General features: G+C 32.6%; 9 protein-coding genes, 1 long non-coding RNA gene and 1 pseudogene across 24 annotated transcripts; 5 read left to right on the top strand and 6 right to left on the bottom strand.

Annotated features, from left to right (window-relative positions):
• Positions 1 to 12,940: 12,940 nt before the first annotated feature.
• Positions 12,941 to 15,788, bottom strand: LOC148603541 (uncharacterized). The gene is made up of 4 exons (XM_088553183.1): positions 15,619 to 15,788; positions 14,895 to 15,001; positions 13,585 to 13,702; positions 12,941 to 13,113 (listed from the first exon to the last, which is right to left on the bottom strand). Exons 1-4 carry the CDS (start codon positions 15,761 to 15,763, stop codon positions 12,968 to 12,970), a joined length of 516 nt encoding a protein of 171 aa, XP_088409309.1. The 5' UTR covers positions 15,764 to 15,788; the 3' UTR covers positions 12,941 to 12,967.
• A 5,059-nt stretch (positions 15,789 to 20,847) lies between these two features.
• On the bottom strand, positions 20,848 to 30,391 carry LOC148603542 (uncharacterized). Of its 3 annotated transcripts, XR_015916821.1 has the most exons (4): positions 30,270 to 30,348; positions 28,210 to 28,317; positions 26,623 to 26,750; positions 20,848 to 21,201 (listed from the first exon to the last, which is right to left on the bottom strand). It is a non-coding gene; the product is annotated as an uncharacterized LOC148603542 (long non-coding RNA). The 3 variants fall into 3 exon arrangements; XR_015916822.1 differs by lacking the exon at positions 28,210 to 28,317 and having other exon boundaries at positions 30,270 to 30,391; XR_015916820.1 differs by lacking the exon at positions 30,270 to 30,348 and having other exon boundaries at positions 28,210 to 28,484.
• A 1,883-nt stretch (positions 30,392 to 32,274) lies between these two features.
• LOC148603543 (monocarboxylate transporter 14-like) lies at positions 32,275 to 68,410 on the top strand. 5 transcript variants are annotated; one of them, XM_088552605.1, is made up of 4 exons: positions 32,275 to 32,366; positions 58,424 to 58,619; positions 60,218 to 61,324; positions 65,360 to 68,410. In XM_088552605.1, exons 2-4 carry the CDS (start codon positions 58,439 to 58,441, stop codon positions 65,539 to 65,541), a joined length of 1,470 nt encoding a protein of 489 aa, XP_088408731.1. In that variant the 5' UTR covers positions 32,275 to 32,366; positions 58,424 to 58,438; the 3' UTR covers positions 65,542 to 68,410. The 5 variants fall into 5 exon arrangements, with proteins under 5 accessions (XP_088408731.1, XP_088408733.1, XP_088408735.1 ...); XM_088552607.1 differs by having other exon boundaries at positions 32,288 to 32,366; positions 58,427 to 58,619; XM_088552609.1 differs by lacking the exon at positions 32,275 to 32,366 and adding an exon at positions 49,447 to 49,629.
• LOC148603544 (uncharacterized) lies at positions 47,818 to 48,760 on the bottom strand (annotated as a pseudogene).
• Positions 68,411 to 73,277: 4,867 nt separating the features above from the next.
• LOC148603545 (monocarboxylate transporter 12-B-like) lies at positions 73,278 to 86,641 on the top strand. 2 transcript variants are annotated; one of them, XM_088552149.1, is made up of 5 exons: positions 73,278 to 73,359; positions 79,110 to 79,292; positions 80,212 to 80,355; positions 82,647 to 83,870; positions 86,067 to 86,641. In XM_088552149.1, exons 2-5 carry the CDS (start codon positions 79,112 to 79,114, stop codon positions 86,231 to 86,233), a joined length of 1,716 nt encoding a protein of 571 aa, XP_088408275.1. In that variant the 5' UTR covers positions 73,278 to 73,359; positions 79,110 to 79,111; the 3' UTR covers positions 86,234 to 86,641. The 2 variants fall into 2 exon arrangements, with proteins under 2 accessions (XP_088408275.1, XP_088408276.1); XM_088552150.1 differs by lacking the exon at positions 73,278 to 73,359 and adding an exon at positions 77,135 to 77,197.
• An 853-nt stretch (positions 86,642 to 87,494) lies between these two features.
• On the top strand, positions 87,495 to 96,238 carry LOC148603546 (uncharacterized). Its single transcript, XM_088552151.1, has 6 exons — positions 87,495 to 87,602; positions 88,435 to 88,619; positions 89,645 to 89,745; positions 90,877 to 91,102; positions 91,483 to 91,668; positions 93,959 to 96,238. Exons 2-6 carry the CDS (start codon positions 88,590 to 88,592, stop codon positions 94,085 to 94,087), a joined length of 672 nt encoding a protein of 223 aa, XP_088408277.1. The 5' UTR covers positions 87,495 to 87,602; positions 88,435 to 88,589; the 3' UTR covers positions 94,088 to 96,238.
• A 2,847-nt stretch (positions 96,239 to 99,085) lies between these two features.
• On the top strand, positions 99,086 to 150,554 carry LOC148603547 (formin-like protein). Of its 7 annotated transcripts, none has more exons than XM_088552512.1 (32): positions 99,086 to 99,212; positions 100,538 to 100,810; positions 102,247 to 102,446; positions 108,855 to 108,938; positions 117,566 to 117,652; positions 120,162 to 120,212; positions 123,772 to 123,851; positions 124,251 to 124,334; positions 126,282 to 126,474; positions 126,690 to 126,766; positions 127,333 to 127,426; positions 128,333 to 128,410; positions 128,990 to 129,250; positions 130,010 to 130,058; positions 130,658 to 130,710; positions 131,451 to 131,592; positions 132,744 to 132,911; positions 133,556 to 133,680; positions 134,229 to 134,373; positions 134,706 to 134,763; positions 135,198 to 135,267; positions 135,679 to 135,756; positions 136,166 to 136,252; positions 136,734 to 136,802; positions 138,714 to 138,794; positions 139,306 to 139,435; positions 140,378 to 140,553; positions 141,258 to 141,359; positions 142,299 to 142,400; positions 143,367 to 143,390; positions 146,888 to 146,993; positions 148,023 to 150,554. In XM_088552512.1, the coding sequence occupies exons 1-32, from the start codon at positions 99,143 to 99,145 to the stop codon at positions 148,124 to 148,126; spliced, it is 3,501 nt and encodes a 1,166-aa protein (XP_088408638.1). In that variant the 5' UTR covers positions 99,086 to 99,142; the 3' UTR covers positions 148,127 to 150,554. The 7 variants fall into 7 exon arrangements, with proteins under 7 accessions (XP_088408638.1, XP_088408639.1, XP_088408637.1 ...); XM_088552513.1 differs by lacking the exon at positions 143,367 to 143,390 and adding an exon at positions 144,098 to 144,112 and having other exon boundaries at positions 148,023 to 148,274; XM_088552511.1 differs by lacking the exon at positions 143,367 to 143,390 and adding an exon at positions 144,908 to 144,946 and having other exon boundaries at positions 148,023 to 148,274.
• Positions 150,555 to 155,125: 4,571 nt separating this feature from the next.
• LOC148603548 (4-trimethylaminobutyraldehyde dehydrogenase-like) lies at positions 155,126 to 169,863 on the bottom strand. Its single transcript, XM_088552521.1, has 10 exons — positions 169,783 to 169,863; positions 168,013 to 168,197; positions 167,154 to 167,299; positions 166,252 to 166,381; positions 164,630 to 164,874; positions 161,447 to 161,554; positions 160,256 to 160,375; positions 158,955 to 159,143; positions 157,160 to 157,386; positions 155,126 to 156,249 (listed from the first exon to the last, which is right to left on the bottom strand). The coding sequence occupies exons 2-10, from the start codon at positions 168,173 to 168,175 to the stop codon at positions 156,042 to 156,044; spliced, it is 1,536 nt and encodes a 511-aa protein (XP_088408647.1). The 5' UTR covers positions 168,176 to 168,197; positions 169,783 to 169,863; the 3' UTR covers positions 155,126 to 156,041.
• A 242-nt stretch (positions 169,864 to 170,105) lies between these two features.
• Positions 170,106 to 189,448, top strand: LOC148603549 (ATP-binding cassette sub-family F member 2-like). Of its 2 annotated transcripts, none has more exons than XM_088552520.1 (14): positions 170,106 to 170,188; positions 172,194 to 172,374; positions 174,806 to 175,012; positions 175,565 to 175,753; positions 176,637 to 176,904; positions 178,546 to 178,648; positions 179,508 to 179,603; positions 179,845 to 179,964; positions 180,377 to 180,466; positions 181,018 to 181,128; positions 183,902 to 183,964; positions 184,611 to 184,739; positions 186,128 to 186,331; positions 187,887 to 189,448. In XM_088552520.1, the coding sequence occupies exons 2-14, from the start codon at positions 172,224 to 172,226 to the stop codon at positions 188,013 to 188,015; spliced, it is 1,860 nt and encodes a 619-aa protein (XP_088408646.1). In that variant the 5' UTR covers positions 170,106 to 170,188; positions 172,194 to 172,223; the 3' UTR covers positions 188,016 to 189,448. The 2 variants fall into 2 exon arrangements, with proteins under 2 accessions (XP_088408646.1, XP_088408645.1); XM_088552519.1 differs by having other exon boundaries at positions 170,106 to 170,167.
• A 4,167-nt stretch (positions 189,449 to 193,615) lies between these two features.
• LOC148603550 (uncharacterized) lies at positions 193,616 to 197,549 on the bottom strand. Its single transcript, XM_088553401.1, has 3 exons — positions 197,223 to 197,549; positions 196,059 to 196,226; positions 193,616 to 195,136 (listed from the first exon to the last, which is right to left on the bottom strand). Exons 1-3 carry the CDS (start codon positions 197,314 to 197,316, stop codon positions 194,970 to 194,972), a joined length of 429 nt encoding a protein of 142 aa, XP_088409527.1. The 5' UTR covers positions 197,317 to 197,549; the 3' UTR covers positions 193,616 to 194,969.
• Positions 197,550 to 244,299: 46,750 nt separating this feature from the next.
• Positions 244,300 to 247,630, bottom strand: LOC148603551 (mucin-2-like). The gene is made up of 4 exons (XM_088551450.1): positions 247,615 to 247,630; positions 246,556 to 246,840; positions 245,155 to 245,223; positions 244,300 to 244,538 (listed from the first exon to the last, which is right to left on the bottom strand). Exons 1-4 carry the CDS (start codon positions 247,628 to 247,630, stop codon positions 244,420 to 244,422), a joined length of 489 nt encoding a protein of 162 aa, XP_088407576.1. The 3' UTR covers positions 244,300 to 244,419.
• Positions 247,631 to 282,344: the final 34,714 nt, after the last annotated feature.

Raw genomic sequence — 282,344 nt, forward strand, 5'->3', positions numbered from 1 at the left:
ACTCGGACTCCACTAAAAACTGGGAGCATGGACCAGGTGCACCGGTAGGGTAAGCGTCCTCTGCTTTTCTAGAAATATCCGCCGAGTTGCTCATAAAAAGTCAAGTCCGGGGTAGACAAACGAGGAAAGGCAAACTATGACCCGTTGAATAAATCAGTTTTCATGATGCTGATGGATACATCATAACAATCCACGAGTTCATGATGACGACCATAAAACTTCTGTAGTGATGACTTCAATCTTGTAGCAACATAACCCTGTTCCAGAAGCCTATTTGTTAGAGTTCTAGCGCGATACAAAAAGTTTGCGTAGTTACGGCAAGCTCTGGCATAACGTATGAGTTGTGATATGAACACTCCATACGCAGGAGCCGAAGGGATGTTGCCAGAGATGAAAGGAAAGTGGACAATATTGAATGAAAAGTCATGGCGTTTGTCGTAAAGTTTAGTCAATAGTTTTCCTTTACCATCGATTTCTAAGTGTAGGTCAAGATATGAGGCTGACTTCACAGTGTCTGTAGTATCCTTTATCTCTAGTTCTTTTGGGTAAATGCGATGTATCAAATCCTCGAAGTTAGGATTGTTTAAAGATAGTATGTCATCTATATGGCGGAAACTGAGATTGAAGGATCAAGCCAAACGATATTCCTTCTTTCTGATCAAATCAGCTATAAAGTCAGCCTCATAAGAGTGAAGAAATAGGCCAGCAAGTAAAGGAGCACAATTTGTTCCAATTGGAATGCCGACCGTTTGTTGAAAAACACGTCCAAAACACTGGACAAATATGTTGTCGATTAAAAATTCCAGCATTTTGTAAACATCTTCCTCTGTATATTTGGAAGATGATTTGGAATTATTTCTTACAAAGTATGAGGAATCTCTACCAAGAAATATGTATTTGTATCTAGGTGTACCATCTTTTTTTGGAAAAACAACGATGTATTATGTTTTTAGTCGGGATTTTAACTGAGTATGGGGAATAGAAGTATACAGTGTTGAAAAATCATAGGTTTTAATGCTATTATATTCAGATAATAGTCTTGAACTGATTGTCTCCAAAAGATCTTTCGAATTTTTCAGGATCCACATTGAATTAATACCACTACGGGAGTAACAAGTGTTGTGGAAGGACTGCAGACCCTCTTTGACAGTTGTGAGTATAGAAGTTAAAAGAGGTTTTGTGGTACATTTTGCAGATCCAGCTATGAAACGTTGTTTGTATGGATTCTTGTGAAGTTTAGGAATCCAGTACATAGACGGTAAATCACAATCATCGTCCTTGGTAAAGAGACCAAAAGAGGATAGCACAGATTTATGATTTTCTACAATCTCTTCTTTGGAGAGAGTGGTAGCAGTATAGGTCTTATCACTGCTATTATTTTCTACGTCTATCTCTGATAATAAACATTGGATATAAAACGTTTTGCCGACAAAAACAAAGTTGTTTTGGGCTTTGTCTGCTGGTACGACAACATATTTGTCATGTATAGTAGACAATGTTTTTGCTACATCGGGGTCTTTGAAAACTGATGTAGCCTTGGCACTCATTGACCTACTTAAAACTTTCATTCGTTTCAAAATTAAAGACCTCACGGCCTTTAACCACTCTGACAGAGAATCAATGTCTTCTTGTTCTCGTTTTATCCATTTTCTTGCATAGTCCTCGACGGCATCCATAAGAACTTTAAAGTTATAATTCCAATTTATGGAGCGTGGTTCACGGTGCTTGGGACCTTTAGAAAGGATATTACGTAGAGATTCGTTTTCGATAATGGTTAAATCTCCTGTAACGACGTGACCAGAAGGACCATATTTGAATGGAGAGCTTTTGCAAGAACAGTCAGGTGGTTTAGCCTTGAAGTCCTCAGTCTCGAGGTCCTGCAATAGCCTTTTATAATTGAAAATTTTGATGCAATGGGTGAAGTATAGGAATATGAAATAATTGGTATGGATTTGTCTTTGAAATATGAGGGAATTTTGTTGGTAACGTTTTTGTGATGGAGGATGTTAGCCAAATTAATTGCATCTATACCTTTGTTGACAAACGGTAGTGGAAGAAATGATCGTTTTTCTTCATCTTGACTTTTCACACAAACTGGTTCAAAGAGTCTGTGGAAACCAATATCCAAAATGATGGCAACAAGTCTGCATAATGATGAGGTGGGATCAGAAACAGGAGTGTCAAGACTTGTTTTGTAAAGGGAGTGTAGTAGAGTGAGAGGTATAGAATAAAGTTTGGTTCTAATGTGATAAAGTCCAAGAGGTGTTTGTATGAAAGGAAGGAGACCATCTATGGAGACATCATGTAACGTAGGTGACGTATAGTGGCGATGGCCATGACTCCTTTCCCGTCTTGGATTTTTGTCAAATAAATTCATCACATTCATGCTAACATTCAAACACGTGAACTTTCACAAAAATATAGCACACGATATGGGAGCTGCATCACAGCGCTCACCATGTTTTAAATCAACTTGAAAGTATTTAATTTGTCCAGATCTTTAGCAAGTCATACTGAGTCACATACATGCAGATTCTTGCAAAATGTTGTCTTGTATCTCATCAACTAATAACTATGAAAATTTAGAAAAAAAAACTTGAAATACTTTCTCAGTGACATACAATTTGAACTTTTTTCGAAAAATGAATCAAAGTCCCCTCATTAAAGATGAAGTGTGTGCTTCTAACGTTACCTTTCTACCAACAGGAAGTACTTGTTCACCATGTGCATTCTATAAGTAAACAAGTTAATAAATAAAAAAAAATCATCTCCATGCAAAGAGGCACGCGATGTATTCATCAACATCATTTTTTTCACTTGATAATGTACACCAAATTAGTGTTATAAATGACTGGGTACTTATATTTATCTATCAGTAATAAAAAGACTGATTTCTTTGTACTGTCGCCTGAAAACATTCATCTCTGTAATGCTGGTTTTCTTTCGTTTGCTGTCAAAGAATAACATAAAAAAGCAAAATAATAATGATAATAAAAATTTAAAAAAAAACAAACAATAAAATTAAAAAAAACCAATGAAATCTCGTTTATTGTACTATTTCAATTTTATTACCATAGAGAAAGAGATCTGGGTTCGTATGTAGCTTTCGATTTCGACAAAAATGTATACCAACAGTTTTATTTGTAGAAAACAAACTTGAACCCATTCTCTGAAGGTAATTTCTCAGTTCTTTTAAGGCAAAGTTGTTACTGTCCTTCAATATTATTCATATTTCCCCTGTAACAGATAAGAAACATACAAGGAATCGTCAACCTTGTCCTTTAAAAATTTCTTCAATTTTGATGCTGAAGAGAACGGCAACTAGTATACTTCCCTGAGGGACTACCATCTTCTGTTCCTTTTCTTTAGAAAATGTTGAACTTATTACTCTATACACTTAACATCAAAATTATATTAAATACACTATACAGTACAATCGTGCATACAAATACTGTTTATAAATGATAAATTTAAGACGTACTAAAGAGTAATCAAAATAATCTTGATTCTGGCGGGAATCGAAACAATCCAGAGACAAAAGCCAGACATGGAAACAACAGAGACAAAAACAACAAAGAACATAAAATAACCTAAATAAAACATACAAAGTAACAAAATTAAATAAGCAACGCGGACTCCACTGAAAACTGGGAGCGTTGACCAGGTGCACTGTTAGGATAAGAGTCCTCTGCTATCCTAGAAACATCTACCGAGTTGCTCATAAAAAAGTTACTAAAAATCAATGTCTTCATGTACAATTAAAAGTTTCAGACACAGAATATTAGATTAAAAAAAAACAAATATGTATGAAATCGTGACATAAAAATAAGAAGGGAAAACAATGATTTTGATAAAATGTGTTGAACTAATAGTTTAAAATATTAAAAATTTAGACCCAAAAAAGTCACAATGAAAAGAAAATTAAATAAATTAAAAGTCTGTAAATCGGCAGAGATAAAAAAAAATGTTCGCATACTATCCACAGAATAGTAGTGATAAAATTTGTAAATAGTTACTTGATAATACTGATGTGAAGAAACAACAATCAGAAAAAAAAGTTTCTGTTAAATGTATAGGAATGTATCATTCATCTGCAGTTTGAACAGGTGAGTTTTAATATATTTCATAATACGTTCAAACATTCATTTTGTTTACTGGATGGTTTACTTTTCCAAGCTTTAGATGATACAATTTCAAAACGTCATTCTTTCTCCGTTTTTGTCCATAATCAAGGTTGATGTAACACGTTATTGACCTGCGGTTCTAAAGTTCTAGATGGTTCATGCCATTTTATTAGTTCCTCAATATATAATGTAGCACGCGCACGGCCATAAAGTTTTTTTAACATATAGATCAGTATTTTTTACAACCATCTTTATCTTACAGGTAGCCAAAGAAACGAGGCGAGCACATGTGTTCGTGTCGGCGTGTTCTAGAAATAAAGCGAGCCACTGTTTCCTGCAAAAGTTGTAGTGTATTCAAATAACACTAGTACATTATGCTTAGAAGAACACTCCAATAGTCCAGCCGAGAAGTAACTAATGATGCCGCTAGTGACTTACGGGCATCCAATGGATGGTAGAATTTGTCATATATTCCGGAGTTGAAAGTAACATGATTTCGAATTTCGAACTCATGTTTCTCCACTGACATTGTCTTATCAAATTACATACAGAGGTTTTTGAAAAATGTGGCGCCTGGTACACCACAGCCATCAAATGTCAAAGAACAGTCAAAAAAATCTTTTGGATGTTGTTTTATGGAGAAAAATCATAAGTTCAGTTTTATCTTAATTTATCTTTAAATTTTATTGCATATATAAACCTTTGTCTGATAAGCAAGCTTCAAGGTTTGAGGTAACAGATTTTCAGTTGTCGAAAGGTTCGATATCTTGACACACTTGAGTGTCATCTGCATCTAAATGATGATCAGGCAAAAGAATTGATAAAAAGACAGGAAATCTTCCGTCAACCCAATATCAAATATATATTCTAAATGCCATATTTCCACTAAATGTCTTATGCTTTATCTCAGTCGAGAAAGACAGACACAACGTGCTTATTTCAGCAAATGTATTTTTTCTGATGATTGTTTCAAACCGTACTAAATGGTATCAAATGTTTCGGCCTTGGCGAAACCAACACTGACGTCAAACAAGCACTACATACCGTGAATTACATTTCTAAACGAGCGGTGGAAATATTGGTCTGCATTCTTCAAATTTGGAATGTTATTTAAACCAACAAACCAAGTTGTTTTAGCCAAACAATATATATATTTATTAAAATTATTAATGTGAAGGTTAATTCCCCCGTTCATCTTTATCTATATTCATTTTCCACGCATGCGTAATCATGTAAATCTATGTATTATGTTATATACTTTCTGTAAATATGCTATAGTTTTAGAAGAATGAAGTTTCCGTATTCGCGAAATATAATTTTTTACACGTTTTAATTACAAATAAATACATTTGACATTCGATACATTTTTTCTAGCGCCACTAATTTATCAGTATTTGGCCAATCGGAAAACAGAATTGCGATCAGGTGACTTGCGTTTCCAAGGAAGAGCGTCTTTAAGGTCAAAGGGTAAAAAGCGAAACTATACCGACTGCATCGAAAAAGAAAACAATAACAACACATAATTAAATAGTTAAATTTATTCATTTGCAAAATGATCCAACAAGGGAAAGAAAGTGATGGACAGGTCAACTTTCTCGAAACGAAGTTCAACGTCTGTTAATTTCGGTTCTTCTCTGTGGAAACTGCAGGTATTGTAATGCATTTTGTCTTTTATTTCTGTTGCATAAAGATTTTTCAAACAATTTCCGATTTATTTCGCATGTATCATTAACCTTTCCCATCTTTGAAAAATGTTCGTTGCAATTTCTGTCTTGATTAGACAATATAGCAGGAGATTGCAGAATACACGTAAAAATAAATAAAAATATGTCGACTGTATTGAAAATCAATGCCTTATCAGAACATATGTACATTTTCTATTACATACACCCTGTGTAAGATTTGTAGAAGACTTTGGTAGTCTAGATCTGTTAAAAACTGAGAAAAAGATCATACGTTTTTATAAATCTATTTCTGTATTCATAACTAGTGAATTTATCCATGAGGTATGAGGCTAGCACAGTCATATTTATAAGATTAAAATGTGTTATCTAGAATGCTTACACCAACTAACAGAGAACAGTTTGCTTTGACTGTCTATATAGCCATGGGATGGTAAAATAACTTCTTGCCATACACAACCAAAAGTGCCAGATCTGAGAATAATAATATAATTAATAATTATAAGATAAATAAAGGTCGTAAAATTATCATATGGTTCTTATATGTAGGTTTGATTAGCTAATATGATTTTCAAATGTTTAAAACCAAGAAATTACTAAGTGATGAAATGAAACATTTCAGCCTTGATTATGTTGAACTTCATATGATTCTCATTTTTTGCAATATAGGATCGTTTTGTGTTTTTTGTTCATTGTTTAATTTGTTTGGTACTATCTATGATGTTATTAAGATTAGATTATCGGAGTACCAACAGAATGCTATTTCTGTTATCAATATAAGTCGTCTTAACATTATGTTGACATCTACAAAGGAAAAATAGCAACATATATCTTCATATTATTTGCATCAATATAGAATATTCGTTTTTGTTCATATTAAAACAAATCATACGAAAACCTTACTCTTTTTATATAAAATGTCGTATGGAAAACATGTAAATAACAAATGATTTTTATTTTCTCGTGTTTAGGCTTAAACTTATGTTTTTCATGATGGTCCTAAACAAATGTTCTTCATATGTTTTTTGTTCATAAAGCATATTTTTCCATAATTCATCTTAACATTTAAAAAAAAATATATGAACATATGACAAACATATGTTGTTTTTCAAGTGTTTTCAAAACTTATAAAAGACATTTGTTGCAATTTTTCTTGTGTTTATACTCACTCGACAATACATGGTTTACATCAGATTTGAAATAAATGGCTCTATACATTGAACTTGAAGTGTGTGCTTCTAACGTTACCTTTCTACCAACATGCACTACTTGTTCGCCATCTGCTTTCAATAGGTAAAGAAGTTTATAAATTATATTTTACTACTATCATTACTTATACATTATACATATTATAGGTTATACATTTAACAAGGCTTGCCACAGACTTGAGCCTGGTTTCACCTGAATGCAAGTAGCCATGAAAGAGTTAACATCAGGAATGCAGTTGATAGATAACAGTTCTCTTAGCGTTTTATATTTACTAATTATAACATTATAAACACTTTCCCGTAAAATTGATAATATCAAACTTGGACCTAGTATGAATTACTTATGGTCCACTTTCAAAACTATATCTGGAAGAACGTTTTACTGATTTTCATGTGAGCATCCAATGCCAATATACATTGTAATAATATTCCGTGAAGAAACATAAACGCGGTGGTTCATAGAAAAATCATATATTAAGTTACATATTTGAATTGATCAACAACCAAATTTTCTTATGTATTAATACCATAACTAAACAAAAACTAGTATGGTTGTCATTATAAACCGATTTGTTCAGTATGTCATAGTTTTCATCTTTCGTCTTCCCCGGACGTGAACTTTAACGAACAAGTCAATGGGTGTTTAAAGATATCCAGATGACGCTACCCTACCAGTGCACTTTGTCATGCTCCCAGTTTTGATGGAGTCATGGTCATCGCCATTGTATATCACCTAAGATGCATGATGTCATCACAGATGGTCTTCTTCTTATTATACACAAACCTCTTGGATTTCATCACATTCGAAACAAACTCTATTCTTTACCGCTCACTCTACTACTCTCCCTATACAAAACAGGTCTTGATACTCCAATTTTTGAACCTACCTTATATCCATACAGACTTGTGGCTATCATTTTGGATATTGGTTTCAGAAGACTCTTTAAACCACTTTGTGTAAAAGGTCAAGATGACGAAAAACGATCATTGCTTCCACTACCATTTGTCAACAAAGGTATAGATGTAATTAATTTGGCTAACATCTTCCATCATAAAAATGTCACAAACAAAATTCCCCCGTAAAAACAAATCAATACTGATTATTTCATATTCCTATAATTCACCTATTGCATCCAAAATTTTCAATTATAAAAGGCTATAAAAGGTCATTTCTAAGGTCCCAAGTACCGAGAACCACGTTTCATGAATCAGAATTATAAATTTGAAGTTCTTATGGATGCCGTGGAGGTTTACACAAGAAAAAAGGATAAAACGAGAACAAGAAGACATTGATTCTCAGCCAGAGTGGGTAGAGGCTGTGAGGTCTTAAATTTTGAAACGTATGAAAGTTTTATTTAGGTCAATGAGCGTCAATGTTATATTAGTTTTCAAAGATCCGGGTGTAGAAAAAACATATGTTGTTGTACCAGCAGACAAAGCCCATTACAACATTATTTTTGTCTGCAAAACGTATAACATCCTATGTTTATTATCAGATGTAGACGTAGAAAACAATAGCAGTAATAAGACCTATACTGCTAAGACACTCTCCAAAGAAGAGATAACCATAAATCTGCGCTAACCTCTTTTGGTCTCTCAACCAAAGATGATAATTGTGATCTACCGTCTATGTGCTAGATTCCTGAACTCTACAAGAACCCATACAAACGGTGGGCTTCATAGCTGGATCTTCAAAGTGAACCACCAAACCTCCTTCAAAACATTTAACCTCTATACTCACAGCTGTCAAAGAAGGTCTCCAGCCTTACCACGACACTTTTTACTACCGTAGTGGTATTCATTCAATGTGGATCCTTAAAATTCGAAAGTTCTTCTGGAAACCCTCAATTCAAGATTTTATCAGAATACAATAGCATTAACACCTAAACTTTTCCCACTACGCAGTAACTATGCAGACTTTTTGTATTGCGCTATACGTCTTACAATTAGGTTTTTGGAGCAGGGTTTGTTGCTAAAAGAGACTGACACTTAATGCTTCTTTTAACTTATGAGACATATCAGTAGATTTTAATTTGGATAAAGATGACTTAAAAAATATCATTAGAAGGTGAAACTAAACCAGTATAAAATAATTCAGCAAATACTTTCAAATAAAAATAAATCCTTCAAGGATGTTTAACAAAAAAAAGGAACAAATATGAGTAAATGCAACAATTGCATCATCGTATAAACCCTAAAAATAGTAAATACTTTCAGATTTCATTAAAAATCTTTAATAAGTTTAAACACACATTCAAGTAAGCTCTGAAAGGCCCCGACAACGAAATTAATAAAATCCACAGTAATAGAACGATGACACTCCTTTAAAATAAACTAAAAAGTCAAATACCAACAAGAAGACATATTAATGACCAACATTGAAGCAATTTTATTTTCACTTCAAAGTTTAACTACAAGATTTTATCTACTGGTTTTCATATGTGCTGTGATAAAATGTAATTCTATGTCCAGATATTCTGAATTTATGCTGCAATGATGCCCTGATAAAGAGCAATTCAAAGTTATTCAAAAATAAGTATTTGCCCAACATTGTTGCTTATTAATCCCGTTAAAAAGCTTCTTAAATTTGTATTTTTAATACTTTATTTTATTCACAATCGCAGAAAAATGTTTTAATTTACATATTGATAATATATTATTACGATGATACGACTTTCTTCTACACTTCTATTTGTGATATAATCGGTTACATTCAGTAAATGAATTTACAAATCATGTCATCCATATTTTCAGACTTTTAAAAATTCATTTGAAAGGTAAAGAGTTTCTTTAAGAATAACACCATTTAGATAATTAGAAAATTCAAATAACTGATATGTATATCATTTAATTTGAGAATTTTATTGCGTTCGTATATGAGGAATGATTGGATCCACTCTACTATAGTTCTGTGTGAAAATAAGAAGTAAGAATAATATAGTTCAATGTACTTCTTGTAGATAAATTTGATAGGGTTTTCATTTTTTTAAGTAATAGTAAAATTTTCAAATAGTTGTACTGTTGGCTTATCTTTTTTGAACACAGAAACCTACACAAACTTAAAAAAAAAGATTGACTAGATATTCTAATGTAGAACCTGTTTTGTGGAAAAAAGTGAAGATTACTTTAATGCAAATAAGAGACTGTCCATGTAAAAATCAGTCAGATCCTATGTTGTGGTTTGTACAGGGTAAACTTCATCCCACTGATTGTTTTGTTCCAATGTAACGTTAATATCATATGGATGTCAAATAGAAAAAAAATTAAAGTGACAGTGGATGGCTCGGAAACGATTTAAAGTTCTCTAACAAAGCAACCATTTTTTTCACAAAATTAAAGTAATATCTCCTTTTTTCAATGAATTCCAACACTATCTATGTATTTTTTCTCTTTAACCGATGAAGTCAATTATAAACCAACATTCAACTTTGAGAGAGGATGCATTTGTGGTTTGAAATGGATGACATTTAAAAAAAAATTGTCATGTGCAACCAACTTCCTAGTTTTACATGGACACCCTCTTAAGAAATTTCATAACTTATGAACCAATAAATTATTTTGTGCGTATTGTATGACTTTAGATTCAGTAATATCTATTTTGAGGACGCTTACCCTACCGGTGCACTTGGTCCATACTCCCATTTTTTAGTGGAGTCCGACTTGCTCATTTGCTTTTGTTACTTTGTATGTATGATTTTAGTTACTTTATGTTCTTTGTTGTGTATGTCTGTTTTCCGTGTCTGGTCTTTGTCCCTGGATTACATTCTTTTGATTACCGCTATAACTTTGGTTCCCTTGATTACTCTTTGTAAGATTTAATGTGGACTTGACTTGTATTACTTTTGTATTGGATTAGTATTCGGCAGTTATGTTATTAATTAGATTAAGTTAAACTTTCTCGATAGTTTGACAAAACAAAAAATTCATGAACGTTAACCTGAATTGTATTTTGTGTGTTTCTATGCTTTATATTGAAGTATTGTGTTAGTGTATCTCGTATCACTAAAAATTGGGAAAACCGATAATTTTGATAGGCAATCAATACATTAAATATTGTATATATGTGTGCAGTGTTATAGTATTATTGCGTAAGGTTTTCCATATTGGCTGAGTTATTGGACGGGGAAAAGCCGTATTGGACGTCTATATCCCGTATTGGCGCACTTTTGCATTTTGTATTGTATTGGCATTTTTGATCATATTTAGGCCAATATTCGAACGTTAGTCAATAAAGCTCTATCCTGGTTATTGTTATCATTTTTTTAATCCTGATAATTTACATAGCTACTCAAGTGAACTTCAGTAGAAGATAAATCTATGTACATCATTTTAATATATATCACATTAATAATAAAAGGAAATACTTGTGTCCGAAGAAAAGGATCTAGGCTGTATGTGCCAGAAATTATCATTTAAGAAGCCTTTTGGTTAATTTTGAAATTCTCTATTATCATTTATAGAGTAAAATGGATTTTTCTAGTTTCAACAGATAAATAAAATACAAAATTTTCACTTATCTCTTCATACTCATAAACATTTAACGACTTTCACAAGTATTCAGTATACTTTGCAAATGTTTTTTTTTTGTTTTTGACTGGAAAGTTGTGAAGCATTTTTACTCACTTAAGTGCTTTGAAATCTGTTAACCAACAATGAAATTCTGGTTTGAGATTTTTTTTAAATTGCCAATTTGATGAGAAATTCTATAAAAAATCTATAAAAAAAAAGGATTTCCAGGCGGTGGATATACATTGGCGTGTTTATTTCTCAGAATCTGTTCTGTTGCCTAGGAAAGATAATTTTATCGTCAAAATTTAGCAAAAATGCCCACTAAAAAGTACGTAGTACATTTTGTACTTCATGATAATTCTTAGAACAAATACCATTTTGCAGCATGACAAATAAGGTAAACCGTCCATGGCAACATTTTAAAAATTTGAAATTGATTTGCATTATAACTTATTTTTTTATTATTATTTTGAAAGAAAATAAAGCATTTAAGCTTACCAAAATGTTTTGTATGAATTAAATGTACCGGAAATATTCAATTTTGTTCCTTTTTTTAGCATATATTAGCCATATTAATGAAACTTTAAAACCTATTTTCTCCGTCTGGTCACTGTCCCTGAATTACATTCATTTTATTTCCGTTAGAAGTGTGGTTCCTTGATTACTCTTTTACCTTCATAGTAGAGGAATATCATGGTTTTCTTTTAGTAGAATTTGATATATATGTTTAACTTACATGGGTGCAAAGTTTTTCAAATCTGAATATGAAAATATGATATGTTGGCCTTCCTTAATACATTGGTTTCCACGACAACTCAGTGCAAGTATATGGCAAACAGGCGGATGTGTGTTTCTTTTGTTATACAAAAATACCAATCATATATATTGCAAATTGCGATATGTTATACACGTGTTTCAACGCGTAATCTCTCATCAACAATATTAAACCAAATATATAGGAAAATCTAAAAGTACTCAAAACAAAAACTATCGAAATAAAACGCCAAAATCCATTATCGAGAGATTCTACCATATGCAATACAAGGAATGACGTCTCGATGTTTAAGGTATTTTGGAAATTGTAATACTGCAAATTTTAATAAATGTGATGAATAAAACCTGATATAATTCGGGGTCAGACAGTCTGACTACTGAGTTGGTTAACCCTTTGGTCCACCAGCATGGGCATCAACCCAGTTGATAAATATCTATCAACCTGTAAAGGTTGCAAAATATTTTCGTATAAACATGCTGGTTAGAAATTAAAATATCTATTTTCATGTCGAACATTATTTACCATTTATATTTAGTTCATTGCAACCAGGTTTTCCAAGAACATTTAGTTGTATATTAATGACTGTTATTCTAGGATTTTTTTTTTTAAAGTTCCAGAAAACAAACAAACGATACTAACACAATTATAGTTTTTTGCTAATTTATTCGTTTAAAAATGACCCAACATGGGATCAGTATCTTTTGGACAGGTCAATTTTCCCGACATGAGACGAAGTTGAACGTTGGATACTTCCGGTTCCCTACTGTAAAAACTGCAGGCATTGAAATTAATTTTGTCTTTCAAACCTCCATGAACTGAAATCGAAAACCATCTGTTATTTAAAGAAATAAACAACCCAATGCAGTTTTTCCGCCTTACTAATCGATACATACAGGCCATTCGAAATTTTCAGACAATACTAAAAAGAGAATGCAGTATGAAAACCGGGTAACGTCTCGTGAATCAATCAACCAATTTCCTGACATGGCAAGATTCCAACAGTAGAATCTGGCATGACTTTCTGGGTCGGACGATATGTTTGGAGTCAGAGTTGGCAGCAGATAAAAGCAAATATGTCACTTGCATTAGAATTTCATGCTTTTTAAATACAAAAATGAACTTTTTCTTTTTCATGCATCCGGAATAATAATTGTATAAAACATTAGCTGTTGAAAACAGAAATCTTTAGTAGTTAAAAAATCATGTAATTTAAGAGGCATGGTTTCAGCCTTTTTCGTAAGGTCAAAACCTTTGATATTATGTTGAGATGAAACCGGTATACTCACTGGACAAAACATGGGTCACACCAGGTTTGAAATCTATGTATCCACACAATGAACTTCCAATGGGGGCATCTAACGTTACCTTCCTACCCTCGGGCAGTACTTGCTCACCGGCAGCTTTCTATAGGTAAAATATTAACATTAACTTATAGTAATATGAAAAGAATGCTGTAAATCAACAATTTGATGTATTGTAATAGTATTTATTACAAAAGACATGTTGGGTACTATTGTTTTATTTATCGATGCATTCAACATACCTGCTCATTTCGGGTGCGTATTTTTCAGTTTCAATATGACAATAATGATTTTTTTTTCATAAAAAGTGGAATTTTCCAAATTTCATATTGTCTTCAATATCACCTATAATTGGCATTATTTTTTTTCAAATACCGTACTTCAAACAAGCTTTTGTATATTCAATGACAATTATATAGTGTCTTACCTTTCTAAAGAGCCCAAGTAATAAATATTTGAAAATTGCCAATTATAGGTGAATTGGAATGAAAAATGAATGTCCGAAACTTCCCCTTTTTATGAAAAAACTCAATATTGTCATATTGAAACTGAAAAATACGCGCCTGAAATAATAAGATATGTCGGATACGTCGACAATTAAAACAATAGTACCCAACTTGTCTATTGTACACCGTTTATATATCAATAATTAACATTTGGGTTCATGTTGATGTATTTTTTCATGTGTAGGGATGGCAATTTTTCACCGCACTTGACTTCAAAAGTTCAAATATTTATTACTTGGGCTCATTTCGAAGCTAAGATACTATATTAATGTACTGTATCACACAAAAGCTTGATTAAACTACGGTATTCTGATAAAAGGGAAATAACGGGTGATATAGAAGAAATTCTGAAATTCTGAAAAATCCCCTTTTACGATTTTATAGTTATTGTAACCCCAAAAAGAAAACTTAAACGCCTTAATTGATCAGATATATTAGGAACATCATTATCTTAATTATGAATGCCTAAAAATATGAGTTTTATGGTGTCATTATGCTGTGAGTAAGAATTCTGTTTAATACTGAGACGAGTTTTCTAGGGGTAGAGGTACATTTTTTCATTTTACCGCAAAAACCTATTAAATTCTTATTCTATTAATATTCTTAAATGGGGGGGTATAAGGGTACCTGAAAATCATATTTTGGTTGATGAGTTGGGGGAGGGGGTACACGGGGGTAATCTCAGCCCACGTACTATTGGGACTAAATTCCATGGCGTCTTGCCTTTAACTGGTGCCCGGTTTAATAATTCGGAATAAAACTATAGTTTGTAAAACATAATTGATTTACCGTAATGTATTTGCTGACTGTCACATCAAAGTGCATCCTACCGTCAATTTCATCATAGCCACTTCGTCCCGGGATGCGTTCCTTTTTGTCCAGTTTAAACACGATATCTGGAAGAAAATTTAAATGAATTTTTGTGTACGCGTCCACTGCAATTATAAAAATCTACAGATTTGGGAAATTAATTCATGGTCCATAGAAAAATCTCATATCACAGTTCATCTTTAAAATATTAAAATATATTCACCAAATGCTTTATTTTTAATTTGGGCTTTTGATACTTAAAATGACATACCATAATACAATTTGATTGCAATTTGCCTGAAATATCGAATTCACATTTTTTAACGCATAACACCGAAAGCGCGTAAAATTGATAGAACTTTTTTATATTTTTTTTCAATTATTTGCGTCAACCTGGTATTTTCATATGCTTTAGGTGTCAATAAACATGCATATTCATGAAAGACGGAAAATGTTTTGCAATCCATGAGAACACTATTCGTTTTTTCGTGATACGTTGTTGCAAGCTTCGAACAGTATCTGACGTTCGAAATTCACTAGATAAACACTGCAGACAGTCATTTCAGAAAATGCAAGAATCTTGCAAACTGTAGCGGTTAGATAGGAAAGGAAACTAACGTCTGCCATTGCGTCTTGCTGTTCTTGGATTTAAGATAAAAATCGTATGCGAAAGTGTCTATCTACTGCTTCCTGAATAACTTACATTCTCCGTCTTCATAGCAAAGTGTATTCGGAACATTCTCTCCGTCTACTTGTCTCCATCTCCAATCACATGTGCACTGAAGTGATTGCTGTACTATTAAAGCCAAAAGTACAAAAGCCAAAACCAAATGCATTGAGGATCTCATTGTAACTGTGTATAACTTGTTTTGAAAAGTTGATTTTATACAAATATGATCCCATAAATATGATTTACTTGTCTTTTCAACCTGTTGCTGTATCATGTACTGTACCCCCTACCTATATGACACTAGACAGCCAAAGGCACATCGTGTATTTATATCCATTCAATAGTGAATTTCGAACATGCCTACATTTTGCTTGGTTGTAAACAGATGTTCTTTGCTTTGTTGAAGTTGAAATAAGTTTTGAGAGCCCGGGGACTTTATTTTAAAATGGAAGACTGTTTATGTCATAGTGACATATGTTTATCTACTGCACAGAATTATGAAGTTTTTATCCTGAATCACATTAATTCATCACTGTAGAATTCATATAACGTCTCGTACTGACATTTTTATTTTAAGGCGCCATGCCTGAAAAGATCTGCAAAATTGTTAACTTGGTACATTACGGAAATGATTGAGAAACGTTTTTTGTTATCAGTTCTATTTTCAACTACTAGTATTTGGTTGCTAATAAGATATTTTAAATGATTTTGAGTTTTTTATTGTATTGCTGATCATTGTCTGTTATTGCACTGTATTAAAAATATATAAGTCGTGTAATGGAGAAGACGTTCAGTGTTTGTAGCTTAAAATTATCATGTTACTAGAGATTTTCACATCTCTTTAATTAAACAAAAAGGTGGCAAATTTAACATTTTTTACGACAACCCTTACCTGAAATCAAGGAATGTCCTACCAGAAACAGAAAATTGTCACCTATATTTTTTTATTTATTTTGATCGTTCTAAATTTGTCCACATATATACCACTGATGAAAAACAGAAAATCGTTATTATCGTACATTTGTAACCATAATCCCATTATGGATAAAAAAAGAACAGAATGGTGAAACGCAACATAGCGCATAACCTAAATCCAAAATAGTAAATAATTTTAGAGACCTCTTAAAAGTCTACAACAAATGGAGGGAGGAAAACTCAGTAAAATCGTTTAGAATCGAAACTTTACTCTGCCAACATTATGTCCTTAGCATGTAAAACGAGTATGTAAAATATCGTCAGAGCCCATTTACTTCGATAATTGAAAGCGGAAATTTTAAGATCATAATAGTAACTCCACGTTTTATTTCATTTCAAAATTTCTTGCATATAATTATATTCAATATATATGTAATTAAGTTACCGCAGCACTTGACTGTAGCATATTTTCAATAAAGAGCGGTAGCGCTTCATGTCCAAAATGTGCGACCGGCCAACGCTTTTACACGCCCATGAAACATCAAAAATGAAACACTCGATTCTTATGATTACATTTCATATGTTTCTCTTAATCTATTTCTATAAAAATTTAAACATACATAGAAATCGGCAATGTACAGTGATCAATAAAAGTAGTCCACTTAATTATTGGTGTGGCCTGTACAAATAGCTCGAGGATGTGTTTCATCGACTCAAGAAACAACACGTGTAAAGCTCATTACCCAATGAAATTAGCGTATTTTAATGATATACAAAGTAAATGTAATTATTTACAAATAAAACCTGAAGACACGACATTCAATACAGACTGAAAACTAAAGCACTTGCACCACAAAGTGACATCAAGTAACGGTAAGCGCTACATCAGAGTCATCCCTCTCATTAGTAAAATATAGTAAATGTAATGTTCGGTGGGATCTCAACCTAGAAAGACGTGAAATCTAACTTATATGTATTTTAATCGGGTATTGACCTTAATTACGACTTTAGTTCTAAATAATTTTGTCAGATTGTTTTGCGTACGATCTCTAAACATAAAAAATGTACTGGTGTTTTTTTTTTTTTTGTTGTTGTTTGTTTTGTTTTAAATTACTGATGTGGGTTTTTAAAGAAATCAGTAGAATAAGATTGTTCTAATAAAATATAGACCCCTTTGACTTGTGGCTGTTCCAAATCTTTTCCAGTTTACGACTTCTCTTGCAACACTATCAGAGGTAATCTGAACATTATTCAAAGTGAGAATCCGGAAAGTAATGGTTCAGAGAACCGCAACAAGTAAACTGGAACCATAATTTTAAAACCATAATGAGCGCAGTTGAAAATTATGGGAGAGCGCGGATAAACAGAAAGAAGGAACAGGAACCAGAACTTGACTCACGATCTGGTAAAACAACAGGTCTTTGGTACAAAGTCGCATTCACAACCTAAAACACTGTATGAATGACCGACCTGAATCAGTATCAAACCACGTCGAAGCTGCAAATGACTCCCCTCTCTTCATGAGAAATATGTTGTTGTCCCTGCGGACAACGCCTCTAACAACATCGTTTTTGTATGTAAAGGGCATTTCTACTAATGCTTATACTCGGCGTCACATAAATAACATACTGTTAAAATTTGAATAAAAATATTTTCTACAACTTTATTGACACCTGCCGTCGTTTAAATTGTCTTAAATGACTTGCTCATTCGTTTAGCCAAACGGCTTCTCCCTGTGTTGAAATATACGGAAAATGGTGAACCGTATTGGAAGCGGGAGGTTTCGCACGCTATTAAATCTCGTTTAACCCACCTTCCATTTTGAAGTGCCTGTACCAAGTGGTCATTGCAATGGTTTTCAATTTTACCCTTTATACCCTGATAAAGCCATTTATTTTAAGGACTTTCCTTATGACTATGAATTTTGACTATTTTATCAGTTCATTACCCTTCATACACGTATAAGCAGCTTCTCACATCTTAAAAATAATGAATATCAACAACATCGGTAAAAACTAAATGTATACTCCATTACAGAAGGTGTCGAATTACTTTGGATCCAAACCTAATAACCAAGATTTTTATCTCTTTATCAACTCTGGTCTGTTTCAGTAAAACAATCTTGTTAATGGTGTATTTATTTACATAACGATATTCATATTGTATTGTATTCTTGCATATCTTTAAAATGATTGTAGAAGTCGCTTTTTAAAACAAAATGGTCGTCTCAACAGAAATTTCGTCTGGGCAACATATGTATGATTTTAGTTACTTTATGTTCTTTGTTGTGTATGTCTGTTTTCCATGACATACACAACAAAGAACATAAAGTAACCAAAATCATACATACAAAGTAATAAAAGCAAATGAGCAACTCGGAAAATATAAGCTTATTCGTCACTTATGTAGCCCTTTCCACTCTACGCATCCACAAAGGAGCAATCCGAAAACAGCTGAAATTGAGATAACTTCACGAAATAGTTGAATCGGTTCCTGTAAAAATGAATGCAAAACTGAAATCAACCGAACAGTCAACTGTTCATTTGCGGAGCATGAATCTGATATTACTTCTCAATGACGCAATATGATACAGAAAACCAAGTATCCATCTTATCAAAGAAAGACATAGGTGGTTTTCGATCAATTTTCGATGTTGCCCAGACGAAATTTCTGTTGAGACGACCATTTTGTTTTAAAAACCAACTTCTACAATCATTTTAAAGATATGCACGAATATGTCTGTTTTCCATGCCCCCGTGCAGGTCCGGGTGTTAAAAGAATAGGCCTGCAGCAGCGCTAAGCTTGTCGTAAAAGGCGACTAAATAGTGCTCAGAACCCTAGCCGGGGGCTAGGGCGCTCTGCCCACAGAGCAACTGGGATGTGTGCCCCAGGTGGTGGAATGGGGTACCCCTGGCGTGTTACATGCTGGGATTGTCAGGCTATAATACGGAAAACCTGACCGCAAACCATAGTGGTGCACCGTATTGGGAAAGATGCCACGTTCCTCGCACGTTAAAAAACCCTACTGTGGTATTCTCCCGGAGTAGGAACCATAGGGCTCCGCCATAGGAGGCTAAATTGCCCGACCCTACCCACCTCCCCCTATTTCCAGTGGCAATCACAATTTTTTTACCCCATTATCCTTGTGTCCCATCCCTTTTTCGTTTTATCATCATTTCATGTTCATTTTATCATCCACTTCATGTTAATCGCCTGAATATAGCTGAAATATTGCTGCTCGGGCGTTAAACCCCAACAAACAAACAAACAAACAAAACTGTTTTCCATGTCTGGTCTTTGTCCTTGGATTACGTTCTTTTGATTACCGCTATAACCTTGGTTCCCTTGATTACTCTTTGACTAGTTTCAAGCTCTATCGCTTGAATATGTACAACGTACCAATTTCTAAACATGATAATTATGCTTATAAATGTGGTTGAACAGTAATGAGTACATGTATCTCCCGTTTCATAAAGCAATTATCGGTAATAAATTTGGTTATTGTTTATTGAATTCATTTAGAAGTAGTTTATTTTGATGAAAGATAAGAACACAAAAAAGGTCACAATTACATTATGAAAGGAAAAGACATCAAGTCTCAGAGAATTTGGCGGTTTTTGATGAGCTGGGAATCAGTAGATCCTAACTTGGTGTACTAATGACGAAGTCCATGTTTAGGATCAGGAAACCCATGTTTTTCATTCATTCAGTCATTCAGATGAAGGGAAAAAATAAATACCAAGTGTACAATGCCATCATTTGACAAAACATTTGTGAATGATTAATCAATTTAAATTCAGCGTTTATAGAGACCGGAGTTCAGCGTTTACTTAGTAAATACCAAAAGTCATACAGGTGGGAAAATGTGTACAGTGACATCATGTAATAAAGAATTTCTTAAAGTTTCATTAAATTCTATTTAGCAGTTTTAGAACAGATACGTATTAGAAGATAGTTCGCCCTTAGTCTGTTATGATAAAATAGTCCATGTCATTCAGATAGATAACATAGAAACTAGAAAGTGCAACAGCAATTCATATTTACACACAAAAAAAAACTTCTATTACCACTACTTTGACGCACAATACTAAACAACACATACCAGTTTGACACGCCTGAATGCTAACAATACACAACTTCTAATCAATAGAAGACTGGTAATGAGACATTATAATTTAAAATTTATAACCCAAACATGCAAAGCGGGTATTATGAACCATCTTTAGTTGTACATATTCTAAAACACTTCAATAGTTAACTACATGTTTATGATTTCGTAATTTTAATAACCAAACGCTCAGATATGAGATACAACACTGACAACAAGGTCATGTTGAAAAACAAATCCTCCATTACAAGAAATAGAAAAAGTTTCGGTGTGCAAGGTTTTTTATTGGAAAGCTTATACAAGTCAAATGAAGTCTTTAATACGAACATATGGTCACTAGTTCTTTTATTTTTACAAAAGCCAATCCGTTCTCTACAAATTAGATTTCTTTTCATGAAAAACGCCAAATACGTGGATATATTTGAACATGTTAAATAATTTGCCATTCAATATAACAATCCACCAGGGAAGGGTTAAATTTGGACAGATCAACCGTCCCGACATGAGACGATGTTGAATGTTTGTAACTTCCGCTTCCTTACTGTAGAAAGAACAACCACTATAATGTATTTTGTCTCTCACACCTCCAACAACTGAAAAAGCAAAAATCACATGTAAGTTTAATTCAAAAGTACCAATTCATATAAACAATATGATGTACAAGTGTGTCAAGAGTGACCTCTCGTCGAAGAACCAACTAGGTGCATGTCTTCCTGGTGCACAAAGTTTTCCTCTATTTTTGAAGTAGTCACTCAAACATGTATAAACAAAGTACCAGACTTAACATGGAGGGTTTCAAAACAGTACGGTTTTGTTTTACCTCTTTACAAAAATATGAACTCTGACATACAGTATAGAGTAAACATCACACCATGACATTCCAAACTTCTGAATAAGAAGATTTTATAAAATAATTCATAATATTATGCTTCTGAAAACGTGGGGTTAATGAGTATGAACTGGATGGGAAAGTAGAAAAAAAGGAAATTTACAGTTCAAGATTAATTTTCTACTTGGAGGACACGCCTCTTAAGGCAGAAAATCGAATTATACATCCTTAATAATGCCATCCGAATAAAATTTTAATTAAATTAATTATTTTTTTTTTAAATCATGAAAATATGTAATTTACTAAAGAAATCAATCAATGAGGAAATTCAAGACTGACCTCAAAAGTATCATGCAACGGAAGATGTATTTTCCCCTAATTTCCGCTGCAGACAAGACTTTCGACATATTTGGACAATATTCAAATCAAGCAACAATTGATAGTCGGGAAACTACGTGTGTAAAATTCCCTTGTCAATTGCGTAACCATGTTTTATCATTCACTGGACGACCAGGTACTAATAACCATATTGTGTCACTGTATCATTCACTTGACGACCAGGTACTAGTAACCAAATAGTACATATAAAATTCACTTGACGATCAGGTACTAGTAACCTAATTATACCATTCGCTTGACGACCAGGTACAAGTAACCACATTATGTCATTGTATCATTCACTTCACGACCAGGTACTAGTAACCAAATTGTACCATTCGCTTAACGACCAGGTTCTAGTAACCAAATTGTACCATTCGCTTGACGACCACGTACTAGTAACTAAATAGTAACATTCACTTGACGACCAGGTACTAGTAACCAAATAGTATCATTCAGTTGACGACAAGGTACTAGTAACCAAATTGAATCCATTCACTTGACGACCAGGTACTAGAATCCACATTGAAACCATTCACTTGACTACCAGCCACTAGTAACCACATTTTTTCATTCACTTGACCAGGTACTAGTAACCACATTGTGTCATTGTATCATTCACTTGACGACCAGATACCAGGTACTACAAACCACATTGTACCATTCGCTTGACAACCAGGTACTAGTAACATAATTCTACCATTCACTTGACGACCAGGTACTAGTAACCAATTAGTATCATTCACTTGACGACCAGGTTTAATAGAAACCACATTGTATCATTCATTTGACGACCAGGTACTAGTAACCAAATTGAAACCATTCACTTGGCGACCAGGTACTAAAAACCACAGTGTAACATTCAATTGGCGACTAGGTACAAGTAACCCCATTGTATCATTCACTTGACGACCAGATGCCAGGTACTAGTAACCTAATTGTATCATTCGCTTAACGACCAGGTACTAGTGACCAAATAGTACATGTACCATTCGTTTGACGACCTGGTACTGGTAACCAAATTGTACCATTCGCTTGACGACCAGGTACTAGTAACCAAATAGTATCATTCACTTGACAACCAGGTACTAGAAACCACATTGTATCATTCACTTGGCGACCAGGTACAAGTAACCCCATTGTATCATTCACTTGATGACCAGATACAAGGTACTAGAATCCACATTGTATCATTAGCTTAACGATCAGGTACTAGTAACCAAATTGTTCATGTATCATTCACTTGACGACCAGGTACTAGTAACCAAGTAGTATCATTCACTTGACAACCAGGTACTAGAAACCACATTGAAACTATTCACTTGACGACCACGTACTAGAAACCACATTGTATCATTCGCTTGACGACCAGGTACTAGTAACCAAACAGTACATGTATCATTCACTTGACGACCAGGACCTAGTAACCAAATTGTACCATCCGCTTGACGACCAGGAACTAGTAACCAAATTGTACCGTTTACTTGACAACCAGGAACTAGTAACCATATTGTATCGTTCGCTTGACGACCAGGTACTAGTAACCACATAGTGTCATTCACTTGACGACCAGGTTCTAGTAACCAAATTTAAACCATTCACTTGACGACCAGGTACTAGAAACCGCTGGACGACCAGGTACTAGTAACCAAATAATAATACTCACTTGACGACCAGGCACTAGTATTCAAATAGTATCATTTACTTGATGACCAGGTACTAGAACCAAATTGTATCGTTCGCTTGACGACCAGGAACTAGTAACCATATTGTATCGTTCGCTTGACGACCAGGAACTAGTAACCAAATTGTACCATCCACTTGACGACCAGGTACTAGAAACCAAATTGTATCGTTCGCTTGACGACCAGGAACTAGTAACCATATTGTATCGTTCGCTTGACGACCAGGTACTAGTAACCACATAGTGTCATTCACTTGACGACCAGGTTCTAGTAACCAAATTTAAACCATTCACTTGACGACCAGGTACTAGAAACCAAATTGTATCGTTCGCTTGACGACCAGGAACTAGTAACCATATTGTATCGTTCGCTTGACGACCAGGTACTAGTAACCACATAGTGTCATTCACTTGACGACCAGGTTCTAGTAACCAAATTTAAACCATTCACTTGACGACCAGGTACTAGAAACCGCTTAACGACCAGGTACTAGTAACCAAATAATAATACTCACTTGACGACCAGGTACTAGAACCAAATTGTATCATTCACTTGACGACCAGGAACTAGTAACCATATTGTATCATTCACTTGACCACCAGGTACTAGAAACCACATTGTATCATTCACTTGAAAACCAGGTATTGTAAACAAATTATACCATTCGCTTGACGACCAGGTATTAGAAACCACATTATATCCTTCACTTGACGACCAGGTAATAATAATCACTTAGTATATTTTTCTGGTATGGTAGGATTATAGTTGGAATATCTGACAGCACTGTCAAGATCAGACGAATCTGTTAAGAGATCGAGCTTGCAGAGTGGCAAGCTAAAATAATAGAGCCATTTATATTGAAATTTCATGCTGAATCTGACAGGTTGTACTTTTTTTCATATAATCACTTATGAATGCATCTGGAATATGAGCTGTCCTTGAACTTTGACTATCTATATGTCCACTGTTTTCTTCGTTTTGTTTGATATTATTGAAAGGCAAAAAAAAATTACATAGTTAACGTACAAAGTACAAAGTTTTAAGCTTATATGATTTAAACATATTTTTTTTATTTAATTCATTCATGATAAGCTGCTGATCTTTAATTTGAAAATAAGAGCTTTATAAATCTACATAATAGGTATGCAATAAACCAAAAGTATGCTTGTCTTAGTTCACAAGATTATACAATAAACGGTGAGCAAGCATTTTTTTAATTTATGAGTCAGAATTATTTTTTTGAGTAAGGAGATATGGAATGTTAACACCAACGAGATGCGAATGACTTGATGGTTTTGTCCATCATTGAAGACCGTGTGGTAGAAATTCTCGGCATTTGGTGGATGACTGTCTCACTGGTAATCATACCACATCTATTTTTTTTATTGATATTGTTGCCTTTATGGGACGGTATAAGAAATAACCTCTTTAAAGCATCGTTTTTGATTTTTGTTGTCTGATGCTATTTGCGACTGCCATTTTTTTAAAAATAAAGACCTAAGAGTACCCGCAGAAAGCTATTTCTGTGAAATTAAAAGTCATAATGAGGCACCCAAGATTTTTCATAAAACTGGTTATTTTTTTATCATGTATCCATAGTAGAGATTTTAAATTCAAGATATAAAAGAATCTCTATCATTTCCAAGGGTCTTCATAATGAACGGATTTGAAAAATGTATACCTTTTATAGGAAAAAAATGTTGGATTCATTTGTTTGGGTGTTTCAATATAGCTTTATTTCCACAAATTGACATAAAATTTTCTATAGAGCCCTATAGAGGGAAACTTTAGTTCGTGGCTAATTGTATATTATCCCAACAGTATAAAACAGTGACGGAATCAGGGGAGGATTCCCCAAAGATTCGAACTCTCTTTCACTTTGTTCGAAACTTTTTGAAACATTTGGGCAAAATTAGCAGTGACAGACTGTAGAAAGCTAAAAACCAAGTACAACGAATAAGACATTGCAAATGCCAATTAAATAATACTGTATGATGATTGGGTTTTTTTAACGACCTTGAATACCAATACAGGCCTCTTACAGTCGATGATAGTGGTTTAGTCGAACAAACTGGTGTTGGCGGCGGAGCCCAGCCTTCGGGATACCTGACCGAAGAACGCGGTCAGAGTATGTCCTACTAGCGGCTGGGCTGCTGTGTAGACGCTCTCGACTGGCCTACTCCAAGACGCCACGTGGGTCTGGGAGAGTTTCCCCACTCTTACTGTCTTGAAAGTACATCTACAGAAGAGTGTGATAATACTGTAATGCTCTCATATCTACATATATGATATAGCATGACAAAAAAGTATCACAAGGCCCTTTTACTGTTATCTATATCTGGAAAAGATAAGTACAGCATGTACAGCATGGACCAGGGAACCAGATTAAACAATTGGCAATGAATATTCATAGATATCGGAGCCGTGCTAATGTAAATGACCTACATAGTCTTGTAACGAGCTCCTGTGCCTGATTGGAAATTGGGTAATGTTCAATGCTAAACAACCATTTCATGTAAACTTCCCGTTCTCATACAAGATAATCTTTGTAATAATATGGTTAAACGAAATTCCGTTGTTTGTAAAAAAGAGCAAGTCACCTGGTACATTTTTAACATGCGGGCTAATAGTAGGATAGCAGAGGTTTAAAAAGTCTTCAAATAACAAAGTTTAATGCACCGAAATATAATACGGCTAAATTTGGTCTCATTTTTGTGGAAAATCATTCTACTTTCAAATTAGAATTGTCGTACAAACATATTGTGGCCACAACCTACCTATTTTCCTTTTAATCACTTCATGTAAGCATTAGAAATAATTAGAAATAATAGACCCTTTTGTGCTAAGTTGATGAGCATGCACAATATAAACTTCCGCGAGGTAGGTCTTGGGTAGAATATTCCTCGCCAAAATAGATATTGAGCATGCTCCACGCAGCCATGCTCATAAAGTATCCCACAGTTAGCACAAAAGGGTCTATTACAACGTACATTTTCAGATTTCTGGTTGAACTCCCGCAAGTGTCCACTGAACAACTTTTCAGTGCAAAGCTTGATCCCGATTACCATTGCTAAGTGCACCCACATGATTGGAATATGGTTGCTTGTTATCTGTTCACTTACCGTAATATATTTGCTAACTGTTACATTAAAGTACACAATTCCATCAGGTTCGCCAAGTTCACCATAATCATAATTGTATGCATATGGCGAAGGGATAAATTCCTTACTGTCCACTGTAAACTCGATATCTGAAAGAAATTAAGTTTGAATGATTTTAGTGCGTGTACGAAATACATATTGAGTTTGTGGTCCGTAGAAAAATCCTATTACACCATACATCTTTGAAATATCAATATGTAAATCTGGACTTTTTCACCAAATTTTTCATAACTTTTTATTTTTGCAACTCAATAAAAAATCTCTTTTTCAAAGTGCAATGTGTTTGAAATTTCGAGTTTAGTCTTTAACGCACAACACATTAAAAACATAAAAAGAATATGTCTATTATTGTTTTATTTCTAATTTTATATCGGCGATCTGGTGTTTAAAACCTTTTTAATAATAAATCGTGCAATACTTTTATATGAAAGACATAAAGTGTTTCACAGTCCTAAAGAACCCACAATGAGAAGAAATCAATTATCAAGTTCTATTATGTGTCAAAACATCAATGCTGTATTTCGAGGGTTTGTGAGAATACCATCGTCCAATCGGGTGTGTGTGTGTGTGGGGGGGGGGGGGTACTCTTTGACTGAGGGTGCCGCTGGGATTCTGTAACCCCAACTTATTCATATACAGTATTGTGCTTTTTTAAACAAGGAAGACCTTTTCATATGTTATGTCAGAAAAAATGTGACTTAATCCCATATAAGAATTGTTCACATAATTATGATAGTATTTGGGCATATAATTACAAAATTCATCATGCATTTATTCCACGAGTGTAATATCAAGATTTATGCTTTTTATCTTACAATTAACATATTAATTTTATCATTTCTTCCATCAATAGCTATGCCTGCACACCGTATGTCTGGACTGTCCAAGGTAATGGAAATGGTACACACCGTATGTCTGGACTGTCCAAGGTAATGGAAATGGTACATATTGTCAAGGGTAAAATTCTATATTAAAGACCACGAAGTTTTATGGTCGCCATCATGAACTCTTGAATTGGTACGATGTATCCTTCTGCGCCGTGAGAACTGATTTAATCACCGTGTTTTCCTTTCCTCTTTCCTCTATCACGGACGTGGCATGTTATGAGCGACTCGGTGGGTGTTTCCAGAAAAGTAGAGGACGCTTACCCAACCAGTGCACCTAGCCTAGTCCATGCTCCGAGTTTGTAGCGGAATTCGGGTTGCTTATTTACTTTTGTTTTTCTATGCGTGTTATTATGCTTAATTCATGTCTGTCTATTTCCTATCTGGTTGTTCTTTTGATTGTATTCTATTGACTGTTCAAATCCTGATTATCCTTTCACGAGGTTGCGAGTGCGATGTAAAATCTAAAAAAAATCTCAATATTCATGCAGTAATCCGATATTGTATAGCAAATGCTACAAACTCATTTAAAGTATGTTTTTGTAGTTGGTGATGTCATGATTTTGAAGCTTTATTGCACTCAATACAATATTAGAATGTGTTGTACAGTAATTTGCCTCGCTTTCTATGGGGTAAATATAATTATTGCTATACAATAGCTTACACTCTTCATTTCGGCAAAGTATATTCTGAACTTCTTCCCCGTCTCTCACGATCATTCGCAAAGCACAATAACACTGTAGTGATGGCTGTACCATGATAACTAGAAGTACTAGAACACAAATCGAATGCATCGAGAATCCCAATATTTCTGTTACTCATTTTAATGGAAAGTTGATTTCTCTACACTGTATAAAATGATTTATGGGCCTTATACACCAGTTGCATTATCATATAACTGCCCATATGAGACTGCAGAATGTACGTCATTAGATTAGATTTGATTTATTTTTTTTTTACACTCAGGAATGCTTAGATAAACTACACGAGTACTTATGAATACTTTAAAAAATATATAGACATGAGCAGTTATAGGTACAGAATGCATCAGGAGAGTGTAAAGTAATCAAACATACTTTTTATAGTGACTGTCTTACAAACATGACACTCTGCTGAACAATACTTATAATATAAAGTTGTTGATAAACTGGTCAGTATCGTGATATTTAGACTTCCCACAGGACAGTGGTATTGACTAAGACAGCTATAATGGCCGAACAGCAGTCGATACCACTCACTGTCTTGTCACTGCAATACATATGGCGTTTACCCCTTTAATTGTGAAACATATTTTTATTAATTTTGTTTGCATGAAATCTTCTTAATTTCTTACAAATTCTACGTCTAAAAATGTCATTGTTTCGCTTCGCTTGTCCTTTTGTTCCATGTACGTAAACCTTACGTGAACTCCTGGATCTGCCCCCGCATGCTGTTGAATCATTGCTTATTAAGTACTGCTCCAGGTAAGAATCATGCGAAATGTGACAAATGGTTGGAAAGCCTACATATTCTTATTTTTATATTTTGTTTAAAATGTTATAGTAAACAGAAATTAGCATGTGGTTTTCCATATAACCCCTGTTCATAAGAAATTAAAAATCAAAATAAAGCGAGATTACTCTTTAAATGACACTAAAATGTAGTAGAAACCATTAGGTTTTCAATGTGAATTATCTAATAAGAGCAGACAAATTGGAATGAATGATTATACATTTCATCATATACATGTAGACCTATAAAGCAACTAAATTACAATAAAATAAAAATATATTAAAGAATTTGCATGATTCTTACAACGACTGTTACTTAAGTTTTGGGCATCATATATTTTCAACGTAAGAATACTGGACAACGTATGACTGTTCTATATAACAGACGTTCCTTTGATAGCTTTATTAAACAATCAATATCTCGTTTAAGTTCAGTGTCATTCGGTTATTGTGCAATGAAATCTCATGTCAGGTCAATGTACATTCAGTTATTTATCTCCAAAGTACATCCCGGTCAGGTCCTGACTTCACTTTGGTAAATGATAAAAAAACAAATAAACAGAGAGGCTACACACATTTTGTTTTTTGAAGGTGACAAATAAATTTTACGAATAGAGAAGGTAATGGGGACATTATTCTCCCACCCACCAACACCACCCTTCCCCACCCAGTCAGTTGGTAACGGGAACAAAATATAATGCTTACTAATATTTGTCCATAATGGAACTGGTGCCCCCTTCCCCCGCTTGCCCCACTCTTTTACGTTGCCCAGTACACAGCCAATGTCATAACAGTTGTTTCATCTTTTAACAATACACATGTACGCGGACCGCTAAATACGCACGCAGAGGTCGAACTCTGAACAGATGCATGGACAAATATGGACGCAAAATTTAAGCTTGATATAAACTGCTTTAAATTTGATTGAATGCTTGACACAAGATATAACTTTACCAACAATTAACTGAAATACTTGCATGAAGACATTACAAAATATAACATGAACAGACAAACAGACGTAATTCTTCACATCCAAGTATTTTGTTTCAGTACCTGATTCAGTTGAATACGGTAAAAAAATCAAAAACTTAGATCAAAAGAAATAAATAATTCACAACGTTATGGCATTAGGTGAAAGTGTTTTAGAGTTAAAGGTGCCCCATGAACTGCGTCCCATAATTCAGAAATGTAAATTCCAATAGATCTAAAATGTTAAAAAGGGAGCACAACTTACACCACTAGAAGTAAGCTAATCACAAAAGTTTTAAGGGAATTGCTTCAAACATTTTCAGGTTATTGCACAAATACGGGAAATCTCTTCCTTTTTATGAATAAAGTCCCATAACTCAAACATGAAAAATCAGGTGGTTTTAAAACCGGATGTTTATTCTTAAGCATCCTTTTAATATTTTCAATTGTAGGTACATGTATGTTCTGTAACCGCATGTCTAGAGTGTTCCACAGGCGCGTGGTGAAAGGAAAAAAGAAAGTGCAAATGTTTCAATGCGAATTTGAGGATAAACATAGTTAGCTTCTTCTTCAAATTATATCTAGTTATATTACCTACAATTGGTGTCAAGCAATCAGATAAATATTTGGGTATTTACCATTGTGAATTCTACGAAATAGACACAACTTTTGTCTACGACACGATAAGCTTATGACTCCCACTCAGCTTCAAAATATAGTGATTCTATACTGCATATCTAGGAAGCCAGTTACAATTCTAGCAGCTTTATGTTGTATTTTTTTCTGCTTACTCTGCAGTACATCCATCCCTAAATTCACATGCATGCGTATTCAAGTAATGTTAAAATATATGTAAGACAGAATTTATCAAGATTTTATCAACTCAGATTTATTCTAAGTCCTCGCAGTTCACCTAGATGTCAGGTTGCATTCTGTATGACTGATATAGTCAATTTGTTTCGTCGACGACCACTTACAATTTGATGATAAAATAACGCCATGGTGTTGGTGGTTATCTACTACTTCAAATCGTTGATTGTTAAACCTTCTACCATCCGTTGGTTACAAAAATAATATTGGCTTAGTTTTAGAAGGGTTGAAATCTATCAACCAATTTTCAGACCACTTTAGCTCAACATCCACCATAAACGATTGAAACCACGTGGTTCCAATCTTCGCAGTTAGAAGTGAACAAAAACTTCGAAACATTCGGGTAACTAGGGACGATGTATTAGATGTCTTTAAAGTTTTAAAGCAGGGCAAAACTACAGGACATGATGGCATAAGTCATCATATGCTTAAGCTCACTGCGGGTAGCATCCCGGTCCCGTTGTAAACAATATTCAATCAGTCGTTGTCGGTGGGGTTATTTCCCGAATATGGGAAGCTGGCCTCAGTAATGCCTTGTTTTAGAAAGGGAGATAAGTCTCTGTCTTCGAATTATAGTCCTGTTGCCCTGCTAAGTTTCGCCGGTAAGCCGTAATTTGAGAGAGTAGTATACAAATACCTTACAATTTACTTGTTTCTAAATCACTGTTGTATAGGTTTCAGTCAGGTTTCATGGTCTGGTCACAGTATAGTACACCAACTCACTGAGATCTACAACAATAGCTGTGAATCACTTAACAAGAGAGATAATACATGCAATTGTGTTCTGTGACGTATCCAAAGCCTGCGATAATGTATGGCACAAAGGACTAATAGTAAAATAAAAATCGTACGGAATCGATGAAAATGTACTCATATGGCTTCAGGGCTATTTGAATCAAAGACGTCAACGCGTATTTGTTAAAAATTCTGAATCTTCGGAATGTTACAGTTCACCAAGGCTCGGTCTTGGGACCGTTTCTTTTCTTTATATATATATATATATATATATATATATATATAAATATATATATATATATATATATATATATATATATATATATATATATATATATATATATATGTGAATAACATTTCCGATGATTTGGTTAGCTTTGCAATATTATTTGCATGTGATTGATCATTGGGTTGTTCTTCTCAGATCTCAGTAAAGAAAAAAACGAACATTGGAACATTGGTATACCATATTTACGTTCAATCTTATAAGACGGGCATATAATAAATTAAAGTCTCTTACAAGTATAGAAGTAAGTATTGCTCGTTGTATTTCAACTTTTTTTTCTTATGACTTTAAATAGATATCGACAACAGTTCAGTCGTTCCGTTCGACTTTCTAGGTCGAAGTTCAGATGGTATGAGTTAACGTAGTAGTATTAGCAATTAATATCGACTTTTGTTTCATTCCCCTGCATGGAATGATCGCCTGAGAAAATATGATATTAAAGAAGAGAATACATCCACAGTAATACATTGCGTGAGTTTATTAATAAAATCGAAAAATGTAGATATGAAAAAGATAAAATGGCATAAGATTTCTTAGGTGCAAAGTTCAAAAAATTACTACACAAGTCGAATGAGCTTTTAATTTAAGGTTCATTATGACCTTTCAACAAATATGGGCCTTATTGCCTCAATTTAATCACATAATCCACTCTGACTACAGACAAACCTATGTATTGAGGACTATTTTAAGGCATAGCATGCTATAGATATGAAAAAGTTCCACCAATTTCATGTAAAATTATATCAAAAACTGCTCTGACTTCAGCTGTTTATTGTTCTGTTTGTTTATCAGTTCTATACTCCTCGTCACATACAGCACATTTTGAAGCTCTACTTTTTAAACCGTCGGGACTTACTGCTAGAGTTGTCTCTCTTTTATTTAATCAGAAGATAGTTCGCATATATGCATGACATGCTAGTACCAACGAGTCGCTTATTGGCTTAAATCGTGCGTAACAAATCCTTACGTGAAAATCCCATACTAATATTTGCCATGTTTGTTTGTATTGGATGATTTGTTTACAAAAGAAGTTCTTAAGTTCCCGTCGAACTCTGGTGACAATCGTCTGCTTGAACAATTTCTCGGTATTGTACATTGTTGCGTAAAATAATTTGGAACTTACGCCGAAATGCATTCTGGGTTCTTCGGTTTTTGGACAAACCATTTAAACATAAACAACATCTCCTAGCAACCCGATCACTGTAAACATGACTGACTTTTGACAACGTAAATATTGGGACAGAGAATTATAATCTCACCGGAATTTAACGATTCAGTATTTAGGGAGAAGCCGTTTGACTAAATGAATGAGCAAGTCATTAAAGACAATTTGAATGACGGTAAGTGTCAATAAAGTTGTAAAAAATATTTTTATTCAAATTTTAACAGTATCTTATTTATGCGACGCTGAGTATAATAAAGCATTGATTGAGATAAAAATTTTGAGGATGGGCCATTTCTATTGATTTTCAGAACTTCATTGGGCCATTTTTTAACATTCTTTATAAAAATTTCTAATTTTAATGGGACTTTTTCAGCAGGAATGTGATATAAAGCACAGTGCCCCTTTAATCCTAACCACTGATAAAGGAAGTTGAGATTGTTTTGAGATGTTCCCTACCCATTAGATTCTATTCACATTGACATGCTGGTCAATAGTCACCTATACACAGTAGGTGATAAATACTGTGTAAATTAGTGGACCATATCCAGTGAATTTCAGGTGTTAGTTTATTTTGGCAGGCTCTGCAAAATTGAAAAAAAAACAGCACAAGTAAGTGCGACCAGTTTTTTATATTGGTTTTTTTTATAAAATCGATGTCACTTTTTCATATCTAAGGCATGCTACTGTATGACTAAAAAAAAGTTCTCAATAAGTTTGTCAGTAGTTGGAGTGAATTTTGCCTTAAAATTGAGGCCATACATGTGTATGTTGAAAGGTTATGATTAACCTTAAAACTGACAAAAAATAATTTGTGAATCTAGGTAATGTAACACTGTAATGTCGATATTTTGGTATTAGATATTTAATTTGTTTATTCTGTGCAATAGAATATAGCAAAGCAGGTACCTGGTCTGATCATGAACAGGGTGTTCTGGTTGTTTCAGACAATTTTTGATGGATCTACAATGTACATACCCAATGGTAGACGAATTGGTGAAAATGTAGACCCCTCCCAGGGGAACTTTCCAATGACTCATAGATTAACATGGATATCAAATTTAGTGATAAAACTTATTTTTATTTTCTTGTTTTCTTTAAATAAATTAAATGACATCCCATTCAGATGTTCTTAAGATAACACCCCATTCTAGATTAATTCTAGACATTCTGTCAAATCAGAAAATTCAACTCAAAATGCAAACATACCTGATACCATAGATATTCAATTCTTTTGATTTGTCCGGCTCAGATATTCCACAAATAAGCACCTCTGAAATGTTTGAATGCTATACATGTATGTAAACATAATAAACTTTTTTTTTCAAAAAGCTGGTTATTCGCATGACTGTTTTTCCGAAGAAAATTATTTGTACAAGATTGTATAACTACAGGTCTTAAAAAAAAACTGTTATTAAACTAAACAATATACATCTGTAACTGAGTTTAACTAAAGAAACTTAGGCTTTATACTTATTAGTTAACCTATGGCGGAAAGTTAACCAAGGATTCACTTTTATATTTTTTTGGTATGTAAGAAAATAACCTCAATCTGGTGGTTCACACTAAATAACCTGCTTAGGTTATTTTCAAGTGCACACCATGGACATTGAAGTTATTTAAAATAGATAAAATTCTTACAATTTAATTTTAGTCTCAAAATTTATGGAGTAAATCAGCCAAAAAAAGATTGATGATAATATAATCTATGGTCTATGAGATGATGCATGGACAGTATTTTTTATCCAGTCAGAGTGCATATTACATCTGAAAATAAATTATCATATTATATTCTGAAACAAAAAATACAATTTAAAAAAAAAATGCTTTTTATACATGTACCTGGTGTTAAAAGATACCACAATTTTGACAGACTATAACATATATAAATATTTCAATTAATTTCATTATTTTTCCATGATCAATACATAAATGTTCTCAAGCTTATTCTCTGCAATATCATCACATCTTTTAAGGAAGTAGACCTAGGGTAAGGGACACAACTCTTAAAAATCACTGAAACGTTTGTATTCAGCATTTTACATCAATCTTAAGTAAGCATCTAATTAACTTGGATTCATTTTATTCTGCTTCAAACGAAAGCTTGAGAGGCTTTGGTGAAATTGAATATGATACAAACATATCTCTGATTTCATGAGTTATGTCCCTTACCCTAGGTCTACCTCCTTAAACTTTGTTTATCATTGTTTGTGTTTCAAACTTATAAAAAAACTGGCATCGTTTAAGTTTAAATGAATTACCCTTGATGACAAATTTCATTTTGAAAATAATGGGGTAAACAAGAATAAAGATGACACTATGTATGTAATTTCTGGTTTACATTGTACAATTTAAATATCACAAAATAGCTTTGATGCAAGGAGAAAGTCAAATGTATAAACAACATGCTAAGAATTATAGTAATAAATTTTGGTATAATTAGGTCAGGAAACGGTCAATACACAATTATCTCTTCTGAAGGACCAAGTATCTCATATTTGAGATCTATCTGACCCAAATTTACTTCTAATGATTTGCAAATAGGTAAACAATTTTAAAAAAGCTTTTTTTACATTGCTTGTTGAGTGAGTAGAGATAGCTGAGGCACAGGTAAGGTTCACACTTTATAGGTCCTGTTTTTGTTATATAATTTTCATAGGTCTCATTATCAAGTTGATTCTCAACACCTTATTTTTAGATAACCTTTTATCACTTAAAGATAGCAAATGACAACAAAATACTAATATGTAAATTTTGCCAGAAGTTTTTACTTGGGAGTCACTTGTCATTGACTGTAAAACTACAGAATTGTCAATACAGTGAAACATCTCTAAACCAAACCCTGAGTAATCTGAAAGCCTGTCGAAACTAAACCCTGAGTAATCTGAAAGCCTGTCGAAACTAAATCCAGAGTAATCTGAAAACTTATCTAAACTAAACCCTGAGTAATCTGAAAGCCTGGGGAAACTAAACCCTGAGTAATCTGAAAGCCTGTCTAAACCAAACCCTGAGTAATCTGAAAGCCTGTCAAAACCGGACCCTGAGTAATCTGAAAGCCTGTCTTAACCAGACCCTGAATAATCTGAAAGCCTGTCTAAACCAGACCCTGAATAATCTGAAACCTGTCTAAACCAGAAACCAAAGTCCATTTATATTTTTAACCTTGGTAAAGCAAACATCTGTGTCAACCAAACTTGAACTTTAAAGTTAAAAAGAATTTCAGATTAGGCAGTTATCACTATATTTGATATATGTAAGCACTGTTAAGGGGTGATTAAACTTAAACAATTCTGTCAAAAGACATTTGACCTTAACCATCTTCAGAGCAACTAGGGGCATTCATGATTGCAAAAACTTCCAACACCATACTTGATGGTATTAACATTGATAGGTAAAAAAGGTTTTCAAGAAATAAAGAGGGTGGTACATGTATTGTTTTGAGTATAATAAAGTGCCTTATTTAACTGAAATTTCTATTGTCATATGCATGGCCATGGTGCTGTAGTTGTTAAGCTCTGTATGTCATCAAAGCAGCTAAATGTACTTAGAAACCTGGTCAGTTTGGTTACTCTGTCTAATTTTGAAGTGTACATCTCTGGTGGTTGAATGAGGTAACTTCAACTTCAGAGGTTGTTGGGCTATCAGAGGAAACCTGAAGTGGAAAAACATTGGTGGAAAGCCCCACACTTCCTCCATGTTAAACTTATCATCAAGATTGATTGTAAATCAAAGATCGAATATTTTACTTTTTAAAGTATTGAGTCAGTGTCTAAAAGAAGTATCAATATACAAACTTCAATGTAAAAGTTCAAACATGTCTAATTTACCATCAGATAAAATATGTGTATGAGGACATCAATAGTTGTATTACCATAAGTTTTGATGACTTCAATGGCTTCAAATAAATTTGGGTGAGAGGTTTTTAATTGTTTGGGCCAATGGGGTGGTTTATTTGTGTCTTTAAATAATGTTTTTGTATATCTTGATGTGTGAACAGTATTACAGCCTATCAGGGGCATACAAAGAAGGGTAGGGATGGGGTCCTGTAATGAAATATCCCACATAAACAAAAGTTGGTGGTAATTTTAATGCATACATACATTTCGTGGGAAAATGCAGGAAGCATGTGTTATCTTAGGCCTGACTGTTTTTCGGATTTCTGGCTTTTAAAAACTGATGATGCTATTTAAATGATGTTTTTATAGAAACTCTGTTTCCTTAATCTTTAGATATAAACACAATTCACAAGTAATAATTTGAATGTTGATTGATAATGGTTTAACGTCCTTGGTAAGAGATATAAGAATGATTGACCAACCAAACAGACATCTGTTCTGTTCCGACATGTTGAGTGATCTAAACTGTGCTAGCTTGCACAAGCAGCACCCCATGTAATAAAGATTCAGTGAAAGTTTCATTCAAATCCATTCAGTGGTATAGACCCAATATTAAGTAGCAGTCTTTGTAAGAATCATGAAAATTCTGTAATTTGTCATACATCCCCCAAAAAAAGGCTAGATTTTTATTTTTGTTATTAATGCTTTGCAGGTCTTTTTGATTAAATGTATAATTATTCATTCCAATCTGTCTGCTCTTAGGAGATAATCCTCATTGAAAATCCAACAGTTTCTATTGTATTTTAGTGTCATTTACAGAGTTATCTCCCTTAATTTTAAATGCTACAGTGCATTCTATTTAATTTTAATCTCTTATGAACAATGGTTCTATGAGGAGCCACATGTTACTGTCTGTTTACATAATCATTATAAACAAAATATCAAAAATAAAAATATGTAGGCTTTCCAACCATGTATCACATTTTGCATGATTCTTAGCTGGAGTACTACTTAAAAAAAGACTAAGTCTATGTTGAAACTTGCTATGTGAAACCACCAAATTGATGTGGATAAAATTCTTAAAAAGGAGATATACATTGGGAACATAAAAAAATATTCTGTGAAAGTTTCATTCATTTCTATGAGTGGTGTTGGTTGCAAGTGCAAAGTAGGAGTATAATAAGGGGCTAAAAGGTGGGAAAAGTGGTGTTATCCTTAGAATTGATAGAAAAAGCTATTGATCAGATGTTTATACATCAGTTGTCAGTCTGTTCCTTCTGAAATTCTGTTTTGAATTTTTTTTATAGGGTGGACATATCTTTAACTGTTTTGGAGTTAAAGGGGTACAAAATTGGGCTAGGCAGAAAAAACTTTTTTTATTTTTGGTCTGATTTCAATTTTGTATTGATTCCTTATAAAAACTCCTGTCTGCATTTTACAATCAGATTTAAAATATCTCTTACTTTTTGATTTATTAGGATTCAAAGGGGCCAAACCTCCAAAATCAACTTATTTATTTTTGGTCTGATTTCGATTTTTTTATTGGATTCTTTATGAAAACCCCTGCCTATGTTTTACAATCAGATTTCAGATATCTCTTACTGTTTTTGATTTATAAGGAGTCAAAGGTGCCAAACCCCCAAAATCAACTTATTTATTTCTGGTCAGATTCAAAAATTTATTATACCCCAGAATCAAAGTTTGGGGTATATACATTTTACTGTGTCCGTCCATCTGCCCGAACTATTTTCTTAGCAGCTTGCAGCATTGTTATGAAACTTTGTGGGTTGTAATATAACTGCATGGAGATATGCATACTGTCAAGAATTTATGTTTGGACAAAAATTGTAGAATGGCTGTTGAACATGTGTTTTTCAGCAAAACATGGTCTCACGCGTGCATTGTCTGCAACTCTTCTCGAAGACTTGTAGGATTGCTAAGAAACTCAATGAAGTTTTAGATTACCAAAAGGAGATGTGCATATTGTCAGGAATTAGTCATATTCTGTTATTGTGTTGTCAACAAAAATAGTACTGATTATTGTTTGGGGTTGGGTGTTTTAGAAATGGCAGCAAATTGTTTGTCAAAAGTGGGAAGTCTATCACTATAAAAGTTGTGTCCAATATGAATCGTATGTCAACATTGGTCCCCAGATGTACAGGATTTAACAGGCTGCAAGGGCTATTTTTTCCTGTTAGGGGCATTGTCTAGTTTGTGAAGGTTTTTGCCCTACCCCTTTTGTAACTAATTGGCTCAAAGGAGGAAATGGATGTTATCATTAGAATAGATTGGAAAAGCTTATATGATGGTTGATCCGATTTTTATGATTCAGATGTCAATCTGTTCCTTTTGATATTCCGTTTAGAAAAAATAAACAGAGCAGACTTGTCTTTAATAGTTGTCATGTTGGAGTTATTGCCCTTTCCATCGTTTGTAAGTCGCTAATAGTGTTAGCGACTTCTTGCACTCGTAATTTCTGTATTTAATATTTGCATATGATTTGCATTAATGTATAGTTATTCCCTACTTGTGGAGCTGGGGATGCAGCCATATTTTATTCTGTTTTTGCAGAGTTACGTCCCGTAAGAGCAGGTATAATTTCGTAGTCTCTCTAGGTGTAAAACCACTATTAAAAGTCCCATTACTTTCTATATTGATTAAGCAATTTTCAAGGTCCCAATCTTTTTTAAAGTTTGTTAAAATGAACTTTAACAAGTTTTATCATAGAGGGGACCCTTTAAAGACTCTCATTAAATTTGCAGCATCCCTTTATTGGCTTATAAGAAAGAACGGTGAAGTGAAAGTAGACAGGTACTAAAATACTACTTTCCTTTTGGAAATTTGACAAATCAATGGGCTTAAGATCTAGACTCTGACAAATTATTCTTTACATCAGAGTTCAAAACTGTTGTGTTCAGTGTGTACCTGACATGATAAGCTTTCAGACGATACCAAGTTTGCATATACTGGCTAAATAACAAAAAATATACAATGCATCCTAAGAACTACTTTGTTTTTTACGGACTACTTTCTGGTATGTGCAGGCGACTGGTTCCCCTCAATAGTGGTATTATACCTCTAATCGATGTTCGGATTCGGAAAAAAGAGGTAACTCGAAAGGAAATGGAATCCCCAGCAGACAAACACAACAGTGTTTCTAAAATTTACAGGGTGTTTTATTTTGTTGGTAGGTTACATAAGGATGATTTTCATTTTTATCCCGGTAAAGAAAATTTATGGCAGGGTCAGTAGAACGAGAAATTCCCTTTTGACTTACGAGATTTTCTAAAGTATCGTCCATATCGGATGGAAAACCTTGCGTGTTCCGAATAGACACCTGCTCCAAAGGGAGATAAATGTTGACAAAATGTTGGTCCGCAAGTCGGGAATACGCCACATAATCCAGCAGATCTTCGGCGTGTTCACCGCCACAGCGTTACAGTTCTAGATTCATACGAGATAAAAATGTACCTTTTAATTATCATACACGTGTGTTCTACGTTTGTTTCTTGCTTGAATGAGAACGGGAAGTTTACATGAAATGATCAGTTAGCTTTGAACATTACCCAGTTTCCGATTCAGGCACTGAGGCTAGTTACAAGACTTTATACAGTGTATGGCTAAAAGTGAGTCTTCAAAATGTCTTACCATGTTCAATCAAACTGTATTACAAAACTTTGTAGGTATTTTCCTTTACAATACAAATTATTCTGAAGATGAATTCGATAGGAGATGTTTATTAGGGTATATACGGTCATATGTTGTGACGTCATCGATGACATTGACCTTCATAGACGTAAATTAATAGTCTGCTAAAATGGAGAAACGTAAAGTCGGAGCTCCGCGTTCAGTGGAGGTAGAAAATAGTAATTTTTTATGTCCACCGGAAAGATCAGTCCGTCGCAGATTCTTTCGTGTTGGCGCTAGTATCGTCTTGGCAGTTTATCTTTGTTTACATCGTGCGGCTCTGATAATTGTGTTGTTTTGTCATAAATTATGAGAATTTAGATCCAGATAAACCGTATTGTATATAAAAAAAACAACATATTTTTCGAGGTGACTGACATACCGTCAACATTTTTCTATGCTCACTTTCTTTAAAATTTACCTGGATAGTCAGGCGCTTCGTCGGCGAGAGTTAAGGAGAAAATATGGCGGGTAAATACCACTGTCCGAAATAACTGACACAATTGCATCCTCGGGATTGTTTTTACAAAGTACGACCATAAGTAAGACGGCATGATGTGTATGTAGTCTATCGTTTCCAGAAACACCCATCATAATTATATTTAATTCCAAACATGACCGAAATATAACTAACATTTTGACGACTTGGCACTATGGACGAGTTCATTTTTTTTTTTGTTTTTCTTTGATGTAAATCAGACAACTGAATGTTGAGATTCTGTTGGCTGACGTGTGAACTCTATTCTAACAAATATACAGGCTTCTTTAATACTGTAATAGGGCGTACCCCCTGTGTACTAGAATGGTCTAGAATTGCTTTTTTATATATCTGTATATATCTGTCTGAACAAATAGAAAGAAAACATGTAAAGTACTCTATATGAACCTTCAAACGAAACAACAGACGACAGACCTTATATCAACAGTTAACGACGACAGTGTGTACCATAATGTTGCAGCATTCTAGACTAGTTCGTTCCACTGATAACTGAGCTTTTTAAATGGCAAGAAGACTCAAGACTTAATTAGTTTTCATATTTTATATACCAGAACTTCAACATTTGTAAACATCAGTATAAATATTTCAAATTCAACAATGTAAAAAGTTTGTGTAAATGTTTCAAAAATAGAAGTAATTTATGAATAGCACTTTACAAAAAACAATAGGGCTTTTAAATAGACGGCACTGGCAAAGTAAATAAAGAGGACGGACTAAAAATTAACCCCAAAGAGAACGCACAGTGATGGACCTAAATTAGCTAAGTAAGCTGTATATTTTATTTTTTACTTCATTTTAAAGTTAGAATTTAGTTTGAATTTTAGCAAAGTTTAAATCAAACTATTTAAGTTTTCAAACCAACATTTTGATGTAGTTTCCCCTGATATGAATCAGGTTTCCAAAAGTTAGTAAGAAAATAGAAGGATTTATACAAATCCTCTGATCTATGAAACATACTTTGTAAAGCAAATTCCAAGACAATGTGTAAATTACACATTTAGACTATATGTTAATCTTATATCAAACTTGTTTTAGTAAAGAAGTAAAATTGGCTCTTCAAAGTTTTAGTCTAAAAAGACAATCATTTAAAATGAACAATACCTACAAGTAATTGTTAAATAGGACTATCAAATCCGCTAAACAGTATTGAAAAATATATCCGCCAAACAAGAGTAAAATTCACCTTACCTGGCCATGTGTATTAAGGGGAGATGATAATGAAATATTAGCCAAAACCGTCACACTCCTCCCCCCACAGAACAAATTATATATAAAGAAAATTTGTTCTAAATTGAAAAACAAATAATTTGATTAAAAATAACAATTATCATCATTTTAAATATCAACAAAAACAATTACCCCTCCCCCAATAATGTTTTTATTGTCCATGATTTACGATTCACCATTTCTTTATAAACTTCGAGGTTCCAATACTGAAATCGTTGGAATAGTTTGAAATAGTTTGGCACCACAAATGGAGCAACACATATAACATTGTCTGACATTTTCTGGAAAATATAACTTTTATTATAATATGTATTTATACTGATGCTATAATTACTTACTTATTTTTTTCTTTGGAGGTAGAACACTACCTGGATTTATATATTTATTGCTTTTAAGCACTTTCGATTTGGAAGAAGTCAACGCTTGTAACAATTTTTCATTACAATAATTGTGTGTAGCTTTTAAATGTCGTTTTAAGTCACAACGTCTAGAATAACTGCTTTTGCATTTTTCACAAAAGAAAACTTTTGTGTATGAAACATGGATCTTATTCCAGTGTTTAATGAATGAAGCATAACAATTGAATATTTTGGTGTCACAACCAGGAACATTGCATGCCATTCCTTCAGCTGGCCATATAATTCATAAATCATCGTCTAGTTTCAGTTGGTCTCGTTCATCGATATCAATTTCTACATTTCTAAATTTCGTCTGCCATTATAACTGAAAATTTATACAGAAAATGTTGGTATAAAATATAACTGATTTTGTTTCTAAGTATGCTTTTTTTTAAATACATGTATCTTGGTAGTTCTACGATGCACACTCGTCGCAAAGAACATTGTATAAACCGGTACTATATTCCCAAGTTTCATGTTAATTACAACGATGAAAAATAACGTATCTACTCGAAATCAAGCAATCACTTGACCAAATACCCCTACATTTCGGAAGTTCTGGTGTGTATATTTTTTTTTGTAGCAATATACTTTTGAAATTAGACTTGGAACCCTACTAACTTTCGGAACTCCAATTTAATTTATAAATGTCTAACTTCAATTTCAACAACCTATAGGTTACATCTTATTTTTTAAATCCCAGTATTCTATCTCTCTCCATCAAAAGTTTGTATATTTTTACAAATTTTATCTTAATCTGATACATGTATTAAAAATATTTCAAAAACAGTTTAATCAAATCTTCATTTCGGAAATAATTTTATATATATTCCTACTTGAAGGAACTGTTTATTTTATAAAAAAAATCAATCATATTCTATGACATATCTGTATATGAATGACATTTGAAACAACAGCTTTTTATTGTCTAACTGTTGTGATGTTTATTTATTTTTATAATAAATTTTCAAAATCAAATAAATTATTCACTTTATAAAACTTGTATTATTGTTTATTTACAAAAAGTATATTAGATGTTAGTACTTATATTTTCCTACACCCAATGACTTTTGCATTTTTTTTAGGTTTGATGTTTATTAGTATACAATAGCCACTTTTCATAGACGGATATTTGTGTAACAATCTACTTAAAAGTGAATCACTAATATAATCAATGGATGGGGAGGATAATGTTTTTATATTACCTGTATAATCAATTATCATATCAATTATCTTAAATCATTATTAAAACAAAACATATATACAATTATTTACAGAATTTGTGTAACCAATTATATGGTTAAATTTTAAACAGATTCATTGGTATATTATCATTCTGGAGAATATTTATTTGGTTTTTTAATGGCGCGACCACAGCGTGTTTTCTTAGGTGGTGTCACCGCTTTGGAACTGGTCACAGCAGGATTATTGACCTGGATTTCAGTTGAACTAGGCAACTCAAAAGAATTGGGCAAATCATTTAAGTCCGCATATTGATCAGTATCAAGCTGAAATGTTGTTATTTCCTTTCCTTCCTCAACATTTTCTTCATCAGAATTTAAAGCAAAATTTTCTTTTTTTTCTTCCAGGCATCAGGGACATTTCGTCCGGTATATGGTTTTAAATGATCAACATGTACAATCAAATATTTGTTGATTGGTGACAATCTAATTTGGTATAAAACATCGCTTAGTTTTCTTTTGACAAAATAAGGCCCAGTACATCCCAATGCTAATTTCAGGTTGGCTTTAGGGGGATACCACCTCCACACGAAACTGTTCTCGACAAAGGTACGAGGTTTCATACCTCGGTCATAATTTTTCTTCTGCCGAGGCGCAGCCTTGCGTAGATTTTCCTTTGCAAAATTATATGTTAAGGTGAGAGCATGTTTCACCCACTCAACGTATTGTACTGGACAAAGAGAATTTTTATTTTTAAATTAAAAACCTGAAATTATATCTACTAGACAAATTATATCCCTCCCAAATAACATTTTATAAGGGGAAAATCCGGTACTATCTTGAATAGTAGCTCTGTATGCCATTAGCAAATAAGGGAGATGATCATCCCAATCATTTCTATTCTGATTTACAAAAATGGACAACATTTGAATCAAAGTTCGGTTCATTCTCTCTACTAAGTCATCGGATTTGGGTCTATAGGGACAGGTTCTAGTTTTGTCAATGCCTAATATTTTACAAATTTTCCTAAATAGTTCAGATTCAAATTCTTGGCCCTGATCTGAATGGATCTGAAATGGAATGCCAAAACGACAAAAAACTTCAGTTACTAATTTATCAGCAACTATGAACGCGGTATGATTTTTAACAGAAAATGCTTCCGTCCACTTAGTGAAATAGTCTGAAAGCACAATGATATATTCATTTTCATTTTCTGTGATAGGACAAGGACCCAAAATGTCAACTGCAACTCTATCAAAAGGAACACCAACTTCTGACTGTTGTAATGGATAGCGACCTAGACCTGGACCTGCTTTAGCCTGAGCACACTCATTGCACGTTTGGCACCAACGACTGATATCACTAGTCAAACCTGGCTAATAAAATCTACGTTTAACTGAATCAATAGTTTTGTCACGACCTAAATGACCAGCTAAATGCGAATTATGAAGCTGTTTCAAAATAAAATCTCTGACCTCATAAGGAGCTACTAATAAAGTTTTTGTATCACCAATTTTATCAATGAACATGTAATATAAAACACCATTTTGTACAGACAGTAGTTCCCAATTACTCCATAAAACTCTAATTGAATTAGAACAACCCTCAATACAACTTTTTGGAGGTTTATTTAAGTATTCAGACTTCAAATCCAAAATTTTCCTTATGTCAGAATCTGAATTTTGCAAAGTCAAAATTTGTTCTTCAGACCAAACTTACAACCAATTTGAATCTATATATTGCTCATCTGTCTTATCCTGAGTAAGATTGTCTTGTATTGAATCGTGTTGGTCTCCTAAATCGGATTGTAAAACCCGTACTGGAGCTAAGGGTTGTGAATTTGTCTTAGCATGACAATCTTCACAATCCCTAGTATCAACAATGATTTCATTTGTACAGTCTGGACAATCTTCCCTTAAGCATTTCTTATGTGGACGTCTTGAAAAACTATCAGCATTACAATGCAAACTTCCACTGCGTTGTTCCAAAGTCATGTCATAAGTATCAAGTACAGAAATCCACCTTGCTATGATGCCTTCTGGATTTTTTAAATTTTTCAGCCAAGTCAATGATGCGTGATCAGTCCTAACCTTGAAATGTCTACCCCATAAATAGTGTCTGAACTGCTTAACAAAGGTGACAACTGCTAATAACTCCTTATAAGTGGTGCAGTATTTTCTTTGAGAATCAATGATAGTTTTACTGCTATAAGGAATTTCTCTAGACCGTTTTGGACCTGTGACAAAACTGCGCCTATACCGTTGGCACTAGCATCAGTATGTAATACAAATTCTCCCTCTTTCATAGGATAGGACAATATAAGGGCAGAAATCAACAATTCTTTTAATTTGTCAGAACTTTTCTGACAGTTCTCATTCCAGGCAAACTTTTTAGCATTTTTGGTTAGTTCTGTAAGTGGGGAAGCTACTTCTGAGAAATTGGAAATGAATTTTCTGTAATAACTGTCTAAACCGAGAAAACTTCTAACATGAGTGGTACAAGTTGGGGAAGGCCAATTTTTGACAGTATCTACTTTTGAAGGATCACAACTAATCCCTTCATTTGAAAATATGTGACCCAAGAAAAGTACTTCAGTTTGAAACATGGAACATTTGCTGGGTTTTAATTTCAAATTTGTGGATCTAAATCTTTGAAAAACTAATTTCAAATTTTCTAGAGTGTTTTCAAATGTGTCCCCGAAAATTATAACCTCATCCAAATAACATAGGCAGCGTTCCCATTGGTACCCTTTTAAAACCATTTCTATTAGACGTTCGAAAGTGGCTGGGACATTACAAAGTCCAAATGGTAGTACTTTGAATTGGTAAAGTCCTTTATGGGATGTGAAAGCAGTTTTTTCTTCACTTTCTGATGACATTTCACATTGCCAATAGTCTGATGTTAAATCAATAGTGCAAAACAATGTGTTTCCACCCAAAGCATCTATCGAATCATCAATTCGCGGTAAAGGATATGCATCCTTTCTTTTAACCGAATTCAGGGCACGAAAATCAATACAGAATCTAACAGAGTTATCTTTCTTAGTTACTAACAAAATAGGACTAGACCAGGCACTAGAGCTAGGCTCTATCACATCATTTTTCAACATCTTATCTATTTCATCTTCAATGATTTGTTTTTGAGATAGTAGAACCCTACGAGGTGGTACGCGAATAGGTTTTGAGTCGCCAGTATCAATAGAATGTTTCACGATGCCAATATGATCTAACTGTCCATCAGGACCGGTAAAAATGTCCAGATATTCTATAATTAATTTTTGATAATTTCAATTTTTGTTCTTCAGTCAATTTCGAAGCAGCTTTGTCAATGAGATAATTAAGATGTTCTGGTACAACAAAATCTTTAGACATATTAATGTTTTTATCATCATTTGATAAAGGTTTTATATCAATCACTGGTTCTAGTTTATCTAACAAAGAATCTTTCTTTAAATTGACAGTTTGATTTGTTAGATTAATTACGTTAACAAAAACAGTGTTATCTGATTTTTGACAAAGTGTCCTAGCTATCACTAAGCCTTGTTTATTTAAATCTCTTCTAGGTTCTAATACAGAAGTAGTATTTAACTTTTGTCCAAATCTATGCCCTTTTATAACCATTTCTGCCTGAGATGGAATGGCTATGTTTTCAGAAGCTTTTATGTGAGCAAAGGTTGTAAAACCAAGTTTATAAAGCCTTATCTTATAGCCTGCTATTAGCATGTGTGATTTAGAAACAACCAAAGAAACATCAAATTGGTCTAAGAAATCCGTGCCTAAAATTCCAGACATTTCAAATAAATCTGCTATTATAAAGTCATGTTCAAAAACTTTGTTTGATAAACTAAATTTTAACTTCATTTGGGCACTTTCAATGTTTTTATCAGTTTTATTTTCTTTCTCAGGTTTTTGTTTATTTTCTCGGCTGATAGCTCAGACTGTAAAAGGCAAATCGTCATCTTTCGATTTTCGAGAAATTGATTGCGATTTTGTGAAACCCTCGTATTCCACGGCGCATGCAATTGCAGCTTCAAGAGTCTGCGGATGTGTAAATTGGACATGCTTTTCCATTTCAGGATTGATTAACCCTAAAATAAATTGGTTAATTACCAACTGCTTCAAGACATTATTGTACTCATCATCCGGGTACGCGAGTCTTACAAGGCGACGGAGCGAATATCCGAAATCTTGTAGACTTTCATTTTGTTTTCGCATTCTTGTTCTAAACTGACATCTGTATGCGTTAACTTGTTCCTTTGGATTAATACGTTGAGCTAAGATGTTTTTAAGTGCTGAATAATCGTTCACTACGGATAATTTTAAATCACCGAGTAACTTTTGAGCGACTCCACGGAGACTCATGGCTAAATTGTTGGGCTTTCTCAGAATCGGACCAATTGTTCCATTTAGCAGTTTTTTGAAAGTGAACAATATAATCTTTCCAGTCAACCGATTTACCGTCATATTTTTCCGGTTCTTTTCCTCGTCTGACGATGGGCGTATTCACTCTAAATCTATCGGCACATAAATTTGGTGGAAAACTGCGGTATTCAGGCGTGCTACTCGAGTTAAATCCAATATCTCTACTTGAAATGGAATTATGATAATTTTGACCAAACCTAAAACTGTCATCGGATATGTCTTGTCTTGAGGAATAATTTTCAGAATAGCTTTGCAATGGATTGTTTATACTGTATTTCTGATTTGATCTAAAGCTATTCGTATGTTCTCGGTCACGATTTGCGCGGTTATTCTCATTAAGATCATACATATAACGCGATCTATTTCAGTCATAATCTCTACGAGAGTCTTACATATGAGATACTTCAGTACTATTTCGGATATACTCAGGACGATGTCTTTCAGACAGATCATTTGCTGATCATTCTCTGTAAACATCGGAAGAACCTGGAGTATAATTTGAAGTACTAGAGCCCTTGTGTATTCTATACTCAGGAGTTTCGGGAACGTATTTTACTCTTTCATTTTGGTCTCTATACCTATCTGGCGATCTTGAATACCGACTATAAGTGTCACTTTCAGATTGTAATTGAAAGCTAACATGTCTGCTTTCACGCGGTTGAAAACTAAATCTACTTACTTCTGGTAAATAATCGGCAAATCGTCATCATATGAACTATCAGAGCGAGCTTCAGCCATTTTATTTTTAATTTGTTTGATTTTCATAGTTATTGATTTATCTTATTGCCAAGTACTTAAGCTTCAGATAACAATTTACACTGGCCACCAAAAATGTAATAGGGCGGGTTCTGACAATATGCTTATCCGTACCCCCTGTGTACTAGAATGGTCTAGCATTGCTTTTATATATACATATCTGTATATATCTGTCTGAACAAATAGAAAGAAAACGTGTAAAGTACTCTATATGAACCTTCAAACGAAACAACACGACAGTGTGTACCATAATGTTGCAGCATTCTAGACTAGTTCGTTCCACTGATAACTGAGCTTTTTAAATGGCAATAAGACTCAAGACTTTATTAGTTTTCATATTTTATATACCAGAACTTCAACATTTGTAAACATCAGTATAAATATTTCAAATTCAACAGTGTAAAAGGTTTGTGTAAATGTTTCAAAAATAGAAGTAATTTATGCAGTAGCACTTTTCAAAAACAATAGGGCTTTTAAATAGACGGCACTGGCAAGGTAAATAAAGAGGACGGACTAAAAATTAACCCTAAAGACAACGCACATTGATGATGGACCTAAATTAGCTAAGTAAGCTTTATATTTTATTTTTTACTTCATTTTAAAGTCAGAATTCAGTTTGAATTTTAGCAAAGTTTAAATCAAACTATATAAATTTTCAAACCAACATTTTGATGGAGTTTCCCCTGATATGAATCAGGTTTCCAAAAGTTAGTAAGAAAATAGAAGGATTTATACAAATCCTATGATCTATGAAACATACTTCTTAAGCGAATTCCAAGACAATGTGTAAATTACACATTTAGACTACATGTAAATCTTATATCAAACTTGTTTTAGTAAAGAAGTAAAATTAGCTCTACAAAATTTTAGTCTAAGAAGACAATCATTTAAAATGAACAATACCTACAAGTAATTGTTAAATAGGACTATCAAATCCGCTAAACAGTATTGAAAACTATATCTGCCAAACAATCACTTTACCTGGCCATGTGTATTAAGGGGAGATAATAATGAAAAATTAACCAAAACCGTCACACTACCATAGAAATCCAGGACAAACATTCAGCTTGTATTTATTTTATTTTGCTAATATATTTCTGGTGTTATTGCCGTTCTATTAAAATGTTTTATGTACATGAATATACATTATCATACTATTTAAAATAAAATCTGACAGATGGGATTATTGTAATTATATTTTTTCAGAAAAAGTAGCTATGTGTTGGCTGTTTTTCTTCAATGGTGAGAACTCAAAATCACTCACTCAAACCAGCGGTGGACATACTATAAAAAAAGGGTCCAGTTACACTGTTCGTGAACTGGCATGAAAAAAAAATCTGGTTATTGAACTGTTCACCTATTAACAATATATATCATAGAGTAACCAAGTAACAGCGGTTATAGAAAAGGATAAGGAAATACAAGTATATTTTACATTTGTATACCATCACAATCTTCATATATTATCAGTTATTTTCATTAAACAACCAGTTTAAATAGAACATAAAATTAACAGAAGTAAGATATAAGAAAAAAACCTGTGAAAAATTTGTAGATTTTTTTATTTCAAGATATTTTGGACAACACATCACCACTTATAAATATGCATGTGTAATCATTTGTTAAAACAATGAAATTACAAATGTATTGAAGTCTCGTGTACAAAAATTCAATACTTGCCATGATGTATTTCCTCGTTTGTAACATGAATATTTAAGAACAAGATAAAACAAAAGTTAATTTAAGGAAATTATTAGCATCTCCAATTTTGAATTGAAAAGAAACAGTCGTAGTTCGCTCAGGTTCCACATGCTAAGATCTAATACAATATAATTCGTGGTTGTATTTTGGGCTTCAGAATAGAAATCTGTGTCAGTTTGTTTTTGTTAACCACACAAGTCCATATTTTAAGTTTGTGACATTGAGACACTTCTTATCATGTAAGAATGCTGAATGCTGTTTTTCAAATACAAATGTACATGTATGCACAAGTCAAGCTTAATTATTTGTGTTTTTTTTACATCTATGTGGTCTTCGTCAATCTGAGGTTACTGGTATTGGTGCTACATGCCAACATATCAAAATAATTGTTGAAGAGTAGCTATCCCTCTTGCAAAGAGAATTTATTTTCCTGCAAGGAATAAACATACTCTGTCTAAATATTTCACCAATTGGACAGTTATACATTACATTTTATATTATAGCAAGCCATTGTGAACAAAAATCAATATTTTGTAATATTAGAAAATGAATTTCTGATATTATAAAATCGTTTTTTTAATATTAGAAAAGATTTTTTAATTTTAGAAATTCAATTTGTAATATTAAAAATATCATTTTCTAATATTACAAATTCCTGATTTAGAAATATTATAAAATATCACACATTTTGCAAAAAATTGAATTTGTAATATTAGAAAATCTGTCACATTTTCTAATATTAAAAAAATCATCATTGAATACGACAAAACAATTTTCTAATATTAGAAAATCAATTTCTAATATTCAAAAATAGTTTTTTAATAGAAGAAATTCAATTGAATTTTTAATATTAAATAGTGTTTTGTGATATAAGAAATCCAATTTCATAGCTACAAATCGATAGTAACATCGTCTAGAGGACCCAAAAAATCAGCCTGCTTAATGTTCGTCAATCATATTGAAGGCGTGGAATATACCATTACTTCATCTTCATCAAAATGTCGATTTTTCCCCTCAACTTTCATATTTTCAACACTTTATTTACTAAGCTTCACATGATGTAATGGGTAGTATTTGGTATTTTTAGAAAGCTCTGCGTCATTCCTATCATGAAATCACATTATTGACCAATCAGAACGCAGGAGGTGCAATTGTGTCAGTTAAATATAGCCCAGGGGTATTCCTTACTTGAAAGAAAATAATCACGTCCCCCTTTTTGAAATGATCGTCCCGACAAATCGTTGCACCTTTAGGGTCAGTTTTTGCTCTAAAACATATCTTAAGTCTTTAAATAACATTTATTTTTGAATATTTTAGCGATTAACTCTGTGAAAAGTGTGTATTTTATGCTTTTTAGCAAGCATGTTCACTTCCGGTTTATTTACAACAAAACCCAAAACGAAAATTACATTATCTTCTCTTTCCCGCGTGACCAATAAGTGGAACTCTCCTGTCAGCGCGGCATTCCCACTGGTAAACATATGTCAACACCATTGAAACAAACGGTGATATATTTGTCAAATGATGGAGTTAGCCAGCGTCGTATTGCAGAGATACTTGGATTGAGTCAGTCAGGCCTCAGTAAATTTTTGGAAAGATTCCGACAACGGGGTGACAGTAAAAATAAACGTCGAAGTGGCAGGTTAAAGAAAACAGATGAACGAGGGGACCGAAAACTTTTGCGTTGTGTAAAATGTGGTCGACTTCAAGGTTTGAAGGAAATTACAAACAAGGTAAACAATGTGATACCCATTGCTATATCTTCGAGGGCTATTCGTAGGCGATTACGTTTTCATGGGTTCACAAGACAGAAAATTCGGAAGACATTAGTCAATTCGCACATAGAATCGAAAGAAGTGAGTACAATGGTGTCGATCGAAACTACGATGGACTTTGAAAAGAGAGTGGAAGAGGGTGATATTCAGTGATGAAACACAGGTGGTTATCGATCAGAACATGCGTTTATGTATGGAGACGCCTCGACGATATCTGGCGACGAGAATGTCTTGGCCTTAGTGGAGGCAGCAAATTCTCGGCGATGTTTTGGGGTTGCATAACTTATAAAGGAGTTGGAACTTGACTGAAGTTCAGGGAAATATTAACTCTAAAAAGTATATAGAAGTGTTAGACACTGAATTATGGCCTGTTATTGTCCGTCATTTTCCGACAGATGATTATTTGTTTCAAGAGGACAGTGCTCCAGTCCACACCTCAGAGAGACCTAGCGCTGGAAAACAGAGAAACAATATCAAATGTATTACAATGGCCCTCACAATCACCAGACATCAACGTTATAGAAAATGTGTGGCCTACGATAAAAAATTGCTTGTGAAAAGACGTACTTGAAATTGATTATAGAGCAAAATTAGTAGAAAAAGTTAAGGAAATCTGGTTTTCACTTCTATTCATTACATCAAGAGTCTGTATGCTTCAATTCCAAATCGACTGCTTCACGTGATCAGGTCACAGGGTCATGCAACCAAATATTGACAACAAAAGGTGGGGAAATTGTTTATTTATATGAAATATTGCATTAAATGTAATACTGTTTTCATTTGTGTTGTTCAACATCAGCCATTTTGATGACTCACTTTTGGCCAAACACTGTAGGTCACATGCGTTAGCACTCCCCGATATTTATGAATATTCATTGCCAGCTGCTTAATCTGGTTCATAAACTGGTTCCCTGTCAATATCATAAGCGACTCAAAGATCGCTACAACGTACCTTTTTAAAACATATACTCATGACTATGCGTGTTTTTTGCTTGTATTAGAACGGGAAGTTTACATTAAAAGATAAAATGATCGGTTAGCATTTAATTTATGTAATATTACCCAGTTTCCGGTTGAAACATCGGCGTTTGTTACAATTAATATAATAATATAAAGTTCATATATATTATCAGTACACCGATATCTATATATAGCCATTCGGATCATAACGGTTACGTAAGATTTTTTCAGAAGTCCCCCGATTTTAGAGCATACCGCATTTGTACCATTTCGGATGTTTAAAGTATGCCAAAATCAGTAACGGTGAATATTTGACGATTAGCGATTTTTGTTGCTATTTTTAATATTATTTCTTATAATATAAAATCTTCGCCTCTAACACTACCTGACCAATTAAAATTAAATTAAGACCTAAGGTATTAATGTTCTGTATGTTGTATTTGAATGTACAACATGAGACATATATTAGCTTGTACCATAAAACTTACTGAAACTAAACCAAGGCAGTACTTGTTTCATTTTTCGCTATATACTTACAACTGGCTGAGGCAGCTTCAAAAAGTGACAAGGTTTGATATGTCTAGACATTTCATAATTGGTGAAAAAGGATTATGTGTGAAATGAAACCGGCATTACATACATTCTTAGGTAAGAATCCATTTAAAATTCATATTTTGCCAATGATTAGAGGTAAAAACGGTTGGAAAAACGTTAAAAATGTTTGGAAACAAGGTACAGAAAAAATGGTGCTTATCGATTATTTAAGAAAACTATAGTCTTTTTTGTACACAGATCTGTATTTTAGAAAGAAAACAAAAATAACTACATTTATCTTCCCCATAACATCATCCAAATCAAGAAATATAAATCTTGCAAAGTACCAAATTCAAATACAATTTTAAATGTGCTTTTTTATCTTTTAAAGTGCAAAGAACCGAATGACAAACTAGGACTAGTTACTTTTATGAATTAAAACTAAAATTAAATTAAGTGTTTTTTACATGTATGAATCACTTCTATATCATACTTGTGAAGGCTACTTAATAAGAAAATGAAACCAAAGGATAAAATTAAGCAAAAACACTATCATACAAAAATAGTAAAAATAGAATAACGCACAGAAAATTACACGACGTAAATAAGCAATTTAGATAAAACTAACGTCCGGAAGTGTAGACCGGATATTGTTTGGTTTTTATACCATTTATACACTGGTTGTATTGAAATGCATGTACATGTAACTATGTCATGTTTTCCTTGTCAATTGTAAAACGAAGTCCCAACTGTCTAAAGCGTAAAATGAAAATACATTTTTAAACTATCGTCAAAGGGTAATGAGAATGTGTTTGACAATCTTCAATGGACTTTAAATTCTATTTTTAATCACATGATCTTGATTTTTTTCGAGCCTTGTAAAAGAATAATTTTTAGCATAGGTAGGAGGGAAGGCATGCCAAACGTTAAAGGATGAGTTAACTTGGTAGCAGGTTGTGCACTAATCTTCGTTGAAATTGGATGTAACAGGTTTCCTTTCTTCAGATCTCTTCCCACTTCAGTTTTCACTAAGTTATTTCCTATCATGCCCATGCCCGCTGACAACCCTTGCTTACAAGCTTTTCTCAGCCCCACTTTTCTAAATTCCCGTTGCACCATTCCTCACTTTTTTTTTCAATGTTATCTTTTGCCAAACTATCTGTATGATTCTTGCCATTGCTGTCCTTAATCGAGTTCATATAACATCATCATGACTGGGTCTGCTTACTGGTTGTTGAATTGTGCTTTTTACAATCCATTTTTACTCTGTACGTACTTCCATTCGACCTTTTTTAATTTTTTTTCTCTCTGTTAGAGTTTAACATGGAGGAACACCCTCATATCCTTAGGAACTTGTTTACTGACCTGTCAAGAGCTTCAACCTGTAGCTGTGGTGTTTGGAACTTAACAGAGAGCTGGTGAATACATCAGTCTAGAAAGTAGAATTTGTTGATAAATCCAGGTCTGAAAGGACCTGGACAATTTCCCCCAGGATTCTGACCATATGTAGGGACAATTTCAAAAAGTGCCCACTTGTCCGGGATTTTCATTTTAGTTTTTAGAAAAATCTCTTAATGGTCCCACAAATACAAATTTGTGAGAATGTGGATAGATGAAACGTACAAACAATTGCAACAAAAATCGTTGAAAATGTATTTTCGACTTTGTTAGTCTAAATAAAACACTTTGAGTCGAGAACTCTATAGAAGCACATCTGCATCCATCACAGTGTATGCTTTTTGGCGTAGTGTGATTTTGAAAAGTTTTTTTTTAAAGTTCATGTTGATACACCTATTTTTCAGGTGTTTCACATTCAACCAAACATATCATCGAATCGTGGCGTATTCAAATGCCTATTTATATCATGTACCTGTTATAGTCTGTTTGTTTTATAAATCATTTGGCTTAATGCATTTTTATTTTTAAATATTTATGTATAATTTTGTCTGTTTGAATGTTGGAACGGCTATTTGAGTATTTGAAGTAAATATTAAAAAAAAGGCAATGTGCGTCAGGCTACACAATAAAACTAAGCTACTTCAAGCTCTTAAACTACTAAGGCACACAAAAAGTAACAGAAATATATAAAATGGAAATTACATTAATTCAGAATTATTCAGAATTCAGAAAATATTTCCCAGAGTTCGTATGTAATATAGAAATGGATCTGCAGTAAAAAAGAGTTAAACTATTTTGAAAAATAAATTTATAAGATTTTTTTGAAGATTTATAAAACTCAAACGGACTATAGTACGTTTCAATGAACACAATACCGGGAAAGTTGGCCCAAGCCCTTTCCATGGTAATTTGTTTTGTAAATCTTCAGTCACTCATTAACTCTCTCTTCTGACTGCTTGATGTTGCTCAAGTCTTTTAATTTTGCATAGAAAATTGTTATCGCAATAAACAACAACTTTTCCTATTAGGCTTAATGCAATTTCCATTTTATATATTTCTGTTACTTTTTGTGTGCCTTAGCAGTGTAAGAGCTTTTTGAATATTCATGTCAATAACTAAGTCATGTGACATTTAATGGTATTATTTTCCCAAACAAGACTAGTTAGGTCTAGTATTAATGGACCCCATTTTGCATGTATAGAGAAAGTTTTATGGTCACCTGTCTTTTTTTAAGACCAGGCTTCTGGACTTTTGTGGTTTGAATTTCATTCTTGCCCATCTAAGCATACCATCAAACGCTTCAAGTTTTAGTGTACTGGTAAATTTTGTGTATGACGGTTATATCATCGATAAAGCCTCTGCTAGGTTGTAGTCTAATGCCTTAATATATATATATATTTTTTTTCATCTTTTTGTTTTTTGTTTTTTTTTACCTATTTTAATGATTCTCATTACAAATAAGATCACCTATATATTGCAGCATGTTACAATAACACTTTCTATGTGCTGCCGTGATTGGTATTTGCTTTACCGATAAGCTGTGAGATGGTATTTGTTCTAAGCATTTTGGAATACCTGGAATGGTACCTTCTGCACAGATGTAGCAATATTTTACTTGCCAATATACAGAACTATATCTCAACACTAGATATTGTTAGATGGTTCTATATTGTTGGATTGTTTTGTAGTATTCCTCTTTAGTGGTGTTTTCCAACTTACCAGTTTTCCTTTCCTCAATATCACCTTTACTAGCATCCATAATCTCGGTAATTTGTTTGGACATTTCCTGATAACTTTTTATGGTATTCAACTTGGGCAAGGAGCTGATCGTAACTTTCTTTACCACCTACGGTATATCTTTCCAGCTTGGTATACTGCAGTTTATTAGTATGGTTGGTTGTCCCACTCAAGTGATTCTCTGAGATCTTTTTTTTCTTAAGATCTGCATGACCGTCTTCTAGATGGTTCTCAGTTTCTTCTTTACTAGTAGTCATAGTTCCCGACTTCTCTCCATCTAGTGTTAATTTATCCATGATAAATCCTGAATTTTAGTAGCTATATGTTTTCGCATTGTTCTTTTGCTTTCAGCTTTCCGAAGGGAAGTTAATCTTAATCTTATAGTATCTCTTACCTGCTCAAGACTTCATGTTTTTATGCCTCATTTGACCTTTTTTAAACTTAATTATGAAAATAATGTTTGTTCCATAATGTTAAGAATATAAATAACTAATTTCAATACCTTCTGAGCAGCTCTCAAAAGGAGAAAGATAGAAAATTATGAAACCCAGTTAAAAGACCTTCTTATGTTAACATTTTAGTTCACATATAAATCTTGTTTCTTATGCAATGCAGAAAATGTCCGTTTTCTCATAGAAAAAAATACTTTTGATATAAGACAGTGACATTATCATTATTTCTGGTAGATAAATTGATACATTTTGATACTCTAATATAGTGATAAGGACGACTGTATTATTTTTTCTATTAGTTTAAAATAACCTTAATACCTGTGCTGCAGACATAAAATAAACCTGCGGTGAAATTGTTTTTTTTATCCTACAAAAATATTTATAGTTGAAATGTTTAAAAGAAAACTACTTCAGTAACCCACCCATGCTAGTATTCTATGCAAAAGCGATGAATAATTCAGGAAATTTATTTCTTACTAACCCGAATAATTCAGTCGTTATATTCCACTCACTATCGATCGCTACAGTAAGTCGTGAGTCGGAGAATCGATGACGGTGAGGGCTTGAATTATTCGAGTTAATTTCTTACTGGCTGAAAAGGTTTGTCAGTCTTGTTTGATTGTAAGGAATTCAATGTCAATTCTCTTCTTTGTACTTATTTACAGTTAAAACTTGTCAAGTGTAAACTAATTATGTACTTCTAGTTTATGCTGTCTATAAATTTATACTATTAAGTACGGCCAACCTGTCTGTCAGGTATCGATCAATATCACTAAAACTTGGTAATATTAATTTTATTTTCAGTAGAAGAGGCCATAAATGATACCAAAATGGTGGAAATTCATGATAATGTTTTCGGCGTTTACCATCCAGGTGATCACTTTTGGAATAGGGGGCGCTATCGGACTTTACAGTATAGAGTTCATAGAATATTTTAAGGTGTCTGCTGCGGAAGTGTCTATTGTTGGTGCTGTGAATCTAGGTGTTTTCTTGGGAGCAGGTGAGTGTTATTTTTTAAGGATTGTTTTTTTTTTTTTTTTTTTTTTTGTTATTTTTAACCAGGTAATACGAGCATCGCTTGGGTTTAAAAGTTGGAAGAAAAAACCCTCATAATTTCGTTTCTAATCGGTTAAATTCGAAATTGATATTTGTCCCTTTATTCAAAGCCTTATTTAGTTGGAATTGTTTGAATTGCGGATTTTGGACCGATCGACGTTAATGGCGTCACAGTACCAAGTTTATCGAAAATAACCTTTCTTGCCTAGATTATAATGAACAATCATTTAGATTAATAAGCAGGACCAGCAAGACCTCCCGATGCGCACGAGTTTAACCTATTTGCTGCTCGTGTCTGCGGCATTTTCATTTTGTATAGGACCTAGTTTTGCAGTGCCAATCGGATTAAAAGTATTTGCACGCGAACATTTGTTTGTTATATCTAGAGACTTGTGTGAGTGTAACAGGCGAGTTGAAGTTTTTATGTGTTGTTACATATATTTTAGAACTAATATAGATCTTAGCTGTATTTTTAGATCGATAAGATGACTAAACTTGTGTCCTATATTTGTCAGCTTATAAATATCTTTTATCCACACATAATCAACTATATATTGTGTGTGTTACTTAAAGCAGCTTATTGTGCTTAAAAGTGGCTTGAACAGTTTTGAGCTCAAGTAAATAATTTCTTGGACAACTTCACCATGACGTTCTATTCGTAGCGTTAAAGACAAATATGTTTTTGAAGTTAGTGTCCTAAATTAGGACATGTGATGCTTATTAACTTTGCATGCGAAAAATATAAGCGTTGGGATGTTTCTTTGTATGTAATTCATATTAAATGTAAAACAAAACAATATCCAGACAGTTTCTTTTTTCTTTTGTTGGGTGATTTATTTTAAAAGTAGACGATGAAAATATCCATATTGGCACACTTTTTAAGCACAGAATGGTGAATTTCCTTTTTTTAAATGAATTTTGATCTCATACAGGCCAGTCGTAAAACTTTCGTTCCAAATGAGATCTTGAAGATATATTATAACTTACTCTAAATTAACAAGTAATAGCAAAACCAGAATTCCAATCGATTGAAAATTTATAAGTAAAATAATGCGTAAACACCAAAGGGACTTTCTTCGAGTAGTCTGTACCTCAAATGTGTTAAAGAGTAATCAAGGGAAGCAAGGTTATAGCGGTAATCAAAACAATGTAAATGTTAAACCTTTATTATTTAAATTTGCCCATTCTTTTATACATTTTGAAATTTGCAGGTCGTATCACGGACTAATTTGACAAATATTTGATATGATTTTTTTTTTCATTTTGAAGTTTTGCCATATTTTCAACAGTATATGCTATAAGTTCATACTTTATTAAACTTTGCATGATGTTCGTGTGTGTATTCAAATTATATGTTGACAAGCATATGATGTTGACGCAGATTCGATATGGGTCTTTGCTAACAAAATTACAAAATGTAATGCTGATTCAATTAGACTAGTATATGATGGGTGAAAATGTTCCCAATTGTTTTCAGATATTTATACTCCGCAAACAAAGTTTTTTTAAGTACATGCTTTAACGTATTTCAACTGTTTTCAGGCCCAGTTGCAAGTTATCTAATGAGACGTATGAGCTACAGAAAAGTTGCTGTAATTGGTAGTTTGTTAAGCACGATTGGCTTATTAGTTATGCCATTTTTAAACAACATCATTCTCCTATATGCTGTTTATGGTGTGTTGGTTGGATTGGGGTTCGCCATGGCATATTTGCCGTCTAGTGTTTTGGCCGGTTTGTACTTTGAGAAGCATCGGAGTTTGGCCTCTGGTGTTGTTACTAGTGGTTCGGGGCTAGGTCAAACTGTATTCCAAATGCTGTGTCATGTCCTCATACAACATTATGGATGGAAAGGATCACTGTTCATACTGGCTGGTTTGATGCTGCAGTGTTTAGTATGTGCAACTTTATTATTCCCTTTGCCACCTAAAGCATCCAAAGAAGAAGCTGCTTTGATTCTTAATGAAAACTGCCATATAAAACAAGTCCTCAATGGGAGAAATGCTACTGATGTCAATAGTGAACAAAGCGAGATAGAATTAAAGAAAGATAGTAATGGCATTTGTCTTACAGAAATAAGTGAAACATATCAACCTAACGGCTGTTCCTCGGAAGCAGCCATAATGCTTCAAGAGAATAATCCTAAAATTGATTCAAATCATTCATCTACAACCTCGACACAGCAATGTAATATTTTGTCTGACTTCAATTTCCAAGTTTTCTTCTGGAACAACTTGCTATGGAACATGGGAATAGCTATTTCTTGGGTATTAGCTCCAGAATATATAGTAAAAATGGGTCTGACTAAAGCGAACGCTGCCACAATAATGACATTGGGTGGTTTTGGGTGTTTCATTGGTTGTATTATTGGCGGAGGTCTTGGTAACATACAACGTTTCAGTCGCTTATACATGTATATTATGTGGAATTTGGGAACAGGTGTTTCTATTATGCTAATGACAGTCAAAGTTTTTCAGACGGTAGCAGCATTGTCTTGTATAATGTTTGTTAATGGCATAGCATTTGGTGGAGTTTTAGGACTTCTTGTCATTTTTACAGTTGATCTCCTTGGTGAAAAGGTATTAGGGGATGCATTTGGTTACCTCATGTTGAGTAATGGGCTTGGAAGTATAATAGGACCGCCGTTGGGTGGTAAGTATATTAAATAGTTGATTTTAGATCTCCCACCATCATTTCTTAAGTGGGAATTTTGGTATCCACTTTGACCGTTCAACAAATCAATTTGAACATAGAAACCCCAGTCATTCCGAGCATCGCATGTTAGGCTAACGGTAAACGTTCAGTCAAACCGGAATATTTATCAGACAGTCCTACAGACAGGGGTCAGGGAAGTGAATTCAAAGTGAAAGTAGTCTTTACAATGATGTAAAATTAAAATATGCAATTGAAGGACCAAGAAAAAATAAAACACGAATTATTTACAGTAACTAGATCCGCTTAACTATTTTTAAAAAAGTGAACAACCGTTTACCTATCATGTCTCGCCTCCTTCAGCCATCGTCCCTTTTTAAGCTCACCTAGCCATAGGCCATGTGAGTTATTGCCATTACTTGGCGCCCGACGTCGTCGTCCGTCGTCGTTGTTAACAATTTTTCAAAACTCTTCACCTCTGAAACTACTGAACCAATAAGAATCAAACTAGGTATGAATGTTCCTTGGGGTATCGTGCATAGAACTGATATGGGGATTTTTGATCCACCGAAAAACATGGCCGCCGTTACTAAAAATAGAACATTGGTATCAGAGTAGTTTTTGGCATATATTTCGAAAAGCGTTAGGTTTAGCCAAATTCTGGGTAAAAATGAATAAAGTGTTCAGCATGATGAGATATATATGTGGTCAAATTTTCATCTTAATCTGTTAAGCCATGTTGGAGTTATTGCCCTATTTCAACGGGGTTTTTTTTGCCATTTTTAATGTTATTTCTTTCAAAAATCTTCTCCTCTGACACTACTTAACCAATTGGAACCAAACTTGGTATGAATGTTCCATGGTGTATCATGACAAGAACTGAGGTGGGGATATTTGATCCGTCGAAAAGCATGGCCGCCGTTACTAAAAATAGAACATTGGTATCAGAGTAGTTTTTGGCATATATCTCGAAAAGCGTTAGGTTTAGCCAAATTCTGGGTAAAAATGAATAAAGTGTTCAGCATGATGAGATATATATGTGGTCAAATTTTCATCTTAATCTGTTAAGCCATGTTGGAGTTATTGCCCTATTTCAACGGGTTTTTTTTGCCATTTTTAATGTTATTTCTTTCAAAAATCTTCTCCTCTGACACTACTTAACTAATTGGAACCAAACTTGGTATGAATGTTCCATGGTGTATCATGACAAGAACTGAGGTGGGGATATTTGATCCGTCGAAAAGCATGGCCGCCGTTACTAAAAATAGAACATAGGGGTCAGACAATAGTTTTCGCATATATCTCCAAAACGGTTAGATTAAGCCCAATTCCGGGTGTTAAAAGAATAGGCCTGCAGCAGCGCTAAGCTTGTCGTAAAAGGCGACTAAATAGTGCTCAGAACCCTAGCCTGGGGCTAGGGCGCTCTGCCCACAGATCAACTGGGATGTGTGCCCAGGTGGTGGAATGGGGTGCCCCTGGCGTGTTACATGCTGGGTTGTCAAGCTATAATACGGGAAACCTGACTGCAAACCATAGTGGTGCACCGTGTTGGGAAAGATGACACGTTCCTCGCACGTTAAAGAACCCTACTGTGGTATTCTCCCGGAGTAGGAACCATAGGGCTCAGCCACAGGAGGCTAAATTGCCCGACCCTACCCACCTCTCCCTATTTCCAGTGGCAATCAAATTTATCGACCCCATTATCCTTGTGTCCCATCCCTTTTTCATTTCATCATCATTTCATGTTCATCGTTTGAATATAGCTGAAATATTGCTGCTCGGACGTTAAACCCCACCAAACAAACAAACAAAGAAATTTTCATTTTAATCTGTTTAGCCACGTTGGTGTTATTGCCCTTTTTCGACGTTTTTTGACTGATTTATTCAACGGGTCATAGTTATCCTTTCCGTGTTTGTCTACCCCGGACTTGACTTTTTATGAGCAACTCGGCGGGTGTTTCTAGAAAAGCAGAGGACGCTTACCCTACCTGGTCCATGCTCCCAGTTTTTAGTGGAGTCCGAGTTGCTCATTTACTTTTGTTACTTTGTATGTATGATTTTAGTTACTTTATGTTCTTTGTTGTGTATGTCTGTTTTCCATCTGGTCTTTGTCCCTTGATTACATTATTTTGATTACCGCTATAACCTTGGTTCCCTTGATTACTCTTTGCTATTTTTAATGTTATTTCTTTCAAAAATCTCCTCTGACACTACTTGACCGCTTGGAACCAAACTTGGTTGGAATGTTCCTTGGGGTATGATGCACAGAATTGATTTGGGGATTTTTTATCCGTCGAAAAGCATGGCTGCCGTTACTAAAAATAGAACATAGGGGTCAGACAATAGTTTTTCGCATATATCTCCAAAACGGTTAGGTTTAACAAAATTATCTCTATAGCTGAAATGACCCTTATAAAGCCTTCAAAAGTCTTCAAGGATCAAAGTTATCAGGCCACTCCTTGTAAGCGTTATTGCGCTTGAAAAATGAAAAATGACGTTTTTTGTACAATTTTCTGCAAATATCTTGAAAACTATAATAGAAACTTTCTATCGCTGAAATGATCCTTATGATAGTCCTACCAAAGTCTTCTTGAGTCAAAATTGTTGGACAACTTGTTGAATTTATTGCCCTTGAAAGACGAAATTTAATCAGGTGAGCGATTCAGGCTCCTGGGAGCCTCTTGCTTAATTATGCCTTAACAAACGTAAGCAAATTATTGTTGCAGGCTGCCTGACTCATATTTATAACTAGTTTTATTTATATTTAATTCCGTTAATATCTGTTGTTTGTTTCTTCAACAAAAACTTATTATATTTATATGCATACTCTGGTCAAGTGTATATACATACTAACGCAAAAAAGATTCATATTAGACTAATGAAAACCATTTGAATAGAGGAACGCATATGGTGAAATGCGATAAATACACCAGCTAATGATCTGAATACATATTATCAAATACTTTCAGAGATCACCAAAAGGTCTTGATTGAAGTAAGATCTTTTGATAACGTTACACGCATTAAGGAGCTAGGATTTACGTTGTGTTGTTTCGTAAGTCAAGTGACACTTGATAACACCCGAAATATATCTGATGATAGCGAAGTGAGATCATCAAAGGTTGTATGAAGTGAAGCATTAATGCAGATTTAAAAATATGAAAATCAAAACAAATTGGAAATTTTTAATTTACGGAAGCCCGTTACATGTTACAATGGACATTCGAAATAAAGTGAAGTGTACCCGTTAGTACCATGTGAAGCTCTTTTTTTTATCTTGTTATAGCAACTTACTAACTTGTTATATCAACTTAGCTTTCTTGTTATATCAACTTAGCTAACTTATAGTAATATGATGATGTTGTGCTAAAAACTCTAATACTTCAGAATATCTAAATCAAAGGTCAAAATAAAAGCGGCATATCCTTTCTCGGCCCATTTTTAATGCAATTGTTTTGGGGTGTTGCCGTTTAAATCGTTTATATACATGTACTAAGTTGATATAACAAGTTCGTAAGTTGATATAACAAGTTAGCTAAGTTGATATAACAAGTTAGCTAAATTGATATAACAAGTTAGTAAGTTGTTATAACAAGATAAAAAAAAAAGAGCTTCACATGGTACTAATGGGCTTCCGTATTAATTAGCTTTGACCGATGAGTTATTTGATTTTACTTTCGGGACTCTTATTATTTCAGCTTCACTTCATTTCGTATGTACATTGTAACATGTAACTTTTACACATGATAATTTGCAATGTCCACACAGCGGCAGACATTCGTTTCCCATCTTCTAGAGTGATTCTTAAACGTCCGGAGCTTGGATAATTCGTACGTTTTTTTCTGAACGCTATCAAAATTTGATGGGAAAATAGATTTTTGAAAATTAGAAAAAATGGAATTGGTTACATTCTCCGGCGTTCTTTTTATGAAGAACCCACTTTCAAAATTTAGTTTTGACACAATAATTTTAGACTTTTAGTCAAAATTTAATTAATGATTTGCAGATAAACGAATAAGTGTCATTAACATTTCAGGTTTGTGGAAGGATACACTAGGCACGTATGATCCTACATTTTACTTTGCTGGTGTGTTAATACTTTTTGGAGGGGTTTTCATGTTCCTGATACCTATCAGAAGACAGTTCACTTCAGAACCAGGTCCAACTAGGACTATCGAACTGACTGTAGCAATGAACACTGAGAGTAATACAATCTAAAACAGTCCAACATGTCTCAATCGATCGCTAACAAATCCCCTGTTCCATTGCTACAAACCTCAGCCCTTTTTTGATGAATAGTTCTTTGTGGTCTGTAGTTAATTGATAAAGCTTTAGATGTCACAAATATATCCTATTAAAACATACAATTTTCTTTTTTATGGGTAAAATGCTCCTAAAACTGTAGGCTTTATATCTTCGATTAGGGTCGGAACCGCATAGAAATGATTTCGTTTTGTATTTCGAGCCTGTTTAAGGTGTACACTGTTTCGTAGATTATATTTACGATTTATCCATGTGGATACAAGGAGGTCTCTTGGCATAAATTTGAAAAATAAAAGGTCATGAACAAAACTGACTCTAAAAGTAATTTGAAATAACATTTAACTTGTGGTAAGGAAAACCAGTTTAATGCATTTATAAGGTAAGATCTACGAGAATTAAATAGTTGCCATGGCTATTTGTTCAATTAGTATTTATGACTGAAAAAAAAACTGTGAATATTTCGTAGTAAATCATTGCCATGTATTGGTTCAAAGTACAAAGCATTTTTGACGGAAGAATTATACTCTACTCACTGGTTTGAAACTGTGATAATCCATGTCCCAAATAATTGTATTACTTTGTGCTCTATTTTTTGTGTCCGTCTTTGTAGAACTGGCATTTTATGGTATACTGTGGTCCTCCCTTTTGTCCGTCGTTCACATTTTGCACACAACTCAAATTTGATTCCACCAATTTGAACGAAACTTTGATAAATTGTTTCTTACAATTGCGTTTTCAGGATTTTAAAACTACATCTTAGTATACTTCAACCAGTTGTAATGGAAATTTGATTATTTAAGAACGATTGCTTTGATTTTCATGACACTTTGATATATTGTTAATTTTTATTGATGTAAGCTTTTTTTATGAATGCCTGGCAGTTATGGGACTGAATTCATACAAAAATATGGCGATTACCGCTGTTCTGATCATTTAAGAACGACTCCTTTAATTTTCCTTACACTTTGATGTATTGTTCAATTTTTATTGATGTAAGCCCTTTTTTCTTTATGAATGTCTGGCAGTTATGTGGCTTAATGCATACAAAAATAGGGCGATTTCCTCTGTTCTGATCAGAATTAAAAAGTCTGGCCACTGTATTGCTTTCTTTATATTGTTTTAAGCTTCTTTTCGAATTTGACCTCTTTAATTCTTGTGTCGAACATTTTACTTCAATCCGAATCCAAGCTTAAATGTTGTGTCCATATTTGTCCAACTAATCATGGTGTGACCTCAACGGGGCGTAACAAACTGCAATGCGCATAGAATTTCATTTATATACACGTTGATGTTGAAAATCTTAACCTTAAGTGTAACAGGGTAGAACATTTGTGTCATTATTGTGTTTTTTAAAACTATTTATCGTTGTGTTTATGTTGTTCATTAATTATAACAGGTTACTAATTAGCATTATTTGTTGTGAAGACGATCAACATATGTGGGTAATACACTACTTAACTCTACACATTACATCAAGTATTTGGATATTTTTGGAAATTTTGGTATAAACATCGGAAAATATTCAACTTTGGCGATGTAAGGTAGTAAAATATGAGAGATTTATTAAAATTACAGTAGTTGACACTTGTGCTGAGAGGGTTGAAAATCGACTTTTGTTTGTATTAAATATTTAGTAATTTTCAAATATTGTGTTTTATTGGATATGTGAATAGTCTGTTTTAACTCCCTTTTGCAAGTGTGTTTAACATTTAATTGTGAGTCTTGCCAATTTGTCATCATATACATGTACTTATAACATTTATAACATTGTCATCAACTCAAATGGATATACGGAAATTCTATAACAAATCATGTTAAAAAATGTTTGAAATAAGGCTTAGGAACAGTTACTTTTTAACCGAAAATTGCTTTATTTTTAAGTCAGCTTATTATGGATAATACGGGTTCAGAACTCAAAAGAAATTTATTTTTTTTAAATGACTTTAATGAAATAATCTATAGAGATTTTCTCATTTTTAAATAATTTTACAACCAGAAATTTTCTTTTAAATGAGAATTTAACATTTAAATAGTAGTTTATTTTTCTCCATGACAACAGAATGATACTAGTAACAATAAATATGTTTTTGTACTTAAAGGATAAATTGTCACAATGATTGTTTTCTAATTTGTCTATGATTGTTTATAGTACATTCTTGTGTTTGTGCTTTTTATGTATGTATAGTTGATTTATCAGTCCAGATTGAAGTTTTCCAGTTGTTATACAAGAAACCAGGTTTTATTATGTCTACCATTTGAGTTCCACTTGGTTAATTCCCAATTCATTGTAGACAACAGCATATTATAAAAGTACCAAACTATATAAAATTAAAAATTGTGCGGCACATGATAGCTATTGAGCCCTGTAATTTATTTAGTTTTTTATTATCAGTTCTTTTCAGAAATGTTGAATTTTTCGATATAGATTCTATTCTATTTGAGTCGAATAAGGGAGATAACTCGTGTCTGATCAATAACTAGTGAATGTTCTGAGCATGAGGGGAAGCCTTTGAAAGAGTAATCAAGGGAACCAAGGTTATGGCGGTAATCAAAAGAATGTTGAAATACACACATAAATTATTGCAGATTTTGGCTAGTTTGGCTTCATACTATCCTCCTTGGACCAGTACCTTACAAAGAAACCTTAGAGCACTACTTGAGTTAATTTTTCAATTCTTTTAAAACCCACAAGAAAGCACAAATTGAATGGGTTTTTTTATTTGTTTGTTTTCTATTTTGTTTTTGTTTTGTTTTGCTTTCTTTCTTTTATCTTTTTGTTTTGTTTTTATTAATCTTTTTGTTGAAGAACAAGGTACAAAACTAATCAGTTTTTTCGTAATATTTTACTATATCATAAATTGTATTGCATCACATAACAACGAAGAAAAAAATGTTAAAGCCTAGTATATGAAAACCATATATCATGCCGAGATACAGACAGTTGGGTATCCTCAATTTTAATAGGAGTTTACAGCATTTACACTAAAATCAAATGAACACAAAGACTTACTTCACTTTTCATATACAACATTTAAGAATGGATATTCAGATAGACACATTAAAGAGTAATCAATGGAACCAAGGTTATAGCGGTAATCAAAAGAATGTTATTCAGGGACAAAGACCAGACATGGAAAAAACAGACATACACAACAAAGAACATAAAGTAACTAAAATCTTACATACAAAGTAACAAAAGTAAATCAGCAACTCGGACTCCACTAAAAACTGGGAGCATGGACCAGGTGCACTGGTAACTGAAGTCATCCTGTTATTCAGATAAAACCGTCATGAATTTTAAAGTATTCTGAAATTTAATTTTTTACACAGACTTATGTTAGAGTATGTGCAATGTTTCTCGTTTTCAATACAGTTATTTGAAATTCTACTACAAATTTTATAATGATCTAAGTCTTGGTGAATGTTTTTCTTTTCAAAAACGCACTATCATCACAGATAAATAAAATTAAGTACATTCTGCAACTTATTCAAAGAAGAATAAAGGTATTGATTTATAAGAGGAAATATATTTGAAAAACACACATTTATACAAAGACAACGACTAGACATTGAAATGAAAATAATAGAGAACATTAAGTAACATGTATATTGAAATATAAGTAAATGAGTAACCAAGGCATCACTAAAACTGGAACCATGGACCAGTTGTCCTTCTCACAAAAAATCGTAAAATTAGTTGTAAGTTATGATGTCATAGTAAATAAAAGTACTTACGACTAATTTTACTCTGACGATTTTTTGTGAAAAGGGCCACAGATGGTTTTTTTTCTAAAAACACCCACCGAGTTGCTCTACAATAACACTACCGGGGTAGACGAAAACTGTAACACGATGTAAATTGTGAGTATTTGGATATATGGGCAGTTTGTGATTGATTTGTCTTGTACTGGGTTGTCGTGTTAATAGTGGCAGAATTCTTTTAATACCTAATGCTTTTTAATGCAAAACACAAGATCGTTCAAATTAAAAAAGACATCGATCATATAAATAGTGCAACTAAATTCAAATTTACACATAAACCCATATTTTAGTAAACTGTTTTTTGTGCTTATTCCCACAATCAGCTGATATTGGCAAAAAAAGTGTTCTCTATATATATATGATCCGACTTATCTATCATTTAAAAAACGAAAGGCTTTAATTCCTAATTTTGTTAATTAATGTGCTAGAATTGTCTTTCTTTGAACTCAAAATGGTTTATCAATTATGCAGTCCGCAAATATGTACTCCGCTCTTAATAAAATAAATATAAAAGTGTCTTTGGGCAGAACGACAGAAAGCTACATACTGTCACTTGTTTGAGAATAGATTTACCAACTACGAAATCAAATGAATCTATAATGTTAGCTTGAAGGAAAGAGCTCAGAACCTTTCCCGTGTATGTAAAGTAATCTTGTTCGTCATATATTTACCTACAGTGGAAAATATCATAGCATACAGATTTAAATGCTCCATTATTTATTATCTGTTTTTGCGAAAATACATTCTGATCCAGTTGAACTTCAATGCTTTCTTTTGTATCTAAATATTCTTATTATTGGGGCTTTGATGTTGTCTATATATTGGTGTATTGGTGATTTTTAAAGTTTAAAGTTGTCCATATGAAAGTTTTTTGAGGAAAAAAAATTCTAGCATTGAAACTGTTTTCTCATTAGGTCTAAAATGTAAGCCTCAATCTGTAAAATAGTTATTTTTGACCTTTTCAATACAGTACTCCTAATAGGAATCTTTCCTTACTCATTTAAAACTTGTGTAGGGCTGATCTGGAGGATCATTTCATCTATCAATTTTTTTTTACTATCATTACTTATTTAAGGAATGACCCTTGTATTTTTGTTTTCTATTTTTGACCAAATCATCTTAATCTGGCTGCGCACTTTCAATTTTCAAGTATACACCACAGACATTAAGGTGGTTTCAAGTAGATGAAAAATAATTTCTTATAATTTTAGACCATAAAGAGATTGATGGTATCACAGTCCCATAACAAAATGATCACATATTTTATGCAACTATGAAGCATGTTACTTTTGAACTCATATATGCAAAGATATTGGATACAAATTACAAAAACGTTATTGTTCGCCCTTTGAAGGCAATAACGCTAACAAGGAGTCATCCGACAATATCGACCCAATTGAGATTTTGTAGGCCTCATCATCAGTACTACTTCATCCATTGAAATTTTGTCTATTATGGTCATGTTGTAAGCTAAAAAAGCAGGTAAAATATAATCTTTCGTCTTTCAAAGGCAATTAATCTAACAGTGAGTCATACTACAACTATAAACTATGACCTGCAATACTGGAGATATTCTAATGCAATATTATGAAATAGTTTATAAAATCATTCCAAATTAACCCATAGTAATTGAAATCGTTTGCTAAAATTCGCAATGATTTGGGAAACACTATAAAGAAAAGTACAAATTACGCGTTCAGGGAATATTTCTGGCCTTCCCACAGAATGGATCCACTTCGTTCTCTGAAAAAAAAATTACTTGTATAATTACATGTATATATATATATAACTTTACCAATCTTGTATTACTTTACGAGTAATAAACCAGAAACCTATTAAATGTTAAAGATGTGTCTAGCCAATTCTTAGGACCAAATTTAGACTCATCTCAAGAATCTGAGACAACATAACGAAGCTATCTTATGTCCAAAATTAAGATATAGCTGAAGTAAAATATTTATAATAGCATGCAAAAAAATTAGTTAAAAAATTGAAAGAAACAGTGAAGTTCATTTTTAGCGTAAGAAAAGGTAGATCATACTTATATCACTCAGCTTCGTTTCCGGTCATGTTGCAAATTCATATAGTTTTAAATGTATCCTAGAGATGGTGGATCCTCGGGCTAGAACAACGAGTCAACATTAAGCATATTTGGGGTTTTTTCAGCACACAAACAACAGTTTCTTATTGTCAATTACAAGGCCTTGTGTATTGAGTAGAGCTCACAGTTTACAATTGACTTGAATTAATCGTTTCATTGAAGTGCATAATACACTAACAAAGTAATAGTAATAATAAAAGAAAATTTTACATTATATATTATGTAATAAATACAGTAAAACATCATATATCAACATGAAATAAGTTGAAAGGTAATTTATGGAACGGAGTTTCTGCCTCATGTTGTATTATTCTTTATGGAACCCCCTCGGTGGTGATGAGGTAGCGTGCTCGCATTAAGTGCGGGAGGTCGTCGTAGCTATCCCCGAAAGGATCACACCGAAGATTAATGAATTAGTAACTACTGCTTCTCCGCCAGTCATGCGATTATTAGAAGACAGAGTGAGGACTGGTTAGATCGAGTCAGAATGATATGTCCGAGTGGAGTGCCTTCTCCGGACTGTTATTCTGTGAGTTCCGGCTCTTGTCGTCCTAGTACAAATCAGAGCTCGTTCGATATTTTCCATTGAACATTAAACCAGAATCAATCAATCATTCAATATTTATATGTTAATATCATTCATTTACAAATTATTACCTTTCTTTATATACTGATATTTTTCGTTGTATACTGATATTATTTTGTTATATGAAGATATGCAGTGGTTTTCCAGTTTTCTGGTGTTTGCCCAAATATTGCAATTTGTTATACGGACTTTCCTTTTAGTCTATTCCTTTTGACTACTGCCTAGATTTTATCAATTCGGTAATTTTGTTTTACCCTTCATTTTATCTCTTCATTAAACAAAAGACATTACAAATCATCTTCTAAAACTACCGAAGACGATGTCAACAGTTTTTTATCGACAAAATATGTGTCCAGTGTGAAGTGGACGTTTTATTCAACAGATAGTCGACATTCACATTGGAATTAATTGTACTCCGCTACTCGTCGATATATTCTTCCACTCTTATGAGGCTGGCTTTATAGCTGGCCTTACCCAAAAGAAGAAACATCCTTTGGCAAGATCATTAAATCTCTGATGACGTTTTGTCTAAAACATTCCAAGATACCAAGATTTCACACATCGAGATAAAGGATACTACATACACTATGAAGTCAGTCTCATATATTGACTTTCTTTGACTTCTGACATGACATATTAGCAATCTGACAGTGTTGCTTATATTAGAAAAGGACACTTACCCTAAATTTGGACCTAGTCCATGCTCCCAGTTATTTAGATAGTCCAGGATTCTCATTTACTTTTGTTTCTATTTACGTTTTATTTTGCTTACTTCATTCTAATTGTATTGTGTGTCTATTCTGATTTTAGTTGTTAAGTCGTTATGTTCTTTTTTATTATCGTTAAAATACTTATTTCCTTGAATTTCTTTGAAAAATGTCAAAAAATTGCACAAAATCTCCATCATCGTCACCTTTTTTGCTCTCTCCGAGGTGTATCATCTGGGAAAGAAGCGCTTTTCAAGTTGTACCACGTGTGTTGAGTGAAATAATCCAATGTAATGCAGATATGGCTTTCCATAGTAAATGCACATTAGCAATAAAATGTTATTACGCATGTTCCCCCATTAACACAAAAAAAAACAAATAGGATAACAAGTTAGACTAGGGCATTAAACTATCCAACCACTTCAAGTATGTATTATAGTTATTGTGAACTTTCTTAAAATAATTACATTTCCTCTTTGAGTGAAATATATTTAAACCAAAATAAAATATATGAATACATGACTTAACACGTCATGCATGTACAATGATCACCATGCACTAAGTATCAAAAGGTATTTAAATTCAGAAATAATCTGGAAAAATAGACGAAATTATAAGTAAGTGTTGTATATATTTTCTTAAACTATAATAAGCATTTACTTTGAGTGAATTACGTGTAAAGCTAAATAAAATATAAATATATTTCTTCATTTATCGTGTGCTACTGCTATAACGAAACAGCAGAGAATGAACTGCGATTTTTTTAAACGCACTTGTATGGTAAAGGGGACGCACATATTTGTTCGATATTTGTCTAACATTCGCTTTGGTGTCGTTATTTTTTGTTTAAGAACGTTGCAATTCTTTCCGAAAGTTCTGTGTAAGCAGAAATCTCTCGGCGGATGCTAACGACATTGCAGAAACGTAAGAAAACCTTGATTACTTTGCACGTATTGAAAGCTTTATCGCCGTTATGATCTTTAGGTATTTGAAGTCCTTTAACTGAGCGCTTTAATTTGTATACATGTGGCATTCTTTTGCATGTAAGCAAAAAATTGCGTTAAAAAATGTACGGGTTACTTTCTGTATTTTTATTTTGATATCCAAAACGCTTTCAGGTGATGGAAGGCTTTTTTTGTTCCCTGGTTTTACTGTTATTATTTTTTCGTCCCCTTAAAAAAACCTCGATACTACTAATAATATTTATTGATGCTAAGTATTTTTTTGAACAATCGACAGGAATTACAGAACTTATGTTAAAGATCATTTAATTGACAATGGTTATATAGAAGGCCATGTTGCATAAAAAAAAATCTTAAACAGAAAATTTCTTCATACCTAAACTTAAATTCCTTAAAAAACCTTAAAATGAAGGTTTGAGGGAAAAGTCAATGATTTGAGGTAAATCTCAGTCTCAGAAACGTTTTTTTTTATTATTAAACCCAGAACAGTTTCCTCACGGTCAGTTTAAGTGACAATAAATTAATTCAATTATTAACACATTACCTACATAATAATTAATGATTCTACATACAAAAAGAAATACGTGGCAAGGATGAATTCATTGCTACCACAAGTCCTTGATGACATCGTTTAATATATTTCCAAATGAGAAGTCTATTACTTCTATCAGTATTACAAAAAGCAAAAACCCTAAACACTGAGGCTTCCTTCCTTGTCTATACACGTGGTAGACGATTGATTTCGTAGCTTGATATTGCTTCCTATTTCGACGTTTTTGGTGTTGAATACTTTTGTATTCAATGTATTTTTGCGTTTAGATTTTCGATGTATAGTAACGCTGATGGTGTTAGGTTGTTCTTTGAAACGTGTACATAATATCGAAATAAAGTTGCAATACAAATTGAGTGTTATATGTTTATTCATAAGGAAGTAAAGTCATGATTTTATTATTATTATTATTATTATTTATTATTATTATTTTCTGTTATTTCTGCACCTTTCATAACATCGCACTACTTGTTCTTGAACATTTTATTTCCAAAGTAATATAATTTGATTAGATTCGTTAAGGAGTAATCAAGGGAACCAAGGTTATAGCAGTAATCAAAGAGTAATCAAGGGAACCAAGGTTATAGCGGTAATCAAGAAGTAATCAAGGGAACCAAGGTTATAGCGGTAATCAAAGAGTAATCAAGGGAACCGAGGTTATAGCGGTAATCAAAAGAATGTAATCCAGGGACAGACCAGACATGGGAAACAGAAATACACAACAAAGAACATAAAGTAACTAAAATCATACATACAAAGTAACAAAAGTAAATGAGCCACTTGACTTGGACTCTACTAAAAACTGGGAGCATGGACCAGATGCACCGTTACTCATTTGCTATGTTACGTTAGCTATATATATATATATAATAGTCGCTCCTTATAATTTAATTCAAGTATCAAAATTTCAGGGGTAAAAAATGTTGATGATGAACAGAAGTTGGTCTATAAGGTGATTGGCACATATTTCTATCTAATCAGAAAGCGTATTACTTCTGAAATAAATTTGTATTAATATCAAAACTCATATAATAAACGTTAAACATCGTAATTTTTTACCATTGTCGCTTTTCAGTAAAATGGAAACTTTAAATTAACCAAATAAATTTTAGAAAGCGAAAAAGGTGGGGTTTTTTCAATACAGAAACAGTTATGAAAAAACTTACATACAAATATGAACTAATTAAACTACTTGTATCACGTCGAGACGTATGCACTGTATAAATGAAATAAAGTCACAACTACAAGTAAACCTAGACAGGTGGAATTTGTTACTGTCGAATTAAACGTTTATTTTTAGCTCCTAAACCGTATTTTATAAACTCGTGGGTCATGAAAAGTATTACATTTGGAATCACCTTGAGAAGTATGCAACGACAAAACTATATTTTACATATTGTGAACGACAACGATATTTAGATAAATGCTAGTTAGCTTCACACTTTGCTGTTTTTTTTTTCTCCTTTCAATTGAAAATATTCAGACATTGTAGTTCTTTGCTGTTTTGTTTTAAAAATATTTATTGTGATTATTACGCTTTTATGTAATCGTATAAAAATATGTTTTACATAGCACTTCCCTTGTGCTAAATTAATCAAGGCAACTAAGTGAAAAAGTGCGAACCAGTAACGAAAGGAAAACAATGACACGTTAAACAAACCAGTTTTATCGGGCAGATCGATACCCGTAACGATCCACCAGTTTATGATGACGACCATCAAACTTCTGCGGTAATGACTTCAATCTTGAGGCACCATAACCCTGTTCCACGAGCCTAATTGTAACAAGTCTATCGCGATACAAAAAGCCTGCGTAGTTACGGCAAGCTCTGGCATAACTTGTGATATGAAAACTCCAAACGCAGGTGCTTAAGGGATGTTGCAACAAATAAAAGGAAAGTTGACATTGGAATGTCGAACCTTTGTTTAAAAACTCGTCCACCATAATAGACAAATATGTTGTCGATAAAAAAAATCCGGAATTTAAAAACATCTTAATCGGTATATTTGAAAGATGAATTATTTTTTATAAAGAATGAGAAATCTCAACCGAAAAGTACATATTTGTATCTTGATGTATAAGAGTCTAAAATCGAGGATTTTAATGCTATTGTATTCTGATAACAATCTTGAATTGGGGATTTTTAGAATATCTTTCGAATTTTTCAGGATCCAAATTGAATTAATACCACTACGGTAATAACAAGTGTCGTGATAAGACTCGAGACCCTCGTTGACAGCTGTGAGTATAGAAGCTAAAAGTTTTGAAAGTGGTTCGGTGGTACACTTTGCAGTCCTAGCTATGTAGCGTTGTTTATATGGATTCTTGTGGAATTTAGGAATCAAGTACATAGACGATAGGTCACAGTCATCATCTTTACTAGCGAGATTAAAAGAAAATAGCAAAGATTTAATGTTTTATGTATAATAAAATGACTAAGAATCATGCAAATTGTGATTCATGGGTGAAAAGCCTACATACTTTTATTTTTGATATTTTGTTTGAAATGCCATAGTAAACAGAAATTAATATTCGGTTTTTCATACACCCCGTGCTCTTAGGAGATAAAAATGATATAGAAGGCACACTAGATTTCAAAATTAAAGGAGATAACTCTGTAAATGACGCTCAAATACAATTTAAGCTATTAGATTTTCAGTGTTGATTATCTCCTAAGAACAGGCAGATTCGAATAAATAATTGCACATTTTATAATATAGACCCATAAATCAACTTAATATCAAAAATATAAATATGTAGCCTTTTTTTTATGTATATCACATTTTACAGTTTTTGCATGATTCTTACAAAGACTACTACTTAATAACTCAAAAGATTAACATCATAATATACGAGCCTCGACAAGTTAAATGTATCGTAGTGAATCATGCATGCACATTATTTCACAAATATAAGTTGTGTGTTTACAAACGTAGCTAGCAGGTAAACAACAGTTTAATATATTTACTTCGTTTTCACTTTCACATATATACACTATGTTGTAAGAAAACTTTCCTTTATGATATTAATTAACTCAAAATTAGGTTGGTTGGTTGGTTGTTGGGGTTTAACGCCCGAGCAGCAATATTTCAGCTATATTCAGGCGATGATAAGTAGAAAACTTCTCAACAATTCAGATAAGTACATAAATAAAAAAAAGTTTAAACTTGACAAGGAAGAAAGATACGTGGTTCAATTTGTCAGACATTATGCCAAAACCCCTAGAATTTAGCTGTTTTGTTTACTGAAGAATCAAAACTAGCAATCTTGGGAAATCGTCAGAAAAAAAGTTTTTATACCTCTAAAAACTATCTGGGTAACGTCTAGCAACCATCGGGACGCTGGATTCACATCGGAAAATAATCCCCGATACCTAAAATTTTGACTCTATTTCTCGTAAATAATGTGCTCACGGAACATATAAATGTTCTATAAGTCTATTTCAATAAAAATCAACAACAGTTTAATGTAAAAATAGCAAGAAAAACTCGTTACAACTTCGGTATACTAATACTCTAAGATTCTTTGCGACATTCCCAAAACAAGGTCATGTCAGGTCATAAAAGTACAAAATTTGCCTATGTTGGTGTGTGCTCATGCGTATAGAACTACACACCGGGAGTAATATGCTTTCTTCAGCAGCATACGAAAAAAATGATGTACGACAAAATGTCTCATTTCGAAGAATAAGAAGTGGTTGAACACCTATTTAATAATAAGACAGTTTAAGTGAGGATCACGGAGACGTGCCGAAACAAAAAGAACGACTGCCATGCTATAAATTCCCGAAAACCGGCGAACAATCGCTGGCCCCCATAACAGTAAAATTTTAGGTGAAAGGCAAATACATGTTAATCGAGCAACCTTTACACTACCTATCCCTGACGATCAACTATTGATAGTAACCGATGGTTTAGCGAAACAACATGAATTAAGCGCAATTCTGTACATAACACGAGACAACAAAATACACGTTTCTGGATTCTTCAGGGCAAAACTTCGTAAACGGCAATTTACTTGGCTACCGTGTGATATCGAGGATCTCAATTTCAAATGCTGTGAAACATTTCAGCCCGTGTATTAATCAGCCTATGACAAATACATGTGTTTTAACAGACAACAAACCTTGTGTTCAAGCTTATGAAAAATCATGTGGGAGCGAATTTTCTGCGAACCCCGAGTTTCAACACACAGCCACATCGACCTAAACTGGCGTTAACTGATCATATTTAAAATTAATGTTATAAAAATGTGCTTTTTTTATTTTCGCTAGAAACTTAGAATTTATTTGTTGGAGTTGCTTTTGTGGCTTTGTGTATTACACCTTCGAATAAGTAAAAGAATAATCAAGGGAACCAACGTTTGGCGATAATCAAAAGAATGTAATCCAGGGACAAAGAATTTTCAATGTCTGGTCTGCATTGTCCCTGGACTACATTCTTTTGATTTCCGCTAGAATCATGGTTCTTATAATTATTCTTTCTATGATACTGTATCACTTTCATATGTAAACATCAAATATTATATTTCTTAGAAGACTTATATTCACACAAACAGTATTTAGAACAAAATGACTAGTACCCATATTCGTCAGTGACAATCTGATGAGCATAGTTGGTAGTTAATGAATAGTTTACATATTTCAATACGATAAGGATAGATTATTTTGTCACACCAAGTATCGACTTGTGTGAGCACAAAAAATATGATGCATATTTTACCATGCATTTCATACGACTGAAAATATATAGAAACAAGTGATTTAACAGATATGACAACTACATTGATGCACATATAAAAACATGAAAAACACGTTGAAATTTTCCCATTGTACACCATTTATTGTAAATTTCAGAAATGGTCCCGAAGCGTTGGAACTTAGTTATAGCGTTTTCGTCTTTCATATTAATGACAATTACATTCGGAATAACAGGAAGTACTGGAATTTACAACATTAAATTCATGGAACATTTTGGTGTCGGCACTGTTGATGTTTCTCTGATAGGGTCCATCAACATGGCAATGTACATGGGGTCAGGTAAGTACCATTCTGAACATGGCAATGTGCATTGGGGCAGGTAAATACCATTCTGAACATTACAATGTACACAGGAGTAGGTAAGTATCATTCTGAACATGACAATGTACGCAGGAGTAGGTAAGTACATTCTGAACATGATAATGTACAATGGTGGGAGGGGGGGCAGATTATTACCATTCTGAACATGGTAAGATTCTCGGGGCAAGAAAGTACCATTTTGAACATAGTAATGTACATTGGGCAGATAAGTACAATTCTGAACATAATAATGTATACATCGTGGCAGAATAGCACAATTTTGAACATGGCAATGTGCATGGGGCAGGTAAGTACCATTCTGAACATGGTAATTAATGTTTGGACTGGTAAGTATCATTCAGAACTCGGTTATGTACAAGTGGTCAGGGTAGCTTCATTCTTGACATGGTAATGTACATTGATGAAGGAATGTATGGATATGTACATGGGGCAGGAAAGTACCATTCTGAATATGGATATGTACTTCGGGACAGGAAGGTACCTTTCTGAACATGGATATGTATATGGGGGTAGAAAGGTACCATTCTGAATATGATTATGTACATTAGACAGGTAAGTGCCAATCTTTCAAATAATTAAAAGCAATACACTGACCTTGAATATCAGGAGCAAAAGTCTTCTCGAAAAAGTTGACAGAAACGACTAGCAAAATAAAGTCATTGGAAACTACACAAACGAAAAAATTGTGAAGCAACCATTGCTAATTATTTCATATAATTTAGGTAGGCTTAATGGTAGATTTGAAAAAAGTATATTTTCCACCAGTATCTTACACTAATTCCAGATGATATAGTAGGGTAAATATTCTCTGCTTTTTTAGGAATATCAGGCGTGCCATTCCGTAGTTCTATATTAAGTGAACAGATTTATTCTATAGGTCCAGTAGTTAGCCTTCTTCTACAGAGGTTGAGCTTTAGGCAGGTATCCGTAATAGGTAGTCTACTAAGTACCGGAAGTCTGCTTTGTATCCCATTTCTGAAGGACATCGTATATTTATACATCGTTTATGGCTTTATGCAAGGTACGTAGTTAATCAATCTGTTATTTCTAGTAAAATATCGGAAAAAAAGGTGTTTATCAAAGAAGGAAAACGCGTGGACAAGAAACATGTTCGAGAACACATGAACCGACAATAAGAAAAACAAAGACAAGTATATAAAATACACACGAGCAGCACGAGCTCACAGGAGGCTAAACTGCCCGATCCCACCAACCTCTCCCTATTTCCAGTGGCAATCGAAACCCTTCGACCCTATCATCCTTGTGTCTTATCCCATTTTTCATTTCATCATCATTTCATGTTCATTTTATCATGCATTTCATTTTCATCGCCTAGATATAGATGAAATATTGCTGCACGGGCGTTAAACACCCGACATTAATCAATCAATCCCGATGGAGGTCGTGTTAGATAAAAATACGACAAATCTAGTCATTTAGGAAACAGACATGCCATAACTTATATGTGTTTATATCAGTTACATAATGAAATAATAATCAAATAAAATTTGTGTTAAAAATATACTCATCATATCTCTGGTCTTGTACACTAGGAGATTTTGGGATGAATCCCACTGGTCTACGTTCGAAATGATGAATATGTGAATGTGAACTCGCTGTCCTCTGGCTATCTTCACTCAGTTCATCTGCTTTATGTGAGAAAAGTGCGTTCTGATTCACATTGTTTGTTGCAATTTTGGTAGATGTCGGAATTACTGCAGAAACTGAAACGTGCATCTTCACTTTTCCTAGTTCATTTGCATGTATTACATTTGTAGTAAGTTGTTGAGTTTGATGTTATATAAAATAGACTAATTGAATGCAAAGTATTACAATCTACTTGGCATCATACCAATGACATCCATTCAAATTATATACTGAATATTGCATGCCAAAATCCGTACCAAATGTATCAACACGAGAGTCCTATATCAACACAAGGGCCACTGGCCAGAGAGGTGATATAGGTCGAGGGTTGATACGGCATAGGTAACAGATTTTGACATGTCCTGTTCTTTACATCATATATTTTATCTAATAAAAAAATTAAGTGAGTTCTTTGTAGGGGTACAATATAGGGTATGCAAAAAAATTTAAGGGGTGTAATATAGGGTATGCGATATAGGGTAAACGATATCGGGTTTAAACAATCTTTTACAATGCAAGTACGCAAAGGGTATATTTTAAATTTAGTTGTAACATGAATCTTCTTTTTTCCTTTGATCTTTTTATGGAATAACATAGAGACGACAAGCATGTAACAAAATGTATGCTCTAAATTGAAGCAACTAAATAATATTGCATGAAAGGTCACATGGGCCTATATAATGCAATGAGGAAACAGCCATGAAATAACCAAAACACTAAAACCAATATTGCATGGGTAAGCTCCGCCTCTTTGGGAAAAGATTACGCCTACAAAAAAGCACACATACAAATGTCAATTTTATTAGGTTTCAACTGGTTATGGAGTTTTGAGACTTGTTATATGCCTACATATTGTAGAAAATTGTAAATATGGAAAAATAAATAGATTTTTTTTACATTTGGGCCAAAAAAGGGGGTCCATGCCCCGAATAGTTGTGTTTAAAAGCCTTCAAAAAGACAATTAGCGTAAATCTGTCTAATTCAATTAAAAAATACACACCTGAGAGAGAACCAAATCATCGCTTTCTACATTTTTAATGTCAAGCCAATCTGGTAGAGAGAATGCGTCTGCCATACTGCCTACTGTGCGGGTTATTAGATTTTCCCGCCAAACGTTATTTTTTTCTGCACGGACTGTCATGGGCGTGTCATTCATGTTACAAATCATTTATAGCAACGCCTTCCTCGTTAGCCAAATAAACTTCTCACGCTGCGCGTTCGAAAGTCTATTTGTCTAACTCGGAATACTATGCTATAAATATAACATATATGATATAAGTTGATAGTAATCAATCAGATCGAAACTCACTCCTGAATTCACATCAAAACAGTGCTGTATTGTAAAATTATAGCTTTTTGACAACAGGGCAGTGCCGCCTGGTACAATAGTTGCAACTAGCGCCGTACCAATAATTATCGCTAGTACTGGATGCTGTACCTAAAGTTCTTGACAAAAACTTTCAAAATAGGGTATTTTACGGCTGCCCTAGGACATCCTGTCAATGCGTCATGTTGCTGCACCAATCCATATTCGGATGTTACGCCTGTGAGCAATCCACATTTAATGTAACGTTTTGATAAGATGTTGGGTGTACGTTAGTTTCTTATCTATTTCTTGCAAACGATGGCGTAAACTCTGTTATTTATTTTTTTTTTAATTTACAGGTTTTGGTATGGCTATGGCATTCATCCCCAGTAACATAGTTGTTGGTCTTTGTTTCGACGAACATAGAAGTCTTGCAACGGGTATAGTAATGGGAGGTGTTGGACTAGGAGGAGTTGTCTTTCCCTTGCTCATACACGCTCAAATACACTACTACGGATGGCAGGGGTCATTTTTCATTTTAGCAGGCGTTATGGTACAATGCGTCATTTTTTCTGCCTTATTGTTTCCTTTGAATAAAATAGAAGGCCAACAAAATTCAGAAATGACTGAGATGACAGGATTAGATTATTTACAGAAACTTTCAGAGGCTCCTCGAAGATCTACATTAATATCTGGAAGTGACGTAATTATATCAAAGTTGATCTGCAAGAAAATGATTTCAAATTACGAAAAAAACAGTGACATTTCAATTAAATGTGACACTGAAATGGAAGTCACTATCGGAGAAAAAAATATTAAAGTTTCTTCAATTAAGTGCAGTATTTCAAATGAAATCATTGGAAATATTTACATAAATAGGGATGAAAAAACAGATGATGACGTCACTGACAACGAAAACCAAACCTCCGATGTCTGTGACGAAACTGAAATAACCACCTTAGATGAACACACCGAAACTAAATGTACAACCATTGAACATGAGAAAGGAACGAACTTCGTATCAGTTACTAAAAGAACATCAAAAAAGTTGGATATCGAATTTAAAACGAAAACAAAGGATAAAAAGTCGTCAATGAAAGATGTAATCCGTAAACATTTTTCATTCTTATGCAATTTTTCCTTTATCGTTTTTAATGTCAATAATATCTTGTGGAATATGAGTGTGGCTATATGTTGGATTATTTCTCCTGAGTATGTGGTATATATCGGCCTAACTGATGCCGACGCTGCTTTAATTCTTACCTTTGGAGGTGTGGGTATAATCGCTGGTTGTGTAGTAGGAGGAGCTCTCGGAAACATTAGATGTTTAAGTAGATTGTATGTGTATATATTATGGCATTTTGTAATGGGAGTGTCTATCAGTGGCATGACAATGAAGATTTTTTTCAACGTTACGACAATGTCCTGTATAATGTTTGTAAATGGGGTTGCTTTTGGAGGAATATTGGCTTTACTTATCACATTGACGGTCGATATTCTTGGTCATAAATATTTAACGGAAGCTTACGGTTATCTCATGCTCAGTAATGGAGTTGGAGCCTTGATTGGACCACCATTAGGCGGTATGTATAAATTACCAACGAACCGAGAGGATTCCATGAGGTGATAATTATCCTTTTGTTGGAATTATTTATTTTAATTATATAAAAAGGTATGAAGTATGAGATCCCAACCCCCTTGACTTTTTACAAATTTCTGGGTTCTCCCCTGATAACATTAAATATATTTTAAACATGGCGAGGTTTTTGTATGGGTGAGGACCATAAGTAGGTACAAATGTACTCATCCACCTACAGCACGAGGTACTTTGGTTGAGTGCAAAGCTTTAGTCGGATGACAGAAATAACACATTCAAAACAAATACTATCTTTAAAAAAAAGGGTAGCCGACGCAGTAAAGTTTTTTTTTTCACTTATAAGTTTCTACATTTTATTCAGGAAATAACACATGGCACGCAATTTCAATTTTCAATACAGTTTTTTTTCGAACGCCGCTAAGTTGTCAGTATTTGGCCAATCGGGAAACAGAATTGCGATCAGGTGACTTGCGTTTCCATGGAAGAGCGTCTTTAAGGGTAAAGGGTAAAAAGCGAAACTATACCGACTGCGTAGGAAAAATTGTTAGGGTAAAACAAAAACGATGGTCAATGTAGAGAATGCCATGAACCTGATATTTATATAGATTATATTATAAGATAATGAGTATATTTATATAACTTTAGTTGTGATAAAGAAATATAGTGATTGCGACTTATAGTGCCCCATACATTAGAAGTAAAGTGTAGATATTGAGATGTCCATAGGAAAAGCCCCTAAGCAGCCTTGGACAGCATCAAAAATACATCGTCCATCCTTCAATACGGTATACGACTCTTTAGTGAAATATCCATAAGAAAATCACCCCGGACATATAAAAAAGTTTGCGTAATTGATACAAAAATGTGCACTTATGAAAATGACTAATAATCTTAAGGGATGTTTTGTAATGAAGGTTATCAATTGTCCATCTGATCGTCCATCATGCAATATATCATTCACTTCTCTTCAATCACTTCATGGACATTTGTTAATTTTTTAGAGAAGGGTAGTTCAACAATTCCATTCCAAATACGCGCTTCCTTTTAACGAAATGATTGGGTACCTATTTGTGTCCGAATATTGTCATCAGCAACTGAATGAATGAGAGTGTTATATTACTTTTTTGTTTCGATTTTCTATCTAAACAAAAACTATTACCACAAAAACATTTCAATTTTTTATTTATTGATTCACACATAGTTAGGTACCAGTCAACATAAAATTCAGACACTGCCAAATAGTAAAGTGATTCATGGTGAAGAAAAACCCACCAAACAAACGGCGCTGTTTATCTCTACATGTGCTACACTCGCATAACGATAATCATTTCTGCGTTCAGATCTACACTTTTTACAAAATCATACATTCATTTCCCACTAAAACCAAACAAATCAAACCAAATCAAGAACCGTAACTTTTACAAGCTGCCAATTTCATGTACAATCTAAACAATTTTATCTCACAAGTGCAACAACCAAATGAAAAAAAAAGACTAATGTGATCAATTACTGTTTCTGGACAAGAAATAAAAAAGAATTAGGTGTTTTTTTAAGATGCATGAATCACCTACTGTCTGATTTTCAGAAAAAAACTACTTCTTAAGTTCTCTTCGAGGACTCGATATACAGTGAAACCTGTATAAACCGAACTCTAAACAATTCCAAAATCTGTCTTAAGTAGACACTTAATAATCCCAAAATCTGTCTAAACTAGGCACTTAATTATCTCAAAACCTGTCTAAACTAGACTCTAAATAATTCTAAAACTTGTCTACACCAGACCCTTTTAATACCTTTTAATAGTCTTTTTATATGTATCAGTATGTATTTGTAACGTTGTAAACCGATATAATTAGTCTAAAAAGGTTTTGGTTCAGACAAGATTCACTGTTTTTGCAAGCCTGTGTTATTATAAGGTATGATGCAACATTCAATAACACAACTATCACTGCTATACATGTATACTTACATTCAATAACACAACTATCACTGCTATACATGTATACTTACATTTTATGATCGTTTTCATTACATAAAAAACTGCAATACGGACACTTTATGATTATGGTACATATTTTTTATTTTGATTTCTGCTTTCTAATATTACTTACTCCATAAGGTTTGTACAAAAACCTTACTTCTGCTCTGAACAAATAATACTGAACTCATATTTTTCATTTAGGGGCACTGAAAGACGCTTTTGGAGATTACAAACCAACATTTTATTTTTCATCTGGAGTACTTCTGCTGGGAGGTCTACTTGTGTTTCTCATCAAGGTAGAAAGATTTGTTCGGATCAATCGAAAAAACAGTATTCCAGAAACCTGTATAGAAATGAAACAGAAGTAACGGACTACAAACGCAAATTGAAAAAGGATTGCTTCGAGGATAAATAAGGGACAGTATCGTGCACATATACAAATACAACAATGCTTTGTTCAATACCTTGCATTTGTATTGTGCAAAGCTTAGCTGCAGGATAATTCTTAAGAGCGGAAATGATAAGTGATACTGAAAATTACGAATTAATATTGTAAATAATGGTAAAATATTAACTAAATAAGTCCGTTGTAAAGCAGTCTTAATGCTTACCTGGGAACAAGAATATTGATGATTTTTTTTTGTGAACTTGGTTTGTTGTAAATGCGTATTAACATGTGTTCAATTCTCGATATCTTATAGGGTGATTTAATGTTGTTCATTGTTATATTTGCATATTGAATAAGTTGCTGACAAGAGTCCATACATTGCATGTAATCTTAAGTGAATATGGTCTGTTTAAAGACTTCCCCTCCAACCCTTTGACCTTAAGGACCCTCTTCCATGGAAACGCAAGTCACCCGATCGCAGTTCTTTTCCCGATTGGCCAAATACTGATAACTTAGTGGCGTTCGGAAAATCTGTATCGAAAATTTTATTTTTTTCGTGAAATATTTTCTCTTTTTTCTGTTTAGTAATTATCGTACCGATATCATAACTTGCCAGTTTATTGTCAGTAATACAAAACAGGGAGAAATAAACTATTAAGAAGATAATACTTAATATTTTCTCATATTGGTGTATAGTACAACTGATTTTACTTTATTATTATATACATTTGTAGTTTTATTTTGGAATTCCTGTTGTACTCAGGATTGTTGACGACTGTTTTTGTTGGTTTGACTTTGCAGCAATAATCATTCTTCGTGTAAAAAAGCCCCCGTCTAGTCGTAAAATACTTTTCGCTTTAACATAATACACCTACTCCAGCAATGCTAGAGGTTGTCTGGCAAGCCATTTTCTGACGGTGCCATCCTAACCTCTGGCATCTGACATGTTGAAAGCCACCGCAAATGTTAATTAGCTAAACATGTGTTTCAAAATACTTTGTATCTTTTATTTACATAGAAGAAGTTTAACCTACTGGAAATCGAACGATAAAAATCCTAAATATTTGTTAAATACCTAGAAAACATTTGTAATGAAGACAGTTGTCAAAATGACCAGCAATTTTGAATTAGGTCACTAATTTTACGGAATACAGTATATTTTTGACAAAACGAACTTCAAGTTGGTAACGGCTATTCGTTGGTTAATTTGATATGTTCGTTTCGCAAATTTTAAAATCCGTAATTTTATCAACCGGAATTACACACTCAAAAAGGTAAAAAACCAAACATGAAGTTCATTTTAACTGCTTTTACAAAGGATTTCCAGGATTGCTGGATTTTCTCATCAGGTAGGCCATCATTTTTCTTTAGTTTAGTCACATTCTCCCGTGTAATGGTAAAGAAACTGTATAAAACGTTTTAAATGGAAAATAGTTTACTATAATTCTGCCGATTTCAAGGAACGGCGGAACGAGCGTTATGCAGTATGGCGCTCGGAAGTAAGAGGTTGGAGTATGGAGGAACGGAATTGTACAATTCTCGTTGTATAATCAAAAACTGTTCTGGATTTAAAATAAGTGGAAAGATGTGCATAGACTAACGAAGATTTGCAACAGGTAATTGGGTAAACTGTTGCTTCTATTTTATCTGAAAAAAAAACACAGTTACATATCTAAAATACACTGAAGTTTAGCTCTTATATAAATAAAACTATTGCTATTAGTACAAGAACAAAAGTCGCAAATTAAGTTTCAACAGTTTGGTAAATATTGAAACGTCTACGTAAAAATACTAATCACGATTTTCTTAGTTTGAAAAACACCAACCAAAGACAAGACAAGACAATTGACCAGTTTTCTGTTTTCTGAAAGATTGTGTCATTTTGATCCTAACATAACTGATTGGGTTACCTCATTGAGTTGCAGAGAAACTTGGCGTAGAAATGATGTCAATTTTTAAAAATGGTTTGGTTGATTTCTGTTAAAGGTTTGAACTTTCCTGATAAGACTAAACAAAATAGAATGAATAGGCATGCTTTTATGAATACAAAAAAAATGGATATACAACCATAGTTCTTATAGACAATTCCTAAGATTCCTATAATTACAATGTATGTGCATGGCAAAAGCATATGTATACATCTGCAGTAGTAATCAGAATAGTTGCATTCCATTTTGACAGGTTAATGATAAGATGTACCTGTTAAAGCTATTTAACTTAACACCAACTACCAAATGATTCGTGAAGATTGTTTTGTTACACTTAACTACGTAATAGATTAGCTGACTACCGTTATCTCTAATCACAGCTTCTGTGTTTGTAAACAAATTTTGAAAATGGAATTCTATGTACGCTTGGTTTTACTGGTGAGTTTTAATGTTTTTGTCACTTTCTTTTATGGTGTTTCTCTGATAATGTTTTTTTTCTACATTTATTTCCTGTAAGTTTGAAAGTGCTTGTATTTGCCTGTAGAAAATGACGTATTTTAGTTTGAAATCTATAACTCAGTTTTTAATTAATAAAAATCATAAAGATTAATTCAAACACGAGAACTTTAATTTGATTTGTAACAAGGCTTCGCATTGGCTGTGTCTATGTCTGGACAATTTTTGTTAAACACCTAACAAGGTAGTGCAAGTGACATCATAAATAATACCAAGAATGGTATATTGGTGAATGAAGCGAAAGCGTTCGTAAATCTATTATTTTGCTTAAAGTGGTCAAAATCTGAAAGGGACAACCTTTGGAAAAATCGGCAGTAACAACAATGTATTTTAAAAAATGCAAAAATAAAACACACAGAATGAAAGAACTACACTTAGGAGAATCAACTTTATCTGACTTTATGATGGAGATTGACTCGCCCTTTCAATGAGCAAGTTCATGATGATTATCATACGAAAGTGGTTGACATTCAGTAGATGTTCTATGTGTTATTTGTATAGGATGTCAACCTGACAGTTGATCAACACTTTGAATTCGTTTGTGCTAAAAATTGGGGATATAGTATTAACTAACTTCTTAATGTTCCCACTACATAGTGTGCATTTTCTTGACCAATCTGTGCGATGTATATTACATTCTTTGTATGCATCACATCAATTACTTACAAACACGAACAAGATAATTTTGGACACAAATGTAAACCCTACTTACATTTTTGTCTTCGGAAAGTTCTGGAAAATAAATGTTTCAAATATCACTTGCAATAAAATGTCAAAATTATCAAGTTTACATATTAAACCGTAGTATCGAGTAATCACGGCCACTTATGAATAATTTCCGTGGAGTGTATGGTGGTGTGGTATATGAAATGAATTACATTCTTATGGCTGTTAGAGGTGTTACAAGGAAAATGTTACTTTATTTCCATATCGCTATCTTATTCCAGAGTTGCTGTATTGGACAGGTTTTGGGCACATGTTACTTCCTGCAGCAGGCCCGTAACACATTTCTGTTATTTAATACAACCAGTATCTTATTCGCTCAAAGGTAAGCAAAGAACTCGCCACGAATCAGCTTTCGACACAACTGGCCATTGTCTTTTTACGTTCAAGTCTTCGTAATATTAGGCATTTTTTTTATCAGGAAACATTCTTCCAAACAAAGGCTTTGTAGCTTCTGTTTAATCGCTGAAGTGATAAAAAGATCTCTGTTTTGTAGATTGGTAGAAAAAAACATATAAATATTTACATTAAAATTCGATGAAAAAAAATCAAAAAGAGGAAAAATCGTGAAAAAAACATCAGGACTTAATTATTGTGGTCGTTTCCGTGTTGAAACTTTTCCCATATCTGGCTTCAACTAATAACGAAAATTAAGCCAATTATTGGAACAGTCAGCTGATGGTCAGCATCTCTCATATCGTGCAAATGATTGACTAACACTATGTTACGAACGATTTTTTGGGGATTTTAGTGGTTTATATCCACAAAGACAGTCGAATTATGTCCTTGAAGGTAGAACGGTACTATTTCTCATTATTTTAGGTTGGCCTTTTGTGTACCCTACTTACGTAAATACTTCCGGACACTGCGATTGGACAAATTGTGCTGATACCCAAAATGTTTTATTAATTCCAGACTCTAACATTATAATACTTTTAAAAAATAAAATTATATTTTTTTGAAAACCATTTATACAAATATTATGAATTTTTCAAATTTATGTGCCATTCGCAGAAAAAAAGGGGAACTTTGACCCAAACATTATCTGCTTAAAATACCAAAGAATCGAGATAGTTTTGCTATGACTTTGATCGCAATTTTAGTTACAGAAATGAAGATATTACTGGAAAAAAATTAGTTTATAGCTCCGTCATTGTTTTAAAGGTGTGAATTTTTCAAAAGTTTCACTATTGTCGCCTATGGGAATTAAATAGTACCGTTCTACCTGAAGCAACGCGATATCATAGCTTTATAATGCACGAAATGAAGGGTGTAATGGATATACGGAAAGTGCTATCTTTTTCAACTTTATTGTTATAGTGTTATAAAATAAATGTCTGGACCTATTGAGTTGTCCTGTAATTGTCGGAAGAAAGCCTTTATTAATTTCAAACATATCACGATGACTTTGTTGATTGTGTTTCACGTGTTTGTATTTTGTAGCTTTCATTTGCAGATCTGATTTCCAGTTGTCGTTTAAAACAGGAAATGAAAGTGGACTCCTGTTCTATACTGAAAGTAGATACGAAAATGAGGAAACCCACTTGGACTACGAAGGGGTCTATGTTTATCAAGGGAAACTACACTATTTTATATTTAACCCCAGCAAATACGGTACTGGTTCCTCGAGAGGAGGATATGTCAGTACTGACTTTGAGGTCGATGATGGAAATTGGCATACAGTAAGTTGCTGAGAAGCAAGCTGAAAATCATTTGAATGCAATAATATAGACACATATCAACAATATCATGTGCCCATTCACTAAAAACAACACAAAGAAAATACCCTAATTAGTCAATTCAAGAAATTAATAAAAATGATATTTAACAAAGTATCAGACAGAAAAAAGTTTTTGAGGAAAATTGATTGATCAGAACCATCCTTTCATAATGTGCCTGTATATACTAAGAAGTAAATTATGTACCAACCAATCAGAATGTGGGTATATATGTATATGATTTTTGTGTGTTGTTTTGTGAGTCTTCGAGTCTATCGAACATGTCAAACTTTAATATCAAACAGCAATCCTTACCGTCGTCATCTCCTTCACATTTCTTACAGCTCGAGTTCTTCAGGAATAAGGAAGCTGAAGTACAGGCAGCGCACTCTGGCGACAAGAACAAAAACGTAAACCAGACTGGACTTATTATTGATGGAAGGTCTTTTGTTGCGGATGGCACTATCACTACTCTGGATGTCAGGGGTCAAAACTTATTCATTGGTGGACACCCTCAGTTAAGTAGAATTGTAAGTATACAGTGTATGAGCATTTATTGAAAAATCAGAAAAAAAAAGTTTAACTTCATTTTAATTTAATTAGTTTTAAAAAAAGGTATTATGATTATGAGAAGGCACCCGCTCGGGGGTTTTCCCGTTAAAAATGTGTATAAATGTGCTGATTACAGTGGTCTTACTGGAACCTGTTAATGACCTGAAAATTGGAAAATCATGCATTGTTCGTGAAATTCACTAAGTCAACTACATGGAGATGATTTGGAAAATCACACCCTGTCAATGGTATTCAATGGTAAAATGTTACACTGCTATAGCGCTATAATATTGCTTTAGTTATCATTCTTGATTCGGTTGATTTAAGTGGGAGATGAACGTATAGTTTTATAAAAATTACAGATTTGTGTATAGAAAGAACTATACTTACTTAAAATATTGCGTATCCAGAGGCTCTAGAGAGGCCGAATCTCTCACCTTGTCAAAAATAAACTTTTTAGCTTTGTAAAGTTGGACTCTTGACCTGTACTATTGTCATAAGAATCATTTAATCAATAGGGAGTTGTTAGTTATCTACCCAGTTTTCATATTATAAAATAAATCTCTCAGTCATTTTTTCGACTCTCTAGGGCAAGAACTCCGACATTTGTCAACAGATTTTTATGAAAATTTCGGCAAGGTCGGTCTCACCATGCTGATCAATTTTACCCTGTCAGAATTTAGCTCAACCTATTTGTTTATTTGTTATTTCCAAAAGTCTTTAATTTAACCCACTATGTTCTATCTTTAATAAATTTGGCCATGTTTTTTGCCAGTTCAGAAATCCACAATCACAGATTGTTAAGGATATCGTAAGGTGCATTCATTTTAATTTTTGTTTCAATCCATCCAGTAGTTTAGGGGGAGGATATTTTCAATGTTGGAAATACAAAAATTAAGTGGAAAAACATTTTAGAAGCCATAACTTATTCATCCGTCAATGGGACTTTTTGAAAATGGGTCCATCCATGAACAATTTTAATCCCTACCAGATGTAATGTATTAAAATAAGCCAATAGTGTGAGAAATGGGCGGAGTTTGTTTTGTATGCTACACGTGCATTTATGTCTAAGTCTGTATTATGTATCTTTAGTTATAGATTAGATTTGATATCCAAAACAATGCGTTTAGTTCCCACACCATAAAATATCACCAATACGATATTACACCAGATTATACTTAAAGCCAACAGTTTTTGAGTTATGTGCCAAATTCTGCAATTTTACCCCATGGTCTATTTTCAGTAACGGCGGTCATGTTTTTCTCAAGATAAAAAATCTCCACGTATAGTTTGTTTACGATGTTCCACTGAACATTTAAGCTAAATTTTGTTGTTTCAGAGGAGAAGATTTTCAAAATTGGAAATGTAAAATTCCGTGGAAAAAATCCATTTCAGGACTCATAACTCATTTATTTGTAAACGAGACTGAAAATTTTGGCGTAGGTCCACTCTGTCATGCTGACACAATTACTTCATGCCATATTTTTAATAAACCCAATTCCTTTTGAGTTATGTACCAAATTCTGCAATTTGACCGCTATGATCAATTTTTAGTAACGGTGGCCACGTTGTTTGCATGATCAAAAATTCCCAAGGATTATTAAAAAACACCCTAAAGAATATGCATGCAAAGTTTGGTAACATTCTATCGAATAGTTTCAGAGGTGTAGATGTTTGAAAAGTTAACGGACGACGACGGACGACGGAAACAATAGCTTACACGGCCTTTCGGCTAGGGGAACTAAAAAGGATTTTGTTCCGTTGTTTTTTTCCTCTTTGCCATGAATCATCACTACTATTGGCAGTGTCTGAATTTCATATGGATTGATATTTAAGGAAAATAATAAGGTTGAACAGAGCTAAATATCAGATTCGTATCACAAGATACCATGTTAACGCTCTCTCTTTTTCTAGATATATAGGCCCACATCGAAATTTGCAATTTGGAAAGAAGTTTCCAATCCCGACACATGTGTACACGATTGAGAATGGACTTAAAATTAACACAAGTATCGATGATTGCAGGAGATTAATTAGGCTCCAGTTGTACATGTATATGAACAAAATAAGTTGCTTTTTGTGACAAATGTATATTCGATTTAGCAAAGTTTAGAAGTCAAAATATGGTTCGTCCATAAGAGATTTCAGACTCACGTAGTATATCGTCACAGCAAGCATCTTCAAAAAACTGTACAGAAATGAATTTTGAGTGGATCAGAAAGCGAGTTCTTCTTGGTTAATTGATATAACTCTTCATTTCCATTTTAGGACCGATCTGGAAAGATTGGTGCATTCGGTGGCTATGTCAAGGATTTCAAAGATATACTAACAGACAAAGAACTGTTTCCAGAACAACCCGGTCAACTGCATGAAAGCACAGACTGTGGTGCTCCGTAATCAGGGTACTGCTTTATGCAATATCGACTTTGCTACCATGTCTGTACAATGTACACGTAGCACATAAATAAATACTTTCATTTCTTAAGTTGTTCGGAGCATCCAGGTTATTTATTTATGAAATGTATCTTTTATGTCATCATACGACTATAGGTTCGTATTAATATTAGTCTCAGATATTTGATCTGTGCAGATATAACAGCTAAACGTACGCACTGTTAGCAGAACAAAATATATATAGTGGGTCATTTGTATATACTTACTAACTTTATATGCATATGTGTCATTTATTATGAAAATTTCATTTAGAATTTTATAATTGTGTATGTCTAGCGTCGCCTAGGTCTGAAAAAAAAAATGAATTTCTGCAAAATTACAGTTTGAGATACTAGCAGAAAACGGGGTAAACGTTGCAGCAGTGAAATGTCAAATGAATTTGTATTAGCTAACATTTTAATTTTATGCGAACTTTTTACATAAAATTATAATACAAGTACCAAACAGCAGTAGTATTCGTAAAGCGGCCGAAAGATAAGCGAATTTTGCCGGGGACTTCAATCATTTTAAAGCGTTACGAGCGAAGCTCGCTCTTAAGTGTATAGAAATTCGTCTATTTTATTCATATCAAGACCATTTGAGAAACTTTCGTCAAAGTAAAATGTTACATCTCCATCTATTGAAGCTTTGAAATGAAGTCAAAATACATGCCAATATGATTCAGACACCCGCATGTTATTTGATCGGAACTCTTCGGACATCATGAAAAAACTTACTTCCGGTTGTGGTAAACAAGGCATTCTTTGTCAACCCGGAACTGTTTGACAGATAAAATAACAAATATTTGGAACATTTTTTGCCGGTTCCCACAAATGAAATTATCCTAATCGAGATTTAGCAAAAATGGTAAATGGCATGAAATTCATTTTTTTAAAGGGAACCTACCCAAGAAGGATTGGCGTCTCGTAAATTATCGCAATATCTCGCGAGTGAGATTTCAGTATACTAGCAACAGCTAATTGCCGCCTATACAATCCAAATTAGGTCATATAAAACATTGATATCACAAAAGAAGGAGAAGCTACAGCTATGAACTTCCTTATATACACCGTCAGACCATTTTTATCAATTTAAAACAAATTTTATGGTGATCGTTTGGGTTTTGAAGAAAAAGTTAGAAATTAAATTTAGGAGGAAATGCCTTTTCTCGAGGGCGTGAGTCTACGTCTACAAAATTTCTTATATACAACATCGGACCATTTCGTATCAATTTGAAATAAATTTTATTATGATAGATCGGGATTTGTAGATCGAGTTTAAATTTTAAATGTGGAGGGTAAATAACCGCCCTCGAAGGCGTGCCTATGCAGTCAGGAGTCAAAACAAAAGCGTGTGTAAACGTTGATATCACAAATGTAGGGAAAGTTGCAATTGTAAAAATACTTGTATACACTCTCGTACTATTTTTGATCAATTCTTAACAAATTTTATGACGATTGATCGGGTTTGTACACCTTCGAAGGTGGGATCAGGTTGGAAATTTGATAAGAAATAAGGTCTCGAATATCAAGGTATTGATCAAAACAAAACATTGAAGAAGTCGGAGGCAATTTGAGGTGGGATATTTTAATTTTTTTTCAAACCGTGTGGGTCAGAATACCTACATTTATACTGAAGAAATGTTGAAGCGATGGAAATCGTCCGCCATTAACAGGCCACGCTCAGCATCAACGAAATGCATTATGGGTAATCTCGCTGTATATCCCCCCACGCAACATATTCATTGTCGTACTATGTAAAATTACGCGAGATTCCAATCCTTCCTATATATAAATCCTTGAACCTACTAAATACTTCGCTAGCACTTATGGCAAATGCCTTCCTCATATTATACCTGTCTTATAATTTACTTTGATTATGCTGTTCAAAGTTTCAGTAGATACAGATGTAGTGTTTTGCTCAAACGAAAGTTTCTCATGTGGTTAATATGAATAAAATTTTAGACGAATTTCTATACATTTAAGAAGCGAACAGTCCATTATGACTTGGTTTATGTAATTCTTTGTTAGAAATGTAAGGAATGGTGTTTATAAATGTACATTTTGTTATGTGCTGATCAATAATTTATCAGTATTAATAAAAATTGACTCCATATATTCAGTGTGTGACATGTTTTGTGCACATCAGAAGTTCGGTATGTTATATGTAGCCATCGGTATTACTTGCAGTCATTCTATGATATAACTTTTTTCATCAAAACTGAGGATTGAATATACCTCATGTGAAATATATACTGAATATTACGTGTCAAAATCAGTATCACATGCTGTAACAACCCGAGACTCCTATATCACCCATGGGCCACCGGCCAGCGGGGTGATATAGGTCGACAGTTGATACAGCATGTGATGCAGATTTTAACATGTCAAGTTCATCATATCATATATTTTAACCATACTTCAAGTACCGTTGGTTAAACAAACACTTCTAATGCATGTACAAAAAGGTATATTTTAATATATATAGTTGTTTGGAGTTTTATCGCTGTCGTCTCTTGCAAGAAGCCGGCATTATACAGTAAGATACGAAAACTTTATTTACATTCGGTACAAATAATAACAGACAACATAAGCTTTAGTGAGCTTTAACCGTTTAACATATATATTAAATACATAAGACATGCAAAGCATAGAGACGGCACATACAAATAGGCATGTACTGGTTAAAAGCAAAAGAACAGCAAAATACAAACACATACAAACATAAACTACACAAAACATAAAAACATAGATTGGCCATAAAACAAATAGCACAGTAACAGATAAAGCGATAGAAGCCATTTTTGCATGCAGAACAGTGACATTCGGAGCCATTCCAGGACCAAACTAAACTCTTGAAAAGAGGAATGATAAAGTAGTTGCAGCAAACGAAAACTGTTCTTACCATAAGTACTGGTACCGTATTGACCTGTGGGATATCTAGTATATTTTTGTACCAGAAAATACATGTATGATTATATGACTTCACTGTGACAAGATCACGATGGCATACAGGTGATAAATCATTCGGGATTTTAAAGGTTTCAACAGCCGTTGTTCATTGGCGTCTAATAAGCAGAGAAGGCATCCTGGCACGATCCAAAAGTTCTTCGTATAAGACATATCATCATACACAGAACAGAGTGCTGGAATTTTAACCGGTACAAAACTGCCATTACAAAGGACAAAAATTATGATTGCTAAGAATTGAAAATATGGAAATTTGTCCCAAACGTTTAAGAACATTTTAGTAAATTACTAATATGAATATAAAAATTAAGTTTATATTCAGTATCAATGTCCAATAGTTTCACAATATTTTCACAAGATAAATTTGCAGAATTAATATTGATACATGGTTGTTTTTTCAAAAGCCTGTTTACCATCTGCTAGGACCTGAAATTTGTCAGGATTAGCCTGCATTTTATTTATTCTAAATCACTCAATCAACTCCAAGGTGGAAATTAATACATCATAATCAGGTGAACAAAAGGATAAGATGTTATCATCTGCATAGTTATATAGTGTGCCATGTTTGATGAAGTAGAAATATCATTGATAAATACATTGAAAAGGAGAGGTCTCAGGATAGATCCTTGCGGCACGCCCTTATGGATGTCAGCCCAACTATTAGGAATACTATTTATTTTGATTAGCTGTTTTCGGTTAGTTAAGCAGGAGTAAAGTAGGGATACTGGAAGCTTGGAAACTCTATGTGCTGATAATTTATCATGCAAAATTTCATAGGGGGAGACAGTCGAATGTCTTAGACAGATCCATTAAAACTGCAACAACATAGATGTTTTTACCTAGTGATGATCGCCAATGCTCTAGCAGTTTCAGTAGTGTAGTTTGACACATATATAATGGTGAAAAATGGAATCAAGATACGCGTTCAATTGGGTTTCTAAATTTTTTTCATAATCTTTTGAAAAAATAAATAGATAGTACACTGACAGGCCTGTAATTAATTTTTTCCAAAGGGATATTTTTCTTGTACATGTATTAAGCTGTTACTTGTGCCTGTTCCAGTATGTCTGGAAAAAAATTCACTTTCTATGGAACAATTTATTAAATTTGTTGACTGAAGTACAATTTCAGTTTTACAATATCGTTCCGATGTATCCGAGTTCATTCCCGACTGGATTCGTGGTGTTTTTTATGTATGTACTTAAAAGTTCTTTAAGCGTGCATTTTGTTCTTCGTGTACTGTCTTTTTGAAGGTTCTTGCATTGTTTTGTCCACGGATTTTTCAGTGCTTGTACCTTCGGTATTGTTACTTCGTTATAGATTTTGAATTGTTCCACTAAAACTGCTCTGGGTACAAAGTACTACATATACAAATAAGGTGAGGGCGAGGGAAGAGACAGAATTTTTTTTTACAAAATATTTAAAGCAATAAGTCAATTGTAATGCACCCCTGAAAAAAAAAACAACAGTAAACAAATGACACGAACTGCACGCAGCGGCCAACTTCGTTTCCTCATTCACTAACCGCATCTCATCTGAGTGTGGAACATTAGACGCTGTACGGAGTTTGCAAAGATAACATATATGAAATATATGTAGATCATCGATGAAGGTTCTACAGTTGGAGTTCAGGAAAAGGAAGTAGGCGTATAGGGGAGTGTAGTGGGATAGAGGAGAGAGTCGTTGGTGGGAATCGGAAGTCATCCTCTACCCCTCCCCACGGCATTTCCATGTGGTAGATGACTGAACAATTGCTATTTTATTTGCATGCACTTTTCTGAAAATATATATGTACTATAACAACCCTTTATAGTGTATGGGTGATTTGATTTGAGACATTGTCTATGCATTCAAACAAGGCAGCTGGTCATGCACCAACATGATATTATCATAATTCACTTCTCCTCAATTCACGGTAATTGACGCCCAAATAATATTTTATTAAACTATTTGGGGACAACAATGTATATACACTTGTAAGTATTAAAGTTTACAATATCATACTCAATACTCCGCCTGACTTCCTTCCTATGTCCGTGTAAGTTATGCGATGAAATGGTCTTCTTTTACTTGTTTATCTAGAGTTTTCTGTTGTATGGATTCAATTCAGGAAACAGAAGGTAAGAAACAAGTCATAATAGTGAAAGCAGGAGCGGATCCAGAGAGGGGGATCTAGAAAAAGGGGGAGGGGATTCTTTATATTTTAATTTATAAGTGTCTATCAACATAAATGCATGAAATTAACATTTTTTCCAACAAAAGTGGGATGGGGTCTCGACTGGCATTAGACATTTTTACCCCCCCCCCCCCCCCAATACACAAAACCTTTTTTTTTCATTAAAAAGGGGGATTCGGGCGAGATTCGCATCTGTGAAAGTATGAAAATGTGTATAAAATAAACCACATTCAAATCATTCAACAATTCTACTGTAAAATACTTGCAACTCGTGCAGAACTACAAGTCTTTCTATTGAAGTAAATACAGAAGAATGACACATACAAAACCATCGTCGGTTGCGACCAGAATGCATTTTAAATACATTTCATAGTTGTAAGAAACCCCATACTTTTAGCAGAATTCTGACTGTTTGGATTCGGCCAGGCGCATATAAGCTGGGACATTGTTTCACTTGTTCATAGAAAGTATTTGTTTCTGAAACCATTGTGTTTTTACTCGCTGATTCAATACATTTGAGAAATGACTTAATATTTTGTTTGTTTGGTCTTTCATCTTTTAGATCAATAGTAACTCCTAAACAAGGTACTCCATTGGATTCTGTTCGAAAAGTAGTGCATGTGTTTCTCTTTAACCGCTTACCCCGTTGTGTTCAATGCATACAAGGTCAGGCAAAACATAGTATGCTAACTCCAATTCATTCTTAACTGATCAATATCAGATTTTTTTTTCAGTTTCTTGTAATAATGGAACATTTGCAGTGCTCTTATACGAAAAAAATATTTCTATTCAATAATGTATTACTCTTTCAGAGTTTCAGAAGTTTTTGAAATGATGTTACCATTGGGAATGTGAATAAGGAACTGTGTTAACCTATATTTTATTCAAATTTAAGTTAGAAGTCGTCAAAACTTTGATAAACACACTTCCTTGTTGCCTGAATCGATTCACATAAGAATTGAAATAGCTCGTACATGGTACATTTTCATTTTAAAATATGTTTTAATGACAATGTTATCAAACTATCAATGTAAAAAGAAATTAATGAACTTAATGTATAATGTAGTAAATTTGGTGAACTTAATGTATAATGTAGGAAATTCGCAATTAATAAGCCAACCACAATATTACCTATAGAAAATATTGCACTGTAATACTTTTAATATATATATATATAGTAAGAATTCATTTCTATCAAGATGCATTCTCGCTGGTATCATTAAATTGTTATACGAATACAAATATTTTTTTACTCCATAAAAAATTTAGATGCTAATGACTCCCTGTCAGATTTGCAACCACCGCTACGGAGTGATGGAGAGTCGGACGTGGGCGACACGACACGAATTGTGTCCGATGAACTGCGCAAACAACAGACAGCAGACGATACAATCGAGAGGGACCTACATCAGAGTTCTGATGATGACATTTTATCGACTGATACTTTCGAAAGGTCTTACTCGTCGGGCGATATATTAACAAGCGATGATGAACACTTGCCGCGTCGATTCAATAACCCAATAGATGCCAAGGAGGTCGCACGTAAGTACACCGTTGGAAGATGATGTGTTAAGTTGCAGGACAAAAGTCGGAAGTATTGTTTTTAAAAGAACATCTACTTTCTTTAATAAAACAATTAAGACTTTAAGCTAAAGAAATTTGATTGTTTTCCGCAGATCACTCATGCACGCTACAAAGTACAGACAGACAAAAAAAATCTAACATTATTCAGTTCATGCAAAGTACTAAACTTGGTACTTGGTTTACTTATTTTTGTCTCAATTTTGCAACAAAAGAGGGGTTGCGGTGTCGGAAATAGGTTCCACTACTGAAAGGGGTGATACTTACTTCCTAGCTATCAACATGTAAACTACAGGCACGATCATCCCTCATAAAATACCCTAATAATAACCTTTTTAACTCAAATAGAACTCACTAGAAAAAGTAACCCTGACGTTTTCTGGTAAAAAAAAACTGTACCCATACACAAATGCCAGCCACTAGCTGATACCAATGATTTTTGTCTTATAACTATGCTATTTATTTACTTAAGGAAAATATCAAAGATAGATATCCATAAAGCCCCCTCCCAAGAAAAAAAAAACATACACACACACACATATACAAAACAAAATAAAACAAAAAAACAACCCCAAAACAAGACAAAAATAAAATGGTAGAAAAACAACAACAAAATCACAAGACAACAGAGTTCTTTGAAATACTATCCTTTTATATCATTATAGAAAGATATAACTTGATATTTATCAATAGATTATTCTGTGAATTAACAAATACTATCAACAAAAACTATATTTATTACAATATTATCGTTAACGAAACCGGGACAATGAATAATTAAATAAATTAGTAAATAATTGATATATGTACGTCTCGAAATAATGTCAATAAAGTACAAATTCAAGGTTATGACAATATCTCGGTAAAAGGTCTTTATGAAGCTGATGTTTGCAATGTGCCGACATAAAATAAAATTTATTAGATTTTATCTATTCCAATTCCCTCTCCCCCCCCCCCGAATTAAGGATATAAAAAATGACCCTTAAAATAATCCCAGCATACGCATTAAGTTGCTTAAATATTCACCGTTATTTTATTAAGCTGGCGTTAACAGATATGGTTGTTTTTTTTTTTAATTTAATTTCCTGTTCCAGTTTTTAGCTTGTCCATTTTATTGAAAATTCCGTTTTGAAATGGTTCCCGGAAGCATGACGCAGAATTCGAGAGTTTCGAATCTCGCGAGACATCACGATGATCTAATATTGCTGCTCCCTTCCTGTGGAAGAATGAAGCTGTTGTTCATAAGTTTTTATGACAAATAATCAATTTTCTCAATGAATATGACAAAGCAATACAAAAATAGTAACATAGGGACTTGACCATTACATGCATGTCACTTCTTTTCACGTAGATCGTTGTATGTCGCTTTTACATCTTAACAATTATTGTTCAAGCAGAACTTTGTCAACACAGTCACAGCGAAGATGACCCTCCGGATGCCGGACGGGTTCGTGTAATATCTAGTTTACAAACTATGGGAAATTCAGATAGTACCCATGAATATAAAGGACACCACGATCTCAGGAACACAGCCATGCCTATTCGTCTACCCATGCCTGACTCCATGGAGTTGGAGCGAAGGTTCACCAAAGTTTTGGTAAGGTTTCTGTAATGTTTTGAGTTAAGTTAGACATCATTTATGTTTTGCAATGAATTAACAAACTAAGTCTAAAACTATTCAGGTAATGAAAAATGCAATCTTAAGTTAACCCTGAAAACTACTGTAATTTTATCAATAGAATACATACATGGTAACTTTACTCCTTTGTGTGCACTTATCAATGGAAGAAGTTACATGTATGTTTCCTCGACACTCCAGCCTCATATTTTTGAGTACTTTGTTATAAAACTACAACACATTCCATCATTCATGTACTTACACGGCAAAACAATTTTACATAATAATTTACCTTTTAAAGTGATGATATTAATAAAATTTGATAATTACATGTACAAATGTAGTTCATGTTGAAAAAAGCCACAACTTCAACGTATCGAATGTTAGAGAATAGATGGTATTGTGTCAGAAAATAGCTTGGAGTGAATTCTGTACATGTACAGTTGTACAATGTTTATACACACTAAACACAGATATTATGCTTTTTGGCAACATCACATGTTCATGAGGACTGTCTCTATTTTATTGTATGCCTATCTTTATTGGACTTTTCATACAACCACTAAAATATAATGGCATGTTATTGTCTATGACCATGTCAAAGTCTTCCGTCGACAACTTGTCTTTAGTGCAATTTTATGAATATAAGTAACTTTACATATGTATGTACAATTGTAGTTGAATTGGATATTATTTTAAAACAAGGTACTACACAGTAGCACTACAAAAGGAAAATTGGTATTTATTTTTAAGATTGTAGCCCTGACTAGTAAAGCATTCATTACATGCCAAAAATGACTTCGCCGTAATATTTAACTATATACATTTGTAACTCAAGTATAAGTGTATAGATGTCTATGACATCCTACTCCAATGTTCTATATAACAATTGATTTAGGAGGGTAGTGACCTGGAATAGCCAAAAACAAGCATGCTCTGTTTCCTTAATTTTAGCTTAAAAGTTCCAGTCCACACCACGTTTATTGTAAGGGGTCATGACTCAACTGCTTTTGATTTAAGGGACCAGAAGCAAACTTTTTGTTAAAAACTTTGGTACATGTATATACAAATGTAACCTACATGTAACTTTTAAGTACATTTATACACATGTACAAAACTGTACATTTATAAATTATGGACTTTTAATGAAGTCAGTATGTTATATATGGACCTGTCAGTATATTCAGATTTGTCTTTATATAATGTATTGACTGAGAAAAGTCTGTATTTATGTATAACATGTTAAAAGTGCATTTTGGAAATGACATTGCATTCGAAATTCAGACTGGGCTTGTCATTTTCACCATAAAACCCAATTTCATCCAAGACAAAGCAATTTGAAATTTTGGTGAGAAAATGGGTCGCCATGGTAAGGATGACTTTTGAATTGTCTGAAGACCCCAAAATTTAAACTTATTGTGTATTTCTCTTCCTACATGTAAATACTAAGATTCATTCATACTGGAGCACTTTAAAGTTTTGTCGGGAAAATTGGTCACTATGGCTACAGGCAACATTTGTTTTGGTTGTCTTTATTGCACAGTCTTGTTCAACATGTTAAACTCTACTACTGTATTAAATTCAAGTTCCTGGCCACCTACATGTACATGTAGGCTTCGTAGATATCCTAATGGTTTTATCCTTACCTATTTTAAGAAACATAGTCATATGGTCAATATAAAAATTGAAACATAAGGTCAATATACATATAAATAGAAGCATGGCTTTAGGTACGCTGAATATCCTTTGAATCATGTGGCCTTGATGACCAATGAAAATAGAAGATTGCCACTCCATGTATGTATATATGTACATGTAATATTTGTATGTATGGATCTCCATGAAATCACAATCACAATTTTAAATCATTTTGTCCTGTGATTGTACATGTACCTTGTTGTTACAGTACTTTGTTTTGCTTTGTTAAACTCAACCAACTTTTGATGAAATTTTTTTTAAAAATTCATAGGTATTCAGAATATCCCAGCATTCCAAATGTACTTATACATGTTGTAATCAAGCTATGAGCATAAAAGCTAGTTAAGTTTAAAACTGTGACATACTTCACATATATATACGAAAGTTTAAGTATGCTTAAGCATGTACATGTACACAATACTGTAAATCCATCTGAATCCTTTGACCTCTTATAGAGGTAGCTACCAATGGATACATTTGTATGCTCCCCAAACTGTTTTTTTTAGTTTTCACGTACATGTATATTTTGTACTTGAGCAACCTCAGTAACAAGATATAGCTTGCCTTCACTAACTTGAGGAAAATGTTACCTGTACATGTATGCAGAAAACTGCATTTCTTCTTATTCATTAATTCATATAATTATCTACTAGTAGTAGATTAAGTGTTTGAATAAGAAATTTATGATTCTGTACAAGTAATTTATCCATACTTGTTATCTTTTTTGTAGATACTGAAAATTATAAGTGGGATTTCCAATTTGGTAATTTTAGACTAAAATGAGGGTCCAGTCCAGGATTTTAGGCTGGGTCTGTAAATATAATTGAAGGCTAACTGAAGCCAAGAAAGACAAGTTTTCGTGGTAGAATTAATGAACATTCAAGATTTCATGCAGAAAGAAATATTTGTTCCCCAAATTTTAGGAGGTATTCTTCATGTCTGCTCCTTCCAATCCACACCTTAAAATGTTTTTTTTTTCTTTTTGGCAATATCAGTGTATATTGCTGTATAGTAATTTTTAAAAAAAATGACAATGCAAGCCTAGTTTCATTATTGCAGCTACAATCCATTGCATTTTTTCAATAATAAACAATTCAGGAATTGAATTTAAGAAATTTTTCTACTAGCTAAATTTAGCAAGTACTGAAAATTTACACTTGCTAAATCTAAGTTTTTTAGGTTGTTTCTGGACTTTTACTATAATACATATAGAATTCCACAGGCAAATTTAAGCTAGTGGAAATAATTTCTACTTGCAAAATTGAATTATAACTTGCATAAATTTAGCAAGTATTTATCCTTAAATTTGCTATCTGCAATTGTCACTAATTACTGTATTACAGTCTTTATAGATTTTAAGGAACATACACATGTGACTTGGTACATACATTTACCTAGTCTTCTTTTTTGATTTAGAACCCTATTGATTTTAAGATCAAAGGTTAAGGTCACAGGGTCATACCAAGGTTTGTTGAGAATTATTTTTTAAACATCTGGAGAATCTTTATTAATAGATGTACTTAGAATTTGAAATCGTCTGAATATAGTTGAAATATTGCTGCTCGGACGTTAAACCCCAACAAACATAGAATTTGAAAAAAAAAGTCCTGTTGAAATCTTTAAAGATACTGCTCTTTGAAATTCTCATAATTTAAATTTAACTTCATGTGTAGGCATCACAAATAATAAAGCAGAACTTTCACTTTTGTAAGTTCTTTTTAACAAAGATGTATAAGCCAATTTCAAACCCTTTGACAGTTTAATACTCCATTCACAAAAGATGACCTACAAATGTACAATGGAGTTCTTAGGTAACTGTCTAGAAATTGTTGTAATTAATGAATCTATATGACTCATTGAAAGACTATCAATGTAATTATTTACACTGCTGGGTAAAATGTGCATGCTAATTATAACTCTGTGAGAACAGTCCAGCTGAACTCCCATTCATAAATCTAGTCTGTTTACAATTGTTTCTAGAAAAGTATAATGCTGGTAGCCAAGCAAAAATCAAACATTTTATAAAATTTTTGATTCATAATTAGGAATAAAAATGTCAAAATCAGGCATTTTGATTTCATAAAGAAGAAATTACATGGATTAATTGGTTTTATTGTTCCATAAGTTGATTAAGATATGATATAAATGGTTCAGTTGAACAGGACTTCCTGTATAAGGCAGTTGCCTTGTCCAGTGGATGTGTAGTCTGGTCTTTAAACCCAATATTTGAAGATTAATGTGGGTAAAAAATAATTCAGGCAGGGGAAAATCATGACTTTTTTAAACACCAAAAAATTTGAGTTAACTTTGCACTAAATATATGTACTTTTGAGTAAAGAAGCACTCTCAGGCCTACATGTTCTTAGTAATACCCATTTATTTCAATGATCTGCTGTCAAAAAATTCCCTCACTGTCATATCTTTAAAAAAAAAGTGGTGGGCTTGAGAGCTGTAGTATTATCCTATTATTGTTAGTAAGACAGTTATTTTCATGTTTTTACTGGTCTACCTGTGAAGTTTTGCTATCTTACTAAACAACTAAAATTGACACTCAAAATATAGAAATACTAAAATATGCAGAAGAATGGCTACTACTACATATAAACACAATGCATTTAGGAATAATCTAGCGTAGGACCTATTACAGTTATGAGCCATCTGCTCACCATAGCCATAGAGTACCAGTGTGGGATTAGATGGGATCATGTTCAATTTATCCTATTCCAAATGAATATGTCCCATTAAAACCAAAAGATTTTTACAAAGAATTTTACTACCAATCACTGGATTACTTCATATAGTACATGACCACACAGCTTTCCCTACATGTAGACCAACAATGTTATACAGCTGTCCCGGGTAAAGTAAACAAACCATGTGATGCACATTATTTGGTTTCTAATGTATACAGTTGTTTCAGATCACAATATAAATACATCAATTATCTACTTAATGTTTGTAGCTCAGTTTCATTACCATGTACAAAGAACACCTACTATGGGTTTTTGACCTCTGCATAGCAGGATTTTCTTGAGTACATGTACATGTAAGTTCCTCTTTTGCTCTTTTACATGTACATGTAAGTTTTGAAAAACCGAATCATGTGAGAGATTAAGTTGTTTTGCAGAACTCTGCATGTTTGAAGGACTTCTTGTTTAAAAAGAGCTCTTTATAAAGCTCTTAATGGATGCTAGAGAAAAGCAAGAACAATATATTGACCATGAAATTTATCTAAACCATGTATCTTCCAAAGTCCCTTTATGCTAATTTCAATGCATTTTGAATCTGTGTAAAGGAAATAGTGTATCCATCTGCACCATGAAAACTGATTTGTTCAATGTGTTATAGTTTCCCTTTCCTCTTTCGTCTACCCCGGACTTGACTTATTATGAGCAATTCAGCGGGTGTTTCTAGAAAAGCAGGGTGCACCTGGTGCACCTGGTCTTTGCTTCCAGTTTTTAGTGGAGACAGTGTTGCTCATTTACTTTTGTTACTTTGTATGTATTATTTTCGTTACTTTATGTTCTTTGTTGTGTTTATCTGTTTTTCATGTCTGGTCTTTGTCCCTGGATTACGTTCTTTTGATTTCCGCTAGAATCATGGTTCCCTTGATTACTCTTTCAATTAAGAAGACCTATGATTAAGACAGATTCAGGAAATATTGCTGGTCATTTTAATAATATTATCTTATGAATGGCCCAGTGTTCTAGGATTTTTCAGAAATTGAGGTTTCCTCGGGAAAAATCCATATAAAATCAACTTTCCCACAGTCAATGACTGCTTTCCTAACAAAACAAATCCTTACAGCATATGAAGTTTTCAACTTGCCACGGGAAAGTGTAACTAAGTACCTTACTTTCGCTGACCCAAATTTCACTTGCCCTGGGTAACAGGAAATAGGAATCCTAGAACACTGTGGCCATACACGGATGGCCTGTAGTACATGTAGGTTGAAAAAATTTGTTATACGTGTAATAAAGTTACAAGACCTACACATCAGGTTCATAAAGGCTGTATATATAATTTTAATTTTGTAAAAATGATATACATGTACATGCACATTTAAGATTGCAATTCGTAGCAGATTTATGTGGTGTACCAATTTAAACCTTTGACCTATGTATACATTAAACCTTTGGTGAACCACTAATCCACAGCTATTGCTTTTGTTGGTGTTAAAATTACCAGTGTAAAACCACAATGTACATTGTTGAATTGTACCTTTGATAAAGACCTTAATGTACAAAACGAACAGGACTTCTTGTATGGGTGATAACTACTTGTTGCCTGAAGTATACTATCCTTGTGGAGTGTACATGATGTATGCATATGTAAATCTCTGTACCACAGCTGGATAGTGAACACAAATTTGATAGTAATGATATTAATTTAAAAGAGCATACATGTACTGAGGAGAAACTTGTACCAAGTCTATCTTGTCTAGAGTATAACTTTGAAACTTTGCTTTATTTAAGTTCTTTTTATTGTTTATGGACAAATATTAGAGCTAAAACTTTCTGTAAAAACAAGCTTTAAGTACTTACTTAATTATTAAAGACAGGAAAATTTTGTTGAAAAAATCCTTTTAAATATCCACAGCCTCTCCCTTAATAGAAAACTAAAAAAAATAATTCTGTCTATGGCCTTGAATTTTTAAGCATTTTTTTAAAGCAAGTTTTTACTTTTCAGGCGTCTATGGACTTGCCACCTGACAAGGCAAAACTTCTTAAAGGATATGATGATGAAAAGAAGTGGGATTTGATTTGTGATCAGGTAGGTAACATACATGTAGTTACATAGATGTAAGCTTGTATAGAAAAAAATGTGTTGTACATTGAACATGTACATCAGTTACATGTTCATCTAAAGAGCAAAGGGGAGGTAACTTAGCAATTATGATTGTCGAACTCTAGCCAGAAAGAATGCTTAAGAGTAAACTACTTCAAAAAAGTAAAAAGATTTGACTGACTGCACATTGTAAACATAGAAGTAAGACATACATGTATTTAGATTACATTTTAAAAAAATCATTGTTTTATTTACATGAAATTTCTTATTGAAATGACTATAAAGTCAGTGCTGGGGACTTAAACACTAAACAGGCCTCTTAAGGACTGAAATAAATTCTTTAAGAGAGACAGACCTTTAAAAGTCAGGAACATGTAGGTGAAAGGCCCTCTGGACATTAGACTTTTAAGCTCTATTTCATACTTGTATTTAGAAACCAAATAGTCAAACAAATAAATTTTATTTCTGTAGGTCAAAGTGAACTTATTTCCAATTTTTCAATTAAAATTCAATCAACATTTTATGACATAAGATCTAGGTATTACAATATTTTTCTTAACATCATAAAGAAATTCAGTGAGGGATAGATGAACGTTTAAGCGTTCCTTTTATCACAGGAAAAGCCTATTATATTATTTGCACTTGTCTTTACTTCAAGGTTTGACCTTAAAAGTGTTTGAAAAATGATCAGTAATAATATATCATAACACTTTAAAGAATCTTGGATGGATATGTGATCTGGATTCATGAAAGATTTTTTTAGAACAAGAAGGAAATACCTTAATGTGATTAAAACATCTATGTATATGTGTACATGTACTTTTTGGTGAAAAGAACTTCAGCATTTCTATAAATGTAATGTCAACATGATTGTGTATGAATCATTTTATATGTAAACAGATAGAATTTACTTTGAAATGGGAGAAATAGGAAAATGTTGCATTGTTACAGTCATAAAAGACTCAAGATTTCACTTTCAATTTTAAGTATTATGTGCAAAATAGATTGTATGTTTACAATATATGAGAACTTCCCTGTTGATAAAAGATCAGTCATCAGAAAGTGACATGTAAATAAATGAATGAGGGGTTCATTTCTCTTTATTAAATATCCCAATTCTCTATGTGGTGGAGATATTTGATTTTAGCCCTGTCTGTCTATCACACTTATGTAAATGCAAACCTTCAGAAACTACTGCACCACATTTCATGAAGTTAGGACATGATATGTAGTTGTGCATTTATAATCCACTGCATTTTGTGGGAATTATACATGTACCCCTTTGAACTTTGAAATGGGGTTGACATGCGTTTTTGTAGGCAAATGTCTTGGCTTCCAGAATTTTTTTCTAACAAGTAGTGCCCCTATCAAACAGATGTTTTGACGAAATCTGAAAGATTTGTGGGCCAGATGACCTAACAGATATTTACTAAACCAACATGCATAGAAACATCTAACTAACATTGGGAAAAATAAATATGTACATGTTCATGGGATACTAATAGATTACATTTGGTCCAATTATTACAGAATTTGTATGATGATGGCAAATCTGCTTGATACATCTGTCTGTCAGTCAATTATTATTTCATAAAGACCATGTACATATACATGCATACAGTTCTATGCGGATGGTATTATAGCCTACATGTAGCAATAACATGTATGTATTTCTTTCTTACAATTTATTTACCTTTAGAAGACCTATGTGTAAAAGTAGTCCATCATTTTAAAAATGATTTACTGAGGACTTCTGATAGCTGTAAAGTGTTGAGGAAAGTGTCATAATCTTGTGATAGAAATCTGCTTATCTGAAGTACTGTAGAGATTTAACTGGTATTTATAAATAAGTGATGATGCTTTCAGGCTAGACATTTAAACTTGTTGAAAAACTTTGACTTCAGTCTGTCCTTTTTATAAGCTGAGACAGTTTTTATCTTTGCTTTTCTTGTTTACAACTTCCGACCCCCAGGTGTGTGAAATATATCTGACCATTTTAACTTGTAATTCCATATGTGTAAGGAAAACTACTTAATTTAAAAGTGGCAATTAAATAAGATAGTGTCTATCATTGGCTGTTGTGGCCAGAATTTTTCGTTATAGGTGGCCTCACCCAAAATTTATAGGTTGTCAAGTGTTTCATAGTTGACTTTTTTTGTACAAAAGCAAAATCTACTGTACTGTTGCAAATATTGATGATGACTAATACTTTAAATACAGATATACTTTCAATTTGTATTGTTTGGGAGATGCTGAAATTTTGACAACTTGTTTTAATTTCAAGGGTATCATATTTAGGGTGGTCATGTCCTTGACATTCATATTTAATGATTTGAAGAACTGTTTATATTATAGAAAAAGAATGAAGTATGGACAAATTTTCATATTCTCTGTAAAGGCTATCAATAATTATTGTTTTACTGTAATGTAAAGTACTTTTCGTTGAAAACCAACTTTAGTGGTTTGTGATTATGTCAAACTACTTTTTTCCTTGAAAACTAAGGTTGTTGGATTAAGATATTTTTCTTCATGCATATCTACATGTAATGCCTGATCTTTATATAAAGTTTCATCTAATGAAGATGAAAGATTAAGGCATATATGTAGTTGTGTAAATAGGTACTGGTACATACATGTAGATGGTCAGACGGTAAGACATGCTGATATCTATATTTATTGTCTCAATTTTTTTACAGGGGTTTAAAACTAAAAACCACAAATTAACAAACCAAGAAATGATATCTATGAAAAAGGGCATGTTTAATTTACATTAAGATTTACTAGTATGTAGGCTAGAAACCGCTAATTCCACTTCCCACGGTCTTCGATGCTAATTTCACAATATTCAATGGCTTCTCTGGATTTTACCTTAACTTTAACCTGCAGAGGACTATATATCAGCATGATTCTACGTATGTCAGCTCAGAATCCTCAGAATGGCATGTGGGGTTAGCAGACTTGCAGTGTAATACTGGTCACCGGAAGTGAAGTGTCTATAAATAGCATGGGAAATCCCAGTGTTTTCACAAGATAGGGGTATATTTAGAAATCATTATGGAGATTAGGCTTCACATCACAAGAAGCAAAATGCACCTATAAAATGTACGGAAATGGTTTTCCTTTCAGAAACTGTTTAAATTTTTTAAATGAGATGAGAACTTTTTTCACAGCACTTTGAGGAACAGGGGTAATTTCTGCGTAGGACTATTTTTGCGTACGTTCCAAATGCTCATTGGTTGAATTGGTGGTCTGTAACCTGTAATCATAATGTAATTTCAAATGTGACATCATGACTTATTTTGTTACCTTATTCTATGCAGGAAGAACATGTTTAAAGTAATTATGCTGCCTATCCTTTTGTCTTTTTGTCCCAATCTTCTAAAAGTGCTGAATGGAATTTGATGAAATTTGCACACATTCTCAAGATAATCCCATTGTGCTCCACATATGTTGCCTTTCCATCTGAATGACTGTTGGGGTTCCTGGGGAGGGAAAGGGGAATTATCACCTATGTAGATGATTTTTATTTTACCAAAGTATGCTTAGTCTAGCACTAGCTCATATCTAATTAGAAAAAAGAAAGAATTATTTACATTTAATTTAGTGTGTACATAGTGCATGTATTTGAATTTCAGTGTTAGTAATTCATTAGTTTGATAATGATTATCTACCAATTCTCAGCAAAAATGACAAGACAAGACTTTATCTGAATTCTCAGTAAAAATTAAGAAAGACTTTTCTTACCAATTAACTTAGTATTTAAAATTCTTAACCTATATATAATCCTGGTGATTACCATTGTCATGTTGCCCCTAAAGATAATGACATGATAAGAAAAACTCTGACATTGATGGCCAATTATCATTTTAATTTTAAAATGTTGTTGTGGTATTATCAGTGACCTTACATGATCCCAGTAGTAAAGTTATTGTTTTATGAATGAAATGCCTGTTATCTGGGATTTAAAAGTATATATTCAAAGTATAATGGAAATACTTTGCATGCTGTGAGTAATTTTATAGAGTTCTAGTTTGAAATCCTTAATATTCTGCTGAATAAGCAACATTTCATCCAGTAGAGGACTCTGTAATATAAAAATCTGGACCTGACCATGTTTTACATCTTTCTAATGGGCAGAGGTTATAATATAAGAAATGAACACTTGCGCCTCTGTTTTAGGCTACCGTACATACTTGGACAATGTAGAACTATCTATAAAAGGACTAATGAACCCCCTTCCTATATCTTTTAGTAAACTTTAACCTTGATTATATTGCACATCTCCATATAATAAGTATCATGAAAATCAAGCTATTGAGGAGTTGGGAAAGTTCAACAGATAGAAAGACTAAAACCTACTATTACCCCAAAGTATGTTTGCAAGGGGTATTAATACTATAGCATACTTTTTGATTGGAGATGGGTCTCCTTTACTATTCTGGAAGTGAATGATTCTAATTAAACATTAATTAATTTAAAGATGAATTCAATTGAAATTGTACTTTCCAGTGTCTATAAATAAAATATTTCAGAAGGTCATGTATGTAAAAAGGTGTAAAATCTCTATAGATAATGGATCATCTTTCTATTTTTAAAGTAATTGCATACTTTCCCACAGTTTGTTGTATGAACTTTGAACGGGACAGATATGTTGGAATGTGGAAGAAGGGTATAAAAAAATTATCAATAATTGTAGAATTTAAGACATTGGAACCTGTCTAAATCATAAATCCTGTATATTCTGACACTTCTTGCTTAAATTTACAGTGTTTATTTCTATATTTTCCATTTTACCTGTTTATTGTAACTACCTGATCTAACATTAAAGGTATGTTGGATTACACAGGTGCTACAGTAAATTTATCTAATTGGTGAGTACCTCTATAATGTTGTTATAACGTAAGTGCTAATCCTTTTGCCTGTACTTTTGTTTGTAATTAGAATATTCTATTTTTCTGTAATGTCAATTGAGCAGTAGTGTAACAGATCTCCATATGTTGTTAATAAAGAGTGGTGCTACCCCCTCCCCCCATTTTTAAGTTACATTGTTGACCATTCAAAACTAATACATGTATGCTAAGCATACAAATTTATTGTTTGTCATGGGCCCATGGTCATATTACACTATTTTTTTGTGTACCATGAATCAAAATCACTATAATATAAACCAATATTAAAAATGAAAATTTCACTGCTTGATATTTGATGCAATCTTTCATGATTTGCCAGCCATGTCCTCATGTGTGATTAAGGGTGAAATATTTATTTCCTCTCCTTTGCTTCCTCTGTGTATGTTATAAAACAGGAGTAGAATGTAAATATTTGGCAAACTTTATATTAAATGGTTATTTATTTATGCTGCATTATATACCAATATATAATCTGTATTTAGAGTATCTTTGAAATACAATATGTGTTTTATGCAAAGTTGACTCCTTCTCTGATTGGCCTTGTCTGAAGAAAGAAAAAGTTGTTTTTTATGAGGCAGATTTACATTGATAGTGCATTATTTTTGGGTGTATCTTTGTCTCATTTGCATATTTACATGTACCATGCGTTATTGCAATTTCAAAAGAGTTGTTATCTGGTTTGTGTAGATATTAGATCAGCTGTCTTGTACATTAATGTACCAGTGTAAATTGTTTCTCTTAAAGCTGCATTAGCTGACATTTTTATAATTTTTTGTTTCTGTTGAAATATACCATAACTTTGAATTATTTTAAATTTTACTTTTCCTGTATAACTTCATTTGATATCCACAAATAAAATGCATTAAATACATGAAGTAGGTGTCTATATATTTATTGTCTTGCAAGACAAAAAATTGACCTAGATAAATCTGTATGCATGTGACCTTAATCTGCACATGTGCTGTATGGGTCGCTTCTTTAATAAGAAATCTGATTGCAAAATTAAAGTGGTTATTCAAAGGCAATGAAGACCAATGGACTCAAGCCGTAAAAGAAAAAAAGTTAGAATATAACACATAGATCTTTTTGAAATTTACTTATTGTGACATAATGTGGCTCAAATATGATCATTATTTATTTGAAAACTAATCAGGAAGTACATGGGTAGATGAAATGAAATGAAAACAAGGCATGTGCTTACCTGTGTATCCCTTATTTTTTTTGGATACAAAGGTTAAAGTATTTTTAACCCAGGTGAATGTCCTGTCGGCAATCTTCGGAAGTAATGGCGAAAAATTGTTGGATCAGAGCTATTGATCTTCTCTGATTTAAAAAACGTTGTTTTCACAATATTCTGTAGGTATTAACAATATTTATTGCTTCAGTTGCATTACTACTAACTTATTTTACTGAATCAGCAAAGTTCAGTAAAATCAAATCTGAACAAATTTGGCAGCTAATGCAGCTTTAACTATATGGTTTTGAAATTTACAGCAAGTAAATTAGTTAGCTTCAAGGAATAGATACCTGATGAACTGCTGTAGGTAGTTAACTAGACAATGGACAAAAAGATTTAAACTTAATATCAGTCATTGATCAAATACCTATGGTTAGTATGGAATAATGAAAAGTTTAAATTACCTTGTCAATTGTCCAGTTAACTACCTAAGTGATGGTGATTCAATCAAGGGTAGAATAAGTCCCATAAAATTAACTATTTTATTTGCTGTAACTGGGTGGGGAAGTATTGAAAAATCTTTTCAAAATGGTACATTTTCTTACTTGTAAAATTTAGATGAGTATTTAGAAAGCTAAGAGCCATTGGCTGTTTATGTTTTGACCTTTTGATATCTACATATTTGTTTTGTATGAAGTTAAAAAGAATTGGCCTTATATAAATTGTGCACAGAGCTAATGCTTATACGAATAAGCCCAATTGTCAATGTTCTTCCACACTTGTCTTATTAAATAGAACTATGTGTTAAAAAATTCCAACAGATTTGGAAAATACATCCTTTATGACAGACAACTGTAGATACAAAAGTGGTTCACTGCATCATACCATTCCTTTACATAAGCACAGGAAATATAAAGCACTTACTTCAAAAGTATTTTAACAGTAAAATGTGTCATAGGATTTATTTCTATTATTATAGAGCAAAATCAATGACAACAAAGTTTTCGCCATTACCAAAAGGACATAAAAAGTCAATATTATAACAGATTGTATCAATGATTCATCAAAAAATATTAAGGATAAAAATGTATTTTTGTTTACATAATATGACATTTGACATCCCCAATGATCCTGCTTTATCAAAGTGTGATGATTTGCAGATTAGTAAATCATGTTAACAAATTGTATGTAGTGAGATTATAGGTAATCTCTTGAACATGAAGGTGGGGGAGGGTATTATATACATGTACATGATGATAGCCTTACTAGCCATTTGTTTGTGTACATGTAGGCCTGATGAGAATTTATAATGCTATCATTCATTGGTCAAATTGTTATGTTTCATATAAAAAAAATGACAATTTGTCCCCAATATAATTTGTTAGTCCTGCACTTGGGCATTTCAAAGTCCTCACACAGAGAAGAAGCTCCCTTCCACTAATTGCTAAGTGACATGTTGGACAAGTTATTGTCAGCATCTGTACAAAACTTTAGAGACTAGTGGTATAATGTTTAGTACCAACTACCATATGTACATCTTGTACAATTTCTAATGTACTTGTACACCAGCTATGATTTTAATATTTAATCTACAAATATTACAGAAGTTATCAAATTTAAATCTTTAACTATATATATAATCTACATGTACATGTTCTAATGTAGGCAAGAGTTAGTCTTTCATATTGTATTAGAAAAAATATCAAATCGCTCTTCAACTTGATCAGTGTCATTTCCTTACTGATTTCTGTGCTACATTATAAGGCTGAAATTATGAAGTCTGTCTGTCATTATTTAAGTCTTTGGACCTTGTAACATTTGGGCCTATACTAATTACTATGGCACTCAGGTTTGAATTATAAAGTCTCCATATCAATCATTAATAATTCCTGGCCAATATCTGAACATGGTCATTATTAGAAGTTGTGATATCAATCTGTTGCCGCAACTGGACGTTTATACATATATTAATGTGACCTTAGGGTGTTAATAGAATAAACTGATCAGTCATTAGATGTATACAGCCATTTCTATGTGTAATGGATCATTACTGTTAGGTGGGATCCCCTGAAGAAATAGTTTTTAGAAATTATTGAAACATTTTATTGACAATGTCAAAACAATTGGTTTGCTTGTGTGTTGTGTTTATTTACTTGTATATGTAGTTTGGTTATATAAAACAAAAAAAAAGTTATCTAAAATCTGTTGTAGTTTTTGGCACCAGAAGTCAGAGTTCAAGAATTAGAACCATTTGATTAATGTGATTTTTGCCTTTTAATTTCAAAGTTCTTTGACCATCAAATCGTATTACACTTACATGCATTTAGACTAAGAGTAACAGTCAGATTAAAAAGTTTTAGTTATTTGTAGTAACAGAATTTGAATAGTAGTAGCATACTGCTGTGTCAACCAGTTGAACCACAGAAATTGTATCCTAGAAAAAATGCTTTAAAAGAAAATCATTTTTTTTTTTTTTACTCAAAAATTCAAATTATATTTGAATCACTATCACTTTATCATTTTAGGAAAGAGTCCATGCTAAGGACCCTCCACATGTATATCTGGACCATTTACGGACCTATCTGGACCCAAAGTCTAACAGAAACACTCGGGTAAGTTGTTGTTGTTCCCTGTAGCATGATTTACCACACAGAGTCAAGTTTTAGTTAGACTTAACACTGTCGATACCCTTACTACCACATTGTTAAAGGATGTTTGGCTACCATGTCAGGCAACCTTATTGTGTGAGGGGAAGGAGTTACATTCATTGTGGTGGGGATTACTTTCACTGATTTGGAGAGAGGTTATGTAAATATAAGTCAAATCATTGAATTGATAAATGTTCTAGCTAAATTAATGAATGCTTGGTTAACCTATAGGTCATGCACTTTATCATAGGATAGAACAGACATCCTTGTTGTGTTCAGGGAAGAGGACATGCTGTTTGTAATATTTGTTAGGTGTTTGGCACCATCACTCTTATTATGATTGGTAGGGGAGGGTATTAAAGTAAAATGAGAAGAGGGTAGTGTGTAAGGTAAAACAGAGAAGATTTTAGTTGACATGAAAGTAGGTTTAAGATTAAATGGAGAGGGAGAATTTTTTTAGTGAAGTAGGGAAGAACACAGTACAAAGCAGAGAATAGATCTAATGTAAATTGAGAATAAAAGAATACTCCTATTTTCATTTTTGGTGGAAAATTACTGTCAGAAAACAATGCACACAAGGAACTTCATTATTATTGCCATTTTAGCTTTCACTTTCGCTTTGTTCACTTGTTGTGATGACCTAGATCTACAACATATTTTATAGCCGTCTAGAAAATCACTTGATGCTGCTAATGGTACTTTGTCAATGGGCTTCATGGTTGACACTTTGCATTTATTGCTTTGTTTTAATTCCTGCTGCATCTCTTCAAACCCCAGCAATACCACTCACCAAAATTGATAGGATTTTACAAGTCTAATTTCATGTAATTTTAGTCCTCGAAAACCTAGTGAAATTGATGTTATTTGAATTGGATTTCATTAATCTAATTGAGACTAGGTTTTTTGTGTACTTATTTCCATTAACAATATGATAAATAGTCCTTTGAGGACTTATTATGTTTCCTGAAGAATAAGTACATGTACAAATACATATATAAATTGCTAAAGGGCAGAATTAGACATTAATTATTGAAAAGGGGGAATTGGATCCTAAACAAATAAATCTATTTCACATTTTTTACAAAAAACATGTAAAATGCAAGTAAATTATTAATTGATGTAGAAGCCAAAACTACATGCAACATATGTTTTTAAAGATATAAATATGCCTTTATTTTCGTATATATGACACATTGGATTTTGATAGTAAATGTTTTCATGCATAATTAATAGTTATGTAAGAATGGCTTCCGAAACTTTATTTTTAATGAGATTTGTCGAAGCCATTAAGTTTCACACTACATGCAGTCTATATGATTTCCTTTCATAACACATTAAATTACATTCAAAGACATTAATGTGACCTTGCACTCGTAACTCTTCAAGATTTCCTTTTTATGAAATGTATGCATATCATTGAATAGAAATTTTTATACGTTGTACATGTATGAAAAAATTCAAATCTTAATGATGTGTGAACAAGGAAATCATTTTGTTGGGTGTTAGCCCAAGTAGTTCCTGAACCGAAGGGTTCCTACTGATATTTACCATAGTGATTACTAGAAGGTACTGACATGTATTTATGAAAACAAAGCAACATTTATGCTGTCTTAATGGTGTTCAAGAAGCAGAAAATTTGATCTCGCTAGACACATTGTCATACAGTTTGGACACTACCTAGGTTGATCACTGGAAAAGATATGCTTATAACATTCTGTCTTAAATATTAAGATCTGCAAACATCCAGCAAATAATAAACTGGGCCCTAATAAAAATGATAGGACCTACTTTATCATACTCATTGATATGAAATGTAATAATCAAGCATCCATACTTACTTTCAATAATGAAAGATCCAGGACTTTCCTAAGTTTCAAATCAATGGTCTACTTGAGGGAAATCAAAAGTCCTCAATAAAGTGCCAATGAATAGCGATGAAAGTTCCTGCCCTGGTTAAAGAAAATTTCAAAAGTGCTGCATCAGAAAATTAAAGACCCAACTTGATAATTTACCGGAAAGAACTGAGATTTGAACAGCGCTTGAAATTTTCTTGTCAGTCCAATGTCAAAATAATATACCTAAAAATCTATATATCAAGATAGTAAGGACCACAATATTCTAGCAAATATGGTGGTAGTTTTAGCAAATTACATTATGAATCAAGTATATTGAGATTTTTTTACAAGGACATATTTATTCTGCTGGTACATGTAATAATGCTAACTGTGATGTTTTAATCAATCAAAATACGAAAACTGGTGATATTTTTATAACAGTCAAAATTTGAAAACTGGTGATATTTTAGCCAATCAAAATGTACAAACTGTAGATATTTTAATCAATATAAAAGATGATTTTTTTTAACCAATATGAAATATGGTGATATTTAAACCGATATAAAAGTATTGTTTCAACCATTATAAAAACTGGTGATTTTTTAACCAATATAAAAGATGGTGATATTTTGTTACAGGGAGCCTGTGTTGGAATGGTTGCCTTCCCCATTCAGTGTGGTATTGATATTGTACGAGTAATTTACTTCCTTGTCGTAGCTTTTAAATGTGTCTTCAGTTGCAGCATCAGTTATTTTGTAGAAGAATGAACATGTAGACAATGCATGTTGATGTCAAAATGTCGTCTTAACAGCTGTAGATAATGTGTGACGTATTGACCATGTTATAATGTAAAAAATGCCAATGAAACACTCTGAAAAATGGAAGCTCAGTGATTTCTCAAGTCAAGACTGAGAAATTGATGCTTGACAAAGAAACATAAAAGGACATTGTCACATGAAATATCACATTCTCTAAGAAACATAATTGTATATTTTTGCTTAAGGAAATGCATTATGTCAGGATCTTATGACTGACAAACAGTTGACAGAAATGTTTTCTTGTACAATTTCAACTTTCTTTTGAGCGAGATAGAGTTATGAATTACAGTGCATGTGATGATAATGTTCAGGGAATAGAATTTGTCTTTCCATGATTAAATGATGATCACCTGATGCATTTCCTAAATGTGTTAACTAGACATTTGATGTGGAGATTTTTTAAAACTCTCTATCATTCCATAGGTGCGTTTGTATTTAAATCTACCTTTGATAAGATGATAAAAATCTCCTCAGTGTTTGTCAAATTCCCTGAACACCATCATTGCATGTGCTATAATTCAAATTCTATGTAATGTCTTTTAAAGATGTAAAAAGACGCTTTGTCTTGATTAAATGCTCCAAGTGCATGGAAGTAAGTGTTTATTTTGCTAGATAAGTTGAATGCTATGTGCATATGCATATTGCCAATTAAAAGCTACATGTACATTAATTTTGCTTCTTAATTGCATGCAATCTCAGGACTATTTTAAAATGATGAAAATTCTAACAGCATTTCACCTACAGGTTAAAACCACAATTCATATTTCTACCTTCTGTTGAAGTATAGCATAGTCCTTAGTTTAGAGTAAGTAAACAAAGTTGGAAATTTAGGCCAAAAAAAAAAAGACACAACAGTGACATGTGTCAATACTAATAACCCAATGTTTACAAATGTATACATTTGTTTGATGGTAAATCACCCTTTAAAGAACATTAATGATTATGTTATGGAGACCATGTAATGTACATGTTAGCCTGACATGAACTTCTGTCCACCTATTATTCAGTATTGTCATTATATGGACTATTTACATGGCATGTTCAATTCCATACTTATGATAAAAAAAATAAGAACCCCTGTCCTTTCACCCATAAGTTAGTTCACTTGGAGAGTCATTTTGTCCCTGTGCCATTTTGACCTAGATTAGTTAGCCAAGAAGTATCATAATCGACCTGATGTGTATATCAATATGATTAAGATGTGTCATCTGTGACTCTTTTCAGAAGAAAATGACTCAATGCCCATGATATACTTTTCTATTTACAGGGAGGTATAAGCTTTGTTGCCAGTACCTTGTGATAGCATTCTCTCACAAAAAAAAACTTCTTGGTTTTATGTTACTGTTGTTTGGTTTAAAACATTTTTTTTTAAAGCTGTGAAATTTGTCTGCCCATACTACTCGTCAGAATTGGAGATGATGATAGTACAAACATGTAGCATGTACATGTAATACATTAGAAATTTGTTATAAAGATGGTAATATGAATGGTTGCTTTAGATTTTTAATATGTGAAGCTGTGTTGCTTTCAGTGAAATTGCTTTTTATATATCAAATTACTGTGAAACATATACTTATTCTCTCTTGATTTTATCAGCTTGTGGATTTTTCCTCGTATCTTACTTCAACTAAAATTTGAACCTATCAAAACTCAAGGATTTGATAGTCTCAAATTTAGATTTTTTTTATGAACTTGAGGTCAGGAACTTCATTAGAGCATCAAAGGTTTCAACAGAAACTTTTTATTTGGTCAGGACTTCGAATTCATGGTTTGACTTAACCATCAAAAGCCTTGAAAAATTGGTACCCAATGAACAGATTGTATATCTTTAACATTTAAGTTAATTATAGTGGCTTTCTAATTAGTGAATGAATCTTTCACTGTTTTTCCTGGCTTCAAGGGTGTTAAAGGAAGTATGTTTTATTATAACCATTAGGGGGATGTTGATGAAAATCTGTCTTTTTGTTTCACTGTCCAAATGTTGCACATCAGATGAAGGATTTTCTTCCTTGAAGATGGTACTGATCATCATATGAACAAAAAGATTTGAACTTATGAAATATCTGCAATAATATGGTTTGACCTAAAGGCAGTCAGGCAGGACCCATAGCAGCATTGATACTTCTTCTTATCAACATTATGCCATTGCATATGATTGTTTTTTATGGTATCTGCAATAGGATTTCACTCTCTTATTTGTGCGAAAGAAACCTAGCAATCATCATTCATTTTACTGACAACATTGTCATAACAAATCTATTTAAAATTAGACCTATCAATTGTTCCATTCAGTCACTGCAAGTAGGATCTAACAACACTCCATCCTACTTTCTGTTCTGATGACCTCTCTGATCGGCCAATCAGATTTCATCTTTCATGATTCTTAATGCATTAATTAAAGAGATAGACCTAAGGTTTCTGAAAAGGACATCTGAACAGAAAGTAGAATGGATTGTTGTTAGATCCTACATCCTATATGTAGTGATGGTAGATCTAATTTTAATTAACCTGTAATAAACTTTCTTCAGTTGCTTATTTTGGCATAGTTTGGTGGTATCTCTGAAAGTACCAAAATGAATTCTGCAAAATATTTAATTTTCACTGTATTACTTCATGCACCACTTAGCATCTGCCAAAACTAGAAATGCAAAATTTATGATATGCATTTTTGCCTCAAAATTTCCAAATTTTACAGCTGCCAAATTAACCATTTAGTATCACATTAATAAAAATGATGAAATGCTATGTACTAAATATTCATACTATGCTTATTTCCATGTATTAACCCTTATTAAGCAACATGCTTTTAGCTGGTAACATCAAATTATTTGTAAAGATTGTTTTTCTTCTTGTGTTTGGGATGGGGGACTTTTTGTGATGTTCAATTTTTAAGATTTCCTTACATGTTTTAAAAAGTTCATAGCATATAGATTTGTGAATATTATTAGAATGTGTTAGTTTTGATTGAAATTAAGAATTTTTTTTTGAATTTGAATTAGTCGGTTGACAGATTTTAATCCATTTTGGAATTCATAAACCATGAATTTGATGATTCAAAGTGCTACATTGTGAAAAACTTTTTTTATTGAATATCTGTTCATGTTCTGCAAATCATTGATATTTTGTTAATTTTTCAAGTTATGAATATCTTTTTACAGTGAAAAGTAACTGTACAGGGATGAATTTGTAGTAGGCCAACCCAAAAAAATTATACAATATTGAATTGGTACCTTCAAAAGGGGTACTATTGCTGTAAATAGCATTGGTCCTAAGTACAGACAATAGCCATGTTTCATGTGCTGATGATACTTGTTTCTTTCAGTATTTCTTTTTGAAATACCTGGAATATTGAAACGTACAATGATAGCTTGAAATTATTATTATGTAAGACTATTTGTTTTAATTTGAAGTGTATTTCTGTCTTTTACAGAAACGTAAACTATTGGCAGACTCATCGTCCACCCAAGTGCTACGAGATCTTGAAATCTCACTTAGGACAAATCACATAGAGTAAGTTTGTTAGGTTGTCCCATTGTGTACCTTCTAATGGCTCTTATTTCAGATTTTAATCAAAATTAGTTTTCTCATGGAAACATGGATTTAGTCATTTATGTATATGGGGACACAGTGGTATTGATCTCTTATCCATTACTTCCCTTACACCACTGATGGACCGAAAGGAATTGAATGATAGCTTCACAGAATCTTTATTACACATTCTGATTGTGCCTCACCTATTTTAGACTTTGTTCCAAATAAATGTTGAGGTTAACAGTGCATTTTGTTAAATTGGGAATGGGGATATCGATTTAGTGAGCATTGTTGATAAAAATGTATATTTTATCTGCTCAAATAGGTTGAGAGTTCATTCATGAGGAGAACTTACAAATATTGACTTTATCTTTTCAGATGGGTACGAGAGTTCTTAAGTGAGGACAACCATGGTCTAGATGTCTTAGTGGATTATTTATCATTTACCCAGGTTGTAATGAGGTAATTGAAGTAAGAATACAATCGAACAAGAATCAACCGCAAGCATCCCCCCCAAGAAAATAACAAACCAGAATGAAAATAAAAGAACATCAAAAAACAGTAACATAAACTGCAAAGGTACAATGCATAAGATTACTACTTCAGCTAAACAGAAAAAATTCTTTATTTTCTGTTTGTCTTGGTAAGACTGTAAAACCTAAGGAGTCCATAATCCTGACTGTAAAACCTAAGGAGTCCATAATCCTGACTGTAAGAGGTCATACAATATTACCTACATTGTAAAAAATAAATCATGAGATTACTGGTATGATGAAGTTAAAATGCTCCATGCAAACACTCATAAATCATAAAAATAGTGAAACTAAGTGAGTTACTATGTATACACAGAGCAGGTGTGCTGAAAGGTGTGTATGAAAGACATCTGTTTATTGAATAAACCACACATACTTCATGCCAATTTAGTATAATTTATGTTCTGGACTTGCCAGTAGGCATATTACTTGACTAAAAAGTGCTAACTTGAAATGGTTGAAAAGTAGTGATTTATAATACACAAGAAAAATAAGAACAGGTAGAAATTAGGGATTTCACAGCAGTTTTATGGATGAAGAATTATACACTAAGTCTTCACACATAAATTTATGTAATTTAGTCCCTGTCAACATGTCTTTAATGCAATATTTTGTTGTGAGAAACCATTTTTTTCCCCAACTTGCCATTCTGGCTAATGGAATATTGATCTTGCTAGCCAAATATAAATTCAACTAGCCACCTTTTTTGGTTTTTTTTTCTGTATTATCAAATGTTTTCTCTTGGATTTGACTATCTTCTACCTTTCTTTTTCTTTCTTCAACTACATGTATCTTTTCATTTGTTTTTAAATTTATCAAAAACTTTTCCATTTTCGAATATTCCCTCCCATTTAAGTTTTTCATGTACTTTACAATAACAAAATAAGTACTCCATTTGTGAACTCATATTTAAAAATAAAATTATATTTCAACAGATTCATCATTATGAAACAAGAAAATCATTTGCTTCTTGTTCATTTTTATTTTGACAATAAACAACTAATTTGCAAGGTAACAAATCTTAAATTACCAAGATAATTTCATTTGAATACTGATATGAGATCAGGACCGTCGGCTAGGTTTTGGCACATCCCGTTTACCGGAAATTAAAATGGCAGATCATAAACAATGCTTTATAAGTCAATAAAATTGTGCATATCATGCCAAAATTCACTTGACATATTCAACCTAAACTTCTTAAATGTAGGGAACATATTTTTATGTATGATGTTAAGGGATGTTTTACTAAATAACCTGTTAGCTGGTTAACTTACCTTGGAACTTGCCAATTAAATGACGGTTGCCAAATTGATGAGTGTAAGCAAATGAGAACTCGCCAAAATACACATCTACTTGTATTTGGCGAGCTGGCGAGCGGTGGTTTCCCACACTGTATTTTCAGTTGCATATTCAAATTAAACCAATTACAGACCCTTCACAAACTTTCCAATTTTAGTTAAATTGTAACCCCAAAAATTAAGTACTTCCATCTCTTTGGTGACTATTTTCTTTGTGCCCTTTTAATCTGTTTCCTGGTGCTGCTAATGAAATTTTAAAATGCAAACTGGTAACCCTACATATGCCGTCCAAAATTGTAAATAAAATTACTGTTGCACAAAATTTGTAATTAAAGTAAAACTGTAACCCCTTTAATTTAAATGCTTCTTTCTGCTTGGTGAATATTTTTCTGAGGTCCTTTTCATCTGTTTGCTGGTGCCGCTAATGAAATATGAAAATGCATACCGGTACTTTTATTTGTTAATTTTGTTGATTATTGTAAAGAGAAACAATGCCTTTGTTATATGTGCTATCTAGTGAACAGATTTTATCATATACAAAACCATGATAACAACAGTATGATTTTATATCTTTACAGAAGGGAACAATTATTAAATAAAGAGAAGAGTGCCAGTATGGATGGACTGTCTCGGAGTCCCACAAGGAGACTGAAGCGATCCAATACTATAGGTTCCCCTCGGAGTATAAAAAATTCCAAACTTAACATGGGCGAGGCCCGGGATGATGTTCATGTCTGTATCATGTGTTTACGTGCCATAATGAACCATCAGGTGGGTTTGATAATGGATTTTCATTATTTTAATGCATGCAAGTTGATTGTCTAATGTTTCCAACTGAATATCAATTTAAAACAACAGTTTGTTGTTCACATACAGTTATCCTTTGCAGTTGTTTGTGTTTAAAACCCAGACCTTACTATACTTGTTATATAAGAAAAAAATCGCAGAATTTTCTTATTATGACTATGCTGTTTGTTGTGTTTCAGTATGGTTTCAACCTTGTCATAGCCCATAAACATGCCATTAACTGTATAGCACTTAGTCTCAATCATCGGAGTTTACGGTAAGTAGAAATCTATATTTAGCATCAATATTGAATTTCTGGAAAAAGAGGAAAGATATGATGATTTGAGAAAAAGTAGGACTTTGCGATAAGTACATATACTTCCTAAAAAAAATAATATTAATGAATATTGTTCAATATATAAATTATCAAGCTGTCGATTTGAAATTTTTTTTTTCATCCCTGCAAACACAAAAATTTTACCTTTGTCTGTCGATCTGATCCATAACATTTTTCTCTACAACCACTTGTCCCAATCACATAGATATGCCATATCTTGGAATTTGATGTTTAATATTGACTTGCATCACCAACAGTGAAAGCAGGTGTAGTAGCTGCTTGATTCTGTCCATTGTTGACCATCTGTCATGCTTATAACTGTTACCTGTATTGTTTCATCTCTTACTCAAAAAGTATATTTCCAATATTATTAAAACTTCGTACAGTGGTGCTTACGTGCATATTAAAGATGTGATGCACCTCCTAAAAATTGATAAGTTTTTCTTAGATTTTAAGGATGTTGAACTAAACCCTTTTACTACTGGTGATACTCATTTAACTTTCAGAACAAAAGCTTTAGTGTTAGAATTATTAGCTGCAGTCTGTCTAGTCAGTGGAGGACATGAAATAATACTCTCAGCATTTGATAACTTCAAACAGGTAGGTTTAAAGTGGTGCTTACTTCACTTATTTGAGTGTTTTTACTTTTCCTCAGTATGATGTAGAGGAGAGGGGCATTTTTTTTTTTAAGTACCTTTAAAAAATACTTCTCTTTTGTTCTTTATATTCCCCTACAATTGTCTGCCATCTATGCTTCTTGTAAGCTTAATTCACCCTTAACTATTCAATGGATTTTAATGAAGCTTTCTATGAAGATTTGAAGATGGTACCAAAGGGATATAATCCAACTTCAAGGTTCAACTCAATGAGGTCAAAGTTTAAGCCAAATTATGAACTAATTGTATTTCCTGTCATATTGCCATATAGGATTATGTACGAGGTACTGAAGTTATGTGACATATACATTTATTAGATAAGATACTGCAGTAAAATAAATGAAGCTGACATTTTAATTGGAAGACATTGATTTTTTGGGCAATATGTTAGGGGTTTATGTAATTCATAGTGATGAAATGATTATAATTTGTTATTTTATGAGAAAATTGTATTACATAATTAATTGAAGGGGATAATATGGGGGAATAACCTGGTGAGTATTAATTAATTTTCATGAAATTTATACTTTTCACTTATAATCATTAACCGAAAGTTCAGTTTAGTTGAAAAATAGAAATAGTGTAATTTTATAAATCAAATTCAAAATACCATATTTTTGTTTCCGTTTGTGAACCTCAAGTTTAGTTTTATACAAGTTCGACATTTTGTAATGGAAAATGAATTGTTATTGTATTCATCTCAAAATGAATCAATCAGTTCTGAATTCTGGGTATTAGTTGTTAGATTGTAGTATCATGCAGAAATGGTAATTCAAAGTGATAACCACCATTCATTGAGTGATTTGAATTTGGTGAAAAATCTTACCATAGTATACTTTGTTACTTGCAGGTGTGTGGTGAAGCTCACCGGTTTGAAACTCTCATGGATTATTTTAAAAATTATGATGAATTCCACATAGATTTTATGGTAAGTATAATATATAATTATTAAGAAGAACTATATATGTCAGAACATTTCTCATACTACTTTTAATCCATGCATATTTCAGTTTCATTTTAAGATTTAGTATATTCTTGTCTTATAGGATCTCCCATCATTGAAAAATTGGTTTTAATTTGATGCAAGGAATGGGAAGAAAACTTTTTAAAGTAGAGTAAAATGAAATTCACAAAATTGCAGACATGATTTTTTTCTGCTTTTAAGCAGAATTACTGCAATTTCAAATCCTGATTTTACCGTTACAATTCTTTTTTACTGTATATTTACTTCCGATTTTGCCAATTTCAGTTTTGTTTAGGTCTCATAAAATCATGTCTGAAATCGAAAGATTGAGATAAGTGACATTTTTCACAAAATACTGGTTTTATTGTTATTTTTGTAGTAAGTTTTGATCCAATGAAACATCTTTTCCCCTAAGAAACTCCAAAACTATTGTTATGTTAATTGAAAGTGTATAATAGTAAAAATGAAATGGTTTATGGTGGTAAGAAATGACATTGTATACAGTATAATACAAATATGTTTTAATGAAAAATTATATTACAGGTTGCATGTATGCAGTTTATAAACATTGTTGTTCATTCAGTGGAGAATATGAATTTCCGTGTTCATTTACAATATGAGTTCACGACCATTGGTCTCGATGACTACTTAGGGAAACTTCGGCACACTGAGAGTGATAGACTTTCTGTTCAAGTTCATGCATACTTAGACAATACGATAGATGTTGCACAGCTGTTAGAAGATTCTGAAATGAAAACGGAAGCTTTAGAAAGAGCAGAAGACTTAGAAGATGAACTGTCTAGGGTCTGTATATTGATGTTATTACTTCTTTTTTTACATTTGTGTCATGAGAATTCTACTGCTTGAATGGCAATGCCAATTTGTACAAAAATGTTGCACCCAAATATCAATACAAAACAAATTCTTTAATTTGTTTGGAATATCATTGCAGCTGAAGATCACTTAAGCTGTGTAATATTTTAAAGTCTGAGATGGTTTTCTTCTGTTCTAAATGATTACATTATTTCTTCTTTGTATTTTACTATGCCATTTCTTTTATTACTATATGCTTACTACTGATTTTGCCAATTTCCACTTTTTATAGGCAAGTTAATTCAGTATCAAAGATCAGACTGTATTTTGTCTGGTTCTAAGTGAAATTGCTCTTAGACAAATCTTTGGACGATTTCACAAACACTTCAAAGTGTATTATGTATCACAAATAATAACATCACAATGCAATTTTCTCTTCTGTTGTCAAAACTTAGGTTCAATTTTTCACCTTCATCTTCTTGTGAAATTGGTCATGTTTTTTTATTTCCATTATGACTCTTTATTTGTTGTATTTGTCAATATCTGCATTGCTTGTGTGCCTAAGATTTGCATATTATTAAAAAGTATATCTTGAGTCTATTTGAAATTGAAACTAGAACAAATTGAAAACACTAAAATAGCTTAAACTGATGCAATGTGCTCAGTGATAGGTCAATAAAGACTTTACATTCTTAGAGCAAGCCTATACCTCTGTAAGCCCAAAAATTAACTTAACTCAATATTTTACAGGAAAGAGATAGATTCCAAGAATTTGAAGATGAAGCTATGGCAAAAACAGGTAAGGATAAGAATATTAATATGTATGTTTTAACTTGATGAAAGTTAATTTGAGCATAGACTAGATTGTTCGATTAATGTTTAAAGCATGATGTTTCAAGATATACAAATTTTTGTACAATTCCAATTTGTATTAGTGTGAATATGTAAATGAAAAGATGAAGTACTTTAGCTGAAGATGAACTGCATGAAATAGGCATACAAATTTTCACTTAAAAAGAAGCAGTTATTTTATCGATAAGATATGGACATAACATTGTATGACAGGTGTAAAATTTGGCGATCTAGAAGTGAAAAGGCATACAATAATTTTTAGCATTTCTAATTTTGGCAGCTGATAAGTGGCACACTAAATACTGAAGCCCAGAGTACATGTTTTGCTGAATTAATGTTTTGGGTTTTTAGACAGACTGCTAAAATGCACCAAAATTAGCACCCCATGAAATGACCTGCTGTACATCAGGTGAAAACATAAGAGACCAAGAAGTACTTGACAACCAACAAATCATTTTTGATTGGCTTAAATGTTTCCTTTTATTTTTCTGCCTGATGTTTCTCTTGTTATATGTATAAATGACTGTCCCATGTCATATTTTTCAGTTGAACTTGAAAAACAATTATCAGAAACTACAAATGAGATAGAAGATTTAAAGGTAAGCCATTGGTGTTCTCTCATCAAGAATGTCACATTATTCTTCCTATTTGCATGTTAATCTATAATAAATAGGACTTTCAAATATCCAGAGCAAGTATTTAACACCATGGAACACTCTGATTGATCAGTTCAAGTATTCCTATTGATTTGCACAGATGATAAAAAAATGTGTATTGTTATCATACCTTGCTTTAAAGAGAGATGATATATAGTAATCAGGGACTGGTATTCAATTGATAAAAAAAATTATCCTTAGGATAACTTGTATAGCTTGTACTAGACTTATCCATTGGATAATCTTTGATCATGCGATAGATTTTTTTATAACTGGGCCCAGGATATCCTTTTGTCTCACTTTGATTTTTAAAAGAGCATTGTGTATAATGGCAGCTTTGCTTTAGACCTTGTTCTACTATTAATGTAAGGATTTGAAAGAAGACTTCTTATTATGGTCTTTTTAAATAACAAACACAAAGAATTGTAACAAGGGGCAGCATACATGTATAGAAACTGATAGAATACAAAAAATAAATAAATAGATGAGCAGCCTTGACAGCACAGCAGAAGAGGGTCATGGATCAGGTGCATTGGTAGTATAAGCATCCTCTGTCAAGAAACTGCTGCCAAGCTGGAAAATGAAAGTTTAGTAAAATAAAATTATTGAGAATGGAATGAATACTATCTCCACATCAGTCTGTAAATTCATGTTTCTCTCTTCCAATTCTCATGATTTTGTAGGATCTGTTATCGCGGCATGAAAATGAGGTGAAAGAGCTGAGGCAGATTGTCTGTGAAAAAGATGAGGAATCGAAAAAACGACAGAGTATGTTAGAACAGAAACTGAAAGAAATGGAACAACTTAAAGTAACTGCTACTACAAGTACGGATTGTATTATAAGTTGATATAGTGTTCCATGTATATAGTGGACATGTATATTCAGAATTATTTTAGTGACTGATTAAACCATTTAAGTTATATAATAAAGAAAACAATGATTAGGTCCAGAAATCCACTCAATCAATTCAGTTTTATTTCATTGCTTCTTTGCAATTGAGTATTGTGAACATTTAAAAAAAAATGTTTTCTTTATTCAATTAAAACTTTTTTTCCTAATGTTTGAACACCTATAGAATGTCTACCATATAAACGACTTGTTGATTTTGAATTCCACCAAATTACATGAATGAAATTAACTTGTGTAAAGTTTTATATTATACATTGTACCTCACCTGTAAGTGGGGTTGTACTGTAAACAGCTTCTTCTTGTCATTCGCCATTACAGTCTCCACAACAGATCTGGCCGTCTTCTTTAGGTCTTCCACAGGTCCATACAGTTTCTCTGTAATGGGGGTTGGTTTATCCCATATCTTCGCTCTCTGTGCCTGGTGTAACTTGCACATCTGCAGAAAGTGTTCTGTATTCTGCTCTGCTTCTCCACAGGGACACATAGGTGATGGTATGACCTTTAAAACTGTACAGATGTTGGTTGAGTCTGTTGTGTCCTGTCCTGAGCCTGAAGATTGTAGTTTGCCCAAATCTTTTTAGTTGATGGTAGCTATCTTGCTTCTGAGGGGTATTGTGTAGAGACTTGATGATGGTCTTCATCTCTGCATAGCAGACTGGATTTTCATCTTGTTGTTGTTGAGCACCTTCCTTTGCTAGCTTATCTGCTTTTTCATTTCCATTGATTCCACAATGTGAAGGTATCCACTGTATGGCAGTTCTTGATGGAATAAATAGCTCTTTTAAGTTATGGTAGTTTGTTGTTAGTCAGTGCTTATATTATAGAGGAAAACACCTTGTTTCTGGATTGAATTTTTGCTACCGGGAATTTCTTAGGAAATCCTGGAGTACTAGTATATTAATTAAGGAAATGCTATTTTATGTAAGTTGTATAATTGACCTTTAGTTTTAGCGGTAAGTTTTGGAACATTAATTTATTAATATTGTTCATGTGTACATTTGTCAAGATCAAAACAAAAGAAAATGCTTTTGATGTTAATTTAGTAATGTTCTACAATTAATTTCAGGTGGAAGTTCAGGAGGAGTGACATCAGGCCCCGTACCAGACCTACCACCCCCTCCACCAGCAGTGGTAGCTCCTCCTCCCCCACCGCCACCTCCTCCCCCTGGTCCAGGGATGATGGCACCACCCCCACCTCCCCCACCACCAGGGGCACCTCTACCTAACAAAGATGGTAAGTTTAGTCCATCAATGTTAATTAGATGATAGATACCAACTTACACAAGTTCCTATTGAAGATTTGGGATTTCTTTCATCTCTGTTTAGAAATTTCTCCTTTTACAAAAATGAAGAGCAATGGAATTAGCGGAAAGACTGTGTATCTCATTAGTACAAGAAATTATAATCCAGATTATTTACCAATTTCTATTTGAATTATTTAATGACAAGATAAGGATAGTTAATCAAAGATTCATCAAATCACAAGTACTCTTTTCCCAACTGATATTTGTAATGAGAATAGATATGGTGAATATGTCAGAGACAACAACCCCATTGGGATGAAAATGTCAGCCCAAGGCCACCCATTGGTCTTCAATGAACAACGAGGAAATCACTGCAGCTGGCCCCAAAATACATGTATAATGCATTTGTTCATAATTTATTTTGTAAGGGCAACAAATTGTGAAAATAAATCATTGCACACCCTTACTTCCTTAACATGAAAATTAATTTCTGCCAACTATACATAATACATAACTTTGATAACACAAAATAAAAATAGCCCAAATTAGAAGATCACCATGAAGGTTCAAGGCTTCATGAGGCAGGTTTTGAATAACCATGAATTTCTTCATTTTTTCATCTACATTTTTTCAGCCATGACTATTAAAAAGAAGGTACAGACCAAATTCAGGCTGCCAGTTCTGAACTGGACTCCATTGAAGCCACAACAAGTCAAAGGAACGATATTCTCAGATCTGGATGATGAAAAACTCTATCATGTAAGAATCAGTGAAAGAATTGCCGGGGCCTAATTGGCAAAAACTTCTCACTTCTTCCATTTGTCTTTGACATGGAGAAGTGTTTTTAATAAATTATATAGACAGAATTGTCAATATTGTTATTTTTCAAACATAATTTACTAAAACTTCTTATTATCAATATATCTAGATTAGGCCCTGTATTGCCAGTTTATATTCTGCAAACTGACTTTCTACAATCAAAATATTACTGATTCGTAACATTAACAATTAGTTTTACTAAAAAAATTCATAACAACCTCCAACATTTTTGGCAATAATTAAAATCTTTTAAAGAAGTCAGTTCAGAGTTAATAAGTGAATCAGCCTTTGCCATGATTCCATAAATAAATTAACCATATTTTTTTTTCTATAAATTCAAATACTAAGAGCTTGATGTTCCAGACATCATATCAGCAAGAAGATTTATAAGAATGTTGCTCTTTATAAACTTGCTGACATTGACCAATCAGACATCGGAAAATCGAATCCTAATAATATGAATGCTTTATTATACATGTACTTGACAGGTGATAAATTTCAATGAATTTGAGGAGATCTTCAGACTTGGAGGTGGGCCAGGTCTAATTGATGATGGTACACCGAAGATGTTAAAGAAATCTCGTAAACCTGAGAGTATCAGTCTCATTGAACCCAATAGGTTAAGGAATTGTGGTATGTACAATGTATTTAAATAGTGATTTAGGTAGGCTTTGCCAGTGTTTCAAATTGCAAATTTTTAATTGATCTTGCGATGAAAATGTCCAGTTAGCAGTTTTTTACACCTAGGTTTTGAACATGGATGTGGAAATGAAACAGGCATTGTCACAATCCATATCCTTGTGTATAATAAATTAAAAGTTGACAGTAACCTATCAGAATATTCAAACAAAGCTCTGGTTGAAGCCAATTGAAGGCTATATTAACATTGCCAGATGTGATTTACAGTAATAGAGCTATGAACAATTGGCTGGGTGTTAACAATTGGCTATGGTTTCTTTTCTTAGCAATTACCAGAAGAAAGATTGAACTTACCAATGAAGAAATTGTAAGAGCAATTAACTTGTAAGTATTTAATTTGAAACCACATGACTGCATGTATATTTTAGTTTTTAAGCATTTCTATGTCATCATTTAATGACAGTGTCACAGCCGGCTGCAAGCCTCTCATCTGAAGCTGGTCAAAATTTTCTTAGTCATCATAACCAAAATAACTACCTTGTCAATCTGAAAAAAAATCATTTCCATTTAAACATGAAATTAAGATGTAGAAGCTGGTTTTTCAAGAGTTTTTGCGTAATGTGTATCAATTTAATTTAAGATACATTTCTTTTTGCTTATTTTATAAGACCAAAAAAAACACATTCTTGGCCCTTAACTCATTCCTGATCATCAGTCTCAAAACAAATCCCTGCTTCCAAGATACATGTAGTTGCATTTTTTGTATTTTTTGTCAAAGTAGTAAACAACCATTCATAACCTTGACATTTATATTTCAGCATTGACCTGAAAACTTTATCACTCGACATGGTAGAGATTTTGATGACTGTCTTGCCAAATGATCAGGAGGTTAGTATTTCTTGGCTTGACGTTTAAAATTTAGGACAAAAACAAAGTAAAATGTGTTGTTGAAGTAATAAAAATAGTAAAACTATTAAAAAAGGTGAAAGGGAGTTCTGGGGTATTGACAATATGTATTTATTTACTTCAAAACAGTACCTATGCACACAGTAGTCATAAAGTCAGAGTTTCGTATTTAATATCATGAATGATCAATTTTATTGGTACTGAAGAAATCTAGGGAACCAAAATTTGAGCGGTAATCAAAAGGCAACAAAGAACATGAATTAATATCTCAAAAGTCAATGAGCAATCTGGATTCCATTAAAAACTGGAAGCATGGAGCATGGGAAAATTGTCAAAAATCCAACAATATACATAATCCTAACCATTTGATGTTATACGAACTTGATATTTTAGGTAAAAGCTTTCAAACAGTACGAGAAGGATAGGAAACCCCTGGATATGTTGACTGATGAAGATAGATTCTTATTCATGGTATGTATTTGGACTATTTGGGTTAGCATCCATCTGTGATTTAAACCCAAACTGGTTGTGATGTATATTTCTAGGACCTGACATACTGATTTAGTAACTAAGCATTCAAAATTCTGTGTTTATACAAGCTTTTAATTTTATTTTTCTTCTGTATAAAAAAAAATATGGAAAGCCATAGATTTAATTTTGCACAGTTTGCATACTGTGCATGAAACTTAACTATGTTTGTCTTTTAAGTATTATTTCCTAACTCAAATTCTTTGATGAACTCTTGTGAAAAAAAAAAATGCATATATTAATTATTTGAAAAGGAATGAGGAAAAATTTTGTTATTGACCTAAATGCATTACTTGATATTTTTGTTGTTGAAAAAGCCATTAGTTGTGATACATTTATAATTCTGTTTCAGCTTGTGAAAGTAGAGAGACTGTCTCCAAAGTTACATATAATGAGTTTTATTGGAAACTTTTATGATACCATTCATAACTTAGTACCTGTAAGTGTATTGAATTTGTACCCTGGACAGCACAGGAAGTTAACTTTGGTGGACTATGAACATTGTTATAATCTACTTAAGTTATACACAGTTTAATATTTATGTTATAACTTATTAGAGATTTGTTGAAATGCTTGTAATCAAGTGTTTGTCATTTAATGGGATAGAATCAAAATGCATGTGCTTGATTTAAATTGTCAAAAAATAAGGATAACAACAAAATTACTGTCACTAATCCAATCCATAATCAAGTCCAAATGAAATCTGACCAAAAAATATTACATTACCTGAAAATGGTAGAAAATTCAGAGGATTAGATAAAAAAAAATGAAAAACAAAAAAACAAATACAAAAACCAAACAAAAAACCAGCTGAATCATGTGAATGACACAAAAAATGACGTCATAAAAATGATGATGTACAGGAGACCATAAAAATGATCAAGATTGGTTTTAGTTTTCTATTTTTTGACATTTTGCAGCAAGTGAATGCTATCATAGCAGCTTCTATGTCTATCAGAAGTTCACAGAAAGTTAAAAAGATGTTAGAGGTATGTTAATGGTCATTGAAGTGATAACAGTTGATACAACCCCATTGTAAACTTAGCCATTGAGTAGGAATTCAGGGGACGCAGCCAAAGTAGATAATATGAGTTAGGCAGCAGCCTTCAACCGAGCATTGCACTTGTACATTTTTCTTACGTCGGTGAAATCATTGAAAAAAAGGGCAGTAGCCGAAAGGGGCAAGATAGGATAAGTATTTAAAAAAATTAAAGTTCGGCATTCCAGATCTAGATATTGTAAATAGTTCTTTTTTTATTTTTTCTTTGTTTTTGAATTGCATACTTTAATTTAAATAGATAAATTTAAAGGCTGCTTTTTCCTTGACCCATTTCTGCGGGCCTGTCTGATACCTATTCTGGCTTGACTTAATGTCTATCATTAGCTCTGCATATGATGCTCAGTATTAACTGGAAAAACTAATAAAAATAGAATTGGGACATTTAGTTAGATTTAAGGAGACATAGCCCTATAAGCTAATCTAGTTCTGATTCTAATGTTGTATTTTGTAATGTTTTTTAATGGATGTATGGTATTTGAATTAACAAATTTGTATTAAATTTTTTTAAAAGTTACAAGCAAGAAAAGGGAATTTTGGAATATGAATCACATACACACATAAATTTTGCTTGATTTTAATATAAAAATATGAAATCAAAAGTTATAGTTTTTGAGATAGATAAAATATTGATCTAGAATGTTAATTTTTTTCAAATTATTAGGTTTCTACATGTATCCAGGATTGTAACATTTTTGCATTTATACTGATTGCTTTACTGGGCTGATATTTCATCATAAGGAGACACCATATTTCTGTAAGCATTGTCACAATTTGATTGACAATGTTATTTCATACTAAATGTGACATCACTGATCATTGATAAAAAGGAACAATGCCAAATTACAACGCTTTGTCAGATGGTATAACTTGTGTACCATTGATCTGGGTTAAACGGAGGAAAGTCTGATTTAACCATATAGCAGCTATGAATATTTACTCATCATTTCTCTCTTGACCTTCAAAACTGGGTTTATTGTATATTTTCCCCAGATTTTCTAAAGGTTTATCTCAAATTTTAGTTGTTAATGCTGAATCACAGATGAGGTAATTAAATTTCATTCCTAGGAAATTAACTTAATGTGAGCCCTTCCCCCAAAAAATTGATTCAAAATTGAATTCAAAAGGCAGGAAAAATTTGTCAGGAAATTAAAATAGGTAGGCTAAATGAAAGCTGGTAAGGTAATTTATCTGTATACACTGTAGGTCAGAAAAAAAAGAAAATCAGAACATTAAATTTATTACGCTGAATGAAAAAAGACTAGGAAGTTTTAACTTTATTGTTGTTGAAAAAAAAATATGAGGAAATTGAAATATATTGATGAATGATAAAAGATGAGGAAATCTCACATTATTGTTGAAAGATTGTTGGAGCAGTTTAATTTCATATTAGAAAGAAACATTTTGTTATGGTAAAGTAGTAGATTTAAGTTGTGAAGAGAAAGTTTAAGTGAGCCATAAATGGCTAAGAGGTTTATTTAAAGGATGACTGATTTATATTTTCCGTCTATTTAGAATAACCTCTATCTTGTTGTACATACTAAATAACCTGTGATGAACTTTTTTGCAGGTTATTCACTGTGCACCACGATCAATCAAGATATTTCAAATACATGGACAAAATGCAGATGATTTGAATTTAGAATAAAAAAAATTTAACTATCAGATTATCAAAAAAAGTTTGATTGACATCACAATCACATCATACAAAATTTTGTTTATGAGATAATAAATGAAGTTTTTTATCCAATCAGAAGTTATTTTTAAAATTATTTATAACTTATGCTTTCTTTATAGCAGTTCTATACATATTTTAATCAGATACATTTTTGCCTGATTGTAGATTGTTCTTGCCTTTGGGAACTATATGAATAGTGCCAAAAGAGGTCCTGTATATGGCTTTAAACTTCAAAGTTTAGACATGGTAAGTATCTTAGATAAATTCTTTTTAATTTTTTTGCCATATTTGTCAATGTTTTTAGTTGAAACTTGCACATTTTTTGTCATTGATTGAAAAAGGTCCAGAGTTTCCTAGTTAATGGGAAAATTAGGTAATACACAAGGTAAAAATAAAGCCAGTTATTTAAAGATCAATCATATAGATAGAATATTTCACTAGTGGAAAAAAATACACATACTTGTTATTTTCAGCTAAACAATAGTGGAAAGTTGTCTCATACTTTTAATGCTGTTGGACTAAATCTTCCAATTTTTTTTGTTTAAAAGAGTTTTGTTAGAAATGCAGGTATCTTTAATGCACAAATGTAATTTTGTTTTCAAATTCAATATTTTATTCCAAGTTTTACCATGACATTTCTTTTTTTATTTTTTTATTGTCTTTTTACATTCATTATTATTTCCAACTTATGACTTTTTGTTGGCACTATAATTTTTTTTGAACATTGTCATTTTATGAAAACTGTTTGTATTTGTAGTTGATGGACACCAAATCAAAAGACAAGAATGTATCATTAATGCACTACTTGGTGAAAACAGTACAGGAGAAATTCCCAGATCTGCTCAACTTTGAATCGGAACTTAGATTTATAGAGAAAGCTGCTATAGGTATGTATTGTCATGTCTGAGCATTACAAAACTTGAAATGATTTAATCTAAGAATGTTTTTAACCTCCATGGTAACACATATAAGTCTTGGAATTTCATTCCCTCACAAAAAGTTCTTTTTATATGACTACACAAAATATTTGCAGATGTATAATGTTTCACCCTGTTGGCAGTGACGTCATTGTCGTTGGTGTCCACTAGCTTTAGTTTATTTACGAGAATTTGAGTAAAACATATGATTTGCTAGGGACATACTAAGGAGCCCTATAGTTTTTGGATGTTTTTGCCCACCCTCCTTTGAAAGTAAGGGGCTTAAAGTTGGAAAATAGATGTTATTAGAATTGATATAAAAAGTTAATTGTTAATTCAATTCAGATGATTCTGATGTCATTGTGTTTCTTTTAAAAATCTATTTTAAGAGTTATAGTTTTGGAGTTATAAGGGTACAAAATTGGGTATTTTTTAGTTTGATTTTGAATTATTATTTTTTAGATTCCCCTTAAAGATCCTTGCCTGCATTTTTCAATCATATTTCAGATATCTGTTTTTTACTTATATGGTTTTTGACAAGTGCTCTTAAAGCAAATTTTTTCACCTTTAATTGAATTTCAAAAAGTATATAAAAAAGAACTAAATATTGTGTAGGCAATTACTCCAAGTGAACTGAGTTCAATTTGCTGCAGTTGTAACATGCTGTGCTCTGTGAAGCTCTTTATTCTATGTTTTGTGAGGGCTGTTTTTCTTTGCTTTTTTTTGGTTTTTTATGTTCTTTTTTGTTTTGTAAGAAGTTGAGGACTGTTTTACTATTTTGTTATTCAGTTTACATAATGGTTGTTGGTAAAAGAAACTTTAAAATCCTATTAAATCTAGTAGAATTGTTGGATTTTACTTACAATGGGCAATGTGATTTCTGTTTTATGATTTGTACACTACTTATTACAGTGTCCATGGAGAACATTATAACTGATATCCATGATCTTGATAAGGGTATGGAAATGACAAAGAAGGAACATGATGCTAGGAAAAATTCCAGAGACTTGCCTGTGATACTTAAAGACTTCTTGAGTAATTCTGAGGAAAAACTTAAAAAACTTCAAAGTGATCTGAAAACAGCTCAGGTATGTTTCCAGATATTGTGAAGTGACATAACTCTCTATGGTAAAGTTTTTAATTTGCTAACCATAAACTCAATTCAGTTGATCATGATATGGTTATAACCAAACTACACTGGTCATTCTATGTCATAACCAAACTACACTGTTCACTACATTGTCATAACCAACCTAGACTGTTCACAATGTTGTCATAACCAACCTACACTGTTCAAAATGTTGTCATAACCAACCTACACTGTTCACAATGTCATAACCAACCTACACTGATTACTCGGGTCATAACCAAGCTACACTGATTACTCTGGTCAGAACCAAACTACATTGATTACTCTGGTCATAACCATGCTACAGTGATTACTCTGGTCATAACCAAACTACACTGATTACTCTATGGTCATAACCAAACTACACTATTCACTACATATTCATAACCAAACTACACTGATCACTACATTGTCTTAACCAAACTACACTGATCACTATATGGTCATAACCAAACTACAAGAATCACTACATTATATTTGGTAATAACCCAACTACACTTATTATTTGATTTTCATAAACCTATTCATTACCGAATTACATTGATTATCATACAGTCATAACCAAGATACTCTGATCATGATATTGTCATATACATACCTATAAGGTGATCAGAATATTGTCATGGCCAAACTAGACATATTTTGATTATTGCATTTTGACAGGATGCTTATGCCCGTGTTGTTGAATATTTTGGAGAGAATCCGAGGACAGTAGCACCAAATACATTCTTCTCACAGTTTGTCAGATTTGTCGGATCATTTAAGGTAAGGCACATGAAAAAATGATTGCTATGAGGTTCCTCTCCCCTTTTTATTGTGGCCTTAAAGCAAAGCAGCTTGGACATGATATTACTGTTGACAGTTTGTCAGCTTGAATTTGGACTGTTCATTGGAATGATTTAATTGGGTGTGGCACTTCAGCATGATGGGTTGTACCATGTAAAATAACTATTCTAAAAAGTATTTAAACATTACAACCTTCTTATTTTATTCCTCTGTGCATTTGTAAAATTGAAAAAAAAAATATCCTAACCACTAGTATTTATTACCCAAGTTGGTGTGAAATTTCAGAATATACTTAATGAGTGAAAATTGAATATTGCAATATCAACTCAAGTAATTTAATTCAAACTTCATAACAAATGAGCCTCAGCAAGTTTGCTGATATTTTGATATAGCTGAAATATTGCTGCTTGGATGTTAAACCCCAACAATCAATCAATCAACTAATATTTTGAGTGGCTCGTTTTTATAGATGTGGAAATTGAATAATGCAAATTGATATTTCCAAGGCTTGTTTGTTATGATGTTGAAATAAAATACCAAAAGTTGATATTTTAAATTATTCAGATTTCACAAGTTATAAAATCTTTTTCTCTGTGATTCCCGTTAAATATTTGGCTGCTTGACATTCAGCATCTGTCATGGCGGAATTAAGTCATGGTCCATTTATATTCTCACCAGTTTTGCAGGAGAACAACGTAAGAACAACGTCAGATTTTATTAACTATGCATCACAATCATGCAATAGCCAATCAAAAGGCAAATTTTCATATCACTAGTTCATATCACATCACCCCATGATATGATATTGCAAAATATCTAACTGTCAAAGAAGTAGATGAAACAACAAAATTATAGTGAAATGTAAGTATTTTAAAAGTTACCTACAGGTTATTTGATATTGAAATCTTGCATTTTCAGGCAGCAGTGATAGAATTGGACAAACGAAAGAAGATGGAATATGCTGCCTTGGAACCACCAACACAGAATAAAGATAAACGGAAGGATAAGAAACAAGTACAAGTAAGCTGGTTATATTATAAAGGTCAAAGTTCAAAATTTATTGTCCTCTATTGTAAAGGTCACTGTACATCCCTTCTTTCTGCACAAGTAACATTTTCTGATCTGACAGATAAATCAAAATTGAAACTAGTATAAAATGTAATCTGAGCTTTAACAGGATTGAGGTTCTACTCTAAAGGGCTTGTAAGTCTCATCATTTGACCCTTTGAATTAATGAGAATTGGTCCCAAACTCCCATTCAAAAGCATTGGAACTGGTCATTTCTGATTAATCAAAACCTTTCCTGCATAAATATGATGTTTGCTATTTCTGTATTATTATAGAAAATTCTGATAATTGTGCAACATTGATATACCTAGTGGTAGCAAATGCCATACACATCATTTTTTCCGTTTTGAATTCTTTGAACTCTATAAATTCTGAATCAAACACATATTAAGAATGAGACTAACAAGCCCTATTGTTATTTGTTTACCTTTTAGTAATAGATATTGGTATACAAAGCACTGTCCTCAGATCCAAGTACAGAAATTTCATCCACTCATAAGCATTGTAAATGTATCAGTTGATTAATAATCCCCAAATCTTCATAACAAAAAAAAAATTCTGTTTTTATGTATGAATGCCACACTTTTTATAAAAGTATTTGTCATATTTGTTGAAATTCAATCAACCCCCAAATATTTGCTAAACAATTACTGGTAGTTAACGTGCTATCTTTGGTTCTTTATTATTATATTATGATTGGGCTATTCCATAAAAATTGCTACCTTTACTTTCTGAACAGGTAGAAAAGGTTTTGTTGAGTGACTAATTATCATTCCCATAAATAAATTTCTATAAAGCAAAAGTCCTGAAAGTTAGGTGGTCATTTTAGTGGAGTAGCCCACTTAGATCTGCTAATATTCTACAAATACTATGAGCCCTATTGGTGTAACATATGATAAAACAAGATATTTTTTACAGAACTACAAACAATTGGACCCACCGGTATATCTGTGTGATAGATAATTGTCTTGATTACTAACTTTTACCAAAATGATTGCTCTATTGTACATGTACATATTGTATGCCATTTTCAAGGCCATGGAAAAAAAAAATTGTAGGGAATAATAAATCACATTTACAGCCCATGTAATAAAAGTGTTCAGGAAATGGAGTTGGTCTTCCCTTGATTAAATAATGATCCTTAGGAACTGCCTTAGATAGTAAATTGGATAGTGAGCTTTAAACTTTCTATCATTACATGGATATTTAACACTGAGTTATAGAAAGTTTATCTATCTCCTGAACAACATCATTATATGCATTGTAATGTCATATGAGGGTTTTGATGCTGATATGGATGTCAAAATTTGTTGCCCTTAACTATTTTTTTGTATTCCATGGACAAAATGGTTTTACTAAAGCTTGAAATACATGAGCACCCCATTAAAGATGTGACTTGTACATGAATATTAGCATATCAGGATCATGCTGACCTAGATTTTTTCCTACTTCTTCATTTTAATGATTAGAAAATGTTCATACCTTGAATATGGCATAGACTTTGACAGACTTTGAATCACATTATACAACAGAATGAGTAAAACTGAAACACTATAGCGGTAAATTGTTATGTCACATGCTGGTATTGTTGTGACCATTAACTGCTGCCATATTGGTTAATAATAACTGGCTGTTTATATTTGCTTTAGCTGTTAAAACGACCAGTAAGTTTGTCATCAATATTTTACATCGTGGGAAAATTTTAGCTATTTCTTCCCCTATTTCTGATAAATGCTTTTTTGTAGTGTGATAGATGGGATTTGCTCATGTTAATTTTGATTAAGTGCTTTTTCATCCTTTTTACCTCTATGGTAAATTTTTTGATACTCATAATACATAATTCCCTATTTAAAAAATCTGTTTGGGTGCTATTTTACTTTGGGATTAAACGAACTTTTCTATATATGTCAACTTAACTTGGGATCTGATGTTTTATGGGTTTTATTATTTTGTCCTGTAATTTTTGCTTTGCATGTTCGATTAGTTACAATATGAAAGCAGAACTTCATGATTTTGATTATTGTAATGATGAGTACCATGCATAGTCAGGCTTTAGAAAGTTTGACTATATGTAAAGTATTTTTAATATGGATATAGGTATAAATAATATACAATTTAGGTATTTTATAGTACTGCATAATCAATGCTGCATGCTGAAACACTTGGAAAAATTCCAGCCTCCAACATGTCCAATGAGTGATTTTATATTAATTTTTCCCATTACTTTTCTAAGCTTGATCATCAAATTTCTTTAATCTTCTGTGAATTGAAATGAGTGTTTTATTCAGCAGCTTGGATCACAGTTTCTGTTGTTATTTAGATGATTTCTTTTTCCCTATGATTTGCCCACTTTCGGCAAGTGGAAATTACAGAATCTACTTTCTATGAAGTGTAGTCCTCCATTTTATAATGAGTTACGTTCTCCATGAACTGAGTTAGTCCTATTGTGTTTATTTAAGCATGAAGATGAGAACGGACTAATTAGTGTACCCATAAAGGTATCACCACTGTTGTGTTTTATTGCTGCTAGACTTTGCTCTTTACTGTTGTGTTCCAAACAATTGCTAATAACAATTGATAAATGTTTTTTTTTTTTTTTTTTTTTTTTTTTTTTAATTTTATTACAACTGTTCTATTTTTGCAGTTTTAGCTGCTTGGACCATTTATTTACAAATGAAATTCTATCACTTTTTGTTGTAACATAACAAAATTTTTCATTGTTTCAAAGTTGTCATAAAATTTCACTATCTTGATCAAAATAATTGTTTTTCTGGTTTAAAACCTTAAAACATTAATTTAAAAAGTGTTGCAGTACTAGTATAAAGACAATAACGGTACACTGATTTGACAAATTATTTGATACATAAAATCGGGTAGAAAGTGTTAGAATGATTGGTCAAGTCTAATTAAAATTAGACCTTGCATTTTTTTATTTTTGATGTACGCAAGCGAAACAAATAAAAATCGGAGGGGCTAATTTTAATTAGACTGAATGGTTGGTGCAGTCTCACATTTTCTAGCTTTTCTAATGCTTATTAATCATCAGTTTTATTTCAAGTCAGTAGACTGTTATTGTCTATGTACTTTTTTATTTACATTTTGATACATTATGGTTAGTTTTGTCCTTGATGTAATTGACATACATATAATTGTAATCCACCCTCAGTTAATGTTTTGAGTAATATTGTAATGAACTTTTAATACATACTTATGTATGATGATTGGGCTTTTCTTTTGAAAGAAAAAGTCTTCAGTAATCACTTACGGTCAAATTCAGATGAAAATTTGAAGTTAAAAATGCACCATAAGCCATGATGTCACTTAAGGAAATATTTTGTAACTGCTACCGGTACTATTTTAAGCTTTATAAAAAAAAACAGCAAGAGTATTATTTTTTTGTAAAACTAGGTTAGTTAAGAAAAAATTTCATGCTTATTTTTTTTTTTTTTTAAATAACCCCAATATTTCTTATAACTCCACATCTCTATGTTTACAGTCAGACTAAAGCCACAGTAGATAGTAGGGGCTGGCTTTAGTCACACTTATACCAGGAATATCTGTTAGCCATAGATCTATGCTCTCCTTCCTATCAACTCTTTGTAAAGACCATTTTATTTTGGTAGCAGATTTGGCATTACTGTTCCTACTGCATTGACAACCAGGAGCTTTTGTGTCATTGTTTTCTTTTTTTTTTTTTTACATCATTCAAAATTTTAGCTGTCTTTTCATACATGTCTTTATTTATCATTTTCCCATTATTTGCTTGCTTATATGTACATATTTCCCAGTATTTTTTTGTTGTTTTTTTTCTCATTCTTTGATTATAGATAATCTCTCATTAAACCAAGGAAAAAAATTGAAACAAGAAAAATTAACCTTAAACTTTAAAGAGGATAGAAATGTTTCTGGTTCATTGAAGTTTTCAATGATAATATAAGTGAGATTTATGAAAAATAGTTTGACAAAGAGTTCATGAAATAATGGTCAATTTTGTTTTCAAAGCTCTGGTTCTCAGGTCTATTTAACAAAGTGAAAATAAAAAACGTAAAGCAGAATAAATGCTCCTTCCATCTACTTCTTCATTATGGAAATATGTTGCATATTTGCCTCTAGATACAGTGTAAACTGTCTGATAGTATATAAAATCTTGATATCAATACACATTTCATATATTTTATGTCCCCATGAAACTTGTATAAAAAGAATATTTTTTGGACTAGTGAATATATTGTATTTTGACATGTTATGATAACTCAGATTAGAGAAACAGCTTCTCACGTTATCACTTGTGGATTACAAGATTTCCAACCAAGATCAAAAGGTTTTTTAAAATGACTGGTTTAAATAGGTTTCTGGATTATTTAGTATGAGAATAAGACCAAAATAGTTGAGTGTCATGATTTTCTGATTTAAAACCAAATTTCTGACATTTCTTGTAGGATGCTGTTGTCAGTGAGCTGAAAAACAGAACCAGGCACATAAAGGAGAAGAAACTGTTGAATAAAGATGAAGTTTATCATGGTGCTCTCGAAGATATTTTACTTGGTAAAATTTTTGTTTGTTTTGCATCATCCATTAGGCATCTGAGTGCATTAAGTTTTAACTCTATCCATGTGCGAGTACAAATATACCAAAGTAAATTTTAAGTAGAATTTTAGAACATTTCTACTTTCTTTTTGACATTTCATTATCAAAACTCAACTTCCTACTAACCTATTAAATCACTTGTGTGGAAAATCAAATGGGAATGCTAGAACCCTGATAAGTCCAAAATCAAATGTGAATGGTAGAACCCTGGTAAGTCCAAAATCAAATGGGAATGCTAGAACCCTGGTAAGTCCAAAATCAAATGGGAATGGTAGAACCCTGATAAGTCCAAAATCAAATGGGAATGCTAGAACCCTGATAAGTCCAAAATCAAATGGGAATGCTAGAACCCTGATAAGTCCAAAATCAAATGGGAATGCTAGAATTCTGGTAAGTCCAAAATCAAATGGGAATGCTAGAACCCTGGTAAGTCCAAAATCAAATGGGAACGGTGGAACCCTGGTAAGTCCAAAATCAAATGGGAACTGTAGAACCCTGGTAAGTCCAATTAGTTTATATATCCTAAAAAAAAAAACTTCATTGGAATGACTTTAAATGTTGTATGTAGCTTCAGCATGTAGGGTACATTGTATGTGGTACAGTGGCAGTGGTCACTTACCCGAAGTTCCTGTCCACTGCAGAAGTAGCTTATACTCATTGATGTTATAGGTGTGATCATCAATATCCAGTTGACCTACATATTCATATACAAGTCAAGCACACCCTTGGAAGTATATCAAGGGAATATACAAATTTCTCAGTCAAATAAGCTTTTAAACCAAGATAATTTGCCAATAGAAAGATTTATCAGTAACTTTTTAATTATATCAAATTTAAGACACCCGAGGTGAAGTTTTAAAAGAGATTACATAGCAGACGAGTGGAAAACTTTGTGTATGAATGGGCAAAACAAACTTGACATTAACAATTAAATGGCGTAAAAATCATACTTACATTAAGTTGATTGTTAATTTCCAATCTTTACAGATCTGAAGAATGAACCCTACAGAAGAGCTGATGGCGTTAGAAGGAGCCAACGAAGACGTAACGAAGGACTAATGACAACTTCTATGGGCAATGATATTTTCTAATGGGGAAAACCAAAGATAATTGGGAAGTAATTTCTTGACAACTTTAATGGAAAGTTATACTTTATAATGGTATAAAGGGTACTTGAACTTATATAACACAAATGATTGAGAAGTGTCAATTATTTTCATATTGTAGATGCAGTTTTGTACCAATGAAATTTCCAGCTTGAGTTCTATGTTTGTAAACTCATGGTACCAATTAAGGCTTCATGTCTCACATTCTGTGTAGCCTAGTGACTGCTTTTTTGTAATTACACAAGCTGGAATGAAGCATAATATGAAGAAAACATGCATTGACACCAGAAAAGATCTCTTCTATGGTAAAGAAGAACTCCAAAAGTAGTGCTCTTTATAACTCATGCAAATGCATGTAAGCAAAATATCTACATGTACTTTCCATAACCAGTGGTGCAAACAATGTAAATACGCAAAGCAATAGATTTGTAAAGTATAGCATATTATACCTGACTTGCCTATGACAGCAAAAATGTGTGGTCACATAATTGGGCACGACATGGTTGTTTTTTGGTGCAAATATAAAGATTAAAGAATTGCTACTATTTTAGAGTTGAATATAACATCCTGTGTTGGAGGATGTAAGGCTATTGGAAATTTAATGGAAAGGTTGTTAGGAGGATTGGCAGGAGTGGTGGAATCTTATGTAATTCAAAAATTTGAAATGTCTTTATACCTTTAAGTAGATATTTTTTGCAGGTGCTAAATGTTGTGATTTGAAAACAAGTATTAATTTTTAGCAACCATAAAAGAGTAATTCTTATTTTTTTTTTCAAGTTATATTCTAAAACCTCATGAAATTTCTGTAACATAAATACTATAGTGAAGTCACTTTAATTGTATAATAATCTTAAATAGTTAAACCAATATTTTTCTAATTTGTTTTGAAATTAATGTACAAATCAACAAGATAATGGCTAAGATTATGTTTGTATACTTGAAAGAAATGGCACCCATTTTTGCCAACTTGTCGTTCATTTTCAATTTTTGATACTTTTCGTTGAATTTTCATTGTCAAAAATTGGAATTTAGTGGTTACATATTCAAGTGATGAAAGTGTGAAGGGGCACGGTATCTTAGTATTTTGTCCTATTAAGTCTTTCAATTGAATCTCAGATATTTTATTAGGGTTTAATTTTTTAATTTAAAAAAGTAGTGTACAGTGTACATTTTAATATCCAGTTAAATATTTTGACTGCTGTCAGTGGTTGTATTGAAATGTGTCAATATTATTTGACCAAATTATGTACAATAAGTCTGGTTTTGTTGTATTTCTCAAATCCCTGAATGTTTTGACATCGTCAGATGGCAGTTATCTTTTAGGGAGGCTTTTGAGACTACTTCAGGAACACATGCCGAAGGCTTTAAGGGAAATTTTTTATTTGAGACTACTTCAGAAACCCAGACCTAAGGATTTAACGAAATTCTCAATTTGAGACTTCTTTAGAAACCCAGAGCGAAGGCTTTAATGAAATTCTCAATTTGGGATTACTGCAGAAACCCAGGCTGGGTATTCTTTTGTACAGTACCAGGGAAAGACAATAAAATCAAAACATCGGTCTATTCCATATATGATCATGCCTTTTATGTGTGTTTTATTTTGTCATGCTCGCCTTAGAAATGTGTGACCAATTATGCATCTGTAGGCAAAACCATTTAATTGTTAATTTGCATAATTTTATGTTGTGTATTCATTTACATTTATTTTATTCAAATAATTCTATCATGGTGTACATTCAAATTTTTACGATGTAAATACTGTTAATATTTCCCCCGTGTGTGCACATGTGATTGGGTGAATGTGTATTTATGTAAAATCATTGTGTTATATCGTTCTACATTTTAAATGTGCAATTCCATATTTCACTGATTATTTTGTTTTTTTGAAAAAAATATAATTACTGTATTGCTGTAAACAAGACAGCTTGTTGTATGTTGAAATTGTATTGTGGAAACAAGTTTTTTGTTTAAAGGTCATTATCTAGAATCATTGAATCACAGGTAAAGAAGCCAATTTTTACTTCATTTTCTTTTAGATTTGAAATATCACTACTGAATACAGTAGTATTCAAAAGCTCTTCAGAAAAGTTACTTTTTTTTTTTTAGATAACTCATTGTTGTATTAAATCTCACAGTTGATTTTAAAAAAAGTTGGTTTTATGTTCAAATGTTGTGTGGAAGAAGAAATACACATGTAGTCTAGAACACATGTATTTTAAAAATACAAATATTTTATTGTCATGGTAAAAATATTTCAATATATCAACTTGGTGCTGAGCCTTTATGTTCATTGTCATTCTATTTGCCTATTCTGAAGTTTCATTTTTGTATTTTTATATGTAACCATGGTAACATAAAATAACAGAAAAAAGAAAAAAAATATTTCAAGTTTCTAAAACTGTATCATTTAAAGTCCATTATTAGGTTTTATTCTGTACAAGTACAAAAAATAATCAATTACCATAGGTTTTAAGTCTCCTGCTTTCAAAAGGAGCGTCTCAATATTTCATAAAATTTTTTAAAGAATTTACATGCCCTTGTCAAAGCAGAAAATTCTCTCTTCTTTTTTTGAATCTTCAGTTTGAAATCAAAATAATTTACTTCAATTCTTGTCAAAACAAACTGACCTCAAGTCTTTGATGACGAAAGGCCATTTATTTACTATCATTGTATTTTACTGAACTATGCATGTCATTTTTTAGGGTAGGGAATGTCACATGAAATTGTCACAGTGAAATTTAAATTAAGTTCAAATAAAGTCTGTTACTAAACATAAAACATGTAAAAACAAAACTTTGGCAAATCATGCCTACAAGGAAAAGTACAGGAAAACAACATAATGTAAGCATGATACATGATTAAAGTTAATGTTTGACTTCTGGAAGCATGATGTTAGGATAAGTGGGGGAACTAAATAGTACTTGGTTGACAATTTTATCTACACATATTTTTAATTGTGAATTCTTTTATGAAAGTTTTGAATAGGCAAATGAAGTGAACATACCCGTATATATATATAGTTTTGTAGGACCTGATTATATTTCATGTATATTTATGTTTTTTGTTGTTTTTTTTTTTTTTTTTTTTAATTTATGGAAATTAATTTTATGTATACTGTTGTAATGTTCCCTCAAAACTTGCAGTTTTTTTATTTGCTTGAAAATATCATTCAGATCCTTTGTGGATATAGGACTCCAGACAGACCATTTTACAATGCAGCTTTAATAGAAAAAAATAGTGCTTTTTATGTAGTTTAGGTTTAAAATTGGTATGTCATTTTACCTGTATTTTACAACTACGCATGATTGTTTCATTTGGTAGTATGACTTCTCAATTTTGAGACCTCATCGGTTATTTTTTAAAAAAGGGGTAGTTTAAGAACTCTGGTTATCTTTAGAACACTAATTATTTTTCTAGTTCATCTAAACTTTTTTTTCTAGTAAATTGTAGTGAATTTTATTCTTTTATTTCTGAATTACGAAAGTGTTTAACAGCAGATTACTCGATAATGAAAGTTCACCAAAATGATTTTGTTTTTATCACACACTAAGTTATATTATCTGAACCATTTCAGTCCTTTGTTTTTATTTTACATCATGTTAAGACAAATTTAGCAAAAAGGTGATAAAATACTTCAGTATTGTACTTTTTGATGATTTGGAGAAAATCTAGATTTATCATCTTGATTCATATATACTTGTAATCAGACAACAGTCATAATTTCAGATTGAAGTAAAAAAAATTCACAGAGAAAGGAAAGACTACTAACTCATTAATTCATTTTTAAGTTTGATATTGAATACAAGTTTTTTATTTTTTTTTTTTTTTACAATTTTAACTGAAATGTTATGTGCCAAATATGTTACACTGCTTTTTATCTTTTTTATTTGGTGATTTTGTTTTTACCATAGAACAGAAGCAATGACATTTTTTTGCTTTTTAGAAGTGCACTTCCTCATGATTTTGTGAGTTTTTATTTTCCAAAATTGGATTATTTTTTTTTAGAGAAATGCACCTGCTTAAAAATATACCATACAATATCTTAGATACATACTTTTAACTGAGCATTGTGCTTTTGAGCTTATAGGGATGAATTCAGTAAAAAGTTTGTTACTTTCCATGTTTGTCTACTGTTCGGTGAAAAAAACTTTATTTATTAATGCTTTGAATTAGTGTAAGCTGGTGTGGATCCAAGGAAAGGTGTGCCAGGTGTGTGCCATTCCCCCCAGAAAATTTAAAGAACTTTTTTTTAGTATGAAATCTTGATTTTTCATTAATACTATTCCATGACTTGCTGATTTGATATCATAAAAATATGCCTTCAGGTAGGAGTGGTTTTAACTAATTCTTCACTTTAGATAGTAAAATTTGGATTGTAATATTGAGAAATAATGTAATCAACACTTGGCTGAAGGAGAATCTGTTTCTCCCATGAAAACTGAAGAGAATTTGAATTCTTTTGAAATATGGTCATGGACCATTTATTTAATTTATTTATTTTTTTTTTTTTTTAGAAAACTAGATATTTGAATTTTCTTAGGAAGTTTACTTTAAAAAAATGTAATTATTTTTGTCACAAAATGAGTATTTCCAAATTCAAATTACATTATGTAGTATGTAAGCACAATTCATTATTTATAGAAAAAATGGCAAAGCTAGGTAGTGTCACAGATATTTACTGAATTAATTCCTATATAAGATAAATTTTCAAAATCTTGAAATCTATTTTTTTACCGTTTTGGGAGCTTGGACGCTCACAGTGTTTCAAACTTTGAACTTTAACCTTAACCTATTATACCATATTCTCTATACTTCATCAGTATATCAATTTTATATCAAATAATATCCAATTCTCTATTGATCATTGCCATTCAGTTGTTTTACACCATTCTCCATTGTTCATCAGGTCCATGCCTTTGTACAATTAAAAGATAAAAGTATACATTGATTGTCTTGGATTAATTTGCCTGAAGACTTCAAGTATAAATATTTGTAAGAATCAGGCAAAATTGTAAAAAATCAGAAACATGCATGTCAAAACTCCACTGATCAGACATCCGATCTCTGCATCACTGGATTTGCTCCGTAATTTTTCAATAGAATGTTAGGAAAATGAGGGTTTTGACAGAGTTATCTGCCCTTGAAATATGCATTTTTAGTACATTTCAATGAAATTATAACTCAATGTACCAACATATCGAAAATCTTGTCTGTTTTCCTTGATTCTGATGGTGCAAGTAGTCAAATTAAACTTTAAAAATTGTGGGTTTTTCCTTACTATGTTTCACCCACTGCCTGATTCTTACAAAGACTACTACATAATTATACTAACCTTGAATGGACAGATGGAATGTGAGATGGCCATATGCATTCACCTGGTCCACCAAAATAAAACATGTCAACAAATGAAAACAAAATGCTTCAGAGTGAAGCTCCATATGACTGTAGTTTGAATCCAAACTGTCAGGGTGGTATAGAGATACCATTTTAGCCAAACAAAAACAAAAGAAATTAAATGAATTGCTTCTCAGAGTGGGGCTCAATATGACTGGAAAGGTTGAACCCTAAATAGTTGGTTCAAGTACGGACACACCATTCAAACTTGATTTAGCTCTAAGTTAAGATTGTGATGAAACGTTTGATACAGGATAAGAATTTGAAAAGTATCCAAGATTCAAGTCACTAACTCATAATTAATTCCAGCTTTGATTTGTTGGTATGGTAAATTGTGGTAAAATTTACAGAGATCAAGATCAATTTTGAAAGAAACTTTGTCTTTGTGGTATGGGTTGGCAGTTGTCAGTTATATTTTTTGCCCCTGATGAAGGCTGTAAGTCCGAAAATTTTGGCCCATATTCTTGAATGTTTAAGTTTTATTTACTTTTAATTTGAGCCAATTCACAATAATTATTATTTTCAAAATTTACAGAGCTGCTTACCTGTACATTGACAGAGCTATTACCTGTACTTTTACAGATTTGTTTACATGTACAGATTGTCAGTAGTTTATACCTTTGTGAATCTCGGTGAATGTTAAGATCACACTGAGTTAGGATGTTACATTTTAAACATACTGTTACAGAATACAGATTGCCAACAAGTAGCATGAACAGATTTTAATTTGTAATATCTATATACACTTATACTCGAGAAGATATGGAACAAGAAGAAATATTTCTATGATATAGCACAAATTATTTTTATTTGAAACTATCATACTTTATTCAATCTGAACCTCTATGTTAATTCTGAAATTGAGATTTTTCAACTTGAGTAATATGGTACAGAGTTTGGCATTAACTGATATAAATATCTGTTTCTATCGTGAGTCAGACTACATCTGTTCCACTACAAATTATGTGGACATGGCAACGCATGACAAAAACAATACAAATCTTAATTACAATGGAACCTGTATAAACCAAAACCTGTCTAAAGTGAAAACTTTAGAAGTCCCTTTATATATGTACTTTGAACCTGGGTAAATAGAACACCTGTCTAAACTAAACTAATTCTACAGTCCAAAAGGATTTAGTTTAAGTACCAGTCCACATAAAATTCAGACACTGCTGATGGTAAAGTGATTCATGGTCAAGAAAAACCCAACAAATGATGCATTTTTAGTCTACATACGCTATACTTTCACATAACAACAACCTTTCCTGCATTCAAATCTGCACTTTTTAGAAAATCATTCATTTATCTCCTACTAAAATCAACCAAATCAAGCCAAATCAAGAACGATAACTCTTGCAAAGTGCAAATTTCACGTACAATCTATATAATTTTCATCTCATAAGCACAACAACCAAATGAAAAATTAAGACTGGTTATGTGATCCCTGACTGTTTCTGAACAAGAAATAAAACTGAATTCAGTGGGTTTTTGACATGCATGAATCGCGTTCTTTCTGATTTTTAAAAAGACTGCTACTTAAATAGGTTTCATTATAGTATAAAAGCTAAAAGGAAACAAAACACAAAGTTGTGTGCTTTCTGTTTATTTAAAAGCAATTAATACAAAAACCAAAATCCCATTACTAAATAAGACATTAAGAATTACAAAAATATTGTTTGATGCTTCTATTAATGTTAACAATGAAAGCAGATTTATATTTGATGCAATAAAATGTAAATTCAATACAATAACAAGATAGTTATATAATGTGACTTCCTCTTAAAGCAGTACGTTAGTTAGATTTTGTATTTTCTTCCAACACAAAACAGACCAAAAACAATTTTAATTACATTTGTAAACAGTGTAAATTGGATTTCATTAAAGACTATTACATCATATTACATGTATTAGCATCATTGATTAGTGCAAGAATTCATTTGCCTTGTGGAAGTACTACTTATTGCAACTCCAAGGACCTAATTACAATATTGAAATACATTTTTGACTGCCCAAAATAAAACTTGAAGTTACAAGCATTCTACTACTAGATATACCCCACTTGGGAAGCAACCAATATGGTTTACAATTTATATGAAGCCACATACCAAATTTGAAATCAATCCATCTACTTACTGGGAGCCAAGATAAATGTGACCAAATTTGGATGGACAGATAAGGTGATTCAAATAATAAACGATCTGTTAAATTTTGTGATTCTGATGAAAGATGAGCATGGGGTAATTGGTTAAAAAAAATGGTAAAAAAATGCAATCATGCAAACAAAATGAGTTACTGCAAACTGTTGGACACTACATTTGTTCATTTCTGTGTTCTGTCTCGCTATATTATATATATACAACCTCATTCACAAATATAAATCCAAATTCTAGTCCACTTTGGTCACCTTGGATAAAATAAAGTCCATCAATTACACCTCATTATGAAAGACAATAATAATTATGGCACAATTACTTTTTCTTCAGTTCACAGTTCACAACTGTACTCAGAATGGAGCCTCAATATCATTCATTTCAACATAAACAGATTTCACTTGGGTAAACTCCTCCAGAGCATCAGGGCCATTCTCCCGACCCAGTCCAGACTTTTTATATCCTCCAAATGGAACTCCAACAGGGTAAACATTATAATTGTTGACATATAAAGATCCTGCTTCTATGTCTGATGCCACTCTGTGAGCTCGCTTCAAATCACTGAAAAAAAAGGAATAACTAATTAAGGAAATCACAAAAAAATTACTCCTTGTGCCACCAAGGATCAAACCCTAGACTCATTGGTGAAAGTCCAGTGACAAACAGGTTCACCTAAAAAAGTAATCCTTTCAGTATCCATGTCAATTAAATTGTAATTGGTTATTCAAAACTACAACTTACTAAGACACAGGTTGGCCTTCCTCTCACACCACCAATCAACTAATTTTCGTGGATACTTCTTGAAAGGTATATCATAGATTTATTCCTAATAATTCATCATTATGATTGACAAGAAGGTATGTGACAAGAACCATAAAATGTAATGTATTCACTACAGTTTTTGCTTATTTCAATACTCAAGGCTCTTACAAAAGTATACAAGTAGTATCCGTATATGCTGTCCATCATTTGATACCGTAACTCAAAAACTTCATAATGTTTTCCTTCATGGAAAGCTTGCATTTTGTTCATAGTTTCCCTTTTTTTACTACAAATTTATGGGACCTGGAACATGAAATAAAGGGGACAGGCCTTAAGCATGTGCTTTAGAACAGTTGTTTACTTGTCTATAGCTTCTTTACAGTTAACATTTATTGCTGATTTATAAGTAATCATAAACTGAGGTTTCCTCCTCCTATAATAACCAGGTCACATGATTAAGAAGATTTAATAGAGGTTGCCAAATTCTAAATCATTCTGTATGATTTTAAACCACATTGAAAGGAGAACGCGTCAAGTTAAAATATTTTTGTTTTCATGAATTAATCTTTCATGATGAATGCTAAAAACTCATTAATTTTTTTAGTATGTTGAAGTTAAAACAAAATGCCTCCATCTCTGATCTGTGTTGATCAAAAATGGCTTGAGAACCAAGAAAGTTAATTAATAGAATATCATAACCTATGTGTACCTTGTAAAGACACCAGCTGCCAGTCCAAACTCCGTATCATTGGCTCTTTCAATCACTTCTTCCTCAGAGTCAAACCCGAGAACAGACATTACACTACCAAACACCTCATCCTTGACAACAGTCATGTGATCTTCACAGTTGATAAGAATACATGGAGACATGTAGTAACCTCCCGCAAGGCTTGGTTCTGGTGTAACTCTCTCTCCACCACATAAAACACTAGCTCCCTACAAATATATACATCATATTATTACATGTATCTTTGCAATCCACAAATGCAAGATTTTCACCAATTACCTTCTTATCTTTTATTTAGTATAAATGTAGCAAATCATAAACCAAGTGTAATTGCCATAATTTCATTTATACATCAATACAAGAATGGTCATAAGAAAATTGAAGAATTATCCATTATAAATTAAGACAAAAATTATGCAATAAAGCACAAAATGCATTTCTTTGTCGAAAAAAACCTTAAAAAAACAATAATTAAAGATTAAAGGCACCATTGAAAATCATTTCAAGTAAAATTTGTTTTTTCTGAACAAATTACAGGATTTCATCCTATCTTATTTATTATTTGTTACAGTGTGACTTGGTTAATATGATTTAAGACCTTGCCTATGAGAGACAAAATTCACTATATACAAATTAAAGAACCTTAGTGAGCATGCTCACATACCCCACGTGTCCCCATGTTGGATACTCAAGTAAATTTGTTTGTAAGAGAAATACATGTAGAAGGACCCCGATAAAAAAAAGGAATAAGAGTGTTTTTTAGGCTTTAGACCTTTTCCTTCTAAGCATTTGCAGATATTGACATGATTTTTAGTACAGAAATTCAACATGATGAATTACAGGACAAGTGTGTAGTTGGTTCTACTCCGATGATTTTTACCAAAATTACGGGCCTTGAACTTAGCTAAATTCACAGAAATAACCATTTTTCAGATATTGACATGATTTTTGGTATATAAATTCACCATGATAAGTTACAGGTCAAGTGTATGTTTTGTTCAGCTACAATGATATTTACTTTGGATTAACTAAAACTCCAAGAAATCACAGTCTGGAGTTTGAAACTACTATTCTGAGTAACAGAATTTAGTTAGAAAAAAAGTCCAGAAAACTGTTATTTCTGTGAATTTTGCTAAGTTCAAGGCCCGTAATTTCAGCTCAATTAATCAGAGTGGAACAAAACGTAAACTTGACCTGCAACTTATCATGGTGAACTTATATACCAAAAATCATGTCAATATCTGCAAGTGTTTAGAAAAAAAGTCCGGAAAACTTATTTTTGTGAATTTTGATAAGTTCATGGCCCGTAATTTCCTTAAAATCATTTGAGCGAAATGAAAATTAAACTTGACCTGTAACTTATCATGGTAAACTTATACACCAAAAATCATGTCAATATCTGCAAGCATTTAGAAAAAAAGTCCGGAAACTGATGACGGACTGACGGACGGGTCAAAAACTTTATATCCTTCGCAATTTCGCTGCGTGGGGTATAATAACAATTGACTTCGTTCATAATACACTGCTATATTGTTATATCACTGATGTCTTGAAAACTTCCTATAGGTCCTGCAGTGTGTCTGCATTAAAGTTCATACAAGCATTTCCTAAATTTCTATTAAAAAATACCTCACTTCTAACAAAACAATTTTAAGCCCTTGTGTTCCAGAGCATCTACACATGCATGAGATCCCTGGTGCTCTGTCCTTATTATGAATTCTACATACAATATTTTACTTTAAGAAAAGCAATTGTACAGTGTTTCCCTAGTCAGTACCTCTTCTTTGGCCATTTTGATGTAACTTAACACTTTCAGAGCCTGTTCTTCACTGATGGTAGCACCAACAGTTGTATCTTCATTGTTTGGGTTCCCAATCTTCATTTTCTTGGTCCTTTCCACCAGCTTATCAAGGAATGGTTTCATTATTTTGTTCTGAACAAAAACTCTTGTTCCATTGGAGCATACCTAAAAAGATTAATACAGTGGTGAAACTTGTTAAATCCTTAATAAACAGGAAATCAGATCTTTTCTTAAGAACTGTCAAATTTGTCATTGCAATACCTGTATTCAGTAAGAACCTTGTCATTGCAATACCTGTATTCAGTAAGAACCTGTCTTAAAAGACTATGACTTGCGTATATTCATGTAGTGAGTTTTTTGTATAATATACCTGTATATAAAGACTACCTGTCTTATGTGACCATAATGTTGCTTTCCCTGTCTATTTTAACGATTGATTAATTGATTATTGTTTAATGTCCTTTGATATTTTATGCATTTCAGGACGGGAATGATTGACGAATCAATAGACCAAATCTTGTACTAGTCCACGACACTGAGCCAGATTTTTATTGTTCTAGCTCACAGGTGCAACAGCTTGCAGGTAGGCATGTCACCCCATTATTCTGACTCGGAGCCAATCAGTCCTCTCTCTTTCTCTCAAATACTGCATGGTTGGCGGAGAAGCAATGACTAACAATCTTTAAAGTCTCTTGTGTGACTCGGCTAAGAATTTAAACCCTATGATCTTCTGCACTTAAGAAGAGCAGGCTACCCTGAACCTATCTGACTAAGGCAGACAATTTTCATGCATTTTGAACTTTCTAAAAATAAATACCTGCATAAACCAACAAGACTATCAGTTTAAAAGGACTTTGGTCCACATGTTTTACTGTCAGAATGGGACACATACAAATGTTTTCAATATTCATGGCAACACGTTCCCCAAAATATGTTCTTGAATGGCATATTGGATATTTTCAGCAATGCTAGATGTCTTAATGACATGTTACCTTTAAATATTTCATATTTACAAAAATCAAATTCGCTCGTACATTCTAGTCCAAATTTCTAAAATGGTGTCACTTACATGAGAGTAATTTATATTTTGGTCTCTCCTTCATTTTATTCATAAATTTATCAAGATTATAATTGATAAGCTATTTGAGAAGCTATTTACTTTCCTATAAATGCCATATGGCCATAGTTTTGATAACCCTTGACATTTCTTTAAAATTATTCTGATTGGCTGTCCTTAACAGCATTTTTTTCCCCATTGAAATTATCATATGCCATACCTGTCCTTGAGTAAAGAAGTTTGCCATCATGGCACCAGACACTGCATTGTCAAGGTTACTGTCACTAAAAATAATACAGGGGGATTTCCCACCAAGTTCCAGACTGACATGTTTTATACCCTACAATGTCAAAACAAATTAAAATTTGAATGATCAGCTCTGAAAAAGAAAAGGCATTAGAGGCCACTTTATGAAGCTTTAGTATTTTTTTACAGCTTAGATGTACATTATTGGATTCCATGGGGGTTGTCAAATTGTAATGGATCAGGACACTTATTTTACTCCCCTTCAAAAGAGCAAGCTATGTAGTGATCATGCTGCACACCTGTTTGTCCATCCCCAGTTCTAATCTGAAACTCCTCTCAAAACATTGAATGGAATATGATAAACAATTTGAACAATCTTTATCACATGATGTTATTCTACACCTCCTATATTGTTTTTCCATCTAAATGGCTTTTAGGTCCTATGGGGAGTGGGACTATCAAGAAGTCTTCTGTGCTCACAGTTTTTCTAGTTTTTAACTTTTTTGAGGGCCGAACTATTCATTTCTAAGTTGAATGATTGATTGTTGGGGTTTAATGCCCGTGAGCAATATTTCAGCTATATTCAGGCGATGAACATGAAATGATGATGATGATGAAATGAAAAAAAGGGATGGGACACAAGGACAATAGGGTCAACAAATTTTGATTGCCACAAAAGAAAAGTGAGGGATGGGCAGGGTCGGGCAATTAAGCCTCCTGTGGCGGAGCACAAAGGTTCCTACTCCTATCCTACCACAGCAGTGTTCAACACGATGCACCACTATGGTTTGCAGTCAGGTTTTCCACATTATAGCCTGATAACCCCAGCATGTAACACCCCTAGGATACCCAATTCCACCACCTGGGGCACACATCCCAATTGCTCTGTGGGCAGAGCGCCTAGCCCCTGGCTAGGTTTCTGAGCACTATTTAGTCGCCTTTTACGACAAGCTTAGCGCTGCTGCAGGCCTATTCTTTTGACACTCGCACCTGCACGGGGCTTTAAGTTGATAGATGAGTTCTAGAAACTAGCAGACCAAGATATATCACATCAATTTTTCAATTCTAATTCTGAAGTTTAAGATTATCTGTAGTGCACTTATTTTTTTTTTCATTTTCAATTATGAATTGGTCAAGTTTTTGCATTTTCAGAATTTAAATTTACCTTTGCACATGCTTCCATGACCTTGCTACCGGATGGAACACTTCCTGTGAAGGTCATTTTGTTGACATCTGGATGGTTGCTAAGCAACTGTCCTGTATGGCCTTCACCCTTCAATGAGAAATCATAACTTATTGTTCAGTTTTTTTTTAAACAAATGTGAGAAGAAACTGTCCTAAGAACAAGAAAGATTTTAATTGCCTGAAATCAACAAACGAATAATAAATAAGCGTTAGCAGTATATCAAAATTCAGTCCAGAACAGGGCCAGGGCTAGGTCAGTACCTTCCAGTAATGACAGACAAAACAAAAAACATCACTTATATCATAGAAAGCCTGAAAAGGGTGAGATGTGAGGTAAGTGATACACTTTCTATTATAATGAAACACTGCTTCTACTGACAATTGCTGTTTTTTTCAATGATATTATAGCAGTAGGCAATAAAATTTTTGCAGGGTGCAGCTTGATATGTCAGCAAAGGTAAAACCCTGAATAGTTGGGGCAAGTATGGACACAGCATTCGAACAATACTGCTTTGAATTTGAAACAGGGTAAGAGTTTGACTAGAATCATAGTGGCCCTTTTGGACCCTTAATCATACGATTACAGTCACAACCTCCTAAAACAAATCCCACTCTTCCTTTGAGGCAACAGCACTTTGTGGTAAAATTTCAGAGGGATCCATTTTTTTAACTCAAGTAATCATCCAGAAATCAATAAAATGCTTTTTTTTCTGGCCCCTTCATTGTCCCTAGTTCTTACTCAGCACAATCACAACCCAAAAAAGACCAATCCAAGTCTTCCTTAGAGGAATGTCACCTCATACTACAACTGAAAAGAGACCCATTAACTTTTATTCATAGTTATTGTAAGGTCAACAAAAATATGATTGCTTCTAACCCTTTTTTTTTGTCCTTAATAAGTCATAATGCCCAAAATTGACCCAAGCCTTCCTTTGGTGGTATGGCATCTTGTGGAACAATTAAAAAAAAATTCATTGACTGATGGTTAGGTGATTGTTTGGACACATTTTTCTCATCCCTTTTTGGCCCCTTATTTCTAAATGGTTCAAGCCTTCGACCCCAAATTCAACCAAAGTCTGATCATTATGGTAAAGAATATTGTTGAGCAATATCATAGACATCCATAAGCTTTTACTGGAGTTATTATATGGTTAAATTCTATGAAATGCTCATTTCTCATCCCTTTTTTGTCCCTACTTCTATTCCCACTACTCAGTTAAAAACATTATACATCATTGTTTTTCCAAAAAAAGATGGTACACCTAGATACAAATATATAGTTCTTGGTAGGGATTCCTCATATTTTGTAAGAAATAATTCCAAATCATCTTCAAAATATACAGAGGAAGATGTTTACAAAATGCTGGAATTTTTATTCGACAACATATTTGTCCAGTGTGGTGGACGTGTTTTTCAACAAACGGTCGGCATTCCAATGAAAACAAATTGTGCTCCTTTACTTGCTGACCTATTCCTTCACTCTTATGAGGCTGACTATAGCTGATCTGATCCAAAAGAAAGAATATCGTTTGGCTAGATCCTTTAATCTCAGTATCCACTATATAGATCACGTATTATCTTTAAACAATCCTAATTTGGGGGATTTGATACATTGCATGTACCCCGAAGAATTTGAGATAAAGGATACTACAGACACTGTGAAGTCAGCCTCATATCAGGCCTACACTTAGAAAGCGATGGTAAAGGAAAACTATTGACCAAACTTTATGACACACATGATGATTTTTCATTCAGAATTGTCAACTTTCCTTCCATCTGTGGCAACATCCCTTCAGCACCTGCGTATTGAATATTCATATCACAACTCATATGTTATGCCAGAGCTTACAGAAACTACACAGACTTTTTGTATTGCTATAGAAATCTAACAAATAGGCTTCTGGAACAGGGTTATGTTGCTACAAGATTGAAGTCATCACTACAGAAGTCTTATAGTCTTGATTACATTCTTTTGATTACTGCTATAACCTTGGTTCCCTTGATTACTCTTTCAAGAACTGTAGGGGTCATAGCCCCAATATTCAATACCAACCTTTCTTTTGTAGTTTGGAAATTTGTAATTGTATATTTGTACTGAATTGTACAGCTTCTAATCATGTATCAATAAATTGTTTACAAAGAAAAAATTAATTAACTGCATAAAAATCACATTCAATTTACCCAAATTTGGCACGGTGGGCTGAAAGGGCAATGAAATGTGCCTACTAAAGCCATCCACTTTGTATTTTGATATGCTGATGTTTTTCCAATAAAAATAGACATGATAATGATTAATTCAAAAAACCAACATGACTTAGTCGATTGGACAAAATTGGACAGTACTTGATCTGTGTTACACATTTATAGTACTAGTGAAGATGCTACTTGAAATTGTTTTACTACATATTTTAGACAGATTGATTCTCAATTTACCTATAAATTTCTTTCAATCAAGCACTAAAACATTTGGCAATTGGCATATTATTATCTTTTATTTACTATTTAACAAATGTCAGGCCAATCAGGGAAAAAAATGATCTTTTATGGTGGAGAAGTATCAAGATTGTTTAGAACTTTCATTCATGCCATCCATTTGACAAATTTATCTTTTTATGTAATTATTAATCTTTTCATTAAATTGTAGACATTCATTTCAAACAAATGAAGCTATCTCAAAGAAGCATTTTTTTAAAATTCTGACAAAGAATTTTAAAGATTTTAACTTCATTAAAAATTGCATAATCATAAACTGTATTATCTCCCCTTTTAAAAAAAATATTCAAAATTTTATGCTTATGTCAGTTATTTGTTTAATAGATTTCATACAATTGATAAAACAAATTATTTATGGTCATAAGATTTTCTTGTAGACAAAATGAAATATACAATATACAACATTTGAAAAACTTTCAAAAATAATACACCTACTTAAAAGTTTATACCATTCCGGGTTAATTTGGAGCAATACACAGGTCCAATTAACTTTATGACAAACGCGATGATTATTTCTTGCTCAGATGCATGATGGTCCATGCATTAAAAACTTGCTAAATCATAACCCATACAACTCAACCCAAACAGCATGCAGTGTATAAAGCTTTAATACAATAAAATAATTCTGATGTTAAAATAGTGTATTTCAGTAATTTAAATTCCTACAAACCTGCACAACATTATAACACCCATCAGGGAGACCAGCTTCTCTGTAAATTTCTCCTAACATCACAGCTGTCAGAGGGGTCAAAGGTGAAGGTTTAAAAACAATTGTATTCCCACATGCTAAAGCCGGACTAGACTTCCATGCAGCCATTTGGAATGGATAGTTCCATGCACCAATGCCACCAACTATACCTAAAGGTTCTCGGATTGTGTAGTTGAAATTACCATTAGATAATTGAAGATATTCACCTGGAAAATTTAAACCCAACTTTGTGTACAGAAACCAGACTATTTTATAATCCTGTTCTACCAACCCTTAAATCAATATATACTTGCATATACAGTCAAACTGGTCTTAACAACCACCTACATTCAGCAATAACCTGTCTTAAAAGATTATGACGAAATATCCTTTTGTAGTGTATTCAATGTAAAATTTATCTGTATATAATGACTTTCAGTTATATTGACCATGGTATAGCTCAGCAGACAGGCTTCAGTTGCTTGCAGTTATATTGACCATGGTATAGCTCAGCAGACAGGCTTCAGTTGCTTGCAGTTATATTGACCATGGTATAGCTCAGCAGACAGGCTTCAGTTGCTTGCAGTTATATTGACCATGGTATAGCTCAGCAGACAGGCTTCAGTTGCTTTCAGTTATATTGACCATGGTATAGCTCAGCAGACAGGCTTCAGTTGCTTTCAGTTATATTGACCATGGTATAGCTCAGCAGACAGGCTTCAGTTGCTTTCTGTTATACTGACCATGGTATAGCTCAGCAGACAGGCTTCAGTTGCTTTCAGTTATATTGACCATGGTATAGCTCAGTAGACAGGCTTCAGTTGCTTGCAGTTAAATTGACCATGGTATAGCTCAGCAGACAGGCTTCAGTTGCTTTCTGTTATATTGACCATGGTATAGCTCAGCAGACAGGCTTCAGTTGCTTGCAGTTATATTGACCATGGTATAGCTCAGCAGACAGGCTTCAGTTGCTTTCTGTTATATTGACCATGGTATAGCTCAGCAGACAGGCTTCAGTTGCTTTCAGTTATATTGACCATGGTATAGCTCAGCAGACAGGCTTCAGTTGCTTTCTGTTATACTGACCATGGTATAGCTCAGCAGACAGGCTTCAGTTGCTTTCAGTTATATTGACCATGGTATAGCTCAGTAGACAGGCTTCAGTTGCTTGCAGTTAAATTGACCATGGTATAGCTCAGCAGACAGGCTTCAGTTGCTTTCAGTTATATTGACCATGGTATAGCTCAGCAGACAGGCTTCAGTTGCTTTCAGTTATACTGACCATGGTATAGCTCAGCAGACAGGCTTCAGTTGCTTTCAGTTATACTGACCATGGTATAGCTCAGCAGACAGGCTTCAGTTGCTTTCAGTTATATTGACCATGGTATAGCTCAGCAGACAGGCTTCAGTTGCTTTCTGTTTTCTTGACAAATTAATCTTTTGGGGTTTGTGAAGATTGTTTAAACTGAGGTTGTTTCAACTTAAAATAATAGGCAATTTGGCATTGTGTCACTAACTTTTTGTATTTTGTATAGCTCATGATACTGGTAAATGTTTTCATTGCATGAATTGTTAAATATATCAAAAGTTAACCTTTGACCTACCAGAGATACCAGCAGCCATGCCTCCGTAATAGTCGATAGTATCCGCACATCCAGCTATATCCATTCTGGATTCGTAGATAGGTTTCCCTGTATCAAGTGTCTCTATTCTGGCTAAAATCTCTGATCGAGTCTGAATTCAGGGATCAACATAAAAGTGTAATGTCAGTTTATAAGGTAGAAAGACCAAATTATCACCAACACGGACTCACAGTAAGACATAAAGCAAGTTATAGTTACTCAGTTACTTTGTACCAAATTTCAAAAGTGCACCTATCTCAAAATTAGGTATTTGAGAACAAAAACTTAAGCGTAATCTGCAAATTTTGAAAAAATTCTAAATGATTTTGAAAATCCAGTAACATGAAACAACCAGATTTCAGAAGTTTAATCTAAGTCAAAAATATTTTTACTAGTAAATTCTCAATTTATCAAGGAGATTCAACATTTAAATATACAATTATTTACATCTAAAATTGTTTAGATGTGTTTTACATTTTGCTATGAAAAAATATTTGTGGCAAATAACCACAAACCTAATACATGTAAACAAGATAATATAAGGAAAAACTGATTGGAGGGCTAGTTCAAATTTAACAGAATTTTGCTTGTTTGATAGAAACAAAATGTTAATGTAATCTATATTTCTGACAAACAACTTTACAAAATATTTGTACAGAACATAAAAATTAACTTCAATTCTTCAAAGGAAAACAAATATATATCAAAGACACTATTTTTGTGAGGTTAACAGAAAATTAAACATTGCAAAACTAGAATACAAACAAATGAGGAATATTTCTCATAAATAAAATCTCTGATGACAAAATAATGCGGAAAAAAACAGAATTTTAATTTGGAATAGAAAGAAATAACTGCAAATAACTGCTTTATGGTTATCCTACCCTTATGATATTAGCAGCTTTCTTAAGAATGTTCCCTCTTTCAAACCCAGACATCTTCCTCCAAGCTTTAAATTCTCTCCTTGCTGATCTCACAGCTAGATCAACATCTTGTTCATTTGAACTTGATACATCACGCAATGTTGAACCTAAAACAACAACAAACAGTTGCTCAAGCTACTCTTATACCTACTATTATTGTTCCAAATCTCTGAAATTTTGATTGACAAACTTAAGTGAATGTCCAAACATTATAACAAAAAATAATTGAAATCCTTCACAGTTCAGAGTGAAGTGGATTTTTGACATTGAGTAAACAGTGAAAAACCTTTTGAATCAAAGTTTTTTTATTGTTAGTTAAAAGAATGAAGATAGACATGAAAGCAGATAGAAAAAGAAAGTATTAGAAATAATTGAACACAAAATCATACAGTTCTAATGAAAAAATAAATACAGAAGCTCAAATGTCACGTTATTAAATTACTTACAACAAGCATACATACTCCCTTATTTGCACACTACAAAGTTATCTCCCATTTGACAATGTTTCAATCGTAGTCTTTTGTAGTTTTGTACAAGTAGGGGAAATTCCAACTTTTTCTTAGGAAATCTGTCATTCTGGAGACAGCATCCACAAAGAAAACTTTAGAATTAACACTATGGGTAAACAATTTTTGCTAAAAATCCTTTTAATCGCCTTTAAAAATTACCTGTTAAATAGAAAACTCTGCAAACTAGGAAACACATTCAGTATGCTCCAAGTGGGGAATACTGTATAATGTTCTATGAAATTTTAAAATGAAACTTATCTACTCAATATACATTTTTCATTTTTTTAAAACAGAAAAGTTAAAATAAAAACCTGTTGCAGGATTTTTCAGGGCATATGTTGTTGTACTGCTAGGGTCAGTTCTCTGTCCATCAACAAAATTCAGAGGCTGCTGCACAAAGGGAGATTGCCCATTCACAGTACACATACACCTGTGCTGACATCTCAAGACTGAACGCCATACATACACATTCATTCTGGCAAGTAATTTAGAAAACCTGTAATGATATAATATAACAAGAATAAATATTGTGAGTATATCCCACCAGGATGAAAAACCACAACTCAAGGCCACCCATGGGTCATCAATGAATGACGAGAAAACCCTCACACCACAGGGCAGGCTGCAGCTGGCCCCAAAAACAACATAATACAACAAAGTAGTTGCCCCTTTATACTCAGCAACATAATGGTAAACTGCACAAAACATACAAAGGCCAGACTTGGGACAGGTAAAAAAAACTGTGACTGTGTTAAAGCAGTTTGAGATGATCACTTCCCTCCCCAATTACAATGTATTTTAAAAATGATGTGGTGGTGTTCAAGTAATTAGTAATAAGATTATCAATGAGGACTTTAACTGTACTTGAAATTATAAATTACAGTATGAATGACTAAGTTATATAGCAGGGCTTTCAATATCAGCAAACAGGTTTCGTAGAGAAAATGGACCATCCACACCTTCAAACAAAGTGGGAATGAGACCCATTGTGATTATTAACTGTCCATTTCCACTTTTTGAACTGTCTACATGTTGATTGTAGCCGGCTCTTAATGAAACCTCTGATATAGTCCAAAAGTGTTCTTTCTGTTCTGCCAAGTTCACCAACATTTGCCAACATGTGATATGCAACCAACATCTCCTGGTACATATATCCATTGATTGTTGGACTTTTTATATGCAGTTCACTAAAGAGAGTTGTTGAGGCACCATATCCAGGAAAGGCATGACTGTGAATCTGGTCATACCTTCATAGAAATAGTCTTTAAAGGAAAAATCTTGGTTTATTCAATATGTTTTTTTTTAAAGATAAAGGTAACAGCTGGAAATGAACACAACATATATGATAAACTTTGTCTCCATCCACCCAGAATTCAGCAGCTGTAATGCAGGTGTCACAATTCTTAAGATATACCTTTGTTACATCTGTTTAAACAAGAACATATACATTCTTCTTCTTAGATCTCTTCATTGTGTTTTACCTCCATCTCTTGATCTGGACTTCAGAAGCTCATTCATTGAAAAGTTTTGGATATTCTAGACAAGGTTACAGGAAATAAAGAAAATCTAATCCACTTCTGACATGAACTCCGCCTCTGAACACTTAAAACTTGCGAATTTATAGAAGCTCCCATATTCAATAAGATATTTATCTCAAGCAGACCAGATGTTCTGGTCTTCCGATACTTTTCAGGGACATGATTATCATAAACTTGATGGCCAATTATTGATCATTGCTTCCCAAGAAACGGGCCAGCTAGTCACCTGTAATTTGTAAAGACAAGAGGTTGAGACTGACATTTGGCATCCACCCTAACAGTGTGCATCCTGTCCAGAAATTTAGCATGGAACCATCAATGTAAATACTAAACTGAATTTCCCAGTTTTATCTCTATAGAGTATAGCATTCATTGATTCAAGAATCAAGTGTTTCACATCATTTATACTGTTCTTTTTCTCCACCCCCATGCAACTGACTGGCTAAGAACAGGTGCTACAACAACTGGCAGTGTTTTATAATGCAGATGCAATATTCTGTGGGCATGCAATACGCAATAATGAGAAATATATAACTTTTTTACCTCGAAAACGCTATAGATGTGTGCTACATGGATCACCAACACATGATACATATCACAAGGGAGATAATAACGTGCAGACGAAATGATTTTAGGGGTAATCTCAAAACAGTGAAACGTTGTACTATTGAAATAGTCTTTCTGAATCTTTTACAATTTATTTAATAATTATTTTAAGTTTGAATCAACATCTTCATTTTCAAGAAAATTAAATATTAATTCATTTTATTTTTCGTTTAATTAAACAAATTATATTTTGATTCTCGAGTGTGGTAATTACTTTAGGTTTGCAAAACTGTTGTCATTTCCGTTACATGTGTTTGCGCGCTTCCGTCCATTCATTTGACGCACGAATCAGTAATTCAACAAAAAGGCTTGGTTACAAAAGGTAAAACCAGAATCGTACAGTGTAAATATGTTATTAAGATGTATTAACAATCAGTGTTCCCGTCACCTAGAACACTTTCACTTCATTTCGTCGACTAATTTACGTATTTTCTCTTCAGTGAATTGCCTCGAAAAAACCGGCAGCTGATTTCCCTCTCGTGATCACCATTCTGAGACAATGGTACAGTTGGACGTTTCCCATTATGAATTCAATGAAAACATATTTATGTTGCAATATTTATTGAAAATTTCAAAGAATACTTCTAGCAGAATATTTGTATTTATAAAGTTAAGAAAAGGGGGGAGCAGTAGACAAAGCCACTGAAATATGTGTAGAACAAAATCTGGTATGATCAGTTTAAAAACACATAGATAGTGAAGCCAAGTTTACATGTGGCATAATGTTCCAGTAGTACTCTAAATAATGGTCCTTTTGTAAATGGTCATGGGGGTCACATATGATGTCTGCAAAGACAATATTGCAGCACATTTTGTCAGCCCTCAAAGTACCTTTTGAAACTAGGTGGTCTTTTGGCCACCAACCTTGAAATTTTAGTGACCAACACAAATTTTAGGTCACCAGCCAAACAAAAGTAGGTCGCCAGAAAAAATGTTATCACTAGTTCAAGTAATACCATATATTTTCATTTTGTCCAGGTCATTCATTTTTTTAAATTTTAGTGTGTTTTTGATTTTATTTCTTCATGTTTTCTGGTGTCCTTGTTCGTTAAAAAACTTGTCAAAAGTATTTGTTTTACTTTGTCTGCCATTACGGGGAATTAGAAACAATCGACGACAGGATACCTAAAATACCCATTTTGAAACACATTTTCTTCGATACTTGATAGGAAAATTTATATCTCATTAAATTGAATATTTCAATACATTCATATTGTACTCATAGACATTTCTTGAAAAAATTTAAGAAATTTACCTCATTTTAAAGAAGATATCGGCAAAAATCATTTTCAGCTCGGGGAAGTTGAGCTTGGCCTCGGGATACCCGAAATACCAACTCCCTTCATTTCATAAGTTAAATGTTTAGGAAATATAGGAAATATTCAAGTATGCTCGACCCAAATTTCTAGTTATAAAGGGAAATAGTGTACTTATGAAATTACAAATGTGTGTCAATCATCACTGAAGGATAACTTGGATCAGCTGATTTCCCTTTGATGATTATGAACCTGTAATAAAACTTTCCTTTACCTGTTCAGACAGTTACTAACACCTTATATCTGTTGTATTGCTTTTCTTTAATAAAAGAGAGTTAAGCACCAACTTCAGGAGATCCAGTTAGTTTGAATTTGAGGTTTTCTGTACCATTCTTACAAATCTGATTTTTTTTTTCATTTAAAACCATGAAAACAAGACAAGTGATTAACATAGTAAATTGTAAAAGTCAGTAAGTTGGTAGCACTTTATTTGCCAAGGCAATAAAAAGAAACATTTTTTTTACAAAAAAAAATGATAGGTTGGTTTGGTGAGTTATAACTTAAAGGTTGGTAGCCAGATGTGACCCTAAACTACTTAATCTAGAATCAAATTCTTTTCTTTAGCATTCTCCCACTCATGTTGTTTTTAATAAGTAAAGTACAGTTGACATACAGTGTAATACATGTACATCTTTACAGTACTTCAATAATGGAAACATCACCTTCTTACATGTACATGTTCAATGTAAAAAATAATTTGTCCAGTTATTTCTGTGTTACACCCAGTCATTCAGTTCTGAAAGCTGTCATTCAGGATGTTTAAATTGAACATGAAAGGCATTTACACCTGTTGCAGTATGTCTGGGATGTAGGAACTTGTTAGAAAATCTATTAAACATCATATTACATGTTGTTTTTTTTTTAACAGCAGTAGGATAATCAATGTCTAATGGCTGAATAGCTTTATACATTGATTGAAAATGTTATGCTTGATTATTATTATAAGCTAAATCATTACTAGCTTCAGTTGTATGAACATATTGTGAATTTGAAATCTATACTTCAACTTGAAGATTCTGTGTTTTCTTTCAGTTTTGATTGTATATCTATCTAAAGAACAAAATGCCTTCAGATGCAAAGAAAAGAAAAGATCAGAAAAAGAAAGATGCAGCAAAAAATAGAAATAAGAAAGGCCCAAAGGAAAATGGAGAAGCCGAAGAAGTGAATGGTGTTAATGGGGAAGTTACTGCCAATGGTATCAATGGACATGCAGGTATTATATTTATAGATAAGATAATCCATTTCTTGAACAACTTAAATGTATGGATATTTAAACGGTACTAATCTCCTTATGCCTTTAATATATGTATCATTTTAGAGAGGTGGTATGAACATTTTCCTTAAAATGATCAAATCAACATGGTCCAAATAATTAGAAAGAGTAATCAAGGGAACCAAGGTTATAGTGGTAATCAAAACAATGTAATCCAGGGACAAAGACCAGACATGGAAAACAGACATTCATAACAAAGAACATAAAGTAACTAAAATCATACATACAAAGTAACAAAAGTAAAACTCGGACTCCACTAAAAACTGGGAGCATGGACCAGGTGCACCGGTAGGGTAAGCGTCCTCTGCTTTTCTAGAAACACCCGCCGAGTTGCTCATAAAAAGTCAAGTCCGGGGTAGACAAACGAGGAAAGGAAAACTATGACCCGTTGAATACATCAGTTTTCATGGTGCTGATGGATACACCATAACGATCCACGAGTTCACGATGACAACCATAAAACTTCTGTAGTGATGACTTCAATCTTGTAGCAACATAACTCTGTTCCAGAAGCCTATTTCTTAGAGTTCTAGCACGATACAAAAAGTCTGCGTATGTTCGGCAAGCTCTGGCATAACGTATGATAGTGAAGGCTGCAATTTGGTTAGAACATATTATCCCAGACCTTGGTGCATTGAGGATTATTAAACTGGAGGTTCATTGACACATTGTGTCATGATTCCAGAATAATTCCTGTAGATATTGTGGGATTTGTGAGTTAGCTTGTCTAGTAGTACTTTTATTTTATCTAGATATTAAAAAAGAAGTCTGAAGGACAATATACATGTAACTTACACTTCCTTACTATTGGGCTATGTAGAAAATAAGGGATATGGTGAAGTGCAACAAATGCACCAGCATATAACCTAATTCAGTGATTTAGCTAGCGCTCGCCATTTTCGCCATTGACAAATGATTTTCGAAAGTGGTGAATTTTTCTCGTGCATGATTCGTCACTTGATATTTCGCTCCCCCAAAAAAAAATATCGGTAAAAAAGCCTCTGATGTTCCCATGACCACATAATTGACAACTTTATTACCTCTCCAAAGCCAATTAGGGTTTTACAATAAACAATCATGACCAATGTTTTGATTGCATCACCTTTGATCACACCTTGCTTGATCACCTGGTTGAGCCTAATTATCCCGACAAACAAATTAATTAACGGTAATAATTTGTTTGTTGAGCGCTGTGACACGTTCTCAAAGTACTCAAAGTGTCATCGTATGTATTTAAAATGGAAAGATGTTTGGATTTTTCAATCACAGTTCGAATCGCAACTATGTCCGCCATTACGAACTATTTTAGTTCGTCATCACATGACAACATACCTCAAGGTCAAAAGTCTAAAAATAAGTCAACTACTACAAATAGTCGCAGTGATCGACTATTAAAGTCAAAATTTAAACCAGAGTGGTCAAAGATATTTCCATGCATATACTACATAGATGGGGTGATGTACTGCCGTGACTGCCAAGATGCTGGACTTACCAATACATTTTCTATCGGAAGCAACGCATTCCTAAAAGATAATATACAGAAGCATATCAACACTGCTGATCATAAACGGGCAGTTCAGTTCTGATATGGGTTCTTTTGATTTTAAGATAGCTTTCACTTTGTGGTGCATGGCTAAGGACAGGAGGTTTATGCATTACTGATCAAGTAAACAGTGCTTTACATTCTTAGACACATGCCAACAATAGTAGCTGATGTATATAATTTTTAGATTTTTACACAATGATATGTATGACACAGTAACAAAGTATTTTTTTGCATTTTTTATTCATGAATAGTTGCTAATGTAGAAACTGTATGTTGTTATATATTTTTTATGAATATAAATTATCTGTTATTTATATACCAGTGCTGACATAGAAATGAACATGTTATTATTTATAATATAGTTGTTATAAGTATATGTATGAACATGCATGCTGATAAATTTGTGATGCGAAAAGAAAAAACAGTATTGAGATTTAGTCTTACGCAAAAGTGACTAATGGGTTGAAAATCCTGGCTAAATCCCTGCCTAATTTTAAAATAATTAATACTTTCAGAGGTCAAGAAATGTGTAAACACTCTTTTAAGTCAGCTCTGAAAGGCCCCCAACAACAAAAATAAGAAAATCAATGGTAATAGAACAAGGACACTTCTTCAAAATAAAAATAAAAAGCTAAATAACAAAACAGACACATCAAGGACCAACATGAGACTGAACAGGCACATAAGGCACACATTGCCAGCTTTGAAGATTTAACATATATCTTAATAAGAGACAGGTCTTTCTAATACATATCCTATATACCAATATTTACAGGTATGCACACATAAATAGTATAAAGTTCTATATTTTTGTTTTTTATTCAGTCAAAGAACTAGAAGATGAAATGGAAGCCATGACATTACTTGCCAAACACAGAGCTTGTACTGGGGTGCTAGCTTCTCACCCAGAAAGTCGTGATGTCCACATTCACAATCTATCTATTACATTTCATGGTGTAGTACTCCTTGAGGACACAAAGTTAGAACTTAATGTTGGTAGACGGTATGGACTGATTGGTCTCAATGGCTGTGGTAAGAATTGTCACATGTATTCTTAATTGAAGGTTTTTAATTGACTAGTTTTTTCAACCTTTTTAACTGATTTTTACCAAACTCAAATCAGCTGTTTTCCAAGTTCTTAAAACTAATTTTTATAGTTCATCATAGTGTTAGAAATTTATTAAAGTTAAAGGCAATAAGGTTTTTGGGATGTACAAATAGGTAATATATAAAAGCACTGGGTTGTTCTGAACCAGATTTGTTCAAAAGCATTGCTGACCTTTGGTTGTGTGTTTGACATTTGTTTATCAGTTATGGTTGATGTATTAATCTACTACTACATTTACAAACTGCTCACCAGTGTTTATATTGATCACATAAAATAACTGAGATATGGAAAATGGAAACACTTTATGCAGATGTCAGATAAACAAATAAATAGAAGTGGGCTTTCACAGTATTGAAAAAAAGACTAAGTATTTCATAACATATAAAATAATTTGTCTGCAGTCAATGAACATGTAGCAAACATAATAACATTCTCTTAACAAACTATGTTCTCAATATTCTTAATTCTTACTGTAGGAAAGTCTTCACTATTGTCTGCAATTGAAAACAGAGAGATCCCTATACCAGAACATGTAGACATTTATCACTTACGCAGAGAAATGCCTCCCAGTGAGAAGACAGCATTACAGGCTGTGTGTGATGTAGATAAGGAGAGAATAAAACTTGAACATGAAAGTGAAGTTCTCGCCACCAAAGATGATCAAGGTATGAAATACAAAAAATTATCTTCAAATGTCAGCCAGCCAGTCCACTTGTCACAAAAATTATTTCCAGTAGTGCTGGACTTTCAGACTTTTTTACTTGCGTACATGTATTTGTCAAAATAATGTACAATTGTTCTTCTGGACTAATTAAAGATTTAATGAGTTTGATATGAATTGTAAAGCTGTTTTAATATTGAAGTAGTAGAATAAAAAAACACGTTTTATGGAGCTGATGAAGATTTCTGTAAAGTGGTCTCAGAAAATGAAGGTTTCTGGGTCCTTATTATTTCTTCCCCAATAATTTCTTATTTCAAGCTATTACCAAAGTTTAATGTAATTTTGGTATACATGTGTGTGTACTTTAATTCACTATGAAATAAAATATTTTTTTTTACCATGGTACACGAAAAGTGGTGAATTATTATGTGATACCAGGAGTTACCCTCCATAAATTTGCACAGTTGTTAAGTATCATAAAATACAAGTTATGATTTATTATCAGCAAAAGGCAGAATGTAGTTTTTGTGTTAGGCCACTTTGAGCATATTGTGATTTTTTTTTTTTTTTTCACTAGGGTATCACCCAGTGTTCCATTAGTGCCCTACTTTTAGGTGTTACATTAATGCAAAAGTCAGTGCATGTATACATCATGATATGAAATGTAAAAAAAATGCTTTTCCATTATAAGAATTGTTGATTCAAGACAATAGGTATTGAGTCAAACACATTTTTGGGTGCATTTTGGAAGAGAAAAAAATTTCTATCCTTATACAAATATTTATTACTCAAAAACTGAAGCTAATTTCAGTAAAGATTCACAAATATCAATTTTTTTTATTTCTGAATATGTGTTGGTGTAAAATTTTCTTCCCTTTTCTTAATAGAATCTCACGACAGATTATTGGACGTATATGAACGCTTAGAAGAGATGGATTCAGACAAAGCTGCTATGAGAGCTTCTTTTATTCTCCATGGTCTAGGATTTACAAATGAGATGCAGGAAAAAAAAGTTAAAAACTTTTCTGGAGGATGGAGAATGAGAATAAGTTTAGCCAGAGCGCTGTTTATCAAACCGTCCTTATTACTGTTAGATGAACCGACCAATCATTTAGATCTGAATGCTTGTGTATGGTTGGAAAATGAACTTAAAAAGTAAGAACTTGTGTTTGAAAAAATAATTGAATGAGTTCATTTGTTGATGAAGGATTTTAAGTTGTTGAATACTCTGACAAGCAGCAATGTGATTTTTCTTATGATTTGCAGATTTCTGCTTTAACTAGTCTGGATTTTGCTTCCAGTTTTGTCAATTTTTGCTTCCCTGTTCCTCATACCTTATCCCTGTGCAACTCTCCTACAGATAAATTGTATGGTATGCTTTGAAAGATGTATTGATTTAGCTGAACAAAGTTACCAAATAATCATCCAAATGAAATACATAAAACAAAATTTGAGGTCTCGACAATAACTTCAGTAGTTCAAAATTAGCATATGTAGAGTTGAGAAGTATGATGACATAAAAGGCCGAGTTAGACTCTCCAGAAATAGATTGAGTTTATACATGATGTTCAAAACTCCTGAAGCAAAATATGAACTGATTTGTTAATTCTTAACAACATGCATTTACACCCATATTTTGAGGGACATAGTATACTGCTGTTTGTTCATCCATAAGTCATTTGATCACTAAAATATGTTTTGATGGATTTATGCAGAGTTTGACCAAAAATACTTAAGTATTTGTCAATTTAAGATCTATTATTTACTGGGAGATTAAGAATTTACGAAAATTAGAGTTGAGAAATATGATGACATAAAAGGCCGAGTTAGAGTGTTTAGACTCTCCAGAAATGGATTGAGTTTAAACATGATGTTCAAAACTCCTGAAGCGAAATATGAACTGATTTCTCAAGTCTCACAACATTTAAGAGACCAGGCTCTTTAAACTTTCTGATTACTAGAATGAAATTAAAAATCAATTATTATACCCTCACCAAGTAAATGGAATCACATTGTCTGTCTAGATTTTGTTATATTAAATTGATGGATTAATTTCAAATTTGGTATTTGGTGTTTTATAGATGGGCATACACTGTAAGCAGTTTCACTTTATGTCCATTATTAACTTGTTTGAGTTGGGGTATAATTACAAGGATTTCTGCTATTTCAAATCCAGATTTTGCCATTACAATGCATTTTTTAATGTATATTTATTTCCAGTTTTGCCTATTTCCGCTTTTTTTTGTTGACCTCGTAAAATCTTCTCTGTAATTAGCAGGACACTTCGGGCATCTTTGTGTTTTGTTCGAAGGATCTTCCTTGATTGTATGTTTTTGTTGTTCTTGTATTGCTAAGATTAAGACAGTGGATCCTCAGCCTAATAACAAACAAGACACCCATCTTAGTTCATCATACTTGTACATGTACATTTGAAAATTGTTGAATGTTCTGAGTTTAATAACAATATTTTTAAATTCTGTTTCTTAATAAAATCAATCCGAGAAGTGATATGAATAAAAATGAATACCTTGACGAGTTCTGTGACACTTTAAAATCAATATTCAAGGAAATATTTTTTTGAACAATGTCATTATGAAGATAAAGATACAAAACAATTAGAATTAGGTAGTGTGTTTTTTTCACTCATGGTTACATAAAAACTGGACTGATCTGTAGATACTAGAGGCTGGTGACAGGGAATCTATGAATTGGTGCCTTGTTTTAACCATTTCTTATACAAGTCAGTTTCATTTACGTAATGTAATATATTAATAAGATTAAAATTTTTATTTTCAGTTACTCAAGAATACTAGTAATGATCTCCCATTCTCAAGATTTCCTGAATGGAGTTTGCACAAATATTATACACATGCAGAACATTAAGCTTAAATATTATGGTGTAAGTAACAGGAAACTTGTAGAAATTTTATTCCTTTCCAAAAAAGGCACATTGATTTAAAGTACATGCAATGCCTCAAATTATGACTTGACTTAGTTTTTCTTTTTTTTAATGAAAACTGAATTAAAAAAAAAAATAATTGTACTACTTTTCAATTGGCTCATGAAGGTTGCTATAACAAGTGTAATTGAAGTATCATTTCAAATATGTGGCTTTAACAAGTACAATTCAGAACTAATATCAGTTTTAAAAAAGGCATTTGTTTAAAAGCTGGAAAACCTCTGGGCTAGGAAAAAGTTTTATGGATGAAATGATGATAATTATAGGATAATTTATTGGAAAGAGTGAATAACCAAAATATGATCACGAGTGCTGAAGAACACCTAGATTTAAAGAGTGAAGGGAATTTGTTCCACGACCAGTTCAATCTTAATGTGTTCTTGACACAAGTAATTATATTTTGTTTATTCATGATAACCAATTGATTATTTTATTTATTATATAGTTTTTCTTCCTTATTTAATGCTATTTTCAACATAAAATTCAAATTTAGTGAAAGGGTGGATTTATATACATGTTTTGATGTTTTGTGACGTTGTGGTGGGAGAAAGCCAGAGTGTTAAATAACCGAATTTATTTCACAGGGTGAATTATGAAAAATATTTATACAGGGAACATACATGTAGGTAAATCACTGCTTTCTATATAATAAATGTTAGTAATATGTATCTTAGCCTTTGTGTATGATTAAACATAGAGAATATACATCAACACCTCTAATATACTTACACTATGAGCCTCCCCCCATTTTTTTTCATTTACTGCTTATGTATTTCACACGTAAATTTGTTATCTACAGGGTAACTATGACACATTCATGCAGACTAGAATGGAGTTAGAAGAGAATCAGATGAAAAAGTACAAATGGGAGCAAGATCAAATTGCTCATATGAAGGTGAGATTGAAGACTTGCATTTGAAATCATCAAGAAAGTATAATCTGCTAAGTTTGAAAACGGGCATAAAAATTATAATTGAATGGTTAACTGAAATGTCTGTAATATCTGCCATAGCAAGTTAAACCATGATCACTCAATCAATGAAAAGAACAAAAAATTAAACCCCTAAAATGCAGAGAAGTTTACTATGTTGATAAAGATTTCAGATCATAACCTCAGTTTTTGTTTTGTTTTATAGAATTATATTGCAAGATTTGGTCACGGAAGTGCTAAGTTAGCCAGACAAGCTCAAAGTAAAGAAAAAACACTCAAGAAAATGGTTGATGCTGGGCTGACTGAAAAAGTCTCACAAGATAAAGTAAGTGATGAATTTTCAATTTCCAATAACATAAATGGTGTTAGTGACAATTTAAAAATGTGAAAATGTAACATTTAACATGTTACTGATTCATAATCATTTAAATGTAGTTGGAGTAAAATAGCTTGTATCAATTTAATTGTTTCTTTCAATTTCTTGGCATCCCTGAAACATTTACCTCGTTTTCACTAATCCCCATGTCATTTGACAGATTAGAATGAAACTTTACAATTAATGAATTCAACATTTGAATCGAAGACACATTTTAATTTTGTATGAATTTAAGTTGTGAGGTATTGTCACATTAAAAAAAGGGGGAGACTTGTCTATAAATATCTGGTAGCAATGGATACTGTCCAACCAAATTGTGAAATAGTTCTACTTGTATTAACTTCCTGATTTGTTTATACAGGTTCTATGTTTTTCATTCCCACCGTGTGGGAAGATTCCCCCTCCTGTTATTATGGTACAACATGTCAGTTTCCGATATGAGGAAAATAAGGTAGTTATTATATTCATAAATTCAATTTAAAGTATTGATAACTTTGCAGTTCACATTTATAATAGGAATTGTGTTATTTTTTTCAGAATTGTGAGTCTTTCTTTTTTAGTTCTCTAAATTGTATTTATATGATATAGTTATAAGTTGAAATATAATTTGTCTTTTGACCAGGTAAGACAGGTATTTTACTCAATGTGGATTAACCAGCAGATTTGATGTTTTCCTTAGAAATCTAAGAAATGTTCAGGCTTAACTTAAACATGGTCGACACTCGACACTACCAGTAGCCTGTGCCTCTGTAAATTTTGATAAGTAGTTCTTTGGGCTACCTAAATTAATTCTTAAAATTTTTATTAGTTCTAAAAACAGGACCGCACAATGATTTTGAGGACTACCGAATTTATCTATTAGAAAGTAATTGTGGGCTACCTAGCATGAAAAGTTAGTGTCAAACAATGTTAAACACTTAGAAACAGAATGTTGGACCAAACCAATCACTATTTTGTCTGTAACACAAGACTTCAAGTGACTGTAGTATTATTATTATTCAGCCTTGGATTTATAGAGATCTAGATTTTGGTTTTGATCTGGATACTAGGATTGCCTTGGTAGGACCTAATGGTGCTGGCAAATCTACGTTATTGAAACTTATAGTTGGTGAGGTTAGTATATCAAATAAACTCGGTAATTACTCATTACTGTGGCTTGAAATTTTAACACATTCTCCCTGTAGGTATGTTAAGTGGTTGGATTCATTTTTGGAAAAATGTGGCAACAACTTCCTGTTTACTTGGGACTTTATTTTCCTTATATTGTGATTGAAAGCGGGGGTATCACTAGTGAGCCATTGCTCACAGATTTCTTGTTTAATAGACTTGGTAAATTCCTTTGATTTCTACACAATTATAAAGCTTGTATTTCCAACTAGTTCTAACACTGTAAATGGTGAAAGTTTGTGGCAGTTCCATTTTCATGGTAAGATATATTAAAATTCCTGAATATTTTCTTTGAAGAACTGTTTGATATAATTTGAGGAACAATTAAAAATTTTAAACTGTGAAAGTTGATTGATTGTGTCAACAGTGAAAAAGATGGAGCAAAATTTTCCCGTTTTACAGTACTAGAAATCAAGACAACTGCACCTGTATCATATTGTCTGTGGCAGATGATTTTACTGTGGTTACCTTGTAGTATGCTAAAAATCACACCCAACAAAATTAATTTAGTAGCTGATGAACACCTATGGCGAGGTGAGCTATTGCCATCACTGAAAACTTGCCATGAAAACTTATTTATTCAACGGGTCATAGTTTTCCTTTCCTTGTTTGTCTACCCCGGACTTGACTTTTTATGAGCAACTCTAGAAAAGCAGAGGACACTTACCCTACCGGTGCACCTGGTCCATGCTCCCAGTTTTTAGTGGAGTCCGAGTTGCTCATTTGCTTTTGTTACTTTGTATGTATGATTTTAGTTACTGTATGTTCTTTGTTGTGTATGTCTGTTTTCTATGTCTGGTCTTTGTCCCTGGATTACATTGTTTTGATTCCCGCTATAACCTTGGTTCCCTTGATTACTCTTAGCGTCCATCGTCGTCGTCAACAATTATAAAAAACTCTTCTTCTCTGAAACTACTTGATTGATTAGAACCAAACTTGGTATGATTGTTCCTTGGGGTATCCTGCATAGAACTGGTATGGGGATTTTTGATTAGTCGAAAAACATGGCCGCTGTTACTAAAAATAGAACATAGGAGTCAGACAGTAGTTTTTCAACGATATCTCCAAAACTGTTAGGTTTAACTAAATTCTGACAGGGTTAAAGTGTTCAGCATGATAAGATCTATCTCTGGTCAATTTTGGTTTTAATCTTGGTAAGCCATGTAGGAGTTATTGCCCCTTTTCAACGATTTTTGCTTTTTTTAGTGTTATTTCTTTCAAAAGTCTTCTCCTCCGACACTACTTGACCTATTGAAACCAAACTTGATATGAATGTTCCTTGGGGTATCCTGTATAGAACTGATGTGGGGATTTTTAATTTGTCAAAGAACATGGCCACCGTTACTAAAAATAGGACATAGGGGTCAGACAGTAGTTTTTCACATATATCTCCAAAACCGTTAGGTTTAACTAAATTCTGACATAGGCTAAAAGTGTTCAGCGTGATAAGATCTGTCTATGGTCAAATTTTGGTTTTGAACTGTTGAGTCATGTTGGGATATTGCCTTTTTTCAACGATTTTTGCTATTTTAAATGTTGTTTCTTTCAAAAATCTTCTCCTCTGACATTATTTGATCAATTTGAAACGAACTTGGTATGAATGTTCTTTGGTGTATCCTGCATAGAACTGATCTTGGGATTTTTGATCAGAAAATAGAACATACAGTGTAGGGGGCAGACAGTAGTTTTTCACATATATCTCCCAAACCGTTAGGTTTAGCCAAATTCTTCCAATAGCTGAAATGATCCTTATTATTAGTACTACAAAAGTTTTCGGTGATAAAAGTTGTCAGATGAGGTCTCAGTATCCACTTATAAAGTTTCCATTACTTTACATGTTAAACAAGTAATTTTAAATGTTTCACTGTGAATTCCCAAGACAAATGACACATGAAAAATAAGGCTTTCAAAATCATTATTCTAATGGTATGATGACCTTAGAAATTCTTCACAAAATTTACTTGAATAAAAAATACTGAAAATCAACATTTTTACCTTTTCTGCTGACAGCATGAAGACAAATTACTCGCACATATAAACAATATTCATACACTTTTGTAGTAAATTACAAAAATGATTTTGAAGTATACATTCTCAGCTTTATTTTAACAACTTTTGATCAGAATACACACAAATAATGCATATTTCTAGATTTAGTGTGTTTTTGGTACTGCATAAGGTGGGGGTTGGCCATTTAACCCGGAAGTGGTTAAAGAGACCTGACTCCTTGTAAGAGTTATTGCCCTTGAAGTGGAAAAAATGACATTTTTTAGTCAATATCTTGAAAACTGATAGATTAAAAGAAACTTTCAATTTATGAAATGATCTTTATGATAAGCCCTATCAAAGACTTCTTGAGACAAAATTGTTGGAAAACTTGTTAAATTTATTGCCTTTGAAAGGCAAAATTCAACCAGGTGGGCAATTCAGGCTCCTGGGAGCCTCTTGTTTAAGTTCTAAATTAATAGTTAGAAAAGTAATCATTTTATCAATTATAATGTTTTCTCCATATTTCTTCCTCAATTTCATGCCTTTTAACTATTATTGTGAACCATTTGTAAGATTACTCTAATATGATTTGAATAATTATTGGTTTAACGTTTGCCCTTCTTGGAAAGAAAGCTCTTGTTTTTTACTTTTTTGTTCCAAAGTTATGTTAATAAGTGCTATAGCAAAGTTGGCGAAAATGAATCTAATTATATTTTTTTTTAAATCACAGTTAATACCAACGGAAGGTTTAATCAGAAGAAATACACATTTAAAAATTGGAAGATATCACCAGGTAGGTAATTAATATTATGGAACTATTAGGAATGATAGAAATTACATAGTTTCTTTGTCTGCAACAGATTTATATTTCATTGTCAAGTGTTTCCCACAGGAAAATACATGTAGCCATGTCAGTAGATACATGTATGTGTTAAAAAGTATGTTATGTGACGATAGAGAAGTAAATGCAGTAAAATTCTATAAAAAAAAAAACAAAAAAACTTGGTGATCTTATGATAATTTTTTTTTAATGAGTTTCAATGGTAGTTCCAATGCAGGATTTAAAGAGATTTACATGTCTGTGTTAGCCTTAGTAGAAAATTTACATTAGTCACACTGTTATAGAAACAAGGAAAATGACAAATATTGTGGCTAATGTCCAATGGATTTGAATAGGCCATCTTCAAAATTTAATGAGTCACATTCAAGCTATAGCAATTGGCTAATTGATTAAAGAGTGGGTATGGGTTTATTAATGCCTGAATAAATAACTAGTTTCATATTTTCTTATGCTGCCAAATTTAGAAAACTGTGTTAAATAATCCTTTCAGATTTAGAAGTAATGCAGTCTGAATGAGAAATTGCATTGATTTGTATCTTTCATTTATATGAAATCGCTGTGCAGTAAATTTCCATGTTTCTGTTTTTTCTATTTGTAGCATTTAGCTGAAGCATTAGATCTTGATCTGTCAGCCTTACAGTATATGATGAAGTGTTTCCCAGAAGTTAAAGAGAGAGAAGACATGAGAAGGATTATAGGACGCTTTGGTCTTACTGGACAACAGCAGGTAAATCGTTAGAACGTTTATAGGATGCTTTGGTCTTACTGGACAACGGCAGGTAAGACATGAGAAGGATTATAGGACGCTTTGGTCTTACTGGACAACAGCAGGTAAACCGTTAGAACGTCTATAGGACGCTTTGGTCTTACTGGACAATAGCAGGTAAACCGTTAGAACGTCTATAAGACGCTTAGGTCTTTCTGGACAACAGCAGGTAAACTGTCAGAACGTCTATAGGACGCTTTGGTCTTACTGGACAACAGCAGGTAAACCGTTAGAACGTCTATAGGACGCTTTGGTCTTACTGGACAACAGCAGGTAAACCGTTAGAACGTCTATAAGACGCTTAGGTCTTTCTGGACAACAGCAGGTAAACTGTCAGAACGTCTATAGGACGCTTTGGTCTTACTGGACAACAGCAGGTAAACCGTCAGAACGTCTATAGGACGCTTTGGTCTTACTGGACAACAGCAGGTAAACCGTCAGAACGTCTATAGGACGCTTTGGTCTTACTGGACAACAGCAGGTAAACTGTCAGAACGTTTATAGGACGCTTTGGTCTTACTGGACAACAGCAGGTAAACCGTTAGAACGTCTATAGGATGCTTTGGTCTCACTGGACAACAGCAGGTAAACCGTTAGAACGTTTATAGGATGCTTTGGTCTCACTGGACAACAGCAGGTAAGACAACAGAATGTTTATAGGACACTTTGGTCTCACTGGACAGCAGCAGGTAAGCCATGAGAATGTTTATAGGATGCTTTGGTCTCACTGGACAACAGTAGGTAAGCTGTTAAAAGGATTATAGTATGCTTTGGTCTCACTGGACAACATCATGTAAGCCGTTAAAAGGATTATAGGATGCTTTGGTCTCACTGGACATCATCAGGTATTACATCAGGTTTTAGTGCAAGTGTTTGATAAATCTTACTGCATGTTATTCTCAAACATTCATGTAAAAAAAGGCGGGACTGACAGTATATTCCTGTTTTCAAGAAATTTCCCATAATTATCAGAAAATGTGTTCGTCAATAATTTCATGCTTTTCTTAGGTTTTACACTACAGAATGATTTTATATATTATATGTGTATATACATGTACATGTGACTATGATTAATTTTTCAGCTCATAATGTTAATCCTGCAAACTCCCTTTGTTTTACAGTCCAGAAGTGTTGTTTTTGTGAGCTAGCACAAAAAAGAACTAGCTCAGCATGTTGGAATAGTACAAAGGATTGTCTGTATGATCAGTCAGTCGTTCTTATCCAGAAATGCATGAAATTTCTGCCATAGGACATCGAACCATAATCAGTCAGTCCATCAGATGTGTTATTAGTAGCAAAACAGCATTCACAACCTCATGTTTAAACAGACTAATTTTCTATTATTTCAGATTTGCCCTATCAGAAACTTGTCTGATGGACAGAGATGTCGTGTAACATTTGCATGGTTAGCCTGGCAGAATCCCCATATTTTGTTACTTGACGAACCTACCAATCATTTAGATATAGAGACTATAGATGCTCTAGCTGATGCTATCAATGATTTTGAAGGAGGATTGATATTAGTTAGCCACGACTTCAGATTGATATCACAGGTACTTTAATTACATAAGTTGAAAGAAAAAGCATACTATATTGCAGTTAATTTTTGTGGGGTGCTAATTTTGGCAGTTTTTTTGTTTTTGTTTTTTGTTTTTTGTTTTGTTTTTTTTTTTTGGCTTAGTTACTTAGTGCAACACTTATCATCTTCCAAAAATGTTCACTTTCTTTACATATGTTACTATGGAAAGTGAGAGCAACAGTTATGATATTATATAACGAGAATGGATGTGGTGAGTATAAGATACAACAGACCCACAGTAGACATGATAAATTTCAACAAATGCACCAGCATGTAACTAAATAGATCACCAAATGGTCTTCAATAAGTGTAAACACACCTATAAATAAGCTCTGATAGGCCCTGACAACAGAAGTAATGAAATCCACAATAACAGAACGATGACACTTAGTTCTTCTAAGAATTTCCATGAAATCACCTTTTTAGCTCACCTGGCCGTAGGCCAAGTGAGCTTATGCCATCACTTGGTGTCCATCGTCGTCATGGACAAATTTTAAAAAATCTTCTCCTCTGAAACTACTGGACTGACAGGTTTTAAACTTGGCATGATTGTTCCTTAGGGTGTTATGCACAAAATGACGGTTTGGATTTTTGATCCATGAAAAAACATGGCTGCTGTTACTAAAAATAGAACATAGAGGTCAGATGGCAGTTTTTTGCCAATAACTCAAAAACCGTTGCCATTAGCAAATTTCTGGCTGGGTAATATTGTTCAGCATCATGAGATGGACCTATGCCAAAATTTTCAAAACAATTGGTCAACTGATGTAGGAGTTAACGGCCCCTGAAACAGTTTTTCTTTGCATTCTTTGCATGTGCAACATTGAAAATCTTCTCAAAATCCATTGCACAGAATTAGATGAAAGTTGGCATTTATGTTTGTAAGGGTATCACACACAAAATGATCGTTGGGATTGTTGATTCATGAAAAAGAATATGCGGCCGTTACTGAAAATAGAACGTAGGGGTCAGATGGCAGTTTTTTGCAAGTAATTCAAAAACCGTTGCCTTTAGCAAATTTCTGTCAGGGTTATATTGTTCAGCATCACGAGATGGACCTATGTCAAAATTTTCAAAACGATTGGTCAACTTATGTAGGAGTTACGACCCCTGAAACAGTTTTTTTTTTCTTTGAAAACTTTGAAAATCTCAAAATCCATTGCACAGAATTCAATGAATTCTGGTTCAGGTCATGAAAATGCTATGAATAATTTTAGTTGATTTTAACTTAGCCTGTCTCATTCCTCAAGTTTTTCAAGTAAGCAAATGGTTAACCAGGTGAGTGATTCAGGCTCTCTTGAGCCTCTAGTTCATTTTTTATTTCATTTTGTATTTCATTCAGAAGTCTGTTCGAAAAGTAATGTAATTGATATTTTTGTCTTTGTAATCTATTACAAAAACTTCTCCCTGTCAAAGATAAAGGGGAGAAGTAAGCACAAACAAGGAGTTTTTTTCTCATTTCTCCCTGTAGAGTAGGCCCTGTGAACCTGTACACTCAACATTTCTATCTATGTAATTTCTGTTTAAAGGTTGTGGATGAAATCTGGATTTGTGAGAAAGAGACCGTAACAAAATGGGAAGGTGACATTTTCTCCTACAAAGAGAACCTCACCAAAAAAGTGAAGAAAGAAAATGCTAAGATGATGAAATCTATATGATGGATTGTTCTAGGATTTTGTAATTAAATGTGATATTTATTGACAATTTATTCTCCAATTTTTATGCAGGTGTAAAAACTTGTCAATTTTACTCTGTAAGTGTGAGTCGGGTGTAATCAAACACAGAGATGAGTGATCTCAGGGAAAATGAGCAGTATGCCAGAGGTCAAAGGTCAGGATGAGTTGAATGTTGCAGTTGTGATAAAGCATTTCAGATGAAATTGTATCGAGGCCTTTTAAGTTGTTCTCCCACTATATCTGTCAAGTATTTGGCAATATAAGCCTAATAAGTGAAAAAAAGGTTAACTCTGTGAGGCATCTGTGCATATTGATTAATGCATTGGTAATGTGTATTTTATTCTTTCAGTCATGCTTTAATGCGTGTTAAATATTTATCATTTAGAAGTAATTTTTTGACTGAATTTTTTCTGTTTTTATGTATTGTCGATAGAAGATTTGACTTGCTTACATGTAGTTACATATAAAGTCTTGAAAAATAAGAAAAAAAGAAAAAAAAACACAAAAAATGTTTCTTGTTTTATCTTATAAAAAGTATTGGATTTTTTTTTTATTAAAAACATGAATTGGTACTAGGATGAACCAATAAAAACTATTAAAAACAGATGGTAGTAAGAATGCTTTCCACTGATTGTACAGTGAAATCTATCTGAACTGAACCAAAATCTATGAATCTTTCTAATCCAAATACTCCTTTTTTTACCAGTTTGAATGTATTTTGAACCTCTAATATGTGGACACCTGTCTGAACCAAATAAATTATAAAGTTATAAAGGGGTTGAGTTGAACAGGTTTCACTATTTATATTTATTTTATCAGAACAATCTGTATTCAAATGAACAAAGGAAATGCCAGATTACCTTCAACTGTTTTTGTACTGTTTTTGCCTACAAAATTTTGGGCATGTAGTTATTTTTGTGTTCATCCACTTTACCTTCTGTGTGCTGCTTTTATGGGTGTTTACCTTTGAGGCCCATTTGTGTAAATAGTGTCTAAAACCAAATGAAAAAATTGTATTAATGCTTATCTTAAAAACTCATTGGCAGAAATAAAAGAACTCTAACAAGATTTTTTCAAAAGTTTCTAAAATTGTTAAATAAAGCTTTAGAAAAAAAAAACAACAATAGTCGACCATACAATAGGTTTTACATGTGTTGTAATGAATTATTTTGTGAGTTAAATGAGCTGATATAAATGATAAATACCTCAAGATCTATGATATTTTGATTTTACTAGTAATGTACTGGATATGATTTGATTAATTTTGATAGATTCTTAGGGTATTTTATAACTGCTTATATTAACTGATCTGTGGTATTTACAAACTAATGTTTTTAACAACTATGTACATCAAAAGACTATTTATTTAATTTTATTCCTCATTGGAAAGCTGCAATAAATACACTGGAAATTTTTTTAATGGTTCTGTTTTAAAATGTAGTTTTATAGATGGTGTTATTCTGGTTGATCCTGAATAAGTTAATACTTTCTGATGTATTTTTTGTGATTGTCTGTAGACACTAATTACTTGAGTATAAGTACACAGATCTTTATGAAATTATACCACATTGTACCACAAAAGGTAGCTTTGGATTGATTTTGGGGGTTGTGACTTGAACCATTTAGGAATTAGGGCCAGAAAGAAGCATTTTCATGATTTCTGGGCAATTACTTGATTACTAGTGAATGAATCTCTTTGAAATTGTATCACAAGGTGCCATACTCTAAAAGGTTTGGGTATGATTTTTGGGGGTAGAGAAACAAGCATTTTATGATGTCTATGACAATAACTTGATTATTTGTGAGTGGATCTCTTTGAATTTGCACCACAAGGTGTAATACCATAAATGAAAGCTTGGGATTTATATTTAGGGTTGTGACTGAAGCTATTTATGAATAAGGGGCTCAGAAACAAGCGTTTTCATGATGTCCGGACAATAACATTACTAAAGTGAATGTACCTGTTTGAAATTATATTATAAGGTGCCATACCACCAAAGAAAGACTGGGAAAAATTTTGGGAGAATTACTAAAGGGGGCAAGACACAAGCATTTTTATGATGTCTGGACAGTAACTTTTTGAAATTGTAGTACAAGGTGCCATACCACAAAAGGATCGCTTGGATTGGTTTTTGGTGTTGTTACTTGAACTAATTTAAAAATAAGGGACCAGAAACAAACACTTTCATGGTGTCTACACTAACTTGAGTGATAGTGAATGGAATTGTACTAAGGGTGCCTTAACCCAAAAGGAAGGCCGGTATTGATTTTGGGGGTTTTGCTAATTGAGAAAGAGGCCACTGCTATTCTAATCAAATTCTTTTCCTGTTCCTAAATTTTAATTGCAAACAAAACTCGGAGCTGTATCAAGTTGGAATGATGTATAGTGCCTCCAACTGTTTAGGGTTCAATTTCTGTCGTCTAATAAAATATATTGCCATGCAAAACATTTTATTAGTATTTTATTCTAAGGCAATCATACCCCCATTCTTAAGTCAGTAGTGTCTTTGCTAGTCGTCCGTGTGACTCCAATTTTCAACCACTATTATTTGTTCAACTGAGTATGACGTTTTCATTTGTAAAACAGGCTTTGCATGTGTTCTGGTATGGACAGTTTACCCTGTTTTGTGGGCGCGTTTTCTCCTAAATCACTGTAAATTAATAATTAGTAATTAAGTAATTATTATGAGTTATTAAATACAGTAGTGCGCCTACGTGTAATATCTTATGCACATGAATTAAGATGACAATACAAGGCTTGTAACAAAGTTGATTGTAAATGAACTGCAAACAATTAAAAAGATGTCAGTTGGCCAGATCAACCAATAATCAGTGTTTAAAAACAAGTGGATTCTTTATAGCATTATGTAATTTGCTACTTTATGGTTAGGTTATTACAATAATATGACGTAAACTTTCCTGTCCTTCTAGATAAAATGCTCCTATGAACTTAGTTTATCTCAGAAACTGATTATTACATTAGAATTGAGATGTAGATAGTACAGAAAAACAAAATTCTCTCTACAAGCAATGCAAAGATTTTGCAAGTTCTAAAACCATGGTTAAATGTTGACAAGAGTACGCTGCTCTAAATTCGACATCTACCGTGCAACATAAATCTACTCAAAGCAAGATGTCCATCCTATTCGATATTAGAGGAGAGTCAAATAATAATAAAATCATGCAGACCATGAAGTTCAACAGTGTAGTGAAAACATTTTCAGGATAACAGCAATAATTACGTAAATTAAAACGAAATTGTCATAGTTGTCTAAATAAGGACCACGGAGTTTATATTTAGAGAGAGCAAATTGATATTTCGGTAGGAACAGTCATATTTTTATCAGTATGGGTCGTCAAGTTCGTTACTTCAATCGATATTTCGTTTTTTTTTTAACTCCATATATTCATTTTTCCCTTAAGAACTCTAATACATCTACAATAGAATGTTTTATTACAGATAAAATATCGAATTCAGCTTGCTGCTGTCATTCATACAATTTTTGGTAAGCTATTTTTTATATTTCTGTGCTCGAAGTCGGAGCGGTATAAAGTGATAAAACAAGTGCAGTTAGACAGTAAAGGGCAATGGTAACAGCAAAATTACCGAACACTTATCTGATTCATAATCAAGACAAGTCCAAAATAAATTTGGCAACATAGACATTACACCACCGGAGCAGCTGGTACCGCAATGGTCCTGATTTGGCACAGGAATTTAAACGAAATGGTGGGTTAAATCTAGATAATACAGCGCTAAACCTGCTTCCATTGCGGCGTGAATATACCAGTGGCGATTACAAAACATTTGCATGCTATTGTCATAATCAGTAAATCACCGGTCAGATCAGCACAAAGAGCAATTTACAAAAATCAATCATTAGTCATTGTTTTAGAAGTCTTTTCAACCAAGGACTTGTATCTCAAAAAATTGGTAAGAGACCTTTTAAGGCGCATTTCCTAATACCCCCGATTCAGGAGTCTGATACACAGATATTTATGGCGTTCAAGGAAATCAGAGTAGTTCGTACTTGCTCTATCGTAGCGAATAAGTTGTGAAATATAAACACCATATGCAGATGAAGGGAAATTGTTGAACAGGTAAGGAATATTTGTGATATTAAAATCAAATTAGTCTCTTTTATCATAAATCATAGTGCTAAGATGACTACTTTTGTCAAATTCGAGATGCAGGTCAACAAAACATGCAGAACAAGCTGTTTCTTTAGCTTACGAGATTCTGAAGAAATTCAGTCTCGTATGAAAACAAAAACAAATCGTCTAGGAGAGGAGCACAGTTAGTGCCTATTGAAAAGCCAACATGTTGAAAAATAGCTCCTCCAAATGTGACAAATTTGTTATCAGTGAGGAATTCAAGCATATCGCAAACCTGCTTTTCTGTGTAGCATAGAGGTATGATGTGTTTACCCGGATTGTTTGTTACAAATGCTTGTAGTAGTAGCACGTCGAAGCCTTAATATAACGAGAATATATATGGTGTACATGTCATTGAGACCAAAATCCTACCGGGATAAAAATGTCAGCCCAAGGCCACCCATTGGTCTTTGATGAACAAGAAACCCTCATACCACATGGCATGTTGCATCTGGCCCCAAAACATCATTATACACAGGTACAGCGAAATATTTGCCTATGTCAAATAACATAATGCTACTGTGGAAAAATATTACACAAATATACACACCTAAAGTCAGTTCAGAAAGGTCTGAGTCCCCTGTTACAACGGCAATAAGGACACTGAATATGAATTATACAACTGTACAAACCAAGGACCACTATCATTTAACTGACATGCCATTTCCAGGCCAGTTTATCCTACAAAAAGTTATGTCCACATCGTATGTAAAATCAATACCAATTCTTCCCAGGCAGGGTTTAGAATCACGTTACATTATAAGTCATATAATACGGACACAATTCATGTCACGCTAAAATCTGTTTCTAAAATATTGTGTTTTAATTTCTGTGTAAAGGCCCAATGAGCGAATAAATGTTAATACCGAACAATGCTATCCTAAATGATTTGACAAAAATATCCCTAACGAATGTGCCTATTCAACGGTTGTTTAGTTCACTTATTGAGTGAATATCGAGCTTTCCGTGCTTTGTGTAGAATATTACCGTAAAACAGGGTGAGAGGTACCCGCACGTATTAATTCTTTACAAGTATATCTATATTTAATGCGTGATTTCCTTGTATCGGTTAAAAAATTTGTGAATGTTTTTACGATCTTGACTGTGATATTGAAAACTTTGATGTTGTAATTTCTCTGTTATATAAAGGTTTCTTCCGTTAACATCCAAAATTTGTTACAAATACGAGCAAACCAAACCATGTGTGATATGTAAACACCATATGATGATGACAAAGGGACGTCACCATCTAAAAACGGATAGTTGACAATAGGGAATAAAAATTCACCCCTTTTATCGTAAATATTAGTATTAAGTTTACCATTATCGATATGAAGACTAAGATCAAGAAACGAACATTCTTTAATATCAATATTTGCTTTATCCAAAGACAGTTTTACAGGATATATTTCTTTAGTATAAATATTGATGTCTTCGTTGTTTAGAGCCAAGATATCGTCCAACATGTATATAGTTGCTGTTTCTATTGTCAAAACAGCGGGAGACTTTTGGTTGTTTTGGAGTTTGAATGAATAATGCGTCAAATTTTGTGATTTTTTCCTTCACTGCTGCAACTGTATCTTCCATCAGCTAGCAGGTTAAAACATAGCTATGTTTGGTATGTACGATACAATGTTTTGTATCGTACATACCAAAATAAAAGTCAGGTTAAATCTTAAAATTGGCAAAATGTGCAATTTTAGTTTAAAACATTAATTAAGGCGTGATAAAAAACAAAAACAAAACAAAACAACTCGCAGTCATTTTTTTTTATTCAGTTTTACAACCTTCGTTAATTTTTTTTCATGACGTCATTAACATAAATATCAACTATAAAATAAATGTTTTCGATCAATCTACTAAATTAAGTTTCTGCCTACCAATCTGTATGCATGTTTATAAAGTTGCATTTCTTCAATTTTAAGCACAGTATCTTTTTAAACTTTTTGTCTAAAAAATATATCTTCATCTCTAATCGTCATAAAGGCTGGCCTTGAGAGTTCTCCACTGAATGTGTTCTCGTTTCTGTTATGTAAATGATAATGATTTAGGTCAAATTTACAGTAACATTGCCATTGAAATGTATTGTTCAGGAAAAAGATAACTACATTTGTACTTAGGATCCATGAGTTTAAATCAAACCATTCTGCCAGAATTACTTGATTAAAATTCATGGATCCTTAGTTGTTTGTAAAATACCTTACCTTTACACACAGTTTGTAAAATGACAGCCTTCATACAGAGTAAACAAGAAAACGCACACACAATCACACGTGACAAAATGAATTTGATTGAAATCATTATGGCTACTGGTAGCTTTCCATACACTTACATTTTTGTATGGCTATTGAATCTCAACAGTCTCAATTTTCTATCTTTATTTTGCAGAGTTGTCACATCTAAACAAATCTTTTTAATAAATCTATTTTTTTTAACTCTATACATGTAGAGAAAACATGTTTCATTTTAACTCGATAAATCAATTATTAATTTTTAGTATCATTTTATTAAGGCAAGTAAAGTTGTCAAAGAAGAACTTTTTATAATCAAATTCTTTTTTTTTCTTGTTTGTTTGTTTGTTTGTTTGTTTGTTTTTATTGGAGGGGGTATCTAATTGACAACTCAACAAAAAAGAGAAGTAAATTATAGTTTTGAAAATAAGCGGCTAATTAAAATCTTGTACAAAGCATAAAAGCAAATTGAGCAAATTATGTCATTCTTTGACACTCCAACATGGTTCCTGGATTAAACCTAGTATTCTGCCTAAAACTTGCTGAAAACTTAACCAGAAGGTTGTATTCCATCCACGCAGCACCCCATTGCCTTTGGCTGCCCTTCCACAGCATCATCAACAATGTCATTAATGTTTATTTTGAGATCACTGTTATCATTATCCGTCTTTCGTGTGTCGACTGGCTTATTTTGTATTTCATAAGGCAAATTTTCATCTGAAACGCAAAAGGTATATCCAAAGTTTATATTAAAGTTAAAACGGTTTGGGAAGAAGTAAGTTGATTCCTCTTCTTTCAAACCTGACACAACAACATGTTTGAATTGCAATTTTATATATCTGAACAAAAATCATTGCTTCATACCTCACTTCAAAATTAAAGTAATACAATCATTGATTCTACGTCCACAATCATTAGTTTCTCGACATATAAGACACAATTATTTGAGTAGTGATCATTTGTTTGTATTTTTAGATCAATTTTTTATATTACTTATTTTTATTCAAGTTCAGTTTGTTGTTTCTCATGTGTAATAAATACAAAAATGCCATATATTTTGCATATTTAGATATGCTGTACACATATTTCAAGGAACAACCTCTCATCAGAAACATTTAAATAAAAAGTACAGGAAGATCTAAACTTTCAAATTATTTTGATCGCTAATTATCAATATGAACTGATCAAATTGGTTTTTATGTATCGTTCGTTGTTTTGATTTTTTTTTGTTTTTTTTTTATAATTTTCGGTTGCGTCATAAAATTGGAAAGTAAACTCGCAACTTTAGGGACGGTGATTAAAATTGGACTCCTTTCGCCTTTAACTTGTAGCATACTCTAATAATTATTAAATCTGTAAGTCCTAGCTTTAAAATTGATAATATTCAGCCACTACATAATTTAACGGCAAAATATTATAAAAATATTGCTAGGAAGAAAACAAGACCAGTATTACATTTTACCTCAAACAGAATAGGTAAGTACACATTATGATAGATCTAGATGTATTTATTTTTACTTTTAGCTTACCTTGTCAATCACCTTTAAATAAGGCAGATTTAAAACTGTGGCATAGGATCAATTCAGGTAGAAATAAATGAGCTATTTATATCAATCTAAACGATATAATTTGTTTTTACCTTTGACACAGTACATATCTCTGCGTTTGACATTATCCCATGGCACTGTGATAAGTGTTATGTGATGTCCGTTAAGGAGACAGGTCTTAAGATCATAGTTCCGAGATAAAGTCCGGAGACATCCAGTTCCTGATAGATGCTTCCCGTATGTCCAACCTGAGCCACAGTCTGTGAAAGAGTAATCAAGGGAACCAAGGTTATAGCGGTAATCAAAGAATAGTGAACACAATGAGGTAGATTTAAAACAAAAACAATTTTTGAAAATTGAAAAGTGTTTTGTCACCCTAACCTAGTTTAAATGATAACATTGATGAGTGCATGCTGAGAACTTCTAAAACTCGTTCATCAAAACAATGATGCAAGGACAAGGTAATAGAAAACTGACTCAATGTGAAACCAAAAATTACATGAGAGAGTTTGTACGTAAATATACAACAGATTAACAGAATAGTTAGTGAATAAATAAAAAAACAATACCAAATCATATATATATTGCAAATTTCGATATGCTGTACACGTGTTTCAGGGTGTAACCTCAAATCAACAGCATTAAAATCAAATATAAAGGAAGATCTAAAACTAAATCACTACCGTGTGGAATACAAGGAATGAAGCCTCATTATTTTAGGTCTTTTGAAATTGCACCTTTGGCTAAATATTTGGTTAATTTGGGGTCAGACAAGTCTGCCTTTTGGGTCGGTGAATGCCCTCGAGGACTTTTGGTCCACCAGGAGTGATATCAACAACAAACATTTGACTTTTTAAAGTGCTGATAATAATTCGGTAGACCCTATATTAAAGGCGATACATCAACATTTTTTTGGCGAATCGTTTCATTGCTAAATTCACTTTACAAAAGCAATTGCCTTTTACTTCTGAGTTGGGAAAGAGATATATTAATTGGAGCCTTCTTCAAAATGCTTTGCCATACGTCGTTCATAGCCAATAGTCATTAACTCTACATTATGATGTATCAACACTATATTGATTGAAAATTCCAATGTATCGCCTTTATTATAGCGTCTACCGAATTATTATCAGCACTTTAAAACACTATATTGATTGTATCAAAGTTGGTTTTAAGCAATAAAAGTTTTCGTTATACATATATAACATTAGCAGATTATTTCTTATATAGACTTGTACAGAACTAGATATGCTTACTTATTACTGGTGCAGCTATTGAACATGAAACTGTAATAATCCAAACGAGAATCTCCACCAATCCTATATTTATACTGATATTAATTGAGCACATGTTTATAAAACAAAAACGTCGACTACAAAATACGCTTTATGCTGTCCATATAAGTTTGGTTCAGTCTGCTCTGTTTGGGGAACTGTTTGTAAATTGACGATTAGCTTTCATCCCAGACTTTTTGTTGTCAGAAGAATAAAAACGTGACACGTCACTGTAATCGACGTGTCTGCACTGTTTCTTATTTTCTTTCACTCAAACCGCTTATAGAATTTCCTTTGTTTTGGTAGTTCAAGTGATTTATCAGACCATTATCTGTCCTGATGGAGCTTAATGCCAAAAATAGATAGCCTTAAGCTTAACCGTTATTGGTGGATGATTGTATTTTTAGAAATACCCTAATCAGATATCTATAGAACGATTGTAAATGATACTAAGAAAATTGAGTTCAGATTTATTATTCATCTTCTATTTTTCATGAAGTGTCCTTAACACTATAAGTAATGGCACTCCAGGTTAACCACATGACCCACTGTGGTGTATAGAAACAGAAAACATAAACAAGATTTTGTGAACCACGTCACAGTTAAGTTGACGTCAGTTTATTACGTTTATTACTACTTATCCTGGTTCCCGGGACTACGTTCCAGGTATTAGCTACTAGCAATACACTCTCTTAGATATGCATATGTGTAAGATACTGAATATTGCGATCGGGAACCAGTCTTATTACTACTACACTTATTAATAAAGAAGTTTAAGGTCAAGGTCACAATATATATCATTATTAGTAATAAATCAACAAAGCTTGTCGAGACCATCATGAATAAGGATTAGGACATCTTCCTATGTCATCTTCGTGAAAACTATTTATGAAATGAGTTAAAATTTAAAAAGAAAAACAAAACCACAAAACAATATTATACACAGTAATAGGCTTAAAAGTTACAGTAGAACGTTCAACAACAAAATAAATATTTGTTAATGCATAAAAATGTGCACGCGTTTCGACGAAGCGATTTATCATATTCATTGTGTAATGAAATATTTCATCAGAATTGCAACAAAACCGACTGACACTTCATGCAAAAACAAAGAAAGAAAAAATAATTTTGGCATGCGCAAAATAAGGTAACCATATCACAAGCTTAACAGGTCAAAAATACTTGTTTTTTTTTTTTTTTAACTTTTGTTCATATTCAAATACCTGTTACTTTTACTTTGTAACTCTTTCCTAAAAAGGGGCACATAAACATATAAACTAAACTTCTGCAATAGGGATAATATGGAGATATTATATGAATTTCTGCGTGATTAATATTGAACAAGTCAAAAATTTATGAATTCAGACAAACTTCCAATTTTTACCTTGTTTTTCCAATATGCCATAAAATTGAATGGCAATGTGTATTGATAGCACGACCACATGCATCTTTTCAAATGAATATTTTAGGTAAAGAACTCGGTGTTATAAAATGTATCAGATTCAGATTTGTTTAAGGACAATACAAAGGAGATGTAGACAACAAACAGAAACCAGTGATGAGGGATTAAATAAGTCTGAGGTGACACAATCCTGATCTCTTTTTCTGTACGAAGTTTTACACGATTAAAAAGAGTCTTTGATATTTGGATAAATTCTCAAAGACTTTAATGAAATGTATTTAGTAGGCATGAAAATATAAAAAAAACCTATTTGTTTAAACAATAATTTAATATTTTGTCATTTTGATTTCATTAACATCGTAACCCCTTCCGGTTTGCTTTGAACTACTTTCAAACAAGTTTCTAAATTATGTTGATGTTCGCGCCGGTTAGATTAAGTTCCAGTTGTACACGACACTTAACATTTGGAAACTGATTTGAATTCTTAAGGCTCTTCTGTTCATGTGATATAATTTTCCTATAATGTTTTCCGTTACTTTTCCTTGTTTCCTTGAGTACAGTTGCATTGTCATCCATTAAAACTCTATTCATTATGCCATAATCAGGTCTCAAATAGATCGATACTACATGATATTGACGATATTGATTTAAGGTTTATTTTTCATCATATTCTATTTTCATTTAGAAACTTTAGCATTATATATGACACTAAGTTGGAAGCAAGTGCATGGAATAAATCTTCTGAAGTATTGTTAGTTCAGGTTAACCAAATGACCTTTTGTTGCGTCTAGAAAAAAGTTAAGCAGATTTTGCGATTTACGTCATAACTTAAGTTACACAGCACTTCTCTGCTTTTTCCATGTTCATACGGTACGGAGAAAACTGAAGGTCAAGATGATTTGTTATATCAGCAATAGTGATTATGGAATAAATCGGTAGGAGGCATGGGGGCATGTTACCATTTCCAAAACGTCAATTAAATATTTTTTTTTATTAAAAGATGATATACGGATCACGACTTTTACAATATAATGACAACAGATCAAGTTTGTAATTTATAGTGCAATTTTCATCACAAAGAAAAATCATTCTATAATGTTTCAAAATCCTATGAACTCGGACTAATTTCTTAATTATTTAGATTTTTCTTTACATTTTAATACAAACAATTCTGATCATCTGTTGTGATTCAGCGATCTGTCGCAAGAACGACGTGTTTCAACATTAAAATGCACAAAACTATCACGCATCAAGTTTGCCATAAAGGTCCATGCACATCATATATTTTTGGTTTAATATGAAATGATGACAATATAACTAGTATAACTAAACACTTAAAAAGTAGTAATGAAATGTAATCTGTGAACTCCGTGAATCGAAAATAGATACAAAAATCCCAATTTTATTACAAAATTAATAAAATCATTTGAACATAATTTCATTTGCAGAACAATTCTAAGTTTGATAGTCATTACCAACCATTTAAAAATTATGGGATATTGTTTAGGCTTAGGATGCCCAATTATCTCTATTCAAAGGACAAACATGATTACAGCAATATAACACAGTCAGCGAAGCTACAAATAAAGAAAAAAGGAAACAAATCCAAAAACAACAATAAAAGAAAAAAACAAACCAAGAACGGAGATAAAACTAATATGCAGTAAAAAGTAGAAAACATGCATTTGAAACATAGAAAACTAACAACCATGAATCCACTACATAATTGGACCAGATGTACATATAAGAGGGTACGCACCCTTGTTTTTTCTAGCCATAGAACCACGTTACTATTTTAAATACAGAAGTTTACACATTACGAAAAATGTAACATTACATTTGTCCACAACAGTGGCTTCATGATTTATGACAATGATGTATACGAACGAGCCCAACTATTTTAAGCTATGTTTGAGTTCCAACTGTACTGTAAAAGTAATCAATTTTCGTGTACTATTTTTGCATTTCTTCCTCTATGTGGGAGTGCATTGTCTTCTTTGAAAATATTTGCATACTGCCTTGCACTTAAAGATCATAAATATTGTCGAAATAGAGCATTTTTTCAATCTTTTTTCATTTCTTTTATCTACACAAACACAAGCCAAGATCTCCAAACTTAATTTACGCTCGGAGAATCGTTTGAATCATGAACTTTGGAAAATTTCAAAACAGTTCTTGAAGAGATTGAACTTTATATTCATTGAATTATTATTTGCAGCAGCGCAGGTCGGTTTTCAGCGGAAATCTATTCCTACCAATACACAAAAATATAATATCAATATTGATAATAAATCGACGTGTTTTCAAATTTTCAAAAAGTTATTTTCTCCGCATCGGCATGGTATTTTAAAGTTTATTCTCAACCCCATCATACCATTAATATCTTGAACAAATGCATCTTTATGGGTTTAGGTCTCAGTATCGTATTAATTTTCCCATAGACTTCTATAGTGAAGTGCATATTTTTAGGATTTTTAAAAAAATATGTAAATTGATTCAATAAAACTTTCACTTATGTAACATTTCTAAGGACATGTGAAAAAATAATTTCCCGCAAAGAAAATAGGGTGAGTCCACGAAGATCGGACAGAAAAGTAGTCTCAAACTATAAATAGCCATTTTCCCTACTTTCACTTGCGTTTTGCACTCACCAAACCAACCTTTTCAGTGGAACATTTTTATGATATTATGTTAGATTTTCTTTTAAAAAAGTTCTTCATCTTACAGTGTGATGTTTGTTCTATTTTATAAGTCATTGTTCATATCTTTTGACAAAATATTAGTTTGTAGAGAGGCAAAAAGAAAATGCACTATATTTTTATAGCATCCATGTTTTGACGTACACCCGCTCAGGGATATGCAATACGATACTGGTACCTATTACTAATAATCATTTCAATATAATCATAAAAGTTTTTGTTTTTCTGCTAGAGTATTCATTTTCATACTGAAAATTCAGAATATCATTGCCCTGCTATAAACATGAGTTTTCTATTAAAATCTTTATATAGGTACCCTCTTCCAGGCATGAGACTAATATCTCAATGTTAGCCAGAAAATATTACTTTTGATAAAAAGCTGCTGCACTAGTCAAACTAAGCAAATTTGTGGTTTATTCTGACATGGTAGATACATGAGCTGTACTATGAGTTCCAAATCATTATTTAATCCCCACTTGTGAGTTCCATATATGGAAATATTAATATCCGAACCTCCTTTTTTGTCTTTAACTCAAGGGAGCCTCTTGTTTAAAGTAAAGTATAATGACTGGTACAACCAACTGTTTTAAACTATAGATATGGTCATTTCAATTATAATAAACCCCAAAAAAATTATACCAATATCTTAGTTTTAAAAAAATATAGCTTTTCATATGCAGAAAATACAGATTTTCAGCCATTTTGGTACCCCAGGCAGATAAAAATGGACCTCAATATGACAGGAAAAGGACTTTTTCTTTAAAACAGATAGCTATGATGCAAGAAAAATAGTTTATTGGTATAAATATTATAATAAAAACTGTCTGCTTCAGATACTTTTTGAAAAAATTCAGTTTTTATATAAAAAAACACCTTTATTTTTCTTGCCGCATTAGAATCTGTCCATTTGAACCACTAAAAAAGTCCACTAAAACATTGGCTGTTGACTTTTGTGACATTTCTGTGTTTAAATCAACCACACAGTTCTATGGCGACTCATTTTAGCTATTTATTTGAAAGAAAAACAAAAAATAAAAAAAATATTCATTTTTTCATATATAAGAGGCAATGTATGGAAAATGACTATTTTCAAGTCCTAACCACATACTTAAAATGTGTTGTAACTTGAAAACTATCCTTTATGCAGGAGTATTACTTGCTTTAGGTTACATGAATATAGATATGCTCATCATAAACAGTCAAGAGAATAATTTTATTGAACTGATATTATACAAATTCATGAAAACAAAGTGCATTTCCAAATTTGGTAAAGATTAACCATAAATGCAAAAAACGAGAGCTACCATAAAAAATCAGGTTCACAAGTTGGCTAATTCATCTTAAAAGTGTTACCTGCATTGGGGTACTACTTTTTCAGCTGGTAACGACCACTTGCTGAATATCCAACTTTACTTGAAAAACTGGCTTACTAGGTCTCAGTATCGTATTAATTTTTTCCATAGACTTCTATAGTGAAGTGCATATTTTTAGGATTTTTAAAAAAATATGTAAATTGATTCAATAAAACTTTCACTTATGTAACATTTCTAAGGACATGTGAAAAAATAATTTCCCGCAAAGAAAATAGGGTGAGTCCACGAAGATCGGACAGAAAAGTAGTCTCAAACTATAAATAGCCATTTTCCCTACTTTCACTTTCGTTTTGCACTCACCAAACCAACCTTTTCAGTGGAACATTTTTATGATATTATGTTAGATTTTCTTTTAAAAAAGTTCTTCATCTTACAGTGTGATGTTTGTTCTATTTTATAAGTCATTGTTCATATCTTTTGACAAAATATTAGTTTGTAGAGAGGCAAAAAGAAAATGCACTATATTTTTATAGCATCCATGTTTTGACGTACACCCGCTCAGGGATATGCAATACGATACTGGTACCTTTAAGAGACATGTGAAAAAGGGTTGATTGGTGTAAATATAGGCATGTGTAACTATAATCCAGGGACAATGAACAAAGAGACAGTTATTTCTTTATATCTCGGCAACGCACTGTCTTTTGCATCTCAATTATTACCTAAAGTTATATAGTATCTTATTTATAAAGAAATTCCTAAATAAACACCAAATCGAAGCAAGCAGGTACTTTTCATAAGCTATAAAAATATTTGGAAACTTATTTTGCTGTACAGAAATGAATGTAAGTATATATACTCAGCACCTGCGTATGGAGTGTTCATATCACAACTCATACGTTATGCCAGAGCTTGCCGAAACTACGCAGACTTTTTGTATCGCGCCAGAAATCTAACAAATAGGCTAATGGAACAGGGTTATGTTGCTACAAGATTGATGTCATCACTACAGAAGTTTTATGGTCGTCATCATGTACTCCTGGATCGTTATGGTGTATCCATCTGCACCATGAAAACTGATTTATTCAACGAGTCATAGTTTTCCTTTCCTCGTTTGTCTACCCCGGACAGGACTTTTTATGGCAACTCGGTGGGGGTTTCTAGAAAAACAGAGGACGCTTACCCTACCGGTGCACCTGGTCCATGCTCCCAGTTTTTAGTGGAGTCCGAGTTGCTCAATTGCTTTTGTTACTTTGTATGTATGATTTTAGTTACTATATGTTCTTTTGATTACCTCTATAACCTTGGTTTCCTTGATTACTCTTTGATTACCGCTATAACCTTGGTTCCCTTGATTACTCTTTCAAACCTTGATATTTGTGTCTTCCTTTTCAATTAGTTGAAAAATATGATTTAAATACGGTACGATGGGTAATGATGTTGATCAATCGTTTAAGAACTGCACAAACCAGAAAGTGTTATATTTGATGACGTCATTATTTTGAGACTTTATTGCACTCAGTGCAATATGATAATATTTTGCTCGTTTACTTTATTTTTCAATGATGAATATATAATAAATGTGTTTTTTTAAATTTGAATTTCCTATATTTTTCAGATAATTTTATTAGTTTTTCTGAAGGTTGGTATTTTCATCTGAGCCCTTTTCCACAATTTAATGTTTTCCATCAAGCTATCTTTTCAGACCTAATCTATAGGTTAAACTTCGGCCATTTTAGCAGTGTCCGCTTATGTATGTTTGCAAGTTTTGTTGTTGTGCAATTTTTGTCATTTAAGCTTGAATACAGCACAAGATATTTATATCAAATTTCATTTAGCATTAGATGTTCTGTTGTGATTACAAAAATTTTCCTTTCCTCTTTCGACTACTCTGGACTTGACTTTTTTAGCAGGTGTTTCTAGAAAAATGACTGACGCTTACCTTACCGATGCACCTGGTCAATTTTACGTTTTCAGCAGAGTCCTCTTTGCTGATTTACTTTTGTTACTTTGTATGTATTACTTTAGTTACTTTGTGTTCTTTGTTGTGTTTGTCTGTTTTCCATGTCTGGTCTTTGTCACTGGATTACATTCTTTTGATTTCCGCTAGAATTTTGGTTCTCTTGATTACTCTTAAGCTAAGTTACACACCCCTTAAGTGTTCACTTTAATTCCGTATAAATGGAGGCAAATAAATACAGATAAAATATGCATTCAATGTGTTTGAGGAATGAAAATAACTGTTTTGAATTGGTTGTAATCCTATATTAGTCGATCTTTACATTAACCTATTGTGCCTGTTGTTTTAGTGTTATTTATAGTGAAGACAATTTATTAAAAATGTATTATAGATTTTCCCAATGTTTTATTGGATAAAATAAATATGACCTATGTTTGAGATGTTATCAAGCTACAGAGGCATCCATCTGCATTGAACTGAAAGCTGACAAACCTTAACATCAGGAAAGTGCTCTTTATAGTAAAATACTGGTTAATGATAACTTAAACTGTAACAAAAATCGGGCAGTGATCATGTTTGACTTAATAATTGGGCTGCAAGAAAACAATTTATTTATTGTTGGATTTAGACCTTCCTTGTATTTGGTCCTAATGCTACTGACAAGAGGTTACTCATTGAAACACACGTACAGCATGCCGGACTTTACAGGGTTTGTAAGTCTCGTTCTAGGTTTTGTTTTCCTTCCGGAATTTTCAATAAAGAATGTATTGATATCCGAAAACCGATCTGCATTTTATTGTTCCAGGAAATCGAACTATGCATCGCAATGCAAGATCTTATATTTCATGCTTTTCTTAACATTTTTATCTTGTAGAACTAGATCTTTGTCATTTTTTAAAATATTATGCTTTTAATATTGAACTCAATGCTATGTTCAAGGCGTATCTTCATGCATTTAAATGGTAGACACGGATCTATTCTCATGAAGCCACTGAGTCATGTGACGAGACTAACATACTCTATTTTAATATAAGTGGTATTTTTAATTTGTCATTAAGTAGTTACCCAACTTAAAGATTAAATGTATTGGAAAATGTAAACAATACACTAAAACATTCTTAAATTGTTTTCTGTAGGAAAAGGGTATTGACACGATTTATTTTATATGTATTTAATTGCTTTACGAACCTTAAATCAAGTGATATGTTTATACTTATATCCGTTTTTTTTAATGAAAAGTAGTACATGAAGTGAGGGTGTGTCTATGTCTGTTAAGTTGGTGTTGAATATTTTTTTACAGCATTTAAGATATAATCAGAAAGATGTCTTGATGATATTGATTACGTTTTTCTATACTGATTTATACGTAATAGTTTTGTCTTGTTTGAACGGAAGATAAGATCTTAATAAATATTGTTGCATAATAAAATTTGATTTCTTTTCTTAGACCGAATATACAACCTTAGGGGAAAACGGCATACAAAGTGGTGATAGGGTGTAATATATTATGATTTATTTTACTAGCAATAAAAATATAACGGACTTCTTACAATATTAATCTTTAAAACTCATTAGAAAGAATGTTCGTAGACATTAAGTTTTGCTACTGACTTTTTAAAATCCGAACTAAAAAGATTTTTTTGTGAGCTCATTTGACCGGCAATACACTCTAACAATAACTGCGAGGAAATGTTTACACAACCTGTAGAGTAAAATTATAGGACATCCCTACCAGAGAGTATGAAGCGACTGACGCAACTCTGTCAACAAGGAAAATCATTGAGACTTTTGTCATAAAGATTCAGTTGAAATAATGCAGCTTTTGGTATGTCTAATATTTTACATCAGATTTTTTATTACATCTTATCTGGACTGACAAAATTAAGAAGTCCGGTATGATGAAAGAGGGTCCATGATAATGACTTTGTAAATTGTTTATATTTTTATACCACATTCTTATGACAGCTCGAAGAAATATTTTATCACTGCTCGTATGTAAGCATGCACAAAATTTATTTATGTGATTTTACCAGTTCAGGTACATTACTGTCTATTACATTTTCATGATTAAACATATCGAAATAAAAATTATGATACATAAAATTTTCTTTATTTGACTTTTTCACACAACTGAGACTTTCATCATGTCTCATCTTCTAAAATGGAGCATTGTGTGTTCCATATTTTACCCTCATCTTAAATTAAATCACTTTGCTAAGTCAGTAGAACTATCAGAATTTGTTTTGGTCATATGTTTTTTTAAGCAAAAGATTCCTTACAATTCATAATTAAAAAAAAATAGTTCTAATCAGAGAGCTTTTTACTCTAGAAAATATAGATTGAATTATACGTGAGCATATCAACAAGCTAGATTGAAAATATATTTAAATTTATTATACTGACTAAAACGAAAGGCAAACAGTTTTTTATATAAATTCAACTAATGCAATTAAAATGTGAAGAAATAAGCAAACCGGATTATCCCTTGAAAGTTAGGCAAAACAACGTTTTATACAATATGTATATCTGTTGTTTCTCTCTTATGAAATTAGTATCAACAACAAAGACCAGAGATAGTTCACCGGAGAGATTCATTGGTAAGTGGGGATCTTGGATTAACGAGGAAAAACCTGACGTTGGCGGAGAAGACCATGAATTCCTTACACCAGAAGAATTTCAGCGATTCTGTTCTGGCGGTAAAGTGACAATGATTGGATGTGCTGTCGACAGTGAAAATTGCATTCCATACTACAGTAGCGGGGAAAATGTCGGTTATTGTGACAAGGACCATGGATTCATCTGTTGTAATGGGCTAAAGGACAATGGGTATTGGATATGAAAAGGGTGCTGACTAATCAACCCTTATTTCTACTTAAAGTAAATAATTGATATTCAACGATTCTCAGTTAGACCTCCAGACTTGTATCCTGACAAGGTATATAGTAACTACGGATAAAAAGTGTTCGGTTGAACAATAAGAGTGTTATCTTTAAAGATGACTAAACAATTAAAATGAAAGTACAAAATAATTTTTAACTTTTAATATTGTTTTTCTTTCTTGTTTTTGTTTTTTGTTTGTTTGTTTGTTTTGTTTTTGTTCTTGTTTTTATTGATTCCTCTAATAAAAGTATTGTCCTAAAATTCAAATTAGATAAGACTATCCAGAGAAAGCTTCAATTTCTGATCACTGCTTAACAAAGAATGAAGGTTTAATTCGGATGTATCAGGGCGTAAGGTACGTTCAAGATTACAACTGTCTATTTATTATTCCTAAAACCTTGCTTCATGAAGCACTTTATAACATCTTGTCAGAAAAACAATTTGAAAAGTTTTTGTTTCTCCAGGCACTCCATATTCAAATTGTTATCTCACTATTTGAACTAAACTGAATACCAACAAATGTTCAAATTGAATACAATTGATTGCAAAATTTAAAGCTTCGTGTAAATACAGCCATATATGTTCTGGTTCATTGTGACAATTTACATCATATTCTAAAACGGATTCTTTCACAATACTATTCTTTATAACGACACAAAATACCCGAGCTTAATAATTCAACGAGCATCTACATAATAGTGACAATATATATATGAATATCTCTACATATTTCTACTGCACGCATTTATCAGATGACGCATTGTATACCATAGGTATATGATCACCGAACAGCATGACATTGTTTCGCAGAACACATTTCAACGCCTGTGCCAGAAGACTGCTTCAACTCAACAAGATCATTTTCCAATCACAGCCTCTTGGTAACAGCAGTTTCCCTTTTTAGCTTTATTATTTTGATGTTGAACGTTTAGCAATACTACAGCTAGCTTATATAGTTAAAGAAAATGTAACTTCTTTTAATATCGAGTTATAACTTTGCTTACTAATGGCACATATACTAAGTCTTTTATCACAAGAATATATCAACATTTTGATTGTTATCTATATAAATTTATTTGTTTGTTTGTAAAAATGCTTGAATAGAAACAAAGAACAATAGAAAGAGGAACAGATATGGTGAAATGCAACAAATGCACCATTGTTTGACATTTATATAAATAGTAAATACAGTGAACACCATAAGGTCTTTAATAAATATAAACACCTTCAAGTAAGGCATGATAGGCCCCGAAAGTATTACAATTCACGGTAACAGAACGAAAATGAACATCCAAAATGAACAAATGAACTAAAATGTAAAGTAAAGACGTGAAGACACATTAATGACCAACATTATCAAACATTATTGACATTAGGACTATCTCCTTAAAACATGCGTCATTCATTTATCAATAATTCGTTTAAAATTTTGAATTTTTCTTGTACTTGATATTACAAAGCAATATATCGCGTGATAAAATCCAACGCAGGGCCAAACTTGTACTGGAAGATATTAAAAGGAATACAATGTATATCTTAGATAACGTAGCAACACTATAGCACAACGTTTCAAAAATATAATAATAATAATAATAATAATAATAATAATAATAATAATAATTTATTTCAAGAGGGTAACACAATTAGCCCATACACTAATCTTCCCAGAGGCCCTCAAATGTAAACAAATACAAAAATTCAATAATACATTTTTTTAAAACACACACTAACATGCAGTCATACAAAAACATCAACTCTGTTCGCTGAGTAAATAGCCTCTTAATCTGTTTTTTTTTTCTTAAATTTGCTAGTTTTTGGAATTTTTAACTATTGATGGTAAATTGTTCCACAAAGTTGGACCAGAGTAAATAAAAGAGATGAGTTTTCGTTCTAGGAATAGATACGTTATCTTTGATTATGTTTCGTAATGAGTAAGAGTTGTTATCAGATATATCATCCTATGTTCAACTGTCAACCATTCAAGATGTTCGAACAAGGGCGCAGTTGGTGCAAGGATTTCTATATCAAAGATTAGTTGTGAGGCCCTTTCTTGTAGTTTAAAAATGCGGTTCAGATTTTCCTGACTACAGTTCCCCCAAATGACTATACAATAATCAATAAAAGCTAAAATAAAACCTGAATAAAAAAGTTTCCTTGAATCAAGATTTAGTAATTTCGTTATCTTAGATAGCAGATAAGTGCGACTTGATACTTTTGACATACATATTCTATCTGCTTTTACTAGCATAATTGAGGATCTATCACCACTTCTAGTAACTTCTCACAATTTGACATTTGAATAATATTAGAGATATTGTAAATGATGGAACATCTTTTTGTGACAAATGTTTCTGTCTGGTTCCAGGTTTTAATTCGAGTATATCTTTTCAAAATAAATGAATTGTTGAATCGCTTGCATAAAGATCAGTATTTCATTTTTTTTATGTCAAGTGGAAGGTCACTGAATTATAAAATAAACAAAAGAGGACCAAGAATTGATCCCTGAGGTACACCATATTCTATTTGGAGTTTTTTTTTACATGATATTCCCTATTTGAACATGCTGAGTTCTATTTTCCAAATAAGATTCGAAAAAATTTACTAAGCCTGTACGACTCACGGTTTTAAAGTTAAATGACCAACCGAATTATAAGTCGCAAAATCGCATAACCAGGGAAATACACTGTTTTTGTCAAGGCCATATAATTCTAAGTTTTGCCTAAGTATCGAACGGTCAACAATATCAAACGCTTTTTTCAAATCTAGGAGAATTGCAATACTAATATTCCCCTCATTCATTTCCTCTAAACAATTATTAACTGTAATGATCAAGGATGTCTGACATGAATGACCAGGTCTGAAACCTGATTGAGCAGGGTGGAGTAATTCAAAGGTAGAGAGATAGTCCTAAAGATTGGAGTTAACATGGCGCTAAATAAGTTTTGAGATAGTTGATAAAACCAATATTGGTATATAATTTGTTGGAAGAGCACGATCACTAGCTTTGAAAATTGGTGTCACTTTTGCATTTTTAAATTATTTGGAAAAGTGCCAGTATCTATCATTCTGTTAAAATACACGTTAGAGATGATGCAATATTAGGTTCACTTAGTTTAAGCAATTTATGACCAATGTTGTCTGTTCCTGAAGGCTTATTTACATCTAGTTTAATAAACAGAAGTAACAAATCAGGGATTCATAATTGCGGAACACGTTTTTTTTTTTCATTTACTACTTTTTCCTGCACAAAACGTTTTAAATTTGGCAACGTAGGTGGATTTAATGTGGTATTAGGACTTGTATCTCTAAATTTTTTAGAAAACGTTGTGAAAAATTAATTAAATTCATTTGTCATGACATTTACTTTAGTTATTCTAATACCTTCTTTGTCAGTTTTAAAGTATGCTGGTCAAAACAGGTAGAAGATGTATGTCTGAATATATATTAAAAAATTAGTTCAAATTGAACATTTCTCTTACCTGATGACGTTTTGGCCATGGGTTTCTATTGTATTGATAAATGTTAAAGTTAAAACAATTGACATGTGCTATTTGTGTTATTCTTGCATATAAGCAATCACATTTGGTAGGCTCAATGATTACCCATCAGAAATACAATATCAAAAACAAGAGGAATAATAATGTCTAAGCTACTTTCGCCATTCCCAATTAATGTATATGACATTTATGGAAGTTGCTTCGAAGATTTCAGCATCATATCTAAAACAAAAACTAAAAAGGTGTGAATACATTAAATTGTTTATGAAGTTTTAAACGCACTAAATTAGTACCTACAAAAGAAATCATTGTACAACAGAAGTAATCCTAAAGTTGTATTAGGTACTTTGGTGCGAAGCCCCGATTTAAACACAATGTTGTGTTGTTTCATTGTTTGTTTAGTAAAACCTATTGAAATGCTTCCGAGTTTCATTTATATAGATTATTATAACTCTTGAGTTGACAGTGACCTCAGACCTTGTTGAACCGGAAAACCCAAGGTAAATGGTTGTTAAACTGACGTAGGAGAATGCCTCCTTCACACAGGAAAAAACCCAGTTAGGAGTTGCATTAAGTTTAACCAGTAGCGATAAAAACAACTTTCAGTGCTAAAATAGTTCTTTAGAAGTTAATATTTCATGTAATCATTTTTTAGAGGAAATAAGTCATGACACACTCTGGATAATGTGGCCCTCCTGGTGCAATTTGTTTTCAAATACATATTTTTTTTCACAAAACTAATGCTCATTTTTAAAATATTTTTGTATTTTATCATTATAATTTTAGTAAAATACAAAGAGACTGTTTTAGTTTAGTATAAATATGTCCACTAGTAATTCAAATTATACAAAAACGATGCAGCTTCCAGCATTCACCGTACAGTCAATGTAATTCTACTTTCATCCAAAAGTTATGATGATCTCAAGTTTATTTTCTTTGAAGTTTGCAACAACTTAGTCTTTTCCTTGCAAGGGAAAATCTCCTACTTTCAGCTGTTCAACTGCTTGAATAAAGGTGTATGTTCAAATACCCACAGATTTTACGCTTTATTTTTACTAATTCAATAGATGAATTCATTAGGCAAAACTGGTATTTACTTTGTGCTTTTCAAGTCAACAAGTTCAGAGGTCACGGTCAACTCACTGTGGTATGGATTTTGACCGAAATAGTAGACAATAAGAATAGATTTAAACAATGAATGTGTATAAGCATACAGAGTTAAAATGAACAAAAACACAAAAACGTCGTATATATTTTATGAATATGTGTCATATAAAACATGTCTCAAGTACAAAATTGATTCAATTTCAATTGTCATGCCCGTGCTACCTTTATAGATTAAATAGTATAATACTGTTCATATGAGTCATCAAATCATACAGAAGTCTGGTGACATGCATCCTTTCTTGCAAACAGACAAAATATCGAGTACGTCCAAACACCATAGTAAGCCTCAACAAAGAAAGAAAGATTGCGTGCTTTTGGTTTAGCACCTATTAAATATGCTATGGATTCAATCAATCATATCGCCGTATTCGCAAATTAATAGTTGCTGTGTACGTGACCAAACAAAATTAAGATTTAGATTTTATTATTTGTTCGTTGAATATCAATATTTAGACTTGTCGTAATAACAACGGATGAATTTATATTTTCAAAAAAAAGAGAAAATAAACAAACAAACAAACAAACAAACAAACAAAAAGCAAACAAAACAAAACAAAAACAAAAAAGAGAGAAAACAATTTTAAAACGTTTTTTACATGTCCGATACAGTTGTATTCATTTAAAAAATAAATGTGTGTGGTTTTTAAATCCATTTATATTTGTTTGCATTTTTATCATTATAATAACGTAGTTTTGCTTTTGTTACTTTGTATGTATGATTTTAGTTACTTTATGTTCTTTGTTGTGTATGTCTGTTTTCCATTTCTGGTTTGTCCCTGGATTATATTCGTTTGATTACCGTTATAACCTTGGTCCCCTCGTTTACTTTTTTACCACCTGTATATAAAATAGGGTATGTGGTATGCTTACCAATTGGATAATCATCCACCGAAACCCAAGCAACGAAAAATCGAACTTCAACAGGTCATTACATGCTCTTCAGTGATGGGCAAAACACAAACCATAAAGGAAGCCGTGAAATGACCCAAAATAAAACTATTCATGAAAACGTTATTTGTGGTATAAAAGCATGGCGATCTTATTTCTTATAAAAGTGTTTTAATTGTAACAACAGAAAGTTCCCAAATTAATGAAGTAAAACTATTCATAAAAAACGACAATCCACCTAATCTATAGTAAAACGAATAACAAAAAATATGAAAACAACGACAGGCACATAAAGTATGAGGGTATGTGGCGGAGTTAAATACGTTTGTCCCTAACCTGGAGAGTGGTAGGAAAATACAACAATAATACAACTATTAAAACATGTTGAATTCGGATTCAACTCTTGAGATCGACAAAATCTACCAACACTTGTTCAAAATTTCCTTTCGATTTTATTTTGTTTCCTTTCTAACGGTCGGTATTCCAATGGGAACAAATTGTGCTCCACTACTTGCTGACTTATTCCTTCACACTTATGAGGCTGACATTATAGCTGATCTGATCCGAAAGAAAGAATATCGTTTCGCTAGATCCTTTAATCTCAGTTTCCGCTATATAGATGACGCATTTTCTTTAAACAATCCTAATTTCGGGGATTTGATACATCGCATCTGACCCAAAGAACTTGAGATAAATGATACTACAGACACTGTGAGTTCAGCCTCATATCTTGACCTACACTTAGAAATTGATGGTAGATGAAAACTATTGACCAAACTTTACGACAAACGTGATGACTTTTCATTCAGAATTGTCAACTTTCCTTTTATCTGTGGCAAGATCCCTTCAGCACCTGCGTATGGAGCGTTCATATCGCAACTCATACGTTATGCCAGAGCTTGTCGAAACTACGCAGACTTTTTGTATAGCGCTAGACTTCTCAAATAGGCATCTGGAACAGGGTTATGTTGCTACAAGATTGCAGTCATCACAACACAAGTTTTATGGTCGTCATCATGAATTCGTGGATCGCTACTATGTATCCATCTGCGCCATGAAAACTGATTTGTTCATCGTGTTTTAGTTTTCCTTTCCTCTTCCGTCTACACCGGATTTGACTTTTTATGAACAACTCGAAGGATGTTTTTAGAAAAGCAGTGGATGCTTACCTTACCGGTGCACCTGGTCCATGCTCCCATTTTTTTTGTAGATTCCGAGTTGCTCAGTTGCTTTTGTTACTTTTGATTTTAGTTACTTTATGTTCTTTGTTGTGTATGTCTGTTTTCCATGTCAGGTCTTTGTCCCTGGATGACATCCTTTTGATTACCGCTATAACCTTGGTTCCCTTGATTACTCCTTAACATTAACTGATATCATCCGAAAACTACTAATGGAACAGTTTTTATGCATTAAAAAAAATACCTCAAGTTTTGCAGAATATATTTATTTGATAAATTATAAACTAATTACATTATGGAAGTCTGATATCTTAAAGGCCCTCAAAATAGTAAATCTTGAACAGTTCAATAGAAATTACAGATAACTTGCTACTGATGCTTTACATAATAACAGTTAATGAACAGTTACTCTCATAGTTATGTAGAAATATGTTCCAATTGGAGATTCAGCCCGTAATAAAGTTTTGGTTGAACTTACGTTATTAAGTTATTGAGATTTATTGTTTTTACTCCGTTTCGTATTACTAAGTCGCCGACCACGAAGGGTCGGAGACCTATTCGTTTTACTGCGTTTCTTCTAATTATTATTATTTTAAGTCTCCTGTCATAAAAAAAATCATTGATTTGTCCGCACTTTTCTCGATTTGATTGAGATGAAACTTAACAGGAAGTTAGAACTACTCTTCGAAGGATGCAGAACTTGGAAAAAAATTTCGGCTTCCACTATTTTTCAAAATGGCCGCCGGACTGAACGTACCCACTTTTTACACCACAAACTCATATACATCTATCTCGAAAACAGCTGATCAGAATTTCACCGAACTTGGTATACATATTAAGCTCAATAGTTCAAACAAAATCCCGGAAAAAAATTGTGTGCGTCCTACCGCCATTTTCGAAATGGCCACCAACGTGGTAAAAATTCAGAGTTGTTCGATTTCGATGAAATTTGATATCTAGGTTTTTTAAGCCAACCCAATTCAGAATCTACAGCCCAATTGATAATTAGAAGTATATATTGACCGTCATTTTCAAAATGGCGTCCACCATGGTAAAAAAAACTCAAAGTTTCGATGAAATTGGATATCCACGTTCGTGACGCTGCCCCAATTAATATGAAGTTCAATTGATGATATTTAAAGATCCGGAAACGGGAGGCGACTTTAACACATTCCGCGGAAACGTAAATTTTAATTATTATTTTAATTTTCCTGTCATAAAAGTTCTTGAAGTTGTCCGCAATTTTATTTGTTAAATAATTGTGACAGTCGCTGTTTTTTGGTCATTTTGAAAGTGGGGTGAAAAAAAGGATATCAAACTTTTCATATCGACTATCAATTTATCCGTGATTATTCTAGATTTGTTGAACATTAACCTAATACAGTAAGAATGCAAATTTTGGTGATAATTTTGTGGTTTAAACGAAAACAAGTAGGGAAGCCCATTATATATATCCCTTAAAGTATGAATTTCCTTATTTTTTCCTATAAACGCGAAAAATATTTAATTTACTGAAAAAAAAAACAACAGATGATATCGTAGCAATTAAAAAAGGATGTGTTATGATTTTCAATGAGGTAGTTATCCACCAAAATCTGAGCAACCAACAATTAAACGTCTACAGGTTACCCTACGGTATTCACTGATATGTAAAACGTCTACAGATTACCCTACGGTATTCACTGATATGTAAAACGTCTACAGGTTACCCTACGGTATTCACTGATAGGCAAAATGTCTACAGGTTACCCTACGGTATTCACTGATATGTAAAACTCAAACCATAAAGCAAGCTGTAAAAGGCCCCACAATAAATGAACTGAAACTATTCATAACAAACCGTTATTTGGGGCATAAAATTATGACGATTCTATCTAGTGTTTTGATTGTAACTACATAGTACTTTGATGGTTTCGTACTTAACCTTGCATGTTTATTTTCCTTTGGCTCAGGGTAGGTTTATTTAAGATCAAACAAAGATTACATGATAAATTTAGTGAACGATGACCTTTTCATCAATGATGACACCTGGAGTCCAAAGTTGCATTAGTAAAGTGTAACCTGCACAGAGGATAATCAAACAATAATGGCAATTATACTTTAACGGGACACGTCTTCCCAAATAGTTCTCTATTTTGAAGGTCATTTGATTTTCTTTAGTCTTGGTTGACACTTGTAGTCTTTTGTTCGGCCATTGTATCGACTCTGATAAAGGCCGTAAGTGCGAAAAGTTTGGCTTTCCATTTTTCAATTAATAATAATTTATTCATACTTTGTATTTTGTTCATTTTGTACCTATACAATGTGGCCATTTAAAAAGACATTTCGTATTTATTAATGTAATAACCTTTGCCTAAGCTTGGTATTTTGGATCTAACCTGGTCGTTTTGTTTCTTTTTTCGAAGATCTTTATCCTTTTTCCTTTTCATTTTTTCAAAATTTTGAGACAGTCATTTGAGACCCATATTATATAAAACATTTTCAATCATTTTTTTTTTCAGTAATAAGAGACCTTTAATTGACATTCTCTTGTAACTTAGATATTATTTTGATTTTTTTGCTTTCATTTGTATTTTGTATTTGTACTTTAGGGTAAATTCAAGTAATGAACCACAGAATTCTCGAAAAAATGTTTAGCTGTCACATGAATAGAGCGAAAACTATTTAGTCATACTTTAATTAATTCAATATTTTTCGTCTGGTTAATCCTTATTATAACTTCTCAACAGAGCAAATTATTTTCTAAACTTTTATTGCACAGCAGTGATGGCATCTTTAAAGACTGTTGTGATTTTATATTTCGCAAAAAAAAATGTTTTAAAACCCTGTTCAAACACAATCCAAATCCATTTTAAAAGAAACATTTCTTGAAGCATGGGAAATTTAATTAATTATAAATCATACATTGGTTCGCATTTAACACGTGAAACTTATAATACATACCAAATATATGAAAAAGCGATAAAGTCGCTATAACAACGACATAGTATATAAGACGGAAATCATGTCAGTATATCACAAGGAGGTGATCCAATCAGCACTGCAGCACTTAAGGAAAATCTTTTTTATTCTGTCCAAAAATTGATTGTAAGTTCGATAACTGAAGTACATTATTTAAATATGTTATGTGTTTTGTGTGATATATATCTTTGATTAGTGTTTTGTTTGTACAAAACATTATCAACACAGGTTATATAAATGAAGCAATAAAATAATAATTTGGTGTTTTCTTTTTCTTTTTTTTTTTCAGAAATACATCATTTTGTTTTTACTCTTAATTGGACTGATTGCAGAAGCAAAGAAATGTACGAAAGGTAAGTTAAAACACAAAACTTGTTTGTTGTTTTGTTTTATTTATTGTAAAGCAGTTATCTCATAATGCTTTTAGTAGGTTCAAACGGTAAATTGTTCGTTTAGCAAAAGAGATATAGACCAAACGTAGTAAAGATACAAGACCATAAGTTACTATTTTTTATCAAATTTTTGTTTGTCTGCCTACAATATTGAAGATCTAATTTAAAGTGAAAGTTGCTACTAACACTTAAAAATAAAAAATAAAAAAGACGTTACATGTCCAGCAAAAATAAACAAATCATACACATGTTCTAACCACAACAGCAAAACCAGAGGTAACAACAGTGGCAACCAAAACTCCAGGTGCTACTGATGCTCAACAGGTGACTCAAAAGCCAGTATCTCAATCTTCAGGAAGCAGAAAGAAACGAGGTGAGCGTTGTTTTTAAAGGCTTATTTAGAAAAAAAACATTCAATATTAAATCAATTCTATATCACCTTAAATAGCAATGTTTAAGATACAGTAGATATCTGAACATATACAGCGCAAAATGTGGTAGAGTTTGTTTCCATTGTTGTAACGTGTATCACGGCGTTTGATTAAAAAAATAATTTTATTCCACTAATAATTGCATAAATCGAAAGAAAAATAATCATTGTATTTGTTGGCGTTCATAATTAAGAAAATTCACAACAATTAAAAAATCCTTTATACACAACAGCTGCATTAATAATTCTTTTTCAATATTTTTGTATTAGCTACACCAGATGACGACTGCGATTCAGCATCATTTTCAAAGCACAGTGTATTTGTGATTGCTTTATCGTTACTGCTAGCATGCATACTATAAGCATCAGCCAATTGATACACACACAATTCCTGATTCGTTGTAGTGAAAGAACTCAGTGTAAATTTCCAATCAAACTGTACAAATGTCCTTTATACATATAGTTGTTGATTACGAGTATGAAAAATCCTGAGAGAACGTATAAAAAAGGTTATTAAGATATTGTATGTACATGTAAATTAAATTACTTTTTTTATTTACTATAAAATTGTTATCCTTGTGTGTAACATTTCTAATTTTTCATAAATCTTCTCAGTTTGGAAGATTAATTATAATAGTTTAAAATGACTACAACGTGAAAAATTTCATTTTGTTTGAACTTTTTGATATTTTGAACGTCCTTGATTGCTTTAATCATACGTGAATTTGAATTCAAAATACAACTATTATCATAAAACAGTTTGGTCACAATACTGTTAATGTAACTGAAACAAATTCACGACTTTTATTTTGAAAGTATATTTGCCACATGTATATTCAATATACATATATATATTAATAACAATAAAATTATCAATATACAATTTAGCGATAATTTTACTGCCTTGTTTAACTTATATGTAGATGAAATGAAGTTCTTAAACAGAACAGATTTAAGCTATCTGCGTACACAGAATGTTATTGTGTGTATTTTTATACGACAGGAAATCAATAAAAGACATTTGAAAGACAATGTTTTTTTTTTTTTTTTTGGTTTTTGTTCTTTGTTTGTTTTTATTTGTTTGTTTTTTATTTGTTTATATTTGTTTTGCTTGTATTAGATTTTAATGCGTGTTTATAGGAAGATTACTCGACTGTTAGAGTCGAGGAAGGAGGAAGACTCATAATCTAACTATAACATAAACGCGATGACTTTTGAAACTGGTAATAATCTGATTGTAGTTAATTGAAGGGCAACTAATCTTCAACACATGGAGTTTCGATGTCACAGTTTATATGTTATGTCGGAGATTGTAAAAACTTCTCGAAATAAGCTTTTGGAACAGGGTAATGTTGCCACAATTTAGTCACTACTGAAAAAGTTTTACGGTCGAAATCATGACCTCGTTGATCGTAGTTATATGGCCATATCTACAACGAGAACATATGGTCTCACTAACCACTGCCCAATGTAATACCAAAAACACACTGAACCTAGACACATGCATTGTAAGTGCATTATTTGTGTGCATTATGGTTAAAAGTAGTCAAAATAAAGCTGAGAATGTGTACTTTAAAATCATATATGTAATTAACTACAAAATTGTATGAATATTGTTTACAAGTGTGAGTAATTTGCCGCCATGCCGTCAGTTAGCAGAAAAGATAAAAATGTGGATTGTCAGTATTATTTATTCAAGTAAATTTTGAGAAGAATTTCTACAATTATCGTACCATTAGTATAATAATTTTTGAAGCCTTATTTTCCAAGCTTCTCAATGGTATGCGACTTTAAGATGTCATTTGTCCTGGGAATTCACAGTGAACTTTGAAAATTGCTTTTTTAACATGTAAAGTAACGGAAACGTTAGAAGTGGTTAGTGAGACCATATGCATTACAGAGTTGATCAAATGAGCAACTTGGCGGGTGTTTCGTGGAAGGCAGGGGACACTACAACTTCGCTTAGCCAATATGTACAGTTATTAGTTCAGTACGGGTTGCTCATTTATTCTTTATATTCTGTGTAAACTCTATACGTTGATTGGAGTTAATCTGATGTTTTGTCGGTTTTCTTGGTCTAGTTTGTTTCCTAGGATCATGAATATCATGTTCCTCGTTATAATTATCGTTTTCAATTCTAAATTTCAATTCTATTGGAATTATTAACTGATTTTTTGTTATGTATTTGAACAAACGGTGAAGTATGATAGATTTAGCTAAGACAGATCAAAATCAAGTATGAATAGGACACAATTTTAGACATGTTTATCGTAGTGCAATTAGTTTTGCTCTCATTTTGTTTTATATATTTCTTTTCCATTCAGGAAAATGTTTGCAACGGACTACTAATTGATGTAAATTAAAAATTTGCAAATTTGATACAATGCTGAATTAATTTGGTGAAAGCATTTGATCTAACATACATATAACAAAAATGGATATGTTAAAGAGATTACAACGCCACCACGATGAAAAATGTTAGCTCAAGGCCACCCATGGGTCTTCAATGACGAGAAAACCCTCATACCACAGGGCAGGCCTCAGTAGGCCCCAAAACACCATAATACACAGGTACGGCGAAAGAGTTGCCTCCATATACTCCAGTAACAATCAAGTATACTGGAAGTGGAAGCGAAATGAAGCATACGGAGGCCAGAAATTCCTGACTTAGGACAGACGCAAAAAGTGCCGCGGGGCTAAAGTACTTGATCATGTTAACAACCCCCACCCCCCTTTTGAATTTGGCCACTGTGGAAAAAAATTCACAATTTAACACACATAAAAATCTGTTCCTTGTTAAAAAAAAAGAGATAAAGAAACTGATTATAAGTAACACAAATACACAAAACAAGCAGTTCACAGACATACCAGCTCCATTCCAGTTTAAATCTACAAAATGTTATGCTCTAACGTATGTAATGTTAATCCAAATAACGTTTTGTTTTTAATTGTAAAAAAGTGCGACTGCCAAAGTGAAACTAATAAAGTTAACGTAAATTGCAATAACAAGGCAATCTTCTCAAATGATAATGATTTACGAAGCCTAATTCATTGTATTCTTTGTTTTATCTATGTTCGTTTGTCATACAGTACAAATACTATCCAAGGCATTGATAAAACAGAAGTGCTTACAGACGATTTTTACCTTTCCGCTGAAACACTGTTCTATTTCATTTGACAGAACTTTGTTTGTACGCTTTTACAGATTAGTCAAGATTTGAAAAATTTAACTATGTGATATTGAGCTTACGTTTTATAAACTATAGCATAGATCGTGCATTTTTTATTTACATTCGTAATAAGTTCAAATTTTATCAAAATGTTTACTTTTGTGAAAACTTTTAAGAATATGAATGCTAATCAATTTGGGGTTGTGGTGGCTTGATTTACGTCTATTTACTTTTAAACATGGAGGTAATAACCAAATTACCGAGATATAAAATTAGGCAGTAGTTAAAGAAATAGTCTAAAAGGAGAGCCCGTAGAACAAATGGCAATGGCAGGACAGAAACCGGAATGTAGGAAAACCGCCAAAAACTCCTGTCTTGGTACAGGCTTTTCAAAATGAAAGGTGGCTTAAACCAGGTTTTATAGCGCGCTAAACCTACCGCTTTCATTATAGTTCATTGTTTTCTGTTCATTTCAACACAAATGGGCAGCATTAAAATGTCACCAGTCAAAATCGGTAAAATCAGTAGTCACAACCAGTATAAAAAAGTATTCAGTATAATAAACATGATGTAAATCCTAGCAAGCGGTCCAAAACCCGTCCCTTAGGCAGTGATGGCGTCTAAAGAAATCTGCATAGTCGGTCGCTACTTGCTCTGATATACCATGCATTTCATACATAATATTCTAGGTACATGTATCAAGTTCTATCATCCATTTGTATTTAGGTAAATGATAATTTGCCTTCATGAAAAACATTGTTCTTCTGTTTTTTTCCCCTTTCTTTCTTCCTTTTTTTTTTATTTTGGTATTTTTCAAAGCATACACATGTCTGACAACTATTTAATGTTAGTCATAATGTAAATTGTAAGTGAAAAACCCAATGTTTTCTTGCAAGAAGTCTGGTTTATTTTATAAACCAATTATTTACCAAACCAAAAGAAATTTATCTGTGTATGGGTGGCATACGGTGCACCTGGTCCATGCTCCCAGTTTTGTTTAGTAGAGTCCGAGTTGCTTATTTGCTTTTGTTACTTTGTATGTATGATTTTAGTTACTTTATGTTCTTTGTTGTGTATGTCTGCTTTCCATGTCTGGTCTTTGTCCCTGAAGTACATTCCTTTGATTACCGCTATAACCTTGGTTCCCATGATTACTCTTTTAAATAAAGATATTGTACTAAATGTTCTGAAATTAAAGTATTTCTCAGTTTCAAGTTTGTAGTCACTTTTTAATATGTATTTTTTATTTAGAACAAAACATTTTCAATACTGATATCAGTTACACATAAACAGTACAATTATTTTGATACAAAGGCATCATGACCAACCCGAAATGTGCGATTCTAATATTCATTGATAAAATCCAAGCCAAATAAAAACGAGATATAAACAACAAGCTTTATGCATCTCTAAAAAACAAAAACACCCTGAGATCAGATTTAAAGCAAACTTGTGGTCAACACTAAACCAAAAATACAATCTTCACGTGTCCGGTGAACGGAAAAATTAACCAAGCCATACACATCTGTACATATGATTGGCATGCACATATGTTGTTGGTCTATGCACCTGGTTACCTTTTATATTGTTATTCTCTGTACCTGAATATTGTAGGAACAACAGTGACAACCAAACTTGAAAAATAAAGTTAAGTATCTCAAGGTCCATTAGGAACAAGAAGGAAACGAACTCAAGATGAGTGCTGTATATTAAAAATAAATTTTAAGTACCGATCTTTGTAAGAATCATGTAAATTCTGTAATATGTGATATACCCCAAAAACGGCTACATATTTTAATACTTATCATTTAGTTGCATTATATGATGAAATGTATAATTATTCATTCCAATCTGTCTGTTCTTATGAGATAATCCACATAAAAAAAACAATAATTTTTATTGAATTTTAGTGTCATTTACAGAGGTATTTCTCTTAATTTTGAATTCTATAGTGCATTCTGTAAAATTTTTATCTCCTAAGAACACGATTTCTATGAAAAGCCACATAATACGTTCTGTTTACTGAAGCTTTTAAATAAAATATCAAAAATTAAAACTATATAGGCTTTCCAATCATGTATCACATTTTGCATGATTCTTAGCGCGAGTGCTACTTAAAATAATATAAATAAAAGTTAACTATTCAATATCAAGTTAATTCTATACCAGCTTAAAAATGCAGGTTTTTAAAATATAATGTATATCTAAACATTTTATTGCAAAATGGGATAAAGCGTTAGGTATTGAAATAATTATGTAGACCCTGAACATTAAGCAAGTCGGTAGATTTATAATAATTGTATTTGTTGCCATTCATGAGTTAAAAATTTTGCTTCAGTTTCATAATCAAGAAAAAGAATCAACTCTTTTTATAATTCTTTCTTTATTTTTTTGAAAAAAAAAGATACTCCAGATGACGACCGCAATTAAGCATCATTTTCAAAGTATTTGTGATTGCCTTATCGTTACTGTTAGCATGCATGATATAAGCATCAGCCAATGTATACACACATAGTCGGTGAATCGTGCAAGAATTTAGTGTAAATTAATAATCAAAGTGCACTGACATTCTTAATATATATTCTTGATGATTATGAAAAACCCTTTCCTTTCAAGCATAAATTAAAGGAAATATGTAAATGATGTTTTTAATAAATTGTCTTTTGACATATACTAATATATATATAACCCTTTTAATCACCACAGCATTGCCCTTTTCCTTGTAAGTTAAACAGACCAATTTCATTTAAAAGTAGCAAATTCCTTTTGTTCTGTGTTGTTTTTTATATATTTTTTTTAGAATATTGTTTGTTTTATTGTTGAATAAAATTATCCCCAAGAAAAATTGTTGGTCTCAATACTATTTAAGTGAAAAATATTTAAACATTTTCTGTTTTGATAGAATTTTATAATATGAAAAGAGCTAAAATTATTTGAATAAGAATAAAATTGATTATTTACAATTCAATCTTTTTAATGAATGTACAATTCAGTTGCTTTATTAAGAATAATCAACTGAACAAAAATTCGAACAGAAATTAAAAATATATATATATATATATATAATCCAAGGATAAAAACAAGGAAAACAGACACACAATAACAAAAACAAAACATGAAATGACCAAATAAACATGTACAAAGAAACAAAAGCAAATAAGAAAATGACGCCACAAAACAATTGCAGCGTGGACCATGTGCACCGGCATGATAGACGTCCTATTGATTTCTATAAACACCGTCGAGTTGCTCATTAAATAAGTCCGGGGTAGAATGTATATGTAGTTATCTTCAGGTGTTTTCAATTGTCTACGTATATTTGTTCTTTTACTGTGTGAAGTTTTAAAAAAGCTGTAGTTTTGATTGAAATTGGATTTTATTGTATCTGATTGGCCCTATTTTTGATACTGGGTCATATAAGAGAAACTGATTTAATTATACTTAGAATTTCTAAAAAAAAAAAAAGATTACTGTTAGAGTCGACGAAAGGGAAAAAATCTGGGGTTGGCAACATTCCGTCAGCACCAGTGTATGTAGTGTATATATGATATCAAAGCTCATGATCACATGTTATGCGGGAGCCTGTTGATGCTACACGGATTTGCTGCTCCGTCCTTCATTTTATTTTTACAATCAAGCTATGGAAAGTTATATCGCCACAAGACCCAACAGATAATTTAAAAAGTGTCATCTACAATGTAATAGTTTCCCTATTTCGGTCCGGATTCCATTTGTCCTGTATTTCCTGTTTAACTTGGGTTACGCATTTATTATGAAATTTCTTATATCTACATTTAGTAAATTGTAGTATTTATAATATATGGTCTGTTTTCTTGGTCAAGTCTTTATCCCCGGGTTGTGTATGTCATGTTTCTCGTTCTAGTTATAACTATGGTGTCTTTCTAATACAAGTACGATATACCCTCTTAGAAACCGAATACATCGCTAGTTTATCGAACTTAAATGATTAAATTTTATTTCTGGATAATTGAACTTATCAACTGGTTTTATATCTATTAAATCAACCGTGACACTTTAAAGATCAATCTATTTGTTTATCGAGAAACATTACCTTTGCATTAATATCTAAATTATTTTTGCTTTTGCTTTCACACAAGAAGACGTTTGCAACAGACTACAATTTTTATCGTATTTTAAATAGTTCAACAGTTTAAAGTAAAAATTATGATAGAGTAATCAAGGAACCAAGGTTATAGCGGTAATCATAAGAATGTAATCCAGGGACAAAGACCAGACATGGAAAACAGACATACACAACAAAGAACATTAAGTAACTAAAATCATACACACAAAGTAACAAAAGCAAATGAGCAACTCGCACTCCACTAAAAACTGTAATTTTGACAATTACTCCATTATTCGACAGCTTTTATTTTTCCTGAACCATTGTTTTTAGATAGAAAGGTTCTAATGGCAAATTCATAAAAGTACATAGTGACGACCATGTAATTCAATTTCGTACATCTTCTTTCATTTTTGTTTATGTTTGAACCGGATTTAATCCTAACAAAATCAATGACGAGATGACAGACCATACACCTAAAATACAGTGTATGGTATATATACTGTAAAAAAGAAATTATGCTTTGTAAAATTTACAATGTTATAGCTAAAAAGGTACGATTTCCTTTTGTCCTGCGTTTGGTATATATCCTACATTATTTTGCAAACTAACATGGAAAGGAATATATATATAATATCAGTATTTATACTGCTTTTGTATCTATTGTTTATGAAACCACTAGAAATGTAAGAGTAACACACAAAAGTTTCCCAAAGTTCCAATGTTCTAATTAATTGATTGGTCCGACCAATATAAGTTCGTATTATACACAGCCAAAAGTGCCACACATGAGTATCATATGGTTTGCAACATAAGAAATTCATATGAATCGATCATATGATTACCACATGTTTCAGATTACCTATGATTATCACATGGTCATTATTATAACAATCGTAATCATAAGGTTATCTTATTTAAATGAACATATCATTATCATACAAATCGAGCAACATAAGATGACTATATATTGTTCATTTGTCTGTATAGGGAACGTAGACACGCAATATGTATTTCCAACTTCCCGAGCGTCTAATACGAAATATATATGGTTGTTTTTCGCAATGGTAGACTTTCGTAACGTCTAAAATGAAGCTTCCGGTTGTACAATAAAGAAAGTAAAGGGGTTGTCAGGTAACTAAAATCAAAGTCTTTCCTTAGTTACCGATATAGCTGTATATATATATAGTGTTCGGACCAAAGAAGGTTTTAATTACAATGACCATTTTTGGTCCAGCTTTGGACTGTCCTTTTTAAATATTTATAATATTGGGTCTTTCTATTTTTGAATTTCCACGGATTAAGTTACCCGACATATTTACTCCAAATTGATTTCGATGTCATCACTCACGTCAGAAAAAATGAAATAATGGTATCTATTTAAATTTAGGCATTTATATAGGGTTAATATGTTAGGTATTGTCACTTTGCCACACTTGTGTTAACTTAAGTATACAAGTGTCTCAACAATAAGAGTGAAGATCGGTGGTCAATTTCACAAAAATATCGCATGTGTACATTCAGTCATACGTTATGATATTGTAATATAATGTGGTATTTTGACGTCATAACTCAAGACTGAAATTTTATATTGAATTTCGTTTTATCAAACGTTTTCTGTTTTTTTTTCATAACAAGTAATTAACATAGTATACTAGGAACGCCATCTATAGAAATCGAAATATTCACAACAAACAATGGTAAACCATTCAGAGAAAACTAAGTCAACAAAATGCAACTATCATAACAAGACAAACAAAACCAGAAACAAACACAAAACAAAGAGCAAAATATAAAACAGAAAAATAAATCTATGAAGAACTTGTCTTTATCATGGTTAGGATAGAAACCCTTCACTGGTTAGTTCATGTAATTAATGTATTATATCAATATGGACTAATTTCTGTGTTGCTAAATGTTCCATTTTAATACCAGCCGTAGACCAAAACCTAAAAATGAATTATTTTTTCTCGTTAATTCCATCTGGAAAAGTTGTTTGCAATTTCTTCATCCAAAAGCTTTCCCGAGATACTCTTTTACATTTTGACCAGTTTTGATCATGTTCTATGATCGTAACAACGTCTTAGATCTTGGTCTAAGGCTGGTACAGCACTACTTGCTATACATCATATATATATATATATATATATATATATATATATATATATATATATATATATATATATATATAAATATATATATATTTAAATTGTTTTCAGTAAATATGTACAATCACTAAACTTCTAAGGAATGATAAAATTCCTAATTCTGGCCAGTAACTTCTTCTAAAGTTTTTCTACAAATTTACTGACTACTTTTAGGAAATGTGCAAAATACATATGAAATACTAGGTGCAAAATGTTCAATAAATCGACTAAATATAATGAAACATCATTTATTTCACCTATTTTTTACTTAGTTTTAGTTATTTTCACAGATTTCAGTGGACAAACCAAATTTACATGTTCAACTAAAATGCAAGGTAATGTAGATTTAAAAAAAAATTCTGTTCCATAACTGCCAGCTGTAAGTAAACGCTGAAAGGGGTTTGCATGGCTTATATCGAAGCTGTACTTTACTGAGTTCACTGAAAGAATTGATAATGCATTCATACATTGAATACATTGAATTAAATTAATAGCAACAAATTGTTTTGCTTAGCTGTTGAAAACAACAGGACGTTCTCTACCTATGGACCAATATTTGCTGATAGTCCGACAACAGCATCTATTGGAACCTGATTCATTTCTTAATTTTAAATGTTTGAAATAAGAAGGACCAACAGAGTGATTTAAATTACAAGTGTAATAGTATTAAATACAGTACCAAACCTCTTATTCAAGCTAATATGCAAAGAACATTATCTTTACTGCAGTCCTAACCCTTTAGAAAAATCCTGTACATTTTTTAAAAGTGTTTACCTTAGTTAACTTTTGGCCATAACTCTTACAAAAAAGTTTTAAATAACTCTTTTGTTATTACACATAACCTCTACTTAATATTTTAGTAATCATACACAGTTCCTGAAAATTTTAGTAATTGTATTTTATTTCGAAACATCCCAGTTATTATACATATTTGATGAAATTTTCAGTAATTACAAATAATTCTTAATTAGATACTTTAATTGTAACATATGTAAATATGGTAACAGTTAAAGATGTGTTAAAAGTTCACCTGTGTCAATTGATTTTTAATTGACATGATTTTCAATGCATCGATTTGTTTTTGTAAGAATAATGTCTTTGCAAATCGATCCTTAACCTTAACGAGGTGATGTGTTTTCATTAGATTAAACAGGGGTTGGCAAGGTTACAGCAAACTTGGTAAACCTTCATTGATACATTGTGTTCCAATTTACTATTAAAGAAGACAGACGTGACACAATTTTGTTTTCAATTTTTGGTTTATTAGATTTATTACATCTAATATATTTAGTCAAAACGCACCTTGCATTCAGTCACGTCGTTTAACTGAAGATATATTGATTCAAAATCGACGATGACCCAAGCCATATACATTTTAATTAGCTATGTGATCACGGGACCATGTTACGTCATTGGTTAACAATTCATAGATCGAGTGGTTGAAATAGGGTCACCTATTATATATTGTGTATTGTGTCAAATTCTCCACTTAATTTGTTTAATTTAAAAATCCATAAGACCAAAAAAAAAATCAATTAAATGTCAATTATTATCGAAGTCATCACCTGCGTCGACACATGTGTCGCCGAACTCTGTAAAGATAAATGAAGCCGCCCACGCAATCTCTTGGTCATAATTAAGTCTACCGGATTTGTTTATTATAACCCAGCGACAAAGAAAGAACAATACATAGAGTGTCACTATTTTAGTTGTACTCTCCAGTTCAAATCCTAAAAATGGTGTGCAAAGTAGTTGTGTATTCGCTACGCCGGATGTATGCCTAAAGAAAATGTAAAACTGACAGAAAACGAGAAGAACTTAAGTCTTCTTACTTTCTAAATACGATTATTGCAACCACACACAGATAATTGGACCATTGTGTGTCATATATACGAGGTATTTCCGAAGATTTATTATTTTTTTCTGACATGTGCATGCATTTTCAATGTATCAAAATGGAGGTTAAGAACCAATGACGGTTTTCATTAATGCATATGAATTAGGTTGTCATGAAAACACGTTATTTAGTGCTAATATGATGAGAAAACGTTTCTTACACTCGTATCTAAACATCCTATAGTTTGTATTGATATAAACGTTTATAAAATAATATCATGTCATGATACAAAGTGACTCTTTCGAAAAGAAATAATCATACTTTGATAAATGGCTGGTTTGTACTACTTTGATTATATAAAGGAATCTTCATCACGTCCAAAGCTTTACATGACTATTTTGGAGCCAGCATATCTATTCCATGTCCGTAATAGCAATATAACACACACTTGAATAATGGTTAATTCGCAGCTATCGTCATACACATCAATATGTTTCTATTTATGTAATATCAACTTGCAATTTATTTCAAAGGCACAACATTCTTCGCCAGTTGCAAAAATGATAAGGGATGCAAAACAGTACGATGTCATATATCAACAAATCAATGGTAAGGGCTGCCACTGGTAAAATTAACAATACATAAAAAAATGCAATATATGTTTTCATACGTTTTCAAAATACCTGAAATATAGATGTTTGTCATATGTTTAACACGCGGTTTATGAGTACTATGAAAAACATATGTTTCTGACTAACAAGAAAATAAAAATCATATTGTATTCATACGCTTTCAATAAGAAGTCATAAACAAAAGAGTTTTGTACAATTTTGCGTGGTGATGACTACTCGTAATTGGATACAATAATTCGCCAAAATAGCCGAAGCAGCAATATGGAAATGAAGATGATACATCCATTCACTAAAGATGAAATATTTGAATGAACAGTATGCAAATGACCGTAATAGGAAAATTAATCCACCAATGATAACAATAGTTGCAGAATCAATTTATTTTACAACTCTTCGACAATGACGTTGAGAATAATATATAGCTTATTAATGAAACGAGTGGTATATCTTTAATATACTGCAATTACCAATTATTATTTATTGGCAAGGTCTGCCTTAATCTTGCCAATGAAATGACGCACGCTAAGTTTGCACAAACAATTTGACTTAAACGTCATTACAAAGATCCTTCTCTTTTACTTGCCTAGATACATCCATTCCACAAATCTAAAGTATCAATTTACTTCTTCCGAACACAAGAATTTCTTCTCATTATTTATCAAGTTTATGCAGAGCGCTATGATATTTGTTTGATAAATCTGTCAAATATTCGTATAATAAATTCATTTCTCCATGTTTCTGTGTTTTTGAAATTGTTTATCTTTTCTTTAAAAACATTTACAAAATACAATTAAAGAAGATGTTTTTTCTAATGTGTTCTTCAAAATGCACGAATAATTTAATATGCATCAATTAATGCCACGACAATCAGTTTCGTGAAAAAAATCTGTGTTTTAATGGACATATTCTTCTTTTGTTTATAATTGATTGGTGGCAATTGATGGTCAAAACTACAGTTTCTGTCAACTCTTTGCCACCATTGAGCGTATAAAATATATATTTCTAGATTATCTTAGGCAATAAATTAATAGACGGAAAAGCATTGATAAGATACTGCAGTTTAGTCATCAACTTCAGTGAAGAACAATATGTTTGGATAAAATGTGATTGTTTCCAAACGGCCAAGATCTCATATTTATTGTTTAAAATTATACATGGAAATAACTCGAAAAGATTTTAATGGAAATCAAACATACTTGGTAACAAATAGGTATGGCTTTACAAATTTCGAAGCAAATCATCAAAAAGGCAAAAAACAAAGTTATATAAACAAATTACAGTATATAAAAAATTCTCATAGTACCTTGCTTGTATGAATAATAAAGATAGGGCATTGACTAATTAATAAAGCGGCTTCCTGCACTTTTTTAAAACAGTAAATCTCTAAACATAAGTATTGATATTCGATTATTTATCTATAATTGATAAATTAATAAGTAAACAATATAGATGTGCTGGTTATAATCAAGTTGTGTTCACAGTACTATTGTAGTATTATCACAATCATTAACATGATTTGTTGGTTGAGGCTGTGCTGGAATACGAGAAAATATATGTTACATATACTGTAATATGGATCAAAATTCAAATGTCTTATTCACTTCTGGTTGACCATATATACCTGGGGTTATTCACCAATACGGTAGTATGACCAAGAACTAAATATATATATTTTTACCGAAATTTGCCATAGCACGAAAATCAAAGCGCATAAATCACCGAGGCTTTATACCTCGTATTATACAATACAAAGAGATACAATAATATAGCTTCTTTGACACACTCTGATAGATCTTATCGCGGCTAAATTATGCTTCCTACTTCCATTTTGTTGAACCTTAACTACAGTGCTAATGAGTGGTTTATATTTGAACAAAAATTCAGGTATTTAAAAAGTTAACTAGTTTTTTACATTTCTTATATATATATATATATATATATATATATATATATATATATATATATATATATATATATATATATATATATATATATATATATATATATATATATATCGCATTCATATTCAAATTCTTCACATGTTCCGATAAGTGAAAACCAATACTGACCTAATGTAAAATGATATTTTGAATGTTTATTAAACTGACAATTGTTTGTATTGCATCATAACAAAATAAAGTCCAAAATAAGTATAAAACATGCATCTTACTTTCTTTTGAATACAAATTACATTAATTTTATACTTAATTATATTTCTTTGTTAATTGTTGTAAAGATCTCCCTTTTTGACAAAAATTCATCCACAGTTGTGAAATCACTTTTATTTATGTAATTTCTTTTAAGCCATGAAGAAGGTTGATTAAATAGTTAATCAAACTAAAGAGTGGTTCATAGTTAACATAACATTGACAGGAAATATTTCCTATAGGATTTGACTAAATTGTTAAAGAATGAAGAAGTATGGAAAAGTAGAAAAATAAATTAAAAAGTGGTCCATAGTGAATATAATATTGGCAGCAGGAAATATTTTCCATAAGATTTATCTAAATTGTTTAAAGTAATTTAATTAATTTCACCACCTTAGAAATAAGGCTCAATACATACATTCAGTGTAAAGAAAAATAAAACTTTTTGAAAGAGTAATCAAGGGAACCAAGATTCTAGCGGTAATTTAAAGAATGTAATCCAGGGACAAAGACCAGACATGGAAAACAGACATACACAATAAAGTAGCTAAAATAATACTTACAAAGTAACAAAAGCAAATGGTCAACCCGGAGTGATATATCATTTATGTGCGATAACTTTTTTAATACTGAAATATGTTTTAGTCTATGAAGAAATAACTTCTTTTTAACATATTACATACTAAATAACTTGCCATGGCAAGGTTTCAAGTGTGCACCACATTTATTGAGGTTATTAAAAAAAACTTTAAAAACTACAATCATTCCTGGTAATTTAATTTTTAATTTAACAGCTTTATACGTCATCACTACTACATGGTAAAAATACATCTAAGCGATAATAAGCGAAAAAAATAAATCAATCAGAAGAGACATTTTAAAGAGAAAATTAATTGCATGCATTACAGAACATTTTTTTTCTGTACTATAGGCACATATACAAATTCTAAAAGTTAAACAGTTTACATTTGAAATATGCTATCAATCCTACTTTTACAATCCCGAAAATCTCGAAAAAGGTTTCAAGCTCAATTTATAAAAAAAATTGAGCCCATAAGATAGGAATGTCAAAAGAGTCTCTGGAAATTATTAGGGAAATATTAATAAAAGCCTGACAAGAACAAAGCCTTTCCCCTTGCACGTACACATTATGAAGATTTATACCAAATTTCTGATAATTTCCTTTAAGATAAAGTTTTGGCTAAACAAATATTTATAATTTTTATATGAGTATCAACAGAAAGAGTAATCAAGGGACCCAAGGTTATAGAGATAATCAAAAGAATGTAATCCAGGGACAAAAACCAGACATAGAAAACAGACATACACAACAAAGAACATAAAGTAACTAAAATCATACATACAAAGTAACAAAAGCAAATGAGCAACTCGAATTCCACCTAAAAATGGGAGCATTGACCAGGTACACCGGTAAGATAAACGTCCTCTGCTTTTCTAGAAACACCCGCCGATTTGTTCGGTTTTCATTGCGCAAATGGATACACCGTAACGATCCAAGAGTTCATGATGATGACAATAAAACTTCTGTAGTGATGACTTCAATCCTGTTCCAGAAGCCTATTTGTTAGAATTCTAGCGCGATACAAAAATTCTGCGCGTTTTTCAAGTTTGGTCAATAGTTTTTAAATTTGGTCAAAAAGAGAAACAGCAGTAAAACTTACTCCAACCCCATCCGTCCCAAACACCCGGGGCTACCTCTACCCATTCTGAACACATCTGAAACTCTCTCTCCCTATCCCAAACACATAAAGCACCCTTTCCCCATCCCAAATATCTGACGGAAGGATTATAAATAGAAGGAGGATATTGATTTCACCTGCGTTAGTAACTGTAGCAGTTTTCTCTGCCGTACCCTGGGTTGGTTTTATATTAAATTCAGTTGAAGGTTCTACAATATCAATGAACTGAAATGAAGTTAAGATTAAAATCTCTCTGCCCTGTCTGTTTAACCTACTGGCTTAGAACCATGACTGATCAGTGAGTGAAGTCTCTTCCTTTTCACTCAAACCTCTATGTTGGATTATCTCCCTTTGCAAGCTTAGGTAAATCACCTTCCTCTATGCACTTTGATAAACGAGATTCAACTTTTTGTATTAAGTTTTATCAAAATGAATTGATTCGTTAAGAAGTAGTTGGACCTAGATAATATATGGGCAGATGGACAGACAGACTACCATAAAATACCCAATCTTAGATTGTTTTGTGGGTACAAATACATCTTAGACAATCTTTACTCGTAATAGAGATGATTCAATGAGTTTATTTTCCCTTTTGTCTTTAAATTTGCTGATTAAGATGTTTGCTAGAATTAAAAACCTATCTCGTCCTGAAATTTACCATGTGATCAGATACCTGGACTTGTTCCTGTATATTTTCTTATGTAAAGGCCATAACTTCATAACTCCTTATTTATTTTTTTTTTGTTAGCCAACATTGTATGTTGCACCCAAAGAATTTCTTTAAAAGTAGCTTAAAAAAAACAAATTGCAAAAGTGCATGCATTTATTACTGAATAGATACACAATTTATATGTTAAGTCTTCGTGCCACATTCACAATAGAATTTTATTACATAGTCGTCACATTGTATGGGAAAGTTGTCAGCGTTGTTACAGACAAGTCCGTTCTCAGGTGTACATTTGAGACCCTGATGAAAGTAGGATGCGTCAATTTCAATATCCCAGCATTCACCTTTGGCGATTTATCCTTGTGTAAAACATTTTTTCTCATAAATCTTCTCAGATAGAAATATTAATTATAATCGTTTAAATGACTAAAACATGATAAATTCACTTTGTTTGAAATTTTTAACATTTTGAACATCTTTGATTGTTTTAAATATACGTGAATAAGAATTATTTCAAAATAACGATATCATCAAGAAACATTTTGGTCACAGTACTGTTCATGTAACTGAAACAAATTTTATTTTATTTTTTTATTCAAACGACTTTTATTTTGGAAGGATTTTTACCACATGCATATTCAACATATACATATTATTAACAGTAAAATTATCAATATAAAATTCAGCGATAATTTTAGTGCCTTGTTTAACTTGTGTGTAATTATTTCATGAAATGAAGTTCTTTACTTTTATATTCATTTCTTTAATTTTAATTTTACATATTTCTTTTCCATTCAAGAAGATCTTTGCAACAGACTATTAAATTAAAAATTTGCAAATGCGTCAAAATGCTGAATTAATTTGTTCAAAGCATTTTATATAACATACACATGACGAAAATGGATATGGTGAATATGTAAAAGAGACAACAACCCCACCGAGATGAAAAATGTAGCTCGAGGCCACTCATGGGTCTTCAATGAATGACGAGAAAACTCTCATACCAGAGGGCATGCTATAGTCTGCCGCAAAACAGCATAATACACGGGTACAGCGAAATAGTTGCCCCCATATACTTCAGCAAGATGAAAGTAATCTTAAAGTAAAATTGAAACGATGCATACAGAGGCCAGACATTCCTGACTTAGAACAGGCGCATAAACTCCCGGTGGAGCTAAAACACTTGGGCGTGTCCACAACCCCCTTTTTAAAATCTGGCCACCGTCACAATTTAACACGCCTAAAAATATGTTCCTTGATAAAACAAAGATAACGAAACTGATTATAAGTAACACAAACATACAACCAATAGCCTACTAGCAGTTCACTGACATACCAGCTCCAGTCCAGTTTAAACCTACAAAATGTCATGCTCTCACCGTATGTAATATCAATGCAAATAACATGTTTTATTTTAATTAAAAAAAGTGTTACTGCCAAAGTGAAACTACAAAACATTAACGCATATTACAATAACAAGTCAATCCCTCAAATGATAAAGATTTACCATTGCATTCTTTATTTTATCTATGTTCATTTGTCATATTGTACAAACACAATCCAAGGCATTGATAAAGCAGAAGAGCGTACTGACGATGTTACCATTCTGCAGAAACATTGTTCCATTTAGTTTGACAGAACTTTGTTTGTACACTTTGACAGATTAGTTAAGGTTTGAATAATTTAAATATATGATATGCAGTTTTAGCTTGTAAACGGCCGAATATAGATCCTTGCGGAATTCAAGCTCTCACTGGTTTCCAAAATAAATTGGGTTTTTTTTTGTGCATTTTAACACAAATGGGCACATCAGATTGGAACTAGTCAAAATCTGTAAAATCAGTAGTCAAAAAAGTACAGAAGATATGAAGAATAAATAAGTAAAAATAAAAAAGTTTTCAATACAATAAATATAATGTAAATCCTAGTAACAAGTTTAAGACTTGAACTTTGTTTGGAATGTGCGCCAAATTTAAGATAAAATAATCATAATTATACACACGTAAAAACTACAGGAAATTAATTCGTAAACAATATGAAAATCTTGAATATGTTTGTCAGAAAGATAATAGTTTTCAATAAGATGTAGATATCGAAAATGAAACTATTTTAGGGTGCACGTTAAACGTATTTTCTTGGTCCAAAGTCTGTCCCGTAGACGGCAGTGGTGTCTTAAGAAGTCTTAGTAGTCAGTACTTGCTTTGACACACCTTACATTTTATACATAACATTTTAGATGGATGCATCTCAATCCATCTGTCTGTATATAGGCCAATTATAATTTGTCGTCATAATAAATATTGTTTTTATTGTATTTGTTTTTTTTTTTTTTTTTTTTGGGGGGGGGGGTATTTTGTCGTCTGTTTTTCAAAGTATATACATATCAGACCATAATTTAATGTTATTTATAATATAAATTATAAATTAGAAAATCCAATATTTTCTTGCAAGAATTCTTGTTTATTTTATCAATCAGTTATTTATCAAACCAAGAGTAGTTTATATGTGTATGGGTGGCATACTTATAGATATTGTACTGAATGTTCTGAGCCTTTGAACTTTCGTCATGGGCAACCTCAATGAAAATTAAAGACACCAATGGTTACAATATGTGGTCTAAATAAATCATCATAGTTTTGTTGATGTCTTATTGGAATTTATACTGATATTGAAATTGAAGTATTTACTAAATTTCAAGTTTTTAGCCACTCTTATACGTGTTTTTTTTTAATAATGTTCATGAATTTTCCAAAAACAAAACTTTGTAACACTGATATCAGTTACACATAAATAAACAGTGCAATTATTTTGATACAAGGCATCACGACTAACCCGAAATGTGCGATTCTAATATTCATCGATAAATTCCAAGCCAAATAAAAACGAAATATGAACAAGCAATATGCATCTATAAAAACAAAAACAAAAAACACACTGAGATCAAATTTAAACGTGTTGTCAACACTAAACCAAAAACAAATAATAATAATAAAAATAATAATCTTGACGTGTCCGGTAAACGGAAAAAAAAGTAATACATATCTGTCCATATGGTTGGCATGCACACATATTATTGGTTGATGCACTTGGTTAGCTTTTATACTGCAATAAAGCGTTTTTTTACAAACATAACGTTTTGGCACGCTAAAAACCTTGTATATCCCATCATTTTCGTCAACGATGGAATAGAAATAGTTGTACCAAGTCAGGACAATTGTTGTTGTTTCCAACTTTCCGATTAAAGCATAATGTTTGTGCACTATAAGCACGTTATTAGTATTATTTACATATAAGAAAAAAAATTAATTAAAAAATATCATTTGCATCATCAGTATTCTTAAAGCCAAACAGTTTGTCTTTGATGTTACATTGTGTATTTTATCACCACATTTTCGTAACACAATATGTAATATCTGTGCAATATAGATGTGACAAAGTTGTTTAAGGACAATAATGTAGGATTGAGTATCTATAGTTTTCATAAATGTACTAAACATAATTCGTTTTTCATTAAGTGAACGCCGACACTCACCAATCAACAAAATATCAATGCTTCAAACATCTAAAATTTTCACCTTGACGTGAAATGTATTGATTTTTCTCAATTTTCGTAGTTTTTCAAATATTTCGCTAATTACAGTCTAAAATCTGAACTTTAATTACTAATAAATGTTTTTTTTTTTAAAGTTTCATAAAAAACTCGCATCAAATCCGGCTTCTGTGACATTGAAGGTTTGATATTTAGACAAAAATGCACAATAATGATAGGGCTGTAATAGCTACAACGCACAATTTATAACTGACGAAAAAGAAATAATCGAACCATTTCGAGAGCGTTCTTTTCAGTATCGAAACAAGAAATGGGATGTATACTGAAAATCAACGTAAGTTTCATATAAGAAAGTAAAAATGTTTTTAACTACTACGTGCTGTTTATTTTTGTATGTTATTTTTGGTTTTGAATTTTGTTATTTCTTGTGTCCGTATGCAGGTTACATACAGGCTTTTGATAAAAGAGTAATCAAGGGAACCAAGATTATAGCAGTAATCAAATGAATGTAATTCAGGGACAAAGACCAGACATGGAAAACAGACATACACAACAAAAAACATTTAGTAACTAAAATCATACATACAAAGTAACAACAAAAGCAAATGAGCAACTCGGACTCCACTAAACACTGGGAACATGGACCAGGTGCACCGATAGGGTAAGCGTCCTCTGCTTTTCTAGAAACTCATTTTCTAGAAATCATTAAAAAATTCAGTAATTGGTCCAACAAATAATAGTGAGTTGTACGTAATGATAATTCTTTGTAAGTATCAACAACATTTCCCCAGTAGGCCCATTAGAAAACCAAGGAATTCGAGTTGTTTATTTACTTTTGTTACTATGTATTCATTATTTTGTTAATTTCATGTTCTTTGTTGTTTGTGTCAGTTTTCCCTGTCTGGTCTTTGTCCCCCCCCCCCCTGGATTGAGTTCTTTTAATCTCCGTTAGAATCTTGGTTTTCTTGATTAATCTTTAAATAATACAATTATTTTTCCATTGTGATTGAGTTTTATGATATATGTTTGTTACATACGACTAAAATTACTGTTACTTAAATACGTTTCAAATTGTTGTGTAATGAATCTATTACTTTGGTTTAAAAATTATCACTTTAATATGGGATACTCGCATGCAATTTTAGTTAATCTACACAATAACTAAGTATACTTACCAATAGCTAGATTTGAGCATTAACTTACCATTATATATATAAAAACGGCAATAAAAAATGTTTGATAATCCCCTTTACATGTACCGCCTTTAAATAAAGCTTTTGAATTTGAACTTGAATAATCACGTTTTTATTGACATGCGGTAAAACCAATAAATTCATTTTGATAAGAATCGTGTTTTTGTATTCCTATCGTCAATCACACAGATATGTGCATCACCACCCTGAACAGAAGTTTAGAAGTTCAATGGGTTTACTTAGTAAATCATCATGATAATTATTTTTAGTTTACATATTTTGTCTTAAAAAAATAGAATTCAAAATTATGTTAAGGAAGATTTTGTTATGCTTTCACTTAAAAATGTTTAAAGAATTTATATGCACTAAAAAGTCAAGACATACCTCATATATTTTGTTTATTAATTCTACACGACACTTTTAAAGACGAGGGTTACATCTTTTTGTTTATTGGATATTTAAAAAAATGTTTCCTACACGTTGTTGCTCATTTTGTGTTGTCCAATTTTCTTTGAGTTTTTGTTTTGTTTTGTTTTTTTTTTTTTGTTTTGTTGTTTTTGTTTTGTTCTTTTGTTTTTTTTGTTTGTTTTTTTTTAAGATTTAAAACATTGAACATACTTTTTAAAATCAGACATAGCTTACTGCGATGAACATTTCCTGGACTTTATTTACCTCAAACCCTCTTATTTTTTATGCGATTCGTTTTTGCTTAATTTTATGATGTTCTTTTTTGAATAGCTAGATTTGTACTTAAACAAATAGTACATATCAATAATTTGTGTTTTGTGTGTTTTCTTATGTTTTCTTATGTTTTTTTTCTTTTCTTTTGTTTTTATTTCTTCTATTCTTTTTTGTTTATGTTGAAATGTTGTTTTTCCACTTTAGTATATTAACATTTTAAGTTTAGTGTTTTTTTTTAAATAATTATAATTCAGTTTTTACACACGCAGACTAAGTACTGCAATACTTTACGGATGCAATGACAACATCAAAAGTATAGGGAACCTTTCAAGCCAATATAACAATAGAATAAATGTGATAAATTTATTTGACAAAAATCCCAGACGCGAAGAAGGTTCTGACAATCGCCTATGCGTCACCTAAGTTACATGATGTCGCCATAGATGGTCTCCTTCCTTCATACAAATACCTCTTGGACTTCATCACATTAGAACCAAACTCTATTTTATACCTCTCACTCTACTACACTCCCTTTACAAAACAAGTCTTGACACTTCTGTTTCTTACCCTACCTCATCATTATACAGACTTGTTACCATCATTTTTGATATTAGTTTCCACAGACTCTTTAATCCAGTCTGTGTGAAAAGTCAAGATGAAGAAAAACAATCATTTCTTCCACTACCGTTAGCCAATTATTTCCTATTCCTGTACTTCTCCCATTGCATCCAAAAAAAAAGCTATTGCAGAACCTCGAGATTGAGGACTTCAAGCCTAAACCACCTGACTGTTCTTGCAAAATATTGCCATTCAAATATGGTCCTTCCGGTCACGTCATTACGGGAGATTTAATCAATATCGAAAACGAATCTCTGTAATATCCATCCTAAAGGTCATTAGGAACCACCCTCCATAAATAAAAATTATATCGTTAAAGTTCTTATGGATTCCGTGGAGGACTACGCAAGTAAAAAAATGGATAAAACGAGAACAGGAAGACATTGATTCTCTGTCAGAGTGGGCCGTGAGGTCTTTAATTTTGAAACGAATGAAAGTTTGAAGTAGGTCAATAAGTGCCAATGCTACATCAGTTTTCAAAAGCCCCGATGTAGAAAAACACTGTCCAATGTACATGACAAATATGTTGTCATACCAGCAGACAAAGCCCAAAACAACATTGTTTTGTCTGCAAAACGTTTTACATTCAATGTTTATTATCAGAGGTAGACGTAGAAAATAATAGCGGTGATAAGATTTATATTGGTACCACACTTTTCCAAGAAGAGATTGTGGAAAACCATAAATCTGTGCTATCCTCTTGTGGTCTCTCTACTAAGAACGATGATTGTGATTTACCGTCTATGTACAGTATCCATACAAACAAAGTTTCATAGTGCAAAATGTACCACCAAACCTCTTTCAAAACTTTTAACTTCTATATTCACAACTGTCAAAGAGGTTCTGCAGTCCTACCACAACACTTGTTACTCCCGTAGTGGTATTAATTCAATGTGGATCCTGAAAAATTCTAAAGATCTTTTGGAGACAATCAGTTCAAGACTATTATCAGAATATAAAAGCATTAACACCTATGATTTTTCAACACTGTATATTTCACTATTCCCCATACTCAGTTAAAATCACCACTTAAAAGCATTATACATCGTTGTCTTTCCAAAAACAGATGGTGCACCTAGATACAAATATGTAGTTCTTGATAGAGGTTTTTCATGCTTTGTAATAAATAGTTCCAAACCATCTTCCAAATATGCAGAAGAATATGATTACAAAATGCTGGAATTTTTAAACGACAACATATTTCATCAGAGTGGTGGACGCGTTTATCAACAAATGGTCGGCATTTCAGTAGAACAAATTGTGTGCCTCTATTTGCTGACCTATTCCTTCACTCTTATGAGGCTGACTTTATAGCTGATCTGATCAAAAAGAAAGAATATTTCCTGTTTCGTCTACTCCACACTCAACTTTTTATGAGCGATTCGGAGGTTGTTTATAAAAAAGCAAAGGACGCTTACCCTACCGGTGCATCTGGTCCATGCTCCCAGTTTTTAGTGGAGTTCGAGTTGCTCATTTGCTTTTGTTACTTTGTATGTTTGATTTTAGTTACTTTACGCTCTTTGTTGTGCAGGTCTATTTTCCATGTCTGGTCTTTGTCTCTGGATTACATTCTTTTGATTACCGCTATAACCTTGTTTTCTTTGGTTATACTTTAACACATTCCTATCAAGAGAGAACTATAGAAAATAAAAATAAATCAAGAATATTCATTTATTCGCTTTTTACATATTGAATGACAACAATAAATGCTTCGTTCGAGAAGAGGTTTTTGAGTTTTTACTACAATTATTTTTCTTTTATTTTTATTTGATGTGTTCCAGAGACGATGAGTTAGTTATTTATTTTCCGTGTTCAAGGTTATAAGTGAAATGAGTAAAGATTTATTATAAATGTAAAGATTGCCGCCAATAATGCAAAACGAACTTTATTTTTCATCATTTTTGTATATATAAAACGATGTTAATTTTTGGAATTCTGTTAATTTTTTTTATTATTCAGATTTGTCGTCTTTGCGTTAAAATCCTTTAATATTGAGTAATTAAAGTCTTAATCGGATTTTTCAAGACAGTAAGCGCTTGCATTTTAGCAATTATTCAAACATTGCATGTTCGAAACTCCCTTATGTAAGTAAAATATTTCAAATTGTACTGAGAGCTTCAAAAAATGTTAACAGATCATACCTTCAGGATATATTCTTTGTGTGAGGCCTATTTGGCGAAGTAGTTGCGTCGTTCCAAAAATGATTTTTCCTGTTAGCACATCCAATAAAACTGCTTCTTCTTTAAAATCATGTTAAATTACTACCTTAAATTTGATTTGCATATGTTTACTGTCTTTCCCTTCAGTATTGTTTAATTAAAACTTTTAAGAATGTACTTAAACAACGAAAATGTTAATTAAGCATATGCAGCTGTGGACAAAACAAAAAATGGCAAATATTAATTTGAAAGATCATTACAATATATACACCCGTTATCTTGTCTTTATTCCTAGTTTTCGTGCGAATTTTACAAATACCCCGGGCTACTAGTGTAATTTTAATTTAACAGTGTGTTTAAATTAGTTTTATGTCCATGTCCATGTCCATTTGAAGATATGTATCTCTTTGCACCCTTGATATTTCAACTATTTTAATGAGATATAAACAACCAATGCATAAAAAAAAGTAGCATAACCTTCAACACAAAAACATTGCACAGTGCCTACTCGACAATTAAAAATTTAGCTACTCGCACATCGAAGTTTGAGATTATTTATAACTGTATACCTGTGTATGACAGCATTTGAAGAGAATTTCTTATATGCCTTTGTGGTGGTTTCTTTTCTGAGTGTATCATAAATATATTTTAAATGGTTATGCATGTATTAGTTGTAACGTATATGAGATATATCCATACAAAATATGCTTCATCCTCCTGTGCGCTCAATTTACTTAATATAAATTTTTGGGGTTACATTTCCCGACCGATCAGGAAAATGTTGTTGACGTGGGGAAATTAGCAGTAAAAGTTACATGTTTTGATCGGCATATAGCGATGGTCATTACTGCACGTACAATCGACTTATCGCAAGCAGTGGAAGAGTAATCAAGGAAACCAAGGTTATAGCGGAAATCAAAAGAATGTAATCCAGGGACAAAGACTAGATGTGGAAAACAGACATACACAACAAAGAACACAAAGTAACTAAAATCATACATACAAAGTAACAAAAGCAAATGAGCAACTTGGACTACAATAAAAACTAGGAGCATGGATCTGGTGCACCGGTAGGGTAAGCGTCCTCTGCTTTTCTAGAAACACCCGCCGAGTTGCTCATAAAAATTCAAGTCCGGGGGAAAAAGGAAAGGAAAACTATGACATGATAAAAAGATCAGTTTTCATAGTGCAGATGGAAACACCGTGAAAGAATGATTTGTAATAAGCAAAGGTCATCTTTATATTCCTAGTTTATATTAAGCATGGTATAATATTGTAAATATATTGAGTAAAACTGTTGCAGAATTCTAGCCAAATGTTGTTAATATGAAGATAGCCAATTTGTATTAACAGGTTAACGTACAATGATTATAACCTTTCAATATTGATACCCTTTACAAATTGAATATAGCCTGAGTTTAACTATCTACAGTGTGTGAAGCCCTCGGCCATCATTGGTACCCGTTTCACAACTTTTAATAGACTTGTTATTTCATATTATTGGATAAAGAACATTCTTTCTTAATTTAACATATTTTTTTTAAATCTGATAAGATCCATTGTTTATAGTATAAAGCTATTCATGATAGTAATTCAATAAGATTTTAACAAAGCAAACATAATGGTAGCATAAGTAGATAAAAAGCATAGAATCAAATACAGTAAAAAACATCTTTATGTTGAACAACATACATTTCATGTTATCAGAGTTTTGTTCATACAATATAATATACCTACAGTGTTATATCATGACAATAATGAAATATATAACGGTATCAAACCTTGATTGCATAATTTAACAGCTATCATTTATTGATGTTTGTTTACTTATCTGTAGTTAATACAATAACAAGTAAACAATAGCGATGAACTTGTTAAAATGAAGTTATGCTGGAAAAATGCCGCATCGTCACAACCTGGAAACATTTTGGTTGGTTCATGTTGTGCTAGAGTACAAGAAAACACAATGTCATTCATTTATTTACAGCGATTGACATAGGTACCTTCAGGGAATATAAGCGATCGGAATTGATTTGAAATTACCTGATGGACTGTTTTAGGCAGTTAACTGAAAAATTAAATTGAAGTATGTAGGAGTAACTCTTTCAACTCCTTCGCTGTATCTGTTTATAATAATGATTTGGGGCCAGTGTAGCCGACCCTATTGTATGAGGGTTTCCCCATCTTTCATTGAATATCAATGGGTTGCCGTTGGCTGACATTTTAACCACAGTGGGTTTTTTGTTTCTTTGGCATATACACCATACTTATTCTCGTTATAAATATTCCAATCAAAGGGCCCTTCACAGAGCGTATATGACATATAATACAATTATAAGTATCAGATGGTTATAACTCAAACAAAATAGATAAAAAATACTATGCCATAATACAGGGTAAACTTCAGTACAGATTAAATACAAACAATTGTTCGTTGGAATTTAAGGTAACGCTTTTCTCATGTTTAAAATGTTTTCATACTAAATAGGCAATACATATGAATTAAAAGTGTCTTGATCTTAAACTTAATGTAACTAACAATGATATAAGCCTATGCTATACCTAGCGTTGTTGTTGGTCTTGTTTCCTCGACTGTTCCTGGTGTAAAATTCATTTTGAATTCTGCTGGTGCTGTAATATGTTTATGTCAAAAGGTTGTCATTACGAACAGATCGACCAAAAGATATAAAACTGGTAATTACCGACCAGTACGTGCAATATACAATATAATTGACCTTGAAATATGGCCGAAACAATATGCTCAATAAAGGTCTGGCAGCTAATCCAAATAGGATAAAGGATCAAATTTATGATGCATGTCACAACAAATCAATATTATACAAACGTCTCAGAATCGCTACACTGCTCCATCGGATCGAATTGATAAGGGGAGATAATGTAAATGTATAGAAAGGTCAGAAAAATTTCCAACGATGTTAGAACTTTCAAAATGGCGATGCAAATTTTTGGTCGTTCCCTCCGCTGTGACATGACATCTATGGCAAAATCGCCTGCACAAAATCCAGCGCCCCAGACGACTCGGCCAGCTAGGCTATATAAAAATATAGCTTTCGCTGGCCGGGTCATTCCTCCTCCAAAATTATAACTATATTTTATTATTAATAATATTTGTGTTTTTGAAAGAAATAGGTCAAGCAGTCTATCTAAAAACCACAAGTGTAAAAAGCAAACAATTGGACTACATACATGTCAAGCTACAGGTAGATTATAGAAACAGACCAATACAGACCAGACTTGTTTATAGTATAGAAATATAGACCAATACAGACCTGACTTGTTTATAGTATAGAAATATAGACCAGTACAGACCAGACTTGTTTATTGTATAGAAACATAGACCATACAGACCATACTTGCTGAAAGTATAGAAAGATAGACCAATACAGACCATACTTGTTTATAGTATAGAAAAATAGACCCATACAGACCTTACCTGTATATAGTAATAAATCGAAAGAATGTAATTAAAAGAATAGAGGAGTAAATATACAATAAAATATTTGAGTAAAAATTGAATAAAACATATGTGTGAATGTGGCTTCAAATCAGAACAATGATATAAAGTTTAACTAATTCATCAGAATTTCTGTTATCTAACTTAACTCAGAATGTCATATCTAAAGTCATAGGACAACCAATTTATTTATCTGATATAGTACAAACTCACAAAGAGAATGCCAAATATAATACCCTTCAATTGCCTTTTGAGTGGTTAAGGAGAAATTACCCTTGTCGGGTTTTATCATGTAATACCCTTAAGTTCATTTTTTCCTTTTGGAATCCTCCAAAAGTAATTATTTTCCTTCATAAATATCTACACATGATGCCCAACCTTTAAGTGAAATTTTATAAAAAGTTTTCAACAGCTTAAAAGGAGTTAAGCTTACAAGAAATACATGTATGGACAAACAGACGGACAGACAAATCATAATGAGTACATACCACACCGGCAAAAGAATCTGATTTTGTAATCATCACATTGTATGGGGAAGTTGTCTGCATTGTTACAGATTAGTCCTCTTTCTGCTGAGCATGCCATTTGAGCTCCTGATGAATAATGAGAGGCATCAATGTCAATATCCCAGCATTCAGCTTTGGTAATTATACCATAACGACAGAAAGAGGGGTTTCGTATTTTGTATTCCGTAGCATTTATCTCCTTATCTCCAAGATTATGACCATCTGGATGGTTCTCATTTATGTAAGGTGACCATTCTTGGACGCATCCTGTGGAAATTTAAAAAAAAGTTTTAGAGGGTCGCTGAGGTCAAAAGAGTGGTATTAATCCATATACCTAAAAATTGGAGAGATTTATCATAAAAAGGTAATTTCACATTTATTCTAAGTGATGCAGAATTTTGCAAAACCTCAATAATGTGAAAATTGATGTACGAGACAATTATCAAGGTTTATCAATTTTTTGCTGCTTATTAAAGTAAATATATGATTTCTTGTGGAAAATCCAAATGTAAACATTTCTTAACATATTACTGTACCTCACACATCTAGATACTGAGATTCACTCTCATGGTGGGTTTTGAATCCAATTGGAGATACATGATTTAAAAACAATAGCTATATTCAATGTATATATTGATAGCTATATAATATACCACTGGTAAACCATTGGTTACCATTGGTAATACTTCAAAAACAGCCTGACTGTTGATAGACTAGTCTCAAACATGAGATTTGCCAACCTTCAATTCACCCTAGACTGTATGTGCAGTCAGAAACAGAATACAAAGTTTACAATTGTAATTAAACTTGCAATGGTAGAATAAAGGTATCGTTGACAATACTCAGTATGGTGTAAAACAGACCAAAAGTTTCCCTTCAAATGAAGAAAAACATCCACTGTATATGTATTGGTATTCAAGGTTGCAAATTTGAAATTTAAAAAAAAGTTAAAAACCAAAATGAATAACGCTACAGCACTTGATGGTTAAGTTGTATTAGCTGTAAAAGATCCAGGTGTAGGTCCTCTTGTTGTCTTTGTACCTGGTAACTCAATCATATTGTAGAGTTCAATCAGAAAAGACATCATATTCAAAACTAAATCATAAAATAAACGTTAAAGAAAAGTACCGGTAAACATAACATGGTTCTTGGACACATATTGACAAAATAGAAAACATTTCACGAAAAACTGTTGCGGTTTAAAAAAAACTAAAAAGATATCCCATCAACTTGAAGACATTAAGAGATTAAAGATTAGTTTCATCTTCATTTCAAGTTTAGCCGAAATCAATCACAAAAAATGTGAAAATAAATTAAAGGTCGATAATGAGATATATTAAAATCACGATCCCAGCTTCGATAGATTGATTGTTTCAGCGGTTTTATGTCGATCGTAGAATTTTCGTGTATTTTTAGTCAAAATAGGCGGTCGATCAAACAGAACTACTACCATACCTTACAACTAAGACATCGTCGAAAGAAAGTAAAAAAGGGTACTAATGACGGGTAATAACAGTATAAGCTATAAGCAATATTCAAAAGGAAAAATCTTAAAGCAAAGTCTGCAATACAAATGACAGAGTATCAAGGTAAAACTGGAAAGTTGAAAAACATTGTTCAAGAGCTAGAACAATCATTTCCGATTGAAATGGTGGGTTAAACCAGGTTTTATAGTTTGCTTAAACTAAACTCCCACGACCATATTCCGCTAACAATCTAAGCATTCACATTTCGAACACATCACAAAGATATGTAAAATGCACCACCAAAACCTCTTTCAAAACGTATAACTACTTTACACACAACTGTCAAAGAGGGTCTTCAGTCCTACCACAACACTTGTTACTCCCGTAGTGGTATTAATTCAATATGGATCCTGAAAAACTCGAAAGATCTTGTGGAGACAATCAATTCAAGTTTATTACCAGAATAAAATAGCATTAAAACCTATGACTTTTCAACACTGTATACTTCTATTCCTCATACTGAATTAAAATCCAAACCAAAAAAAAAAAAACATTATACATCGTATTTTCTCCAAAAAAGATGATACACCTAGATACAAATCTATAGTTGATGGTAGAGATTCATCATACTCTATAAAAATAATTCCAAACTATCTTCCAAATATATCGAAGAATATGTTATCAAAATCCTGGATTTTTTTTATCGACGACGTATTTGCGCTCCTCTACTTGCTGACCTATTCCTGCATTCTTATGAGCTGACTTTATAGCTAATCTGATCCGAAAGAAAGAATGTCGTTTAGTTAGATTATTTACCCTCCGTGTCCGCTATATAGATAAGTATGATTTTTAAACAATCCTTGTTTCGAGAATTTGATGCATCGCATCAACCCCAAAGAACTTGTGAAAAGAATACTACAGACACTGTCTGCATAATATCTTGACCTACACTTAGAGATCGGCGGTAAAGGAAAACTATTGACCAATTCTCATTACAAACGTGATAACTTTTCATTCATAATTGTCAAATTTCCTTTCATCTGTGGCAACATCCCTTCAGCAGCTGCATATGAAGTTTCCATATCACAACCCATACGTTATGTCAGAACTTGCCGTAACTACACAGACTTTTTAAATCGCCCTAGACTTCTTGCAATTTGGCTTTGCAACAGGCCTATTTTGCTTGAATCGTTGGTTTCCTGAATCGTTACGATGTAGCCATCTGACCCATGAGAACTGATTTGTTTAACGTGCCATATTTGACTTGACATTTTATGAGCAACTCGGCGGGTGCTTCTAGAAAAGCAGAGGACGCTAACCCAGTCGGAGCACACGGTGCACACTCCAAGTTTTTAGCGGAGTTGGAGTTGTTCATTTACTTTTGTTACTTTGTATGTATTATTTATGTTATTTTATGTTCTTTGCTGTGTTTGTCTGTTTTCCTTGTCTGGTCTTTGTTCCGGGCTACATCCTTTTAATTTCTTTGATTTCTCTCTCGGAAAACTAGATGTTACTTTGTTTTTGTTTTGATATTGCAATAGTTTATGGTCAAAAACAGTGTGTTTATACAAATATGTAGACTTCGTGTAATTATTTTCTACATTGATAGTCACCTTGTCTATTGACAACTGCCGATATCTCACCAAATAAAAATAATAAAACTACAGATACCATCTTTCTAAAACACAAACAAAGCAAAAAATATTTAATATATCAATCTGATCAATCCTATGGTTTTTTTTTTAATCTTTTTTATCAATCACACACAATAAATTGTGTCAAGTTTTTTTTCTTAAATATTTGCATATTAAGATTTAAAATTATTCATTTAAAATTTGTTACAAAATTATTTAATATCATATCATAGATTGGAAAAACTTATAAAGATAGAATTACTAAACTCATAATCATTACTCGGTTAGGATGTATCAACTTTGAAGAAACTGTGATTAAACAGTTTTACTGGTTAATAAAAGTACGGTCAACCTAAGACAGGATTTCTAATGGCATTTTGTCGGAAGAAAAGAATACAAAAGGTTGGGTAACATACAAATAAGTGTGGCTATTGGGATAATTACATCTTCTAATAATTACCTATTCAGGTTTGCCGTCATGTTCGACATCTTTCAGGAAGTTGATAGAAACTGTAAATGTCCCACAATGAAATTCAGAAACAAAGACAGAAAATAATTGTTACTGTTAGAATTAAGATCTTGAAAATTACCACACGGAAAAAATACTGTGTTGTCCAGTTATCATTTAAGAAATTTCGCTTTCGTTCGAATTCAGACAAATTGCTTATTACTGTGAAGATGATTACAGTCGTATAAGTACACACTACAGTGTATCAGGAATCTAGCTCCTGCTTTAATGAAGTTTTATAGCACCGTGCATCACGGTATCCATACAGTCTATTAGTTTAATTGACACACAGTTCAAGTGTGCAATTGTATAGAAAAAATATCTTATTCAAAACAAAAGCACACTTCATATTCCAAATATGGTGTAAACTTGATTCAAGTAATAACGTCTGATCAACAGCACTAGAATAAGACGGTGCACAATTATTTCTATTTATTGAGTTAAAGATCCTTTTTTCTATGGTATTAACATCAGATTTAAATCTAGCTTGCATTGTAGTTAAAAAAAATAATAGTGTCTTATCCAAGATACAAGGTAACTTAATAAGCAGAGATAATAAATTGGTAAATTGAAATTCAAAGGCAAATATTTGAAACAATTTATCATTCCAACATTAACTAGAATACTTTAATAGTAGAATGTTATGAGGATAAATGTTATTAATCATTATTATCTCAATCGACTTCCGCATTGAAGTTAAATCAGAGAGCATTAATAACGTAAGGTTATAGATCGCAAACAAATTTCTGAATAAAGACAAGACAAAGAATTAATTAATACGCGATAAGTAAATTGTAAGCATGTAATCTTAAGGTTTTTATATAAGTCCAACGAATTTTCATTAACCATTGTTCGTTATATGGGACAGATTATACTCTGTCCTAGACAATTGCTTTCAATTAAGATACGTTTTGTATACAATTATTTGATAATACAGGACATAAAAGTGAGTTAATAGTCCAAAGCAGATGACGAATAGTTTTTTTATGAGTAACGGTTATTGAACAATGATGCGCAGTATTATAGCTTTAACTTCCTAAAATATCGGATCCAAGTTTTGAATTCTTCAAGATGCTGTTGGAAACGAGACAATTAATATATATAGTTCTGATAATTGTCAAAACTTTTTCTCAATAAAATAAAGAAACACTTTTCATATTTACTTGAGTAAAGCTATTGTTTTTACATATTTATGACCAAAACAAGCATCAATATCCGGTTTGTACCTTCATTTTCAGGAGCTGAAAAACAGCAACATGGCAGCTTCATTTGCGTATGTTATGTAAATGCGACTGAGAACCAAACCGTTGGGTTTATATATGTTATATTGTTATCCCGGAACATTTTAACCCTGGATGTTAAATAAGTAAAACTAGTTTATACTTGTTGATATTAGATCAAGAAAACGTAGCGCCATGAAATATATGAACGATTAACACTTAATGTAGATGTATTCCATTTCAGTTTATTGCGGGCTATTTGTTCAAAGAACATATGGGGGATAGGGCACAGGGTTTTTTTTTTAACTTACGTAGTATTCTCTTCAAAAACTGTAAAAAAAATTGCAGAAATATGGACATCAATTAAACAATGAATTTCTGTGTGAAATGTAGAACAGTTTCTATTTAAGAGAAACACTCATTTCGAACCTTTCTATAATAAAAAAAAAAGACCGACAATATATAAATAAAATTCCTTCTTAAATTTGAAAAAAGATTAACATAATCATTTTTATTATTTTCTTTTTTGAACGTTCGACTGATTTAAATATTGTGATTGGATATGAATAAAATATTTTTGTGTATAAAAAAAATATTAAGAGGCACGTGGATAAAAGAGAAACTTTTCATCTATACCTGTAGAAGTCTTCCCTTCTCCTTGGTAAAAGCATTATGAGATAATATGAGAAACGTGCCAATTTATGCAATTTACTAAGCTCATCAATTTTGTTTTGAAAAAGAACTCCTCATTAAACTAGCCATATTTATCAAACTGCTTATTTAAACTTGATTGAGTGTTTACTAATCGGGAATATTGTCATTTAAAAATACGTACCACAAACACCTGTCAGAAAATTTTATTGAAATTGTCATTGGTCTCCTTTTTTTAAAATTACTAATATGTCGTGACACGTGTGTAGAAACACTGTACTAGGTATTATTCATATACGTTGGAAATATGTTTAATCTAAATATAAACACCTAATTATAAGGCAATATATCACTAAAGCAAACCTAGAGACTCTAAAGAGCTTGAATAACTCACCTTGGTTAATAAGCAACATTTTTTTTTCAAAGCGGCCGTGTCATAGCATCAAAAATTTAAACAACAAAAATAAAAAAAGGGGCAATATCTCCTTAATCGGTCGATAGACATTCACGATATTTTGTATACAAATAGGCCTCATGATGTTGAAAAACATACCTGATATCATACAGTTTTGGCGATATTTGCAAAAATTACTGTTTGACCCATATGTTTTTCTTTTAGAAACGGCGGTAATATTTATTACAGTTATAAAAACAACGATTATTTCATAGGATACCCTAAGGAACGATCATGCCAAGATTTGTTCCGATCAGTCAAGTAGTTTTAAAGAAGATTTTTGAAAATGTTTTCTCGGACGCAGGCCGACCATGACCATGACGACGGACGCTAATTGATGGCATAAGTTAACATGGCCTTCGGCCAGGTAAGATAATAAATGTCCCAAGACTTGTCGTACAAGCCTTTTCAATTTTCTTATCACTGACGAGTGCTTTTTACATTTTGTCATGCCTGGCCAGTAAAATTGTTTCACAGAAATGAATGTAAGTATTTAATAAACATCAAACCATGGTAATGAGAAAATTTATAATTACATGAATTTATTTTTTATTCAAAATTAAATATCAATCTATTTTATTTATTTTGATTTCTAGTATGATTGTATAAATAGAAATAAAGCTTATTTTTAGCTCACTTGGCCATGTGAGCTTTTGCCATCACTTGGCGTCCGTCGTCGTCGTCATTAACAATTATACAAAACTCTTCTCCTCTAAAACTACTTGACCAATTGAAACCAAATGTGATATGAATATGATCCTTGTGATATCCTGTATAGAACTGATGTGGAGATTTTTGATTCGTCGAAAACATGGCCGCCGTTACTAAAAATAGAACATAGGAGTCAGGCAGTAGTTTTTCACATATATCTCCTAAACCGTTAGGTTTAGCTAAATTCGGAGAAGGGTAAAAGTTTTTAGCATGATGAGATCTATCTCCGGTCAAATTTTGGTTTTAATCCGTTAAGCCATATTGCAGTGATTGACCTTTTTGAACGATTTTTGCCATTTTTAATGTTATTTCTTTCTTCTCCTCTGACACTACTTGACCAATGGAAACCAAACTTGGTATGAATGTTTCCTGGGGTATCCGGCATAGAACTGGTATGGGGATTTTTGATTTGTCGAAAAACATGGCCGCTGTTACTTAAAATAGAACATAGGGGTCAGACAGTAGTTTTTCACGTATATCTCCTAAACCGTTAGGTTTAGCAAAATTCTTTCAATAGCTGAAATGATCTATATTATTAGGACTACAAAAGTCTTCAGAGATAACAGTTGTCAGATGACTCCTTGTAAAAGTTATTGTCCTTGAAAGGGGAAAAATGACTCCTTTTTTAACAGTTTTCAGTCAATATCTTGAAAACTATGATAGATTAAAAGAAACTTTCAATTGTTGAGAAGATCTTATGATAAGTCCTACCAGAGACTTCTTGAGTCAAAATTGTTTGACAACTTCTTTTTAAATTTATTGCCTTTGAAAGGGAAAATTTAACCATGTGGGCGATTCAGGCTCCTGAGAGCCTCTTGTTTATATTTCGGCATTAACATTTCCTTTATTTACTCTGATTTTGGGCGTTTTTTACATTTTCTACATTAGAAAAAAAATGATATGTTATGTTTTGTTATTGATATTCCTAACGTTTCCCTATAATGAGAAATTGTTATACCAAATAGTATCACAAAGTATGTGTATGCTGAAAAATGTAAGCTATTCTGGCATTTACTCTTCTCTTTTTTAAAAGCATAACGATAATTCTGTTCGTGGTATAATGTGGGTTTCAGTTATCTGTTTTATTGATGTTTATTGTCAAAATTTGGTATCTTCGGTCTGAGCACATTTCATTGGATCCCATAAATTGATCATGCTGAAATAATGTAAGATGGAGATGATTTCCATTATTTGTAATTGAATAAATTGATAGTGTTATTCGTTGAGATTTACACTTTGATAAACTGTCCATTTTAAAACGTGTGTTTCATTCACAAAGATATAACGTTTGATAGATTATTTTATCTGTAGAAAAAAGACATCTAAACGAATATAGACGGCGGGGCTTTCTTAAATGACCACTATTTACCTTCTTGTATTAATAACATGTTAATCAAGTATTTATCTCTTTCAAATAATCGTTAATTGCCTTTAAATTAGACTGGAGCATGCAAGTTAAGAGCATAAGCGAAGCGTCTCAATAATCTGCGTAGGTTATTTTTAAAGATAAGCTTGCCTTTTTGTATGAATTTTGTTCTATATTGTTTCTGTAGACCAATGATTTTATCTGTACTTTCATTATACAAATCAGATAATTGCTTCCAATGATTATAGTGTAGTTTTGATTACTAAGCCCTTGATATCTGATCTTAAGTTTAGGTTGATATACTTAACATACCATGGGAATTTTGTGTTTGTTTATGTCGTTTGCGTTTCTGGTATTTTTTTTCTTGTGTTACTGAGTTGTTTGAGGCTAACTTTGCCAACTACTATATGATTTTCCCTGTTTGTACCATCTCCTTGCCTTGTTCTGACATCCAACAACGAGTCTTTCTTTGTTTTCCAAGTGAATATCTCACTTATACACATGATACTAAGCTTATTTTTTTAATTCTCTGATAATATTAGCAGTTTTGCCTATCTGAGACATTGTTCGTAAATTTATGATCTTTATGTTCTTTGTTGTGTATGTCTGTTTTCCATGTCTGGTCTTTGTCCCTGGATTACATTCTTTTGATTACCACTATAACCTTGGTACCTTGATTACTCTTTCAAACATCCTTACCTTAACAGTTTTCAGCGTCAAATGTTGCTTCGGTTTGTGTAATTTTGTCTTTTTATAAGAAGAGGTGATGAATCCAATCCGGTATCTGATATTTGGATGGCCAACATTAGTTAATTTTTTTCGGGATTCGCTTCCCTGAGGTGGACATGCTTGTAGATTTATGTCTTCCAGGTCTTTATGTCTTAGGTGCCCTCTCCTAGATGAGTTACCGACCAAGCTTAATGACCCTCATCTGGCCAACTATTTATCCTATGGATGTGACAAGGTTGATGAGTTCTAAAGCGTCCTTGGGATCCTTGCATCTCAGAGATCCTCTACAGATCTAGCTTGAAGATGTTTAAAGTCAGGCTACCGAGCGCTGCCATGTGACTGTCCTTTAGGAGTCTATATAGTATAGATGATGTGTATTGGCAGGTAAAGATTTCCCCCACTCAACTTCCCCCGTTTACCGAAGCAAGCCAGCGGCAGAGTCTCAACGTGCCTGCACTACAATCATATCAGTAAAAGGCGGACAAACCACCGACACACAACTCATCGAGTGTCCAATACGAAATTCATAACGCCGAAAATTACGGTTGCACAATAAGGGATGCTAACAAAAGGATTATCACGGGACTTTTGGATCTTTTGGAGACAATCTGTTCAAGACTATTATCAGAACATAATAGCATTAAAACCTATGTTTTTAACACTGTATACTTCTATTCTCTATACTCAGTTAAAATCACGAACATTATACATAGTTGCTTTCCAAAAAAAAAAGATGGTACGCCTAAATACAAATAGATTCTTCAAAGAGATTTCTTATACTTTGTAAGAAATAATTCCATGTCATCTTCCAAATATACAGAGAAAGATGTTTACAAAATGCTGAAATTTTCAATCAACATATTTGTGCTGTGTGGTGGACGCGTTTTTCAGCAAACGGTCTTCATTCCAATGGGAACAAGTTGTGCTCCTCTACTTGCTGAAAACAATCCTAATTTTGGGGATTTGCTACATCGCATCTACCCCAAACAACTTGAGATGAAGGATACTACAACCACTGTGAAGTCGGCCTCATATCTTAACCTACACTTAGAAATCGATGGTAAAGGAAAACTATTGCCCAAACTTTATGACAAACGTGTTGACTTTTCATTCAGAATTGTCAACTTTCATCTTTGGCAACATCCCTTCAGCACCTGTGTATGGAGTGTTCATATTACAACTCATACGTTATGCCAGAACTTGCCGAAACTACACAGACTGTTTGTATCGCGCTAGAATTCTAACAAATAGACTTCTAGAACAGGGTTGTGTTGCTACAAGATTGAAGTTATCACTACAGAAGTTTCATGGTCGACATCATGAACTCGTGGATCGTTATGATGTATCCATCTGCGCCATGAAAACTGATTTATTCAAAAGAGTAATCAAAGGAACCAAGGTTATACCAGTAATCAAATGAATTTAATCCAGGGACAAAGACCGGACATGGAAAACAGACATACACAACAAAGAACATAAAGTAACTAAAATCATACATACAAAGTAACAAAAGCAAATGAGCAACTCGGACTCTACTAAAAACTGGGAGCATGGACCATGTGCACCGGTAGGGTAAGTGTCCTCTGTTTTTTTAGAAACACCCGCAAAGTTGCAGTAATTACTGAATGTATGCAGTAACTACTTATTATTTATCAATAGTTGGGGTTGGGCTCTAACTTCTCAAAAGAATATATAGATACACTGACAGATAAAGCTAGTTTTTGTTTTGGGCCAACAGTTCACCTATATTATTAATTATTGCATTTTCATTGACATGAAAATAAAATGTATTGACTTGCTTACATAAGGATAATACTGTCAATCCAATCAAGATTTGATTTGTTTAACTCTAAACAGGGATGTAAAAAGTTTCAGACTAACTTGGTAGTTGGTTTTTGATGAGGTCAATCAAAATGCATCAATGATACGATATGCCTAAATTTAAGCTAAGATATATCTAATTGTCTTTTGCAAATTCGAAATGTCATTTTTAAGACGAAAGTTATATTCATCATAAAACTATTTTGCTTACACATGAAATCAATGTTCGTCTATGTGAATTTTTATTCAACGCGCATATGCGCTTCAGTTTGTCCAATTACCTTTAACTTTATTTTATTTTAAGAACAATAAATACACTTTTTGATTAAAAAAAACCATGTTTTATCGATCAGCATTTCCTGTTTTGTTTTCTCATTTGTCCGTCCATCTTTTTATATGAAAATTTTTTATTTTAATCATAGGCGGGTCGAAGTCTATGTTCTCCGAGACTTTTTTGTTTTAGTGATATCATATCTTTGGTATTACTGTTTTCAATTTTTCATATTTTGCCACAAATTTGTATATAAACATGTTTACAGGGATAATATTGTAGTTGACAAATTGTTGGGCGTTTTTTTGTTCACATTTGTACGGAGTATTTTTGGAGAAACGTCTCAATATCAATTATTTAATGCAATCATACATTATAGACCAAACTATATGACAAACGCGATGACTTTTTATTCCGAAATGTCAACTTTCCTTTTATCTTTGGCAACATCCCTTCAGCAACCGCGTATGGAGTTCTCATATCTCCGCTCATACCTTATGACATAGCTTGCCGTAACTACGTAGACTTTTTGTACCTAGGTTACAAAACATAATTATTGGAAGGTATATACACGCACTTTTTAAAACAATAAAACACGAAGCACACATATTGACAGTCGGTCAAACATCTTAAACTAATACAATAATAAGTATACAATATAGATTCATTTGTAACAATCAAGTTGTGTTTGTTAAATGCCGAATCATTATAGTCGGTTACCCGAAGGGTAAGAATTGGAGTTGATTTTACATAAGATTGGGACATAACTTTTTGTAGGTATAAACTGGTCTGGGACTGGCATGTCAGTTAACTGCTAGTAGTCCTTAGTTTGTACACATGTGTAATTTATATTCAGCTTCTTTTTTCCATTGTAACAAGAAACTAAGTGTGTTTAATTGTGTAACAAGTTGTGCTCCTGTCCCACGTCTATCTATATGCAATCTATGTCCAAAGAATGAAGGTGAAAAAACAATAACAAATTGGCATTTTCGAATTTTTTTTTTTTTAATTGGTAAAATTAGGGCTTCCATAAAACTTGCATTAGATGAAAATTTAGAACCATATTAAAACAATTTAATCGACCATTAAACAGTGCATATTGCATAACTCTCATTTACTTCAAACGTACTTTTTCTTACAATACAGGGGTCAAATATTGCCATTGCATGCTTTTTCCATTCTGTAATATTGTAATATGTATGTTCCCTTCATTCAAGGAAAAGTGAAAATAAAAACTTTAATTTTTAAAATCTATGCACAGAAAGGACTAATAGATAAATACCTAACAGTCGTCATTGTTTGGCTCAGCCTGAAGAACAGAAGCCCTCCTGCACGCAATTACGATTTTTCAATAGATATTTCAATATTTTATCTTCAGAAACGATTAAAAATAACTACATAGACTAAGTTTCAACTAAAATGTTAAATATCAATTCTAACTGATATAGCGTATAGATATCTGATAATTTAAAACATTGTTATGTTACGTTTGTCTATTGCGTCGGTCGCATGGAACTGTTCCAAGTAAATTTCAGTTATATTTCAGCTATTGGCTAACATATTAGCGTTGAAACGTAATCTATCATACACAATTTTATACTACAAAATGTGGATGATAGGACACAAGTTTGTTTTTTAAACTTACGTCGTATTCATGGTACAAAATTGTATAAATATGACCATTAATAAAAATGAATTACGTAAAACAAAATTTTGAAATGCAGTATTTGTAGTACGAGTTCCGTATTCAAGTGTGACAATTATTTCCAAGCTTTAGATAATAGAAACCATATCGGACAATTGATTTATAAAATTCCTTCTAAATTTGGAAATTCGGAGAAAAAATGATAATTGTCATTTTCATTATTATCTTTGTTTGCCTTTCGACTGAATTAAATAAGGTAATTGGATAAGAATAAAAAATATATATATTTTATGAAAAGAACCATAAAGAGACACGAGAAAAATGAAAACCTTTACACTTTATCTGTGGAAAGATTTTCCTGTTCCTCTTTATTTGAGTTGCAAAAATTCTTAAGTTTCTACAATAAATGAGCCCGGCGAAAAAAAATGATAGATATGATTCCTTCGATAGAATACATTGTATATTTGGATATCAAATATAATTTATTTGTTTTAAATGCGAATCAGAGACATGAGAATAAAAATAAAGATTTCCCTGCTTCTTGGTAAAGTATTATGAGAAAATATTAGGACCGAACAAATGTATGCAATTTATTCTGATCATCAATTTTGTTTTGAAAAAGACTAGCCGATTAATTTGCTTATTTAAACTTGATTGATTGCTTGATAACTGTGTATATTGTCATCCAAAAGTACTAATTATCTACTCCCTTTCAGAAAAGTTCAATGAAATTGTCGTTGGTCTCCTTTTTGTGACAAAATTTACTTACAATTCGTGCAACATGTGTAGGAACATTGTATTAGATACTATTCATATACGTTGGCAATATGTTGAATCTTTACACAAATACTTTAATGGAAGGCACTACATCACTTTGGCAAGATAAATGATAAAATATTAAAGAGCAGGCCTTTGTGGACTAGCGCTTTTTAGTTTTTGTCATAACTGACTTCACATAAATGGATGTAAGTACTAAATAAACATCACGAAAAGGTATTGAAAGACATTTTTTCTATCAAATATTAAATATAAAACTATTTAATTTTATTCAAATACAAGTTTGACTGTATATATCAAAGTAAAGTTATCTTTTAATGTATTGGCATTGACTTTTCATTTAGTTATAGATTTTTTGCATGCTAACATTTTTGCATTTGAAAAATATATATATGATTTGTTATATGTTAAGTATTTTTTTCATTATACCTAACTTTGTCTGTGTAATATGATTTTGTTATGCTATAAAGTATCATATGTCATGTTTATGTTGAAACAATGTAGGTAGTTTGTCATTTTCCATTCTCGTTTTATGTTCTTGGGATGATGTTTAAATTCATTTGTTTTTGGTTTTTTATCAATGCTCAATATCATTATTCTCAATTCGGTCTAAAAGATCTTGCCGGTTTCAAATAAAATAAATTACTCATACTTGTGAAATGTGATATAGAGATTTCCATTGATTATTTTTTTAACTTATTGCAAGAATAATGTATTTAATACTTGAACGTTAAACACAAACAGATTTGTTGTGACATGGTATGACAATGACTTAAATCCCTTTTTAACATCATTTGAAAGAAATGTTTGTATGAATGTTAAAATAAACTAAAGTTTGCAAATTTGTTTACGACTTTTACTATATCGAGTTCATCTATGTAAGAGTTGTTTATAACTTTTTGTGGCGGTTAATGCTTTATTAACCACGATTCAATATATAAACAAGCATAATTGTCCGAAAATGGTCCTGCAAGCATATCTTGGTCTTTATTATTTCTTTTCAAATCGATTCCTGCCCAAAATTAAGATTTTATTAGTATTTAAAGAGTTATTCACTTTAAGACTTTTCCAATAGCGGAGTACAGACCAATCGATGGTAATGACTTTATAGTTCAAAGGTAGTGTATATAAAACCATTTTTCCCTATAGACATCCAACCAGAAAACTTAATATCATTTATTCACACCCAGGATTCCGTATTACTGACATGTTTTTTGTTTCAATCAAAGCTACCTGGAAAGGCGATTCACCTTAATGTGTCATTACTACAAAGACACTTTCGTAAGTTAGTAAATGCCGATTCGCTCTTTGTCTGCCGAGTACATTTCCATCATTGTCGACTATAAAACTGTTTCCCTCACATATCATGACAGTAGGAATTTATCAAGGTTTATTTTTGATACTCAAATGTAATAGATAGTGGTGGTAACCGCTTCTGTCCATTCACAATTATCTGTCAAAAGCCCAGTATAGCTCGCAATGAACAATTGACATAGTGTCAAATTAACAATGTATTAATTAATTTTGCATATTAAATATTAATATAATGTTGTTCATGTACTTAGTTCCTTCTAGAGAGGTCGAGATAGTTTCAATGTGTGATTGGTGAACATTTTTAAACAGTTCAATGTAAAATAATAGTTATATAAATATGTTGGATTTAGTTTACAAAGTCCTTTTATTTGTGTATTTCTATAGGATTTTTAAATATTTTATGATATTATAGGTTTCGTAACAAGAGAATGTTGAAAATCGCAAAATATCAACACGAATAATTGAATTAAATCATCATAACGGACAAGCCTCGGCAAGTTGATATTTTACAATAATCATTTTTGACGAGTTATGAAACCTTTTCTTTTAGACATTTAGACGGGGGTCACTGTATCATAATAATTATAAAAGAAAATTTAAGCTATCACCTCGAATGATTAAGTAATTTTATTAACTTGCTCTTTACAAAAAGAATAACAATAAGAACAATCGAACAACTTAAAATGCTGCACTGGGAACACAACACGAACTGATGACAATTTATTTGCCTTAAAGTTAATTAATTTCAGACCAAGGTTATACTTCTACCGTTGATGCTTAATATGGTAATGGTGTCACCAAGCATGAAAGATTAATCAAGGGAACCAAGGTTATAGCGGTAATCAAAAGAATGTAATCTAGGGACAAAAGCCAGACATGGAAAACAGACACACACAACAAAGAACATAAAATAATTAAAATCATACATACAAAATAACAAATGAAAATGAGCAACTCGGAGGTATTAATATACAATTCGAAAATCACAATTACCAAAGCGACAACCGGACTCGCTTACTCGCAAATGCAACAGAATTCTGTATTTAGATGAAATTTGTTTCAAAGCGGAAATTAAAGTTACTTTTAACGATACGAGAACTAACTAACTAAACCTCTTATCTCCATGTTACACTAATTGCATAACATTCAAATTTTATTTTTCAATGCCATAGCTAATTGTCCCAACGAATAACTTAATTCCTTAGAGGTGTTATAGTCAATCGCAAGCGACTCAGAACATATTAGTGATGTCATGGGGTCCCATGACATTTCTCAAGGATTCCATCGGCTGACGGTTTATTAAAAACTATGCTCTAAATATACCGAAGAAGAATTTATGATCAACAACATATTAGTCCAGTGTGAACTTGTTTTTTTTAACAAATGGTCGATATTCCAATGGGAACGAATTGTGTCCACGCCTTGCTGACATTCCTTTACTCTAATGAGACTTACTTCCCTGCTGATCTTAGGCAGAGAGAAAGAACAGCCAGTTCCATTGATTTCAGTTTCCGCTATAAAGGTTGCGTTATGTCTTTAAACAAGTTTTAATGCACCGCATCTACCTAAATGAACTTAAGTCAAAGGACACATATGCTTAAAAATACATTGAAATGGTAACTCATGACTTAAATTTACGACAAACGCAATGACTTGTCGTTTCGTATCGCCAATTTTTATTCATATTTGGAAACATTACTTCAGCACCAGCTTATATATTTTAATATTCAAACTTATACGGTATGCGAGAGCTTCCCAAAAATACATTAGGTTTATATTTGTACCATGCTACTTTTTACTATTAGGCATTTTGAACATTATTATGTTATTTTTGATTATGTGAATTCCTCACATTGAACACGAGGATGGTTAATGTGTATTTATCTGTACCCCGAGAACCGCTTTGTTCATTGTGTTACACGAGGACGGTTAAGGTGTATTCATCTGTACCCTGAGAACCGCTTTGTTCATTGTGTTACACGAGGACGGTTAAGGTGTATTCATCTGTACCCTGAGACCCGCTTTGTTCATTGTGTTACACGGGGATGGTTAAGGTGTATTCATCTGTACCCTGAGAATTGCTTTGTGCATTGTGTTACACGGGGATGGTTAAGATGTATTCATCCGTACCCTGAGAACCGCTTTGTTCATTGTGTTACACGAGGACGGTTAAGGTGTATTCATCTGTACCCTGAGAACCGCTTTGTTCATTGTGTTACACGAGGACGGTTAAGGTGTATTCAGCTGTACCCTGAGAACCGCTTTGTTCATTGTGTTACACGGGGATGGTTAAGATGTATTCATCTGTACCCTGAGAACCGCTTTGTTCATTGTGTTACACGAGGATGGTTAAGGTGTATTCATCTTTACCATGATAATCGCTTTGTTTATTGTGTTATAGTTTCATTTCCTTTTTCTTCTAGCCCGGACGTGACATTGTATTAGTTACTCTTTTATTAGGTGGTTTTTTTTTAGAAACCAGAAGATGCTTACTCTTCCGATTCACCAGTTCCATGTACTTTTTGCGGGGTTGCTTATTTACTTTTGATTGTTTTTGTTTTTGTTTTTGTTTTTTTTTTTTTGGGGGGGGGGGTCATTTGGTTTTTTAAGCGTGTTATTTTGAATATTTTATGTTCTTGTTTGTAACTTTTTCTTTGTCTAGTCATTATCTCTGGATTACATTTTATAATTACTATCGTTATTTTGGTTGAACACATATTTGAATGCAAATATGCTAAAACAAATTAGGGAAAATAATGAGTAGTGTGCGAAACTGGAATATGCTTAAGAGTCAAGTGTACAATTGGTGTGGAATAAAAACAACAATTAAGGCTTAAATCGTCTTATCTAGCCTTTAAAAAATATTAGGAGTTTCCTTGTCCCAAAAGACATGTATCCGTTCCTCTACTTTGAAAACAGGAACCACGAGTTGTAAAACTTAAACTTCAATGTAATTCTGTAGGTAAAATTAAAGGTCATTTTTTTCTCGTTTACTTCAGTCATATCTTACATATTTTGAGCAAGTTTGTTGTTCATTGTTAAATGTATGAATGATTTTGGCTTCTTGTCGTCATTGAAAGAAATCTGTGTTGTTTGTTTAAAATCTTGACTAAATCAATAATTGTATTCATAGCCAAAGAACTGAACAATTTTTGTTTACATTGATAAAAACACTACACCACCAGAGTTTAACAGATTACCACTGTATCCGTGGACGAATGCAAGTTGATTCCGTGTATTGCTAAAATTGTTTAACCTTTTGATACTTAAAGATTTGTACTATTTTCGATAAAACGATGGTGGCCACACATAAGTTTGTTTCATTTCTTAAAGGGTATAAGAATAAATTCACATTTCATAGAAACATTATGAAGTATAACTGAAGCTGATAGCATACAGTAAATAAACAAGAATGACAAAAATATTTATTATTGCCATAAACTACTTTTATTTTTAACTCCTGAGAGTAACAAATGATTGAAATTTTCATTTGGCTTCTGGCGATTAAAATAATCTTTTGAAAAACATTAAATCAATTTATGATGTGCTGATCAATTTGACAACTTGATAAGTTTTCCCCAGAAAATCAACTTTCAATATTTCCCTCATGCGTATCGTTCATATAATTTTAAGTGTTTTTTTCCACTACATGCTGCGGTCATGCGTCTCATCTGTATAATCTCTGTTTACATGTGTTAACTTGAACTGTGAATAGACCGATTAATAAACTTCCATTAAGAACGTAAAGGACAATAGCAATCCTAGAATAGTTTTTGATTCAGTCGAAGGTACATGTAAGGTTAGACAGTATATTTGATAATAGGCATGTGATTTGTGGACGTTAAAACGGTATTATATTTTATTATGAATGAAATATAATAACAAAACAATCAATAGGAAAATGATAAGTGCAGTAGACGTCAAATACCGAAAATCACATGGAAAAACTCCTACGCAATTAAATGTATAGAATTAATCAGAGATATACATCCATGCTGGATGATAAAATTATTCAGTCAAATTTGAAAACAAAGCTTTTTTTATCAAAACGTTAATCTTACGTGTCAGATACTATCCAAACAATAGGTTAAACTTGTGTTCACAAAAAAATGTGAAAAAGTCACACGTTTTCCATATTGTTTAGAATTCTCCATCGCAATAAAACGTCGCTTAGGTACCGATGTTTGACAATTACATATCAGAAAATGAAGGGGGGTCTAAGTTTAAGACAACATATACATTACAGCTTTTCTTTCCAATGGTAAAATCAGAAATGATTGAAAGTACACCCCAAATATGTTCACGTTTTGTTGAATTGACAACCCACTATACCTGATACTTACTCACTTGATATGTGACGAGTACCTCTGGCGAAGCATGGCATGCTTAACCTTCCAGAGCATCTGATACAACTTCCGATTCGTTGTAGATGTTCATATTGGAAGTGATTTTTTTTCTTCTTTTTTGTGTGCTTTTAGTTGCTTTTTTTTAATTTCAGATTTATATATAATTGAATTTTAGTTATCTATATGTGTATGTATATCGTCTCTAAAGATATGAACCAGATATATATATAATTTAGGTGATATTGATCGCCGAATCTTGTGCTTATTTGATGAAATACTAATGGTAGAAAAATTATGCTGAGAAGTAAACTGCTATTGTTACTGTAATAAACTAGAAGTGACTTTATACGCAATAATATAATATTAAACCAAAGTAATATCTAATGGATCTCATTATGTTTTAGTAACAAAAGATACAACAGATACCACGCAATCACATCCTCTTGAGGTCACAGGTAATGTCATATACTATTACCTACGCCTAAGGGTACAGGTCGTATATTCATATTCAGTCCTGGGGTCTAAGGTCAAACACCGGTACCTATTCCAAAGATGTTGTGTATATCACGAGATAAAACATAACACAGAAAATATGAAAATTTCAATATATTGAAATAAGTTAATTAATGCGATGACATTGTGCATCTCCCATTTTACTTTTACTATCTGATTGACTATATGGGAAGGTTTTCAAATTTAAAACATGGACTAAGTCAATCCTGGACCAGAAGAGAGAGCTTTCGTTTATAGCCGCTTGTTATTTTGAAAGAAGTTTCATTGAAATGTGATGTATAATTATATTAGATTTAAGACTGGAGTCACATCGCTATGGATATTTAAGATAAAGCAGACCTACTAAAAGTATTTGTCTGAAACGTTCAGCTTTCTTCTTGTATGTGACGCAAGTTTTACGAATATCGGTTGATTCGTTTTGCAAGTTCTACTTCAGTAGTCAACATATGTTTTGGACTTAATTATTTGAAGAAAAAAAATAAAGTTAGCGCACTAATCCGTTTTCGTTCTTAATTACAGACAATCCTACTAAACCCGTACCAAAATGCCAACGCAATGTAGCATCCACTTCAAAGTACAGTCTGTCATTGATGATATTTTCATGGGTGGTATTGTTACATTAGTGTGATATTCATGAACGATGTAATTAACTAGAAATACATTCAAAGGTTTTATATTTCATTGGAATAAAAAGGGAGTTTTATTGTCATTATATTGTTTTATGTGTGTTTCAGTGTGAGCGTGTATCTTGTGATAAATTTGGTATGAATATTGTACAATTGCATTTCATTTCGTACTAGTATATGAAGCTTTTTTTCGTTATCTTGATTCATTGTTATTGTATGTAGAAATTATAATTTTTCATAACAAATAGATGAACAATTGAGACTCCAAAACCACAAATAACAATGCAGCTGGATATTTTAATGTTAATTTAGATTATTACACTTCATGTCAGTTTGCCAAGTTTCGATTGGTTCAATACGAGGGTATACAATGTACCTAGCGCCGAAAAGATAAAACGCAACCAAGCAGGATAGACATGTTATTAAAATAAGCTACGATTTTATACCGATGATAGAATGATGCAAAATAAAACCGGTCATTGTAAACTCAACAGACCATCCAAGTGTGTTTATGAAATGTAAATCAAACTCGGCTGATAAAGGTGTAGGTTACAGGAAATTAGATAATTCAGTGCCAGAAGAAACGGAATTTTAAATCTTTTAATGGTGATACTTTTTAGAATTTATAAAAAAATGTAGTGAAGGAACTAACTATAGCATATTGTAAGAAAATAGTGATATATTGCCAGAGCTTGAAAATAAACTTGAACAGTTTTTAGTGGAGTCCGAGTTGCTCATTTACTTTTGTTACTTTGTATGTATGATTTTAGTTATTTTATGTTCTTTGTTGTGTATGTCTGTTTTCCATGTCTGGTCTTTGTCCTTGGATTACATTCTTTTGATTACCGCTATAACCTTGGTTCCCTTAATTACTCTTTGATAAAGTAGTCAACTTAAAGGATAGGCAAAAACATAACGATGGTAACTTAGATAGGAAAGTACTAGAACTGGAAGCACGGATTGGGAATATTTACGGAAATAAAGCAAGGGGAGCACAGATTAATTAGATCGACGAAAAATCGAATACCATAATTTCGATACTGACAAAAAGGAACTTCAGCTAGATATCTGGTTTATTGTCACATCAGGGTTTGGTTTAAGAAATAATCTTAAAATGAGTACAAATCTACCTCTTCCATGAATTACTTCTTTTCTAACATGACAAATACGGCAATTTTTGTGAAAATTTCATTAAATTCTAGAAGTTGGGAAATGAAAACATTTTTTTTGCTATTTATGTACAGCCATATTGGTCCCATCACAATAATAATGCGTTTACATCGTCGCTAATTTCCGTACGAGCCAATAAGAACAGCCGCCACCGATGATGCGAATATCTGTCATAAATTTGTATATTTATGTCATCGTATGTGTTAAATGTGTGTATTTATATAATTGATTTCAACAAGATAACCTCTCAGTTGTTAAATATCGCGTAAACGTTTTTAAATGAGTGTCTCGAAGCGACAGCGAAAGAAAAGAGACAGTGCGCAGGTGCTAAGGGTGGGGTTTTACCGACATATACTTTTTGACGATATGAAAAAGTCATATTAGACTGGCTTACAATTGGAAAATGTAGGTTCCGCCAATTTGTTCTAAACTGGGAAAAGATTGCCTTTTCACATGTGATAAGTGGTAAACTATCAACACTAGTCTATGATGTTTTGATTATCTCTCCTTTTTGTTTAACCCAAAAGATCTAATAACTAAGCACAAGGGGTCGTTCTTCCTATCCTTCCATCCTTGTTTTTTCGAAAACTGCTGTTAATTTTGCGGTCACTGCATGCATCTGCTCAATGGATCTCCAATGTTTTAAGAAAACTAGAAATACTTAAGGGTAAAAGAAAAAAATAATGTGTGAAATACAAGAAAGAAAAAGAAAAAAAAACACAAATAAACAACAAGACACCCAAAAAGGAACTAAAAGATATACATTCAAATTGACAGCTAGAACCCAATCATAAACTGTGGTTGACCAGAATTTCGCTCCTGGGAGGGGGTATATATTTATCACCGTGGCTGCCTGTAATGCATGTCTCAATCTGTTTGTCTGTTCATGAATGTCCGCAAAACACCGTAGCGTCAGCAATGGGGTGATTCAAATACGTCAAAATAAAAACAGGCACCCACGTGAACACATGACACAAAAACACAAAATATGGAGTACCAAATAAAATAGTTTACAGATAAAAATGGAAGATGAGGGAAACGAGACGTTATACAAAAATACAAATGCACAAGCAATATGAACTCCCACAAAAAACTCCGAGTGACATTAGGTGCTCCGGAAGGGTAGACACATCCTGCTATGCCAGCTGCACCTGCATATTGAAAGTGAGTATAATCCGGTAATAATCGAGCAACATCCACAATTCATGTGATGTCTTTAATGTCTTGTTTGGTATTAACAGTTGAGGAATGTACGCAGTTGGATCAATGGGTCAACTTGCATTCAGACTGGCTTGTTTGAAACAAGAACTAATGTGCATTAAGTTTTATACGGTTTAGGGTTATTAAAAACAGTAGTGTTTACATGTATTGTTTTTCCATGTTTTGTTCAGATTATCGCTACGAATTACTAAATACTGATTCCGATTCTGAATTAAGAAACTCGATGTCTAAGGTTGGGAGAATCATAAAGTTATTGATTATGGTTCCACATTACAGAATCTTAAATATTGTGAAAAATTCTGACGCGGATGAATTTTGCAACTTTTAAAGCTTATCGTAGCATGGATGTAGTGGCAACCTATTCCTACATTTTGACAATGGCGTTATATAGGTGAGCTAGTAAGATATTAATCATTTATTGATTTGATAATACAATACATACAGAATAACGGATGTTTTGAAGTCAAGACAGAAAACATCACAGTGAGCCCAATATATGATATTCTGCCGAGGCGTTCAAACTGATGTTAACCTGTTTATCGGCAACGTCACAGTGATTTGACTAGTTGTTGTCAGTGGATATTGCGAACATTTTTTTGTGATCGTCAGTAGCTTTAAATAGACAATATCAGGGAATAAGAACAATTGAAAAACGATAAAATTGCCAATAAAAGGGGTTATTTAAGATTGATGGACTTATCAAACTTTGGTCAAGGTATATACATGCAAGACCGTACGCCTCATGATTCAGGAGGAATAATTTAAATCCTTAAAATATCTTTCCTTAATTTGGTAGATTACAGTACGAAGTAGAAGATTTATACCTTAATTAAAACGTTATTTAGTTTCGGATAATTTTATAGGCGACTACGAATCAATCTATGTTAATGACGTCATAGTTCCGATCAATATTATACACAATAAACTATTTTCAGCACAGAGACCTAACCAATCGATAGGTTTATTTCACATCAATTTACTTAATTTTTATTTTTTAAAACTTTGACAAATACAGTGACACAAATATTATAAGCCATTTGATTTTTTTTCGCTAATTTTCGCTAATCTAACTATTAATTATATCATATTTTATTTATCGAAATTTGCAGTATTTATTCATTTTTAAAATTTCAAAAATACAGAGGCTGCATTCTATGTATTGCACTTGGTAGAACCCCTTGGTAATGAATTGGATAGAATTGGTTGTGAGTACCTCTTGTTGACAATAAGTTTATGAATTTAGTTATTCTTATAAATTGGATTCTAATGTTGCTGGTGAAAAGTTGCTCTTTGAAAGACATGTATTTACAATATCAATACGATAGGAATGTTTGTATTTAAACCTAGTATATTTTTATATTTCAATCACTAAGCAGACAAAGACTTGATTTGGTAAGCAGAAACACAACAAAAAACATGAAATGACCAAAGCACGTAGGAATAATATAAATAACAATTGTTTTTACGAACTCTACGTATCCAACTGTTAATTGTTTGTGCAAGGTAATACATCACGATTGTCGCTCTTTTACCACAAAAAATAGGTAAGATTCGTAGGTTTTGTAGCTCCTTTGAAATACCTTGGAAGAACTTATCGGTGCTGACTTTGGCTTCCTATTTCGATATTTTTTTAGTACTTTTTGTGTATATATTTGTTTTTACTTGTATAGACATTTCTAGAAAATTATTTGAGAAATTTTGATTACTTGCTTTAGTTTTGGGCAAATGTCACTATATCACAATAAATAAGTAAACAAAGCATATTTCACCTCCACGAATAACAATCCAGCTGGTTTCTAGGTTTTTATTGTTTGTTTTATCAAACGTGAAATGAAAATAATTTGTCAAGAAAACTATCGTCTCTCTGTTAACAATTTACGTACGAGACATTTATTTGTAAATTGCTATTATCATTTAATAGAAAACTTGATATTAAATGCAAAAGATAGCAGTAATAGTATTTCACGTCTTTGTGGTGCAAAATTATCATTTTGTTGTCTGTATTTGCTAGAAGTAGGGACCCTTATCTAACTTGATCTCCCCCTTTCCCTCTTGATGCATCGCTTGTACCTTTAACAATTCATCTAGTCTTTGGTAATCATGTGTAATGATTAATTTATAGTGTTCAGGAGAGAGTCAAACGCAGAGCGCGGGTGTAGAAAATTATCTTCGTTCATTGAAATCGCTTTGGTTGTAATTTGTCATTGTTCTGTAGGTTTTCGTTTGATTTATACACTCCCTTTCCCACAGTTTGTTTCTGTATTAGTTTAAACATATTTTATTTGCATATAAACAAAAGGGATTGAACAAAAGTGAATCACACTTACGAGGTTCTCTTCTAAATACAGTATAATATACAATAACAAAATGACATTGAGCATGCATCAACTGTGTATACTTATAATAATCAGTTAAATTTAAAGATAGAAAATAAAGAGAAAGAAATAGAAAAGAAATAAAAAAAAAAAAAAATTGACAGAAAAGTAGTGGTGATGATGATGATGATGATGGTGGTAGGAGAGTGGGTACACAAAGTAATATCTTACAAGTTACTAGACAACAGAAAATCTCTCAGAATCTTTGATAAAGGCTAGAACGTGCTTCAATAAACTTATGTTTTGATCATATGTTAATTCCAAACTACCACGTGTAAGAAGTTCAACATCTATTGTTAAAGTATCAGGAATCCAGTTAATGTGGTTTAAAAGGCGTGCTCTTATTTCATCATATAACGGACAATGAAAAAAGAAGTGATTAACATCTTCCATTCTTCCGCATCTACAAAAAGGTGCATCCACTATATTCATTCTGTGCAAGTCATGCTTTAAGGAAGCTACAGAATGTCTTAGCTGGGTCAGAATAATATTTAGTTTCCGTGGACCAAAAGAAAAATGCTTTGGAACTTGCAAGATATTTGTATTACTTTTAAAAGCGGGCTTGAACTTAGAAATTGAATCTAATTCTCTCGTGCAGATATCGAGTTTATTCCATTCTTTAATTGTAGAAGGAAAAAACGACTCGCTTGTCACAGATAGTCTACAAAAAGGCTGCATAATGTCATTTCCATTTCTAAGTGGGTAATTTGTAAGTGACTGGATTTTAGGTGGAATTAGATCGCATAAGTATGCAGGTGCATTTTTATGTTCGATATTATACATCATGTTTAACTTTCTCCTATTACGTCTCACTTCTAATTTTTCCCAACCAGTTTCTCCGTAGAGTTTTTTTGAGTTGGTGAAGATAGGTAAACCTGTCACTATTCTAGCAGCTTCCAATTGAAGTCTTTCTAATTTAGACGAAAGACAAACCCCACAATTATCCCAGACTTCAGGAGCATATTCTAGTATGGGTCTAATGTAAACTAAGTATAATTTCTCTAATGTATTACGGTTAAGTTGGTATTTTAGCTTTCGCAAGATATTCAAGTGTTTTTTAACACTAGTTACAACGTTTTCAATGTGATCGTTCCATTTAGCATTGCTACTAAATGTAACACCAAGATGTTTGTGACAATCTGTGATTGGAACGCTTGTACCGTTTAAGGAGAAATTAAAATCAGGCTTTTCGATGTTTGAAAATACCATAATCTCAGTTTTGTCCGGATTAAATGACATAAGCCATTTGTTTGACCATTTGTCCAGTTCCACCAAATCATGACTGATAACAGAAAATATCTGCTCTCTATCAGAGTCAGAGTAACTGAAAGAAGTGTCATCTGCATACAGTCTGCACAGAGATGTCAAATTCCCTGCAATATCGTTTATGTATATTATAAAAAGGAGAGGACCGAGGACCGAGCCTTGAGGAACTCCAGCCGACAGAGAGCAGCTGTTAGAGGATGATTTGTTTAGAATCACCTTTTGACGTCTATCTAATAAATAACTTTTAAACCAGTTAACAAGATTTCCTGATATACCATACGAATCTAGCTTACACATAAGACCTTTATGCCAGACTTTATCAAAAGCTTTGGAAAAATCGCAAAAAACAAAACAGTTAATTTCTTTTTTCTCAAGTGAATTTAGGATGTTACTATAAATTTCAAGTAGTTGGTGGACAGTCGAATGTTTTGGAAGAAAACCAGATTGAAATTTGTAGATGAGATTGTTGCTGTGAAGATGGTTGTACACATATTTGAAAATTATTCTTTCCATTACTTTTCCAACACAACTTATTAATGATATGGGTCTATAATTGGATGGTAAAGATGTATCACCCTTCTTGAAGAGAGCAGTCACATTTGCCAATTTCCAACTAGTAGGAAATTTGCATTGCTGAATAGATTTATTAAAAATTTTCTGCAATGGGAGAGCGATTTTATCAGGACACAGCTGAAGCATTTTATGACTGATAACATCGGGTCCAGATGCTTTATTTGGTTTTAGAACCTTAATAATATCAATAATTTCAGACTCTTCTATATGTACGTCCGATAATTTATGATTTGTTCGGTTTTGAAATTCCGGGACTTGATGATTTTCTTCATCCAATTTAGTGATTGAACAGAAATATTTATTTAGTAATGCAAACTTCTCGTCATCTGCATATGCTATATCATTTAAATCCTGATCGTTTATAATATTCTGAAGTGGGGGTATAGAGTTGGAACCTTTGTTTGACTTTATCAACATTTTCATTATTTTCCAGTACGCTTTGGGGTTGTTAACATTTTCTAAAATGAAATTGTCCAAATTACTTTCGAATTTTTCTTTTGCTGATTTTTTAAGATTATTAACTCTATTTCTCTGCCTCTTGTACTTAAGAATGTCATCGTCGGTTTTTTATTTTAATGCCCTTTTCCGTAAACGGTCACGTTTTCTTATTTCCCTTCTTAATTCGTTATTAAACCACGATTTGTCATTTCGTCTGATGGTAACTTCCCTAGTTGGAATGGACCTCCCCGCGACGGCCAGAAATGTTTCTGTAAATATATCAGTCATTTGATCTACATCTGTACCGTCGGGAAGGAGGGCATTCCAATCCAGAGCCTGTAAATCAGCTGAAAACTTTTCTTTATTCGTTTTATCATACAACCAAATATGTCTTTTAAAGGCTACGGATTCTTTATGTGGGCACAGTAGGTATACTACAGCTGCATCGTGGTCCGATATTGATCTCGGAACATCAAAAACATCAGAAAAGCTGTACGACAATGTATCACTAATAAGTATAGGGTCTAATAAAGATCTACGTTGGTCAGTTACTCTTGTTGCTTTCTTGATCACATTAGCGAGATTAAACAGATTCATTGTGTCGAGAAGTCTATTATTTTCTCTGACAAGTAAATCCGTATTCAAATCTCCACAGATCACTAAACCGTGACTGTATAGGTAACTTGTACCTATCGAGTGGTTCAAGCGCGTGTAAAATTCCGAATCTGTACCTGGTGGACGATAAACATTACATAATAGAAATTTTTGACCCTTTGCACTAATTTCGACCCAGATAGTTTCATCAACATCATTTTCCAACATATTCATTCGTTTTTCATGGATATTTTCCTTGGTTAATATCAAGATACCGCCACCGAACGCATTTCTATCTTTTCGATGAATGGATTTAGAAAATGATTCTAAATGGATTTCTTCGTCCTTAATGTTCGGATCTAAGTGTGTTTCTGTGATGGCAATAATATCAAAATCTTCACAAAACAAGTTTAAGAAATTAAGTTTGTTTCTGATACTTCGGATATTGATGTTACATATCGATAGTGAGTTGTCGGTGACCGATGACCTAGTAGATGATCCTGGACCAGGGTTCATCTCTATGTTACCGATGATCAAAATAAAATGGAGTACAAAAAGCAGAAAAACAATGTCAATATTAGGATTAACTGACTGCAGGATGGACAGATTGACGACGAGAAATGTACATTTTAGATTAATACACAACAATTCAAAGAAGGTGGATTTTGACGGTTTTAGTGGCCCAGATTTGACAAATCTTCTGTTGTTGAATATACCAATGGCTGCCCTGTAAGTACTAAGGTCACTACCCATCATCTAATACAGGGACAGATATAAGGTAAGTTACCACAGTACAGCCATGGTTATAAAGTGTAACCCGTATCAAATCATCATCACCAAGAGAAAAGATAAACAGATATAAAAATGTACAAAGAGAAACAATATAAAACACAAGATATGGAGACATATACAGGTAAAAGACAAATATCATTTCATTGGGGAATTTAGGGATCATTTTGAGAGATTTTCACGAACACAGAAATGCATTAAAATATGGTAAATCATAAAAGCTGAAAATTTGTATAACTACATGTACTTGTATTTAGTAAATTTAGATATAAAGTATCATTCTAAATAATTGCAGAGATATATCCATCACAATGCACATCGTACCCATTGGGTGGTTTTGTCAGGATTGACAAATCCGCAGAACTGCAACAGCAGAGGTCTAGGACATGTGTTACAGTTCTTCAGGCCTAGCAGCAATCCAAAATCAAAACAAAGTACAAAATACATTACGATGGAAAATACATAAACTACAATATAAAAATATATTTTAGAATAATTCTGAACACGGACTACAGTAACTACAAAACACAAACAAAATGAATTATTCGGGTATCATGAGTAATTTTGAATGCAATACCATGATATTTTGAATTCAAATGACATTATATTTCTTTCATACACATCAAGCAGCATTTGTTTTGATTTTAAATAGCAGGAATGAATGATATACACTTGGTACTTATTATATACATTATATTAAATAACTACTGTTTTTTTAACAGTGTCTACAAGCAAGATATTGGTATTAAGATTATAAAACCTGGTTAATGAAATTATTCCAAAACGAAATCAACTACTTTTTGATTCGCCGGAAAAGATTTAACTCTTGAAATCGTTTTTATAATTAATCATAAAGTCCAGAGAATTTATGAAGTTGTCGAGGAAAAACAATGAGAGAATGAACATCTTTTAATCACACATGTGAAATTTTCTAGTCAAGGTAAGTGGTCTATTCTAAATTTAGCAACAGGAAAAACCTTATGGTGGAACAGGTGAGTATCAATAACCAGGTAACAATAACAATGAAAGATCACGTGTTTCACTTTGACGTGGATATTTTAGAACCCAATACACAGTTCTAATATTAAAACATAAAGAGTACACAGACAAAGAAAGTATTTGGTTGACAGTTATGAATTGTTAATTTGGCAAAAGTTTATTTCTCATTGCTATTCTGGTCATCATTCCAGACACTTTATGACGGTGGTTGCTCCCGGATCCTTCGCTCTAGGTTGGAGATATCGTCATGACAGTTTATAATAAGCTTTGTACTATCTTCTGTACGCTTGACAAATATTCTGCCATCGAAGGTCCAGTAGGCCTCTATCTGATTGTCATTTTTAAGTTTGGCAATCCTCTTGACTAGACTTGTTCTGAACTGCGTCAAATTTTCAGAAATGAATGTACCGTTAGAGTCATTTTTCAGTGCTTTTTTATTGGAGTACACCAGATGCCTATTCCTATAGGATATGAATCTGACAATCACCTGCGATTTACCATTGCGCACTTTACCGATGACGTGTGTCCGACCTATGTCCTGAAGTTGGATGTTCAGCTTCATTTTCTGGTTGCATATATCTAATATGAGTTGGTCGGTATTTACTGGATGTGCGATTTTTCCGTCATCACCAATGGGCACGGGTACATTGTGAAATCGGAGGCTTGTTCTACGGGAATACTGTTCTTGGTTTTCCAATCTATATTTCAAGTCAGCTATTTTCTGATACAAAGCATCAATGTCCCTTTCGCGCTCCTTGACAGCAGTAATACTCTCCCTTGTCACCCTTTCAAGATGGGAGATTTCTATAAACTGCTTGCAAATTTTAGTCTCATTGTGTTTAATATCAGCGCTTTGTTTCGCTAGTTCTTCTCGCAGTGATTTTGTTTCTGCTTGTACCCGTTCATTTACTTGTTGCTCAATCATGGTTGATAATGACTGGCCGATTTTACTGGCTAACACAGGGATGATAGAGTCAAGCACCTCGGGACTAGATAATATCTCTAGGACTTTGTCAGCGAGGTTTTTCTGAGCGGCTAATTGCTTCTTTGTAAGTGGTTTCAGCTCTGTCATATCACCAAAGGAGTTGCGTCTCCGGATTTGTCGCTGTGTCTGCTTTTCTGTTGCAGGCAAACCTTCGGGACTTTCTGGACTAGGCCGTTTGTTATTTGTAGGGTCAGTAGAATCAAGAGAATCGAAACCAGTAGTCGAAATTGGGTTGGGCTGTGACTGTGTAATGAAAGGCGGATCATGTATGGGGGCGTCCATGTTTGTTTATGTTTTTGTTATTGTTGTTGTTGTTTGTGAGTCCGAGCTCACTATCGAGTTCACTTCAAAAAGTTAGTGTATCAAACAATCACTAAATCAGCTGAATATCAATTGTAATGTACATCTACATTAGTATTAATGTTACAGAAAGTTTCTTTATGTAGCATTCATGTTTTCCAGCTTAAATCCCGAAAATTCCGACGGATATTTTTCAACCTACCATGTCCTGTGAGCAGTGTTCAATCTCTTTTTCTGTATTACTATACTAACATTATCTAATATACCTTTTGTCGATAAACTTGTGGATTGGAATCAACGGAACCAAGATTCGAACGGACGTCAAGAAGAATATAATCACAAGGTTGAAAATTGTTAATGTATGCCTACCTTGTCGGTTTACATGAGTATTTTTCTTTTTTCTTTTACGTCTCTCAATTAAGTGTGAGTTATTGTAAGAATCAGGCAAAATGGGAAAAATCGGAAACACGAATGTCAAAAACCCACCAATCAGACAATATAATTTCACTCAAGGAGATCTTTGAATGAATTCTTTATTTGAAAAGACCATTATTTGATCTCTGTTTCACTTAGTTTGCTGAAAAAATTTTCAAAAGCAAGTCGGAAAAATGAGGTTTTTGACGGAGATGTCTGCCATTTATATGTTCATTTGCAGTGCATTTCAATATTCAATGATATTATAACTCGGTTTACCAAATGATGTGGAAAATCTTGTTTTTCCTAGATTCTAATGTTGCAAATATTTCAATAAAATTTGAAAATGATGGGTTACTTCTTACCATGTTTTACCCCTGCCTAATTCGTACGAAGACTGACAATTAAAACTAAATTCAATACTACTCTTAAACTTCTCTCTGTTCTTCTTGATAAAGCTCATTTCTTGGTTTCCTTGTTCCGTTGAACCATGTTAATGTTTTATATAGGCGTTAAAGACAATGTTGTTAAATCATATTAAATGGGTCAAAAATAATAATGACAACACGTCCTGTCATAGGTTTCACGTTAAATTTCATTTCATTTCATTGTATTTATATTCTAATAATTCAGTGTAATTTATCTTAAATACTCTACATCATTTTATGTTTTTTCTTTGTTTTGTGTATTCAGTTTAAATATTATTAAGCAAACTAAGGGCTTGAAAACATTGAAAAAGTGAATCTTTTTTCACTTAATTAAACGATAAACGGGTAGAGAAAACGAAAAATGGTTTAATTTTTTTTCAAACTAAATTAAATAAACAATATCGAAATATACAATGTGACGTGCAAAATGTATATTAAATATTTTATCATTTAGTGTATAAATTGTTCGTGTGATATTAGTCTCTTGTTGTTCCAAGGTCCTGTTGCATAATAAACTTCAGAATATGAATGTAAGTACTATCTTTTTTTAAATATTTCATTTCATTTCTAATTTTTTCTTCTGAAAATTCATTTTATCCTCAACTTGTACTGTTCTCGAAACTTTTCCCGTGGTGTAATTTTTTAATAACAGTTAATATTTGAATTTACCAAACATTTTCTTTTACTACGAAATTATTTTATTTGAAAGACTGCAAGAAACTTTACTTGAAAAAAGAAATCATTAAAAACTAATTAATGGCTGACTGTAATTATTCTAAACATAGTTTTTGTTTTGTTATTGGTTTGTGAAATACAAACGGAAGATGCGATTATAGATATCAATAACTATGTTTTAGAACAACTGGATCTTTTTATATACATTATGGTTGGAGTAGTGCATGTGACTGCAGTGTGTTAGAAAAGACGTTTTTATCGCCTAGTATCGTCTGTTATTTTGATTATTTCATGTTCTTTAATATGTGTGTATGTCTTCCCTGCCTAGTCATTAATCCTATACTTTAATACGTGTGTATGTTTTCTCTGTCTATTCATTATCCCTATACTTTAATACGTGTGTATGTCTTCCCTGTCTATTCATTATCCCTATACTTTAATACGTGTGTATGTTTTCCCTGTCTATTCATTATCCCTATACTTTAATACGTGTGTATGTTTTCCATGTCTAGTCAGTATCCCTATACTTTGATATGTGTGTATATTTTCCCTGTCTAGTCAGTATCCCTATACTTTAATATGTGTGTATGTTTTCCCTGCCTAGTCATTATCTCGATACTTTAATATGTGTGTATGTTTTCCCTGCATAGTCAGTATCCCTATACTTTAATACGTGTGTATATTTTCCCTGTCTAGTCAGTATCCCTATACTTTAATATGTGTGTATGTTTTCCCAGCCTAGTCATTATCCCTATACTTTGATATGTGTGTATATTTTCCCTGTCTAGTCATTATTCCTATACTTTAATATGTGTGTATTTTTTCCCAGCCTAGTCATTATCCCTATACTTTAATATGTGTGTATATTTTCCCTGTCTAGTCAGTATCCCTATACTTTAATATGTGTGTATGTTTTCCCTGCCTAGTCAGTATCCCTATACTTTGATATGTGTGTATATTTTCCCTGTCTAGTCAGTATCCCTATACTTTAATATGTGTGTATATTTTCCCTGTCTAGTCATTATCTCTGTACTTTAATATGTGTGTATGGTTTCCCTGCCTTGTCATTATCCCTATACTTTAATATGTGTGTATATTTTCCCTGTCTAGTCATTATCCCTATACTTTAATATGTGTGTATATTTTCTCTACCGAGTCATTATCTCTATACTTTAATATGTGTGTATGTTTTCCCTGCCTAGTCATTATCTCTGTACTTTAATATGTGTGTATGTTTTCCCTGCCTAGTCATTATCCCTATACTTTAATATGTGTGTATATTTTCCCTGCCTAGTCATTATCCCTATACTTTAATATGTGTGTATGTTTTCCCTGCCTAGTCATTATGTCTATACTTTAATATGTGTGTATGTTTTCCCTGCCTAGTCATTATCTCTATACTTTAATATGTGTGTATGTTTTCCTGTCTAGTCGGTATCCCTATACTTTGATATGTGTGTATATTTTCCCTGCCTAGTCATTATCCTTATACTTTAATATTTGTGTATGTTTTCCCTGCCTAGTCATTATCTCTGTACTTTAATATGTGTGTATGTTTTCCCTGCCTAGTAATTATCCCTAGATTGCATTCTTTTGATATATGCTAGAATTATGGTTCCATTGATAACTCTTGGTTAGATACTTTTTATCACTATCAAATTGTGAAAATATTTTTATATACGCATCACTACTGTATTTTTAGTCATATTTCAAATCTGTCTTCAAATAAAAATCAGTATATTGAATACATACTTTTCAAAATATATTCTAGACTTTTTTTTATCTAATTTTGTAGGGATAAGACAATGGGCAAAAAGCTTTGTATTGTGATCTTTTAAGTGACTAAAATAAAATATCGACCCTTTGATATATAAATATGTGAAACACATGTTGATCTCATTGCTCTTGCGACATCAGCCATTCAAAGCCAAAAAGCAGGAGAGATGTAGCAAAATAAATGGTTCTTGATACCATTAGATTCATTACTTTGATATATTTAAGAAAGCAATTTTACCCCAAAAAAATCCTACATTTAAGGATATAGACCTAGGGTAAGGGACACAACTGTTACAAATCATTGGACGTTTGTTCCATCACAAAAAAGTCACCAACAAAATTTCCCAATATTTCAAAGACAAATCCATACCAATTATTTCATATTCCTATACTTCATCCATTGCATCCAAAATTTTCAATTATAAAAGGCTATTGCGGAACCTCAAGATTGAGGACTTCAAGGCTAAACCACTTGACTATTCTTGCAAAAACTCTCCATTCAAGTATGGTCTTTCTGGTCACGTCGTCGTTACGGGAGATTTAACCATAATCGAAAACGAATCTCTGCGTTATATCCTTTCTAAAGGTCTCAAGTACCGTGAACCACGCTCCATAAATTGGAATTATAACTTTAAAGTTCTTATGGATGCCGTCGAGGACTATGCAAGAAAAAGAATAAAACGAGAACAAGAAGACATTGATTCTCTGTCAAAGTGGTTAAAGGCCATGAGGTCTAATTTTGAAACGAACGAAAGTTTTAAGTAGGTCAATGAGTGCCAAAGCTACACCAGTTTTCAAAGACCCCGATGTAGTAAAAACATTGTCTACTATACATGACAAGTATGTTGTCGTACCAGCAGACAAAGCCCAAAAACAACATTGTTTTTGTCTGAAAAAACGTTTTACATCCAATGTTTACTATCAGAGATAGACGTAGTAAATAACATCAGTGATAAGACCTATACTGCTACCACACTCTCCAAAGAAGAAATTGTGGAAAACCATAAATCTGTGCTATCCTCTTTTGGTCTCTCTACCAAGGACGATGATTGTGATTTACCGTCTATGTACTGGATTCCTTAACTCCACAAGAATCCATACAAACAACGTTTCATAGCTGGATCTGCAAAATGTACCACCAAACCTCTTACAAAACTTTTAACTTCTAAACTCACAACTGTCAAAGAGGGTCTGCAGTCCTACCACAACACTCCTGTAGTGGTATTAATTCAATGTGGATCCTGAAAAATTCGAAAGATCTTTTTGGAGACAATCAGTTCAAGACTATTATCTAAATATAATAGTATTAAATCCTAGCATTAAAACCTATGATTTTTCAACACTGTATACTTCCATTCCCCATATTCAGTGAAAATCCCGACTCAAAAAACATTATACATCGTTGTTTTTTCCAGAATAGGTGGTATACCTAGGTACAAATATATAGTTCTTGGTAGAGATTTCTCATACTTTGTAAGAAAGAATTCCAAATCATCTTCCAAATATACAGATGAAGATGTTTACAAAATGCTGGAATTTTTAATCGATAAAATATTTGTCCAGTGTGGTGGACGTGTTTTTCAACAAACGGTCGGCATTCCAATGGGAACAAATTGTGTTCCTTTACTTGCTGCTCTATTCCTTCACTCTTACGAGGCTGACTTTATAGCTGATTTGATCCGAAAGAAAGAATATCGTTTGGCTAGATCCTTTAAC

Source organism: Perna viridis, chromosome 11 (assembly GCF_037379345.1).
Source record: "Perna viridis isolate PV_CMFRI_1.1 ecotype Kerala chromosome 11, ASM3737934v1, whole genome shotgun sequence".
Lineage (NCBI taxonomy): Eukaryota > Metazoa > Mollusca > Bivalvia > Mytilida > Mytilidae > Perna > Perna viridis.

Coding starts and splice junctions, on each gene's coding strand:
- LOC148603541 (XM_088553183.1), bottom strand. CDS start 15,763: ATGAGATCCTCAATGCATTTGGTTTTGGCTTTTGTACTTTTGGCTTTA. Junction 15,002..15,618: donor TTGCTATGAAGACGGAGAAT/GTAAGTTATTCA, acceptor ATTTTCTTCCAG/ATATCGTGTTTAAACTGGAC. Junction 13,114..13,584: donor TGTGACCCATGTTTTGTCCA/GTGAGTATACCG, acceptor TTTCGATTTCAG/TTCATGGAGGTTTGAAAGAC.
- LOC148603543 (XM_088552605.1), top strand. CDS start 58,439: ATGATACCAAAATGGTGGAAATTCATGATAATGTTTTCGGCGTTTACC. Junction 58,620..60,217: donor AGGTGTTTTCTTGGGAGCAG/GTGAGTGTTATT, acceptor AACTGTTTTCAG/GCCCAGTTGCAAGTTATCTA. Junction 61,325..65,359: donor AATAGGACCGCCGTTGGGTG/GTAAGTATATTA, acceptor TTAACATTTCAG/GTTTGTGGAAGGATACACTA.
- LOC148603545 (XM_088552149.1), top strand. CDS start 79,112: ATGGTCCCGAAGCGTTGGAACTTAGTTATAGCGTTTTCGTCTTTCATA. Junction 79,293..80,211: donor GGCAATGTACATGGGGTCAG/GTAAGTACCATT, acceptor TTTATTCTATAG/GTCCAGTAGTTAGCCTTCTT. Junction 80,356..82,646: donor CGTTTATGGCTTTATGCAAG/GTACGTAGTTAA, acceptor TTTAATTTACAG/GTTTTGGTATGGCTATGGCA.
- LOC148603546 (XM_088552151.1), top strand. CDS start 88,590: ATGGAATTCTATGTACGCTTGGTTTTACTG. Junction 88,620..89,644: donor ATGTACGCTTGGTTTTACTG/GTGAGTTTTAAT, acceptor ATCTTATTCCAG/AGTTGCTGTATTGGACAGGT. Junction 91,103..91,482: donor ATGATGGAAATTGGCATACA/GTAAGTTGCTGA, acceptor CATTTCTTACAG/CTCGAGTTCTTCAGGAATAA.
- LOC148603547 (XM_088552511.1), top strand. CDS start 99,143: ATGAAATGGTCTTCTTTTACTTGTTTATCTAGAGTTTTCTGTTGTATG. Junction 138,795..139,305: donor AACTTCAAAGTTTAGACATG/GTAAGTATCTTA, acceptor TTGTATTTGTAG/TTGATGGACACCAAATCAAA. Junction 144,947..146,887: donor TAATTAGTGTACCCATAAAG/GTATCACCACTG, acceptor CATTTCTTGTAG/GATGCTGTTGTCAGTGAGCT.
- LOC148603548 (XM_088552521.1), bottom strand. CDS start 168,175: ATGAATGTGTATGTATGGCGTTCAGTCTTGAGATGTCAGCACAGGTGT. Junction 166,382..167,153: donor AAGCTGCTAATATCATAAGG/GTAGGATAACCA, acceptor CCCTGAATTCAG/ACTCGATCAGAGATTTTAGC. Junction 159,144..160,255: donor ACTTCTTTACTCAAGGACAG/GTATGGCATATG, acceptor TAATCTTTTTAG/GTATGCTCCAATGGAACAAG.
- LOC148603549 (XM_088552520.1), top strand. CDS start 172,224: ATGCCTTCAGATGCAAAGAAAAGAAAAGATCAGAAAAAGAAAGATGCA. Junction 184,740..186,127: donor GTCTTACTGGACAACAGCAG/GTAAATCGTTAG, acceptor CTATTATTTCAG/ATTTGCCCTATCAGAAACTT. Junction 186,332..187,886: donor ACTTCAGATTGATATCACAG/GTACTTTAATTA, acceptor TTCTGTTTAAAG/GTTGTGGATGAAATCTGGAT.
- LOC148603550 (XM_088553401.1), bottom strand. CDS start 197,316: ATGTGCTCAATTAATATCAGTATAAATATAGGATTGGTGGAGATTCTC. Junction 196,227..197,222: donor AATAGCTGCACCAGTAATAA/GTAAGCATATCT, acceptor ACTCTTTCACAG/ACTGTGGCTCAGGTTGGACA. Junction 195,137..196,058: donor AGATATGTACTGTGTCAAAG/GTAAAAACAAAT, acceptor TTTGCGTTTCAG/ATGAAAATTTGCCTTATGAA.
- LOC148603551 (XM_088551450.1), bottom strand. Junction 245,224..246,555: donor CAGATTCTTTTGCCGGTGTG/GTATGTACTCAT, acceptor AACATATTACAG/CACCAGCAGAATTCAAAATG. Junction 244,539..245,154: donor AAGACCAACAACAACGCTAG/GTATAGCATAGG, acceptor CTTGTACTCTAG/CACAACATGAACCAACCAAA.